Source organism: Dermacentor andersoni, chromosome 1 (genome assembly GCF_023375885.2).
Source record: "Dermacentor andersoni chromosome 1, qqDerAnde1_hic_scaffold, whole genome shotgun sequence".
Lineage (NCBI taxonomy): Eukaryota > Metazoa > Arthropoda > Arachnida > Ixodida > Ixodidae > Dermacentor > Dermacentor andersoni.
Genome location: NC_092814.1, coordinates 69,083,381 through 69,371,738, shown reverse-complemented (window position 1 = coordinate 69,371,738; position 288,358 = coordinate 69,083,381). Strand labels below are relative to the sequence as shown.

At 45.8% G+C, this 288,358-nt stretch overlaps 3 protein-coding genes and 1 long non-coding RNA gene across 9 annotated transcripts; 2 read left to right on the top strand and 2 right to left on the bottom strand.

Annotated features, from left to right (window-relative positions):
* The first annotated feature begins 49,992 nt into the window (after window positions 1–49,992).
* LOC126544103 (T-box transcription factor TBX10-like) lies at window positions 49,993–166,139 on the top strand. 2 transcript variants are annotated; one of them, XM_050191315.3, is made up of 7 exons: window positions 49,993–53,086; window positions 132,022–132,478; window positions 147,599–147,872; window positions 153,291–153,461; window positions 154,843–154,919; window positions 156,115–156,224; window positions 158,078–166,139. In XM_050191315.3, the coding sequence occupies exons 1-7, from the start codon at window positions 52,930–52,932 to the stop codon at window positions 158,533–158,535; spliced, it is 1,704 nt and encodes a 567-aa protein (XP_050047272.1). In that variant the 5' UTR covers window positions 49,993–52,929; the 3' UTR covers window positions 158,536–166,139. The 2 variants fall into 2 exon arrangements, with proteins under 2 accessions (XP_050047272.1, XP_050047273.1); XM_050191316.2 differs by having other exon boundaries at window positions 49,996–53,086; window positions 158,081–166,139.
* Window positions 139,548–144,078, bottom strand: LOC126544108 (uncharacterized). Its single transcript, XR_011892380.1, has 2 exons — window positions 142,829–144,078; window positions 139,548–139,787 (listed from the first exon to the last, which is right to left on the bottom strand). It is a non-coding gene; the product is annotated as an uncharacterized lncRNA (long non-coding RNA).
* A 2,012-nt stretch (window positions 166,140–168,151) lies between the features above and the next one.
* PGAP5 (Per1-like protein PGAP5) lies at window positions 168,152–213,264 on the bottom strand. 5 transcript variants are annotated; one of them, XM_055061594.2, is made up of 10 exons: window positions 213,202–213,264; window positions 210,183–210,288; window positions 205,403–205,569; window positions 196,222–196,292; window positions 190,859–191,000; window positions 190,595–190,787; window positions 181,945–182,013; window positions 175,109–175,231; window positions 174,099–174,239; window positions 168,152–168,315 (listed from the first exon to the last, which is right to left on the bottom strand). In XM_055061594.2, exons 2-10 carry the CDS (start codon window positions 210,264–210,266, stop codon window positions 168,181–168,183), a joined length of 1,125 nt encoding a protein of 374 aa, XP_054917569.1. In that variant the 5' UTR covers window positions 210,267–210,288; window positions 213,202–213,264; the 3' UTR covers window positions 168,152–168,180. The 5 variants fall into 5 exon arrangements, with proteins under 5 accessions (XP_054917569.1, XP_050047278.1, XP_054917570.1 ...); XM_050191321.3 differs by lacking the exon at window positions 213,202–213,264 and adding an exon at window positions 212,698–213,035; XM_055061595.2 differs by lacking the exon at window positions 213,202–213,264 and adding an exon at window positions 212,698–213,035 and having other exon boundaries at window positions 190,595–190,688.
* Window positions 213,265–243,603: 30,339 nt separating this feature from the next.
* LOC126544104 (zinc finger CCHC domain-containing protein 8 homolog) lies at window positions 243,604–288,135 on the top strand. Its single transcript, XM_050191318.3, has 12 exons — window positions 243,604–243,979; window positions 244,290–244,347; window positions 244,940–245,064; window positions 245,181–245,258; window positions 247,170–247,295; window positions 249,892–249,945; window positions 260,037–260,185; window positions 271,203–271,256; window positions 271,408–271,478; window positions 271,749–271,826; window positions 274,975–275,119; window positions 281,544–288,135. The coding sequence occupies exons 1-12, from the start codon at window positions 243,921–243,923 to the stop codon at window positions 281,972–281,974; spliced, it is 1,428 nt and encodes a 475-aa protein (XP_050047275.1). The 5' UTR covers window positions 243,604–243,920; the 3' UTR covers window positions 281,975–288,135.
* Window positions 288,136–288,358: the final 223 nt, after the last annotated feature.

Here is a 288,358-nt window from a genome sequence, read left to right as displayed (position 1 = left end):
TATCACGCAACTTTCAGCGAACGAATGTATCGTGGTACTTTCTGATATGTATACCAATAAATATAGTGTACATTTGGGCAGCGTTATATATATATATATATATATATATATATATATATATATATATATATATATATATATATATATATATATATACCATGAAAAAATCATTTGTGATAGTCCGAAGAATTTTCGATCTCGTATATCGAAATGTTATTCCAATTTATCCAATATCCTGATAGCAACCAAGTGATAGCAATTGATGTTAGAGTGCTGCTGATTGTCACTGCAAAAGAAATTTATGGTTAAAATTAGATTGTTGGGTTTAATGTCCCGAAACTGCACAGGTTCCTATCGGGGACGCCGTAAGTGGAGTACGTTGTAGGGGAGTTCTCCGGATTAATTTAGACCGCCTGGGGTTCTTTGAGGCGCAACAAAAACACCACACGAGCGTTTCTGCATTCCCCCTCCATCGGAATGCGCGACCGAACCCGCGACCCCATGTTCAGGCAGCACAACGTCATAGGCGCTGAAACCTCGAGGTGGGTCCGAATTAAAGGTAACAAACTTGTTTCAAAGCCGTAACATGAGTATCAACGAGACGTTCACAGTCATGAATATTACACTTAGGCTAATTCATGTACTTCCCATATTTTGCATTGCCCGCGGAAGCCCCAGACTGGTGAAGTGCGGTAGCATGCGCCAGGTTTTGTTATTGTAGACCGATTATCGAACTATATACCTACTGCAAGAAGACGCACCTAATGATGGATTACCACCAAAAAGACGGGACTAAAGGATGTGGTAGCGATGCCCGCAAACTGCGGAAATATATGTGCTCTTACACTCGTCCATTACACACTTAATTAAAAAATAAAGCCGCCTTGACGTTGATGTCATACGCTACGAAACGTAAGCTGAATGTCGCTGGAGGCCGGTAAAGTAAATAGTAAATAACTATATCTTTTATATAATGACAGTTATTCTGGAGGCACAGTGATAAGCGTTGTCGGTGTGCTGTAGCCAGAAGTTCGTAAACTTGAGCTAGCAGATAGAAGTGCTTCTTCAATACTATCCAGTCGTTTCCTTGCGATTTGTGTAAAGGTGAGTCGAACCTGCTGCTGCACACTGTCGAATTGTACCATAGGGGGCCAAGCTTAGTCAAGCTGCAGTAATGCAGCTTTTTCCCGCCACCCCCTTTTTCTCTTTGTTGAGAGATGAAATAAAACTTTGATTTGATTTGATTTGAACCAAATGCCCTTTGTTAAATGGAGTTCTCCAAGTTTTTCGAACTTAATACACTGCTGAGACAAGAAGCCGCAATGTTACCAATGAGTTATACGCTGTCAGGCTGCCACCGAGCCGAGCTGTGGGCCTCTGCCTTCAGCAGCTCGTCGCACACTATTAGGTAAAAAAAAAAAAAAATCTGCTGGGGTTGTAAGATCCCGCCTCTTTATTACTTTCCGTTAAGCAGCGTACTGTGAGAGAGTAACAAAAGCATCTTGCTTTTATGGGTGTAACCTTCATTACAGAAGGGACCGTCGCCAAGCTGTATGGTTCGGATTTCATTTTCTACAGCATTTGTACTCCTGTGATGACTTCGCACAAAGAGTGTGCGTCCTGCTCAAAAGGATATATCACTGCGGTTCGTTCCCCAGATTGTACGACGGAAGCCGCCGCCACCACTGTCATCCCAGGGGGCAGTCACTCCTCCAACCACGTGCACAGCTTTACTGCCAAGTGGACCTTCGTTCCTTCCCTCCCACCCCCCTTTTCTCTTCGTTCCTGAGTAGGCAATATACCGCAACAGCTGTACGTGGAGCAGCTTGTTCTGGCCGGACGTAGCGCTTGCAGAAAGTAGCCAGGTTGCTACAAGAGATCGACGACGCGCAACTCCGCGCTACAGCAAAAGAGAAAGAAAACAATGACAACGTTCGGGGGTGCTGGTCATCAAACTTTGAAACGTGTGGTGACAAATTGCACTCCTTCTCCAATACCCCTTGCGAGCTCTAGATAGTGCAGGACAATTCACCAGTTCGATAACGCATCGGTATAAAACTTGTGTGTGTGTGTGCTATATATATATATATATATATATATACACATACACACACGTGTGTGTGTGTGTGTGTGTGTTCCAGCTAATAGTTTTCCAAAAGTCCTGCTCTAGCAGTTCGAATCAATCTTATTGAAAGCCAACGTATCTTTTTTTTTTTTAGATTTAGGGCACCGATATCGCGAATGTAGTTTAGGATTCCAGCTACGTATAAATGTGGACTTCACGACTGCTCGTTTTTATTTTCGCAATTAAAACGTTTTACCCAACGTGCTTAAATAAATGTTAATGAAACACTGTCTCGAATTGGCTACCCGGATATTGCGATTGCTTGTGCGGGTAATCTTCGCATCTTCCGGATCCACTTGAAAACGCGCTCCGTAACCGACGATGTTCTAACAAAGGACCGGCGAGTTATTCGGGGATTGGGCGAATATCCCCGCCTAGGCGTCGGCCTCGCAAAAACAATTTAATTATTATGGATACAACTGGCACATTCGAGAGGAAGGACAAGATCGCGTGACTGATGAGGAGGAGGACGATAGGACAGCTGAAGAGGAAGAGGAGGAGGACGACGAATCAGTTGGTTGGAGAATATAACGACCCTGACTCAAGCCCCTCTTGTGGGCGCGTGCCATTTTCAACATGCAACGATGACGACCACAACAACAAGAACAAAACAACAACAACAGTAACAACAACGACGGTACAGCCTGTATAGTAAAGTAATGTGCAAGGTAGTGGTATCTCCGCAACATTTTGGCGGGAGTGACGGGATCAGAAACAGTGGAGACAGAAAATAACGGCATGGCGAGCGCATTGCACGAGGCTCTCGAGGCGTGCGACAGCAAGCCTGCCAAGATGCAGCCCCATCCCAATGACTGTTTGCAAATTTCAAAGCCATGCTCAAGCTGTCCAAAGAAGTGAACTACAATGTGGAAACACTGGGAGCAACTGGAAGCAACTGCGAGCAACCGACAATGTTCGCTTGACGTGTGCGGTGCTCCACCGATTCAGCCACGGAGACACCTGTCCACCAGTCCATTTTCTTGGATACTTACGAACCGTTGTTGTAATATAACCCCCCGAGTGTTAGTTCCACTCTTGACCATGAAGACAGATGTGCAACATCCATTAAAACGCACGTGCCACGTAGCACGTAATCCTAAGAGCAGGCAACTGACCAATAAGAACTCATATGCTATCGCAAGGCCCCATTATTCGAGATGAACCAGTAGAACAGAGAAAATAATTTTTTTTTCTGTGACAAAAATATGAAGCTAGCAAAGCAACAACGCCAGGGAAAGCCGAAGGGAATCCTTCTTTATTATGATTAGACATCATAGTTAATCACGATTGGAGCTGAAGTTTGTGAACTTCATGTTCTTAATGAAGGCAAGGAAAAATGAAAGTGAGAGAAAAGGGGTAATGCTGTTAGTGAGAGCCGAACCGATAACCTCCGCGTGAAGTTCGCGGTGCTCTACCAGGTGAGCTGCGGTGACGGCTTTCCGATCCAGCCTCTTTCTTGGGTGCTGGCTGACAGTTTCCGGACTAGGTGATAAATAGCTGTACGTAAATAGCGGAGAAAAGTGTAGCATAACTTTGCGCTGAGATCAAAAAAGAACAAAAAATTGTCACCAGTGTAAGCCAGCCACTTCATTTGAGCTATAAAGCTAAAAGTACCGATGTATCATTCACGACCCTCGTATTACGTTACTGCTGGTGAAATTTATTGATACTTATTAATTTACATAGAGTCTACTCGCGATCTGGAGTACGTTCATGTAGAAGGCGTGTCGACCAAAGTTGACGCGAAAGAAAACAAGGTCGATGTTATTATATGTAATGAAATGGAAGCATTAAACAGGATACACTTTTGCATAATTGCACAATATTTTTGCATTGTTTACAATATTTTCTTCGTTACATTCTCAAACCTCACTTTTTTTCCGGACCTATTTTCCTTTCCGGATATCTTTTATTAGTGTCGAGTCTGCTCATTCGCTCTTTATAATTTTTTGCGCGTGCACATGTAAGTCTGCATTAGTTGACGCGTCTTTCTTTCTTCTTTTCTTTCTTTCTTTCTCTCTTTCTTTCTTTCTTTCTCTCTTTCTTTCTTTCTTTCTTTCTTTCTTTCTTTCTTTTAGCTAGCCAGGTGGGCCGATCCCCGAGATTGTGCCGTTCATGGTGTAATGTGGTTAATTATCGACTATATTAGTGTCAATCACGCCCGTACCGTTAATTTTTTACCTACTCTGCGACTAATTATCTATGCTTGCCGCATTGAGAACGACATTTTGCTGCCATTTACGACTCGCTATGACGCTCTAGAGGCACGAAAGGGCCGTTATTTCACCAAGAGGCCAGATAGATACCCAAATACCACTTTTGCCAAACGCACGGGAAGTCCTCAAAGAAAAGATTATCTTCAAATACTACCTCGAATAATAATAAAAAAAAGATTAAAAGGAAGACGAGCTGTTCTTCGTAGTGAGCCAAATAAACAGACAGATATAGATAGGGAAAAGCAAGTGTGGAAATTCTGTTAATTACTCTGCATAAATGAAAGAAGTATGAAAAAGGTATGAAGAAGGAAAGAGAAAACTAATGGAGAGAGTGCGGGACAAATACCCTATCACAATGTGTAAGACCGTCCCGTTATCTTGAACCCCACACTCCACTGGGTTCACCGATTTTTTTGCTCTGATAACAGTCTGTTGAGCTTATCGAACACAGTCGGCTCATCACTACCCCGAGCTTCGCTATATAGTGAGGCTGTTATCCATGTCAATAAGGAAAGCACTGGTAAAAGCTGGTTAGAGACCACACAAAACAATTGATTCCCATCGAGGCAGGCCTGACGGTATAAGCGCAGCTACATACAGGCCATGAATTCTTAGCATAAAGGCCTAGAATGCAGTGTAGAATTCGTAAAATTATTTTAATTCCACTATATCTGCATGAGCTCATGAGCATGCTTGTGGAAGCTGCTTGGAGTGTCGTCTACATATCGGGATGTGAATACATTGTATCCTTAATGGGCAGAACGGGTCGCATCTGCGTGGTCACGCCTGAGAATACCAAATTGACTTACGCACGGCGTGTTCTAAGTTGCATGAAGGTGAACTTGCCCGATGTCTGAGCAATGCTGTTCGTGAAACGCAATGCATAGAGAAGCGTCTGTAGGCACTGCAGGACTGCCTTGTAGTCACGCAAAACGCTCCAAGTGTTTGGGGCCTCCTAGTCCCTGACGAGCGTAGCGGACTGCGAGTTCGGCAGCTAGCTATCGATGCGGTGATACGAGATATCCTGAATTTTATAACGACCGATTTTGTCGGAATGACCTTTGCCCCGCGGAGCTGCCCCAAATAACCAAGTCAATGCATCGTGCATACTGTCGGCCGCGGTGCTTACCGCGTACGAAAAGCAAATTGGCCTCCTTGAGAGTTGGCAGTGGTGTTTCGCTTGTCTTATAGATGACTGAAATGGATAGTTTACTTCAAAATGTCTGCAGGCTTCTCAAAGGTATGCACGTTCTCGTAGCATCTATGAAGTCCGAAACTGACGATCAAAATCTTCCTTTCAAGCATAGGTTTATCTTCCACTTATTTATTATATATAGTTGGGAGTAAACATGGAAGGTGAAGATATAACAAAAATATGTTTTTCTCTTCTGTTGAGACTTAATGGCAAGAAGATTAACTAATTACATGACCATTTCTATGTTTTCAAAGCTATTTACAAGCCAAACATATAGCTGCACACTTATGTAAGGAAGTTCCAGAGCGCTGAGCATTAGTTCGTGAAATCGGAGCCTTCATTAGACCGACAGAGAGGCACGAACAAAGGAAAAGGCGAAGAAGTTGCTGATCTAAGGATGGGGTCTCGGAGACGAACGTGAATTAAAAGACTTAAAGGTGGAAGAAAAGAGAGTCCAAGTTAGCCGGCGCGTACACGGTCAGAGCATGCGGGACAAGCCCGAGGTTTTCAAAAAAGCAAATCGTAGGTCTTAGAGCTTATTGTTTACACTTTTGTTAACGTCAAGGACATATAACATTCAGTTCACGAAACGTACAGTTTTAAATCTTATCAAAGGAGGTAGATGTCATGTCTCTTCTCAAAACCAACGGCACCTATACATGCTGCATGTAAGATGTGCTACAGCTAGATTGCGCTTTCACAATCACACGCTACACAAGCACATTTGTCAACCATGCCAATGCCAAAGGCCAGGCCGTTTGCAAACGCCACGTCGAGCTACAAATGTCACAGCAACCTTCCTTGCCATCGTAGCAGGCCTCGAGGAAGGAACTGCTGTAGACAAGGGTTGAAGGATTGCAGTCGGAAATTTGCGAAGTCACTCGAGCTGTCCTGTACCAAAGTGAGCTCACGAGTCAGCTTATTAGATTTATTGTCGATACACCGTGTACTATCACGTGTATAGAACAGACAATTTCGTCCGCATGGTTACCGATGACGCCTCTGTGACCTAGTACCACTGGTCAAGAACACAATAATCTTTTTTTTTTAAATGCGCGACGCTGAATGTCTCTCATCTCTGAAACAAGTTACCCCTGGCATCCCGTGCATAAAAAGGCTAGAAGGCGTTTCAGGGCTGTCATAGGCTCACAGATTGAGGAGCGATCTTGTCATGATAACGGAGTGGAGTCATGAGAATGAAGTCACGGGACTACAGTGTGTAGCTAAAAAATCTTGCCGTACTTGTGAAATCTCATGCAGCAATCCCGTTATCGTGCATCGCTATCATCTTCGACGCACCGATGTGAAACGAAGTCTTTGTGGCATTCTCTATTTTAGCAGGGCCGAACCGCCTACTGGTGACAGCATCGACGAGGACAGACAGAAAAGCGTCTGGGGTTTTTCCATTACATTCATCAGTGTCAAAAGGGCTTGCTTCTTTAACGGAGCTGTTAATTCTACTGTAGTCACTCGTAGGCGTGCCTAGAAAAGCGTTCGCAAAACGTTTGTGCAGAGCAACAGTCCGCGCCGAGTGCAAGATAAATGACAGTTAGGTCAGGTTGGAACGAACATTTGCAGTAATACGAAGGACGCTATATGTGTACGGTGTAGCTGAACTTACAAAGACGGGGATAAGTGAGAAACAAGAAAATATCATATTTTCACTAATTGCCACTAATACTCACAGGGAGGTTTGAAACAACTGCTGTGAGAGAAATGAAAGTCAAATCACAGTTAAATTTCGCAAGGTTAAACTAGGTAGACTTGGAAAAAAGTTGACAGTCACTTTAGAATACGCTATAGGGGATGAAATCGAAAGCCTGCGCACTCACGAGACAGTCATTTAATTACTTGACATTCTTATTAGAATACGTTGTTACTTCCTATCAATTTTCACCCACCAGAAGTCGCGGGTTGAGTGCATTAATTAACTCTACCTTAATATTCTGTGCCTTAATTGACTTCGCCTTAAAATCAGAGGTCGTGCATTCGACCATCACTAGTAGCACCATCAATTCTGGTGCCATTGAATTTTCGTCCCATCAAAGGTCGGGGGCTCGACTTCGATCAGTGGTCATGGGTTCGACCATCACTGGTGGCACCATCAATTTCGGTACCATTGAATTTTGGTCCAATCAAAGGTCAGGGGGTTCGACACCCACCAATAGTTGTGTGCTCGACCTTCAATGGTGGCACCATAAATTTTGGTGTCATTGAATTTTGGTCCCATCAAAGGTTGTGGGATGGACCTTCAATGGTTGCACAATCAATTTTGATGCCACTGAATTTTGGTCCCATAAAAGGTCGGGGGTTCGACTCCCATCAGTGGTCGTGGATTCCACCATCATTGGTGGCACCATCAATTTTGGTGCCATTGAATTTTGGTCCCATCAAAGGTCGGGCGTTCGACTCCCACCGATCGTCGTAGGTTCGACCATCAAGATGGCACCATCAATTTTGGTGCTATTGAATTTTGTTCCCATCAAAGGTCGAGGGTTCGACTCCCATCAGTGGTCGTGGGTTTGACCATCATTGGTGGCACCATCAATGGTGGCACGACCTTTAGACTTCTGTCAACCAAAGGACCAGGCAGGATTCCGTATTGGCTACTCAACAATAGACCATATTCACACCCAATCAGGCAATACAGAAATGGGCGGAATATAACCAACCATTATGTATAGCTTTCATTGATTACGAGAAAGCGTTTAATTTTGTCGAAACCTCAGCAGTCATGGAGGCATTACGGAATCAGGGTGTAGACGAGCCGTATGTAAAAATACTGAAAGATATCTATAGCGGCTCCACAGTCACCGTAGTCCTCCATAAAGAAAGCAACAAATCCCAATAAAGAAGGACGTCAGGCAGGGAGATACGATCTCTCGAATGCTATTCACCGCGTGTTTACAGGAGGTATTCAGAGACCTGGATTGGGAAGAATTGGAGATAAGAGTTTACGGAGAATACCTTGGGAACTTTCGATTCGCTGATGATATTGCCTTGCTTAGTAACTCAGGGAACTAATTGCAATGCATCCTCACTGACTTGGGCAGGCAAAGCAGAAGGGTGGGTCTAAAAATTAATCTGCGGAAAACTAAAGTAATGTTTAACAGTCTTGGAAGAGAACAGCAGTTTACGATAGGTAGCGAGGCACTGGAAGTGGTAAGGGAATACATCTACTTAGGGCAGGCAGTGACCGCGGATCCGGATCATGAGACTCCCACCAATGGTCGTGGGTTCGACCATCATTGGTGGCACCATCAATTTTGGTGCCATTGAATTTTCGTCTCATTAAAGGTCGGGCGTTCGACTCCCACCAATCGTGGTAGGTTCGACCATCAATAGCGGCACCATCAATTTTGGTGCCATTTAATTTTTGTCCCATCAAAGGTCGGGGGTTCGACCTTCAATGGTGTGCGTGCGTGAAAACGTTTATTGTAATGAGGTCCGAAGGCTCGACTTTTTAAGCCAGGACGGGGCCGCTCCCACGTTGGCACTGTCAGGCCAAGGCCTTCAGCGACATCATGGGCCCTCTGGACGGCCCTTAGTTGGTTTTGAAACAATGGGCTTTGAATCCTTTTTTTTTTCCCCACTGTGTCTATTCTTCAACGAGGTTGGGGAGAGTCGCGGGACACTCGGCCAGCATATGTCTGATTCCAATAATGCCTTTACAATCGTTGCATTCCATCTTAATTTCCCTCTCTGAATATATTTTATTAGTGTGGTACGGCGTGGGATATGTACCTGTTCGCAATAAGCGAAGTGAGATTGACTGAGCCCTGTTCAGTTTTGAATGTGCCAATGGGAATTGCCTGCGTCCTAAATAGTGATGTTTGGTTATGTCATTGTAAGTTAATAAATTATCTCTAGATTCCCTGGTTTGATGCTGAACGGCTCGGTTGTGGCTGTCACGGCTAGAAAGTCTTCGTGCCAAGTCATGAGCAACCTCATTGAGGTTTACCCGAGTCTCCTCCCCTTTCCCCACATGCGCAGGAAACCATTGGATTTCAGTTCTCATAATCCCAATGTTTTCAAAAAGTTTAGCTACAACTCCAGCTACGTAGCCGTTATCAAAACACTTTATAGCGTATTTGGAGTCACTGTAAATGCAGCCCCACTTATTACTCCTGTAGGCTAGAGCAATCGCCACTTGTTCCGCCACCATGGGGTCCTAGGTAAAAATAGCGATAGCGTCTTGCACCTTCCCTTGATAATTTGATACGATGGCCGTATATGCTTCTTTACCTTTCACCCAGGCAGCATCAACTATAGCTGCCAGTTGGTTCTGCTGCTCTATTTCCTGCAAGAGTGCTTTAGCTCTTGCCTTTCTCCTTTCGACATTGTATTCTGGATGCATGTTTCTGGGGAGAGGGTTGGTTTTGATCTTGTTCCTAACTTCAGTCCTTAATTCTACTTCAGCCTCTATTGGGCTCCTTGATCTATTCAGTTCTACACCAATTGCCTGTAATATGTTCCTGCCAGCTCGTGTTTTTGTCAATCTTTCGGGTTGCACTAGCTGTTGGGCCTCCGCGATTTCTTCCGTTGTGTTGTGCACCCCTAGACTCATGAGTTTGTCGGTTGCAGCGTTACTGGGTACCCCTAGGGCTACTTTACCGAGCTTCCTGAGCATCACATTCAGTTTGTTAAGTTCTGCCTGCTTCCATTTGAATAATCCAGCCACACAAGTGAAGTGACAGAGAGCAAAGGCATGTATTAGCCTCAAAGCGCTGTCGTCTCCTAAGCCTCTGTGTCTATTGGTAATGCTCCTTAGTAACCTAATGACTTCATCTGTTTTATTCGAGATATGTTGTATTGGTTGTATAGTTAGCATTGCTTCCTTCTATGTGATACCTAAGAACCTTGATTTTTTCAACTAGCCTAATTGCGGATCCTCCATGAGTGTATAAGCACACTCTTGGCTCATCTTCAGGAATGTAACCTTTTGGTTTACGACCTTTTCTGCGATGTTTAATGACCAAGAGTTCTGATTTTGCTGCCGAGCATTTCAACCCCATATCTTTCAGTGTGTTCTCTACAACATATTGCCGACATGAACTGTCGTCGCAGCAAAAGTCGGTCAAGGCTTTGTTGACTTTTCTACGTGACAGTGGCCTATTAGAAAGAATATAATGACCCCATTTCGTCCCTTTTCATATTTTTTCTCACGCTTTTATTTTTGTCACGCTCTTGTTTCTGTCTTTACTTCCCCTTTCCCTTCCCCTAGTGCAGGGTAGCAAACCGGAGGTTTTAAGTCTGGTTAACCTCCCTGCCTCTTATTTGCATCTCTCTCTCTCTCTCTCTCTCTCTACAACATAAAAACTTTCCTGTAATCTGGTCTCTGTCTGTCCTACATTACCCTTGGCACTCCATATGGTTATGTCGTCGGCATATACCATATAATGTATACCCTCAATTTTCTCCAGATTTCTTGCAACCTCGGACATTGCTAAATTGAATAGCATGGGTGAGAGCACAGCCCCTTGTGGGGTGCCCCTATTTCCCAAATTCTTAGATTCTGATTTAAGCTCTCCCAGCCTGAGTTGTGCAGTTGCTAACAAAGTCCTTAATCATGTTAAAAAATATCTTACCTAACCCCATCTCCGAGAGAACGCCAAGTATTGCCTTAGGCTTTATACGATCAAAAGCTTTTTCCACACCCAATCCCAAAAGAGCTTTCGTATGCGCTGGGCTGGCCTGTATAAGTTGGTGTTTGATCAGCAGCATAGCATCCTGAGTTGACAGCCCAGGACGAAAGCCGATCAAGTTGTATGGGAGAATGTCATTCTGCTCAACGTATTTCGTGAGCCAATTTTGGATGACATGTTCAATGTGACCTTCAATGGTGGCACCATAAATTTTAGTGCCATTTAATTTTTGTCCCATCAAAGGTAGGGGGTTCGACTCCCACCAATGGTCGTGAGCTTGACCATCATTGATAGCATCATCAATTTTGGTGCCACTGAATTTTGGTCCCATCAAAGGTGGGGGCTCGACTCCCACCAATGGTCGTGGGTTTGACCATCAATGGTGGCACCATCAATTTTCGTGCCATTGAATTTTGGTCCCATCAAAGGTCGCAGGTTCGACCATCAATGGTGGGACCGTCAATTTTAATGCCATTGAATTTATGTCCCATCGAAGGTCGGGCGTTCGACTCCAAGCAAAGGTCGTGGGTTCGAGTGCCTTAAATAACTATATCTTAATAACTGTGTCCTAATTACCTTCGCCGTAATTAACACTTAAGATCCTGGGTTCGACTCCCACCGATGATTGTGGGTCTGACTCCCATCGGTCTTGGTGCCATAGAATTTTGGTGCCATAATGACGCACTGCCAACTTTGCCCATGCGTCATCATCATCATCATCAGCCTGGTTACGCCCACTGCAGGGCTACAGAGGCTAGAAGGTTTTCCTAGTGTCGCGACCGAGCCGGCGCAGCTGAAATAACTTGCTATGCGCAAGGCAGATGGCGCTACCGCCCGCTGGCGCGCGGGCGGGCGCAAAATCCCCTATGGGGGTAGTGCTCTCCGGTTCAGTCGGTTGATCGCGTGTCACTGCTTTGACAAGGCGTTAAAGTGTTAAAGACAGTGCAAACTCTGGCATAGGTTATCTTGTCATTTAGATTCGGCACGGACTAGCTGTAACACCGACAGCGTGCCGCGGCAGGAGCAAATGCAAGCGTCACGTCGGGCCCGACCTACTGCGCCGTAAGGAAGCGTAAAAACATCTTGTACAGGATACCAAAACGAGAAAAGAAAGCGGGACAAATTACAGGGTGGAACGTCTTTATTACACAAGGTGCCATGGCAACAATGCACTAATGCCTTTCCTTGTGCGAAGTACCCTATGCGAGGCTACTGACAGCGCCTCATTTTCAGCAACTTTTTCTTTTCTCGCTGCGCGCCGCGCTCTTTGTTTACCGACTTTACAAGGAAATGCATCCTAGTCAAGGCGTAAAACTTGATCACTTCTGTCGTAATTCGACGTCCATGCTCCTCGCAGCCCACACCTTCAAGCTCACGTCCCTGAAGAAAATGCAGAAAGCTGATCATGCTATCTGCGTGTAGCTTATTGCGGCTGAAAAACACCGTAAATGCGTCCTCAAGCTTTGCTATGAGCTGTTCAATTGGCCTTGATGGATAAACTAAGCCTCCATGGTCAAAATTGCGAGTAAGCGAGGCATTGTTGTTTGACTCGGCTTGCAAAGGCAAAGTGCTGAAACAAGTTGCACATTCAGGGCAAGGAAATCTTTTAAGGATTTTTCTTACAACATACCCAGCTACATAAAAAATTAGTCTGCTGTCACTTTTTTTGTCTACACAGCCCTCATGATCGATGAGGCTGCTGTGCTCCTCGAGCAGCTCTGCAGCAGAAGCCAAGTTTCCGCCATCCAGTAAATTATCGACAAGTTCAGTTATTCGTGCATTTTTTTCTTTGGGGACATCAGATGGTTGCAAGAGGGCAGTCACTACTTCTGCAGGTACGTTTGCTCCTTTTGGAGGCTTTGCGAGGCTGTAGAAAGCCAGGTTGTTGACAATTATCAAAAACTGCCCCACAGTTGGATGATCATTGCAACCGAAGCACTGGCGCACAATCCCAAATACATTCTCCATCCTGTCTTGGCTTAGGTTTGCGGTCAACAAGTACCTGTATTGTAGGGACGTGGTCAGGTATTTTACAAGCGACAGTGTGCTTTGCAGCGTTACACGCAGCCCAAGGGCAGTTCCTGCACTTAAAAAGCCGCCACCATGCTGTGCAGCATATTCCTCCCATTCTTTGAGAAAAACAATAAACTCATTCAAGAACTGTGCACTTCTTGAATCAGCACGAAGGCCTTTTGATGGGATTCTAGACGACATTATAAAAATTAATCTTTCCATTAGTTTTACAAACCGTTCTGTCGGTTCGATGTTTCTGACGTTGTCCCTTTGCAAATGGTCCCGGTAAAAGAAAATACCCTTTAGTACTTCCTGACTGAAGAGCTGAAATGCAAGGTTTACTCGCATTTTTTCAAATGCGTTTGGATGAACATGTGCTTGCGTGATGTGTGGCATCACCTTCAATGTCACAGATTCTTTGTCCATTTTCCAGGCTTCCTCTATTACATAAGCATGAGCGTGTCCACCTGGAATTTGTATGCCTTTTCCAACAAAAGCATTCCGCACACACTTCACCAGGTGGGGGAAGTCCGATATGAAGTGGATACTTCTTTCTTTGTTTACAGGGTGGGGCACTTTACACTTGATTTCCTTGGATGAAGCTGCACAGATGAGAAAGCAGTGTCAGTAAGTGATGAGCTAAACAGAACAAAACCTTTTAAGCAGTTTTAATGCAACAATCAACCTACCTTTGATGCCGAAGAGCTTCCACAGGCACCTGTTCCAGGGAGCTCCATCACTTGTCCAAAAATCGACGAAAAGACCCGATTTCTCGGCAAGTATCGTGGCTTCAAGAAGTATTTTGGAAAGCATAGGAGCTTTCACATTGCCTTTGGCAGCAAACACCCCAAGAATTTGTGTCCATTTTCCTGCAAGTACAGAACATTGTATTGTGAGGAAAATAGTGTAAGCACCAGAGTGAAAAATATTTTCACAAAAACATCTGCTTTGTTCTGAAACATTTAACTCCTGAACATGCACATGTACTAACTTTTGTACAATAAAAACACAATGTCACAACCTTAATTGACTTACGCACCTTGGAATGGCTGGAACATTATCACGAGGCCATGATCACTCAGCACGGTCTTGCTGCTTTCGTCGCTAAATGGGCCGAGATCAACAAAACCACTAAGTTCACCAGAGCCCATCACATTAATGTTCTCGGAGAGCTTTATCTCGTCGAACACAAGGCCCCCATGGCGACTGACTTCATCCATTTCATTTGTCTTCTTTTCAAGCGCAGAGAATACGCTGCCATTAAACCCAAATGTGCTCTTAAATCCCTGCAAATACTTGTCCAGGCATGACTTGCTTGGCAAGGCCATAATCTCATGCCGCCTGACATGTTCATACAGCTGTGGGCTCCTCATCCGCATGAGGATACATTCCAACACCCACAGCTGATCGAACCGCATGCCCCGGGTTGACTTTCTGGAAGCTGCCTCAAAACATGCCTTCACAGCAAGGCGCTGCTTTGGAGGAAGGCCCCTGATTTTCTCCTCCAGCACAGTAGTTGGGATGGACTGCGTGAGTGCCCGGAGGTCTTCGACGGTCTTGTTGATCTTAGACAGTTTTTTTTTGGCCCGGAATAAGTCAAGGGATTTTCGCTTCCTTGCATTTACTTGTTTCAAGGTCGCTAGTCGCTTCTTATGCTGCCTGCTGAACTGGTTCAAGATGAGCTTTCTTGAGTATTTGCACCGTAGACAAGTATTGCCATCGGACGTCGTCACAGTGCAGGTTTTCGAAAAGTACGCTTTTCCATACTGTGTATGTTGGCCACGTGAGAGAGGCTCAATCTCACAGCCAGGACAAAGGAGCAATTTATCAGCCTTCGTCAACGCTGCGACAGCGTCCTCTTGACACTGCACATGAAATTCTTCAACTTTGATGCTTCTGCAGTGCAATGTGCAGATGTACCCAGCTGCTTCGGCGCAAGCCGAAAACGTTACATGCTTGATCACGCGCACGTCACTTGGTTCCAAACTGATGTGCCACCCGAAGCACAGAGCGGCAGGATCGTTCAACAAAACAATTCTGCAACAAGATGATGACGGCGGGACAATGTCACGAAACGGATGCGGTGCGGGCGATGGCAGTTCTAATGTGCACCCTTCATCACTGACATCTGCAGGGTCGTTGTTAATTCGGTTACCTGATGCCATGCGCTTTGATGGTGGCAGACAGTTGTCCGCTAGGTTCCTTTCCTTCCTTTTCTGGGGAACAGGCCTCGTCATGTAGGAGGGAGCATCAGGAAATATCGTCGGGACGGCATCATCGGTGAGCGCTGGCCGCTCGCGATCAATTTCCACAACCTTCCCGTTTATAACGTGCCTGAACGTCCTTTGAACGTAGCGTTCGTCGAAATGTCTTGAGCACACGACACAGGTTTCGTCGAGAGCCTTGTCATCTCGCTTTATGTTTCGAGCCCATTGTTGCAACCGATGAGGGTCGGACGGGGCGCGGAACAACGACACTTTTTCTTTCGAAGACTTGTAGCCACCTTTGCAGAGCGGCACGAAACACGTGCGACCTTTTTTTGTCGGCATTATCACACGTGCTGCACAGACGTCACTTTTTTTTCAACGTAACGAGGCATCGAGAGTCGCACAAGCAAATCACGCACAAATCCCAGCCCGCGCGCACTTGCCAACTGGCTGGGCGAACGGAGCGGCCAAAGCCACTCGCCTGGTAGCTGCAGCGCCACCTACGCAGTGCATCCAAACTGGTTTCACAGGGGCCCCTTGAAATGGCGGCCGTTCACGACACTAGGAAAACCTTCTAGCCTCTCTAGCAGGGCAAAGGCCTCTCCCATACTTCTCCAACAACCCCGGTCATGTACCAATTGTGGCCATGTCGTCCCTGCAAACTTCTTAATCTCATCCACCCACCTAACTTTCTGCCGCCCCCTGCTACGCTTCCCTTCCGTTGGAATCCAGTCCGTAACCCTTAATGACCATCGGTTATCCTCCCTCATCATTACATGTCCTGCCCATGCCTATTTCTTTTTCTTGATTTCAACTAAGATGTCATTAACTCGCGTTTGTTCCCTCACCCAATCTGCTCTTTTCTTATCCCTTAACGTCACACACATCATTCTTTTTTCCATAGCTCGTTGCGTCGTCCTCAATTTAAGTAGAACCCTCTTCGTAAGCCTCCAGGTTTCTGCCCCGTACGTGAGTACTGGTAAGACACAGCTGTTATATACTTTTCTCTTGAGGGATAATGGCAACCTGCTGTTGATGATCTGAGAATGCCTGCCAAACGCACCCCAGCCCATTCTTATTCTTCTGATTATTTCCGTCTCATGATCCGGATCCGCCGTCACTACCTGCCCTAAGTAGATGTATTCCATTACCACTTCCAGTGTCTCGCTACCTATTGTAAATTGCTGTTCTTTTCCGAGACTGTTAAACATTACTTTAGTTTTCTGCAGATTAATTTTCATACCCACTCTTCTGCTTTGCCTCTCCAGGTCAGTGAGCATGCATTGCAATTGGTCCCCTGAGTTACTAAGCAAGGCAATATCATCAGCGAATCGCAAGTTACTAAGGTATTCTCCATTAACTTTTGTCCCCAATTCTTCCCAATCCAGGTCTCTGTATACCTCCTGTAAACACGCTGTGAATAGCATTGGAGAAATCGTATCTCCCTGCCTAACACCCTTCTTTATTGGGATTTTGTTGCTTTCTTTATGGAGGACTACGGTGGCTGTGGAGCCGCTATAGATATCTTTCAGTATTTTTACATGCGACTCGTCTACACCCTGATTCCGTAATGCCTCCATGACTGCTGAGGTTTCGACAAAATCAAACGCTTTCTCGTAATCAATGAAAGCTATATATAAGGGTCGGTTATATTCTGCACATTTCTCGATCACCTGATAGTGTGAATATGGTCTATTGTTGAGTAGCCTTTACGGAATCCTGCCTGGTCCTTTGCTTGACAGAAGTCTAAGGTGTTCCTGATTCTATTTGCGATTACCTTAGTAAATAGTTTGCAGGCAACTGAAAGTAAGCTTATCGGTCTATAATTTTTCAATTTTGTGTCACTTCAGCTTTAATAATTTAGAAATTACGAAGGTGTGAAGCAATTTGTAGATACATAAGACGTTATCGAAATCGCACTAAGTGGACTGCATGGATTGACGGAAATTACAGCTGTATAAATATTAAACCGCTGATCCGAGTGAACATTTCCAGAACTACAGTCTTTCAATACTTTTGCGTGACTCTGGTTCGGTAAACCTGCTCGTGGATAGGAAAACCCGCTCGTTAGGACCATGAAGACCATGACTGCCTGAGACCGAGGTATTCGTTAAAGGACTTAAGTTCCCAGGTTCGATTACATTTTTCGCCATGTCTGTACAGTTGGTCGATTGGTCGCACCATAGAGTTTCCTATAATAATTACTAGAGCGAATTCTGGCGCTGCAATTGTTCAACCACCATGGGAATGATGGGAAGTACATGGATTTGTCTGATCTTCGTGCTCGTGGATTCAGCCGTTCTTGTGGCTTTGTTTATTACGCTTTATATGCCTTCATTGTCGTAAATTTAGAGTAATCAATATATTTAAAAGTGCAGAAGACGCTGCGAACACGCACAATCGCTACTCATTGCAACGATTGAGCTTGTCGAGGTGGCCAAATCGAAACGCGCCAAGCGTCTCAAGGCACTGGCTCGCCCGTGATAAATTCATAAGGGAGTATCACGTCGCTTGTCGATGCATGCGTTTGTGGCGTAATTGTTTCAATATCGGGCTTCTTTGCTAGAGGTCCTGTGCTCGAACCCTGCCATCAGACAATTTTAATAATAAGGGGAATGCTCATTCATCAGGGAGCCAAATGGAAAAGAGTAAATTCAAAATGTCAAGAGCATCTTTGGTTATCATGCTCAATCAGTGGAAAGAACACTTGGCTAGGCGTAACGTATTTGTGGACTGGAAATAATTGCACAGAGAAGAATCAAGAGCTAGTGGAATGCCTATGTGCTGATATTAAGGGTTTCGGGAATGATGCCGAAATTATCCTATTAGGTGACATGAATGCCCACATACAGGATCTAGATGGCTATGCCGATAACAACGGGAAGTCAATGCTAGATCTTTGTTAGCAACATAACCTCCTAATCGGGAATACAGGGCCAAAGTGTGATGTACAGACCACGTGGGAAGTGGGGAACCAGCAATCGACCATTGATTGCTGTTTGATGACAGAAAGAATTGATGAAAAGTTCATAGAAATGGTCATTGACGAGGAAGGGTATAGCAGCATGAGGAGTTAAATTAAAATTATGGGGTTTTACGTGCCAAAACCACTTTCTGATTATGAGGCATGCCGTAGTGGAGGACTCCGGGAATTTCGACCACCTGGGGTTATTTAACGTGCGCCTAAATCTAGGTACACGGGTGTTTTCGCATTTCGCCCCCATCGAAATGCGGCCGCCGTGGGCGGAATTCGATCCCGCGATCTTGTTCTCAGCAGCCTAACACCATAGCCACTGAGCAACCACGGCGGGTGGCATAAGCTAGGAGTGATCATAAACACATCATTTTGAAAATGGGACATGTAGTTGGGAAAGAAAGCAAGGAGCGAAGAATGGCCAGTCCAGATTTGAACGCTGAACAAATAACACATATAGTCACAAGAGTCGAGGAAGAACTTGGCAAATGGGCAAGCAAAGAATGGGAATATAGTGAGCTTCTAAGTGTAATTACGACAGAAATACGGAAAGAGAAGCAACATGCTCGTTGGAAAGGAAAAAAGAAACCGAAAAGCTGGTGGAATAGGGAAATACGAGAAGCGATTGCCGAACCACAGAAAACGTCACGAGAGTGCAGGCAGGCAAAAAAGTGCTGTTGCCGCAAGATGATGTAGCCAGAAAATTGGAAATATATCGGGATAAAAAATATATGATTCAAATACTGATGCAAGCAAAGATAACAGGTGAAAGTCAACGTTTGTTGTCAGAAATACGTGAGAAAAAGAAGGCCGCACCTAGAATATTTTGGAACCACATAAGATTATTAGGAGGAAGTAAACAACAATACAACATATCCTAGACGAAGATGGAAACAGACTGGAAGGAGAAGCGGCAATAAATTACATCCGAAAAATAACAGCCGAATCTTTTCAAGGAAATGACGAGGTTGTATTTATAGAGAAAAAGAGCATGAAAGAGACCCAGGTGGAAAAGGAGCTGGTGCTGACAAATTTCAACTGGAAGAAAGCCGAAGAGAAAATTCCTAAGCGCACAGCCACAGGGCTAGACGAGGTTCCCGTTAAGCTGACTAATAAAATGGAAGCTCTGTTGAAAGCAGTAGAAGAAAGCTTACAAGATAGACGCACACCGGGCAATTTACGACAAAGTAGAATGATTTTAATTTATAAAGGTAAGGGGCAAAAAGATTGAATTCACTCATATAGACCATTGACCATTACTTCGGTAATATACAGGTTAACAATACAGGCGATTAAGTTAAAGCTGCAAGCATCAGCAGGGAATAATGGCATAATGGGAGAACTTCAGAATGGTTTCAGAATCGTTAGGCGTCTGGATGATAACTTATTTGTCCTTACTCAAAGTATCGAAATATCCAGAGTAGAAAGGAGACCGTTATATGTGGCTGTTTTAGACATTAGAGCAGCGTACAACAACGTAGACCGCAACATTTTGGGGGATATTCTGGAAGGGGAAGGCTTAGGCGACAATTGTACAAAGCTTTTGGGAGAAACTTACCTAGAAAATACGGCTTGCCTTGAATGGGAAGGTATGAGGAGCGAGAAGAAAGTTTATATCAACAAGGGCTTGAGGCAGGGGTGCCCTTTATCCCCGCTGCTGTTTATGATATACAGGGTAGGGGTGGAAAGGGCGCTAGAGGTAAGTAATATCGGGTTTAATCTCTCATACAAACAGGCGGCTGCAGCAGTACAATAAAACTTCGGTTGGGGCTAGTTGGTACATAGTATGTTGAAGGTGAAAAATTTAGCTCAAAAACCCAGGACATCCCGCAAAAGAAGAGACGAGACAAGCACTGGCGCTAACTGATATTTATTCTTCTTGCGACAACGCATATATATATATATATATTCTATGTCTCAGTGATTCATCCGTGAATTCCGAAAACGCACTGCAGGAAAGCCAACTTACACATCTACGCAGAACACTACAGTTTGCATTCACAGTACCGCGCCAGCGTCGACTGGCCGGCTGGTCAGAGACGAGCTCAGTCAGAGTAGCGCATACGCACAAAGTTCACTGGAAGCGCACGTTACGTCTGCTTAGGCATGACGCCACCCCTGTCGCGATTAACTGAGCTTCCCTGCTTATCGGAGACAGCAAGTGCTCGGGAACACAAGCTCGTCTTAGGATCTGGGGAAAATAATAATAATAATAATAATAATAATAATAATAATAATAATAATAATACTTTATTGATGACTTGAGAATCATTACAGTGGAAGAAATCGGGCCTGCCAAAGCCACAGTGGGCTTGAACGGCAGTGCCTGGCAGACAGCGACAGAGCCATCAGAAACACATTAGACAACAGTGAGAAAAAAAAAAACACAAATGACAGGCTTCCCATCAAGCATTAAAGTGTCTAAGAGCCTTTCTAAGACCATATTTCCTTTTCACATCTTCTATGCTTTGAGGGAGTAAATTAAACATTGCTGGGACATAATAGTTACGGAGTCTTCGACCATATCTCGTCTTACAGCGGGGTGTAACGTAAGGATTCTTTGGTCTCAGGGAACGAACAGGCACATAAGGAATTTTATACTGACTTATCCAAAAATGCTTTAAGATAACAGTTTCTAGCAGCAAAGAATTGAAATCAGGTAAGGACAAAGTTTTGAACACATCAGATTTGGGGGAGACATCATAAGCAACATGCTTCAGAATGCCACGAAGGACGGAGTTGACCCGGTTTACCAAATGTTGAGCGCCATGACCATATGTAGATATCCCGTACCGGATCACACTGTAGCATAAGGCATGTGCTACAAGCTTTCGGACAGACAATGGCATGTAAAATTTTATATTATACAAAACACAAGACACTGCGCGAAGTTTTTGACAAATATATGCGAAATGAGAGTTCCAGGATAAATCACTGTCAAAAAACACGCCAAGGTATTTATTTGAACAAGCGTATTGCACTGGGGCACACGAACAGGGATTGCAATGTGATGTGGGCAAATATAATGGGGACGATAGGGTAACTTGCTTGACAGGGTTGTGGAAACAGATTAGTTGAGTTTTGGACGCATTGATATGGACTACATTATTCTGAAACCAGTCCATCACTTTTGTTGTTGCCATTTGTAAAGAAGACACCAAAAAATTGCAGCCTCTTTCTTAAAGAAAGATGGTTTAATGCCACACTACCCAGACGAACTGTATATATCTGCATTCCATTACGCGCTTCACGCAATGCATTCGAGGCCGTCACCATGGGTAGGCCGCGGGTGCAGCGCACTGCAGAAGAGGCTGCCGTACGCGAACGTAAGCGCGAGCGCGATCATGCCCGTAAGGCCGATCCCGTCTATCGGCAACGGCATGCAGGGTTCGTTGCATGGTAGTTGGCTTTGGACTTTGATTCAGTTTGCATTGGAGGAAAGCTTCGCGTTCAACTATCTTTCTTTAAGACAGGGGCTTTGATTTTTTTTCACCTTCAAAATACTAGGGTACAGTAGTAGAGCATCAGCTTCCGGGCTTGTTTAATGCGGAAAAGATTGTGTTGCTAGCTAACAAGCAAAGTGATATACAACATCTGCCTGATATATGTTGACCGGAAGGCGAGAATTTAGGTCTGAAATTCAGCGTTAAAAAATCAGGTGTTATAGTATTCAATGAAAACAGTGAACAGACAGTGGCAACACAGGGCCAGGAAATACCTCTGGTAAAAGAATAGAAACACCTTGGTATATGGATAAACGAAGGCAATAGACATATAGAAACACAGGAAAAAACAATAACAGCAAAGAGGAAGAAAAATGCGGCCATAATGAAACACGGAGCGCTATGGGGTTACATTAGGTACGAGGTGCTCTGGGATATGTGGAAAGATGTAATAGTTCCAGGACTTAAATTTGAAAACGTGGTTGTTTGGTTGATGTCAGAGGTACAATCAGGACTCAATGGCAACCAAAGGTCAGTGGGACGCCTCACCATGGGCACTCACGGGAAGACTATAAATGAAGCTGTGCAGTGTGATATGGGCTGGACAAGTTTTGAAGTGAGGGAAGCTCACAGTAAAATTGATTATGAGAAACGGCTGAGGAACATGGAAGAAAGTAAATGGGCTGGGGGAGTGTTCAGATATTTGTACAGGAAAAGTCACAGTGGAGGAAAATAACTAAGAAGCTTACGAGCAAGTATGCGGCCTGTAGGGTGAGCAACACCGCTACAAAGAACGTCAAGCCAGAGTCACAGAGGCCGAGATAACCTCATAGGTGGCGGCGATGGAAAGGAAACCTGCTACAAGTAACCACTAAAGAGAAGAAAAAAATGAAATTAGGAAAGAAACAATTTATGATAAATCAAAGGGAATCTCATTACATTTCGAATCGATATCAGGATGCCTTGGAACACGCACCTATAAAGCGAGATATAAGAACGAAGAAGAAGCACGTGCTTGCTGCGGTAAAGCTAAGGAAACGATGGAGCTTGTTTTATTAGAATGTGAAGATATCTGGCCAGTGGTCGATTTAGGCACCTCTGGCCTGCTTGAAGCCCTTATAGGTTCAGCGAGAGCAGGGAGAAAGTAAACATGTGCGCAGTAGAGATTAGTAAGAGGCGATTACAATACTAGTGGAAGAAAAGTAGGCAAACGACAAACAACGGAGGCACACACAAACAAGGTTCCCAATGGGCTTCAGAAAGTTTGGTGATTAGAATTCTTCGCGGGTTTTCTTTTTTTTTTTACTTAGGACATTAGGCAATATAATAACAAGGGCTTGGTGGCGCAACACTCCTTCCCGTTCCAAAGTGGACGCTCATAGCATCCGTCCCATCCATCCGCGGCAGCGACGGCCCCGGCCGTGTGGGGAAAAAGAAACAAAGAACCAGAAAGCTCGCCTTCACGCATCTGCGGCTGCACGGTAATGAGGAAGCAAACGCTTCTTGCGCATAGAATGGATTTGTGCACTACGTACCTACGCGCATGCTGCCTCTTAAACCATGATGCATTCAAGGCGTCCGTCGTATTCGCTAGCAGTCAGCAACTCCACTTAACTAAAAGCTCCGTGTAATTTGTGTGCGCCCGTGCTTGTTGGAGCGTGCGTACTCGGTTTTCGGCTCTTTATGCACTTACACCATCCAACTCGTTGGATCTGCTGCATTTTTCTTTTTTCGGTGTGGAGCATACTTAGTGCACTGCGACACACAGTGTTCAATACCTTCTACGATCCGAGCACAAGCGCACCGCATTTTGGACTCGCAAGCTCCTAAAAAGAATAGGGCATAACACAGACGGAATGGAGGATCGGGCAGCTAGCATCCCAGAAAGCGTTCGCCAGACACTGCAGATTAGCCCCCTACCGAGAAACATGGACGCGAATCTCCACGCCGCCAGATGGCAGGCACGAGCAGATTACGTGGAACGAAACCTAGCCACACTAGGAAACACAGTATATACAGACGCGGCCGTATACCCATGGGACCGCAACCCTAGAATGCTTAGAGTCGCGGCAGCAGTGGTAGACCACACGGGAGAACCAATTAGCTGCGCGACCCCGAGAAACTGCACGGTAACGGAGGGGGAAGAAGTCGCCGTAGCTCTAGCGGCGGCTGAAGGTTACCGCAGGAACAAATCTCTGATGATTCTAACAGACTCCAAAGCAACATGCAGGAACTACATGCAAGGCAGAGTTAGTAAGGAATCACTGAGAATCCTCCTCGAAACAGAGCATCCTAACAAAAACATAAAACATAGGATCTTCTGGATACCGGCACACACCGGGATAGAGGGCAACTCAAGGGTGGACAGCCTAGTTCGCGAACTCACGCACCGAGCAGGGCAATCGGATACCCTAGAGTCCCCCTTAACGGTGGAGCCGACGTATGCAGAAATACTTAACCACTACAGAGGAAGGAGACTTAAATACCCCCACCCCACACATCACTCACACAAAACGAGGCAGTCAGCTGGCGAAGACTGCCTTCGACTTGGTTCTTCAACCTGCACACACTACACAAAATGTTCCCTACCCAGTACAAGGATACATGTCCGTGGTGCGGGGCAACCCCCACGTTATACCACATCACGTGGGAATGCGAGCGTAATTTCGCATTCCATAATGTAAATAACCAAAGTGCGGAACAATGGGAGGGTCTGCTCACCAGCAGCGAGCTCACAGCCCAACGGGCAATTGTGCAGCACGCCTGCGAGGCAGCAAGACTCAGCGGTGCCCTGGAATAGGGGCGCCGACCTTGTGAAGCGGCCAGGACTCGAGACATGAAGACGCCGGCCCACCGCCAATCTCTCAGAGATATAGAGCAATAAGGTTTTTCCATTCCATTGGACTCGGTCTATTCTACTTTGTGTATACGCTGTGTATACGGCGTGATAATTTTTCAGTTTCACGAGATTTTTAAGAATCGCGTGTGGCCGATAGCCTAATTCTTGTCCTTCGGCTTGCTTATTCGAAGAGACGTACAATATACTAGCACGAAAAATTGAAACGCCACGTTCAACTGATTAACAAAACTTCACAAAGTAACTTCTTGCCTAATTACTTTACGGCACAAATTGCAATCTCCAGGTTGACACCCGTTTCGACATATTAGTTCCCACATTGTGGGACGAAATACATGGACGTTCCGGTTTGTTTTCTGCTTCAATGTATAAAAGAGCGTTTTGTTTAAAAAAAGTAGGTGGAACAACAGCGCATTTTCACGGCGAGTTTGATGGCGCATACCTTCAAACTGGTGTCATTCTGAAAATTCCTTCCAGTTTTTGCAAACTCACCGGCTACAATTCGTAAATTACAGCAGATGCAGCAAAAGAATTATTTATGAAGTTAATTAGTGAACTTTTATTAATTATTTGAATATGTGTTTCGATTTCCCGTGAAAGTAATGTCCACCTCTCTGAATAATTCAGCTGAAGGACTAAAATTACGTTATCTGCAACAGGCGATTTTTAAGAATTTCTGATAACTTAAAATTGATCACCCCGTAGATAGGCGCACTCTGTGCATTTGTAAACCGAAGCTTTCTTTGCGAACCCTCCCGGACTTTCCTGACCGCTGCTGTCTTGCCGAAAGCTCACAGGCAGGACAACACTACCGTCTTTACTATCCTTACAGGTGGCCTGACTGCTGGCCTTCTTTTCTACTGAATTACGCAGTGATAGAACAAACGATACCTAAACATTCTCATTGCAACAAAATGCGTCACCAAGAGCACAATTCCTTTAACAAAGCAAACCTTTCTATGCCTAGAGAGAGAGAGAGAGAAAGCGCTTTATTGAAGAAAGCAGAGTGTTTAGCCAGCGCATTTCCGCCTGCGTGCTACATTCCTATAGGGTTTGGGGTTTGGCGCATCTGCTTGGTCGGTCTTTCGCCGAGTGCAGTTTGTTGCTGCACTATCACCAGGATCGACCCCCTCTAGTCGGGGCGCCAACCCTGGATACAGTGTGGTAGCAAAGGGGGCCAACACCGGGGAACGGTATAATATCTGGTGACGGGGGTCATGTAGCGGGTGTTTACGCGTCCTGCCGTCTTCACTGGCAGGCAGGTAATCGCTATGGTGCAAAACGCTGTACGTAATATCACCAGTTGCATGACATTTTTTTTTTTTTTTTACCACTTCACGAAAGCTTCGCTTGTCAGACTCTAAAATATGGGTTGGATGTGCGTATTTATTTTTTTCTTTCGAAAGACCGGCTCATTCTTCATGGGATGTTGAGTTATATTTTAAGACCCATGCGAAATAGAATGCAGTTCTGACCGCCATTTTTAAGCCACCCATTGATATGCGAACAGACTTTTCACGTAAAAGGTTGCGTGCATTGCTCTGTGAAAAATGGATCAGACATTTTCAGTGAGAGCAGCGCGCGCGCACTATAGATTGTCAACGACAGTGCTGCCTGGAATGTCAGCGTGACGCGGAAACCATTGAAATAGAATTTCGTGGCGAGTTTGTGAATGAAGGTGAGAACTAAAGTCTCTATAATTAGCCACCTTAACGCAAAAACTTCAAGAGTGCCTTGACCGACTTGTGGTGTGACGACTGTATAGGCCGGCGTCCCACGACTGTCTGCTCCGAAAGCGGCCGGTCGTCAGCACGGGCCAGCGCGGTCGCTAGTGATTGTCTGTGCGCGCTGTATCGTAGACAAAGGCAGAGAAGGTGTTCAATAGTTTCCTCGCTGCCGCAGTGGTCACACGCAGCCCTGTGTTCCATTTTGATGCGGAAAGCAAATGATTTAGTAAAAGCGACGCCAAGCCACAGTCGGCAAAGTAATGTTCTCGGTTGAGCATAGTCCAAGCGGAGGACGAAGTCGAAGACAAGGGTAGATCCAGTTGATGTAGACGTGTGCTGGAAGCTAGGTGTGTTCCGCAATGATTGTGTGGCATCATTTGCAAGCACTCAAAGTTTCGCTCCTGCATCTGTTCTTGGCAGCAGAAGTGGTTCCAGCACGCCGTCTTCATGAGAAGATTGAGCAACTTCATCGGCATGTTCGTTGTCCATTACACCACGGTGGCTGGGGAGCCACTGAAATGGGACGTTGTGTCCTTGTTCGATGAGGCGATGAAGGAGCTTTCGGATTTCTAGAACTACTTGATCGTAGGGTCCATGGCGTAAGGTGGAAAGCAAGCAATGTATAGAGCTGCCTTGGAGTCACTGAAAACACTCAATTTTTGCGGCGGTTCCTAACGAGTGATGCTAAGTGCGCTACGAAAAGCAGCAAGCTCCGCGCCTGGTGGTGTCGTCTGGTGTGATGTCTTGACTTTCAAGGTGGTGACTTTCGCAGAAAAAGTCACTGATCCTGCAAAACCGTCCGCGGTAGTTGAACTATCAGTGTATAGCTGGGTATGATTGTTGTATTTTTGTACAGCAACAACAGCGAAAGTTGCTTGAGAGCTGATGATGAGAGTTGTGCTTTCGTTCGAATTCTTGGTGCTGTCAGTCGAATTTGTGGCTGAACCAAGCACAAAGGGGAAAATAAACTCCCTCTGCAGCTATGTAATGTTATGGAAGGTATAGACTATAAGGCAGTATCGTCTGAAAGGAAAAAAAAAGGCGCGTGGTCGGTCTTCTGGCCGCGAGGCGAGATGGTGGAGAAGGGCGCCAGCAAGTTGCCTGGCGTGTGCTCTGAGCGCTTCCATAACAATCTGAATCGTGGCTAGGTAGCCATGTGCAATAGCAATGGTTTCATCTGTTGATGTGCTACATCGTGGTAACACTAGACAAACCTTAAGCGCCTAGACTTCAGCACTTTCGATTGTACGGATGTTAGCCCTGCAGGTATTGGTCAGCACTGGCAAGCTGTATACCTCAGATACCCGAGAAACAGCGTCCTGTACAGTTGCATCATCACATGTACTGAAGTACCCCAGGTTTTTCCTCCAAGAAACTTGAACAGATGAGAGATGGCTGTAAGGCGCTTTTTTATAGGTAGGCCGCATGGGAACTCCAACAGAGGTCAAGGTCGATGATGACCCCAAGGGATCTGTGGGTCCTGACATAAGAGATATTTTGCCCTCAAGATAACCCATTCAAGTATGTGCGTGTTTGTGCGCTGATGCAAATCCAGGCAGACAATAACTGACGTATATAGTTCTGATATAGAAGACATGACCTGGAATAGCTTTAACATTCTCTGTTCCCGTGTAAAGTGTCTTTTGCAGGCTAACAACCTGCCATTCTTGCACGAGCCATCTGTGCAAACCTAAATGTAAACTCAGCTGAATGTAAATAAGCTGTTATCACACTGGACTATTTTGTTCATATAGCAGCAGTTAAACGTAATAAGTTATAAAACAGTTAGCAGGAAATGCAGATTTACTTGGTGTAAAATTAAGTTTTTAGTGCAGTGGAGAATATGCATGCAGCGCTGTATACGCACTACCGTTGCGCTGCCACATAGTGCATGCCACAGCAGGTGCACGCATTAGCCTCCCACTCTGCATATGTAGCTCATGGCTTGTATGTAGCTATCATAGCTTAAAAGGGAAAAAACTTACTTTTGTTCTCTCAGTTCTTCTCGTAAGTAGGCCGGATCGAAATGCTCCCCGATAACCACAACTACTGAACATCTTCCCCTGTGAACTTACATTTCTATCTGCAGGTGGCAATGACCTAAACGGAGACCTTCTGATGACACAAGTGAAAGAGCCTGGTGACTCGCGCAAGACCTAAAGCCTTCGCGGCGACGAGCCTTTCAGCCGAAAGCGGCCGTTTTGCGGGCGCAAGTATGCATGCAGGTGCCGGTATAGGCGTGCACGTTAGGGCTTTCGTTCGCCTTGTAATATCACACTCGCCGTCCTGCAGCCTCACTCGCACAACGCACAAGACTCTGTAGACAGTATAATGGCCAGAAACACTCAGGGTAGCATAATAGCGCGATAAGCGGCACAGACGAAACCATTTCGGACCCCACAAGGGGCGTATACGCGCAAAGGGAAACCGCTGCTCTCTGCACGCAGTCGGTTTGTTTCCCAGCTAGACAGAAAATGAAAGAGAGAGAGAGAGAGATAAACAAAAAACAAAAGGCAAGCAGGGAAAGCAGGCCCGTGGGAGCGGTTCAAAACTACAAGCTTCGGCACGCTTGCGGGCGCTCTGCCGCTACGTTATCCCGCCCATCAGTAAAGAGGGGAACCGCGGGTGTCGGGCAATGATTGTTCGCTGGCGACGACGCCGTGTCGCGCGCCAACTGATGTCCGTCTCGGCTTACTGGCTCTAACTGCGTGCGGCGACAGCCGGCTGATAGACAAGCAGCTCAGAGTGCTCTCCTCTTTCCGTCTCGCATACATTATACAGTTTCTGCGCGTGACAAACAGTGCAGCCTGTATATAATTCCCTCGTGTAGTATTCGTTTCTTTTTTTTCCTTCTTTTTTCTCGGCTGCTTCCATATTTAGGTAACGTGAAGTCCGTGCTTGAGGACTAAACGCCGCCCATACCGAATTTCGCAGTAATATTCCGAAGTTATTTTCTAGACAGTCTATTGAACATTAAAGACAGCGATGTCTTCACAGATGTCTGCGTTGAAAGTGGGGAAGTTCGCAAATCGTAGCGGTATACGGTGCATTTCGATGAAGAGCAAGGAAGTCTTCCAAGTAAGGTCAGGGGCATTCGCTTCGGCCCTCGTGATTGTGCAGCGACAAAACAGTTTAACCCGAATAATCGGAAACTTGTAATTGAATAATCGGATTTGAATATTTATGTAGCCAAATTAAAGAATAAACGAGACAGGTAATTAACGTACATAAACTTTAAGAGAGAGAGAGAGAGAGAGAGAAATGTTATTTTCATCGACCTATAATGTCACGTTTGCGTGAGTGGACATATCAGACACACCAAACTCGCTAATGCGCGATGACGCGAATGCAAAGAAGGTTTGCGCTCTCTGGGTGTAGATATTTGCTTAATAACAGTCAACGCCAGCTGCACTGCCAGAAGTTATCGCTCGGCGTGGGATTTTGCTTACGTTGGTTCAATGTGTAGCACACCCTGGTGGCTTCTGTCATGGGAGACCCACAGGCGACGTCTTAGTCACAACATTGAACCTTAATCTGTCCTTCCCCTGCTTATTGTTGTGGCAATGTGGGTTCCCAAACTCGGCCTTTCTGAGAAGCGCTCCATAGTTTTAAGCAAGTGAAGCGCGGGGGAAGGCGCCGACGCTTGCCTGATTTTACTCGCGGAACCTCAACCGATTAATTCCGATCAAAAAATTATTTACAATCAAAGCATTAATCGATTGGCCGGAATATTACTCGATCAATCTCTCAGCCTCGATATTTACGGATAAATTTAATTTTACGTTACGTTAATATGTGTGAGGTGTGAAACCAGGTACTGCAACTTCGGCAGGACGAAGTATCCTCAGTAGACCCCGCGCGCTCGCGTAGGTGCATGTCCCGCACTACAGGGAGTTCACTTCGCTGCCGCTGCAGCCGTACCACGATGAAGGTGGGATGTAAGAAATGGCCATGCATCGATATTTCGGCGCTAGTTAGAGAACCCCCAAGGGGCCGTAGATAATGCGGAAACCTCCACTATATAGCCTTCTTCTAGACTTTTTAGAGTATAGGGCGCACGCTATCATTTATCGATCAATAAAATATGTGTTCCGGAGTGTCGCAAAGCCTAAACGAACCAATCTATCAAGTGCATTGAGGGCACTGATTGGACGAGAACGCAACGACGAGTTTAATATTACCCGCAGCATATTGTCACACTGCACTAAAATAGAAACTGCAGCACTCACAATTCAGAACTAAACATTCGTGAGTAGAAATATTGTCCCACGCTAACAGGGCAAAAGAAGCAAGCTCGAAATGGTACATAGTTTACAGCAGAATGAAAGCCATTCCGTCTCTGCTCCTTGCAGTCTTCGTATATATACATCAGTGGTGTCAAAGGTAGCCTACGCGTGCCCAGTGTGCTTCGACGTCTGGCGGCACATTATTCTCCCAATAAGGCCATAGTGGTGTGCCAAATGAGGGGCACGGAAAATGTGGCAAGGCGGAGAGATGGTGGGGCGCGCCCTTTCACAAACCTAGCGGCACGCCCCATCTCCGCGGATCTGCGCAAACAAGCAGTGGCCACGCGATTGCGTCACAGCGTTCGAGCATCCAGTGCCACGGAACGCGAAAACGCCGCGACCAGAATCGAGAGGAGGCGACGGCGCTTGACGTTCGCGCGCTCGCCGTCGAAGAGGCGCGCGCGCCAATAAAGCGATCTAATTAGGGTTGACGATCCGGCGCGGGGCAGACCTTGGCGGGCCGTGCTCGCGTGAAGGACGCCTATTCGGCCTGCAGCAGCAGCAGCCATTACGCCTCCTCTTCCATCTGCTCCATCGGCGCCGCGGGGTGAAAGCCCACGCCGAACTAATCTGGCCGTCAAAGTGCCTCTCTCCTCGGGAAAGTTTCCCCGAAGTGCACTCGTTTGCCGCCGCTGGATCAATTATGTCAGCGCCCCGCGAACAGCGTCTCGGGAGGAGGGCACTTGACTTTTGGGCTTCATTGAACAGGTCTAATGAGGCGGACCCTCGCCGGCCGGCATTGGGCGGCGCTTGGCATCCGTCGCCGGCCGGAGGCCGATAAAGCCATCAGCGGGACCGGCGGAAGTTTGCCCACACTCGGCGCGCACCGCTCGGCTGCGGCGTGCACTACAGGACCGCGAACGAGAAATTATGCGTCCGCGCGTTCCTTAATGACTCGCTGATCTCGAGAGGCGGCTGGATAAGAGATCGAGTTATTTCGCTTTTGTGCTCGATGGCTACTGTCGCCAACCTTGCACTGAGTGTTTGCTGCGCAACTTTGCCTTATCTCTACAGCGCGCTGCTTATATAGACACGATGTCAAGGCCGGAAAGTTCCAGTCACGAACGCCGTGTATATGCAGATAAAATCAAGTAAACAAAGCTTTCACTGCGATCGATTCGTTCTCGTAAATGATGCTGGCCGCTTGGGCTTCAGTCGCTTATAATCAGAAAACAAGAATCCCATGTTCAAAATTAAATAAGAACAGGGGTTTTACGTGCCGAAACCACGACCTGATTATGAGGTGCGCCGTATATAGTGGGGGACTCAGGGTTAATTTTGACCACCTCGAGACCTTTAACCTGCACCCAACGCATGGCATACGGGCGTTTTTGCATTTTGTCCCCCATCGAAATGCGGCCAGCGGGGCCGGGACTCGATTCCGGGACCTCGCGCTTAATAGCGCAACTCCATAGCCGCTATAGGCCACCACAACGGCTAAATATTCGGCGTGACATAAATTGTTAATACGAAAAGGCTTTGTACAACTGTTATTGCGATGACTCGCCATATACTGATGCAAGCCGTATGGGTTATGTCGGAGCAGTTTCTTTTTTTAAATATAACTTTTGGACCACAGTGATAAGGTGATAAAAACACGTGTCAATATGTATACATATAGGAGGTGTTTATTATACCGGTGTCACACGAGCACTTTTTATCGCGATCAAGCCCAGTCAAAATGAAAATTCTCAATTGCAATCGGCTCATTTTCGCATGCTGCATGAAACAACCAATTTCAATCGAGAACTTAGATTCCGATGGGGCTCAATCGCTATCGAAAAGGCCCCGTGTAAGTGGGCGGTATAAGATGATGCGCTGACCACGATTGTTCATTTCCTTGAATTCTCGGCAGGGAGTCGTGAGGCGCACAAAAGCAACCAACATTACGACTATAAATTCACTCTTTCGGGGTTTTCTTTTCTTTTGCCGCATAGTTTGCGCGTGCACTACTTTCCTTCCGAATATTCGTCGATATTAAGACGGCCTTATCTCAAGTCCGTTCTGTGTACGTGTATTGGGCTTCCAAAGTGATAAAGGTTACCGCTGATAACTTTTATACATAGAACGCGCACGTAGGACCCCTCGCTCGGCCATAGAGCGTCCTACAAAAATTACTTATGGAGGAAACGCTGACGCTACGATCGTACGGGAATGGTGGCTAGTCCATGGATTTGTCTAATCTTCATGCTTATATGGCTCCGAACGTTATTGAGGCGTTCTCTATTATGCTTTACCTTTCTAAATTTTCAAGTACTCAGGTAGTTTATTAAACACACCAAGGCGATTATAGTCTCTCACACGAGCGTAATTATCGTGAATTGTTGCAATTGTAAGGCAATATTTTGTTGAAAATAGTTAATTTGCGAAATCACAAAGTCGTTCGAAACCAGAGGGACGAAGTTTCGGCAAACACATGCATGCATACTGCCCACCGTTCCCACGCTGGCTGCACCGCTATGCTTGCAGCTTCTGTAGACACTAGCGCCAGAATTCCCTCTAGTAGATTTTACAGAAAACTCTATGGACTCAGCCAACTTTGCACCATTTTGCTTGTCCGCAGGCGACGGCGTCCCGTATAGGGTTCGTTAAATCGCTCTCCCCGGACCACATGCCTATACTGTAATAATGATAATAATGACAACAATAATGTTTACTTCGCTACTCTATAACATGATAGATGACGATAGCCCCACAGGACCGTGGAGCCCTAGCTGCAGAATTTGAGAACAGTGGCCACGCGCACAGTGTAAAAATAGTAAGCAGCACATGTGGCAGCTGCCACTGGAAGAAACACAACGCCTGTCAACTCTTGCTAGCTATTACTCAAATGATATTGCGCAAAAAAAAAAAAAAACGACACGGACGTGAGAGGACGACACACCAAGCGCAAACTTTCAACTAAGTTTATTGTACCACTGAAACCGATTTTATACACGTGAAGCAGTGTAGACCGCGCATGCGCTTACATGAAAATGAACTGCGCATTCATGTAACATATAGTTACAGGTCATGTGATGCCGCGTCCAAGAAACTTAGTTCTTTTTCTGTGAGAGCCAGAGAAGGGAAGCTAACATACTTATCACCCAATTTTGCGATCATCTGCGCTTCAGATATTTCTCGGATGAGCTGCGTACTGCCAAGGGGAAACAATCGGGCATTGGTCCTCAAGAGGTTTGCAGCCATGATCGCGACAATGAATTGCCAAGAAACCACCGGAGCCATTCTTTACATTGCTGCTGTGTTTGCGGAGCAGATCATTGAGGCAACGCCCAGTTTGTCCGATATATTGCTTCCCACATGAAAGCGGGAGGTTGTAAACCACCCGATGGACACACTCGACGAACTTTTCACGGGGATGCTTTCTGCACTTATCGGAAGGAACGGCATTTGGATCCGCCAACCTGCAAAGCCTGCCGAGCTTGTTGGGGGCTTGTTGGGGAGCCTGTTGGGGGCCGAGCTTGTTGGGGGTGGTTTCTTAGCAATTCATTGTCGCGATCATGGCTGCAAGCCTCTTGAGGACCAATGCTCGATTGTTTCCCGTGGCAGTACGCAGCTCATCCGAGAAATATCTGAAGCGCAGATGATCGCAAAATTAGGTGATAAGTGTGTTAGCTTCCCTTCTCTGGCTCTCACAAAAAAGAACTAAGTTTCTTGGACGCGGCATCACATGACCTGTAATTATGTTACATGAATGCGCAGTTCATTTTCATGTAAGCGCATGCGCGGTCTACACTGCTTCACGTGTATAAAATCGGTTTCTGTGGTACAATAAACTTAGTTGAAAGTTTGCGCTTGGTGTGTCGTCCTCTAACGTCCGTGTCGTTTTTTGTTGCGCAATATCATTTGAGTAATGGATTACCAACTTGCCCGGAATTCTGCTCTCATTGCTAGCTATATTTCTTTTCTATTAATTTCATTTTTTTTCCTGTGTGTAGGCTCAGTATGCTTGTGTATTTGTGATATGCTAATACGTTCTAAAGTAGGGAAAACAGTATTGTTAATTTGGTAATTCTGTGCCTGGGTAGCCGACACTGGCATAGCCCATCTTCTCATTTGTCTATACAGTTTTTAAACAAACGATAAAACCAAATCGAATGTATGCTCCTAGACATTCAAGGAATGAGAAGAAGCATCACGTGATCGAGAGCGAAAAAATAGTGGAATAAGTGAATAGAACCACTATTTTAGAAACATCAATAGATATCCAAGAGAAGAAGACATTCTAATATATATTTTTTATTCATGAGTGGTAGTTTTAAGCAAGATATTATTACAAAGGTTGCACAGAAGACTAGGCAACTTATTTACTCGTGACCACCAACCGCTATTTTTCTACATGCTTTGGTATCTCATAGACTATTGTTGTGGTTGTACACGCTTGTCGTCGGAGAAAGTGTTATGTGTGAATGTTTTTGCGTTTATAAAGGCACATTTGTTGCCATTTCGTTTGGAAGTAATTTGTATTTTAAAGAAGTTCTTCTGCTTTTACAACATATCTAATCGCTTAAAATTTTCCTGTGATTTACTCCCCAAAATAAGTTGCATTAATTCAGGTCATAATGAAAAAGAAAGTGACGTACGGATTAATGTAATCCCACTAGAGAGAATTAATTGGCAATTTGGTAGATGACACCAACAATCCGTGATAGTTTAATAATAATGTGATTCACATGATTGTGCCAGAAATTGCCATTTTGAAATTTACGCCTGCAACAAGACCATCGTTAGGGTACTTTTGCCAACCTAAGGTACAGTAAACTACCACTGAAATCAAGAGAGAAGCCGAGGTGCCGTTACAGCCTCGTAACCACAACTGAATTAAAACAAATACCAAGTTACTGTGCACTATAAGGAATGACATTACAGAACAATTGTACTCCAACAGTAAAAAATATACATATATTAACTCCATATCCCTCGTTTATTTCAATGTACAGTTTATTTGCATATGTATAAAATCAATGCATTCTTTATTTTTGTAATAGGTGGTCGTTGCACAGCCGCAAGAAAGTTACCTCAATATGGCAACCTGGAAGTTTCGCCACTTATAAAGACAGACAAATTCCTCCCACTTGGGGCATGCGGAATTATGAAGAGTGACGTTCTTGCTTGTTCTTAATTTTTAGTCTTTTAGCATGTCATGAAATTTATTTACGAAGAACCTATTGAATGAGGATAGGAATAGCTATTCATCGTTAACGGTGATCGTTGAGTGATTGCTGGGAACCTTTTAAGACACCTTAACGTTTGCTATTTTGGCGGTAACAGCATTTCTGGAACACGTCCGCGCGGTTTAATTTTGTGTATATCATCCACAGTATGTCGACTCGGTGGCTTATCCCGAGTGGGTGTTCCTTGAGGTTTCTTCATTTCTGTCTGGAATCTTAAGCTCGCTGGTTGGGAGCCTGTATAGATTGAAGCCTGGAGTAGTCTCTCGAACGCAACTAAAGCTTAGTTGTGGCCGTTTCTTGCTGGCCAAACAACCGCAGCCGCGCGAGACGGCCGATCACCCTCTGTGTATATCCAGCGATTTGATTTTCTTCGAGAATGTATGTCTGCGTCTGCTTAGATTTATTTCTAATTTCTTGTTCTGGTTCGACCACGGGATCTATTTATTTTAAGCAGCACGCCGCTTTCTTGGCTAAAAAGGAGCGCACATTTCTGCAGACGTCATTCCCACATCTGAAGACAAAGAGCGGAATTCACTCTGACGCCCAGGAGTAAAGGAAGCTTGCTTCGTTATAGCGGCTACACACAGCGGAGGGCAAAAATAAAACATGGTGCGATATAGTCTTATAGTTAGAACTTAGCTCGTCAGAATGGTAGCCGGCTAACTAAATATTGAAGAACTTTTATTGTTTTCACAGTAGGCTATACACTCGAGGAAAGCAACTGTACAGCAGTTGCTCCATTAAAGTTATCCCGGCTGATGACGAGAAGACGACGAAGTTCTGATAGGTAGTGGCCCTGTTCCTTGCTGCTCGCTTTTTACTTCAATTTTAACTAGTTGTTTACGTTGTGCCTGGTCCTCACGGCTCAGGAATTCAGTGAGAAGTGTAGCGAACTACGAGCCAATTGAAACCACGCACGAAGCCTTTTCCCTCGGAGCGTCTAACCGCTACGGCGGTAGGCAGCCGAGAACAGCAGCACGAGCCCTATGACCGCCCGCGTGTTTTGAGGCACATGAGTGCAACGCAGAAGCGCGTCCACGATTCTGCCAACACACACCATGTGCATGACATCATCAAGCCGGCACGGCTAGTCCTTGAACATCAAGGCGTTGACGGCCCGCCTCCGGTGGCCATGGTGGAACCCAGCAAAGGTGAGAGAAAGATACCTCGTCTTGACGAAAGACATAATCAGGAGAACGACAGCACTTCAAACTATGACCTAAGCGATTATGAAGTCATTGGGTGTGATGAAGCCCTTTTCACATTCGTGACCTACAAAAAAAAGGGGGGGGGAACGCCACCAGGATGGTAGCGTTGCGGCCATCAGAAGAAGGACACAACTTTTGGCAAGTGAATCAAAATCAAGCTGCAGCCTCACAAATTGTCTCTGCGGCAAAGGAAAAAGTTCAGACGTTCCGAGTAAACAGAGATGGCAGTTTTTCAGTGAGTGTTACCTCAGTGGCATCTGCGAAAAAGCTGCTTTTATTGCACGAAGTCGCAGGACTAAGAGTTAAGCCCTACATACGTATGGCTTCGTACACTCTAAATGTCGGAAAGATCCGCCGCGTGCCACTTTAGTACACTGAGGGACAGCTGCTCGAGTTTTTGAAAGATTTTGGAGTAATACCAGTCCGCCGACAAGCAAGATACTACCGTCTGGAGGACGGTACAGTTGAATCCCGCTGTTTGCACAGTGTAATCTTTCACTTCAGAGATGATAAGCTAATGCCTCAGAGAATCTACTTGGGCTTCACCAGCCACCCGGTGCAAGAATATCTTGGACCTGCTTTGAGGTGTTATAAGTGTCAGAGGTTTGGACACTTGGCAAAAAACTGCCGTGGATCACGTCGATGTAAAATCTGCTCCGACAACCATGAGCATGCTGAATGCAAGTGTGTGCGACAGCCTAAATGTGCAAATCGTGCGGGTAATCATACGGCTTCCTTCTCAGGATGTCCACAGAACAAGGCCGCATTCATGCTACGCAAACATGAATTAATTCATGGGAAGCAACCATGACACAAGGAGTCCCTTCCGAATCTTGACGCAGTGAGTCCAGCGAAAAATCGCCAGTTTACAGCAACTGAACAAAAATCAAAATAACCATTGTATTCGTCGGCATTAAAGCAGCAAGCTGCGCTGGGGCCTCAGAGACAGCGGAGTCATCATTCGGCTAGGGCCACTGAAGGCCACACATCATAACAATATCAGCGACCTAATCTAGGACAACCTCAGCGATCTTCTCAGAACACCCCGCAGCGATCACTGCAGACGGCGACTCGAACATCGGCATTCCAAGATAACACCGCGCGCCACTCAGTGTTGTACAGACGATTCTACCCATGCTGTTTGCTGCAGTTAGAGCAATTGTCACAGCTCTACCTCAGGCGAACAACCCTGCAGAGGTAAATGCGCTGTTGCCTATGAATGAATTAATGAGTCAGCTGTTCACATCAGTGCTACCGGATGGCAATCGTGAATGGTAGTTATGAAAATGACATAATATTTCAGTGGAACGCCAATAGACTGCGATCCATATCTGCTAATTTTCGCAAGTTAATGGCACAATGCAGCTTCCCTGTGCTATACATACAAGAGGCTAGAGTACGTGATGACTTTCGTCTTGCCAGTTACATAATATATAAATTCTCTCGTCCAGCTGGAAACAGTATAACAGTGCTATGCATTCGAAAAGATTTGCCCTCTCACTTTATTCAATCAACCAGTTCAGATTTTCGTGAATATGTAGCCTGCAAAGTATATCTTGCTAAAATATGTCTAACAGTCGTAAGCATATGCCTGCAAGCACCGAGACGTATTACGGTTGATAATTGGGTAAATATTTTAGCATCACGAGATAAAACATTATCATATGTGGGGACTTTAAAGCACACAACGTAACATGGGGGAGTAATGACTGTGATGCCCGTGGGAATATCGTTCAATGCGCTGCGGGAAGATACAATCTATCAGTATTGAATGACAGATCTGTGACATTTATGCGAGGATATCGCTACGCCAGTTGCATAGACTTAACACCGTGCTCTAATGATCTTGTTACCAATGCTGGGTGAACAACAGACGCAGAAACATGTAGAATCAATCACTTCCCAATTCGTATATCACATCCACGATTAAAAAGTACTGTGAAACGAACATACGTGGATATAACAAAAACTGCCAGCTCTTTCGTCAGCACTTGTCCAGTCGAGTGGATTGTGAAGCTGACGTAGAGAAACTCACATCAGTGACACAAGAAACAATGAAACTGTGCACGAAACAAATGCCGATTGCTGATGAGTATACACATCAGTTGACGGAGAATATGAACATTTGAGAGCTGTAAGAAAAAGAGAAGAAAGAGCGTATTGCCGGAGTGGAAATATAGAATCGTACAGAAATTTGCAGCAAATCCACTCAGTCATGCGGAGACGACTACAAAAATTAGGGGAAAAACATGGCGCGAATTTGGCGATACGTTGTCTCCCCTGACACCAGTTCCATTAGTATGGATGACTATTCGTGCATTAAGCGGCCCTGTTGTGCAAACAGAACCATTTCGCGCTCTCGCAATAGCCAAGGATACGTCAGAATTAGTGATTGCTGAGGAATCCTGCAAAGTTATAACTAGGACAAGTGTGTCTATTACTTGTGCGGAGTTTCAATGTTCAGTTGAAGCGGCAAAACAAAAAGTTCTTGCGTGTTTTCAATCACAGCATGTACAATTAGACAACGAATTTTCTATGATCGAGCTAAAATGTGCGCTTGCGTCTTGTCAGAGAAAGATTGCTGCTGGTCCAAATTTCATTGCATACAGTATGTTGCAAAACATGTGACTTAATGGTCGATTAGCACGTTTGGAGTTACCCAATGACTTGTGGAAAAAGGAATGTGTCCCCGACTCTTGGAAAACAGCACGTGTGATACCCATATTGAAGCCTGGTAAAACTCCTCTTTCTCTTGAGTCTTTTCGTCCTGTGAGTCTGACGAGCTGTTTATGCAAGGTCATGGAGAAAATGATTGACACTAGGCTTCAATGCCGGTGTGAGCAAACAGAAGCACTTACCGATCACATGACAGAATTTCGAAGGTATCGATGCACCATGGATGCAATTTTAGATATCGTTACCTATGTTGAACATGAACGAGCTAGGGGAAATGATACAATAGCGTTTTTTAGACATTAAACGAGCCTTCGACACCGTCAGTCATGCTCATATATATTGTGTGACCTGCTAGAACTGGAAGTCTCTCGAATGGCGCTACGCTGAACATCCAAATTCTTGAATGGCAGATCAATATTTATTCAAACAAGCGAAGGAAAAAGTTCCTCTCAATATCTTATTCAAGGAGTCCCACAAGACAGTGTCTCAAGTCCGTTTCTCTTTAATTGTGGGATGGCGGATTTACCTCGGGAGATTTCCACCTGCATTTCACTACTCTGTACATGCGGATAATGTTTGTATTTGGGCCTCTGGTTCAAGTACCAGCCTTGTTGAATCAACTTTGCAGGAAGGCCTAAACATTGTGGACAAATTCCTAAAGAAACGAGGAATGGAGACAGAAAGACGGCTGTGCTGCCTTTTACCAGAGGATATCTAAAGGATTTTCAGCTGTGCCTTGAGGGACAACCTTTATACAGTGAAACAACACAAATTTATGTGGGTTATACTAGACAGGAAACTTTCTTGGAATTCTCACATTTAAGCCCTCGAAGAACAAATAAACTCATTAATAAATTTTCAGGCACGACATGGGGAGGGTCGGTTCCATCCTTACTAAAAGTACATAATGCACTTATAAAGCAAAAGCTATAGCATATTCTTCACCTGTTCTGCATGAAATCTCCCGTTCATCTGAAGAGAGACTTCAACCATTAATAGCTAGGAGTCTTAAGAGTATGTTTAGGCGTTACTCGAGCAATTTCAAGCTCCTTAGTAATTGCTGAGGCACGTCATCCTCCATTTCCTATTATGATCGAGGACGATTGAAACCTGTCGACACTTCTTTCGCGTTTCAGCGCAACACAAAAGGCACCCGCTAGCAAGTACACTAATTGAGTGAGACAGGGTGAACATCAATACGGTGATCCAGATGCACAAAAATCTACCACCACCTCACGAATTTCGGTTCTCAGATATCTACTACCCTCCATGGCGACTCGTCTATCCAAAAATCAAACTTTCGGTTGAAGGAATTATTCACAAACGAGATATGTTTATGCTAGCAGCACAGCAACTAGCGTTATACCAGATATACTTTGGATACCCCCATGGCTATATTGAAGCGTATACAGATGGTTCTTGCCAGACAAATTCTTCTGCAGCTGCCTTTGTCATTCCATAATGGAACCAAATACAGACATTTAAACTATCTCACACGGTATCATCAACAACAGCAGAACTTTTTGCAATATTGTCTTTGTTACGAGACAAATTCTGTGCAAAAAGAGTCATCCTTTGTGACTCGCAGGCAGCTTTGTCTTCACTTTATGGTGACAGTTCAAATTTCGCATAACAATTCGGAAAACATGACACATACAACGCTTAGCACGTGATTTATTGACTGTAGACCGCAGGCCCTTCAGGCTCAGAAAGATACTAGCTCCATGGTCAACATACTCATTGCAAAGACGAGCGTTACTGGTCCTTCAAAAATTTCTAGAATCGAGCAATATTCTCGGAAGCTATTGAGTAGAGTGTTCAGATGTGATAAGCTCATATCATTGAATTGAAGCTCATAGCTATTGAATTCTTTTAAACCTAACTCTGGCGAATTCAATGCCTGGATTAATGTACCTTCATTTGAGTATAATCCGTGCTTTGTTATGTGCCCTGATTTTAGTGTAGTTATGTGAGCGGACTTTGTGTTTAGTTTAGTGCACCTATGTGACTGGACTTTGTGTTGTTGTGTTTCTGAGTTGGCTTTCAATATTAGTGTGGCATTAGTGTACTTGTGTGACTGAACTTTTGTGTCGTTATGATTTGGTGTTGACTTTCAGTTTCAGTGTGGAATTAGTGTGCTTATGTGACTGGAGTTTGAGTTATTACGATTTGGAGTTTACTTTTAGTCTTAATGCGTTAACTATTTTTTTTTTCTTAAACCTATGTGAAAAGGTGTAGGCGGCGCCAACTAAAGGCAACAACATCTCCTAAGTAACATATAATAAAAAAAATTATCCATTGAAGGTATTACATTAAGTATGGATTATTCCAATAATATTTTCAACTACTGAAATTTCATTACACTAATATTATTACTGCCATGTTTGATAAAAAAACTGTTCTATTAACGGGATCGGTTTCGCCGGTGTAGTAGTCACCCTGGCAAGGTGTGTTGAGATCCAGTACAAGACACCTTGTCTATTGTTCGAAGCATGTGCAGCTCATCGCGTTCAGTGCTACTTAGGACTGTGGTAAATCGCTTCAACGATGCACCTTATTCTTGAAAGAGCCACGGATACAATAAAAAACTTGGGCATAACTCATGTTACGATGACTATCCAAGTATGCGAGTAGCCCAAACGCGTCATCTGTGAAGCGTCTACAGCAGCTGGCATCCTCTACCACGCTTCCCTCGTGTACACGTTGCGTCATCTAGCGGCAATGCCATGGAGTCCGCGCATACCTATAGTGACTCAAGCTGGGTTAAAGAGGTCCATTGAAGAGCGGTACATACCACGTGGCGCATGCCCAGTGAGCCCTGGGACACATACCCAGTGGCGTAGAACCAGTGCTCTGGAAGGGACAACTCTGCAGATTTGCTTTCCAGGAGAACTTCAGCGAGTTCACTCTTCGCCAGCGAGCTTTTGTGGAGATGGCCAGCTTGGCTACGCGGACCGAATGACCTCTGAGTACAACTTTAGAGACCGGCCCATATATGTGTAAACGGAACAATGTGCCCCCAATAACGTGGTTCTACATGCATCAGCAGAGCCCCGCCCCGCAATCAGTGGCGCATACCCAGTGGTACATACCCGCAGAAACGGTCCACACATTTAGACTGCATGCACTACGACGATCAGGATCGGCCCATATTTTCGGTTAGATAGTTCGATAGATAGCCGGAAAGAAAACTGGTCTGACAGTGTCAAGAATGTTATTTGCATTACTAGCTGGCCTCACACTCACCGCATCCCTTTCTTACTCTCTCTCTCGATCCCTTGTTTCTAGTCTCCCTTTTCCCTTCCCCGGGCGTAGAGCAGCCAGCCGGACTCTTGACTGGTTAACATCCCTTCCTTCTTTCTTATCACTCACTCATTCACTCACTCACTCGCTAGGTGGTTGAAAAATCCACATCCATGTGGATTTCGTGGATGTAGCCAAGAAAGGGCATGCGTTGTCAGTGAACGCGACCGCGCCGACGAAGGCGCCTGATCAACGCCCAAGCCCATCACCCACCAGGCTGGCGTGGCCGGCGGCGAATTTCGGTTCCGTTTTCGAGAACGGAAGTAGCACTATACTTTCTCGTTTTCAAGAACTCTGGTCTACGCTTCCGGGCTCCTGAACGGCAGCTCCCCCGCCAGGGTTATCCCGGCGTGAAGAAACCATGCTACTGCCTTTGAAGAGGCGTCACACTTACAAAGACCTTTTGCATTTCTTACAGGGTCGACAGACAGCCCTGCCTACATGTGACCCATGTAGCTGCGGCGATAGGCAGCCGCCCACGTCGTTTTGGGTGTTCCATGTAACATTTCCAAAAAGGGATTGCTGTCTACCACGCTTTAGTTTGAAGTCAGAAGCCAAAATATAACTCTTCTGTATAGGAAATATGAATTCACTGAATCATAACAACTTATTTTGTGTCATTCATCACGCGACCTGCAGCATTCACTTTTGTAACCTCATCGGCGCCGGCTGGCAAACTGTTACCCCTAAATTATTGCGATAGCGATTATACAGACCATCGTGGGGAGTTTGCGCCGTCGCTGTTGGCATTGTCGAGCTATCACGTTAATGATGCACACGCGCGGCCCGCGCATGGAGGGCTGCAGAAGGTCTCCGGAGGCGAGAAGTGCGTTTGGCTGCAAAAAGAATGCCAAGTGGACGCACCGTCACGCCGCTCAGTAGGCTCTGCCTGAGCCTAGGCTGTGTTCTGGCATCTGGTGTGGGCGTTGTGCGCACACATCCCGCTGAGAAGCAGTGTGCACGCCACACCACTTGTACACACACACTGGCATGAGTGGAACGGACACGAAACGTCAAGCTAAATAACGTTTTCTTTTTGTTTGTTTTTTTTTTTTTTGTGCGCTGACGAACGCCGATGTAATTGTCCTTCGGTCTCATCTCGTGCACCATCCTGCAGGTATATGCGCGACGCGTGCGACGCCGTTCGCGGCGCTCCTCGTCACGCCAGCTTTCTTCTGACACGCCTGCAGCGCGACGCCGGACGGCTTACGATGCTTCGATTTGGTGCGAGACTGTCAATTTTGCTCTCCGAACTATGCCTTGAGCGCACCGCTCTTAGTGAAGACAGACAAGTGAGGTTCATGACGAGGAGCTGCAGACGAATCTATAGTTTGTTTTGTGTCCTCGGCTTCATTTTGCATCGATACCTGCAATTTTTGATTGATTGATTGATTGATTGATTGATTGATTGATTGATTGATTGATTGATTGATTGATTGATTGATTGATTGATTGATTGATTGATTGATTGATTGATTTCATCCTCCTGCAGAAGATGGCCGTGCAAAAGAAAAGTTACCCTATTCGTTTTACGGAATTCGACGAGATACCAAGCAAAAGAAACTAATAAAAGAAGTTCATTTTGTTACGGCAGGGTATTTAAAAGCGGCTGTACAATTACTTGCAAAATTGTTGTAAGTTCATGTAAGAACTTTCTTGCACCTACAGGTGAATTTTTTTTATTAGTGAAGTGAAAATTAAAACTGGCTTATTAGACCTGCGCATACAAGACATCGTGAGAGCAAACTCCGGTCTGAATCGTCTTTGTTTTGTTTTTTTCTTGTCGAGTTGTGTATACGTAAAAGAAAAAAAAATCCAGAAATGATAAAGTAATGGGATACAATTCAAATGGAAATAAATGAATATGTCACCCATTCGTGTGACAGAGAAAATGAAGGAAGAAAGAGAAAGGAAGCTACTGAGACCGAACCAAACGCGCGGCCGGTTTGCTACACTACACCGGAGGAAAGGGCTAAGGGAAGAAAAAGAAAGAATCGAGAGAAAGGGGAGACTATATAGCGACGCGGAAACGCGTGGCTGCCCACAGAGGTTTACAGAGGTGCCAGAGGCCAGCGTATTTCAGAAAATGTGTGGTATTATAAGGTCCTTGTGGCTTTGTTGCAGGCTTTGTGAGCCCGTGACACCTGGAGCCTGCGAATGCTGAGCCGAACAATCTTTGTCCCGGAAGATGGTCTAGAATGCAGCCAGTTTAACACAAGCCTTGAATGATGCGCTCGACGTCATAACGATGGCAAAAAGTTGCATCGCAGAGAAGTCACACAAACATCGCTCGGAGTCGACAGCTCGAATCGGTTGAGTCGCGATCCAATTTGACACAGGTTCACATTCGTTGACGGCGCCGTTTGATCTTCCAAAAAATATACACTCCTCGTGATTTGTTTAAGAGGCTCGTCCACATGAATGACTCGTCATGAAAGTCTCCTTCAGAATGCTTTCGAATCTCGCGCTCCCCAACGAGCGCATCTTCGGTCTCAGAGGAAGCATTCTTCAAAGTCCTTCGTTATTGATCGCCCTAATTATAAGCTGTTTAATGACGTCTCATTCAATCTTGTACAGTCATATATCTTAAATTTTACCCATCGCAGAAATTATTTTGACCCCGCAGAATCCCACGTGACACACGAAACCAACGTGACCAAGATTTTGTTCTTTTTCGTCTTTTTTTTTTCTTTTTAATTACGAAGACGGTCTATATGCGTGAAGAAACTTGAAGCCATCACCGGCACACATATGGAGAAGTGATGAATGCCTAAACTGAAATGGTGGGCCAAGTCATGATTTTCAACCGCGTACGAATTCCTCTGCCGTTGAAGTGGTGCACGATACGCACTGCCAACTGTTGGAGCTATACGCACCTTTCCATTTTTTCATGCTTCGTGCATCCCGGAGTTGCTAATTTCTCTATACTCACTGTACTGTTTTCTTATTTGTTCGAATCTACAGGCGCGTCTCTCTCACAAATTTCCGGTCAAAACCGCCATCGGAGCTTATATATGTCTACGCCATCTCTGGCATGAATTGTTGTTCTGTAAATATTATAGTGCGCCACATGGCCGCGAATGGTGCGAAAGGGGACATCGCGGCCCCTATACTCGCACTATTGCGTGACTCTGGGCGAGCACCATAAGGACAAAAAAAAAAGGTGCAAAGTGAAATATAAAAGAACAAAAATGGTAAAAGTGGCAAACGGTCCAGAGTCGCCGAAAAAATAAAAATAAAACGTACGCTGACATCGGCGCACAGCTTTGGGTATACATGTGTGAGTGGGACCGCTATAGGGAGTTTGACGCAACGCAAGTCCTCAACTGCTATATAGCGGTGCAGTATACGTGGACCGAGAGGAGGCACTATATAAACAACCATGCGATTACCGAATGTATACTCTGCATAACAAAACCTGGAGCCCTTTAAGAGCCCGTGCAGGAGCGTTATACCGTACAAGGTTGACGTGCAGCCGTTGGAAAGTATCCTCGGTATACTGAGAGTTATAAGCGCGACCTAACGTGCATCGTCTGAAGGCGGCGCAACGGCCATTTCCGGTGGCCGCGCTCCTTGGTATAGTTTCCGCGATAATACATGCAAGTCTCTGTTATTTGAGGAATGTCTGCGTTATGAAGACGCCATGTTTTCGCATAGAGGGGTTCACTATGGTGAGGGCATTTTCAATCAGCGCTTGTCGACAGCTGGTGCCATTTTCTTACATCATCGTAATATATATATATATATATATATATATAGTGCCGAAATTCTGCTGGCCCCCTTGAACTGCTTCCTCGCCTGTCGGTTCTCATCCCGCGATGAAGTTATAGTCACAAGGTGTTGCCGGGCCACGTCGGAGTGAGTTGCGCATGTGGTCTTTGTCGCTAGCTCGTGGTCAATACGAATAAACGCAAAGGGTCATTGTGCACGTATACGGTGCACCGAGCGTTCCCATGCAAATTTCCCGCTTCGCGCTATACGCGGAATCTAACGCCACTCCACATAAATACGCACATAGAGAACCTCGACGTATAGAGATAATTCATTTCGTTTGGCCCTCAAGACAGCCCACGAATAAGATGCATAACGTTTTCGCCATAAAAAAGAAACCTTCAGCCTGAACGGAACTGAATTCGCTTCACTCGAATTCGCGCCTCATTCGCCTTTAGATTATACTTAACGGTCTGCCATTATGTGATATCTATTTCTTGGCACCTTTAGACAGACTAGCAACTATCTTAAGTTTAATCTTTAGCAACACACGCCGTGGGAGAATAAATCCCGATCATTATGAAAGCATCGAAGCAAACCTGAGTACGTGCATAATCAAACACTGATCGAGTTGTTCTGTATGGTATATATACGATCACGCGGCGGTGGTCTTCACTCAAGCGTGTCTTGCTTGATGTCGCCTGACAAGTGTCATGGCGCCGCAACTATATTTCGTGCGCACAACAGACACCCTGCTTGGCCGTGTACACATCGAGAAGCGTTTGTGTCTGCGGCGCGGTGGTGTGTAGCGGCCCGAAACGTTGGCCATGCGAAGTGCCAGCGATTTTCAGTTCAGGAGTGTTTACTCAAGACCACGCTCATTCGCTTGAGGTCGTTCAATAAGAAGCCGACGCTGCTACGCGGAAATAATTGCTAGTTGTTTCCATCTGCAGCCAGATCTAGCTGATAAGCCTAAGGCTTATGTTTTCATAAATGAAAGGGGGGGAAACGTGTTTTCGTGAGCGAAGGTTGCAGCCATGCCATACAAGTTCACAGTATTCGAAGCGCTGATTTTTTTCACAGTACTATGTGTGTCGGGTTGGGGGTGGGGGAGGTGTTTGTGTGTGCTTGTGTCGTACATGTAACATTTATTTGTTTTCTTTTTGAAGTCCTTATATCGTAGTTGTGTCCTTTTCCTTTTCTTTGCTGAACTAAAATATTTAGAAATGACTCATATATACTATAACAGATGAAAAAGCCGGGAGGGAGACCGAGCAACCATAGTTGTCAGACGGGAGCAGTGGGTTAATTTACGAAAAGATGTCTATACCGAATGTATACATACCCAGAGGTTCAAGTCTCGCGATGTCCAGTCTGACGAACAGCTCGAAATTTTTCTCTAGCGTTCGTAGTTGTATCAACCTAATTGAGCTACTAGCGCATGAAAAGAAAGAAAGAAAGAAAGAAAGAAAGAAAGAAAGGAAGAAAGAAAGAAAGAAAGAAAGAAAGAAATGGAATAATCCGCAAGGTTGACACAAAGTAGGCGCAACGCTGTTCTAAAGACAGTTCGTATTCACATCGTGTAAGGCAGACACAATAACCTGCCTCCCGAAAAACAAGAACTGTATGGTGTGAGCAAACGTCAGTGCACGTTCAAGCGGCCGCCATTGCATAAAATGGTGGTCGCAGCACGAATGAGTGCTAGATCAAAACAAGAACGTATATCGAGTCCTATTTTCGGTTCAACAATTTCATTATCACAGCACCACGCTCGACCTTGCGCAACAAGAGCCGCAACACGCCCTATGCTTCATTTGTCAAGCGAGCCATGCATGTGCAAAGTTGCAACATTTAGTCCATTTGACACACTGGCTGAACAAAAGTCCCCTATTCCTCAGCCCATCCTTCATTGAGGCTACACTGTAATTGCACTCGATTTGAGCAGTATTACACAGAAAGAGCACAAAACAACACACAACATGTACAAAGCGTAAACGCACGCGCAGCGCCCATGCTTGCGAGCACTGCCAAGTCGGGGAACTATATAGCCATGAACTTTCTGTATACGCAGGAAAATCTACGCACTGTTGCTGGAATGTATATACCCCTCCGTGCCTGGAAGCACTGCTGTGGCGAGTCGTCGGTTGTACCTGCATTCTTTTTATTGCACCCTGGCCGGCTTCGGGTGTGTAAAAAACTCGGAGCACGAAAGTTCTGTAGCACCGCACACGACGAAAGCCCCGGGCGCGGTTTTTGGAACGCGTCGCTTACATGCCGAAAATGCAGCTTAATAACTGTGGATCTAGATTATAACTTGTGGGAAGCTTAGACACGGGAAAACCTTGTGTGCGGACCCACGATCCCTTTCTATAGGGCCGCATTCACAAAACTTTTCGTCCCTAAGTGCCGTTTCCAGTGCCGGCCGCCTTTCGGTATTAATGTGCCCAACATCGCGTTTTGCTGGCATCATAATAGTTTCGGACTGTTCTGGCACAAGAACTCTTTTGTGAGTACGGGCTTTGATCTGCAACAGGAAGGAAACCGTTTGTTATTTCATTTGATACCTTGAACTCTGGTTTAGAGAGATGATGAAACTTCACTATGACAATGTAGAAAGTGAATCAGTGCTTCTGTAAAACTTGAAGCAAACAGCAGAATGGTATCGTTGAGAGTAAAATCTCTTCGTGTCAATGTAAAGTCACACTCTACGAAATTCGCCTTAAATTTCAACGTGCCTATAGTCAACGTGTTGGGTGTCGTCCGCTGAGATATTAACACCAAAATTGAATACGAAACATTGAGAAACCTAACACGTGCTCGAGCTGCGATGAAGAACACTATTTAACTGGGAAACTCTCGAAGAATCACACCGTACATCGAGGACTTACACAATGAGGAGACGAAAAACATTCTCAAGGTGCGAGGAACACTTCAAGAAGGTTTGCAGAGCACAATAAATAGATATTTCATTAATTACAGCGTAACTACGAAGACTCACTCGAAAAATTCAAAAAAATGCGTCATTCTATACCACCTTGGCTTCCTTTCCAGCGCCTTGAAATTATAAATTGTAACTCTGACACATTTATGTGCAGTACACGATAATCTGTAATTGAAAGGATTAAGAAAGCAAAGAACACATTTGGAGAATAGAGTATAAAGCTATCCCCATCTTAAAACATAATCGTTTGTCGGTTACAAATCTCCTACTAACTTCCTGTCAAAATCTGCGACGGAACTGTATATATCAACTGCAGATATCCAGCCTTTGAATAAGAGAGGAATATTTAAGAGGAATAATGTGCTATAAGTGTAATCTGGAAACCTGGATTGGGAAGAATTGAGAATAAGAGTTAATGGAGAATACCTTAGTAACTTGCGATTCGCTGATGATATTGCCTTGCTTAGTAACTCAGGGGACCAACTGCAACGCATGCTCACTGACCTGGAGAGGCAAAGCCGAAGGGTGGGTCTAAAAAATAATCTGCAGGAAACTAAAGTAATGTTTAACAGTCTCGGAAGAGAACAGCAGTTTACGATAGGTAGTGAGGCACTGGAAGTGGTAAGGGAATACATCTACTTAGGACAGGTAGTGACTGCGGATCCGGATCATGAGACGGAAATAATCAGAAGAATAAGAATGGGCTGGGGTGCGTTTGGCAGGCATTCTCAGATCATGAACCGCAGGTTGCCATTATCCCTCAAAAGAAAAGTGTATAATAGATGTGTCTTACCAGTACTCATCTACGGGGCAGAAACCTGGAGGCTTACGAAAAGGGTTCTACTTAAATTGAGGACGACGCAACCAGCTATGGAAAGAAGAATGATGGGTGTAACGATAAGGGATAAGAAAAGAGCAGATTGGGTGAGGGAACAAACGCGAGTTAATGACATCTTAGTTGAAATCAAGAAAAATAAATGGGCATGGGCAGGACATGTAATGAGGAGGGAAGATAACCGATGGTCATTAAGGGTTACGGACTGGATTCGAAGGGAAGGGAAGCGTAGCAGAGGGCGGCAGAAAGTTAGGTGGGCGAATGAGATTAAGAAGTTTGCAGGGACAACATGGCCACGATTAGTACATGACCGGGGTAGTTGGAGAAGTATGGGAGAGGCCTTTGCCCTGCAGTGGGCGTAACCAGGCTCATGATGATGATGAAGTGTAATCTCCGAGCTACATGCAGATTCTACCATTGAAGCGGTGGAACTGCGCGAAATTTTGCCAATCGTCCGACCCTCTATATATAGTCCCCGTCTCGATCTTTCTCTTCCATTCTTCACTTCATGCTTCGTGCACCCGTGCTCGCTTTTTTTTTTATATACGTCGAGTCTATATAGCCGAATTTCCCACTAACTGTATAAAAAAAAAAAAAAAGTGCAACGGCACTTGCGTTGCTGCTAGTATTCACTTGAACTGGGGTTCCATTTGTGCTTGACATGGCGGAATTACCTCGAGCTGTCTCTGACTCTTTAGCGCGGTCGATGTATAGAGACATTGACTCACTTACTTTGTGTACTTTGTTTGTATTTAGTCCTGCGCGTTCTTTTTAGTTCGCTCTATTTCGACTTGCACGATTGGTCCGACCTCGCTGCTTCGATCAGTGATACACTCAGCTTCTGGTGTGCTTGTCGCCCTATAAAAGAGCGGCAAGAAAGTGCCGACGTAAGATACCAGTGCGTTCTTCGTGGAATATACAGATGTAGACAGCTTGAAATCCTCATGCTGATTCGCACATGAGTAAGAACAGAAATATAGAACAGCTTACCTAGATTTCTTTGTGTTTCTTTTTTCGTTTTGCACATCCAGAACGTCAGCGTATGCACTGACAGAAAAGCACAGGAAGAAGAAAAAGAGGTATGAATACCGACAACAAAGGGATTAATTACGTGTAATTAGACAAAATAAAGATTAATATGGAAAGCAAGACCCTACGACTGAAAAAGAGCAGTGTCAATGCAAAAGGCAGATTGTCAGACTCATAGAGGCAAAACTACGAGGGGTCAATATAAGCGCACTGTTAAGGTGTAAAGTGAGTGGTAAACTATAGGTTGGAGGGGCTCAAGCCAGTAGACGCGTACTTTATTCCACCGTTACTTGGCATTCGAGCAACACATGAACGATACGTTCCCCGAATTCTATATTGAGCGACTAATTGTGCATCGATCGTGAAATATCGACGTGAAATAAAGACTCTCCCATGTTGCTACACAGTGAACTGTCGGGAGTCGTCAGTTACACTGTCAATTAATTGATAGACTCTGTAGGCAACCGACGTTGCCGATCATGTCGTCTGGCAAACGGTTCCTTCTATAAGAAATGATATGCTATATTGAAAGATGAATGTTCGTTCTTGCCAATACTGCAAGATATACTCGTTTAAAGAAATGTGCGCACGTTAACACCACAAGCCGAGGAACCGAGAAACCACGCATCCTCCCTTTTTTTTTTTTTTTTCCCCAGCTTCGAGCACCTGCTAATGGTCATTTATGCAATCAGTAAGACTGCACTTATGATGGTATCAGGCAATATTGCGGCGATATTTTACGCGGCGATTCCCTTTCCGCTAATTGATGCTGCATCCTTGATCTGGATGAGAAACTAAGAAATAAGCAACCTGAGGGATAAAAAGAAATCTTTTTTACTAGGTTTGGTGGGTGCAGGTGGCGAGAGTGTCAAGAATAGGCTTGCGACGCCATGCATAGGCGTGCGATTCAGAAGCCGTATCTGAACCGTGAGGGGCGCGTTGCCGGGAAGCGAGGATGTGCAACGGCGGAAAGCACATGCTGTTCCTAAGGCAACGACAGATGCATCCGCCGGAGCACGCGAGCACGTGGTCCACGCGCTGGCGCGCCTCGGAATTGCCGCCGGGCACCGCTGGCGTCGGCGTCGATCAATAGAGCGCGCGCGGCGCGGGTGGCGGCGGCCCCTATCGCCGGGCCCCGGCGCAAGACCCCCCTCGCCGACGGTGCGTCCAATGGGCGTACGCGCCCGTCCGCCCGCCCCCGGTGGCGGGGAGGGGCGAGCGGCGCGCGCTCCCGTCCGGCCTTCTCCCCTCGGTCTCCGGCCGGAGGCGTTGCCCAGAGCCGCTTGGGGCGCCACGAGCGGACCCCGGCCGAGCCCCGCGGCGTCCGCGCACGGATACGAGGAGTCAGCCGGCCGCCGGACTCTATGGTGGCGGCGCACATGGAACCCGCCAGAGCCAGCCCTATGTCGGCGCGGGCCAAGGACTTCTCCATCGATGCCCTCATCAGCCGCCGACCATGCGACAGCTCCAACGACGGCTCGGACGCCGACACCCCCGGACCGCCGCTGCTGCTCGACGCCGGTGAGTACGTGCGGGGCACAGCTGTCAGTGGACGCGCGCGCTGCCCTCCCGCTTGGTTCGCCGGGGTCAAGTGGGGGGGCCCGTTTGGGGCACGCGCCGGCGTGCACGGGTCCTCCCGGAGGGCCTCCTCCCTCACGTGACCTCGACCTGTCACCCGCAGACAGGTCGCGGGCACCTGTGACCGAGCTCCGTGAGGTTGGTGTGAGCTGCCGGGCGCACCCCCCCCCCCCCCCCCCCCCACCCTCCGTCGGACGCGTGCCACTGGATTGCGCTAATGATGCTTCGCTGTAGGCCATTACGGCACTCTCAACGCTGCTTCCTGAGTAGTCCCAAGCGCCGGCGAAACGTGTTATTATTGTAGGACGATCTCCGTGCCTCGTTAATCTGGCGCTGTCATTATACACGAGGTACGATATCGCTCAGTGTTTTCTGCGCCTGTTGTATTTTACCGAATGCATGAGCGCCCTCTGCTTTTGATTATGTGGCTTGAAAAAGTGAGTGTGAAAAGTTTGTGTGCTCCTGCCACAACCACAGTACGAATGAAATTGCCTCAGATGCTGGCTTGTGTTGTTTACGGACATTTATTGTTTGTCACGCAGCCAAATGATTTAGTCACAGCCTTTGTCAAATGTTGTTATGAATAAGCAGCATGCTTACATCGCATACGTCTAATTTCAAGGAGTGATATCGTGCGACTCATGACTGCATCGTGCAGGCAAAAGAGAGAATGAATGGACATTTACGGGTGCACGTATGCTCCGCACTAACGATGATTTCATGATATCGATGTGACGGCGACGAGACATACTTCAGTCATGATACATCAATTTTCAATGAAAATGACAGTGCAACACTGGTTAATCCCGCGGCTATGTGGGTCTGGTGCACTCCGTTCCGTTGGTAAGTTACGCATGCTGTCGCTTCATTCGAAGAGACCGTGTGAACAGGTAAACGCAACGAGAGGGTAATCATGGCGCCATAGTGGTACACATCTTCGCATATAAACTAGTTTTGTTGTACACAGCCCACTTCACGAACCAAATATTTGATCGAATCAGAATTTCGGCGCATTGGACACGGGTCAAAGGGAGGTTAATTGCACCACAGAATGCATAAGCCCCCACTAAAGGAAGAGGCTATTCACCTGTACTATAGCCCGATTTTCTCTCGAGCTGCATGGTATAATGGAACGATTTATCTTGTTATTTATATACAAAATGGTAGCCTGGGTAACAAAGATCTCGTCCTCTCATTTTAATATTATAGGCACTAAATATGATGTTATGTCAGTCGGAACACATAATTAAGATTTATTTTTTGATGGAGTTTTCTTTCTTCTAATCTCTTGATACTTCAGTGCATCCAGTGAATCCAGTAGCCCATTGCTCAAAGTTTCATTAGTATAATCTGCCTATAGCGGAATCTATAAATAGAGCTTAATAAAGGAGCTGCTAATGCTGCGTGTAGTTTGATCCCTGCCGGACCTTCCAATTTAGCAGAGAAGACCTCGTGGAAACTATACCCTCCTCACCTACTTCCAGCGATGCTGCTGCCCTCTGCTTACTTGTTATTGGCTATTAAAAATAAAAGTATTGCCACTGAAAGAGCCGCTTATATCCCAAGATCTTTGCGAAGAAAGAGAAAGGAGTTATCGAAATAACGACACAAATCCATTGATCAGGAGAAACGTTGGAAAAGCTGCCCTCTTCACTTTGCCTCTCCTGCTTCCGTGCACCAGTTGTTCGAACGTCATTATTAGTCTCCTCACGTGGTCATTGCAATAGGGCGATGCTTCCATGACATGTCTACGAACATCGGTGGCATTGCTCTCAGGTGTGTCCCGTGAAACATGCCGCATGAAGTTGCTTCGTCTGTAAACCGTTGTTTTTATTTTATTTTATTTTGTTTTCACTCTATTGCTATACCGTAAAACACTCCTCGTCCGATCGATGCACGGCACCTTTCCGTTCACCGTTAACTATACATACACTTCAAGTATCATTCTCTGCACTCTATTTCAATTCGCATTCGCGAGTGTCCTCCTTTTGATACGCTATACAAGAACATAGTGTGCGGTCGTACAAGTTTGACACATTCTTTTTAATGAGTGCTAGTACTTTACTTCTTCTAAGTGTACGTCACACCTTGAGAAAGCGCATGCCCTCCGCGTTGTAAAATGCGGTGCTCCCAAGCGCACGCATTACTGTAGACAAAAGCCTTAATGAAAGGTTAAAAATATGTTAGTATTTATTATTTTGATTTTCTTGCGCACAATCATCCTTACTATAGCTTCTATACAGTTATCGCCTAGTGTAGAACACTTGTTTTTGCCAAATACAGTGGAGCAGGCATTTTATATTTAAGTGCCTGCTGCGTAAACGTGCACGTCGAAGTCATGAACATAATGAGAACTGGGCGTTCACAGAGACATTCCGATTCATATTTAAACACGGCAGGTTTATGTGGCAGACTGTCAACACACGTTGTCGTGACTTTTCTCTTTCCTTCTTCCTTTATCTTTTATCTCCATAGAGCCTTCCCCACGCACAATGTAGCAAACCATGCAGACTACTTCCTCGATTGACCTTCCTACTTTTATTTTCTCTCTCTCTCTCTCTTGTTTCGTTATCAGCGCGACTGTATACACTATACCATGGAAATCCTCACTGCGCGGATTATTTTAACACCAGAAGTAAATAACCACAGAGCTCGATCACTTTGCAACCATTTTGTAAACACAGTTGTTCTGGGTTCGAAGGTTCATTCGTGCCAACTGTGGCAGAAAGAAAAGAACGCACAGATGCCTTTATTTCATTCAAGTTTGCATGACGGACATTTTTATTCGCTCCTTTATAAGTGTGCAGAAGCAGCAGGTTATGTGGTATGTGCCTGCATTAGGGCTTTGGGGAGAACCGGTTTATGCCCTGATTTTCTTCAGAAAAGAAGGAGTATAAAGTTAGAACTTCACAAGCGATGCAAAACGTGCGCGAGCTGGCGCATCAAGGAGCATGCGTTACGGCTTTTGAAGTATACTGTACAGGGTCACGAACGCGTGCTTGCAAAGTTTGAACTTCGGAATGCGTTGTGCTTCACTTTGTTCATACTACGCACTACGCGTACTCAGCCGTAAAGGCGTGCTGTAATATAACAGCATTTGTGAAATAATGTTTTCTTTTACGCTGTATTCCGTTACTTTCTTTCTTTTAGTAGTTATCTCAAAAGAGCCCCTGAGACTTCTGAGCTTCGTATCTAACGTATCATATACCGCGTCATGATATAAACCATTTAAATTAATAAAATATGCCTAACCGTTCCATTTACAAATTTATCGTCCACCACAGTGTTTGAAAGCTGTGAGACATTTCGTTCAGATATTTTATTGTTCCGATGAAATCGACGCATCAGAAGCAAGGAGACGAATTAAAACACAGATTTAAAATATTTCGTTGTGCGCATGCAAATACAGGACTGTACAAAATCTTTAGACCATACGGGGCCCGCATTTTTGCCGTAAATAACAAAGTTACAGAATCAAGGCTTGATACTAAAAAGCACAGTCATAACGACCACTGCTGACGGTGCAAAGATTTACACAGTTCATGCTATCGTTTCAACATGTGTGTGTGTGCGTGTGCTTGAGATTTTTTAAAAATAAGTTGTGTGATATAATGTAATCTTTTTCCGTGCGAAACGGTGTTGTGTTAAAGCGACTATATATCCATCAATCAGCACAGATATAGTGTAGAGACTGGCACTAGAAACGCTACAGTAGTCATTTGTTCAACATCCAACATTGTGGTACGTTTTATTGGTGCAGAAAGTCAGACGGTCATTATTGCAGTTAGCAAACTGCAATCTGGTGCAGACTGCAGACTGGTGTAATGGCCATTTTAGTGTGCTATGTAGCCCCACAAACGCGCCGAATGTTATCACATATCTCCTATATCTAATATCTATATATGCAGTTATCCACTTTCCCCATACAAGACAGCAAACCAGACAGGCGTCTGGTCGACCACTATTCATCTCTATTGTGCGCGTGATACGTCACTCACTCATGATTTCGTCGCACACTGTACTTGTCACTAATATTTAACTTTCGTGGCCGTGTCATCATTTCATTCCACAACATCCTGAGTTGTACGTCGGGGCCGTCTTATGTATGTCTACAGGTGACGGCCGTCCAGCTAAAGTAACGCATTGATTATGGACTCTCTCCTGGATATTTTAGTGTAGCAGTCGGGCGTGTAGTAATTCATTAAGCAAACCAGATCTTCCCTCACGTCTAGTGCTTTATTGGCTAAACTAATTCACATGCAGTGAAATGCTCCGTGAACTGTTGCTGGCATCGTCTGTATTTATTTATAGTTTCATACATACAGACCTTCGTACACAACTGTAACGGGTGGGTAAGAAGGGCGGGTAACACATGTAATGGGCGGGTAAGGACCTGTGCTAGCCTGACTTAACCGAGGCATTGTATGTCATGCATGTGTGCGTTGAGAACTGGCGACTCACAAACGCTAAACCCGAGGGCTTAGTTTTTGTAGGGTCACCGTTGTACCCCTTGATGCGTGGATATTTGACATTCTTGATGATTATTGGAACGTAATGGCGCTTCTTTCCCTTACTTATATGCAACACCACAGTGTGTTTCAGTCACGCCGTTGTGCTGCACTAAAGGGCGATTGCTATTTGCAGCGTGGTTGTACGCATGACTGTGTATATACGTACAGGGATCAGGGCGACACATTCACAAAACTTCTCTCGCGCAAGTGCCGTCAGCGATACGCCGTAGATGCGGTAATCATGTCGTTATCGTTCTAATCACTTACGTGAGGTCAATCAGGAAACGCATTTACGCAAGAGAAGCTTTGTGAATACAGGCCCAGAAAGTCTGGGTACCACGGGTGTCGCGAAGAAGCTGAATTTTCTTTGCTTCTCATGCAACCTCGAGTATAGGGCGATGCAGCGCGCGCACACTGTAAAATAATTTACACCCTAAAAAGTGAAAAGGGGTGTAAATGTGTCTATAACTCACACCCTTAGGGTGTCCATTACAAAGATAACACCCGAAGGGTGCGAGTTATAGACACATTTACACCCTTTTTCACTTTTAAGGCTGTAAATTATTTTACAGTGCACTTGCATGCGTGACCATTGTATACTGCAACACCCACTTCGAGGCTAGGCTCGCCAACGGCAAAGAAATTTAGCTCATTTTCACCATTCCCGCAGTATCTAGACGCTTTATCCTGAATATGTATTTAGATGGAAAAACAATGGCAGTACAAGCGCCCAAATTGTTTGTAAAGTTGTGTTGCCTTGCTGCAATGCACTCAAAAGCCCCTTGTGGCTGCGAATTCAGTATTGATCTACATCATCTGCACCTCAGATGACCACTCTTTTGCTGCCATAAATGACATGTTCAATGTTCTCTGTGTTTGATCTGCTTCGACATTATGTGGGAAATGATTTCGCCACGTTAATGAAACTTAATTTGTGAACTTAATCCTATAGAGTATATATGTTGACACGAGTTAATTTGTTTATTTACCAACATACAGGCAGTCACTCAGTGGCTGAAATCTTTGTGCACATCCGTTCACAGGCATTGCAATAATTTTTTATCAACAACTGGAGTAGATTGCGCTGACTATAGTCGCACTCGCAAAATAGCTACGCAGTCTATTTTCTTGCTTGCATCTGCAAAGTGACAAAGTATACAAGGTTTGACTTGCGTGCATTGTAACAAAGAACTGCTTGTAGAACTGCTGGTTTCTTACAGCATATATAAAAACGGCCTAATTATTCTACAGACATTGTAACGAGGCACAACCATCTCATCTCCCAAAACAACTCTCTCTCTCTCTCTCTCTCTCTCTCTCTCTCTATGGACTTTGTTTATTGAACGAACACTTCATTTTGCACATAAACTATCCATGAACCGTTCGCTGTGCACTTTTATAACAGCTTATTGGATATCGCCCTTAAAATGAAACACCGTGCCGTTTCTTCTGAGTTTTGCTTTTGGCATAAAACACTTAAACGAGGTATGCAAAATACTCCCGTGAGGGCTGTTTAATCGATTCAAATTCTAAAATGGCAGCCTGTAACCGCAAAAACAAGCACATTGCTCTTCTATATATATTTAGGTGCGTTCCGAAAGCGCACGCGTTGAATGAACCCCTAATGAATGTTTGGTCTAAACAAGCCGTTTTATGTTCTGTAAAACCTCTACAGACAGGATACCCACATATCAACTTTTTCATAGCTTTTAATTAACAACTCTTCATTAACTTTTAATGTTCTTCATAAACACATTGCAATTATTTTGGCTTAAAAGTCAATCAATGAGCCTTATATTTAGGAAAACCGCGGAAGTAAGATGAAGTGATCGTCATTAACATCCGTACGTAACCGAATTGTTGGCTGTGTCGCGCATGCATAGTGTGTTAACATCAACACCCAGTAGGCCTAACAATTTCCGAAATGGCTGTGGCACCGGGTGGTTTTGTGTTTCTAGTATATGAAAAGTACCTGCGGTAACGTTTGCGATATCAGGTGGTTCGCTGTAACTGGGGTGGGGGGAAGGGGGAGAGGGCAAATTGCTTAGCAGTCCCTTGCAATTGCACGCGACAATCCACGTCTCTGAGCACGACATTCTTTGTTAGCAGGCGTGCACATTGTATTCCGCATGCAAATGTTTACATGACCGCCTTTTTTTTTATTGTTTGAAAGCCATAATCCGAGGAAATTGCGCTGTCTTTCGTGCAATTAGTCATGCTTAAGACCACGGAATCAGTCGTAAAGCGCAGAACGGACGCAGTTTCTTGAGGCCGTCGACAGAGGCGCTTGTGCTAATGCTATAGCTAAAGTTCTTGACATAATGCACGCATAATTCTCCTCCCTTGTGGCCCTCATGCGTTCAGCACACAAAAGTTTATTCAAACTTGGGTTCAACTGCAGAAAGCAGGAACACAAACATTTTAAGAGGTCGCATGTTCTCATTGTGTACATTCACAAAATACACGTGGTAAATATATACAAGCGACTGCGAATATTGTTTTTTGATGTATCTTAGAATTACAGCCCAGGTCTCATATGCTGCTTCAAGAAGTTGTACCTCGTTATCGTCGAACGGCAAGCCTTGCATCAGACGAGATCGCTTTGGTCTGTATTTGATGCAAACGCCCTGAGGGCAGGTCATCATTCATCGAAGCGTTCGAGAAACGACGAAATCATTTCTCTGCTATAGCGTTCCTGCACTGGTTCATCGACCTCCGCAACTTAAAACACACCTGTATGTGTAAGCTGAATCTCGAGACGTCGCCACGTAGATCTCCGGCACGACCGTACTGAACGTCGCCGAGAGCTTACTTGCGGCGTCTACGCTTCGCTCATGTCGGTCCTTCGGTACCGGGTAAAAAAGTGAACGAAAAAGCAAAGGAGCCAGGAAAGTGAGGGAACGCCGAAACATACAATGGCCTGCATGCATGTGTGCCCCCGTGATGAGTCAAGGCGAAAGGAAGCCGTTCGGCGCCTCTCCGCTGCGGACAATGCGTTCAGGGGGATTGGCGAAGCCCATATATATGCCGGAACTGTCGTGTCTTAATAAGGCCTGTATTCACATCTTTCGGAGGGCTGCCGAAATGCGCTTCGCCGCAGCGCGGCTGGCCCCGCGCGCGGAAGCCCCGTTTCCCAACGCCGGCGCGTCGCCGCGACGAAATGCGCCTGCATGAATATGCACGCGCTGATCTGCGCAAACGCCACGCGCTGCAGCTGCGCCTAGTGAAGCGTGCCTAGCTCGCTCAGCAAGCTGATTACAGATCGGGGACAATCGCGCAGACAACAGGATGTCGCGCGCCTCCTGCGCACGGGCTGCCGTGCATGCAGAGAGGCGCCCCTTCTCTTCTGTGTGTATACTTACATGGCGAGAACGATACTTGGACACGGCTTCGGTGGCCTGTTGACACGGGTTTCGCGCGCCGTTCATTACAGCCGCTGGGGAAGCGTGGACAACGACGCCACCCCCGTAATGGGCGCCGCGGAGCGTGTACGCCCGCTATCGATGGCGTGTCCCGCTATCATCCCATCTTCCCCGTGCGGCCCCCTTCACGCCCAAGTGCGCGGGACCCGGGCGCTCGCGGGGGCCAAGGCGTCGCGTGTGCGGCACTTCGTTCCATTGGCCGACGGTGCGCGCGCTCCGGGCGTCCGACAATGGCTCCGCAACAACGGCGCCTAGCATGCAGTCGCTGCGGTGGCCCGCGGTGCGGCCACAAATTTATTACCGCAGTCACGCAGCAGAACCCGCTGGCCTTCACTATGGAGGTGCCAGCGATGTCTTGCAGTTCGGCGATCCAGGCACCACAAGCAAGTCTGGTACACGCCTCTCCGTGCGCGTGTGACGAAGAGGCGTCGATGTAGTCGCAAGGAAATTGCGCATGAAGCTGGTTCCGGTCGTTACCTGCGTAGCTTTGCATACTCTTCGGTGCTCTTGTGGAAGAACACGCGGGCAGCTTTGTTGGGAACAGAGTTTCACAGAGGAAGAGAAAAAGAAGTTGTTGAGCACAAATGCAGGGATTCTCCACAAAGCAACATCGCCCAACCCTTGTCCCGTTTTGAAGAGCTAGCTGAGCTGTTGTCTGTGGCGGGTATGATATATAAGGACTGTGCCTGGAGGAGAGGGCACCAGGGGAGAGGATGGGTGCGCTGTAGGCCGAGAACCAGTCGATCGTCCCTCCCTCCCCCTCCACGCACACACACACACACACACACACTGGCCATCGTACCACCTCAAATCCTTGCCGGTACATGCATACATTCGGTGACTTGCTGCAGTAAACTTAATCCACCAATGAAATCCGAAGAAAATGCAGCGATAACAATGCAATGATACAGTATAGCATAACACTGTGCAAGCGCATTTGCATTGAAATTCAAGAAAGGCAAGCATGGCGTTAATTTTTCTGCGCTAGTAATTCGCATAGGAAACCGAAACAGCTTTTCGAACGACACTGCCCCTCTTAAAAGTTATCTAGGGCTTTCCTTTATTCTCCATTAATTAATTAATATATTCAGCCTTCAGCATGAGGGTCGTACGTGGACGTTTAAAGAGGCGGGCTTTTGATGGAGCAGATGATTTTTTGACAATGCGCGTCCGGGGAAGTACGGAACGAGGCCCGTCTGCATTCATATCGCGATGTATGACGCAAAGGCATAATCTCTTTCTTCATAAGGTTGGACAGGGACCTGTATAAGGTGTCTTTGGAAGTTTTCTGATCGCGATGTAACTTCCGGTCGCCCGTATATTAGGATATCGCTACGCCAAAAAAAAAAAAAAAAAAAAAAGAAAACGAAGGTTTCACTGCTATCCGCTGTAGGTTTATCATGCGTAAGAAATCCTATTTTGAGCGAGCAAGTTACGTAACCTAAGCACAAATTTGCACGCACTTAACACTATACGTCCTTCGTACGAGAATGTATTTAGTATAAATCAAGAGTTCTGCCAGCACATATCTAGAATTGCGGCTCTACCATGTTTCCGGATTTCGTGTGCAATGGTTAGAGGGAGCGGAATTTTTATATCCCGCCGACCGGAAATTACCTCGGGCCACAGTTTTCCATTTATTTATTTATTTATTTATTTATTTATTTAAGCCAGTGCAGCATTGCGTTATTCAATGAAGCAGGGATAAGCCTCCGCGGTTCTGAATTTATTTGCTCTCGTGCGTCTACATTGTATTGTTCTTTATTTCGACGGGTGGTTGAATGTGTAGACTTTGCTTTATCTCTCGAAAGACCCTCTTCGTGTGATGCTCATCCTTTAATGGGACTCAAGTCTCGCACAAAGGCGTTTTATTTAAAGAAAAGTCGAGCGCATTTTTGTTTATTCACGAAGAGATGTCTATTCCGTGACTACGTTGGAACGCGAAATATACTAGACTATGGTTTGTTTCTCAAGATTCGCACTAAATTCCGTGACCCATCGACACCACAAAGTTCTTGTGGTATACTATCCACGCGTTTTATAGCGTCAACTGTTAAAGTTATCGCTCCTGTATATTCGGTGCGGTTGGCTCTGGTAAGTCACTCTCGAGTAGAGATGCTACACGGGAGAACCAAGCAGCTTGCAAGAAATGTGTGTGGCCACTGGTGAAAGTCATAAAATTGTTTGGTAAAAATGCTAAAGTTCCTAGCAATTACTAGAGGTCGATAAATTGCGCAGCGCACTGCTCGGAGAGAGAGAGAGATTTAACCAGAAAAAAGTCCGGTTTGCTACCCTGCACGGGAGTAAGGGAAAATATTCGTTTTAAACATGGGAAGGTAGAAAGATGACTATGGAAACGGAAATGGGCGCTCCAAATTCTGAAGCGGCACGCCACTACCACAGTCTATCTCGCAGGCCCTTACGCCGCAGCAAGAGAACTATAGCGTTTTATATAGCTGCCTTTAGCGCATAGGTCTGTTGTGCAGTGCCCAAATATATTTTCTTCTGACGGTGGCCGGCTCTCCAGCGTCTCTAACGCGGTACACAACACCAGCATTTCCGTACTATAACGTGGGCAGGTTCACAGAAGATGTTCGATTGTTTCAGCCGAGCCACAAGTGTCACGGGCTGTCGGATAATAACGAATATCACTCGGCAAACTCGACACTGAGCCACAGCCGATAAAACGGAGTTTATTCACACCTTGGTAGCCTAGGCGGTAGACAGATATTCTAGACATATATTCAGATATACATTGAAGTGACTCTTGAGGAATAAATTCGAGTGACCGCTCAGTCAGCTGTTCTGGAAGCGTTGTGCTCTGTAGTGTCTGTAAAACTTTTCGTGGTCGCTAAGAGTAAATATAGGGAGAGATAGAAGGCTGAAAAAGCGGCAATACTGTTGTGCACCTACATAACAGCACAGAGCTCAGGCAGTCGCACTAGAAGTTCAGGGTGGTTTTCATGCGTCACTCTGACAATTAGAGGAACTTAAAGGAATGCTTTGTGAGCGCGGTTTTAAGTGGAACAAGGCAGCGCGCAGGAGCCCGCAGCCGCCGAAGGAGGGCGGCGCGCTGCCGGAGATCCTTCTGAAGAGGCGGAGCTTTCCTGACGTCATATCGTAGCACGAGTGCGCTCGCGTAGCGGCCTTATGTATGATGTCGTGGTCGTGTATTTGCCTTTTTATTTCTGTTTACATATGTTGCTGCTCACAAAAGAAGCAATTCCGTTGTACACCAGTAAAAATCCTGCAGTACTTTAGTGAAGCAGGAAGAGGCGCTACTTCCTGAACCTTTCTGAATCTGTCATCATGAAGATGATGTAGAGAATCTGGATCTGTACCACAAAGCACTTCATGCGCTAAACCAACTCGTAAGAGGAAGTCCCGAAAAAATAGCGATACGCAAAAAATATGTATATATTAGCAAAAGGGGTATGCCAAATACGGTCTGACAAAGTACTCGTATACAAATGAAAAGCCCTCTCAATTAAGCTCCTGATGCGCATGAAGCAGGGACGTATTTCTGCAGAGGAACGATGAGTGATCGTTTTCGGCCTCCTCGTGACCTGTTTGCCTTTCTTAGGATTATGTTCTCAAATACACTATTTAAGGAGGCTGTTGCGACATCACAGCATTCCCCGATCTCCTGTAGCTCCCCTATAGCATCAATATTTACGCATCATTCGCGGCATGAGCGTCTGCTGGCGCGTATGATTACAATCAGTGCTTCGACATCTCCTCATGGTGTAGGCAGTGTTTTCATTTTAACAAGGCGAAAAAGGGCGCCTAGAAAAAGTACACAAAGAAGTGATATTACATTAAGTCTTGTTAGCAAATTATGTTTCTGTTATAGCAATACGGCCACTCTTGCTGTGAGAGGAGACTTGGTAGAAAAGACGCAAATATGAAAAGCGGGTGGCGATGCCTTTCTGATATTTCCGCACCCGGTTTCTCATCGGGGTCGCAGCGCGGATTTTGACTGCGTTTACTTTGGTCTAGTTAATGATTTATCGGTAAATGATTTATCGGACTGCATTGCATTCGAAATGAACAAGAAACTGAGCCATGAAGTTTTGAGAAGTTTTTTCGTGCGCTAGAATGGCCCACACGAGAAAAATACTTCGCAATCTCTATCGTCTCACTGACGTACAGGCGTATGGGCGCGTTGAGGTTTCGGGAGCAGGCAATGAAACAATGCCGTCGTTGCTTTCTGCGCAGCGATGCGCGGGGCCATGATACGAGGACGTTCGCTTCTCAAAACGGTCTTAAATATTTCCTCTTGCTTGCTTCTTTTCTCATGGGACTGGAAAGGGGGCATTGTCGTTCATAGGCTGAAACGAATTTTTAGCTTTGAACTTTCCCTTCTGTCGACACTTCTATATGATCATGAGTACCTTACTGGGCCTTAGGGAAGGCTTTGGGTAAGGAAGAACTGCGGTTATATGAACGCAAAGCAAGCGTTATTAAAGAAAAAAAAAGAAAGCAAGAAGCACCAGCGTACCAAAACACAAAGAAAAAGCGCTATTGAATAAGCACTGTGTCATGAGATCATATATATGATCTCATGACACGCTCATAAAATGGTCATTTCAACGTAACATGTTGCGCACGACGGTATGCGCTAGGTAATAAAACACGGCATGCGGAACCCGGGAGAAATTTCTGCAGCGGTCTGGTTGCAATGTTGACGCAACGCGTGTAAGAAGGCGCCTTTTCTTTATATCACCATCCGTATTCGGAGGTGCAACGTTAAGAGCCACTTGCAAGATACGCCGCAGCAGCTTCTTACAGTGTCAACGTTCACCGCGCGGCTTGAGTCTCCGGTGTCGCATGGCGCATGTGAGGGAACTCGGCGGCGGAAAGAAGCTGCAGTGCCCGAGTCGACGGAAGCGAGGCATCCGCGGCGGCACGCGAGCGATTCGTGATGATACACATTGCGCGCAGGGGCGCGATGTGGCCGTGCCTCCTCGCTGGCGCGCTTGCGACAGAGTGCAACGTGTGTCAAAAGAGACACTGCCGAGCGACCGGCCGCTCGACTTGACCCCTGCTCGAAATGACTGCCTTCGTGGCTGCCCACGGCCGCGCTGCGAAAAACCTGTCGTTGGAAAACCGCCTTTCCCGCGATGACCGCGTGGTATATTTCACAAAACTGTCTGCGATTGCCTCGAAAAGCTTCGCCGGGCTGTCTCGCAGAAAGGCCGACTCTGTCGGCTATTGACCTGCGAGCGTCTTTGGTCTCGCTCACCGCAAGAGACGAGAGAGGGGCTGGGGGGAGAGCCCGTTCGGCTTTTCTCGCTTTTTTTTCTATTTCATTTTTTTTTCGATTCTGACCGCGGACGCCGCCGCGTCTGCCATTTCGCCCTTTCGTGTTTTGGGCGGCCAACATCTCGTTTCTGCGACCGGCGCCTTCGGTAGCGCTACCGGGGCCTATCGACGGTTGTCCAGGGCGAGCAGCTGCCTCATCGGAGTAAATGTATGAGCTCGTATAGGCGAAAAAAAAAAAGTGTTCCTCGCAAGTGCGTTGGATGTGTGGGGCCGTAAGCAGCGTTTCAACGTGACGTATAATAGATACAACAGACCAAGGAATCTAAGGCCTTGATTTGTCAACGGTCTGCAGAATAAACACTGCCACGTGTGTATAACGTGATTGCCATAATATCTCGAGGGATTTAGACTATGTGCTGCCTGCCCTTTCGACTCAAAATTTCTGTTAACAGCTGTGAACAGGAAATGGTGGCTCGGATCCCCGGCTTCGGTTCCAAGTTATTATGACAAGTCAAACACGGTTTTCCATCACTATCGAGTTTCCACAGGGTATGGCTCACTTGCTTACTTAGAGGGTGATTTGGGGTTGATAACTAGTTATATGCATATTCCACCAACTTTCTTTGGTTTCATCCTTAGCATTATCCCTTTATATATATATATATATATATATTGTCTGTTTCGCACATCTACAGCCACCGTCGCCGCCGTAGTGAGCGGTCAGAATTTTCTGTCACTGTTCCATCGAATTTGATATTTCACGGCCGGTATTAAACCTTCGAACGTACGAACAGGCGTTGCGACAAAAAAAAAATCCATCATGTTCAGGGGCGCATAATCATACTTGCAAATTAACGTGCCAGTGAAATTAAGGCACTGCATACTGATACACCTCGCCTTACGCGTCAGAATGTCTAACCACACGAACACCTGCCGAAAAACGCACGTGCAGACACATGCACACACACACGAGCAAGAAACTGTGAAAGCGTTAACTGACGCCGCAGAGGCGCCTACGCGATTGCAGGGAGCACTGCGCTCAATGAAATAAGAAACTCTAAAGGCAAACGCCGATCTACAATGCCGTAAAATAGCAAGGAATCGCCGTTTTCTGTGGCGCGGAAGCGCGACGCATCAAAAGCGTGGTGATAACCTTATTATAACTGCTACGCAAGGTGCATTCTAGTCGTGCGTCTCAGAATAAGAGCCAGGGTTCATTCGGGGCACCTTGGTGAGAACGGGATTCCTTCGCAGCCCGCCCGTGGCAACGCCGCGCCCCTCCTTTGCGTGAAGCTCCGGCGGCGGTTCCCCAGCCGCGCATTTGCTCCCCAGCAATATCGAACCGCAGCACGCCCGCGACCACTGCTGCCCGCGTCCTTGCGTCGCTTGAGAACCTCGGGTAATGCTAAGCACCATGGCATGTGGCGCCACCTGTCGCCACTCCGTTCAACCAACCACCGCGATCCGCAACAGGGAAAGCCGTGTCTTGCCTTGGCGCTCGATAAGTCACGAGGAAAACGTGCCGTGTGAGCCGAGCTATTCGGAAAATGGCCGTGTCAAAAATAAAAACAATAATAAACAATGTCCATTTCTTTTGTTACCTTGCTTAGGTGCCGCACCTTCGTTGAGTTTATTTTCGAGCTCAGACACAGGCGCGTGACGACGTCTGTGTCCGCGAAAGCATCAAGTTCTTTCAGGTATTCTCTTTCTTTTTTTCTTCTTTTCCTTCTTTTCTCTTTCTTTTTCTGCGCTATCACTGCTTACAGCCTGCGAGAAAAATAAGCTCTCCAGTTTTTCTCCTGCGACGCACCTACGAAGCTGGACATCACGAACACAAAAGGTGGCATAGAAATCGTATGCCGCGTTTAGCTATAGAAAGTATTTCAGCTTTCTTTCGTGCAGTACGCACATTTGAGGTTTGAGAAGGAGAGAGGAACGTCCATGTATTGTGATCTGTGTCCAGAGCTGAGATGTAGACAATTGCTTGCTCAGGTTGACAGCGAATGAAGAAAAGAGAGCACATGCACCATATTTCGGCCGCTGTTATTTATAGCTCTGTTCTGGCGCGTTGAGAATATACCATAGTTTATATCATTGGAGTCGTCCATCAGCTGATTTGAAATATGCTAGGTGGGCTGTTGTTCTGAGCTACCGTCGAGTCGTGTTCGACTCCTTGGTGGTAGGACAATCCAACTCCAGTGAGACCTATCAAGCACGACTTCACTAAGCTCAATAAGACGTTTGTCCCATGGTCTGAAGAATTCCATCCATCTCTTGCATTGGCGGCCTCGTTTTCTTTTGCCATCAGCTTTACAGCACATGTTTAAGTAGACAATTGCTCCGTATGTTCCCCAACGTAGACATAGCCCTCGCTCTGGCAAGAAGTTATCATTTAGTAAACGCTGACACATAGCTACACATACAGGCAGGATTACTTGGACTCGTGCGAGTACGTTTTAACGATTGATGTGGTCAGCGGCGGTCGCATGCAGTACCAGGAGCTTAGACGTATAAGCCGACCGCGAGCGGACGTGTTTGCTCGCTCCGTCAAGGCGGCACCCTTCGTCGAGAGAGAGGACGGAAGGGGAGCCGCCGAGCTGGGCGGTTGTTTCAGCTCCGATGCAAACAAGCTGCCAGAGCGGGCACGTGCGCGCTCTGGCCCGCGCAACGGCCACCCCCCGCGGGCGCATCTCGGCAGCCCCGCATAACAACGGGCACCCGCGCACTTTTCTTGTCGTCCCCGGGACGGTGTCACGGACGCAGATCGGTCACTGCGGCCGCGCTGACAGGCCGTCCGCCTGACAGCGCCGAGCCGGGCCCGCCGCCCCTGGCCGCGCTTCTGTGCGCCGTCTGACCCGTCGCCTGATGGGCGCTGGCGGGCGCGCACGGCTTTGTCTCAGCTCTGTCAGGCGGATAAAGGTGCAGCAGCGCGAGGGCTCGCCGAGCTACGCGGGGCTCTGAATCAGCCACTAAAAACGCTCGCAGCCAACCGCATTTTTTTTTTTAGCCCACCGCGAGAGCTCGTTAGACTTTCAGGCGTGCGTGTGCGTGGCATTCCTCTTGGCAATAGTGCCTCGCATGCGTTTCGTAAATCGCGAAAGCTGTTGCAGTCGATCGCACGGTGCCTTTTTTCACTTAAGCGTTAAAGGCATTTACTCTGCAATGATAAACGCTGACAGCATTTTGTCCTGTTGTTGTATAGGCCAAATAATACTCATATGTCTTTTTGCTCAAAGAACGGTGACGACAGACAATGACAGGACAAAAGGCATTTCGTCACACGCGCTGGAAACATCTCCGATAGATTTCGTCCTCCAGTGGCAAACGGTGCATATTCTCCTGGGAGTACCCAACGTCAGCAAAAAATATCAATTAAGAGTACTGACTTCAGCCTTTGATTACAAGACTTGTGGTGGCAATACCTAATTTCGTGAGTGCACATACACCCAATAGCGTGAATAAGGATAAATGGTTTTCGCGCGAGATATAAATGGAGCGGTATGTAGACGACAAGGCTGGAATCTGGTCGCGTTATGACCACCTCTCTGCTTCTTCTTTTTCCAAATAATAAGTTTTCTGTTGCTGAAAGCAGGCTGAATTGGTTGCTGCCATTATGGAACATATGCTTGCATCGCTAAGGAACACTAACCACAAATATCAGCTTGTCTTGCGCATTTCATGCTTGTTTCGTTCTTCTTGGGGATGTAAACATGTTTTACAATAAACTTGCTTACTTGGCGAGGTTATATGGATCGCGCGAGTCCTGCGTATTACAACTCTAGCAGGCACAAGTGTCCGTTTTTACAGCGAAGCTGTCTATGACTAGGATCTGGGAAAAAAAAAAATGTGTCCGAGATGTTGACAAAACCAAATCATCATCCACAGATTAGCACAATACATATGTTCGTACCTTTTTTTTTCAGTATTCTGGGTCAACTCTGTGTCGTGCGCTAAACAGCTTCACTGGTCATCCACCTTGACATATAAATTTTCTCGAAGATTTGACGGCCGTTGGCGGTGATGTGTGTCTCTTCTAAACGACTCACGCACTCAGCTAATTCTGTAGAACTTGTAGGATGACCTCCAATGCGAGCACTACCACCCAACCCCTATATAATGAATGTTCTGTATCTCTCTTTTTCTCTCGAAAGATAGATCTACGAAACATCCGCAGTGCTTTCGGCACTGAATCCAGCCAGGCCTTCCGTTTCTCGAAATCTGGTGCCTTACAATAATCCTGCAACTTATAAGCTGACCTAAATAAAAAAAATAGAAAGAAAAAGAAAAAAACTGCAATAGTTTGTTCTCTCTCTCTCTCTCTCTAGTTTCGTTGCGCGCAAGTGCTCTGTTTATTTATGTTTATTTTTATTTCTATTATTACGTTTGTTGCTGACATTTTCCTGCACCATTGCAGCGATTTCTGTCGCTTAGGAGATTTAATTGATAACGTCAGATTGATCTTGAATTCTGTTCAAATTTCACGATTCCCGTTCACAGTTTCGTATGCTCGTGTTCCTTACAGTCATCAGCGTTATAACACTCCCATCACTGTACCAGCGCACAAACGGCTCCTGCTGCATCCGAGACACCGTAGCCGCACCTTATACTGTTTCCAAAAGGCTAGAAAAATGAACAGTGGGATATATCATATATCGCATCAGAGGCCCATGTGCATCCAGAGAAGCCATCCGCCGCCGTAACACATGTAGCGAATATATGGCGTTCCGCTGCTGAGGACCAGGTCGCGGGTTTGACTCCCAGCTGCGGAGCCCGTGTTTCGATGGGAGCGAAATGCAAAAAAAGAAGAAAGGAATAAAAGAGAAAAAGAAAAGGAAAGAAAACGCTCGTGTACTTAGATTTAGGAGGACGTTAAAGAATCCCAGCTACACAAGATAATTTCGAAGCAGTCCACAACGGCGCTGCTCATAACCCACTATGCACTTTTGGGACGGTACAGCCCACAATTTAATTTATCCTGAGAAGCTGCGAAGAAGCTGCGTACCGCGTCTAACAAGTTTCCAGTAGGTTCTAAGAACCCATGTTTCCAACGCTTCGTCCGACGGGTCGCACGTTTTTGACGCATTATGCTTCCCACTTTACGGGCAAACGACTCGATGTGCCTATACTGGGTGATCATTTTTAAGTTTTATGGAATTTCTAAAAATCGCCTGTGGCAGATAGCATGGTTCTACACCTTGAGCAGGATTATTTATAGAGGCGGACATTACTTGCACGAATCGGCACAACTTGCCGCAGGTGGGGAACGATCCCATGTCTTCGGTGCGAATGCGTAATGCGAAGACGTAGGATCGTTCCCCACCTGCGGCAAGTTGTTTTTTCATCCAGTTTCATTACCATTAATTTATAATTTCTTTCATTCATTTAGCAAGTACAAGTAATTTCAACTATGTTCTCCTTGGTGTCTTTGTTGGCTTCTCATGATATGATTAATAAAAATCGCGCCCCTCGGTTAACCCCCTTTATTCTCGTATATATATATATATATATATATATATATATATATATATATATATATATATATATATATATATATATATGTGCGTGGGCGCGCGCGCGCGTGTGTGTTTGTGTGTGTGTGTGTGTGTGTGTCTTTAAGGAATGTAGCAAGAAATTGTAAGGCTAGCCGTTGGTTTAAAGGTGAAGGCTTACATAGGACTTAGTAGTTCCCTAGATCTAGCGGTTCTTGGGAAGCAGAGTTGATTCTATTGTAATAACAAGATCTCTCGTCTCTGTAACCTGGACATTCTAACAAAGCGTGTTCCACGGTGTCTGACGCACCACGGTTATCACAATACGGGTTGGCGGTCACGTCCAAGGTGGTGCAGGTAGCTACTATACGTATATAGGTTAATGCGGCGATGAATGCTCTATAAGGCTGATTCGTAGTTCCATTACTTAAAGGTCCGCAATGAAATCTGAACTAAAACACTCCTCGTGATTTTTAGTCTACATTAGACAATTTTATCTTCAGCACATACCTGAAAACTCTTTTTTTTTTTTAATTATACGACTTGCTAAAAAAAAGAGGTGGGGGAATGAAAGAAAGTAAACAAGAAGTCTTTTTACTTTAATTAAATTACAGGGTCTGACATGCCAAAGCGACACACTGGCTGTGAGAGACGTAATGTTGACCACTTGTGGTTCTTTATAGCATGCAACTAAATGTAAGTATACACGTGTTTGCCTTGCAACCACATCCATATGCGGCCGCCGCCCGGACGGCTATCGAAACCGCGACTTCGGGCTCATGCAGCAGGACGCCATAGCCACTGGGACACTGCAGCGGGTCTTGATTGTACTTCACGCGCAACTTGTATGAAATTTATACGCTTGTGGCTTATATAGGATCCACATGAAGAGAAGCCGTATACGAGATCAACGTGGACAATACACTATAGTGTTTAAAATACGGCAAAAAATAAAGAAGGAAGTGGGAAAACTGGGATGGCGCACAATGCTATAGAGCAACTGCATCAACTGTTCTCAAACACACGTGCCCATTCATTCTAATAAATGGCGAGAAAATGAAGCAAGCGTAACGTTCAACTAAGACAGTAGGATGTCACCACCGATTTTTTCTTTTTTACTCGCGTATGACAAGCACGTCATGAAGTTAATATCATTCCTCGACAGCGATATTGAAGTGATGCTGACGACGTCACGCTGGTTCGTCAAACTATAGGATATGTATTTGCTAACTTATCGTTATTCGATTATGCGGTGTAGGTATGTGCCTCTTATAATATTAATAGTATACATTTACTTGACAGAAATGCAGACGATTGTGTTTAAACAAAGATACGAAGGCTTGGTATTCAAGGCATATATATCCCCATGGATAGGACGCCTAAATAAGTTCTTTCTTTTTTTTTTTTTTGCGACACAAACGCTGGACACAGGAGCGGGGTGTTAAACCAGACCCGCCTATATAATGTGCTTGAAAGTTGTACAGAGGCAAAGCGAAAACCCGGAAAACCCGCGCATGTTGAGATAGGAAGCTACCCAAACAAAGCCTGCAGATTACTCATGCGTGTTGGTTGCATAGCTGATCCCTCGCGGGGTAGCTCAAAAAGAAAAAAAAAAAAAAGAGAACTCACTGTTCCGTTGTCGGTCTGGTAACCACGTGCGAGCCGCGTCGTGCTGGGCCCTTCGTGCACACCGCAGTCGCATGCATGCAGTCCGCCACAGAAGCTTCGACGTTACGTTCTACGCTGCCACTGATTTCCCGTCTTCTTTTTGGCGACACAGCGGGGCTTGAACGAAGAACGGCGTCAATGGGCCGTGGGCACCACGCATTCCAAAGCAGGAGCAAGTTGTTGCGCTAGCGCGCGAGCCACTTATATAGTTTTACGCTTGGGAGCCAGCTCGCCGTTTCCCGGCGCAGTGTCTGAAAATTCGCTGACAGCTCTTATCAGAGAAGCGGAATCATTCAGAGACATCTAGCAGATTTCCTTGTCACAAACCCGCGAAGCCGGCGCCAACAATCGCAGCTGACTATATGTACCGCTCGTTTACACCGCACGCCACGGAGTGTTAAGGTGTTGCTGCTCGAGTGGATGCCTCAGCTTAGCTATAGTTGAGTAGCGCAGCTATAGGTGTCATTTAGGTACTTTATCGCTCGGAGAATAGCCGGTGAGCGAAGCTATAGATGCCACCGCCAACGATGTATTCAGGACGCATCTACAGTGAATCTTGTGATTGAAAATATTGTGATAAGAACAAAATTTGCACGCAGGGAGATTTCTTCCCAGTGCGTGATGATCGCAAAGGACTGGCGTTTCTTTCCTTTGTCTCTATATTTTCCCCCTGTTGAGGAACAGTTACGTGTGACCTAACTCCCAACCCTTCACCCCTTTTCTAAATTGAAGTCGCCGCTGCGATATTGAATTCTCCATAAATTAACAAAATAAACACATGCATAAACAAGTCGTCGACAAGAACAATACATTGGGTACTTGGCAACATTATCAAAGTAATTAGTTTGTTTGAAAACAGAAAAGTGAGTGGGTTACAGATTTGTGACACAAAATTTAACAAAATCGTAGAAAATAGTGCTATTGCTGATGGGCGCTGTGGCTTTGTTAATAGTCACTGTGGCTCTGATGACGTCGTTCATGCGATAGGGCTTGCCGTTCTAATGGAAAAGACAAGGGATCGAGTACTAGAGCTTTCCGCGACGAAATGTTGGCATTAACCGCGGTGGCCAGTGCCGGGCTACCCATATATGGTTGCGAAGGGCCGCGGCCAGATAGACGAGTTACGTGACGCAGTCATCAGGACCGAACAGGAAAGGGTCCTTGCAGTATACAAAACTTCTCCAAGTGCCGTTCACGATTGGCCGTCGCCACAGCCTTGTCCTGTGATCAGACTATTCGGTAACATCGGCGGCCTCCCGAACGCCGGCTGATGAGGAGAAGCAATTACATAAGCGGTAGAGAAGCGCATGCGCTCCTGCAACGCGCTGGCCATGTGCTTGCATGGTTGGACGTATCTGTCATCAAAATATCGTACCATTTCCCTGCCCTTCTTGCCCCCCCCCCCTCCTTTTGTTGTTGTTGTAAGGCGTCAGCATAGTTTAGCTGCACGCTCAAGCTGCCATATAGCGCTTCCTGGCCAATACTGCGTTCCCCATAAGGCAACAAGACCATGGTACCTGACGCTCTCAACGGGCGCTTAGGGACAACATAGTGCTATCGTCGGAAATATGTCTTCCGCAGTTTGCGCTATTGTAAATTTATCTCTAAGTAAATTATCTTCAGCAAACGGGCCTATAGTCTACGGCACCACTTATCGCAATGTGTCTCTGCCTGCAACGATAGTGTCATTCGATAGATATTTCAGCTGCATACAGAGTGAACGTACACATATAGGCACACTGCCTGCATTGTAGTCCTCCACACTTATGCCATAGTTGTAGTCAACGTTTTCAGAACCTTTCTTTCCTTTTCGCTTCGCGTATGTACCTTACCCCAGCGCATAGCAGCAGACCAGAGATCTGCAGCTGACCAGCCTTCCTTTCGTGCATCACTGTAGCAACTTGTGTCTCTCTCTTTCTCAGACTCCCATTCTAGGGCAGTCTCACGAGACACGCTTGAAGTTCGCCTCATACAGATCCGATATTCACTGTGCCTGCGTCGGCAAGCAAGAGAGAAAGGAAATAATTCCGCACATAACGTGGAATTAAGTGGTGTACGAGTGCTCAGGGGGAGTGGTGCGCACACACCATCCCTGTACCTGCACCACGCTCACGGCGTTGCGCGCGCATGCGATTCCTTCCGGCGGCGACGCGCGCCCCACGCGCCCGGCGGCAGCCCCCGTGCGGCGGACCGCACGCTCATCCATTCTGCTGGTTTGTTCCGGAGCAATTGGCGTAATGTCACGAAACACAAAGTTTCGAGCGTGGAAAGCGGGATGGGCCGATGGCGTGACGCAGGTGCTTGCCGAATCGTGTGCTGGCGGAAACAAGCGAACATCCTGCGCGCCGGGGGCCCGGCTGAGCTTAGGTACACGCTCCCCTGGCTGCGCGCGGCAGCCCCCGCCAACAAGGTGCGCGATGGCCGCGTCGACTCGCGAAGGAAAACGACGCGCAAGCGAGCTCTTGAGAACGGGCGCTGTAAGCGCGTTCACCGTGCTTTGAAAGCAATGACATAGTCGTGCTTCTGGGCCGTGCTATGTTTTCATCACTATATATATGCACGGCTATGAGCGCGCCTACGTGCAACTTGCCTGCAAGCATTGATCAAGGCCGAGATAACTGTAACGATTCTATTCCAATGTGATCCGACTCCGTTATCGCAGAGATCGGCCGGCCGTGAACGATGGAAGATGAGAAAGGAATAGAATCGAGGAAACGGAATCCTTGATCTACAGCCTTTTACATAGGCAAATATTCGGAAAACTTCGTACGTCCCTGTTATTTACACTGCGACAGCAGTGACGCTTGAAATTGGGTTTACTCTGTCCGTCCGTCCTTTCCGTTACGGCGTCGTCGTCATCGTGTCGTCTTCGTCAGTTAATCTACTCAGCCTCGCCATATATAGCGAAGAAAAACAGTTTTGCCCAACACCACCACTGGGGATCAAAGTGGAGCTCCTGTGGCAATACAGCTGGGAACGGTCAGCACTAACCACAGCGCTATCGCGCAACTGCAGACAATTTACATCAGCGTAGAATATGTGGATTGGTTCATCAGCAATTTTAGTTATGTCATTCTCGGTCGAGTGACTGTGATGGGAAGAAGTTTAACTTGCTTCCGTTTGCTTAAATACGGACGAAGAAGCCTCTCAGTAAGACTTTTGGACACCATATTTTTCCAGCTTATAAAATGAGTTAATATTTTTGGGGAGGTCGAACACTTGAGTTTCTACACGACGCGGTCTGTGCTTGACGATAATCATTGCATCGAAAAAGATCCTTGTCACATCCTTGTCATTAATCAACTATATTACCGTTTAAGTAAGCAAGACAGCACGGAGTGTTTCTTGGTGAAATTCGGCCTTTATTTTCCGTGATACAGTACTGATGTGAAAGCGAGAAAACGAAATTCTGGCTTAAACCATCTCAGGATGACTGACGGCGTTAATGCTATTCGCATTTAAGCAACCTAGCGACACGCCGTATTGACACCTCCGAAACGCGTCATGTTTGATGCGTGTATTACATCCAGGCTCCTCTATCGCGCGTACTGTAACCAGACTCTATTTCTGGTCTACCTATGTGGGCGTGGCTTCGAATTCTACTTCTGAGACCATGTCATAGCGGTGTCACACGTAAATTATGATCGCGATCGGGGTCGATCCGGATTGAGCTTGATCTGGATTTAGTGTTGCTACACGGTCATTTGCGATCGCGATCTTGCGGGATCCGGATCCGACGATCGCGACTCGAGAACGCTAAACAGAGAAAGTGTAGGCAGCTCAATAATGAAACGTCTAAAAACCTTTTTATCAGCAATAGTAAACTGTAATATCGAAATACTTTTTTAACCATATTTTGCACATCTGAATTTGTAGCCAAGGCATTATGCAGTTCTGAGAGCAGCCGACGATCAGCAGATGATAATAACTCGAACCGGATTGTTGGACCGTGTAGCAGCGGCCATTGTTGATCGCGATCAAGAAATCCGATCCGGAGCGGCCCCGATCGCTATCAGAAGTGTACGTGCGACACCGGTATATAAGGTTTCGTGCGTAGGAGCGTGTGCGAGGCACTCAAGGCCAACATGGTGAAAATCAAAACTATGCCGTGCTTTATTTCATCTTGCTTATACAGCCGCACCAAGAGGAAAGAAATGGAAAAGGGCACGACCCGTGCGGGGTGAAAAGAATGATGCAAGACGCGCCGGTATCACATGTTATCAGAACGCCAAACAATTCCCTGGATGGATGGTTGGATGGATGGTATGAGCGTTCCCTTTGGAACGGGGTGGTGGGTTCCGCCACCAAGATTTTGTTATATTGCCTAATGCCCTACCTATGTTAAAGAAGAAAAGGAAAAGGGGTAAAAAAAAGGCACGATGGATTCCCATAACCAAGCTTTCTGAACCCCAATTGTGAAGTTTGTTTTTGTACGCCTCCGTTGTTTGTCGTTTTCCTACTTTTCTTCCACTAATCTTCCAATCGCCTCTTACTAATCTCTATTGCGGACATGTTTACTTTCCCCCTGCTGTCGCTGAACCCAAGGGCTTCAAGGAGGCCAGAGAGGTGCCTAAAACGACCGCTGGGCAGATATCCTCACATTCTAATAAAACATGCTCCATCGTTTCGCTCCCTAGCTTTGCTGCAGCAAGCACGTGCTTCTTCTTCCTTGTTGTATCTCGCTTTATAAGTGCGTGTTCTAAGGCATCCTGATCTCGCTTCGAGAAGTAAAAAGCTCCCCTTTGAGTTACCATAAATTGCACACGCCCTCTGGACGCGCTGCAGCGCCACTTGGTGGCGCCGCCACGAAGTTCGCACTAGTTTGAATATATATATTCAGACCATGTTGTCTGAATATGTATATGACGCAGGTTCGATTCAGCCTAGCACCGGAGAAATGTAAGATATATATATATATATATATATATATATATATATATATATATATATATATATATATTGTTATTGAAGAGCGGCACATACCTAGGGACACAAGTTGGCGTGAGAGAGATTCATTGAAGAGCGGGCATGCACTTACTCAGTTAACGCTGTGTCCCACGCCCAGAGACCAATATTGGTCCGACGGTTGGTTTCGAAACCGGCTCGCTCAGTACAGCAGTTTTATCTGTTAGATCATGGAGTACCCAGTTGCAGTGAGAAGTTAGATACGGACAAACAAACAGACAGAAAGACATACCGCAAGCTGGGTGAAGTTCGCAAATAACACTAATCGCATTAAAATATCAGGGCCTGGATAACGCAAGGATTTCATTCCAATTCTTTTCATTTTCTCACTTAGTGAGTGGTCCAAGCAGCACTCCGGCCAAGTTATCACCAGAATCGGCCGGTCGTGAACGGTGGATGATAAGAATTGTGGAGTCTTACGGTCTCACATGAGTACCGACTGCCGCGGGTTAGAGCTTATAAGCCCTGTGTCCTGTGGCTCGCTATAGCGAGCCACAGGGCCGCGTCAGTCGTCGCCTCTAGCGCCGCTGCGCGCGAGCCCAGGCCGCAAGACGCTACCGAGCGACGCACACAAGAACACAGTATTGTCCTGAGTTAGTGGAAACAGTTTATTGTATCCCGTGGCACCCGACACTGCACCAACGCCCGGTCCTGGGGCGGCGGGGAACGAAAGGGGTCCCGCACCAAGGGCGAAAAATACAGTCAGGGGCGCCTGTACCGCGTCGCTGCGAAAGCACAGGCTCAAGCTGAAACACGCCGCAAGGAAAAGTCCCCGCGGCTGTGCTACTTGCTCTCGCGATAACCAATTGGCCAACTCGAGAGAGCTCGGGAAATATCCTTAGGCTTGGGCCTCCGATAAGTGCGGCTTGGCGTGGTACGACTTTGCGCGAGCACTATGCACCCGTTCTTCGGCTCAGTGTCCGGAAAAGATCAGCGCAAGGTACGCGCTCCCCGCACGGACAAAGGCACCATGCGTGAGCTCAAGTCCTAGTCACAAAGGTGTCGGCGGACGAGAAGCATGTACGTAGCCGGCGCAGTCCCAAGGGAGAAGAGGCACGCTACCCCCACGAGAGTAGCCGCCAGGGGCTCCTCGTGACGTCTTAGCCCCGCCCTCACAGCGAACGATCGCGAGTGGAGCGCGACCGCTGACAACTGGTTCAGAGCGAGGAGGGAGTGAGGCCCACGTAGGGATTGCAGAAACAGGTGAATGCGCCCGCGCAATAGCACGTCGAATTCCCCAAATCCCCACAGAATGGAATAGAATCGAACAAAAGGAATCGCTACATTATACCGGCCCAATATTGCTGCTCCTTTTAAAGAAGAACATAAGTTAATATTCTGTTTTCCTTTCATAAGAGCATTTAATAAGATAACGCTAAATAATTTAGTAAGATATACATCCCTTGTTTGGCCTAAGCGGTCTCCGTTTCTTAAACATTCCATATACGTTGATACCGAGGGTGACACCAAGGACTCGTTGCAGAAGCACCGCAAGACCTGAAAAGAGCTGATGTGAGGAGGGGCAAACGCGCATATATATATACAGGATGTCCCAGCTATCTTTAGCCAGAGTTTAAAAATATGCAAATGCCACGTAGCTGGACAGAAGAAAGGCAATGTTGTTGCCGTCACTTGGAAATACTAAAATTATATTTTTTCATTCCGCCTAATTAGGGAATTAGTCTTAATTAATTAATCAACTTCTCAAATATTATCATTAGATGAAAAGTGTCAATGAGAAAATTGTAGAGCGACATGAAGAACTCCCGATACAGCTTTCTGTTTCTCAATACGTGCTACACAAAAGCGTTTTTCCGAGCGTGAAAGAAGCCCGCAAATGCACGCAAAATTGGCGCGCGACTGGCCACTCGAGGCACTTTGAGTGTATTCGCGATCCTCCTCCACGCTCGGAAAAACACTTTTATGTAGCACATATCGAGAAACAGAAAGCTGTATCGGGAGTGTTTCATGTCGCTCTACAATTTTCTCATTGACACTTTTAATATAATTCTAATGTTTAAGTTGATTAATTAATTAAAGCTAATTATCTAATTCGGTGGAATTAAAAAAAAAACAGTCTAGGTATCTCCAAGCGACGGCAAACAACATTACATTTGTTCTGTTCAGCTAGGTGGCATATGCATATTTTTTAACTCTGGTTAAAGTTAGCTGGGACACCATGTATATACTTGGTCCCGGAAAGAGACGTCATCTTTAGCGAATCGTTACCGCCTGTAAAGCGACGTAACAATCAGCAGAAAGAAAACCTGCTGTTATAGTCTGGTACGAACTACAGAATTGCATGCACGCGCCATGGCCAGCAATGACAATCGTATTATTTGAGAAACATTAACAGCTGAAATGTGGGTGCCTATATTCCTTTTTAAAAAGTTCTGAATATGGTACTTTGTTATAGATTGATAAACGGCAAGGTGATCTACCATTGTTTGAAGCAAGCGACCGAATGGTCAACCAATAACGATGAACCGACAACAAGTACACTTAGGCTCGGAGATTTAGTGCATCCAGGAGACTGGTGGCTGAAGGAATGTGCGCAAATGCTCAAACGTACTTTAATTGCGGATTATGCGAAGCTCTTTGCGGAGGCCAGACAGCGTTTTCACGCGGAGCCTGCGGCTGGCTCTGCTGCTAGAGCGAAAAAGAGAGAGAGGGGAAGAGAGCGGTCTCGGCCGCGAAGTGCAGATGAGGGAGCTACTGTTGCAGCGGTGGCGCTGTGTGCGTTATGCAAACAGAGAGCATCAAAAGCGCCGGTGCCACGGCATGCGGATACGAGCGTCGGCCGAAATAAGCGCGCGCCGTAAGAATAAAAGGCAGCGCTGATTTATCTCGGCGCAGCGCCTGTACAGCGCCCGGGCGCCTAACGAGCAGTGCTCTACACCCGTCAAGCCCATGTATCAGTCGTCGCTGGAGGCGTCCTGCGCGCTCGTTACGAGACAAAACATGGGCCTTCGGCGAGCGGCATATCAGAGGACGCTGCAGGCACCCAGGTGGCGGCGTCGGGCCACGGCCGCTCATTGGCCGCATCTCCCCGGACCAACTGCTACAAACGGCAGCAAAAAGAAGTGAACTGGCTCCAGCCGCCGCGGCGCGCACGCGTCGGCAGCCGAAATGCGCTTATCGCGCCGTCAGGCGGGTCGCGTCGCTATCGACGTCGATAAGGGCTCGCGGCGTCACTCCGGCGGCCGCCAGGAGGTGCTCGCAATTAAGGCGGCGGACGCGGCAGGCCGCCCGCCCACGACGTAGACAAAGGCCCCTCCTCCGTGTCCCAGAAACGCGTCACGTGCCTTGCCCGAGCAACGCCTTCCCTGGCCAGGTCGCGCACAGCGCACCTTACGAGTCCCTAATAGCTGCGATCCTTCCGCGGATACGGACCGAGTGACGCGCACAGAGGCGCGCTCGCTCTCGCCGCCACCCGGCCGCAGCACCTCGGGCATCGAGTCGCAGACGCTCCCCTGCAGACCGGATCGCGGAATGGGATTGCAAGTGGCGAACTTTGGAACGGAGCGACGAAAGAAGGTGCCCATCTCTGACGGGGCCTTGAACCGTGCGACGCAAGTAACGCAACTACTCACGACATGGAACAGCTGTTGAACATGTGTCGGGGAACCAATAGCATTCAAAAGCCCGCCTTGACGACGAACCTTCTTTTGTTTTGCAGCGAAGCTGTTTGGCTAGGATCTCGCGGATCGCGTCCGCGCGTAGACCAACAATTTTTCGTACGCAGGCCCACCCCGAAGATAGTGCAATATCGGGCCGACCCGCGACAGAGGTGCAGTTCTCCATTAAGGGGCCCACATACACAGCTTCGCTGGTCATCCTTCTTCACAGAGTGGAAGGGCGCTTAGTTTTTTATCTGCAGGTTTGTGTATGAAAATCGTCTTCGAAGAATTCATCGGAGGGAGTACGCATGGCCCAGCGAAACATCTCCCGAAACGAAATACATTTCGACATAGGCATTGCGTTGAGTAAGAAAATCCCTGAAGAAGAGTTGGAATCGAATGGACACTCTCGCTGTTCAACGCCACAGCTACCCAAGGGTGTGTCAGCATGTCACAGGAGGCAGCCTGAGAGAACACTGAAAATAGTCCTCTGTTTCAATTACCACACAGAAAGGAGAAAAAAAAAGCCTTTTTACCTGTGCCAAGGCGTCTGCTTTTACACCTGTGCATTAGGTACGTGCCCAGTACCATTAAAGAGCCCTGCAGTTAAGGTGGTTTGGAACACAGCCTTCGTCTCGGCATCATCTGGGAAAGTTTCTAAATGCCATCAAATAGTTTCTAACAAACGGCACCTCAACGATGGTGTCTGTTGACCTTGGGTTTCGATACGACAAGCTCTACAGTTACTGTTAGCCAAATTAATTATAGCGCTTTAATATTTATCGAAAAGAAAGAAAGGTGTTGGTCGCGCAATGGGGATTCGCCTACTCCAACTTTTGATTTCATTGCAGCAGCAGGGTAGTCGGTTCGTCAATAAATCGCGCTTCGAGTTATCGACTGATTCACCCTCGCCTTACTATCTGCTCTTCGGTTAACTGAGTCGGCAGACTGACTGTCCCGGAAAGGCAATCAGACCATGCCCGAACTCTGGACTACACCCTGGACCAAGACAAATATTTCAATGGAAATTCATTCTTTCCGTGAACTCCGTATATGGGTTTCCTTTGTAATGTCAAGCAGCCTTTAGGTGCACATCAACTTTACCTTCTCGTTACCATTTGCTATACATGCCACTTGCCTCACTCGCGTCGGGGCTACATAATGCCATGCGCAAAAGGACGTTGAATGGTGGTTTGGAGAAAAGTTAGGGTCGGCCCTGTTAATCTAGTCATTCTTTTGAAACACCTCAAATATCTAGATAACTTGTAGCAAGCCCTTCTATAACACTGCACTTTATGGAGAAGTTCGAAGTAGGCAAGCTAAATGTAAATCATGCTCATTCATATGCCTTGCCAATAAAAGCATTGGTTCGGTATTGGTCTTACAATATATTTTTAACTTGGAGATCACTCGAACTTGTCCGAAATCAGACTCAACCGAGCACACTCGCACTCAGAGACACACTGAATCAGTCGGACTGAGATTTACCCAAGCTGACACAGAGTCACAGTCTCGTACACTCAGACTCACAAGATCATGAACTAGCCAGCACCCAGAATCGGTTACCGTACTCAAATTTAAATGTAGCCTTTTCTAAAATGCGGGAGGTGAAGCCGCGAAGGTTTGTTAGTGGTGGCGCTGGCTAACACTCACAGGGTTAGTTCTAGCAGTAACACATAAATACCCCAGAAAGTGGATGGGAAAACGGCACCGCGGTAGCTAAACTGGTAGAGCGTCGCATGCGTAATGCGAAGACGTAGGATGGTGTTCCCCACCTGCGGCATGTTGTTTCTTCAACCACTTTCAATTCCATTAATTTATCATTTCTTTATTTCAGTTAGTAGAGTGTTTTACGCTCCGCTAAGCAGCTAAGCGGAGCGGAAGCGCGAATGCGCACGTCAGGAAGGATTGGATTGGATGCAGAAAGCAAACGCGCTAGCTATCATGTGGCGTTCCCCAAGACGGAGCATTATTTTGCATATTTTGCATATATATATATATATATATATATATATATATATATATATATATATATATATATATATATATATATATATATATATATGTGCGTTTTACTGTGTAATAGTGATCAATAGGTGTTTTTCTTTTCTTTCATTACCCTGAATATGGCCAGGGGGCGCTGCAACTACGAAAGGGACTTTAGAAAGGTCCGCTCCGCTACGCTAAACGTGTAACTAAAACGTGAAAATCGCCCGCTGCTCCGCTGTGGCTTAGCGGGGCAGCTCGGAGCGGAGCGTACCGTAAGGACGCTCAACTAAAACACTCTAGTAAGTATGAGTAATTTCCCCTGTGTTGTCCTTCGTGTCTTTGTTGGCTTCTTATCATTAATAAAAATCCGGCCTCTAGGTTATTCCTCTTTCTTTTCGTTTCATACATACATACATACATACATACATACATACATACATACATACATACACACACACACACACACACACACACACACACACAACGCGCGAAAGACGGCGGACGTTGAAATCAAAACATACCTATAGGAAGCTTGCGGACCCAGATGCACATGTCACCACGGACGACTGGGACTCATTTTGTACTGATTCACACAGGCACCGAACCCTCAGACTCTGACTCCTACCCACACGCAATATATATATGCTCGAGTGTACATACGAGAGCCGCATAGCGCAATTAAACATTCACCCTATTTTCGCTAACTACAATTGATTTTTTTTGTCGGCAACCTTTGTCATCAATTTGACTTTAGCAGCCGAAGACACTTGTTTTCACCTTCCCGACTACTGGGTATAGGCTGTGTACGACCAGCTCCACAACCGCTGTTTTCCAGAAGATCCGGAGGCATTTCGCCTTGCAAATCGAAGCACCTTTGAAGGAGAAGCTGCAGCTCCTTCATTGGCAAGCAAACCGAACAAGTGGGAACAAAACGTTATGTGACTAAAATTGCCATACTTTTTCTGTTCCTTTCACACAATATCTTTACACTGTGTGGTTTAACAGACACCTAATAAAAAAAGTGAAATAACACATATCAAGTATGCTCAACAAAGTTTTAATTGAAAGTCGCTTATGAGTTTTAGTTTACACTAAGTGGCCAATTCGTTGCTAGAACGCGAAAGAATTATTGAAATCATTATAAATTACAGTTCAGTTCATTACATGGAGTGAATGCAATTAGAACTTAATTATAACCCAGCAAATATTTTTGTAAGGGTATAGACACAAAAATAAATGCAAATTGGGTGAGTTGGAAGGCTGATGAATTTGAATCCTTAACGAGTCTACTCGTCAAATGTATACCTGAGAATCGGAAAATTTTATCAAACATATATTTTCAAAACATGTAAATTTACCCTCACCGAAATTGATGTTAGACACAACTATACGTTTGTAGGAAGCCCTTCACGGTCACAGTTGACAAGTGTACTCTTAGTGCTGTGTAAGCAGCGTAAGTTAGAAATAAACTCCCGCAGCCTGATTGCCTTTTGCAACATTATGTTTTGTCTCGTGCACGTGAATTGTGTGACCTGTCGCCTTTTTGCTTTATGTCTTGTTCCCACATGCCCGCGCCAACTTGTAGGGTAGCCATCCGGACAGGTGCTGGTGAAACCCATGTTCTCCTTTATTCTTCTGCTGTCTTGTCCCACCAGGGGTTGGCTTGCTTTGATCACACCAAAGTAACTGACATTTCTCTGATTACTCTTGCGCCGTCGTGAATACCGCTAGGGTATAGTAAGGAGCAACGCGTCCTGACCGCTGTCTTGATGATACGAAGCCATGGTGCACTCGCGCTATAAGGCAGTTCTGAAGCGAAGCTTTCTCTCCCCCCACCAGCTTACCTCCCTTTTGACTTCCTGTCTGTCCGTCGTTGTTTTTCTTTTTTCGTTTGTTTTGTTGCCAGGTTAAGTGGGCCGATCCCGGAGAAAGAAGGTAAAGTAGGCTGATCACGGAGATGGTGTAATGAAAACTATTGGCCAGTCCCACAGAATAGGTGTATTAGTATAAGCTCGGTGGTATAAGAGGTGGTATATTCAAATCTGGGCCGATCCCGGAGACTATGTAATCGCGGGTGGTGGCTTGGTGGGCCGATCGTGACACCAATGCACGATATGTCTCACTGCAAGGGCTTTAATGGGGTTTGTAACCCGAGCCGATCCTGCCAGCATTGCAATCCTGATATTACTCATAATGATATCGCGTTACAGTAGCTCAGGTGTAGTATGTCCACCCATCTTCCGCCACATGTCATAGCGCTCTTTGGCTATATAGCTGGGCCTTGCGGCATTAAACACAAACACACACACACACACACACACACACACACACACACACACACACACACACACACACACACACACACACACACACACACACACACACACACACACACACACACACACACACACACGCACGCACACACACACACACACACACACACACACACGCACGCACGCACGCACGCACACGCACACACACACACACACACATCGTCGTCGTCGTCGTCATCATCATCATCATCTATTTTCTTTGCCTATTCGTCCAGATTTGGGGGGCGTCGGTGTCTCGCCGAGTAAGCGTAGGAGAAGCTCTCTAACACGGCTGAGGCGCAGAGAGGGAACGCACGAAGAACATTAATACGACAAAGGACATTTACAGGCGACAAAGGACATATCGCCAGATAGACTCAGCGGGATGTGTCCGTGGTCGCGTGATAGGGGTGTCTGATTGATCAGATGTTCGTCAGCGATGTTGAAGCGTCAAAAATGCATCGCTAAGTTTCATACTTCTCTGTACATGAACATCTGTACGTGAACGATGGTTCTTTCACCGCTCTAAAGATATCGAATTCTTGCAAGTCATCGTTGCATCCACATCGTGTTTGAATTTAAGCAGAAGGTATAAACAACCACATCAGTTGAAAATAAAATACAATTGCACGCATCATGCAGCTCTCTGCATATCACTTAATTGAAATGATTTAATAAAGCTTCGCGTAACGTATATCCCAAAAAGTGCATTGGATTTCGTACTTTCTAACCTCAGGATCATCATAGAGTAGCTTTGTTCATCTGTTATTGTGGTGACTTGCCTGGCACCTGCTGAGGAAAAAGTTTGTCGTCTCCTTCGTGCTTACAGATGATATGGAGTGTCCCGTTGCAGTCGTTGACTTTGGGACCCTCGTCTGCATACTGTCTGTTACTTATTCATTGTTATTGAATGGAGAATAAACTGAAACTGATAATCGTGAAGATAAGAAAACGTACGCGTCATCTAGAGTCTTGGTCGCTTACTGTCTTCATACTCATCCGCATCGAATGCACGCGACATGAAGAGCGGAGCAGTAAATCACGCGACTTCTGGCCGATATTATATCGCGCATAGGACAAAGCCGCAACAGCTATACTATAAGAGATAACGACTACCCCTTGAAGGTTCCTACACTTTTTCGTCGCTTCCAACAATAGCATTCCACAAGATGGTAATAAACGGCCAGTTAAAGATACGCAGGGTATCGAACTTCATTTATTCTATATGTATACCCGCGCGAAAATATATCTCACGCACTTCTTTTCTTTTAATGCACATCTAGCCAAAACAGAGGAATGGAGTCAACCTTTGTTGCACATTCTTTTTTCTAACCATCAACTTTGGTGACCATTAAAGTCGCAAACGAGCTGGAATCTGTTATCGTTTAAAAGTGAACGTGCCAGTAACGTCATAGTATTTGTGGGGAATAGACACTGCAGAAAATTACCCCTCCATTGCACTTCCTTTTTTTTTTTTTTTCATTTCGCTCCCATCGAAATGCGGACTCCGCGGCCGGGATTGGACCCGCGCTCTCGGGCTTGGCAGAGCAATGTCAAATCCACTACACCACCATGGCGGGTGGCACTCACACCTGCGTAATATTCATTTACGAGCAGAGGGTATGCGCTACGACTGCAGCCGCTTGGAGACGCTTGTCCACTGTATGGTGGCATGCACAGTACCAGGACGACAGCCAATCAAGTAGCACAAATAACACTGTCCCAGACGGAATATCGGACAGGCGACACCACAAAGTTTCAGCGGGCACAAAGCTGAAGGGAGGGTCTGGCCATGGGAAAGAGAAATATCTTTTACTCCCCGCTGGTTTACTCCGCTACTTATCAGTATAGGGCAGGTACCAGTTCGTAGCTGCTTTCTTGCGGGAAACGTCCATGAGCCCTTCGCGTCGTCTCTGCCTCCCCCGGAGCGGCAACTCTTTCTTCCTTTTAGCCCTTTCCCCAGCACAGGGTAGCTAGCACTGGCTAACCGCGCTGTCTCTCTCTCACACATTTTCCCTTCTGCTCCTCCTGTATACTTCTCAATGTCTGCTGAATGCGAACAGTTATTTAGTTCTACAAACAAGGCCCGAACGTACTTTCGCCCATAGATTTTCTACCATTTACCCTTGAAAGTTCGCTAATGGTGAAAGTGCACCAGCACCAGAGGAGTACAATTGCTTCGAGTAGTTTCTCAAAAGCAAAATCTGCAGCAGCAAAGTCACAGGAAAGGTCACTGCCACGGTATCGCAACAAAAACAGTCTTTAGCGGCCACGTCACTCAGATCAATGAGATCAACAACGTGATCCTTGTTCATCTGTACTTTTCCTAGTTTTGTGCTGCTTGTGCGCGGCTTCGAAAGGTCAATAATCGTTAATAACTCTGTATACGTATCCCACAAAAGGTGTGTGCTCAGGACAGCCTTAAACAAAAAAATAATAATGCTTGTTACTTTTTTAAATTATGGGGTTTTACGTGCCAAAACCACTTTCTGATTATGAGGCACGCCGTAGTGGAGGACTCCGGAAATTTCGATCACTTGGGGTTCTTTAACGTGCACCTAAATCTAAGCACACGGGTGTTTTCGCATTTCGCCCCCATCGGAATGCGGCCGCCGTGGCCGGGATTTGATCCCGCGACCTCGTGCTCAGCAGCCCAACACCATAGCCACTGAGCAACCACGGCGGGTTGCTTGTTACTTCCTGGGGCACCCCCCCCCCCCCCTACGGATTATAGTCCCGCGGGAATTTTACTAATTTTAAAGGTCACAGGTTGTCAGGTATGGTATGCTCTATATACGAAGACTTCCCAAATAGAGCTAAATATAAAGGAGTTCCCATTACCCCCTTTTGGTTTTCAGAGCGTGGGTGCCGAATTCTCGACGATACGCTGAGGGGGCTTTCGGTTTTCTTTCTTGTACGAACAACCAGGGGGACGCGACCCAGCGCCCTTTCCAAGCCAAGCGCCCCATCTGCGGCAGTCCACCGGAGTCGCGTCGGCTATAGCTGTTTCGCTGCCCGGGAGCCGTCGGCGCAGGGTTGACGCCTACAGGTCGCGTGTCTGCCGGCTGCCGACGATAAGCTGAGGCGCCAGCGAAGAGGGCTTGAGCACACAAGCGGCCTGTCTGTCGAGTGCTGCCCAAGTCGTTGTTGTTCTCGACTTTTCGGCGGCGGTGGCGGAGAGCGTCGGAAAAAGAAAAAAATGAAAACGTTTGCACAAGATACGGGCAGATAGCGCCGCGAACGAAATATCGCGCACGGTATTTGACCGAGGAGCAATTAGCGCCCGCAGTCGGCCTCGAGATACAGACACCCAAACGGCCCCAGCGCGATACGTCCATATATCTTGGCCGGGCTCCCGACAGTTCATTGCAATACTCTTCTTTTGGTTCTTTGACGCTTATGTTCGCACGTGAAGTAACGCTTTTCTCTGAATGATATGCGCTGTATCTCCACAAGCACAGCTGTTCAAGTATGTGAAAAAGCTTAGTCTGACGCGCTTTCCTTCTGAGGCAATTCGCAACTCGTAGTGACCTCTGCCTCTGGATAAGAAGTACGGAATAAGATTACGCGTTGAGTGGGCGTTTCTGTGACGCTTTTTCTTGCATGACACGTTAAGCGGCCTTAATTCACAATTTTTCGCCGAACGTTGCGTATACTGGCGGCAAGATGCCGGCTGTTCGATTCAGGCCACAGTGCCGAATCTGTACGGTTTGCAAATATGTGTTGTATATTAGTGTCGCAGACAGCATATTACCGTTGCAGTGCAACAGGAACAAACACAAGTCAAATACTAAGTTTTAAAGTCGGCACTGGCTTGCCCTTTCGTAATTCAACAGCACATATATATGGTACGCTTATATTTGTGGTAAAGTGTAAACTGTGGGAGCCGAATGCAAAGGCGCTCGTGTACACTGAGCATTGGGTGCACGTTAATTAAACACAGGTACTCGAAATCAATCCGGGACACTGCGCCCCTTCCCTCCCCACTGCAGCCCCCCCCCCCCCACCCCGAATGTAACGTTCGAATAAATGTCCGAATAAAACGAAATGGAATGCAGCAGCAACAGAAAGCTGCATCGGGAGCTTTTCATATTGCTCTACAATTTTCTCACGGACACTTTTAATCTAAATATAATATTTTAGAAGTTGATTAATTAATTAAGACTAGTTATGTAATTAGGCGGAATGCAAGAAATAATCTGAGTATCTCTAAGCGATGGAAGATAACGTTACCTTGGTTCTGTCCAGCTACGCGGCATTTGCTTATTTTAAACCTTGGTGCATGATAGTTGGGACACCCTGTATAATTACTTTTTGGGCCATTTCTACTGTTCTGCGGACCGCATTGGGCCTTGTTCCGTGTCTACCCAGATGCTGAGCGACTGGTTTTAGCGTAGCCTGCTATAGAGAAAGTCTCATTGCATATTTTATCTTCTTTTTTCTGTGTGTGTGTGTGTGTGTGGGGGGGGGGGGGGGGGGGGGGGCAAGCTAAGCTGGCGACTATTGCGCCTGTCTGTAGATCATCGAACACCTCCTTATAAGTGACACGACTTTCACCACTTTCACATCGCGGGTGCGTTAAACCGAGGTTTCGGGGACGTATACAGATGCAGAATGTCGCTCGTGTACTGGCGCCGTTTCTGTAGTCTTTAGCGACAGTTCATATACTTACGTTGTGAACCCTGGCGTGTGAACGCAGAGCTCATGCCCTCTGCCTTTTCATCTCTAGACCCTTTATCCACACGTCAACCGCAATCCTGTAGGATAACAAGCAAGACGCATGCCTGGAAAACTTCCCTGGCTTTCTTCGGGTTTTCTGATTAAAAGACATGAAGTACACTCTTTGCTACAACAGCTACGTGCGCCATATACTGCGGTCGGACGGCACTCCTATTTATGAGGACAATAGGGGGAAGGATGTCTTACAGCATTTTAATGCGAAAGCATTATATGCCCCACTGAGCGAAAATCCGTCGTAGTCGGCGTGACCGAAAGATGGTACCGAAAATGGCCGACGGCGCAGAGAGTAAAAGCACGTAAAAAAATGCTCAGATTGACGTCCAATTTCTCAGGGAGGTTCCTGTACACAAACTAAATTAACGACCTCGAAAAGAAAATTCGGTACATTTCGGTCTGGAGGGGAACCGAACGCGGACCTCTGGGGAACGAAACGAGCACTGTTCCCCTGCGTCACAGCGGCCACACGGTTCTGGCTGACTAAAAGTGTGCCTAGTGCGTGCGTCATTGGGCACGTGACGGCGCAGTTAATGGGGAGGAGGTGGCGCCACGTCATGGGTGTATAAAAGGAGCGCCTTCATGACGTTCTGAAATCTACAGACTGTATAATGCTTTCGCATTCCCACGCGCAAGCGGTCTTAAGTGTATCTGCCTAATTTTTTACTTGTACGTCAGTTCTCCATACAAAAAAGGAGGGAAAATGAGAGGAGTATAAAAACGTTTCGGCTGTCCAGGCAGCGGCAGCAATGGACTGGAGAGACCGCGAAGACCGTGGACCACGGGTTTGTCAACGCGTACGCGATATTTATATAACTATCAAGCCGTCGAAAAATGCGTTGAGAGCTATCGTGCTCTCCTCGAGGCAACCCAACGTACATAGGTCTCACGTTACTCGACATGGTTCTGCGGTCTTCACAATACTGCGCGGAGGCTGCCCATATAAAAGGCACCATAAGATTGGCGGTGATTCGACGCGTCATTGGGCACGTGTGTCTGGCGTAGTACGGCGCCCGTGAATCAGTCCCACGTATATCTCGGCTCCTCGTCGCATCCGACGCGTCGCTTTCTCGAGGGGGACTGGAGGGAGGCTTGGCCGCTTTGCAGACTGCGACAAAAGCGTCGCGTACGGGCACTTCGTCCGGCGCTTGTGTTTGCCTTGCTCGTGAGCCTGTCGTCGCCTCGGTATCATCGGAAACTGTTCGCGCGAAAGCGTTGCTGTCCACCAAAGGGTCCCGGTATTATCATAACACCGAGGCCCAAGTGTCTAAGATAAATACCGAGAAAAGTGGCGCTACCGTCCAGGCGTCGGGCTCATCTACAGGAGAGATAAGAAACGCACACAAAGACAACCGCAACCCTCTCCGCCACGCCGTCACATTTAGACTGATAGCGAGAAAGAAGAAGGGGGAAAAAAACCGTGGTTCGTAATCGATATCGCTCTAGACAATGTACACTGCAAAGCGCCACAAAATAAAAGTCAGAAAAAACCAAAGTGCCGCGTTCGAGAACTTCTTTTTTTGTCGATCAGTACATTAATTTAAAAAAATATGACTGAAAACCACTTGTACTTCTTTATGTACGAAATCCCACGCTTAACTTATAGGTGCTATTAACGGGGTGATCATTCTTAAGTATTACGGAACTTTTTAAAATCGGCTCTTGCAGATAATATAATTCTAGTCCTTGAGCTGGATTATTCAGAAAGGCGGACATTACTAGGACGAGAAATCAAAACACTTATTAAACTAATTTAAAAAATTCACTTATTAACTTTGTAATTAATTCCTTTATGACACATATAGTGCAACTTACGAATTGCAGCTGGTGAGTTTACAAGGCGTTTCCACTTCGAATGAATTTCCACATTCACACCAGTTTCGAGATATGCAGTATCAAACTCGCCTTAAAATTCACTGCTGTTCCGCTTCTATTTTCAACAAGATGCTCTTTTATGCATTCAAGCGCAAAAGTAACTTTAACTCCCATGTATTCTGTCCCATATATTGGGTAATAATATCTCGAAATGATGTCATCCTGGAAATTCATTTCACGTGGATACGTCTCGCAAGCTCACCGGCTACAGTTTGTAAATTGCAATATGTGCTGTAAAGTAATTAATTAGAAAGTTAATTAGAAAGTCCTTTTAATTAGTTGAATATGCGTTTAGATTTCTCGTGCTAGTAATGTCCGCCTCTTTGTCCGCCACTGTCGGTGAGATCTTGCTCAGCCTTCGGCATTTCGGCATGGTGCGCCGACGCTGAGCGATGCAACGCGAGAGAACGCTGTCACAAATGTTTGTCGGACTTCAACGACAGCGTCGGCAGCGGACGAAACCTACGCATATGCTACCACATGCAGATATTTCACTCAAGCGTAACATAAGTGAGACATTATCTCTTTCTCTCTCTCTGTCCCGTCCTGTCCGATTTTTATATGCTGTCGGTGGGTCTTGACGCTCTTTGCTCGCATTGCGATGACGAGGACCTTTTGGAAAGTCACTTTTAATAAGCGATCAAGCAGCGTGTTGCCGTCATGGAATCCTCAGACTCAGCATGGTGTCACTCAGCATGATGTCAAGCAGTAGCATCGTTCTTCGCGATGACATTTACTGTACGCTTCGTTCAATTGCGACTGTTCTGGCGCCGACACTAGAGTGCCGAAAAATTTGGTTGAAAGGTTCACTGGCGCTGCTACGAAGGCTCTCACGAACTCCACTCCATGGCTACGGCTCCCGAAGCTGGAAACGGCGCCGACTGTATAGAACTCGGAGGTATGGAGACCGTATGCTGTCGTTCAAACGTATTTATTTGCAGTTCTCCACCCTTCTTGATTAGGTATTGTCATCAGGTGTTGACGGGGCAGGCGTGGTCCTGGCACCTTAGAATTAGGCGATGAGGCCCGTCCCGCCAGCTAAGCCACGATTGCGTCAAGTAGCCGCTTCCACTGATGGTGGTCTCCCCAACCACGGGCTCAGCCTCGTTAACTTCCCCGCTTTTCCCTTACGAGTTCTCTCTCCCTCTTTCCAATGGGTCGCGTCCCCTTTCGGAATCTGTATTAGTGGAAGCGTCTACCAACTTCTCTCCCGACAAGAGCTGAACCGACCTGCGGAATTGTCCGCAGCAACCGGGCGATGCACACGATGCCACAGCTCAACGCCGGTCGAGTGCTGGGGCACGAAAGAAATTATGTCCATGAAAAAGACGGCGTTTGACCTGTTTTTGGTGCCACAAATGCATTCAATGCCTCGTGGTTAGAGGGTATACAGGGTCTCAGACAAATTCCCCGTTTCCAAATAACGTCCTGCACGTTGCCATTAGGTTCGAAGTATAAATAGCCGCTCGGCCCACCACACCCTTGGCCAGTTCTGGAAAATTTCTCAACAGAGCCGCGCGTCGCCGTGCCCTGCCGTAGTCGTGGGCAGGTTGTGTGCGTGGGAGACAACTTCGCCTTGTCCGCCCCGGCCGTCGATACTCAAGTGGCCGTGTCCGGTAACCCTATCTCAGGTAGCGCCGCAGCAGCGAGCCGACCAACCAGAGCGCCTGTATATGTACGCCGAGCCTCTATGCACGCCTGTGTACATGCCCTTCGTGAATGGCTAAATGAAGCGTTTTTTAAAAGACATAACAGGCTGTTTTTCTGGGTTCTGCCTGGCCACCGAAACTTCTTTATAACAAGTTAAATGCATATGCAAATTAAACGTCACGTGGTTTATGAAAAAAAAAGATAACAGAGAAAAATACAGGACCTGCTGCAACAAACAGCGAATGATGGAAAACTTGATTTATTGCGCAATACATCAACATCTCGAGATGTATAAATTTAACTTAGTTATTCACGCCTGTACAGGTAGGGGGCAGTGTTATAGTTCAGAGATAAACAAATAAAGGAGCTGCTGGAATGCATATCGTCGGCAATGAAGGATCCTCGATAAAAAGAATCGATGAACGGACATTTCCAACATCATCCTAGAGCGACGTCGCACCAGAAAACAAGGAATCCTGCTAAATATCCAGCCCATAGCAATAGCACGCAAGAAACAACACGCGCAGAATAAAATAAGGGACAAGCGTTGTCTGACAACTGAAATTGTATTGGAAAATTACATGGCATATATATGCAGTATACTTTCTACACAAACAACGCTGACGAAGAAAACGGGAACTCGATAAGGTTACATCAGTTCGGGGCTTAAGAATGTGAGGATGTACTGACAAAATATGATGAATATAAATAACATGGTAATATCAAATAGGGCTAGTTGGTTTGTAAATAGAATGCTAAACAGGGGACACGGACACGGAAAAAAAAAAAAAAAACACTACGTGACATGCCCGCTTGCGCGTCGTGATTGCACTGTTCCCAAGCGTTCCGCGCGCAAACGAACACAGCATTTAGCCCAGTGTGCTGCCGCTGCGTCTGCTTATCGCTATCATGAACCGCCGCGAGGGAAGCACACCGCTGGCGTAAATCGCACAGCCAGCGCCTTCGTCACTGCCCTGTCGCCTTTTAAGCGGCTGCACGCTCTGCTAGATGCTATGCTCGTTTGTACGGGGACAGTTTGGGCAGCTCTGCAATCACGGCACGCAAGCGGGTATGTCACGTGGTATCGTTTTGTATTTCGCGGGCATCCGCAGTAAGCTGAAGAACAATAATATTTGATAGATAGAAAGTTAGAAACTGTCTAATTGCACGTTTTACAAAGCGCTCTATAACTTTCTAATTGGAATTTCTTGCCAAACTTCGTTGCTTCTGAAGTTGATTAGTTAAGCTTGACTAATTATCTAATTAAGCAAAATACAATAAATAGCGTGACACACTACATACAAAAATGAGCAACATGCATGTGGTCGCGTCGTCTTAGAGTGCATCGGGATATTTTGAAACTCTGGCTAAAGTTAGCTGAAACACCCTGTATATATATATATATATATATATATATATATATATATATATATATATATATATATATATATATATATATATATAATGCACACACACACAGAGGCAATAGGTTGTGAAAGGCACAACTTTCCTTGACAGGCATTATCGTGTTGAGACGAATCAAGAATCATCTAAACATAAAATCTGCAGTTGTGGTGGTGGTAGGGAAGAAAGGCACGCATCCATAGTCTCGACAATGATTAGTTAGATGGGAGCTGGTTACCCCCCTCCCCTCCTCCTTTCAATATATTCTCGTAAACGAACATTAGCACAACGTGTACAGTGACAACTTGCACGTGGCACCCGTACGACAGTCAGTGTACCGATAGATATACGATTAGTAGAGCATCCGCTGGAACCCTTCCTAAAGTCGGTCCTATAGCATTATTATCAACCTCTGTACTCAACCTGCCCAAGCTTTTACGCACAGAAGAAAAAAGAACACAAATGCCATAGCGCCGTGTTACCTTCCTGCGCGCGCGCGCGTGTGCGTGTCTGTCTGTTTTATATGGATACGTTCCTGTTTGCCATCCTTCTACAAACACCCAAATGGCTGTTAGTGTAGATATAGCCCGATATAGCCCATTCACAGCCTGAGGCAGACACATTTGCGCGCAGTAGACAGTACAAAGCTAGAAGAGCATCGAGATTGCTTATCGAATGCGTGCACTGACGTCAAAGCAACCGGCTTGACGATGCAGGAAGCAAAAGATAGAGTGTGAGGGTTGGCAGTCATATACAGTTGTATGCATTACGTGCGGTACTCTCATATTTCCGCCCTGCATGTATATGTTAGGCAGCCGTAAGTGATTGTTTGCATTAATTTGACAGCTGCTTGCAGACAACCATCCACAGAAAATATTGCACTGCGCAGTATTAATGTAAAGACTAGCTTTAAAAACTCGCTGCACAGTTTTGATGAAGAAACAAAGCAATTTTTATAGCCGCCGCGAACAACATAGATAAGGGCTCTTAGGTATGAAGACAATACGCTACCATACTGTTAATCAAAATAAAAAAAAACAAGACATCTTCATTGTGCTTTGCGAATGTTCTGAGCACCTAAGTATTTAGACTATCTTTGCGAGTATGCTATCTTGTCGTGTAGATTCCATGACATGAATTCTTCGACGTGGGTGCTGAGGGAGCGCGCCTGTGTGGGTGTGAAGTGGGGAAAGGGAACTGAACAACAGACTTCCCTCTTATTCGTATAAACTGGAGCCACAGAACTCTGCGTGCATAAAGAAAAGCACGGACATTTATTTATATTTCCAATGAAGGAAGCTCGGGCCTCCTGTAGCAAGCAGAAAGAAGTTGAATACTGAAGCCGTGTTCGCACGCTCATTGAACGAGACATTGGCTGCGTGCAGAAACGGGGCCAGCGCATCGTAGTCCTTCATCTAGCTCACATGGACACTAGTTTAACACTGCACGGTATCAAGCTCAGTAGCCGATAGCTATAGGAGGCGACAGCGATCCGGAGCCCGGGCCCTTTAAGGCATCGTCGCAGTGACTCTCGCTCGGTCCGAACCTTGGGCGTCCATTCACTGTGCCACCGTGCACGGTGCCGCAGGGAGCGCGCGTAGACCGATAGAGCGACCGATAAGCGGCCCGCGGCTCCACAGGCGGCGACGGCAGCACGCGGAAGCTTGTTTTTCTCACAGTCATAAAGCACGTTCTCGCCGCGACGGCGCCTATAGGGAAAGAAAAGGAGGCGGGGGTGATACGTGCCCTCTTACACAAACACACGGCCTCTGTCCACGCACATGTGTGTGTGCCAGAGAGAGAGAGAGAGTTGTCCCTTTTTCGCGCTGCACTTGCGACGCCTCGAGATAGCAGGGCTGGCAAGCGCGCGGACCTCAACCGCGAAGAAGCGCCGCTGTCCGAGCAGTGCACGTATGTGTGCACATACCTGCAAGTCACGGGCTCCGTTGACGCATAGCTGGATATTTCCTTACGCTGCGATCACCGCACGTTTTGCCGAAGCTGTCACTGAACAGGGGCTAAAATTAGTTAAACTCTGGGGCTTTCCGTGCCGTGCACAGTGTGATGGGGGACTCCGAATGAATTTTGACCAGCTGGGGTCCTTTAGCCTGCACCCATGCAATGCACGGTACACGGGCGTTCTCGCATTTCGCCCCCATCGAAATGCGGCCGCCGTGGCCAGCCATAGCCACTGCGCCACAACGGCGGGTACGGAACAGTGGTAGTGTGGCAGTAAAACTTCATTTTCAAAGATTCGAGAGAAAAAATAAAAGCGGCAGTTTCGTGCGACCTTGCAGGATCAAAACCGAAATTACAGCGAAGCAGAGTTCGAGACCACTATAGGCTGCGGCGTCCGTCGCGTTTTTCCTGTCAAAGAGGCGTTTTCGGTTGCTGTCGTGAGCCGTATAGATGCTGTAAGGTGCCAGAAACGTTGTACGCGCGACCGTTCACGATTGACGCTTTCAACTTAATATTTCTCAACTTAGAAGCGCTCTGTAAACGGTTGATTCTAAGCTCTATACCCGTATACGTATGCAAAGTTTCAAGAAGAACTGTTCAGCCATCTTGGCATTCCAGCAACACTTCTAAAATTCCATTGACTTTGATGACTCTGAAGCCAAATTGAAATATTCCTACACCGTCCTCAATACAAACTTTATTCCTGGAAAGTATCATATCGGTTCGCCTGTAATACAGTGAACATGTTAGCCCAACGGAAAACATCGAGAATGTTAATTCTGCACTAATTTAAAATGTACTTCGGCGTACCCGAAATGACAAGATTCTACAGCATATTCTTTTTAAAACACATTTATTCCTGCGAAGCTTCATCCTGATATAGCCCACAGTTCTGAAATGACGCACCGTTTAACGCGCTATTTGGCTCCAAAGCACAATTAACAGAACTTCGTCAATTTTCCGCAATTCAACCAATAGCCCACAAACTTTTTGAAATTATGGGGTTTTACGTGCCAAAACCACTTTTTGATTATGAGGCACGCCGTAGTGGAGGACTCCGAAAATTTCGACCACCTGGGGTTCTTTAACGTGCACCTAAATCTAAGTACACGGGTGTTTTCGCATTTCGCCCCCATCGAAATGCGGCCGCCGTGGCCGGGATTCGATCCCGCGACCTCGTGCTCGGCAGCCCAACACCATAGCCACTGAGCAACCACGGCGGGTCATAAACTTCCGACTTTTCCCACAAATTGCCCTTGACATGCCTAGCATTGCCTCCAGATTTCATTATCCTAGCTTTAATGGTTCTCGTAATGTATTTTCTTCGACATTTCATCAGAACGTTCTTAAAATGGGCCTTCTGAAACGGACAGCTCTGGTGTAAGAAATATCGTTTAACTGAAGCTTCATTTAAACTAAGTATGGATACAGCAGAACTTCATGAAGGACCAATGTATGTGGGCAGGACGTTCAAATGAAACATGGAGCAATGACTGACCGTTCCTTTCGAGTATTTCTTTTCATTAACAAAATAAGCATTTGCTTCGCGGATGTTACCAAGGCAAGCCAAGAAAACTGCGGCTACGGCCTCGGCTATGTTATCATTTCGAAATCGAAAAAGTAAGTGGCATCACTACACAGTTTGCTGTTTCTATAGGATAAAAAACTGTACATTAAACCCTCTTGAAGCAAAGTATACTAGTGTTGCTGTGCATTATTACCGCTGGGAAACATTAAAAATTGGATCAGGTGACCCGTTGCAGGCGCTGTCATGTCGTGAAAAACTTCGTAGAACTGAAAGTTCTTTTTTTTGTATCGGGTTCGTTTAACTGAAACATTTCTTTTTTTTCGTTTTTGGCTGGTGTGAATGTGCGTGTGTGTGTCTGCAGAGTATTTTAGACGACTTCGTTCAGCTGAAAGCTTTCAAGTGAAATTCGTTAAATCGAAGTTTTACTGCACTAGAATACTTCACGTGACAGCTCCTTTGTATGAGGATCGATATATCTAGGGATAAACCTCCTTGGGATAAGCCTATAGGGTTAGTAGCAGGGCTGTCATGAAAGGCATGCAGTTGAGTATGAACCTGCGTTAAATGCCAGGCTCATTTACAGCTACAGCTCATCAGCAACTGACCTGGGATCGCGCATGTCCATGGTTCTAACTCCGATAGAGAGCCCACAGCCGCAAACGTTTTTGAGCTGCACCGCAAAATTCTTGTTTCTCCAGCCTTTCTTTCCCGCGTTCGGCTCTTCGCTGTTATGTGGAGCGTCATCCCTGCGATCTGAAATCAGTCAATCACACTGACTCTATGGCATCAATTCCGCGATCGCAACGTGTTCCGGTAAGCAATAAATGAAATATTAATTACACTATGTAGGTAAATACAGAGCTACTTAACGATTATATTTCCGATGCCCGGCGGTGTTAATAATGTATCGCCTAAAAAATTACGTTTTTTATGCCTAAGAATTGCCTAGTCTTCACTGAACGAGAAGAAAGGGGGTTAACCGAGGGGCCCGATTTTTATTAGTCATACCATGAGAGTCACATCATGAGAGTGTTTGTTGGCTTCTCATTATATGACTAGTCTTCACTGAAACACTTGGCACATAGTACGAGCGCTGACGCCGCCGCCATAGAGTTCCCACCCTACTGAATTCTTGTCACCATAGCTCGCAATCCTGGTGGGCCGAGCCCCTTCCCTCTTTCCATTTCTTTTCCCCCACGAGAGAGCATAGTTAAAGTGACAACAGAGACAATCGCGTGCGCATAAGGAGCGTCTGTTTTGTGAACAGCGTGGTCATGGGAGCTGCCATATATATAGCGACGCCACTGCGAACGCGTGCGCCTCTCTGACCACAATCGGGCGTCGGCAGCTTCTCCGCGACTCCGACGCACGCGCCTGTTGTGTGCATTCTATAACGTCGCGACGAATCGTCACGCTTCGCGGGCGCGCTGTCGTTTCCCCGACTTTGCGCTCCGTTTCGCGGCTTCCTTTCGGTCGCCGGGCATTCGGATCGAAGGCGCAACGCGTGCGCACCCGTCTCGGCACCGCGGCAGCCGCGCGCCCGATCTGCCGGCGAACAACGACCGACGCCGAACGAGAAACCCAATGTCCGCCCGGGCGCTCGTCAATTATTCGGAACCAGCGCGCGCGCCCGCGGGCACGCCACCGCGGCGGGCGCGTTGTCGACGCATAATCGCTTATCTGCTCGGCCACAACGAGCGAGCTGCCCATTGCTGCGATGTCACCAGGCGAAGTGCGCACGCGAGGCGCGCCATCGATCGCGGACGACAGCGCCGCCGAGCCCAACGGCCGGCGAAGTGGAGGAGGGTGGGCGGCGATCTTGCAGCTCTGGCGTTCCCGTGTTTGCATGGAGATTAGCGCGCATCGTGGAAGCGCGCGCCCATCACGCACGGCCCGCCGCAGCTGCCGCCGTTCGTCAGGTGGAACCGCGCCTTCGTCGCGCGTCGAGTGCGTGACGCGACCGACGGAAGTGGTGCATGGGAAACCGCCGGCGTGCGCGCTTCCCAAAGAGTTGCCGCCGCCTCCCCGGCCTTCGCCGAGGCGCCGCGATCAGACGGTTGAGCAGGCTACATTGCCTGCACCTCGACGGCTGTGGCCCTATTTTTTCATCTTTTTTTTTTAGAAGAAGGATTTAATGATAAACGTACTGCTTGACACCGCGTTTTTCTTCTTTTCCCTGACGTGAACCAAAACACAAAACGCTTAATGTACGCCTCATACTTCCATGAGCTCGAGTCGACTATTATTCTTCAGAGAAGCCAGCGAGAACGCCTTACCCCAACAGCCTTTGCAAATTTAGACGGGGTATACTTCTTTATAGTTGTCGATTGGTCCTTTGATCACCCCCAGATCTCATGTTTGTATACCTTCTCGAAGTCGGGTAAAGGAGCACGGGTTGGTTGGCGAGCTTTAGCGCCGCAAGCACAATTAGGCGATGGGGAAAAAAATAGATCGAAAGAGAACCAAAGAGTGCAAGCCTGCGGCGTTCATTCACTATAGGCGCCAGATGCCATCGCGGCTAGCCGCAGTGGTGGTCCGCGCGAGTGGTGACGGCCGGCTCCAGGGATGTGCTGGCGTTGGATAGCGGGCATGCGCGCGACGGATGCCTCAGTCACAATGGGCGCGGCGCGAGAGCGGAACGGCAATAACGGTCCACTGTGGGAAAAGTAAGGCGCTGGGCGCGCGCCGACAAAAGGGAGGACACGCGCTGACCGCGGTCCCAGCTGGCCGGCTCGCCGTGCTTGGCTGGCGCATCCCACGGATGTCACGGAAGCGCTAAACGCCGTTCGCTCGGCTGTCCTTGGCACTGGGCGCCACCGCCAGAGGAAATGGCGGCACTTCAAGCGGCGCCATCCGTTTGCGAGCGTGTTCGCCTGGGCGCATTCCGAATCGGATCAACCGCTGTGTAAGCGGATGCTTTCACATCGCGAAGACGCCTGCTGCGTGCCCGCTGGGCTCATTTCTGAGCGTTGTACGACGGCCGCCGATATTGCGAAAGCTGCGGCTTGTTAATCTACTCTCTCTCTTTTCTTTTCTGTTTTTTTCCCAGCGCACCAGTGCGGCGAAGTATGTTGTGCGGTATACAGGAGGCAGGAAGAAAGCACGTCAGCACTTCCAGAAAATCGCCTTTGCGGAAACATGTTTCAAAGAAACTACAGCGAACTCTTATACGGCTTAACGAAAGAACTCTGATACGAACTCCAATTCAACAACTAGTCGATATCCTCACCCCAGGTCTCCTCCCGCATTGCCAGAGGTACGATCTGTCCGTCCACAGGCCAAGCTGGAAGCTCATTATATGGGTACTTTCCTCGACGCTCGGCGAGCTACGTTCATATATACACCGCCTGGCGCGAGGGTGCCAGCCGTTGAGTTACAGGCCCTTCACAGCCATCCCGACTCGTGGAGTGTGCCCCTTTTGTGGCGGTCGTGAGGATTCGGTTGATATCTTTATACGCAGTGTTTGCTTCCCGCAGCTCTTATCCAACGGATTGCTAGTCTTTTTAGTCTCCCAGGTGTTCCATATCAGACTGTTCGATTTTTGTACCCTTTGCCTAAGCAGGCGATCAACCAGTTCGGGCTTCTTCTTGTCGAGTGCTAATACCAAGTTTGGTTGGCACGCTGTGATGCGGTTTTCGGGGGGCTGGCGCCGGGCCTTCACGAAGTGCTTCCGATAGCAGGGAAGGAGGTCTGATTCCATCTCACCCGGGAGCGGCATCACTTGGGCGACGAGAAGTTTCTCGAAGTATGGGCTCCTCCTGCCGTGATTTTTGATGAGTCAGGTGGAAAGCTCTCCATTAAGTTATGATGCATGCTTCTAAGGTCGCTCGACTGGGCCGTGTGTGCCAGTCGATCCACGGAGTTTTGTTTGGCTCAGTGGAACCCAGAGCCGGAACCGGTCGTGGCGCACCCCCGTGTGGTCGCGCTGTTCCGCGTATGGCTTTGGTGATCTCCATGGTTGTATGCCTTAACCTCTTTTGCGTTAAGGCAATCCGAGGGTCTGTCACGCTCATGTCCTGTAAGACCGACATAACTGTTTGTGTGTTGGGGGCAGTAGCTTAGTCGCGCTGCACCACAGCAGCCCCCTTGTCCGAGAAGGACCGTTGGCCCGAACCAGAGCCCCCCGCCCAGTCCACCCGGGTAGAGGGGGAGTGCCGGTGTCAATGTACCGAATGATGTTTGGTTGATGAGTACATGTAAGCTCTGGGACGCGGCACCTCCGAATGCCAAGTCCTCTTCCCATCTGACAACGGCATGAAGTATAAGCGTGAGTGGTATGAACAAATTGCGCCCCGAAACTACATCCAAACAGCTTACTTGACAGCGTCAGCCATCGTTTTCGCCAGCCAAGTTATAAACAGCGACAGCTTTCACCTCGCTGCTTCCAATGCAAGTGCACTATATACGACCGTGTACGACAAAAATAAAAAATAAAGGACCACATGTGTGCCGGTGTGGCCCATGCTTCGTGTCTTGCAACCGTTAATTCCATGATTTCCCGGACAAACTCACGAAAGACATTTTCTCATGCGAAATTCGCATCCTTTTCAGAAAACTCTCAGTGTGATAGTATTGATAATCATGTCGTTTTTGTGTGGAGACATTTGCCGTCCATTCGTCCGCAATATTGATGACCGTTTCTACAACGAATTTGTTAAGAGCTAGTTTCCCCAGGATCATGTCCGTGTGTTAGCAAAAAACTATCATCATCAGGATTGGCTCCAGCGTCGTCTTCTTCCACTGCTGGCTCGTTGGCGCCCCTCGGCGCTAATGCGCGAACGCGCTCGTGTCACTGCTCCCGCGTTCGTCGTCGGCATCAATTGATTAATTAACTAAGAAACACACAGATGTAGCGAATTCACAGCGAATTATAGCGAAACTGTTAAGGGCTAGTTCCCCCAGGATCGTGTCCGTGTGTAGACACATAACTCCCCGTGCGTAGGCCAATCCCGAAGACAGTGCAATGCCGGGCCGACCCGCGGCGGTGGTGCAGTTCGCCATTAAGAGGAAGCTTTAGCTCGGGTGCTCCTATCTAAATACATGTAAAAGGAGAATTCGTTTTTCTCGGCAACCACTGCACCAAATTTGACGGGGTTTGCCGCATTTAAAAGAAAAACTTAAAATCTAGTGACTGTTGGTTTCGAATTTTTGAGTTAGGTTGTCAATTTTTTATTAAAAATGGCAAAATCAAAAAACGAAACTATCAAGTTTAACACTCTGTAACTCAACTACTAAAAATTATAATACAATTCTGTGAATTGCATCTAATAGTACATCTAAAGCGGACAAAATTGATATGTTACACATGAATATAAAAAATTTAATCATAGGGAAATACAACTTTTGCAAAACCGTTGTAACCAACGTAACAAATTCACGTAAGATGTAAAATGACATATTGCATTTGTCCGCTTTGAATGATCTAATGGATGCCGTTTACAGAACCGCGACATCAGTTCCTGATGCAGAGCTATGAAGTTGTAAACTTCGTGCTTCTATTTTTTTCAAACGGTCAAATATTTGAAAATTGTTTTAGGAAAATTCAAGCCCCAAATCGAAATTCCGCTTCCAACAGTCACTAGAATTTAACTTTCTCTTTCAAATGCAACAAATTTCATCAAAATCGGTCCAGGGGTTATCCCATAAAAACGTTTTTGCGTTTTTACATGTATTTGAATAGGCCGCGTCGGAGTTGGGCCCGAGCTAAAGCTTCCTCTTAAGGGGCCCACATAGACAGCTTCGCTGGTTATCCTTCTTCACAGAGTGGAAGGGCACTGACTTTTTGACTCGCACTGCCCATGTCCTATAGTGACTACTATAGGCTTACTGATGAACACGAGGGCGCTGGTTTTATTCATACCCGCAGCAACAGGGTTCTGACTGAAGCGCAATGCAAAAAGCTCGCATATCTGTATTTGCGTGGACATTGAAGAACCCTAGCAACTCAAAATAAAACCGGAATATTTGATGTGGCTCATAACCGGTTGTAACTCATAGCAATCGAGGCTACCGGGACGGGAAATCAAATTGAGAATGTATTATATGTATGCCGATAAAAAAAAAATATTCCTACACGTGTCTTGGTAACTTACGCGCTGCAATACTGTCATGCGTCACACTTCATAATCCGACCCAAGCGTGAATAATCCGTCGCACAATGAGAAGGCAAATTTTGTTGTACTTATATACTTGTCTGTAATACCCTTAGCAATAAAATAACGTTATTGCGCCTGCTGACTTTTCATAACTGACCACAGGCTGACAGAAAAAGCACGGTAATTTGTCGGGTAAATCTATACACCCGTGGCTGGATTCGTTTGACCAACCTAGTATTTGGTAAAGCTCCATGCTTCTAGCAAACATTAGCAAACAGCAAACACCGATAACTTCGTTCGTCGTGAGGAGTCAGTAAGAGTTGTTCTGTGAGTGTTTGTGTGTTTATAGAAGACAGAGGTTATTAATTCCTCCGAGTGCGCGCGATGTCTCGTCCCAAGCATGAAAATGACGACAAAATGCATTCGCCGGCTGTACAGAATTGTGTACAACAACATAATTGCGCACGGATGCCAGTGGCCATAGTGTAAGCGCTGTACTGGCCCAGCATCAGCGTGGCCACGATCGCGTTATCGCTTATGCCAGCCGCCTCCTCTCATCAGCAGAGCGCAACTATTCTATTAAGCTTGCTGTTGTGTGGGCGGTTGGCAAGTTCTGTCCTTACCATTACGGCCGTCCCTTTTCTGTAGTAACCGACCATCATGCTCTCTGCTGGCTTTCCTCCCTAAATAATCCCACGGGCAGCCTTCGTCAAGGGGCTTTGAGGCTCCAAGAGTTTTCAAATTCTGCGATTCACAAGTCCGGACGCCTGCATCAAGACGCGGATAGTTTGTCGCGTTACCCTATCGACAGCTCTGACGCCTGTGACATCGAGTATGTTACTCGTGTCTTCTTTGTGTCACCGCTTGATCGTCCGTATCGCCGACGAGCAACGTCGTGATGCCTCACTCAAAGCGCTCATCCATCGTTTTGAATCCGCGCCCGACGACGCTTCCTTACTCCTCTTGGTTCTCCGGGATCGTACTTTGTACCGTCGTAATGTTCATCCTGAAGGTCCCGAGCTCCTTATCGTAATCCCAAAGCACCTCCGTTCGACCGTTCCAAAGCAACTTCACGACGCGTCCACCGCTCATCTCGGCGTGTCTCGAACCTACGACACATACGCCGCCGCTTCTTGTGGCCCGGTCTTGCACGTTTTGTGCGACGTTACGTCGCAGCTTGTGAGCCATGTCAACGCAGCAAGAAGCCATCCCCGCTTCCTGCTGGTTACCTGCAGCCATTTGAAATCCCGGTAGAGCCATTTGGTCGTCTCGGCTTGAACATTCTCGTCCCTTTTCCGGCATATATACGTCGGGAAACAAGTGAGTTGCTGTCGCTGTTGACTACGCGACCAGATACGCCATTACGTTCGCTCTCCCAACCAGCGGCGCAACTGATGTGGCATATTTCCTGCTACACGATGTCATCTTGGTGCATGGAGCTCCACATCAAGTGCTCACAGACCGAGGCCGTACCTTCTTGTCCAAGGTCGTTGATGACATCATGCGCGTCTGCTCTATCCGGCATCAGCTTACCACCTCCTACCAACCACAAACCAACGGCCTGACCGAACAGATATGCTGGCGAAATACGTTTCAGCTGATCACCGCAATTGGGACCTCGCTCTACCTTGGCAATCAGAGAGGCCGTTCAATATATTTCGCGACAGTCTCCTCAAATATGGACAGTCTTCAGTGATGCAAAATCGGCTCTTCAACTACTTAGAGTGGTGTTGAAAGAAAGCGCTTACAGAGTGTTGGCTATTGTTGGAATCGCACCGCTGGCCCGAGTTGTTGGGGTCTCGGTGCTGACGCCCGTTATTGCCAATGGGTCGCAAGCCCCAAGGGTAGCGTTGGCCTGGCGGCCTGGGGCACTGGAAGCATCCGAAGGTCCCGGCAAAGCATGAGAAGACTGGTAACAGAACAACTGGTTTATTCTAACATAGCAAAAGAGCGGCCGGTCAGGTCGACCGGAGTGGAGAGACGGGAGAGCACGTAACTCAACAGAACAAATCGGAGCCTCTCTCTTGGCGTCCGGGGGCAGCTGCTCTTATACTCCCGGCGTCGCGGTCCAAAAGGGAAGGAGGGAAGGTCACGGGATGAAGGTCACGGGACGGCGCAGCAGGAGCCCACGACGGCGCGAACTGTCGGGCCGAGAGACCTGCTGAACCGAGTGTAGTGACGCATCGCCAACCTTCACCCACACGACGGCGTGAACAGTTGAGCCGAGAGACGTCCAGGCTCCTCATTCGGGGAACTCCGCTCCCCGGCTGCCGCGCTTTGACAAGCGAGGGCACACACACACACACGCACACACGAAGACACGTGGCACTGAAACACGCCTGGACACGCTTGGCGGGTAGGCGTCGCGGCGGCGTCGGACGGGCCAAAATGTCCGCCGCTTTGAACAAAGCCCCGGCGTCCGTTGCATCCGCGCCGGCATTACCGCGCGTTGTAGGCGAAACGTAACAGACCGCCCCGCCGGGGGAAGGAGATCCCGATGGTCAGGGGACTGCATCCGCTGTCCGGAGGGATGTCGCTCGATGATGCTCATAACCGAAGTTGGGCGTCCCTGGGCGTTTCTTGAGCGCAGCGCACAGAGAAGGCCTCGTTCTCACGTTCAGGTGCACACAGGACACTGCAAAGTGACTTCGGGAGAGTTGACATTTTTGTTCTCGTTTCCGGCAAGCGTTAGAACCACGCCAAAAGTCAACCGCTCAGTCAGCAAGCACGGCACAACCCTCACTAAGCCCTGCCAGGCTCTTTCCCCTTTTATACTGCTGCCTAGTTCCTTACAGTAGTTTAGCAGCACTCAGAACGCGTCCACAAATCGGAAAAATTGCACTAAAAAGCACATCATCACTTTGAAACACTACACAAAAGCAATAGGTTAAAAATCCTGCCTCAGGAAGAAAAACATCAGTAACAAGCAATTTTGAGGCTGATTCCCACGTTAGGGGCTTCGACTTAAGCCATCGGCGTTACCGTTGAGACTCCCCTTTTTGTAACGCACCTCAAAGGAATATTGTTGCAAAGCGAGGCTCCAGCGCAGGAGGCGGCCATTTTTGGGAGAGATGGTCTGCAGCCATTGGAGAGGGCAGTGATCCGTTTCAATGATAAACCTCGAGCCGGCTAGGTAACATGACAATTTCTGAACGGCCCACACGATACACGCACACTCTTTCTCGGTGGCGCTATACGCCTGCTCACGACTGGTCAGCTTACGACTAGCATACAGGACGGGGTGTTCTACTTCTCCATTTTCCCGTTGGCACAGTACAACGCCCATGCCTCGCTCACTAGCATCACACTGAACAACGAACCCTTTTGTGTAGTCGGGCGATCGTAGCACAGGCTGGCTTGTTAGGGCGCTCTTTAGGGCGCTAAAAGCTCTTTCCTTCGTCTCGTCCCAGACGACTGTTTGCGGCTCTGTCTTTCTTAGAGCATCCGTCAAGGGAGCCGCGATATCAGAGTACCTGGGGATGTACCTCTGATAGTAGCCGGCGACACCTAAGAACGACCGAATATCGGTCTTCGTGCGCGGTTGCGGGAAGTCTCGCACAGCGGTCACCTTTATTTCAGAGGGGCGGCGACGACCCCGACCAATCACGTGTCCGAGGTAGACAACCTCGGCCTGTGCTAACTGGCACTTGGGAGCCTTGACTGTCAAGCCCGCATCGCGCAGGCGGGTTAGCACTGCCCGCAAGTGCGCCATATGTTCCGGCCAGGATGCGGAGAATATCGCTACGTCGTCTAGATACGGTAAAGCGAATTCTTGCTGTCCCCGCAACACTTTATCCATGAGGCTTGAAAAGCAGTATGGCGCGTTCTTCAAACCAAAACTCAAAACTTTAGGACGGAATGTCCCCATTGGTGAAATGAACGCCGCATACCTACTAGCCTCTTCTGTAAGTGGAACCTGCCAATAACCCCTGACAAGATCTAGGGTGGAAATAAACTGAGCGCTACTCACTCTCTCAAGGCGCTCCTCGATGTTAGGGATCGGATAAATTTGATCCTTAGTGATGGAATTAAGCCTGCGGTAGTCGACGCAAGGACGAGGTTCCTTGCCCGGTACCTCAACTAAAATCAAAGGGGAGGTATAATCACTCTCACCCGCTTCAATAACACCGAGCTGTAGCATTTTCTTTACCTCAGCCTCCATAATATCGCTCTGGCGGGGTGACACCCGGTACGCCTTGGATCGTACTGGCTCTGGGGAGGTAAGTTCTATGTCATGAGTAAGGACAGAAGTCCTACCAGGCCTCTCAGAGAACAGACCTTGAAACTCTTGTAAGAGCTGGTGTAGTTCGGTTTTCTGCTCAGGCGACAGCGATGCTTTACTTATTAAGTCACTAATGACTTGATCGGTGTCTTTCCTGTTCGTCACTGAGCCTAGTCCCGGAAGCTCGACCGGAAGCTCTTCGGGCACGTTTACCATCATGCACACCACTGCTTCCCGTTGCTTATAGGGTTTGAGCAGATTACAGTGGTAAACTTGCTGTGCTTTCCGCTTTCCTGGCAGACTCACCACGTAGTTAACGTCCGACAGTTTTTGAACAATCCGTGCTGGGCCCTCCCACTGCACGTCGAGTTTGTTCTTTAGCGATGTGCGCAATATCATGACCTCATCGCCCACCTCAAAACGACGGGCCCTGGCTGTCCGATCATAATAAACCTTGGCCCTTTGCTGGGCCTCTGCCATTGCTTCACCTGACAACTCCTGTGCCCTTCTTAAGCGTTCGAGGAGCTTAAGCACGTACTCTACCACGACTGGGTCGTCGCCCTTGCCTTCCCATGATTCTCGAAGCATGCGAAGCGGAGATCGCAGCGAGCGACCGTACACCAGTTCAGCTGGCGAAAACCCCGTAGCCGCATGCGGCGCGGTTCTTAAAGCAAACATCACTCCAGGCAGACACAGCTCCCAGTCAGTTTGATGTTCAAAACACAATGCTCTCAACACGCGCTTCATGACGGAGTGGAGCTTCTCAACGGAATTCGACTGGGGGTGGTGCACTGAGCTGTGTAACAGCCTTACCCCGCACCTTTCGAGAAAGGCTGTCGTCAAAGCGCTAGTAAACACTGTACCCTGATCTGACTGGATTTCTGCAGGAAAACCAACTCGCGCAAATATGGACAGTAGTGCATTGACTATCTCAACTGAGCTGAGTTCTTTAAGCGGCACTGCTTCAGGGAACTTTGTCGCTGGGCAGATCACAGTCAAAATGTGTCGGTACCCCGTGGCTGTTACCGGCAGAGGTCCCACTGTATCAATAACGAGCCGTCTAAAAGGCTCCGTAATGATAGGTACCAACTTCAACGGCGCCCTCGATTTGTCCCCTGGCTTGCCCACCCGCTGACAGGTGTCGCATGTCTTCACAAAGTGGTCTGCGTCCCGAAAACACCCTGGCCAATAGTACTCCTGCAAGAGACGGTCCTTAGTTTTCTTAACTCCTAGGTGTCCGGACCACGAACCCCCATGCGACAAGCGCAACAGATCCTGACGATAGCATTGAGGCACGATCAGCTGATCGAACTCCACTCCTCTGCGGTCTAGATACTTCCGGTACAGGACCCCACCGCTTTCCACAAAGCGAGCATTTTTCTTGGCGATACCTTCCTTGATAATGCAGCGTATGTTTTCTAGGCTGCCATCCTTCTTCTGCTCGGCTATCAAAGCCGAGCGGCTGACTTTTAGCAACCTGTTAAGTCCGTCTGACGTAGGCGCGATGAGCAAATCTGGAGACAGCTCTTCTAACTTTCCCGTGTCGGGAATTTCCTCTCCAGTATCTGCTGCCTTTAACGCTACAGGCTCAATTTTATTCTGTTCGGGCGTGCTCTGAATACCAGCTTGCTGCGCCTCTGACCCTTTCTCATCGTTCAACAACGTCGGCCCCGCAACTACCGCCTTTGCAGCGAGCTCCCGAACCTTCGATCTGGTTAAGGCCTGAACGCTAGCCTCACCAAACAAAAGCCCCTTCTCGCGCAGGAGGTGATCGGACCTGTTCGAAAATAGGTACGGGTACTGGGGGGGCAGCATAGATGACACTGCGGCCTCCGTCTCAAGTGCTCCGAAAGGTCCTTCAATAAGCACTTTTGCTACCGGCAGACACACGCTATGAGCTTCCACTGCTTGCTTGATCCATGCGCACTCGCCCGTGAACATATCGGGTTCTACGTAAGAGGGGTGAACTACATCCATTGTAGCTGCGGAATCGCGAAGCACTCGGCACTCTTTCCCGTTCACGAGGAGGTCTCGCATGTAAGGCTCGAGAAGCTTGATGTTCTCGTCAGTGCTGCATATAGACAAAAACACGACTTGTGTTTTTGTTTCTGGACACTGCGCCGAAAAGTGACCCGGCTTCTGGCACGTATAACAAACGCGCGCTTGCCTCATCTCGAACCGCTTTCTGCGTTCGGCTTCGGTTGCCGCCGTCTCCTTACGTTCGGTCGGACTGCTTTCACTCGCATCCGCACTACGTGTGTCCCCCTTTGCTCTCATGGGCGTGAACTTTGGCCTCTCAAACTTGGAGCCAAATTCACCCTTTTGACCGTCCTTAGCTCCACGAGCCCGACGCGTCACAAACTCCTCGGCTAACTCAGCGGCTCTAGCCACCGTACTAACGTCTGGCCTATCCAAGACCCAGTACCGCACGTTCTCAGGTAACCGACTATAAAACTGTTCTAGCCCGAAACACTGCAGAACTTTCTCGTGGTCACCAAACGCTTTCTCTTCTTTGAGCCACTCCTGCATGTTTGACATAAGCCTGTACGCAAACTCTGTATATGACTCACTTTTGCCTTTCTCATTTTCCCGAAACTTCCGACGGAACGCCTCCGCTGACAGCCGGTACTTTTTTAGCAGACTCGATTTCACTTTGTCGAAATCCTCTGCCTCCTCTCTCTCCAAGCGAGCGACTACGTCGGCCGCCTCGCCGGGTAGCAAAGTGAGCAAGCGCTGTGGCCACGTTTCCCGAGAGAACCCCTGCTTCTCGCACGTTCGCTCAAAGTTAACCAGGAACAAACCAATGTCCTCTCCAAGCTTAAACGGCCGCATCAGGTCAGTCATTTTGAACAATACTCGTTCTCCTGCACCGTGTGCCTGACTTCCATTACGAGCGCGTTCCATCTCTAACTCGAGACGCTTCATTTCCAAAGCGTGTTGACGGTCGCGCTCTCTTTCTTTCTCTTGTTGCTCTCGTTCTATCTGTTCTTTACGTTCGCGCTCATCTTTCTCTTTCTGTTCTTTAAGTTCACGCTCCTGTCTTTTTGCCGTCTCCCTCTCCTCAATGGTCTCAAGGCATTCCGACAGCTCGTCATCCTCAGCTTCTAACTCAAGAATAGCCCTTAGCAGTTCTGGTTTTCTGAGTTTGTCTGAGACATCCAGACCCAACTCTCTCGCAAGCTCCAGCAATTTCGGTTTGCGCAACGACTTCAAATCCATGGCTGCTCTGAATGCTGCTTTCTCTACTGCCTACTATTGTCTTGCCGCAAACTAACCCGGTAGCAACGACAACCACAATTACCAGCTCTGTTTCTAACACTAACAAAAGCCTGGCAAAACTCAGAAGAAGAAAGTCCCGCACTCACCAAACCTCGCAGCCAAGACTTCAGCGCAGTCGTTCCGCTGCAGGCAACCAGTCATCACACAGGGCTCGTTGCGCTGCTCCCGGATGGTCGTTGTGCTGCTCAGCATACAGTCAACCGCATCTCTTCGCTGCTGGCCTCCGTTGTCGCGATCTCACCGCTGGCAACCAGATGTTGGAATCGCACCGCTGGCCCGAGTTGTTGGGGTCTCGGTGCTGACGCCCGTTATTGCCAATGGGTCGCAAGCCCCAAGGGTAGCGTTGGCCTGGCGGCCTGGGGCACTGGAAGCATCCGAAGGTCCCGGCAAAGCATGAGAAGACTGGTAACAGAACAACTGGTTTATTCTAACATAGCAAAAGAGCGGCCGGTCAGGTCGACCGGAGTGGAGAGACGGGAGAGCACGTAACTCAACAGAACAAATCGGAGCCTCTCTCTTGGCGTCCGGGGGCAGCTGCTCTTATACTCCCGGCGTCGCGGTCCAAAAGGGAAGGAGGGAAGGTCACGGGATGAAGGTCACGGGACGGCGCAGCAGGAGCCCACGACGGCGCGAACTGTCGGGCCGAGAGACCTGCTGAACCGAGTGTAGTGACGCATCGCCAACCTTCACCCACACGACGGCGTGAACAGTTGAGCCGAGAGACGTCCAGGCTCCTCATTCGGGGAACTCCGCTCCCCGGCTGCCGCGCTTTGACAAGCGAGGGCACACACACACACACGCACACACGAAGACACGTGGCACTGAAACACGCCTGGACACGCTTGGCGGGTAGGCGTCGCGGCGGCGTCGGACGGGCCAAAATGTCCGCCGCTTTGAACAAAGCCCCGGCGTCCGTTGCATCCGCGCCGGCATTACCGCGCGTTGTAGGCGAAACGTAACACTATTCAAACTGCCGAGCTCTACACTTTAGCGCAAGAAAACGGCCACCACATCACATGTCAGTGGATTCCCAGTCGCTGTGGTATACAGGGCAACGAACTGGCCGACGCCGAAGCGAAGAAAGCACTCGAAGAACGAGAGTCACTGCTTTCAATTCCTTTTTCAAGAGCGGACGCCAACTGTCTCCTCTCCAGTGTCATCCGAAAATTGACAGCAAAGCACTGGGACAACCCGGATAATCGCCACAGACGACTCCAGAGATTGGACCCTACCATGAATTTTAGGCTACCACCGAAAATTCAACGCAGCCGTGCCAGTCTTCTGCACAGACTAAGGCGGGGGGTAGCGTTTACACGCGGATACGCGCTCCTCATGCGACGCACCGAGTCTCCACACTGAGGTGTGCAATGTGACTGAGACTATAGGTCATGTGCTTTGTGACTGCCCTAAGTACGTGGAAGAGCGTGAAAGGTTGGACAACGACCTTACGCGTCTCGACAGCGCACCGTTGTCGGAGGACGCTATTTTAGGCCCTTGGCCAGATGCTCAATCGAGTTTCAAGGCCATCCAGGCATTACTGAACTATTTAAAAATTACGGGCCTGGATTGCAGACTTTGAGCATGCCAAATTGCTTGCCATATGTTCTACATATTCCTTCTATCGTCATTGTCACCCATCATGCGCCTCTTTCTTCCCTCTTTCTTTCCCTCTTCCCCTCCCCCCTATGCCGAGTAGCTGGCTAGACCTCAGGATATACCTCAGGCCGACCTCTCGGCATTTCGTATCATTAAACTTCTCTCTCTCTCTCTCGCTCTACCTTACATTACCTTCGCCTATCATTCTTCTCGCCTTGACAATGCCAGCTTTCACCCGTTTTACCTCTTGTACGGCCGTGAGCCCACGCTACAGGTATAGTCCTTGTTACCATCGATTACGACTCCGACAAGTGAATATGCCCGTGATGCCATCGCTCGCGCCGACCACGCTAGATAACTTCCACGCTCTCGCCTATCAGTGTCACAAGAGAACCAGAAACCCGCCGTGGTTGCTCAGTGGCTATGGTGTTGGGCTGCTGAGCACGAGGTCGCGGGATCGTATCCCGGCCACGGCGGCCGCATTCCGATGGGGGCGAAATGCGAAAATACCCGTGTACTTAGATTTAGGTGCACGTTAAAGAACCCCAGGTGGTCGAAATCTCCGGAGTCCTCCACTACGGCGTGCCTCATAATCTTAAAGTGGTTTTGGCACGTAAAACCCCATAATCTTAGGAGAACCAGAAGCGTCGCTACGACCTCTGTCACCATGAAGTGCACTTTTCGCATGGCGCTTTAGTGCTGGTTTGGTCACCTTGCCGTCGAGCAGGCCTTTGCGAGAAACTCCTCTTGTTACAAAGTCCCATATCACGTGGTTCGTCAAGTCACTGATGTGACCTACGAGATCGTTCCAGCCATGGCCTCGCAACGTCGTCCAATCAGTGATATCGTCCACGTCGCCAGGCTCAAGCCCTATATAACCCTCTGCATGCTATGGACGGATATCTGACGGCACCGGGACGGCGCTTTTGCCGCCGGGGGCTTGTGCGACGATGCGACAGGCGCTTGGGAGACATGGCGCAAAGGAATATGAAGACGGGCATCTGGGTTTGGCACGAGCTGCTTTCCGTCTTGGTCTCTGGCTGCGCTGCTCTTGTAAATACATTGTAATTACTTCCGTCGCTTGTGTCTCTCCGCATGTAGCAAGTAGCACCGTCGCAAGTTCTCAGATCGTAACATAAATGTTTGAAGTTTTTCTGTATACTGCAGGGTAGCCAACCGGGTTCAGCCTGGTTAACCTCCCTACCTTTCCCTTGTGACATTTCTCTCTCTCACTCTGTATAATCAGTCATGCATACACCTGAACATGGGTGCCATTAAACTGCGCACCGTTCGTGCGGCCGGTGTCGGCATTTGGGCGTCCAAGGAAGAAATGCATAGCAGTGTGAGGGCCGAACGTCCGTTTCGCAGTCTTCCTGAAACGCGCAGAGCCACTGCAAGTTCGAAAAGCTGCACTCAACGGCCTTTTGCGCGCGCACGTATATAGAGACGAAGAATTTCCACGTTCTCGTGGCAACGCATGGCGCGCGACACAGAGCACGCTAGTCGCTCCAAACTCGCACGGCGTGTCCTGCCCCGGGGTGCACCGATTCCACGGCTTGTCAGACCCTGAGTGACAACGTCGCGCAGATCGTGGGAATCCTGCTTTTGTGTTCTGGAGCTTCTTTTTTTTTTTTTCCTGGTTTTTCTCCGACTCTTATGCAGCAATCACTGGAGCGTCGCAAAGCTGCTCGGTTTGCGGAACGCGTGCGGCTGAGATATGAGAAGCGACCAAATTACAGGGCGGCCTAACAGAAGCTGCCGCCTCGCGACCTGTAATTTCGACGTCCCGATTCACCAGCTCGCCAGCGGCGAAAAGGGTTTTCGGAAACATCTCCCCGAGCGACGAACGTCTCTGCCGACTAGCGAATGCCGGGAAGCTTCGAGATGGAATTCCGCGGCCGCCTGCGGATTGCGGACCTCACATTGCATGCAGTTCGTTATGTGCGCGCAGTAAATCGATCGCCCCTCAAAATTCCGGTTTCCCTTCTTTCTCTCTTGCTCCACAGCTATGGGTCGGTTTAACAAAAGAAGGCCTCGAGCGCCTCCCGCCTTATAAACATGCGCTCACAGAGTGCGGCGCCGACCCGCAAGCGCGTGCGTCGATGCTAAATTGCGCGTCATCATACAGTGTACGTGTTTGTGCGTGCGTGTGTGTGTGTGTGTTTGTTTTTACATTGATGCATTTTATACATTTTACATTACAAAAAGGCGTATGAGACGTTCCACGATACTTAAGCAGAATTCGTAGCACATAAAAGCATAGAGGTACCACGTGCTCTATAGTGACATGAGCTTATTTGAACTAAGCGCGGAGTGTTCGTGAACGCATGCAGTCTCATGTATCCTCTACTGGTGTGCGATGTCCGTATTATAATTGCATGTTTTCAAACCGTACATTACGTGTGCACGTTTTATATTGTTCGCCGCGCACGTTGGATATGCGGTAATTGTTGGTAAATGCAATTTTACTGTTTCTTCTTTTCTTTTTTTACTTTTTCCTTCATCTCTGCGAGCATATGAATCGCTCTTCGTAATGTTGTAAGGAAAAATTATGGGGTTTTACGTGCCAAAACCACTTTCTGATTATGAGGCACACCGTAGTGGAGGACTCCGGAAATTTCGACCACCTGGGGTTCTTTAACGTGCACCTAAATCTAAGTACACGGGTGTTTTCGCATTTCGCCCCCATCGGAATGCGGCCGACGTGGCCGGGATTCGATCCCGCGACCTCGTGCTCAGCAGCCCAACACCATAGCCACTGAGCAACCACGGTGGGTAATGTTGTAAGGAAAAAGGAGCATACATGTACACATACATATCTCATACGTGCATTTAATTTTTTAAAATTCTGATCAATAATATAGCCAAAACATGGATTCAACAAAATTGCACCCAAGCTATCGCAGAGTCTGGCCGACGTAGCAATGTCCAAATTCAACATTATCGCGCAGAATTAAGGAAAAGCGACCAAAAGCAGGTCGAAGTTAACACGTATACTACACTCGCCAATTCAAGAATCGAAAACCGATTCAAGAATCGAAGACCCGCGCTCTTAACTGACAAAGCTGTGAGCCTTCTTCTTCTTCTTCTTCTTTTTTTTTTTTTGCTTTTAATTCACCGTATCTATATATACTACAGTGATAGCAATGTTACGTGTACAATTAAGAGCTGTTCCCAAAAACTCTGTTTAGCTCTGGTGATGACCTAAATAGCGTGAGCACGCCCTATGTCTAATTACTATTGCCAGGGGAACGGGCTGCACATGTCATAAGGCGAATATGTTGGTGGTATCTCTGCGAAGAATAATCGTGAGACGACGAATAATTTTTCGCTAATCAACAGCAATAGCGTGCGAGACGGTGATGATAATAATCAAAGTATGTGGAACTGCGTGCTCCCGTTATGGACATAAGAAACAATGCTCGCGAAGGCGGTGCCTTCGCAGTGAGAGGGACGGCAATGACGGCGGTAAGCACTGTCAGCTTGCTTCGATTATACAGGGTGTCCTTTTTTTATTTTTTTAGGAGGTCCAAAATTTTTCAAAGTCGCCTGTGTCAGATAGCACAATTTTATACCTTGATCTAAATTACTTGATGAGGCGGCCACTAGTTCTGCGAGAAATCAAAATGCCTATTTAAATGATTACCATAATTGTCCTCACTAACTTTTTAGTTAATTATTACGGCAAATATTTTAATCTACAGATCTTAGCTAGTGAGTTTGCAAGGCGTATCAACTTGGAACGAATTCTCTGGACTGCACCATTTTCCAGGCATTAATCTTCAACGTGTCCGACGGAATGCATTGGTGTTCCAGTTACTATCGTGCTTCAATGCATAAAACAGCGTTTTCCTAAATGTAACTGGAACGCCAGTGCATTTCGTCGGACACAGAAAATTAATATCTCGAAACTGCTGCAGTCCTGAGAATTTGTTCCAAGTGAATACGGCTTGCGAGCTCACCGGCTATAATTCGTAGATTTAAATGTTTGCCGTAAAGCAATTCATTAAAAAGTTAATTTGCGTCATTGTGTTAATTACTCAATTAAGCTTTTTGATTTGTTATAGAAATGATGACCGCCTCATTGAGTAGTTTACATCAAGGGTTACAATTGCACTATCTGCCACAGACAACTTTTAAAAATTTTGGACCTTAAAGAAAAAGACACCCAGTATAATAACAAACACTTCATAATCCTGCTCTCAAATATGGGATCTACGCTTTCTGTTTGCGTTAAGTGTTCCGCAGGAAAAGAAAAAAACATTTTCGTAGTTGCTAGAAACAAGGTATACCACACACATGTTCGTTCTACCGAAGTAAGTTGTTGGACTATAGTTGATTAAGTATGGGTTGTCAAATGTACATAGCTTCGTGTATACCAAGGCCGCGTGCATGCATGCACGCACAGGAGAAGGCGACCGCCAGCTCCGACTTGGAATTCTGCATGGCCCGCGAAGACCGCGGAAATATACTCCATTCAACGATAAGCGCACGACGCAAATCCGTGTGATGACGAGAAACATAGACAACAACCAAGCGGTCAATAAAACAAACTCAATCGAGTGAAGGGACCGCAATGTTTCGCGGATGCATTCTTTTAAGCGGAAAATACACGCAGGCGGCGTAAGGCTGTTTTCAGCGAGGCTGTGATAAGAATCTTGTCGATCCTGCGTAGTCTCACCGACGGCGCCTGTCACGTAGAGTCTCGTCAAACACCGCTCGTCGCCGGTCGTGACGTAACCCGGCAAAGCGAAGAGAAAAATGCATACGCTATAGAGTGGTCGAGAGCGAAATCGATCGAGCCCTGGACGCGTCTCCCGAGCACGGTGTGAGCCACGAAGAAGCGCTAAGTTCAGCGGGAATGAGAAAATGAAGATGATGATGTCCCGAGCATAACCCAAGCAAGAAAGATAGAGAACCGGTTATAATTATAATACAAATAATAATGGCAATCACTGATTTATTTACCGTGCCCAGGAACTATACGGCCAGAGTGCAGGCGCACGCGTACAACGAAAAGTTTTTTTTTTTTAATGTGGTGGAATATAAGCCAAAAGAAAAATCCGTAAAAAGAACAATTTTGAAAAGAAGAGTGTATACATATAACAAGGCGCAAGGTGGAGAAGAAGGAGGAGAAGGGCAGTTGAACAATGTGCGAAGCTATGAAACAACAACGCAAAGCCCGGAAAAGAACAATGGCAGCGAGATATGACAAATATCAAGATTAAGAAAGTAAGCGTTGTAAAGACTCAGTGTTCTGTGGACAGTTGAGTGTTGGTGATGACAGGCAGGAACATGGGAAGGTCTGTGTTCTCGGATGATCTTGCACGCAATACGACACACACACACACACACACACACACACACACACACACACACACACACACACACACACACACACACACACACACACACACACACACACACACACACACACACACACACACACACACACACACACACACACACACACACACGCACGCACGCACGCACGCACGCACGCACACGCACACACACGCACACACAACACGCACGCGCGCGCGCGCGCGCGCACACACACACACACACACACACACACACACACACACACACACACACACACACACACACGCACACACAACACGCACGCACGCACACACACACACACACACACACACACACACACACACACATACACACACACACACACACACACACACCTGGTGACAGACCCCCGATCCCAACCTCATAGGAGGCTCGATCAGGCGAAACAACTGCCGGCTATGTATGCCACGAACGCCGTCTGCTGTAAAACCGCCGCCACCACCACCACCACCACCAACACCGCATACCCCGCATTGCAACGCGTTTAGTGTGAAAAGAAAAGTGTAAGGTCGCACCAAAAAGTACACCGAGATAATTGATCTCACAGCCCTTGCACAATTGTCTACAGAACCGAAAACAACAACAACAACAACTATAATAATAATGATTTAAGTTTATTTAAGTTTATTTCTAGAGAGGGAGGCAAAAGGTGGTACACCGCTAGGCTAAGGCATCATATACAACAAAAAACTATGCAGAAACTGCACTGGAGTTGTCTAAGTATGCGTAAGCATTTTGCCACTTTCTCATCTCTACCCACCCTGGTGTCCTTATCAATCTTATCAAACTTGATCCGACTAGTATAAACCCTTATGTGCCCTTATCGTACGTTATCAACCTTATCGGACTCGATCCTACCCTTATCAATCCTTATCTGCCTATATTAACCTTATCAGACATGATCTTATAGACCTTATCGGACATGATCCAACCGCTATCAACCGTGGACTTTATCCGATCCTTATCAACCCTTATTGGCCCGTATCAACCTTATAAGAATTACTCCGTCTATTGCAAGCCCTTATCGCCCTTTCGCGCTTTATCCATCCGCGTCGAACCATTTACAATTTACAATAGGTAGCGAGGCACTGGAAGTGGTAAGGGAATACATCTACTTAGGGCAGGTAGTGACCGCGGATCCGGATCATGAGACGGAAATAATCAGAAGAATAAGAATGGGCTGGGGTGCGTTTGGCAGGCATTCTCAGATCATGAACAGCAGGTTGCCATTATCCCTCAAGAGAAAAGTGTATAATAGCTGTGTCTTACCAGTACTCACCTACGGGGCAGAAACCTGGAGGCTTACGAAAAGGGTTCTACTTAAATTGAGGACGACGCAACGAGCTATGGAACGAAGAATGATTGGTGTAACGTTAAGGGATAAGAAAAGAGCAGATTGGGTGAGGGAACAAACGCGAGTTAATGACATCTTAGTTGAAATCAAGAAAAAGAAATGGGCATGGGCAGGACATGTAATGAGGAGGGAAGACAACCGATGGTCATTAAGGGTTACGGACTGGATTCGAAGGGAAGGGAAGCGCAGCAGGGGGCGGCAGAAAGTTAGGTGGGCGGATGAGATTAAGAAGTTTGCAGGGACGACATGGCCACAATTAGTACTTGACCAGGGTAGTTAGAGAAGTATGGGAGAGGCCTTTGCCCTGCAGTGGGCCTAACCAGGCTGGTGATGATGATGTCGAACCATTACCAACCGTGATGAGACCCATATAACCCCTCATCACTCCTTATCAACTCATTGACTACTTATCTGTCTGTGTTGCGCAACGCGAAGTGCTTGAGCCCTCAGAGATCAGTGGCATTTCGGTCGGTGAAGGAACGCCCCAACGAAAGGCGCATCGCGCGACCACCGGAACGCATCGGGGATGTGGTGTATTTAAGCATCAATTTTGCCAAACCAGAATTTTCGTGATGTCTACAAGGTTCGAAGTCGGCTACATGTGGCCCTAGAGATGCCTTTTATTGCACCATCACCATATCTTTCAACAAATACTTAATAAGAACTGTTGTTTGACATTTGTTTTGTACTGCCGGTACGGCACAGTCATATGGTCCAGGTCTATTCACCTGCTGCAAGCGTGGTTGTTTAGCGTAGTGTGTAAGACACTGGGCTTGTGTCGTGGGGTCGTAGGTTCTAAACTCACCACCACCAACGTTTTTCCATTCGAATTTATTCTGTTTTTATTTGTGGAGTGCGTCGTGCTATGCGTTACGGACGGACTGAGAGACCGACGGACAGATTTCTTGGGTGAGTCGCCTAAGAATGATTACGCATTAAATAAATACAAAAAGAAACTCATAGTAGGTTGGTTTAAACAAGCGCCTACATGCTTTCGCTTTGAGAGCAACCCTGCAGAGTTTCAGCCATGCTGCATTACTGAACGGTAATTCTCTGCTACAAGGCAGAGAATTACCGTATTACCTTATCGTTGGGGTAATACGGAAACTTGGCACAGCGGAAGCCCTCCGCTTTGGTTCCCGCCAGGAAAGCGAAAGCTCGCAGAACATGACGAACTATACGGCTGTACTCTCTCTCTCTCTCTCTCTCTCTCTCTTAAAACACTAATCCTAGCATCTACCCGCATCCCGGTATTCTAGACACAAGAAATGGGGAAATAAGTTGTGCCTGTGGGTTACGTATATTTAGCAGCATTTCGTCCTCGCAGGTGCGTCGCTAATGCCGTTCTTGCGCGGAATCTCTTAAAATCTCTTAATCTCTTAAAATCTCGAAAAAATAAATAAATAAACTATAGCTCGTGATTGTCTTCACCCTTGTGCAAGTTTGCATTTTGCTTTGCGCTCAGCACCTTTCATAGATCTATTTTTTTTTCTTCCACCGTTTCCGACACAATAGTTCAGAGGGGGTGGCTCACGCATGTTGAGATACAGCATCGAGATGCTCGAATTGATCGTACAGTTGCTGATAGGTGGCAGGCAATAAAAAAAAAAAAAGTATTCTCCGTCGATGTATTCTGGTTACTGCAGTCCTTTTCGAAGTTTAGATGTACTGCATACCGAGCATATACTGCGGCCAGGCATTAACAGCGCTAATTCCAGCGCCACCAATAACGCCGTCTCATGACACAACTGCGGCTCCTCCGCGCGCAGGCAGCGCGGGAAGCGGAATTTTCGGCAGCTGCCGTCGCATCTAAAGCCTCGCATACAGTGCGGAGGAAAAGGCCGTGGAGAGAGAGGAGTGAATCGAGCAGAAAAAAAAAAAAAAAAAAGCGACCGAGGCTATAGCGGAAGCGAGAAGGTTCGCGATTAGCACAACAAAACCACGCCGGCTCGAACGCATGGGTTTAAAGGGGGGGTGTCGGGCCGAGCGTGTCCAACACGCCTCGTCGGCGCTCTCACGCGCGCGCGCCCTTTCTCGTTGCTGCTTGACGAAGCGTCCCCAGCCTTTTCTTTTCGCCCAGTTTGCACATCTGAGCGCGAAATGACGGCACGACGCGCACACATGTCGTGTTTATTTATTTTTTTCGCTTTGTTTGTTCGTTTCTCTCAATCGTGGTTGTAAACCGCCAAAGTCAAACTTCAGATGCGTCGTTTAGCAGCAGTAACTTCTAGTGTACTATTCTTTTTTCTATCTGAGAACGTTTGTTGCACAGGTATGCGAACAACAAAGCATCAACTTTTGATTTCCTCGCTTCTGGAAGCCTGGGCGTCGACCCTATGTGGGATACGAGTGCGCCATATCAGAAGACCCGCCGCGGTTGCTCAGTGGCTATGGTGTTGGGCTGCTGAGCACGAGGTCGCGGGATCGAATCCCGGCCACGGCGGCCGCATTTCGATGGGGGCGAAATGCGAAAACACCCGTGTACTTAGATTTAGGTGCACGTTAAAGAACCCCAGGTGGTCGAAATTTCCGGAGTCCTCCACTACGGCGTGCCTCATAATCAGAAAGTGGTTTTGGCACGTAAAACCCCATATATTATTACTATTATATCACTAGCAAGTCCGGGCCTATAATTGTAGTTCTGGCGATGTTATGGCAAGATTAGCGTATCTGGTTTTTTGTTCATAAGTATCGAGCGTCACTGATAATTTTGCGTGTCTGTCAGTGCTTAAGCAATTACTATGAGCAACTAACTTGACCAAATGACCACCCTGATTGTCGAAAAGGAGTATCGCGGCTCTTTCTTCTCTCTCTCTCTCTCTTTTGTTGAGTGCTTGCCGTGCAACATTCCTTTTGAACGGTCAAGTGTTTTACTCACAACAAAGTCCCTTTATCAGGTAATTTAAATCGCACAGTTACATCAATTGTTTGGTTAGTCCACTCGCATTCTCACTTTTTCTTTTTCTTTCTTTCTTCTTTTTCTTATTTATCTATTTATATATTTATTTATTTTTGTACAGCAGCCGTGCCTGGCCCTATATAGCGCCGATTCACAAATGAATGTCGACTTTTTCGAATATGCGTGTCGCTAAATTTAGATTATATTTGAGAAAACGCACCATGTTTAATTCTTTTTTATACTCTAAACAAATGTTATTTGTGAACCTCTGAAAATCATCTAACAATAAATATTAGAAGGTAGATGAGTATATATATATTGCCATATAGCAAATTCGAGGCGGAAAATTGGCTTCAGGAAGGTTACTCTTGACTTCGCAAGGCCGTCCGAAGCCCGAAGTACTAAGTTGGACTAAATCCATGCACACTGCCCATCGTTCTTACGCTGGCTGAACATCCATATCGGCGGCAGACATCGACACTGGCGCCACATTTCCCTCTAGTATGCTTCGTATGAAACTCTGTGTCCTCCGCATAAGAGTCTGAGCCGCCCAATGTCGGAAGCCATGTCGTTTGTGTCCTACTACGCTAAGAGGCACCCCGCAATCAGAATAAGCATGTAGCCAATACGCAAAGCAAACGCGTGCTGACGCTGCCTTTTCTCTGTTTCTCTCTCTTCGCATTTGCTTTACGAACCCATCCAGCAAACAGCACATGCACAGCAATGCAAGCGCCCATGTAGCGAAGAAACAGCGCACCGCCGTGAAAGTACACCAGCATATTACAGGGCGACTTTTTTTTTAATACATTATATTTAGGGGATGTTGGCGGCCTTTAGGCGGCGCCAGCTACTCTTTCACATAGAACAAATATATACTAATTATGAAATGACAAGCTGGCTCATGTGAATTTCAGTGACCTGACTTGATGCGTTCTGTATTTAGCGTATGAGAGCTGACCTTACGTTCTAGTGAGCCTTAATTATGTGAACTGTGTCGTGATTTGTCTTTGCTTCATTGCTTGAGCTGGCTTTCCGTCCTGATGTGTTTTATGTGACCTGCTTTGTCAGTTGTCTCTTCTACATTTATCTGAGAAGACTGTTTCGATTTGTTGTATATGTGATTCTCGTTGTGAGCCATTTCAGTGCACTTATGCGTAATCTGACTGTCTGACTTTTTTGTTCTTGTCACATTCCTTTTGGTAAGCGCCGTGTCTTGATCAGCGGCTGTGGCAGACGGTGCACAAAAACGCGCCGACAGGAATCCGTCGGCGTTTGTCAGCGTCCAGTTCATGTGTTCGCTTGCGCAAATGGGCCTCGTCATATAGTAGTTAGAGTGCCGTCCTTGAAACCGCAAGATTGTGTTTTCGGTCTTCTATTTTTACTTTCTTTCTTTCTTTTTCAAATCTTCCCCTCATCGTAATGCGGCCGCCACGGTCGAAAACCTGATCCTGACGATCTTGTATAGAGCAGCACGAAACTCCATTGTGCCCCCGGCTTACGGGAACTTAATTTTCATCTTGGAACTCCTGCTGTGTGACTTCGTTTTCGTCTTGGAAACCTTGTCGTTCTTGTCGAACGCTTAGGTTCTTTGCACGCGTCTGAGACCCGCCGACACGTACGGAAGCGGCTCTAACGCTAAATAAAGCATCTCTGCGGTGAATTCAGTGCTCATTAGCGTAGCCGGTTGAAGATCAATGAGCAAAACAAGTTGCCAAATTAATTAGACGAGTCGTGCAGTTTGTATGGGCAGTTATTGCTAGGCATCGAAAGTGTTAAAGCTGTGCCTGACTGCTAGGGTCATTCCGTAATAGTTGCGATTATTATTATGTTATCTTGAATGCAAACAGAGCAACTGTCGCGATCGCCGGACGATGAATAGTGTTCTTTTCGTCCACTTTAATATTTTTTTTAAATCAATAGTAAATGTTTTGCAAATCCATTTATATCTCATGCACCCTTTGTAATCTTTGCTAGTATATAGGAGATGTAAAAGTAAAGTTAATAAAAAATTTTACATAGCGATTTTCTTTGCCACTGCACGTATTAGCACGTGCTTGTGAATTTTGTTACTCATGAAATAAGAAGACAGCGTCCATATATAAAACACCTGCACTGGAAACAAATCTTACGTGGCTGAATTTACATGTAAGACAAGCTGTGAAAGGTTATATCATGCATATGCAGTTGGTTAGCTCTGTTTAGTAACAACATCTTTACTTAAAAGTCAATCGCGCACAGGCCTCATCGACATTCCGTTCGTACTAAAAGAACAAAAACAAAAAACAAAAACAACTGCGTGCTTGAACTATTTATCTATTAGTATTCACTGCCGTTTGTGAATATTGTTCTCTTTGATTCAACCTGCATACGCTGGCGCGAAATTTTTTCCCAAGCTTTTGGAAAGAGTGCGCGAATAACTATATATATATTTTCCATGGCGGGACGCCGATGGGTTCTCCCGAATATGGGGCCTGCGCAATCCCTCAGGATATCGACAGCACCACGACTGCACCTTTGCGAACATCGTCAGTGTTTCTTAGTAAAAGAAAAATATGCCGATGTAATGGCAGCAGCCCCGAGGGACCTCACACAACAAGAGTGCGCAAGTTAAAAGGCGCGCTTTCGCTGCACGCTCGGTGACCACGGCGTTGTGCAACACGCGATACATTGCGCGAAAATGATCATGGCTTTCGATCGTCTGTCGTCATCGCCGCAGGTTAAAAAGAAGGGCGGCGGAGCTGTGCAGGCGTATAGCGCCGGAGCTCTGCATTGCCAACACCAGCCACTATCGCTATGCCCGCGAACAAGAAATGCCTCAGATGCATGCCGGTGGCTTCTGCTCGTCTCATCGAGTTCGTGAACTCGCGATCGCTGTCAGTGGGTCTGGTCTCCAGACCACTGCACCTATAGTTATCATCCCTGCTGTGGCCGCTGATCTTCCTCGTCAATTCATTGCAAAACAGGTCACAAAGCGCGCGCCGCAACGCGCGCAAATTGGCCAGCACTTCAATTAAAGCGAGCGGAGAAGCAGGTACAGCCGCCCTGTTGCTCCGCGCGGGCGATGGCAAGGTATCTACAGCGGAAGGGGGGGAGGGTTTGCTTTTCTGATGCCCCCAGGGGAAGGGCCCCGCGCGCGATACGGCGGCGGCCGCAGGCGCCCGGCGCTCATTTTTCGGAGTGCCGCGGGAGCGCAGCGTAATCGCGCCAAACAAGAGCACCACCGCCTGCAGCGCCCGCGGCACCACCGACGCGGTTCAACCCCTTCGCGCCTTCCGAGATTTCACTATCACGTCTACGCCTGTATATTACACAAGGGCCCGGACATATCGCGCGGGCTAACCTAATTTCGGGGCCCATAGCGCGGCCTCCGCGAAGTGCCATGGCGAAAGAAAAAAAGGAGCAAGAAAAAAAATCCAGAGCAGCGCGCGGCGCGGATGATCCCCATCAGCGTATCACTTTACCCTGATGGTCTGTAAACGGACCTGTTTTATACGCCTGCTGCTGGCAGCCGCCGCTGCGGCCAGCGCGGTGGCTGCGGCGGCGGCTTCTCGCTCGGCGCCCCGAGAAGCGTCGAAAGCGCGTCTCGGGCTGCAGTCGCACTCCGCCATTGGTAATCCAATTTTTGGCCGATTGATTCCGCCGTTCGCTGAAAACGCGCGCGGTCTGGCATTATTAAATTTCAAAGCCGGCGCCCCCCGGCCTAGCTCGGGGGGACGGGCGTGCAAACGCTATCAGGGAACGTTTAATTCCCCCGAGACATAGCCCAGCGCCCTCCCCATGGCTGCCAACGGCCAGCCCGCTTCGACGCCGCGCTGTTGGCAGTGTCATTTTCTGGTTGCGGAAGTGCTTGCTTTTTCGGATCTCTCTTGGAACTTTTTGTCGCTCTGCTTATCCTTCGTTCGTTTATTAAAGATCTCTCTGCTTTCAGTATTCTTCTTGATAGCTTTCTTACGGTTTTTTTGTCTTACCTGCCCTGCAAATGTTCCGACTGGTGTAACATCCGCGCACTACGCAAGATGCGCTGGAATGAGTGACGTCCCACCGGCCTGCACCGTGTTCTTCAGCCGCGATTCGTCTGCAGACAGCAGCGGCTGCACGCGCTGCGAAAGTATATATCCCGTGCCACGGCGTTCTGCCGCTGCGGTGTGTTTCCAGGCGTCGCCATGTAACCGACTTGTCAGATTGGAGCTCCAAACGAAACATAAATTATCGATCTCGACTATAGTAGACGAAGCGACGGGCCGCAGTTCAGAGTGCGCGCCCGCGAAGCTCAGACGAACAACTGTCAAATCATGTCTGAATCGTGACAGACGGCCCCGTCTCCCTGTCGATAGAGAACCGAGCTCGCGTTGGAGAGCGAATGACAAACTCTTTGAGGTCCATTAATAACGACCATCAGTGGAACTGATCAGACGATTGTTGGCGAGCGAGCGCGTACGACTGGGCCGCTGCCTCGGCTGGCCTGCGCGAGCGGTGCCGACCTGTCGTTAATCGCTCGAGTGAATTATACCCAGGCAGCGGCGACACGGTGGCTCGCCGATCGGGGGCTGCTTCGTTGCAGGCCTATCTCGGGAAGTTGGGAGGGGCTCTTCCTGAATAATCGAAGCGCCGCCGCTCGAAATGAACTGCCGCAGAGGAGCCGTGATGTTGAATTTCGCGTGCCGCTCATTGAGCTTCCCGATCTCGCGCGCAGAAACCTAAATCGACACTCTTCGGCACTGGGGGGGCGGACAAGTGCGCTGGGCTCTCCGTTGTTCTGACCCGATAGCGCGTACTAGTGCGGCGCGATAACGGGGCTGCAGTTCTGCATGGCCTCTTGGCAGACGCTCTCTGAGCGCGTGCGCTCTTGGCCGCGGTGCTTGCGGACGACACGCGCCAGCCAACTAATCGGTCGACTGTCCAACTCGTCGAAGAGAGTTTGCAAAATTGATCACCCGAACAAGAAGTAGCTCCGTCGACACGCACTTTCCCTGCTAAAGAATCTATTTTGATTCAAATCGAAACTTTGCAGACTGTGATGATCCGGAAGCAGTTTTCCTGCATTCTGCAGCCCATGGCAGCAGTCTTCATGGGACTCTGAAGCTGAGGAACGCTGCGGTTAACAGAAGAGAGAGAGAGAGAGAGAGAGAGCAAAATGATAAATGAAAGGCAGGGAGGTTAACCAGGCCCACGGTGTAAGAAATGACCAGGACTGAGTCCGGTTGGCTACCCTGCGGCAGAAACGTTTGCAAGACGTAGCCAGTTGAAATGAATCTCGAAGGATGATACCAGTTTCGAGATATAATTTCCCAAAGTGTGGGACGAAATATATGAACATTCCAGTTACTTTTGCGCTTCAATCTGTAAAAGAGCGTTTTGTTAAAAAATGGGTGGAACAACAGTGCGCATTTACGGCGAGTTAGATGGTGCATATCATCATCATCATCATCATCATCATCATCATCATCCTAGTTACGCCCACTGCAGGGCAAAGGCCTCTCCCATACTTCTCCAACTACCCCAGTCATGTACTAATTGTGGTCATGTTGTCCCTGCAAACGTCTTAATGTCATCCGCCCACCTAACTTTCTGCCGCCCCCTGCTACGCTTCCCTTCCCTTGGAATCCAGTCCGTAACTCTTAGTGACCATCGGTTATTTTCCCTCCTCATTACATGTCCGGCCCATGCCGGACATATGGTGCATATGGTGCATATACACATATCCAAACTGGTATCATTCTGGAAATTCATTCCAAGTGGATATACCGGCCGGATATGTAGCCGCATATACCCACCGGCTACAGTCCGCAAATTGCAATACGTGCTGCAACGTAATTAATTGAAAAATAATAATTAGTGCTTTTCTTTAATTAGAGGAAAATCTGTTTCGGTTTCTCATACAGGTAATGTCGGCCTCTCTGAATAATACATGAGAAACTTGCATGACGCGGCAGTTTATGGGTGCAGGATGTTAATTACGACTGAATGCCTCAGCTAATCAGCGCTGCTTTGTGTCCTTCCTTCTCACGTGCCGATTGTTTCTTTGCGCTGATTTCCAAAACACTCATTTTGTTTCGTTGCTGGTGTTGTGGCGTTTTCTTGACAGACAATTGAGGTCATTACTTTCACAGCCACACCCATGCCAAAGGGATAGTTTTTATCATGATTAAAGCCGATCATCATTGAAGTAAAGCGCGGTCAAAGCCGGAAGCGTGAATGAATCTAAATACGGTAGGATCGCAGTCAAGAGTCTTCGAAAATGACTGTGCAGTAAGTCCGATCGAAAGATCGTGTGACAGCAGGAGATCCTAAAGGTGTTTGGCCTTTTAAATAACTGTATAATGAAGTCTGTCTATAGTTCACCTAGCTACTGTGCTTATGACTGTGCATGGGACATGCTAATACAATTAAGTTGCGGGCTCTCACTACTATATATATATATATATATATATACTTTCTCCCTTATCTGCTCAGTGGCTATGGTGTTAGGCTGCTGAGCACGAAGTCGCGGTATCGAATCCCGGCCACGGCGGCCGTATTTCGATGGGGGCGAAATGCGAAAACACCCGTGTACTTAGATTTAGGTGCACGTTAAAGAACCCCAGGTGGTCGAAATTTCCGGAGTCCCCCACTACGGCGTGCCTCATAATCAGAAAGTGGTTTTGGCACGTAAAACCCCACAATCTAATCTTTTCTCCCTTATCTCAACACAACGTATGGAACTTCATTGATGCGTGGGTCATTATTTTATTATTATTACTAATTAACGCTAATTATTGATAGTGATCTCGTCGGAAAATGCTGTTAACTTCATGAGTGATCTTTCGTCCCACTTTATTTATGCTGGGCATTTACTCCGGACAACTTGCATAAACCGATGCAACTGCCCGGCATGCATAAATGGAGGTATGTATACAGTTTACTGTGACGGCAGTCCCCGCAAACCCCACGTACGATAATGAGCAGGCCAGCCTTTTCAGATCCCACAGGTATATGCGTCAGATCCCACATATGCGTCAGTTGGTGCAGCTGGCAAAGTCGGGGCCGATGTTATAGATATCGGCGCCCCGTACCAGCGAGGAATGCATTCGAGGCGGCCGTCACTGCGTGCCTTATGTGAAGGCCTTCAACGTATACACGTGACCGCAGGGGTGAGGGCTGCTGGACCCTGGTTTCCCTCAAAGACTTCGTCTACTACTGTGTGGATGCGGAAGAATGACCTGTCACACGGGGCAACGTGAGCGTGGTGTCGGATCAGAGGCAATTTTCGTGCCTCATACATAAGAGATGGAAAACGAAGTTGATTGATAAGGAGAAGTGTAGGCAGTGCGCTTTTTGCGCGTCGTCGTGTGCATTTGTAGACAACAGGACGTTCAAGGTTCCAGGTGTTCTGTAAATCTGCTGTAAATGGTAACTTCTAACACACGATCTGTGTCTGGTGCGCTTGGCATGGAACTTGCGAATTATGAGCGGTGCTATAATGATCGTTATTCGCGTGATTATGGGGACTACGTATAGCGATACCTCTACATAGTGTTGCGACAGCTGCGCTTGAGCTGCACGGCGCTGCCATTTAAGCAGGTGCTGGTGTTAACGCGGTCGCTGTTTACATGCGCGCGCTTCCGTTCTTCCGATTGCGCCACGGAAGTGCGCGACAGGTGCTGACCCCGAGCCCGCCCGTCTATTTCTCCTTTCGCAGACAAGCTTTGCGAGCCAAGCAGCCCCGTGCTGCTTCGCACCCAGCGGCGCTCGGCGTCGTCTCCGGAGTCTGGAGCGCCCGGTCTGCAGTTCCTGGGCCGCTTCGGCGGCCCTGGCTCGGCAGCGGCGCGGCTGGAAGCGTCGCCGCCCTCGAGCGTCTCGTCGCTGGCCGACGACGAGCTCGCGGACGCGCCCGGCGGCGACTTCGCCTCCCCCGCGAGACGGCCCGACAGCGAGCCCGGCGTCGCCGAGTCCGGCGGGGCGGCGACCGGTGGCGCGCGGCCCGGCAAACAGCGCGACGGGACTTCCAAGGGCTCCGCGCGCGTCGAGAACCCCCAGATCTTGCCCCGCTGCAATTGCGACGAGTTGAGGAACGCTGACGCGCATCTGGAGACCAAAGACCTGTGGGAGAAGTTCCATGAGCTTGGCACCGAGATGATCATCACCAAGACAGGAAGGTGAGCAAGAGCAGCTTGCGATACGGACGTTATGGCCGCGTGAGGGCAAGCGGCGCGGGCACGTGCTTGGAAGTGCTGTGAGCCGCTGCGACGCGTGGTTATCCGATTTCAGGCTTTTTCGTGCATCTGCTGATGAGACAACAACGAAGCAATATATATATATATATATATATGCGACCCTAAGCTTTAGTTGACTTAAGTGTCTCATGATGGCACTCCCACCTAAGCGTCGGCGTTCCATAGATTAATTTTAGCCGAACGCACACCGAACTCGGAAGCAACTGTTTTCCTATAATTAGCGGGTAAATATCATGCCACCTTCTTGCGTGTGACGTCATTAGGGACGTCATTACTTCCGCTTTCTACTTCCGGGTTTCCAGGAATTTCGCCAAAGTTGTGCTGACGTAACGGGTCTCTAAAAGTCTACGATTCTGTGCTTTGGTGTGAGGTAAACAGTGATTTGTAATTAATTCTTATTATTCCAAACACTTCAGTAACTCAACATCTAACTAAACTTATCTTCTGGTATCATATCTGTAAGGAAACCCGTGAATTTTGTTCTGTACTATATTTTTGCTATTTTGTCTGATTTATCTTGTGCTTCGTCCCCGGTCGTCTTAGGAGGTGAAACGGAAGTGCTGGGCAAGAAACAAGAGTGTCGATCCACGCTCGTGCCGCAAAAAAAAAGGGGGGGGGGGGAGGAAAAAGAAAAAAAAAAACGACAGACCGCCTTCAGACACATCGCGGCAATACGATTAGCAAATTCGCCCTGCGTGTAAGATTATGCCGCGAGGAAAACCGCGGCGCGAATACAATCGGTCGGGCATCTAATCACACGAGACATCTTGGCGCGTCGGCGCGTGGCGACGGCCGCGGCGGCGGCGGCAAGTGTAGGCTGTCTCCTGGCAGTGAGCAAGTTTCGTCCGCTCTTGCCGCTTCGCTCACTGTCGCTCTCGCCAAGTGTGAACGTGCGCTAAAAAGAAAAAAACAAGATAGAGGTGTACGCCGAACCGTGTTCTCGAAAGCTTACGCTTTAAAGTCTTGCAAGTCTAGGCGGTGTAGTCTGTTCGGCGAAAGCAACTGCGAGTACTTGACCCGGAACGCGTAACGTTAACTTCGCGCACGAGCTCATAACCGCAGGCACTGCAGGTCGATCTGCATCAAATAAATGGCGTTAAGTGGCGGTGCAAGCATCTATTTGCATTTCGATGCAGTATTAATCGATTTGCATATCTCCTTTTGCCATCGAATCAAATTAGACGGCAAAATGGAGGAGCAGAGCCATGTGTAAGAAATTCATTTCGGAAAACAAAAAAACGATGCAGCAACAGGACCAATGAATGATGAAACAAAGCAGGCGCTGTGTTCTTTACTGTCTTTCGTTGGTCCTGTGGCTGCGCTGCTTTTCTCGAACAGTTGCTCAATCCACTAGCTCAACTGCGCACTTTGTGTGTATATATAACATTGCAGTCACGCTGTGAGGGCTGCAAGGCTTTAGAACATGGTCACAATTTTATTTGCTCGTTAGCCTTTTGGCCTGGACGTGGATCAACTCATCACTTAAGCTCGTATGCATATATAGCTTGCAAGAAAGAGCTCCAAGTGCTGCTGGTCAGTGCGTAGTATGTAGAATAGGAACTGACAGACATAATAGGTTAGTCGTGTACAATGTCAATGATCCCAACCGTTAAATCCGTAGATAAAAATCTCAGGAAGTGCGCGCCTATCTGGAATGGATGATGGATGTTTGCAAAACGAAGGTCTGGAAGGTAAATACAAAAAGATTCTGGTTCACATTTATGCGTATAGGCCGTTCATTGGAAAGTATCTTTCCTTCGCTTCAGTATAATTAACATTCGTGAAAGGCAGCTTTTCACTAAGCATTCCTCCCCCCCTTTTTTTTTAATTTTGGTCATGCTGCTATGCACGATGAACACTAGAAGAAAGAAGAAAAGAAACAAAAAATGTTTCCGAGGTTACTAAAATGAAAAAAAAAGAACAATAGTAATATTAAGAACAGCAGTTTCCAACGCGCGCGCTTTCCTCCTCCCATCTTCTGCTTTTCTGTCTTTCATTTTTTTTTTTTTTTTGTTTCCGCCAGTTCCTGCGACGACAGGTTACGGCGCGACTCAATTGGAGCTGACGTGTGAACGAGGCAAGCGATAAGCGTTATGAATATTTAAGGCGAGACGCGTGAATTCGGTCCTTTTCTTTCTTCGCGTTCAGTCATTTGTTTCTGGTTTTGTTCGTCCCCGCTGCTTATTATGCAGTGCGCCGCAGCACTGTGCTCCTCTGTGCGCACGCCATCGTCGGAGATGACGGCACGCATTTTAACGCGCCATGGCTTTTCTCCAAGAAACACTGCATTTTTCATGGGCGCAATGAAAGAGTTACGCACGCTGAGCCTCACAAGCTGCCGCCAAGCCATGGCAGCATGGAGCCTCTCCGTCCTATTGAGCAAGTGTGCGCGCGAACAAGGATTTCAATGCTTGTTAAGGAAACCTCGAGCCGTGAAAAATGTGTCGGCGCACCGTCCCATAGCGGGGGAGCCGAATTATTTGAGGGAAGAAGCGGGCAACCAAAATACGATGGTGGTATACTCACTGTCGGAGAATGCTGCTGGCGCAGTAAATGAGACCACAGCCGATGGGATCGCTAAAATGCGCCGTTCTTTTTTCTTTAAGCACACGACGTCGCCGTTTTTTGTTGCTGGCAGAGAACGGCACTTTATCGGGAGTGCACTGCGCAGGTGCGGCCTCGGTGGCGTGTCAACGTCCAAGCAGGTTCATCCGCTCCTGCAAGGCCTCTATCTATGCCTTGAATTAATATTTTTGTAAAGTCGGCTTTGATTGTATAGCGAGTGGTGCTTGCCACGCCCACGACATATGTACATATATAGCATATATGCTAACAAATGCACCTCAACACAATGCTGCGCGAAGGGTTCTGCATGCTGAGCTGTGTATTGTCCCAAAGAACGACGGACTGGTCGTATCTAGTAAAATATCACCACGCTGCACGCACGCCGCGCACGCGTGCGTGTGTGTTTGTAGTCACGTTTTTCCAGATCCAAAAGCTGATATGGCTCGTGCGGAGAGAGTTTTTGTTAATTAGCGACTAATTACTGCGTATCACCCGTCACCCCGTGGTCGCCACCACTGACGGTATGTCTCCGAAGGAACCTTCCTTTTATTTCAAAACGGCTATATGTTTAAATATTGCTTAAGGTATTCGTAGAAACACAGTTTGTAGTGGCTCTTTCCGCCAACGTAAAAATGCATGAAACACAAAAACGCTTGTGACGCTTTGTGACTGAACAAACCACCACAATATGTCGCTGCCAAGCTTGCTGCTGCGCAAAGGGCTGCGCAAAGTCTTGCTATTTGAGGCACGAGCTGGTTGCCTAAGGACAAAAGCCTACCGGAGCAAATATTCCCGACATATATGAGAGATGTGTATGCTGCAGAAGAAATCCAGAGACAAGTCAGCGCATATACGAATGTAATGCGAATGTATTAACCCAGCGAGACCAGTAGAAAACGCCCACCTTCCAGAAGCGTTGAAACCGGTCAGCAGTCGAGATAAGCAAGAGACGTTTAGAGTATTTGTGGAAGAAAAGCGGGGAAGAGGTTGATAGGAACAGATCCGTTACAAGCATAGGTAATTGCACAAGCTATGTGTTTTAAGGAATACAGAAAAGATTAAGCAGCTGTCGGCAAAATGCTAGACTGGTAGGCGTGTTTACCTGATTACCTTAAGCAGGCTAGGTGACTATTTGTCGCTGCCCAGTTTGAAAGGTGTTGCCAATAAATAATAATAATAATCATCATCATATGCCATCCATGTAATCAGGCGTTTTGGTATTCCATAAACTGCAACGCGCTTATGGACAGACTAAAGAGCTAAAACTCAATGTTGCACACATCGAGTAGTCAGACGCTAACGCAAGCGGCAGAGCGCCACACAGACCGGTCCTTGCAGCGCCTGTGAAGCAGAAAGAGCTTCTGCGAGCCAGTCCGCAGGAACAGCGCTAGCAGACGCGTCAGGCGCTTCTGATGTGCGATCGCACCACCGGACCAAATAGTGCATGTCATTTAGCTGCAGCGCGCCATGTACGTTTTTACACACGCGTCAAGCAACGAATACACAAGAATAGCCGTGCCACACGGGAGACACCATCATAAGTGTCACGACCTAAAGTTTCATAATGCCGTATAGTATGTAAAGCTCTGCTACACGCACACCTTTAATGAAGACTTCGCTATGATGATAGCTGCAGTCAATGCAATTAGCTTGTTTACCAACCATAATATCACGAAAAAAATTATTGTTTAGAGTATTACTTAAAGTAGCAGCATCGTACGCATGCTCAGCAGCGCAACAGCCACTAGGCTGCCATGGTGGGTGCATTAAGCAAATAATTGACATTTTTCGTGCTCGTGTGGCACAGGTATAATACTCTGAATGCATGGGTCACAGTTAAAGCAAATACCTAATTAGTATCCAAGCGCACTTTTATTAAAGTTTTTCCAATCCAATCCACTAAAATCTTGCCATTTCAACACGCGTTTCTGCTTTTCTAAAGAAAAAAAAAAACCACCGCCCAAGAACTCCTTACAGATGGTTAACCAGCGAAGCTGAAACGTGTTAATCCCGACGGTTCATTAAACGACGGCTTGGTAAGCTGTTGGATCCTCGGTACGCCGTTCCTGCTTGCGCTCGGCTGCACGCGAGCCTCTTCTTATAGTGCGGTCTTCGGTTAACATGTTTGACGATGACTCTCTATGATTGTTTTAAACTGGGTACGATCTGTTAACATGGCGACGTGGGCGGGAAGCAGCTTTTTTTTTTTTTTTTTTATGGAAAACTTTCGTTCGGAGAACGCATGTGCTCACCCTCCATGCACACACTGTCATTGCCAAACCTCACTGACTTCGCGTTTCGCGCGAGCACACCGTTTCAAAAGCGGCTCCAGCCTACGCACACTATAAAATTGTTATCCTGGCTTGCAAAACGACAAGGTCATATAGGGAAGTTTAACCTGACTGCTGCTTCGAGCAAAGCGTGGAGGAAGGAATGTACCAGAGTTGCTTCGGTGCGCTGTTCGGTGACGGAGGGCGGACGCTATAGCAGGTACACATTCGCTTAAAACAGTCCTCATTCGCTCGCGCTTTCGAGCAACTCCGAGAACGAAACTGGGGCGCCACTTGGCTTCTACGGCCGAAACCTCTCCGAGAGCGTGGTGCGTACAACTTCCACGCAGTGTCATCGTCAAAAGCTACCCGTTCTAAATAATTCATGCGGGCGGTCGTACAAGGATAGAAAGAGACACAAAATAGAGAAAGATCCAGGCGCATCCACGCGTCGTCCGCAAGAAAAGACCAAATGCCCAACGCTGAGAGCGGAAAAAAAAAAAAAAAGAAGAAGAAGCCCACGCAGCAACCGCGGAGCGCGGGACCGGCCGCATGCATGCATCCCCCGGCACCACGCGCCAGTGTGTGCGCGCGGCCGCAACACGTGTGCGTTAAACTCCGCAGGTCTCCAGCGAGCACTCATCGTCAAAGGCGCTGCTTTTTCTTCGTAGCCGAAAGACGCTAACAAGAGAATATATATACATATATATAATAAAAGCTCGCGCAGTAGGACGGGACGGCGGACGGGACGCTGTAGCGGAGCTCCCCCCTTTTTTTTGCAAACGCAATGTGACGGATATGCATATAACATCCTCCGCCCCAAACGACGACTCTGGGGAACATGGGTGGTGGAGAAGGGAGAGGAGGATGACTCTTCTCCCGCAATGAAAACACAAGAGGCGAAGCGAAAGCAACCGTTAAGCAAAAAAAAAATTGGCGCTGATGGACGACGTGAAGAGATCATGGTTGACGTGCCCTGCTCGCGCGCCTGGCTTCACTGAGTGCCTGCGCTTTTGTTCTTGCCAAAGAAACCGCTTCTGCGTGAAGCTCTTCCGTTGTTGATGTTTTTGCTGCTCTTATCCCCGTTTAATGGCCCTCCTTCGTACGGCACACCTTTCGAGGCACGCTCGCCACTTGCTCTTCATGATGATAGCACGGGTATGCTGTCGAAAGGCCTTGTCTCTCAGCGGAGTGTCAGAATTCGTTTGCGCACTGCGTCGCTGGCCTGGCATAGCAGCGAAAGGAACGCGGACAAGCGGAGGAATAGGCCAAGTACAGGGGAAAGAAAATATAAAGAAAGGCGATTCTTCGAAGCCGAAATTCCTGGCTCGTATTGATTTTGTTGCTCCACCGAGCCGACAGCGGCGGCATCATCACAAGCGATGTTCCAGTTACCCCTATAGTTAAGAAGTATTGAAATGAGGCAGGAGTTTTGGAAATTCGACTTCGTATCCCGTATATGGAACTAGTAAAGCTATATTGTTACAGGACCGGAATGATGAAGACGAGCAGAGGCAGAGGCTATGTTGTATGGGGCAGAGACGCTGACAAGCAAACGTGGCGCATGTTCAGATCCGCTGCAGTTATGGTCGAACATGAGTGCTCTTTCGGTGAACCAAATCTGCTATCAGATTCCGTATTTCCTTTATCTCACTGCAATCATCTTCGATGTCACTGCACAAACACCATATTGCCTTCTCCGTCCAAAATTAACAAATAACATCTGCATACATTCTTCTTCTGCTTCCAGCTCTCTCATCAGGCGCTATTTTTTCGTGTTGCACCACACCCTTGTGGGTGTGGTGCAAACATTTAATGCAACGCTCAAGCTCCCAATGCCTACACTGGAGCGGTAGCCCGGATGTTTTCAGAGAGTACGCTAATTTGGTTGACTCATCTTGATGAGCAGGTTCATGCTTGTAATGTGGTTCTGGCCAAGGACACCTGCTTTCCACTTAGGGTTTTTTTTTTTTTTTGCGCCAGAATCACATTTCAAGCATGAACCAACTCGCCCAACATCTCGATCTGCTGCACAGTTTCATGAATGCACTCGACGTTCGCACAATGTTTTACCCTCCATGTTTGAAAGAGGAACTGGCTGTTCAATGCTACGTGGTTTGAAATTTTTAACTGAGAGAAATCAATGAGACGGAATATAATGCGGACAGGTTAATTTTATTAATACCAGCAATATTGAATCAAGACTTCTTGCTGTCCACAGAGGCCGATCCATAAACTTTGGTGTGCAGTGGCGGAGTGGATGGGGAAGGGGGTGGCGATGCATGAGGCGTGAGAGCAATTTGGCATCCGGGAAGAGGAGCTTCCGGGTCATACTGCCGCAATGCAGCTACGTGATGACGCAAGCCATCCAGCGCTTGAGCTGCGAGCCAGTTTACCTACGTACGTAAAATTTAGGTAAAGTTTCATTGTGAAACTATTCAACACCAGATTCTGAAACATGAAACATACAGAGTCAGCGTTCGTTGCGACAGAATAGCGTGAAACTGAACATAGTTCGTATGAAGACTAAAATGCTGTTTGTGCAGTTTTATGGTGCAACTACATCGCTGTCCACGTGCAAGTACTTGGCTTTAAAAACACAACCAATTTTGTTGCAACACATCGCTGTGAAATGAGCTTTGAAAAAGAAACAAAAGGTAACAATAATATCAGCGACTCTTCCCCTTCAATAATATCAGCGACATTTCCCCTTCAGGTCATCATAAGATGTAAATGGCCGCAATAAAACTGAGCAATGGACACATAGGAATTCACCGGTTCTATTCTTGCAAAAAACAAAGAAAAGAAAAATACACTTTTGTATGCCTACTTTTCAACCAAAACGATATAGTTCGACACGTTTGCTCGCTGGCTACCGCCCATATACAGTATTTCTTTTTTACTTCAAATAATTAAAGAAACTACAAAAATTTGGAGGACGCTTAAGCTTCGCCTTTAAGAGTGGAACGCGATAGCATTCAAAGACCCCTGACTGCCTTTCATGCTTCCCGGCAACTGTAGCTTTTGTAACCGTAACGTTTACCGGGAAACGCTGGCGGCTAACGCTATGCACGAAGGCAAGCTTTCTGCTAGAAACGCGGCATCTTGTGTGGGTCGATCTCCTGTTATTGTTTCGCATTTTTAATATTTCAGTCTGAGAAGAGCTAACAAAAGGATATGCGCTGTCGGTGTTGTATTTTTCTATTACATTTGATTGTGGGGTGCCGTTCTCAAAATTCCATGAATAACTTCGTAAAGAATGAAATGAGCAACTTTGGTGGTAGAAGAGTGGTTGGGTATGCGTGGTTCAGAATTTGGTTCCCACGCCAGACGCAGGACGCCGAACGCCGACGCCGGATATTCTGCGACACGGAACCCTTATTAACGCTACCGCGTTAGAATTTATTCGAATTAGGTAATTGCAGATGAATTACGTGCCCACGTGGACATCATTTGCTGGAGAAACCAAAGCAATAATATCAATAATTAAACTAATAGCATAAACTAACCTCTTAATTAGTAACCTTACGGCACAAGTTTAGATCGCAAAGTTAAATGAAGTCGTCATGAAAGCTTAATTTCGTGTTCCTAAGTTTCCAAACGGCCATGTAGATCGAATTAACCGATTTAAATTGTTACCTTAATTCACCTTATTGCGCACGCGGTACCGAGAAGCGCGGCTCGTGGTCGAAACCCTCTGACGTAATAGAGTGGCGTAAAATGAAGCACGTCCAGGCAGGAGCACACGAATAATTCCCTTTTTCCACGAGTCGATGTTGGTGGGCGCTCCCTGCTGAACGCATAGTCACTTGAGCAGCATAGGGGAGGCGAGCTGCTTTATCGCGCGGTATGGCGAAGCTTCGTTATACACCATAGAAATTCCAACAATAATTACCAGAGGGAACTCTGGCGCTGCAATTGTTCAACCACCATGGGAATGATGGGAAGTACATGGCTTTGTCTGATCTTCGTGCTCGTGGATTCAGCCGTTCTTGTGGCTTTGTTTATTACGCTTTATCTGCCTTCGTTGTCCGAAATTTCAGAGCAATCAATACTTTTTCGAAGTGCAGAAGGCTGCGAACACGCACAATCGCTACTAACTGCAGCGGTTCAGGCTGTCGAGGTGGCCATATCGAAACGCGCCAAGCGTCTCAACGCGCTGACTTGCCCGCGAAAAATTCATATAAGCGCGTTCTATGCCGCTTGTCGATGCATGCGTGCGCGGTTTCAATGTCGGGCTTCTGTGCTAGAAGCCTTGTGTTCGCATCCTGCCGTCGGGCAATTTTAATAATGTTTAATGATTATTATTAATTTCACGTAGTATGCCCATCATTTGTATGCTGGCTGAGTCGCCCCGCTTGCAGCTTCCGAAGACACTAGCGCCAGAGTTCCCTGTAGTAATTATTGTATGAACTGTATTACGCCACCCTCTAGGTCACAGCGGGTCGGGACCGCGCTTCGCCACACCGCGTGTGAAATAAGGCTAATTGAGCGAGTAATTTCACGGCAGCTTTTTCTTTTTTCTTTCTTTCTTTTTTGTCTGTATGGCCATTTCGATATATAGAAACATGTAACTATACTTATGACAATTCCCTTCGACTTTCTGATTTAAACATTAAAGAATTCTGAGGTTTTAAGCGCCAAGACCAGGATACGATTATGAAGCACGCCGTCGTGGGGGATTATTTAGAGAACAATTTTGACCATCTGGGGTTCTTTAACGTTATAGTTACTGTATAGGCAACGCCTATAACCACTAAGCTACCACGGCGTGGGTATAATATAATCATAAGCTTAAAATTTTGTTAATTGAGATGCTAACTTAATAATTATTGGATGAATTTGTTTAGTCTTTCTGGCGCGAAATATTACCTGTATTATGGTAAAAGATTATTGGCAAAAGGTCATTGTTCCGCATTGACGTAATTCGGATAAATTTGATAGGCTTTAAAAAGCGTTAGAAGTGAAAAAAAGAAAACTATGTACTGTGGGCAGATCATAGAGCAGACGCACCGTTCACAGTATGAATAGTAAGCAACTACTCTACAAGTAAACACTAGATACCAGCTGCATCATTCTTTTGCCGAACACGAGGTCGCACTGCGGAAGGCGCCAGATGCAAGGACGGCCGTGAATCCTAACTTCCTGTTAACGCTGTGAAATCCCAAGCGGTAGGAATTAATCAGGGGACGAATTCACGAAGCTTTTCGTTCTTTGCCGGCCGTCCTTTATCCAACACCACGATTGGCTGGAATTCTCTGACGAACAATTCTATCGTAATAGCTTTTTTTGTGAATACAGGGTCCATGGAAGCCCTCCCGCGGCTTCCTTTATTTGCCGTGTCAGCTTTACGTCCCCTAACGTCCCATGGCCGTCAGCGGACATCCGGGAGACGCGTCTATACGGAAGACCTCGGCGCGCAACGAGGGGAACCTACTTGTCGTCGTCGTCGTCGGCGCGTTTGGCGTCGCACGTCTCACACGCCTCGCCGCACCCGTAGGACTCCGGCTTTTGCAGCGCCTCGGCCTTGGCCCAGGTCTGGTCGGCCTGCTCTTGCTGCGAGGCGGCGGGGGCCTGCACCTCGGCCCGCTCGTCCTCGCGCATGCTGCTGCCCCCGCTCGCCGCCTGCCCCTCGGCGCCGACGTTGACCGGCGGCTGCTCGTCGTCGGGCGCCTCGCCGCTCTCCGCCAACAGCGAAGGCACGGCCAGCAGCAGCAAGGCAGCCACCACGGTCCACCGAGGGCACCCCATCGCAGCCGCCGGCGTAGTCGAACGACGATGCGCGCGCTGCGAGACCGCGAGCCTCGCGGACGCCGCTCCTCGCGCGTTTCGTCTCGACAGCGGCCACGTCAAAAAGGAAGATGAAAAGGAAAACAACAACAACAACAAAAGGCCAAGAAGAGCGCAACAAGAAAGCGAGGATGTTAAACCACGATTTAAGGTCGCAACAACTGCGGCAAAACACCGGCGAAGTTTAACAAGTATACATGAAAAGAAGAGAATGAAAGAAAAAGAAAGAAAAGCATACAGTAGCATAACCCACGCACGGATCGATAAAATGTATTCATGTATGCAGCACGGAGTTGCCTGCCCGCCACGAGAATTCCAGCGAGCACGACCGAACGAAAGCAGTGCAGGCACGGACAACGACAAGTTGAGAAACAATGGCTATGAATGCGAGGAGCGGAGTCTAGTAGAGTAGGATGGCTGTAGGTGATATAACATCGCAAACTAAAGGCAAAACGTAATTTGAAAAAAGAAAAAGCAGTCAACCGAAATATAAGGCAGCACTCTCTGTAGTAAATCACGCGACCAGCCGAGAAAACGTATTTATGTATGCGCCATGAATACCCCCTGCCACGGGAATCCCCAGCGTGCGCAGCCCGAACGAGAGTGGAACAGGCGTGGACAATGACAGACCACGCGCAGGACAAGGCACAGTGGGTCTTCCCCCGACTTAACACAGACGAAAAACGCAAGATCCGCCGCGTCGGCTCAGTGACTATATAGCTTCGTTTATACATGAACTCGACTCGAGCGGGTATGGCGTCAGATGTCGAGCTGACCCAGCCCGACACGACCGCGTTTACATTCATCCCGCCAAGCGGGTTGGGCGAGTCAACCCACTCTTTGCAGGCGGCTCGACCCAACTCGCCTCGACGCTCACGATCGGCTCGACCCGCAGGCATTTCCACGAACCCGACGACCAGTGTTTCGCTCCCAACAAGCCAACTCAACCGAAAGCTTTCTTAGCATATATTTGCCTCTTCCTCGGACTGGCTATGCGCTGGCTGCTGCCTTGTTGAGTAGACAACTTGCGCCTGTGGGTATGTGCCCCTCCAAGGCAAATCAGTTCTGCGGAATCTCGCAAGGTGGAAGAACGTTCATGAAAGGAAACTTGAAATCCACCTTTGCAACCCGTGTGGGTTTCTGAGAAATCCACACGGGTTTCTCAGAAACGAAAGCGTCGTAGTTGAAAAAAAAAAATCCTGCCGGACCAGGACGAATTTTTCTTCAATTACGAAACTTCCTTTCTGAGAAACCCGTATGGGTTTCCTTTGTAGCTTCGTGCTACATACGGGTGGATGTCAATTGTCCTTTCATAATTTACATCAGCGTAGCAACACATAAATGGTTCATATAACAACGAACGGCTTCATCGTATGCACTATAATGATAACACGGTAACGAACTTACACAGAAACTATACATATACATACTGTATGTCAACAGGGAATACAACAAATCTTGCTGGAAAAGTAGGAATACACTGCCACAGTATAGTGCTACAAATAGATAAGCACGCAAGAAAAACATAGATGAGCGCGATTACATACATGTAGGCATGCTTCTTACTTTTAAGATTATGCCCTGAAAAAGCCCATGTATACAGTATAAAAAGCCAATATTATACATAAGCACCCGGCACTGCTCTCTTCGTCTTTCATTCTTTCTGTAATGGCCTTGTTTGCCGAATGAACATTTTTTCCATTGCTCTGACTGGCACTGCCCGCCGCGGTCGCAACATTAACATCTGTGGCTTCATATACAGTCTTCAAAATTCACATTTCGGAATATACACCGTGCTTATAAATCAGCTACAGGACGATTTGAAGTCACACCCACATGTAATTACGTGTAAAAGAAATGTAATGACCTTTTTATCTGTTCGCGTTCGAATTTATGCTTCTGGCACACCTTCGTTGAGCCGCTTTGAAAGAGAAAAATAAATAATATTGTAACGAAAATCGCTGGTTCGTAAAACTGTAACGAATACGAAATATATGCCTTGTAATAATGACGCTTATCAGTACGCGGACAATCCTTTCATTCGCGTTTAGACATGTCGTTATGTTCCAAAGCTACCAGTATGAACAAGTCATCAACATTTTTTCCTCTCGCAGTTCATAAGAAAGAATTTCTGGAAAACAGATGAAGTCCAACGTCAATTAATCCTTTTTGCTGCAGGGTGGCGGACGGATGTCTCAAAACCGGTGATATATGGAGTATTCTCGGGCCACCAAGTGGGTGGACATGTCCTGAGCACTGACCGGCTTCAATTCTAGAATTGCAATATGTTTCCTAAGGTTGCGAACTCAAAAAATTTGATTTTAGTTATTTACATAGTAACCAATCATTATTGTACATCAAGTGATATCTGTCAGAGATAATGAAAGTGAATTCTTTATTCACTATTAGACTGTTCTATGGCTTTCTTTTTTTTGCGTCGGCAATTCATTTAAAACTGATGACCTGTTACATGATGTCTAACGAGCTCTACGTTCAGATAATGCTAAATTAACCATTTGTATGGTATAACTAGATTTCGCAAATGTGCGAAAATTACATTGCGTTCATGAAAAACGTACAGGCATCGGCCATTCCGATTGGCATGCCGCCTCACTCATCCAATCCCAACGTGCCGTTGTCAGATGGGAAGAGGACTTGGCACATGGAGGTGCCGCGCCCCAGAGCTTACATGTACTCATCGACCCTGCATCATTCGGTGCATTGACCCCGGTGCTCCCCCTCTACCCATGTATAGATAAACACAATTTGTTGCAACGTCTCGCGAAGTAGGCCGCAACGTGTGCTATATGTGTGCCTGTCCTCTTGATGCTGTTATCTGTCGAGTAATGTAGGCAGTGCACCATCATCATCAGCCTGGTTACGACCACTGCAGGGCAAAGGCCTCTCCCATACTTCTCCAACTACCACAGTCATGTACTAATTGTGGCCATGTTGTCCCTGCAAACTTCTTAATGTCAACCGCACTCTTGTGTTGGACAAAACCTTGAAGAAATTAAACATTCGCCGTCAGCATCACCGCTAATTATCGTCAGTCAAAGCAAACAGCACAGAAAGCTTCGCTTACATCGATTCCCACAGTGCATGGGATCTGCATAATTTTTCAACATATGCCTTTTCTCATCGCAGGTGTAGTTTGAGCTCGCTGTTGCGTACGGTATAATGTTTACAGCTTGAAGGGTAAAGGTGTTAGCCATGGGACAACCCAGCACCCTTGAGGATGCAAAACCTTTTTTTACTGTACATATGCCTGGAAATTTACTAATCTCATCATACCACCTAATCCTCTGTGTCGTCCTCGACTGCGCTTCCTTTTCCTTGGTACCCATTGTGACATGACTTGTCCAGCTTCCTTTCTTGTTATTTACAGTGTTATTTACAATACCTTAAGTGTACCTTTGGAGAGGTTTCACACGAGATGCGGGCGCGAGTGCATAAGGAAGTTCGTATTAAAAAGTACACAGACTGAACATGCTCATGATGGCATCGGTGCATATGTGGCCACAAAATAGTAGTGCTGTTGATTTTGTTTTATTACTAATATATAAGAAAGGTATTTATAAGGCGTACTATTTCGTAAGTGTGCTGACCGTTTTTCCCAAAGTGTTTTCTTTTTATTTCTACGTTAAAGATGTAATGTTTAATTACACCTGTGAGAATCCCACACCGGCAAGCCTGGGCTTAACGTGAATTATAACATCAATAAATGTAGTTTTTCATAAAGGACACCTTTCCGATGGTCATAAGGGTGTGAGTTATAGACATATAAAACATTCTTATGGGCGCAATTTGCAGTGAGCGCTATGAGGTGCCTAAGTATGACGGCCGCGTCACCAGGATCAACCGCTAATATTGTTCAGCCACCAAGACCTAGCCTGTCGCCAACAAAATTTTCATCTGTTTTCTGTTGCGTTCGAAAACGTACACTTCTTGATTCTTGACATACACACCGTGAGCCGTAATTTTCCCATGTTGCGCGAGGAGGGCAGTTCGAGAAAAATTATATGTGAAATACCATATGCACGTCGCGTCAACTTTTGGGAACACGTAATTCCGCTCTGGTGTTACAGCCTTCGTCACTGGGCATCCCTCGAGCGCTGACTGACTTCAATCCCGCAAATGAGACACGTACACTGAAATTCATGATTGAAAAGTTCATCAGTGAATTAATTAATTTAGTTAATGAACATATCAGTGAATATCCCACAGTTTATATGAGGACCACTGTCGCGAATGATGCATTTCAGAATTTAATATATATATTTCTTTTACTTTAGATAAAATATTTCCCAGAACACCGCGCCTGTATGTCCGACAAACGCACCAGTTCGTGCTTTGTTCGCGGCATGCAGTGCTGTCGATATTCGTGAATTCCGGCGCTGTCATGACTCTACTGCAGGCGGATGTTTCCTACGCTACGCGTCTCATTCAACGGCCTGCATCCTGACGGGCGCTACGTGGTCCTGCTGGACATCGTTCCTGTGGACAACAAGCGGTACCGGTACGCGTACCACCGGTCTTCGTGGCTGGTGGCCGGCAAGGCGGACCCTCCGTCGCCGGCGCGCCTCTACGCGCACCCGGACTGTCCCTTCACGGGGGACCAGCTGCGCAAGCAGGTCGTCTCCTTCGAGAAGGTCAAGCTCACCAACAACGAGATGGACAAGCAGGGACACGTGAGTGGTTTCAGGATCAGCGCACTGATATTTGCTATTCCTTTAGTAAACGCGCTTTGCAGCGTTGAGGCACGATCGCGGCCGTTTTTGCAGCCATCATATGGGCGCGGTTCCTTAAGTGGCCTTGTGCTAGAAAAGCCCGGAATCGGAGAGGTCGTACGGCTACGATAAGAGCAGTGAGTTTCGGGAACGCCAGTAAATGGACAACGCTTGCGTCGACGATATGCGAATCGGATGATGTACAGAACACGTAGTTGCCAATTTGTCTGTAGTCTACATGGTCTGGAACTCCTTTCACTGACGGATTCGCGAGCACGCTTACGGAGTTTCCGCCAGATCCGAGTTCAAGCAATCGAGTAACATGCTGCGCACAAGTTTCTTCATCTTCGTGAGGCATGTATAGTAATCTAAAACTCCACGTGCCGTGTGCTCCGTGTTCGTCTCGGGACATACACGCAATAAAATTCACTGCGTATTTTCCTCTTCAAAGATACTATGTCCAACACCATCCTGAGAACAGGGATAAACGAGCGCGTCAAGTATGTGGCAAGTAGCCTAACGTACTCCATGCTCACTGTAAATGCCCCGGGGCACTCTGTTCTCCACACTCTTTAACTCGCTCAAGCATCCTGCCATCCCTTCCCTGCACCTGGGGGAGCTGGACTGCTCCACGTGCCGCAAGAGCTACGCCCTACACATAGCTACTGGTGGCCCACATAAAACGCGTCAATGGGTCTAGATGAATGGGCTCAGCAGCACGACCGTCGACCCTCCGCAGTCCGACAGCCACGAGCTAAGAGTTGTTCAGAAATAAAGTTTCTCCTCGTAGGCGTTTTCCGACGTGCTGACGCCCATTCGCCCTGATCTGCCTGGTACAGAGCGCGCTTCCGTGTCTCATCCGCTCCTCCCAGGACCTGCAACCTCATGTCCATTACTGTCGAACGCCATCTGTTGGAGACAGATCAATGGAAATGTGCGCTTGAAATATCAGATACAACAGAATATAGTTGAATGACCGCTATGACGGAATTGATCGAGGTTTAAACGGTAAAGCGGCAGAATATACCAACGTTAGCTCAGTTCATAAGCTTTTTTGCCATTATGATGAGCAAAGCATATTTCATCATCAATGACTATTTGTAGGCACCTGCACCGATCCTGAAGCATATAGTATACCACTACTGCGATATTAGGTATATTTGGTGTCAATATAGTGGAAGACGAGTTAGAACAGCTGTGTCACTCGATACTGTGGACGAGCCACTGCAATGCGATCTCTCAATCGTTTCTCCAGCCACCACGAATGCCTCACTGTAAAAAAAGAAAGAAAAATCATATAACTGAATATTTCTATTTTGACTACAGAAAAAAAAAATTAATGGAAGAAACAGAGATTATTTAATTTAAAAAAAAAAATCTCTTTCTTTCTGTTTATGGTCAAGAAGACAATATTTCTTGATTTCAACTGAATTGGTCCCCCCGCGGCAAAGTGAAAATTTGTCATCAGTACTGTGAACGAATTATCCTCAGTTAATATTTGTGCGCAGCTTCACCAGTCACGCAAGTATATAGGCAGGTGGATCTCGTATGCGCGAGCCAACTGTTCTTACTTTCTTAATAATATACACCTGCAATCACGACGAGTCATGCTGGCCAGAGCATGGCTATAGAAATTCATAAGAGTGGACACTTAGATCTGTCGCAGTGCTGCCAACCATAGGGAAATTTACGTAAACCTAGGGACTCTTAAGTCTTACTTCGGAACAATTTTCCAAATCTAGGGAAACTTTGCGCTATGAGATGGCGGACAGAAAAAACTTGGAGACTTGAGAAACCACCGCTGCGACGCCACAATGACCGATACGTGGAACTGCTGATGTGGCGACTTGTTTTGATTTCAGTGAGCCTAAATTACTTTCACATTGCCATGCGAAGCATGACTTGCGGTCGTACTGCAGTGTAGTGAACGCCTCTCGCCAAGCGAACGACGATGTGTGGATTGCCCCCTTTAAATCAATATTTATCTTTAGCCGGCAAAACAAATGTATGCTGCAATGCCAAAGAAAGCAACACCTGCAAACCTCGGCATACGCGGACACATATCTACCTAGCGCTGAGCACGACTAGACGGTCGGGGCCCTGCGTAGCCCACTGTGCGATCAAATTTACCGTCCATAGGCAGGGCAACAAATTCGCATTGCAGAGTCCCAGTGGTCACGTGTTTGGTTGAGTTTTGGCACAGAGAAAAGGAAACAAAAATTTGGACGCGCGTCTACGTGCTTCGCTGCAAAGGTCTTGTAAGCGCATAAACGTCGTGTTGCTATGTCAGTACATCCCAGCGTATAAGAAAAATTAATTGCACATACTTTATATTGGTGTCGTGGAGAAGGGAAGAAGGCAGGGAGGTTAACCAGACTGAGTCGAGTTTGCTACCCTACAAGTGGGGAGGGGAATGGGGAGGGAAAGAAAGAGAGAGACCTTTATCGAGAGTAGACGCTGCAAGAGAGCTTCGCACTCTCGCTCGTACCATCACGTTAAGTTATTGGCATACACCACAGAACTCTAAGTGTCGTTTATACAGCCTCGACCCATCACTGAAACTTAGATTACCAGAAAACCTTTCACGTCGCGACGCAACACTGCTGTGTCGGCTGTGGGTAGCAGTAGCATTCACTAACTCCTACAGTTATCGTATTGGAATGGCGGACTCACCAATGTGCGCTAAGTGCAAGTGTCAAGAGACCATCAGTCATCTTCTGTACCACTGTTCTCGCTTTGATAACCAACGTCAGACTCTCCAGTGTGCCTTGAATAGACTGGACGACAGGCCATTTACAGAAGCAAAGATCTTGGGACCCTGGCCTCACAGTTCATTAGCCCAGAAACCAGTTCGAGCGCTTCTCCACTACCCGAAGGCAACAGACTTGAGTGCCTGACTATAGACATCCTGCACCTAACTTATTGCATGTGAAAGTGCGGTATAGGCTCATGAACAATAGTATATTACATAAAGGTTAGGGAAATCTAGGGAATGTTTTATAATATTGAAGGGATAACTGGCTTCAGAGGTTGGCAGCACTGATCTCTCATGTAGTTCCCGGTGCTTTGGCAGTGGTTGCATCTCATATGTTCTACGTAGCGTACTTATACGTATGTACAGACGAGTGCAAAAGTTGCCAGAGTTGCCACTAAATTTTTTTCTTATCAGCCTAGGCATAAAGGCTGAAATCATGTGTACTCCCCTCGTGCGCCTGCTTGACCAGCGTCATGCTTTTATACAATTTCACGTTGCACGGCTGTGCTAGATTTTTTTTTTCTTTTTTGCACATGTCGTGGTCTCTAGACTTTCGCACTCGGCTGTACATGATCTGTTACAACCGCATTCCGGCATTTGACCCTTTCGTACTGCATGAAAGCTGACTTAATACGCCAGTAAACGCTACTTTCCTAATGGAATAAACCATCTAACAGTTTTTTTCTTCAAAATTACGGGGAAAACTATTAACAGGTTATTTTGCTGAAATCACAGAAAAAGAATCTAACAGAAAACCGAAGAGAACAAAAAGATATGGTGCAAGAATTGCCATACTTCTTTTTTAACAAAAAAAAAAAAAGAAAATGACTGTGTTAAAGAAACAGTAAGTTTCCTTCCTGATGTAATTATATCTTGAGATGCATTGCACAAGTTGAGTAAAGCGATTCGAGAGTACGGCCCATCTGCTCCACTTGCACAATTATGCTGCAAAACACGATATCTTTAACTGTGTAGCCGTAATTATGTCAGAAAATATCTTTTTCTTTTGTATTTTTGAAATCCAACAAAGCTGAACGCAAACATACCAAACAGGCATTACTAACTCGCCTTTGCACTACGTGCGAGCCGTCTTTATGCACTAAATAATCGCGGACTGTTGCCCAGAGACAAGCTTTGCACGCTTTGTGGTTGACACACGCATAATTACTGACTTTCTTGGCTGGCGTGGAGCGGTTCCCATATAGAGTATATCGAGGCGCTTAAGACGACAAACACCGCGGCTTCGTGTCCTCACACATTTCAGATGACCAGAGCTTAGACGAAGCAAAAGGAAGGCCACACCACCATAGCGTTGTATGCATCTCCTTCTTTTATTTGTGCTTCGTCTAAGCGCTGCTCTTCCAAAATGCGAATAAATTACGCTTATGCGATAGTAAAATGGCCAGTCTTACCGTGAGATAAAGAAGCAAGAACGAAAGACGAGTTGCGACGCCGCTCCGAAATTTACGCACTATAGGACGCCGCGACGTCACAAATTTTACCGGCATCTACTCAGGTCTGGTTCATTAGTCAATAAGCACTACATTGCATTTGAAAAGAACCAAGGACAGCACAGCAAGTATCGGCAACTTACGCTGCTGTCAAGGCGGACCAAATACTAGAAAATACTTTGAAATCCATGATGTCGCACTCACGTACCGGCGCTTAGGCTTCGCTGCAAAATTCCGAAAGTGTGGCCTTTATTAGGGTCGGTATTTAATGAACAACATTTTTCTACAAATTAATGAAAACAGGGTTTTTAGACAATAAAAATATCACCACCCAAGCACTCCGTACAGATGGTTAACCAGCGAAGCTGAAACGTGCGGCTTCGGTGTTTATCACCATGGGTTAATCCCGACGGTTCATTAAACGACGGCTTGGTAGGCTGCCGGATCCTCGGCACGCAGTTGCTGCTTGTGCTCAGCTGCACGAGCCTGTTCTTGTGCCCGGGATGCAGCATTGACACGGCGTAGACGAGCTCGTTCCCGGTTCTGCTCGCGGCGTTGCTGATCGAAAGCTGCCTGCTCCTCAGGAGTACTTATGACGCGTGGCCTACTCATTTCGGAGCCCCAGAGAAACTGCTCCGCGCGCGCTCGGTTGCGGTGGAGAGCAACGACGTCGCTACTGGCACAGCCAATCGCGTGCCTCTCTTTTTCTTTTTTCGCGCATGCGCATGGGGTTGCGCCGGAGTTTTCGGCGTGCAGGCGACAGACGGACGGACGAATCAGCTAGCCACGTACAGCTTCGCTGTAATACGCCAGTCTAAATTGACAGACTGATGGGCTAGTTGGTAATATGTGCGCTACACATCACATAACAGCCTAAGTGATATAGTATAGCGACAGTGACAGATGCCGATTCCGCCCTTCTTATAAAAGCTGCTTCCAAGTCCCTGCACCCGTCCCAGTTCAACAAGCCCCAATGATCACCACTGTTGCAGTTTGCATAAACGAGTTGTAGCCTGCTATGAGAAAGTTACTCATGATATTTTTTCAGCAGATCTTGTGGCTTATACTAGATAAATCATTACTATTTGTGACTCCCACAGTAATTGAGATGTGAAGCACCAGACTGCCTGCTAGTGATCTGTTTCATGAACAAAATCTCTTTCTCTGTTGCAGATCGTATTGAATTCGATGCACAAGTATCAGCCACGTATTCACTTGGTCAAGCTGCGGCCGGACTGCTGTTCAAATCCACCTGTCATAACAGACCTAGAAGCGGAGCAATTTCGCACTTATATCTTCCCAGAAACAGTATTCACCGCTGTCACAGCATATCAAAATCAACTAGTGAGTTGTACTTTCAGTGATCCTTGCTCAGATATACATGCATGCTATAACCACGTTATAATGAATTGCTTTCAGTGTACCATGAAAAGTACAATATATGAAGTAAATAATTAAACCAGCGAACTAGACGCATACACAGAGACGAGAAACGCGCATGACGATCCCAGCATCATCCTGTGAACTTCTCTCTGTATGTGCGTTTAGTTTGCTGGTTTAAATACTTACCATGTACCAACCCACCCAAGACTTAGCCTTACTGCATATATGAAGTAATGCAATATACCTGAACCCAATTATAGCGAACATTTACAAGCGTTCGTTACACCGTGTACACGGGCTCGTTACCTATAATTGGTCGCGACGCAATTGTAGGTGCAATGCGCAACCGTGCTAAAACACCTTAGCGACCCGACTCTCTCAGCAACACGCTTAAGAAACGCAGCAATCTGACTATCAAGATACAACAAACAAAAAAGCACGTAAAACCACACAAAACCATGCTAGAAAAAAAATCCGCTCGCACGCTGCAAGCGGCTTTATAACGATCGCTGTAGCCGCTTGTAGTTAGATATATCCAGTGCTAATTTCGTTATAGCTTTGCATAAATATCGGTAAAGAACTGCTGCGTGTTCGATATCATAATTTACTAAACAGGCGTACCTTATTCAGGTTTTATCCAACATGTTTCTATAAAATATATATTTCTATCTCTAAAGAACACATTTATAAGGAAAAAAGAAATCAGTGACACTAGTGCCAAGATTGCAATAAACCGATATATTTTCCGGTAGATGATAACGCAAATGTGTACGTTTGAGCATTCGAAAATCAATGCCCCAATACGGTGTTTGAATATGATTCCCCAGTTAATTATCAATGCGTGTACAGCGAACAAAATGCGCTTTTCGAGCCAGAGTACAAAAAATTATGAGCTATGGTATCCGATTACCGTATCCTGACATGAAAAAAGAGAATCATCAAACATGTCGCATCAGACTACTGTTTCCGATAACGTTGATGTATTAGTTTTTACTTGCATTTACGTAGCGAAAGGTTGCTTCAAAGATGGGTAGTACCTGGCCATGCAAGCACGAAGGACGCTCTACTTCTGACTAGAAGCGATACTTAGATTTCGTAATGAAATTTTCCGCATCTTGTAAGAACCGCCATAAAGCTTAGAACCATTGGCAAGCGACTTGACGTTGTACTGTTTCTCATAGCTGAAGTAGGGGCCTTCGCACCACAGGAAAAGTAGTCCATGGATGCGTTGATCCAGCGTTAAGCATTGGCTGTTTAACGATGTACCGGGACTCTCGCTCTGTTGTGTTAGCCGTTTGTACAAATAACTTCAGTTCTCTATCTCTTGTGTGCTCTTTTTCAGATAACCAAACTCAAGATAGACAGCAATCCATTCGCCAAGGGCTTTAGAGATTCATCAAGGCTAACAGATCTAGAAGGGTAAGCCGCATGAAAATCACTGCAGAGGGTCGCGACCCCCGCACCCCTCGCCGTTCCCCCTCGTCACTGCGTTTTCTTTTTTTTTCTAGGGCGGGGCTTTTCCTCGTCTCCTCAAAGACGGCAGCCTATTTCTTTCCCAGTACTCACTGTTCATCCAATCACTTTGAGACAATGTTTCACCTATAAGCTAAATAAAGTTTACTATTACACTACTGCCTACAACACTTTGCCACAATGAGACCTATCAAAGATGCAAAATGCCAAAATGCGACACCTCCCTCATTCCTGCAATTAATTTCACCTCGCGACAAGCTTATAACAAGATCAGAAAAAAAATATTAAGAAAAATCATTAAAAATTAAATTATGGGGTTCTACGTGCCAAAACCACTTTCTGATTATGAGGCACGCCGTAGTGGGGGACTCCGGAAATTTGGACCATCTGGGGTTCTTTAACGTGAAGTTTATTCTTCTTTTCAAAGAAAAGAGGGGACCGGGACAAAAGGCGGTAAGGCCTGACGAGGCCCCAAATCGTCGTGTACCTAAATCTAAGTACACGGATGTTTTCGCATTTCGCGCTCATCGAAATGCGGCCGCCGTGGCCGGGATTCGATCCCGCGACCTCGTGCTTAGCAGCCCAACACCATAGCCACTAAGCAACCACGGTGGGTAAGAAAAATCATTGAAATTGTGTCATAATTAGTATGATGAATATAGCGAAAAAAACAGATGAGAAAATAATAAGAAAGCACGCACGGGCAAGTAGGAACGAGTGCTCTTTGTGACAAAATCAATAAGCTTGTTTATGAGAACAGGGTTTCTCTACACCGGACAAAATTCAAATATGCGACTGCCTTAAACGGCTCGATTTAGGCCACAACCGGTACTTCGTTCTCATGGACACCGCGCCTCATTCGCTGGTCATAAATTTAGTCCCCGATCGGCTTCGCGACTTCTGCTAAAACCAACATTTTGGGAAACGCTCTACAATGTGCTCTGACAAGCTTCCGCACTGTTGTGCCATGCTGGCCTTGTCCGCGTGTATCCGATTACCAGCAATGCATAGCACCATTGATCCCTTCGCCTAAGCAGGCACGACCAGTGTTTTTCTTCGTTTGTTTTGTGGTTCCTACGTTGAGCGCTGTGCTTGGCCCTCATAAGGAATGTGCTTCTCACTTATTCTTTTTTTGTTTCAGGGAATCTGTGGAGACTTTACTTCGAGAACATGCTTTTCGACACTCGCCCTTCAGGGCTTTTATGACTGGAGATTTACCACCTGAGCACCAATTTCTCGCCACTGCAGGTGGTACGTAATCCCCCTTTGCCTATCGCGTGCATTCACAAATGACAACTATGCGGTCGACAAAGTTGTGGCTCTTATCCCAACAGTTCTGAGAAGTTTTGAAGCTAGTGCACCGAATCCAGCCAAAAAGAAAAAAAAATGAAGAGGGAAATGGAATGTCGCTGACCGCTATAGGCTAAACCATAACTAAAAAAAGAAAGAAAGAAAAAGCAGATCAAACGCGCATGTTGAATCTATGTGAAGGTTTCCTAAAGCGGTTAATTAAGTATACTATGCATACAACTGTCTTCATTGAGATTCTACGCAACATGTAACATCATATATGTTAAAGGGCCCCTGAAACGGTTCGGACAAATTTTGTAGACGCGTAGGGTACAGTGCTCGCGAAAAGACTGAGACCGACTCTGACCGCGGAGCTCTCGTCAAAATGGAGCACGTTGTAACACAAGCAGACGACGCTTGCTGTGTGCCGAAAGTGCTTAAGTGTAGTGAGAAATTGTTTTTGTGCATTCTGTTTCTGTAACTTTCTTTTTATGGAAACAAATTAGCTAGCATTCCAACTATTACGAGCATCATTTGCTCACCATAAAGTCGGAAAAATTATCGATGATGCGCCCTGGGCAGCCAAACGAATAGCTAGCCCTACTGACGTCAATTGGGTGATTTACGTCATATGGGTAGGGGCGGCTGAAAATTCCGCCGAGCAGTGTGCTGCCATCGGTAACGTTGCACATTTTTCAAACCTTAGAATAAATTACACGCTTTACGCGGATCACTTAGATGCGTCAATTAATGATCAGAAGGACCTACTCTAACGACTCAGTACGTTTGTAAAAAATCGTCAAAATCGTTTCGGGGTCTCTGGGTTCTTACGTACCAAAACCACGATCCGATTATGAGGCACGCCATTTTGGCCACTAGGGTTTCTTTGACGTGCACCTAACGCACGCTGTACAGGCGTTTTTGCATTCCGCCCCATCGGAATGTGGCCACCGCGATCGAACGCACGACCTCGAGCTCAGCAGCGCAACACCATAGCCTGTTTTATGCACCGCACAGATCACAACTTTAATGCAATGTTTATGTACCGCACTGTTCACGATCTTTGACGAAATGAAAACAGTACGACAGCAGTTCATGGGAATGCACAGGAGACATCGACGCAGCGATTTCACCAGGATGAAGGCGATGTTTGATTATTGAGGGAACTGAGTGCTGGGGATAGGTGTAGTACGACTTATGCAAACTGAGTGCTGGGGAGAGGTGTAGTACGACTTATGCAGAGGGAGGCACGTCGCCGATGACAGTGGTAAGGTTGACTATCAATCGCCCATTCCATTCCCGCGTCTGTGGCTATGGGACGTATTCTTGGACGATCACTTTCGGCGATATTATCATACTATCCCTCTCGCATGACGTAGTGCTCAACCGGTCAGTCAGCTTACCTGGTTTCGCCCAGCCAGCCAATAAGCGTGCACTGAAAGCGATAACGCCGAAAGTGACCGTCCCCTGTACGCACGCACGTGTTTTTGCATATGCTAGCGATGCGACACACACGAGCTACCTTGCGTTGGCACGAGTACGTACGCGTGCAATTGAGGCTTAATGCTTGGAGCATGGGCTATCTTGCTACGCTGACCGTGGCTGTACAGGCGGGATTTAGAGTGGGTTACCCGGGACTTGCAATCCACTAAAAGTTGTTGCAAAGATTTTCGCGAAATTCTGTCAAAGTGAAAGCTCGTCCGTATACGCGTGGCCCAGCTTGAACTCTGTCGCCGTGGTTATAAAGTTTACCCACGTAAACGAGCGGGACACCGGGTGGAGTGACCGGTGCATTAATACGCGCTTGTGCGCAGCAGCCCTGGGCCGACTGCCGACGGGGAGCGAACTCCTATTGCTGGCCAACGGCGCTTCCCCCTGGAAAGTACCCACTGTGCCCATGGCCATGGCCGACCTGACGGCACTTATGAGCGCCCAGCAACAGCAGATGCACACGCTACCCGGCTTCTACCTGGGCTTCCCGCGCACGCTGTTCCCGCCCTTCACGATGGCCGGCACAGCAGCGGCAGCACCCGTGCCGCCTGCGCGCTCACCGTGCCCACCGCCACCAACGTCACCGACGGCGGCAGGCCGCGCAGCCCCCAGTGCCAGCTCGCCCGGGCCGCCGCTGTACCCACCGCGCGCAGGCGCCTCTGCCACCGCCTACCCTGGCCTCAAGTTCCACCCCTACTTCCACCCGCGGCTCCTCAGCGCCGCCGCGGGGCCACGGGAAGGCAGCCCCGTCGAATACGACACTGCCGCGCCGCAAGTGTGAACGCTGCCGCGCCAGCAGTCCAGTGTGCCCGGTGTGCGCCAGTGTGTGGCCAGTGCAATGAACAGACAGTTCCGCATCTGTACAGTCGCAACCATGCTAAGGGACTACGAACTGCTCAACTGTATGTTGCCCTTGGCAATGGTACGATGTCCTACGCGCCCATTAGCTTGCAGGTCAATGTGTCGCTCTGTAGCGACGCTGAATCTGCACCACTTCCGGGAATGTCGATATTGGGAATCTGGCATCCTCATATATGGAATCGGCTGGTTTTTCCCACAGTAATTTGTGCACAAAGCCCATTATCTTCTGTGCACCAAATAATTAATGACGTGTTTGTATGCCACAGCTTCTAGTAGCTTGGCACTGTTATTACGGGTGGACTATAACTATCGGCCCATGAGCCAATTCAGATTGCACTTTGTGATGACAAAGGATAGTTTCTCCCTTCTTTCCATAAACTCGTGCTCGACTGCCGGCACCAATGTGCATTCTTCTTGCACATCCTATCTGAAAGCATGCAGCTCAGATGCAACTCTTTAAAGCTCAAGTCAAATTCCAAGTTACGATTCTTTGCGTGTGCAGCAAATGAATTGTACAAGTTTTCTGTCACGATTATCGTGTGGCCCTTGCCTCTTGTGAAGTTGCCGACGACATGGGAACAGCTGTACCAACCTCTCCAAATCAATCCCAGTTAACCTTTCCCTACCTCACCTACCTGTGTGGAGGAGACAGTGTGGACTAGCATTAATAGTTATGAAAAATTATTTTCAGTATTTGGCTTCCATCATTTTCAGCCCTGGTTGCCAGACTGGAGCTGAATGTTGGCAACAGCAATGAAAGACCAACCTTTCCGTGAGCGTGCACTTCTCAAACCTTGCCTTTTCATTGCTTCCCTTGCTTTGTTTAATTGGCAACATTGAAACTCCCGCTATGTATGCCTTCTGGCCCAGCAGCAACCTCCGAGCCCTAATGTATGTTAGTGGCTCATGGAGGCTTACCATCAGCTGGCTTTCATTTCTAGATTAAGATATGTTTAATGAAAGCTGTAGTCTGTGACTTCATTTTAAATATAGAGCGAATGCTGAATACTTGCATAACATGTATCTGGTATTCCCAGTTACATTCCTTGTAGAAGTAAATGCTTCTGCAGGGAATGCAGTGCAGTGAAGATTTCTACATAGCTCGTCACTTCTAAGTTCGTATCTGTAGGGGCAGTTACCCCGTAAACTTGGAAGGTGATTGCTGCCCCTGTTCCCCATCCTCAATCCTGGCCCACACTGATCCTCAACTACTTCCCACTTCAATAACAGCTCCTTTGACTTTCAATTCTATAAATCAAAGTGAAAACAGCATAAGAAGAATGGCTGGACCTAGAAAGTTAAATGACACATTTTTCTTTCAGCTTATCTCTTTGGTCATTTGTCATTTTGTGCCACAAACAATCAAGTATACTTACAGTAATGCTTCACAATGTAAACATTTGACAGAACTTCACAGCAGAAAAACTCGCATGATGCAGAGATGATTGCAGCAATCCTAGATGAGCAACTCACTATGCAAGAGCCTCTATAGCAGCTACAAAAGTGAGCACCCACTGGGTGCAGTAGATCAAAACTAAAGACATCTCATCAATAAAGCTTTGAGATGTTAATCTCAAAATAAAGCCATGTGCTGGAGAGTAGTTAGCAAGAAACACATTTCATTATATAGAATGGGAAACAAATGACAGAATCTTGCACTGATGAGTATTGGCTGTTTCTGCCTACAGTCGCCATTGGTACACACACATAGTGCCATGAAACTTTCTACTTATGGGAAAAGGCTTCAGGAGTATTGTGATGCTTTCACTGCAACAGGTGTATATTCCACCTCACTAAATCCCTGCAACGAAGCCCCTTGGCCAACCAGGAATGAGAACCTCAAGAGGGGTCTCTCCATCATCTGCCACTAATCCACTTGAGAGTGAAACAGGCTGAACAGAAGGGTCATGGGATGATTAGTGGCTCAAAATGGGCAGGTCCTTCACTTACTGCCCTGGCATATAGGTGGTTGTCATTCCCGACATCTGCATCTTCTGCTGCACTGCACGAATTTAACAAAACAGGTTATAGTTGCCTTGCTTTCTTCATTGATTTTCTTTTTCTCAATATGAAATATTGAATGGCAATCATTTCCACAACGCAAGATAGCTCCTTTGAATCAACAGTACAAGGTCACCTTCTAAGTCTGAAATAAGATCATGGAAAGGCAATCTGGAACGATAACCATAGTTTCAAAGAGTGAACTCCGAGTGTAAGCTACAAGCACATGCAGGATTACTTGCTAAATTGATTAGTACTGTTAAGTTAGAGAACACTGTCATAGCCCCGTTTCTTGGCTCGATGTCAGTCCTTTCTTCCCTTCCTTTTCTTTATAATTTCCAAGTCTGATACAGTGTGCTTTATTAGATCAACAATTAGGCGGTCATGTTATGCCATATCTTCAGTGCACACCAGTCTTGGCATAAACTTTAGAAGCCACTGTGTAAGTGACAAGAACAGGGCTGAAACTTGATGCAAAGCTTCTGTCACACTCCTATGCTCTGAAGCTCAAGAGAGTGAAGAGCACAGTCCCCCTCAATAGCAAGGGTGCTGGAGCACAGTGTTTCTGGAGGTCTCAGTGCAGTGACAGCTCCTGTCACGCATACGCAGTCTTCTCATGTTTCTGTAAAAGCTGTACATCCAAGAGAGACAACCATAAACCAGTACAATTCATAAATGCCAGGCAGTCACGTGTGCTTAAAACACTGCACTTGAAGTGGTCGAGATTTATGCTGCAAGATGTTGCCATAACATGATGGAAAGCAGCACAAAAAAAAATTAGGAAAAAAGGAGGACAATAGGACAGAGTGCTGCTGTCACCTTCCTTTTTCCCTTATTTTTTGCATTACTTTCCATCATGTCTACACACCAACTATCCCAGCAAAGCATCTTGCTCAATGGTGCCATAAATTGAGCACTTTAAGATGTTAGTGCTTTTACTGAATAAGTAGTCCCACAGCACACCTGACTCAGAGATGGGAGCACATAGGGTAACTTTAACATGTGTGGGGTTAAATATAAAAAAGGTTGTTGCAACACACTTACAAAACTGATAAAGCCTTAAAATTGATTTGAATAAACTCTCTTCACCAACATGTTGGTATTCACTACCCACTTCTCATACTTTTTCTTGTCAATTCAAGATTTTCACAAGCTAATCAAGCAAAATGTAAAATTAAGCAATTCTAGACATGTTATTTTGGTTGCATTTGTATGACATAAAAAGGATTGTCTGTTTATGGTCTGCCTGAAAAGAAAGCCGTCATCCTTTAACAAAGAAATCAGTTTTGTTGGCTCAGTGAAGTACAGCCAAGGCTTTCAAACTGTTTTGACAAGTTGCAAAGGGCTGGTGGTACACAATGTGGTCCTAAAACTCGAATCAAGAATTTTGATGGGAAAGCATTCCTGGCACATAGTACATATATTTTTTTATTCTTGTTTTTGGTCTAAAGTTAACAAATGACATCACTTTTATGTGGCACAGTTGACGATGGATGGTTATTCTGCAAGGGTAATCATTTGACATCCCAAAAGACTTTGGCACAAAGAGGAAGCAATGAAATTGCCTGCGTAGATCCATCTTATGGGCTTAGTTCAGCTGTCTCCCCCTTTATGTGAAACAATTTCACAGAAAAATTTTTCACTTATCAGTAAACCATGTACTAATGGGCCATCAGTCTTTCTTGTGTCCTTAAAGTTTGTTTAAAATTTGCTACGAGGTCCCTTGAAGAGCCTTTAAACTGAAGACATACCAAGTGTTACTTTCTGATGGAGTTGGTGTACCAGGTACATTTGCGAACAGTCAATTAGGTGTTCAGATATCATGTTATTTCTCTAAATAGCAAAGACTTGTTTCTTAAATACAAGTGGTCTGAAAGAAGTGATACAAGATGAAAAGCACCTTAATTGTTCCTCCATTGAGCGCACTGCAGAATATTTTTGACTGTAAGGATGCTACAAATCACATCACATTCCAGCTCAACTCACACTGCACCAACAGCAAAGAAACCACCTTAAGCTGCAAACATTCCATCAAGTGGCATAGCCAGAAATTTATTTAAGGGGGGGGGGGGATTCTTTGTCGACAACTACCACTCCTCCCCCTCCTTTACCTCTCTCTCTAAAGATATACATGTATGGAGGTTGTACATTACGCAAAAGATGAACTCCTAGCGCTCCCCAGACGAGAATGCACATTATTGCATTGTGGAAACAACACTTAGCTTAATCGCTGACAAAAGATTTTCATTGCTAAGGCTAGGCCACTTTTCATAAAATTATGCTGTCATCCTTATGCTACTTTTAAAAATGATATTAAATAACTAATGTTTCTTTTACGAATTGATGCATTTATATAATATATATTGATGGTCTACCTGGTACACGACTTGGAAAAACAAACAGCACTAAAAACAAGACAGCGAACTATCGTGTGTCTTGTTTGCAGGCCAGGCTTTTTGCAGCCCAGGTAACAGTGGAGATAATCGTTGTTTTCCACCCAGATCTTCTAGTGAGTGGCACAGCCACGGCTACATGCGGAAGAGGGCGGGCACTATTTTGCAAGTCGCCTAGCACTCAATCACGCTTTTGGCGTTATGGGCATGCTATATTATTCTAGATTTAAAAATACAGGGACAAAGCTTTCCGCTAGAACTTCGATAGTATCGTGTGATGCAAGTTTCACTTACTTTCGGTGACCCACTGTCCGACTTGTTTGAAGAGATGTTTGGAAGTAATTTGCAATCATGGTATTGTAGTCATCATGTGATGCACATTGTTATTTGATCACACTCAGGAATTTATGAGGCAGGCAGTCTGAAGCAGGGCTGCTTCCTGTTTAGAAGCCTTTCTGAAAATTATGGCATTCGTAGTGCACAGTAAACTAAGGGCCAGTAGCTCTGCGAAATTTGAAAGTATCGTGTCTTCTGACACCCATCTATTCTGAAAATTGCCAAGACATTTAGTTAGGATGGGCTCTTCGCAGTAGCAGCACGTTACGACGGGGTAGGTGCACTTCAGCTAGGTGACTGGCCATGGCCGTCTGGTGTTGAGCAATCGGGCAGTGACGAGGCACTCTACCCATGTCCACAATTATCCGCATTCTGCCAACTTCTTTCTTGATGCCTTTTGTGCTCCCCCATGCTCGTATCCATCACCCCACTCCCCTTCTTAAAATTATTTTCCTTTAGTCACTGTCACACTCTTCCTTCACCAGGTTGTTGAACGGCGCGGTGGCTACTAACATTCTATATTTCTGTTTCTGTGTGGACTTCCGAGGCCATTCACCTACCTGCCCTCCCACCTGTTTGTTGTGGTGGTTTCTTAGCTTATATGGCCCAGCACCCCCATCCTTGATAGATCTTGAAGTGCGCAAATCAGTGTTCTATAGGTCTTTCTTTTCTGTTCCATTTTTTTGCCCGTTTTCATTCATAAAAGCATGTACAAACTAGCCTAGCAGCAAGCTCTTCCGAAATTTATTAACATAATGAAAGTCAGAGACAAGGGAAAGGAAAAGAAGAAAAAAAAGGCGTTCTCATTATGCGTTTCCTATACAAGCAAGTTGCAATATTTTCTGAACGCTTTTCTTCCGCACAGCGTGGTCGATGCTTCGGTCAAGTACCAGAAATGAGAAGCTCTTCAATGGCATGAAGGCCTGGTTGGGAGCAATGGTGACCCAAAGCTTTATGCACGTGCTGGTCCCATCTTTATCTGTGTGTGGAATGTTTAGCACGGATCCCCCCTCAGTAATTATAGTTAACACGATCCGGAATGAGGTAGAGGCGCGCCATGAGTGGGGCCGCAATGTTCTGTGCATGGGAGAGGCGATCACCCCTATGGCCCCACCCCCCCTTCAGACCGCCACTAGCCCTCGCCTTGCTTTCACATTCAAGCTTCCCCTTTCATCTATGTTGCTCTTTCAGAGCCCACCTCCCGAAACTTTCTGTTCTGTAAGAAAGGGGAGAGGGGGGGGGGGTCCGTCAGGAATCTTTTTTTGGTGGAAGGGGTTCCACTCCTCCCTGGCTATGCCAATGATTCCAGCTATCAACTGAGACTGAATAATCAATCACTGTTTACGTGTGCCAGCTGTCAAGTTTAATATATTATTCAGCATGCGGAGGGGGACTCTTTTCTTTTCACTAGTCAACGTTGCTTGCCACATAAAAGATAACCTCTTGAAAATGCTGTTTTGGCGTGCATACACACGTCCATACAAGTGTAACCCAATCACATTGGTTTCATTCGTCACACTGAAAGCCTAACAGCTCGGTGGCTTGTAAGGGTACAAAGAAAAAAACTTAGAAAAATGCAAATGTTGAGTGCACAATGCGCAGACACCAAGATCAAGCTGTGCCCAACAGATGTACATTTCCTTTTCAGTGAGCTATACTTAAAAAGGAGGGCAACTCTAAGCAATGCCTATCAGACAAAAAAAAAGGAAAGAAACTTTGCTATATTTGTAAGTGCACTAGGGCTTCTCAATTTTCGGTGTATGGACTGAAAAAAATCTAGGTCTGCTGATAGCAGAGAGTCAAATCACTGCCTTCGAATGCTGGCTATGAGCATCTCCTATATTCTCTGTAGAATGCCATTGCTAAGGGAAACCAAGAATCAGTGTATTGTTAAAGCACTCTCTGTATGTGTGTGTGCAAATGTGTGCTTGAGCAGCAGCCTTCTCGACACCTGCAGTTTTAATGTGGTGTACACATACATGCGGGTGCAAGTAGTATTTAAGTGGTAAAATATTAGAGATAGCACAACATAAAGTACATAAGATACTGGGTCTGTCGTGAAGGTCCCTTAAGAGAATTGTTTGCTCAAGCCACTCCGACCGTCACGCTCCAGTCATGCTAAGGTACGCTTTCTTGTGGTTTGTTTTGTACAATGCTGCATTCTACAATGCTTCCTATCCGCACACAAGAGAGAGATATAAGGAATAAAATAGGGACGACAAGGTAAGGAGACATGAGAAGTACTTATCCAACATTTAGTCAAATGTATGCATGATACTCTGCTAGCCAAATATACCACTCTTTTTTTTTTAATGTCGCAAAACGTACCAAGTTTTGTTGTGAAACAGGCTATATATGATGATGTTCCCTTTTGGTACTGGAGCGTGGTTGACGCAGAGACTTCAGCAAACTAAATTCCTAGATCTTCTCAAATGATTACACATGACCTAGTATGTTAAGAGGAAATAAAAAGTGCACAAGTGGAAACAATTGTGTTCTGTACATACTTTCTTTTTTTTAATTCATTATTGACGGGGAGATCTTGCGGAGGTATTGGAACAAGAAATGTCCTTTTGCCGCAACCCAGTCAGCGACAATGGATGCATTTGTAAAATATATATTTTGTGAATAGTGTTTGTAGATGTGCCGTCTTTTCCGGTTATAAATACATGCGGAAATTTCAGGTGCGCAGTCTGTTTTTCATGTCAAGATCTAAGCATTTTCTAGGCACTTGTTGACAACATGGAGCAGAAACACTGTGACATCAAACCAATAAACATGTACTATTTCTCAACATGGGTTTCTATCTTTTATATTTTGTCTGGTATGCATGTGCACGCACTGACATCACTTGCATGTTACTGCTGCTGCAGTGAAACTTGTGCACAGCTCTACTATCCTAATAGCCATCCAAAATATTCAAATATTGCTTTGTGGTGGCTCTGAACTCGTACAGAAAACAGCCTATCAACAAAATAATACTAATAGCTACACAGCAAACAGCTGCTGTGCTACGGCTGCTGTAACAACATATAGGCAGTTAAACTTTTGCACATAAGTAACGATTTCTTCGTGGATCTGTGTTGACAAAGTGTTCCATGGCACAAGAAAAAACTGGACATAATCACAGCAAGATTCACTGCAGGACAGCAAATCGACGTTCTGCTCCTCTCCCACTGCAACATCCACACAAGGGAGCTTGGGTTGCCACCTTTTCAGGGAAAAAAAGATGCACTGGAAAGGGAGGCACAGGCATGCTTCTTGCGACAAGTACAGTATGCAAAATATAAACAAAATGAAAACAAATAAGTGGTAATACGTGGAGTACATACTTGAGAACCCTTACGTAAATCTGGCGCACACTTTAAATTTTTAAGAGGACTAGCGGGTAAAGCCACCAGCCCACAGTCATTTCCGCAACCCAGGGTTGAGTTGGGGAAAGAGAATTAACAATGTGTGTCCGTTTTGCTCATGTGGCCCAAACTGGTCGTGCCAGCTGATGCAATAAGTGCCAACAGTGGGTAGCTGCTGAGAGGATGCATCGGCCAGAAGCAGAAAAATTGCAATGGAACTAATAGGGAAAAGCTCGGAAGACAAAATAAAAAGTGAAAGGATGGAGGACCTAGTCTTACAAAATCGAATAACACGACAGTTTTATGGCAGTGAACAGTTTATTAAAGAATCAGGAAAGAATCCTCATGTGACAATTGAGTTGTTTGCTACATATGAATGCCCAACAGAGTGTTTGCGATCAATGTGACGATTGAGGAAGAACACAAAAACCACAAATGGCATGCCAGTGTAGGGCTAGGACGGGCAGCTGGCACCGTGAGGAAAAGAACTATTTTGCCAGTGAAAAACCAGCCAGGTGGCAACTCTACAGGGAGCAGCAGTAGGGCTAGCCACCCTAGCAGGCCATCAGAAGAGTTGGTGGCACAGTGTAAATAAGGCAGCAAGAGTGGGAAGAGTCAGCTCTCCCTTGCCACGGTGTGTTGTAGTCATTCAACTAGATGCATCAACAATTGTCTAGTAAACATGTAAAGAACTTGGAAATCTAACTCAGGTAGCAATTTGGCTTTGCATAGTGCCACGCCTGAGTGTATGCCATTCTTTTATTAGTGAGATTTGTGGGCATTTTCGGCGCCACTGGACCGGCCTGTGTCAGTATTTGATTTGCTTCTTTTTCTAGAAAAGAGCTTGGCTACAGACTGACTAGTTCAGCGCTACGAACATTTACCTCTATTGAAAGGGCCAAATTCACAGGTGCTCTTGTCCTGTACTTTCATTCTGCTCACCATTTTGCTTGCGTTGAGACTTAGTATAGCTTTATTTTTACAAATTTTAATCCTCAAGGCACATTTTGCCATTTTTCACTGTTCTTTAGTTTGTTACCTTCCGACACTCTCGCTTTTCACGTTATTTTTTATTTGTTTGTTGCTCTTGATCTTGCTTCTGATCTACTGTTTTGGCTTTTTTCCTTCGTCTTGAAGGGCTATCACATTTCAACTTGCCTTGACATAAAACAACTTCCAAAGTTAGACCAAATTATTAACATGCGTTTCCCTGATAACACATCAACTGGTAAAGGAATAAAGAAGATAGAATGAATAAGCAGTAAATATGACAGATTGTGTTCACAGTGGCTTGAAAGAATAAATGTACCTGAAATAAACCCGTGCTCTGGGCATATGTATGCTCCTTACTCACCCTGTCCTTTATCACTTTTCCTTGAAAATAAAACAGCATGCATATAATGCATACTTTGAATGAAGAAAATAATTATTGCAATGATGATGATAACAAACATTATATTAATGAAAAAGAAAAAATTTATTTCACCAGATCCTTCTATGACTCCGTAGTGATGAAACAACCAGTGCAACCGCTGCTGCAATGTACAGAAAGATCACAGTTGTCTCCTTGGGTATATAGCATTTTGATACTGCCATGTCATCTGGTGTAAAAAGTGCCTAAGGAACAGTGTAAAAAAAAAAAGAACCCACCAGACATTGTTAACATATTCCATAAAAATCACCTTTCACATCAGTAAACACCGCAGTCTCAACACTACGATGCAGCATGTGACTAACTGCTTGTACAGCTCAACTCTTCCACATGTGTAAAAGCCATTCGTATAATGCACTCTGCAGCTTCCAGTCCAGATACTCACAGAGAAAGTTATACATGCAACATGTAAATTGCAATGCCAGTTTATAAGCTAATCAGTGTAATTAGCATGCACAGAAAATCATGCTGAACTTATTACATATATAAGCTATGGGAACTTCATCAGTTACAGATATGCACAGGCAATGTCACAAGTGAATATCCCTGAAGTGAAACTACTATTAAAAATATCCAAGCACAGGCCTTATTACATTGCGTAATTCTTGTATATAGCCCTTGATGCAATAAGGCATTTAGAGGTAGAAATTCAGAAAATAAGTCTGCCAGAAAGATAACCTCTGCCCAACAAAAAAAGGACTCAGTATGAGTCACAATATAACAGTGCAACTTCTCGAGCAAGGAAAAAACCGAAGAAGATACAAGGAACAGACGATTCTGTCATCGTTCAAGAAGTTGTGCTATTGCACTTTAAATCATGCAGGACCAGCTACCTCAATCTTTGACATTAAAAAATGAATATGAATCTACCATCTGCTTTAAATGCATTACTGCGCATAACCTTGAAGCTCACATGACCAAACAACAAACACCTTGTGCAGCCAACATGACTAATCACTAGTGGCTGGATTTTAAGGCACTAAATGATCAGAAATGTGAGTAATTCCAAGCAGAAACATTTGTAACCCACATCCAGTGAAAATATAATGCCAGAAGGTTGAGTTGTGAGAAGTGTGGCAGTTGTATACAACAGCCATTTGTAAGTTGTGACACACTGCTGGAAACACACTGTGGTTGACAGACTGCTGCCAGCCATGTATTTGTCACAAAGCATAGAGCTCTTGACCTAGGAAGTTCTAAACATTAGATGTATGCACCACATGTTGCCCCTGCACACAGCACCTGCTTCGGTCTCTGTCAGATGCACTCAGCAGGTGAACCTTCAGCAATAAAGGAGAGCTCCAAAATTTTTTCAATTACTCCTCAGCATTTGGAGTGTCATTACCTGTCTCACTGAGTAAAGATTCTCAACAAAAAAGAAATCATGTGTCCGATGGTTGGTTTCGAACCTAGGTCCCCCAGCACAGAAGCCTGATGCGCTACCCATTACAGACATAGCGAGACAGAATAACATCCTTACCGCTTGCCTCACACAAGCTAGTGTTTTGGGACACTTGGCACGTGAGCTGCATCACGCATCAAGAATTTACTTATATAGTGAGAGTTCACACTCTCTTAGCTGACAATCAAGACAGAACTTTTACGCCTGTAAAAGGAGCCTATGAAAGAATGCAGTCATTCATTCACAATTATATTTGCTGAACCCAAATTTAGAGTCTCAGTGGAACAAAACTGGCTGTAGCTGGGAGGCCATGTTTAGTAAAGCTTTCTTTGTGGTGTTTAAAGGTTTAGATGCTGTACTCAGTGGTGGTGCTGTGGTGCATTTCTGCAAGGACTGCCACTGTGCTCATAGCTGAAATCCGCTATGTGTCTCTTATCGTGATGTGCCATGTCATATTCCTGGCTCTCCAAAGCTTCACTTACACTGATTTTCACAGTGCGTGGAATCTGTATAATTTGTCTTTGGGAAAAAAATGCAAATTTCTTGCAGAAGGGGAATCGAAGACAACTTCCTCAGACATGAGGAAAGCATCAAGAACAGTAAGGGGGTATATCCAGTTCAATGACTTTGTGATTACTTCCAACACAATAAGTTCTTCTGTAACACAGCAAAAAACAACATGAACTGGTGCAACAATCTAACAGTACCGAGTATATATGCATTACGGACAAGAACACCAGAAAGAAAAAAATCATGCACTCACGGTGCTAACTCAATCCAAACAAACACCAAACCGATCTAACACCAATTCAACAGAACACTTGCACTAGCAAAATAATGGCTTCCTTGCCAGGATGGCCACACCTGGTGCTTAAAGACTGCGATAAATACAATTATCTGCATTTATTTTTAATCTGCAATTTGCAACATTTGTTCGATCATTCCACAATTTAGTTAAATGCACTTCCATATATCCGTGACTTTATTTCGCATGTAACTGCATGAAGTATTCTGCACACAGTTGCAGCACTTGTTAGAAATGATTATTCGTGCATCAAGACTTGTTTCTATAGTAAGGTTCTCCTCCTCTTAATAGCAGACTTATTTCTCTTGGTTTCCCTTGAAAGATTCATATGTGCAACGAGATTCCACGACCTTCCATGCTCTCCAAACACAAACGTCTTATTTTTCCCCCCTAACTTTTCACGAGTAAAACAGGCATAAGAATTACCACCATGTCTAACTTCACAGAACTTCAGGGAACTACAGGATAATTTACCTAGTATGGAATAAAACTATATCTGTTTGGCAAGAGCTGGATGATTCAACATTATAAATCAATTTCACACATACAAGCAAAGTTACAGCATATCAAAAGCAGCTGGGAATGGTAAACTGTCTATTGAAGCTACCTCTGCCACTCTAATCTGGGAACCATTAACATGCAAATGCATAGCTTCGAGGCAAAACACCAGAAATAGGCACTCTATGCACTAAAGACATTTTTAGGCACTGAAATCCAAAAAAGGCAGTTATAGGCACTGTTCGGGGGGGGAAGCAATGCTGAACTGCTTCTTAACCTTTAGTATATGTTCATATGTTAGGAGGGCCAATGGCTGCCAATGGAAACTGACCCTTGCAACGTTTAACACCCGAACCCTCTCGAGTGAGGCTAGCTTAGCAGGACTCTTTGAGGAACTATCAGACATTGTTTGGGATATCATCGGCCTTAGTGAGATTAGAACAACTGGTGTGGCTAATACATTGCTGAATAACGGACATGTCCTCTGCTATAGAGGTCTCTTAGATAAGAAGCAATACGGGTAGGATTCCTAATCCATAAGGGCATAGCGGGCAACATTGACGAATTCTACAGCATTAATGAGAGGGTAGCTGTAGTCGTAATCAAACTTAATAAGAGGTATAGATTGAAGGTAGTACAAGCCTGCACTCCAACATCCAGTCGCAATGATGAGGAAGTAGATCAGTTTTATGAAGATATTGAATTAGCGATGAGAAAAGTGCAAACTCAGTCTACTGTAGTAATGGGCGACTTCAATGCAAAAGTGGGGAAAAAGCAGGCTGGTGAACAAGCAATTGGCAACTACGGCGTCGATTCTAGGAACACTAGAGGAGAGATGCCGGTATAATTCACAGAAAGGAATAAGCTTCGAATAATGAACACTTTTTTCAGGAAGCAAAGCAACAAAAAGTAGACCTGGAAAAGCCCTAATGGTTAAACAAGAAATGAAATTGATTTCATACTTTCTGCTGATTCAAGCATAGTGCAGGATGTAGAAGTGATAGGTAGGGTAAAGTGCAGTGATTATAGGTTAGTGAGGGCTAGGATTCACCTCAATTGAAGAGAGAAAGAGCAAGATTGGTCAAAAAGAAACGGGCCAACCTAGAGGCAGTTAGGGTAAAAGCAGACAAATTCAGGCTGGTACTTGCAAATAAATATGCAGCCTTAGAACAGAGAGATGATGATGACATAGAGCTAATGAATGAAACCGTAACTAGGCTGGCTTCAGAGGCAGCAATTGAAGTGGGAGGCAAGGCACCAAGGCAACTAGTAGGCAAGCTCTCCCAAGTATCAAAGGACCTAATAAAGAAACGACAAAGAATGAAAGTGTCCAACTCAAAAGATAAGATAGAATTTGCGGAACTGTCAAAACTGATCAACAAGGCAAAAATAGGTGACATTTGAAACTATAACGTGAGAAAGACTGAAGAAGCCATAAAAAATGGATGCAGCCTGAAATCGGCGAGAAAGTAACTTGGCATAGGACAAACCAAGATGTATGCACTGAAAGATAAGCAGGGTAATATCATCAGCAATCTCGAAGGTATAACAAAAGAAGCGGAAGAATTCTATACTGACCTGTACAATACCCAGAGCAGGATAATGAACAGGATACAGAAACTCCTCCTATAACTAGTGATGAGGTCAGAAGGGCCTTGCATGACATGAAACGAGGAAGAGTGGCAGGAGAAGATGGAATAACAGTCGATTTAATCAAAGATGGAGGAGACATAATGCTTGGAAAACTGGCGGCTCTTTATACGAAGTGTCTGTCGACTGCAAGGGTCCCAGAAAACTGGAATAATGCAAACATTATACTAATCCACAAAAAGGGAGACGTTAAAGAATCGAAAAATCATAGGCCCATTAGCTTACTCTCAGCATTAAATAAAATATTCACCTAGATAATTTCTAATAGACTAAGGGCAACCCTGCACTTCAGTCAACCAAGGGAACAGGCTGGCTTCAGGAAGGTATACTCTACAATGGATCATATCCATGTCATTAATCAGGTTATCGAGAAATCTGCAGAGTACAATAAGCCTCCCTATATGGCTTTCATAGATTACGAAAAGGCATTTGATTCAGTAGAGATACCAGCAGTCATAGAGGCATTACGTAATCAAGGAGTACAGACCGCTTACGTAAATACCTTGAAAAATATCTACAGAAATTCTAGAGCTACCTTAATTCTAAACAAGAAAAGTAGGAAGATACCTATAAAGAAAGGGGTAAGACAGGGAAACACAATCTCTCCAATGCTATTCACTGCGTGCTTGGAAGAAGTATTCAAGTTATTAAACTGGGAAGGCTTAGGAGTAAGGATCGACGGCGAATATCTCAGCAACTTTCGGTTTGCCGATGACATTGTTCTATTCAGCAACAATGCAGACGAATTACAACAAATGATTGAGGACCTTAACAGAGAGAGTGTAGGAGTGGGGTTCAAGATTAATATGCAGAAGACAAAGATAATGATGAATAGCCGGGCAAAGGAACAAAACTTCAGGATCGACAGTCAGCCTCTAGAGTCTGTGAAGGAGTACATTTACCTAGGTCAATTAACTACACGGAACCCTGATCATGAGAAGGAAATTCATAGAAGAATAAAAATGGTTTGGTGCACATACGGCAGACATTGTCAGCTCCTATTGAAAAGGAAGGTGTACAATCAGTGCGTTTTACCAGTGCTGACATATGGGGCAGAGACTTGGAGACTGACAAAGAAGCTTGAGAACAAGTGAAGGACCGCATAAAGAGCGATGGAACGAAGATTGCTGGCATAAAGTTAAGAGAAAGAAAGAGAGCGGTTTGGATCAGAGAGCAAACAGGTATAGATGATATTCTGACACCAAGAGAAAAAAATGGAGCTGGGCAAGCCATGTAATGCGCCGGTTAGATAACCGTTGGACCATTAGGGTTACAGAATGGGTACAAAGAGAAGGGAAACGCAGTCAAGGACGACAGAAGACTAGGTGGAGTGATGAAATGAGGAAATTCACAGGTGCTGGTTGGAATCGGTTCGCGCAGGACAGGGGTAATTGGAGATAGCAGGGAGAGGCCTTTGTCCTGCAGTGGACATAAAACATGCTGATGATGTTATGTTAGAAGGGTATGGTGCATAGGCGCAGAAAAAGAAAAGGCATTTGCCTAAAATTATGCCTCTACATGTCAACCAGTGCCTTGTATAACCTGCATATTTTGGTTGTTCCTGAATGGAAAGCAAAACATGGATGCACAATAAAGAGCTTGAGATCCCTTACAAGAGCAAAGCTGGGGTTTCGCTTGTTCCTCCAGCTTATTGATGGCAGTGTCCATTCAGGTATGGTCTTTCGGTGAATTGTCAAACAGCCATGATGGGTGTGACCAGTAAAAACAGCACGGGGATTTAGGCTATCCAGGAGCTACATAAAATTCATAAAAGCAAAATCAAAATGAAATATTTAAGTACTCAAGAAATACCAAAAAATACCCAAAACACAATGACTATAAACAAATGTTTCCCTCACAACACTTTTAAGAATTATTAACAGTCACACACATGCACAAAAACAAACAGTAATTATTACTGTACCGATCTCACTCTAAGAAATGGCTTGCACTAGCATAATAATAGTAATAATAATAATAATAATAATAATAATAATAATAATAATAATAATAATAATAATAATGATGATGATGATGATGATGATCATCATCATCAAGAAAACAAGGTTGCCGGATGCTGTTAATAAGTAGAGAGGCACAAAATTCCTTGCCATTTTGTCTTAGTTCGAAAATCCTGCAGGGTCAATAACTACAAATATACTGAAGCATGCAAGCTTTGCATCATGGGCCACTGTGAACTGCCTCCCTCTAGACACATTTCCCTACCCGTGACACAAAAATTTGGTATAACATTATTGTGGCTATCCAGGAATATCTTTGCTTAGTTCTGTAGCAGTGCATGTAACAATCACACTCTGTACAGCATTTAATTGCTGCATGTATGTATACTGCTGACAATCCATGAGACAGCATGATAATGCATACCAAAATGTGGAGCTTGCTTAGGTGATTACCTATAATGACTTCAGTTCATCAATTGCTTGGCAGAATTTAATAATTCAATTTCACTTTAGCGTAACTTCTCTCAAGGACATCTTTACTGAAGCTAGATATTGATTTTGGCATTTGACAAGCAATGATAATCACAAGATTATTTTTTCATTTGTTGAAATTGTAACATCAACATTACATAGTAAGAGAATTGATGGAGATAGTTCCTTACCAGTGATGTTGCCTCTTGTGATAGGCACTCCCAGTTTTCACGAAACAATTCTTCTTTTTCTGCTGCAGATGCAGCGTCTGGTTCTGAGCAAGCACTGTCCGACTTCCTATACAAAGGAAAGTGCTGCAACAAATGAACTTTACTAAGATCCTAGCTTAGGCTTGAAATGCAAATTGATTCAAAGCTAAGGCTTGGTTTCTGTTTTGTTTGTTCAATATTCATTGAACTAATCATTATATAATGCTGTTAGTGTGAAGTGATCAGTTGTTTGATTCAGAGGGTTTAGCACCCCAAAGCAGCACTAGGTCTATGAGGGAAACCATAGTACAAGGCACTGAATATTTTGACTACTTGGGGTTCTTTTACATGTGCCTAAATCAAAGTACTTTCCTGCATCATTTCTGCATTCATCAAAATGCAGCCGTCACGGACATGATGTTATGTTTCAACACCACAATGGTGTTAACTAAATGTTTGCCTCGTGTCAAACACCCACACCTGCTATCCAGAAGACGACGCAGCGGGGACACTGACGGTTGAAGGGGGCTCACCCCACCATTACCTGGAAACCTGAGCAAAGGATGAGCAGGAGGGGGACGACGAAGAAGAAGTGAGAGGCGCGGTTAATTAAACGTTTGCCACATGTCAGACCACCGCACATCCTATGCAGACGACAACGCAGCGACACTGACTGTTGAAGGGCGCTCACCCCACCATTATCTGGAAACCTGAGCAAAGGATTAAAGGGATGGAACCACGACAACGAATTGATAGGCGCAGTTAATTAGACGAGTCAAATCACCACCTATCCCTCGGAACTTATCCAGCCATCAAGACAGCGTGTAAACCGGCTGTTGCGGGGTTCCACGAAAGGCCCTCACCAGCCTGAGTGAGGAAAAGGGGGGCAACGACGAACAAACTAGGTGTCGCCAATTGATTTCTTTCCACAGATTCCAAACCAATTTCTTCGGAGGCGGAGTTACTGAGGGCTATTGCGAGCATGGGCATGATATCGCAACGAAGTCGACAATGCTGATTTGCTGCTGGACAGTCTTCAGATTCCCTAGTCAACTCGCCTAGAGAAGACGACGGTATTAAAAGCAGATACTTTTCGAGAGTGAGGACAGAGGGTCCTGATGTGAACTGAGACGTTTAACTTGCTCCTGCATCGAGTGGGCTTCGGTACTGGAGCCGTGTAACTAAGCTAAATAAACCCTTTTTCCTTAATTTTCTACAACTTTATGTAGTAGCCGATCGGCTTGGTGGATTCCATGCCTCAAATGCCACCCTAGCCGCTACAAACTGGTTGGCAGCGGTGAGATCAAGAAGGCAGTCCTCACGATCTGGGATCGGTGGACCATTGTACGTGGCTCCGGGAGACCTGAACTTCACAAGATCGAGGGAAACTATGGATAGAAGAGTGACTTCTGTGGATCCAGGATCAGCAGACCTCCTCTTCGTGGCTCAGGGAGGCATAACCGTGGCAGTAACGGCGTGGAGTCTTGGACGACTCGAGGAAACTGGAAGGAGAGTAGCAGAAGGCAGTTCCACCATCTGGGATCGGCGGACCTGCAAACATGGCTCAGGGAGACATGACCTTCGCAAGCTCGAGTTGGGTGAGTGCTTGAGCGACTACGTTTTGCCAGACGATAAGGACAGGGTTCTATTGGGCAATGAGCTGAAATTGATTGCCACCGGATGAGCTGGCAATACAGGGGCAGTTGCAGTCAGCTCTCAAAAAGCATGGATATTACAGTGTTAAAGAAAGACGAGCTGTTGCCCCTTAGCAACAGAGCTCGGTATGGAGATTAACCATAGGTTGAGGAAGCCCGGAATTCGTGCGGCGATTGATGAAGCGGGTTTCAATAAGGACGAGCTCACAGAGGACTGGGAAAGGATATGTCGCGAGAGGAAAGAAAGGGAGGAAGAGAAGGAACGCGAGATAACGGAGTGCGAGAGAAAAGGAAGAGCAGAAGAGACGAAGCGCGAGGATGAAGAGAAGCAGAGGCAGCACGAAATTGAGCTTGCGGAAATAAGACTAGACATCGCAAGATTAAGGTGCAGGGCGTCGCCACAAACAGAAAGCGTGAAAATGACAAGTTTGCTTCAGCCATACAAAACAGGTGATGACATCGGTCTCTAACTGGTTAATTTTGAATGGATTTGTGAGAAGCGAGCATTTCACCAAGACACATGGCCGGAGCGGTTGTTTGAGCTGATGCTGGGAGTAGTAGTGCAAATCATGGTCTGACTAAGCATGGACGAGGCAGGCATGTACAGTTTGGTGAAGGTGGGTTTGCTCGCAAAATACAAGCTCTCTGCAGAAGAATTTTGGGAGGAACCGATTTCCTCGACCAAAATTCAGAAAGAAGGTCTGGCGCTGGGCTACGACACGGAACACAGTGCAGAGAAAGAGGATGAAGTAGCTAGCTCGAGAGGCATAATTAAGCCGGAGGAGGAAATTCTTCCGATTTCCTCGATAGAAATTCAGAAGCAGATGCAGGCGCTGTGTTGCCACGTGGAACACAATGCAGAGAAGGAAGTTGAAGTAGCTAGCTCGGGAGACATAGTTCAGCCGGAGGAGGAAATCTTTCCAATTTTCCCTCCCGAAATTCAGGAAGACAGTCAGGCACTGAATTACGATGAACTCAGCGCGAAGAATGAAAAGGAAACAGCTAGCTCGGGTGGCAAAGTTAAGTCGGAGGACGAAATCTTTCTGATTCTCCCAACTGAAATTCAAGAAGTTGGTCAGGCCAAGGAGTCGCCAACGGAAAGAAAAGAAAGGCACTTGGAACAGCGCACTCGAAACAGTGCCAAGAGAAAGAGGCGTCACAAATTCAGAATTGCAGTAGAGAAGACAATGCGGCCAAGTAAATCTAAAGCCACTAAACCCTTGTGGGGAGCGCATAGAAAGATTTAGAAAGGCTCATTTGTCAGTTGCAATGTCCTGAGTCAGAGCGCATCCAAGTTGTCAGACGAGGTTGAAAAGAAAGCGACATTCGGCGCGGAGGAGGACAAAAGCCAGGGGGCAATTATGTTCGCCCTCGTTTAGCTCTTTTCGATGTGTAGCCTGTCTGACAGGGGAGAATGCGGCGGTCAGGTGACACAACATGGTCATACGAAGCAGTGCATTCCAAGGGCAATACCAAAAAGATAGGTGGACAGAACGAAAGGTATCGAGGCTCTTCAGTGAGGGGAACGACATACGTGCCTTTTGTATTACGGGGTTTACAAGTTTGACAGGAGTTTTCAGACTGCGCCCACCTCGAGTACGGTTTAAGGAGGCAGTTTTCGCGCGCGTAATGTTTGAAAACTTTGTTCTTTCGATCTGTCATTTTTTTTTTTTTAGCAGATAGGATTCATTTTTTTAGATCCGCTTGCACCGCCAAGTATAGGTTACTTGTTAGAAACCTGTAGGGCACGCTTGAATCGCAGTTAACTTTTCATAAGTGTTCGCAAGATTTTTTTTCTTTGGAAGAACGACGCATTATTTAGCGGAGCTGCTGTTAACTGCAGGATTTAGAAAATATTAGTACTGTCCCTTTGAGGTCTGTTTTTCTCGGACACAACGAAGCTAAGCATTGGTGCGTGTCTTGCACGTGTATTCATCAGACAGCAGCATTCTAGTATTGCTTAGACCATGCGTGGTAGAATTTAGAATTAAGCTCAAATCTTCGTGAAATTTCAAATGCGTAAGTTATGCAACGTGTTTTGGTTCTTTCATTAGTACGTGTCCTTTGTGGACAAGGGAAAGACAGTGTTAGTGCGTGAGTCGCACGAAAGTTGAAGATTAGAGGAGCTAAGTCGGAAAATGTGGATTGCTTGAGAAGGAAGCTTTGTCTTCACGGCCTGTACTTGCCTTGCCAGACTTCCGCAGAGAATGCATTCTCTGGCATGACGCCAGCAACTGTGGTCAAGGTTTCGTCCGTGCCTAAATGAACGAAAGTGGTGAAACGCACCTTGTGCGGTACTCAGTAAAAAAACTGACACCACAAGATGAGGCGTTTAGCACCTCGGAGAAAGAATGTTTTTGCATGGAATGGGCAATCCAAAAGCTAGGATTCGATGTTCAAGGCGCTAAATTCCCGGTGGAGAGCGACCATCGCCCTTTCGCATGGCTGAAGCAAATGTCGGAAACAGGAAACAAACGAGATGGTTGCCTTTGACCGGAATCAGAATGCAGACGAGCTGGGCCGGTGCCACAAGGTCAGAATTTTTTCTTAAAAAACGTCTTTTGTACGTATTGCTGGTGATATTAAGTTAGGTAACCTGTTTCTGTCTTGTAGAGAGCTGACCACGACTAGAAAGGAGGAAGACAGAGAGAGAGGTAAAACATTGTAAAGCGATACGGGGATCATAGCATCCCGTAGGCGTGTCGCTTGGGCATGCCGGTGAGTGTGTGTGGGTGCCTGTGTATTCCCAGGGACATGGACACAATGATGCGAGGCTGGGCCCTCGAGCTGCCATGTGACATCAACCATCACAACTAGAACAATCCTCGAGGCCGCGACCGAACATCGACGCTTCGGGCAACCCGACATCCGGTCACCCTCAGGTCGAATCTCTCGGCGGTGGAGGCGTTTGTTACGTCTCAACACCACAACGGTGTTAATGAAATGTTTGCCTCATGTCAAACCACCGCACTTCCTATCCAGACGACAGCGCAGCGAGGAATCTGACGGTTGAAGGGCGGTCACCCCACCATTACCCAGAAACCTGAGCAAAGGATGAACAGGAGGGGGACAGTGACGAAGAACTGAGAGGCGCAGTTAATTAAACGTTTGGCACATGTCAAACCACCGCACCTCCTATCCATACGAAAACGCAGCGTAGACATTGACGGTTGAAGGGCGCTCACCCCACCATTACCTGGAAATCTGTGCAAAGGATGAAAGGGAAGGAACCACGGCAACAAATTGATAGGCACAGTTAATTAGACGAGTCAAATCACCACCCATCCCTCGGCACTTATCCAGCTGTCAAGACAGCGTGTAAACCGGCTGTTGCGGGGTTCCACAAAAGGCCCTCACCAGCCTGAGTGAATCAGGAGGGGGGGCAAAGATGAACAAACTACGTGTCGCTGGTTGATTTCTTTCCACAGATTCCAAACCAGTTTCTTCAGAAGCAGAGTTACTGCGGGTTATTGAGAGCATGGGCATGATATTGCAATGGTGTCGACGATGGTGATTTACTGCTGGACAGTCTTCAAATTCCCTAGTCAATTTGCCGAGAGAAGACGATGGTATTAAAAGCAGATACTTTTCGAGAGTGAGGACAGAGGGTCCTGATGTGAACTGAGACATTTAACTTGCTCCTGCATGGAGTGAGCTTCGGTACTGGAGCCGTGTAACTAAGCTAAATAAACCCTTTTTCCTTTATTTTCTACAATTTGACGTAGTAGTCAATGGGCTTGGTGGATTCCATGCCCTGAACGCCACCCTAGCCGCAACAATGAGTTGAATGCAAGACCTCGTGCTCAGCAGCACAATGCCATAGCCATGAAGTCATGGTGCCAGGTAGTGGGAATGTATGCTTCATATGTTATGGAACAATTATGAGAAAATACCTCTGCTCCACAATTTATCCACTAGGGCAGTTGTCTAAAGAAACATACTTAACTCACAGATCACATTCAAGTACACAATAAGGGTTATATGTAAACCACTGCATATTTCTGTGAGGAAGTGACATGTGAGAAACCTGCTAAGCCAGTACTCGTAAATGTGGTAAAGCCACTAAGTCATCATGGTGAAACTGTATAGAGAAGCTGCCTTGAACAGAGAAGGCAATTGTGCTATTATAACCCATTCAATTGCAAATAACCTACCACAGGCATGGACAGCTATGTCTGGTGATAATAATCTGCTTTGACTTTTATTCAGTCAGTCAGCCTTTCCACTTGGAACTGCTAGAGCTAGTGTTGTTGCCAGGCCAGTTTCTAACTGTTTTGTACATTACTGGTAGCTAGTTCAACATTAAGACTAGCACACATTGCCAGTTTTCTGGTGCTTCATGAATAACAACAACAACAACAACAATCAACATCGCAAGAAGGTCTGCATGCTTCTAGAAGGCCCATATATTACAACAAATTGAACTACCACATCAAGATTCAGGCCCTTTATCAGAATTTTTTGGGAGAGGACGGAAAGAGTAAGCCACCCTTCATTTTTATTTTATTAGATCTGCCCTTTTTCTCCCGAGTATTTAAGAACTCTCTGCACTTTTGTTACTTTGATTAGAAGTTTAGTAGAGACTTTATGGTATGCACAATACATATTTTCAACACACAGTCTGGGCATAATGCTAGGTCAATCTAATCTTTGAAGAGGGCATTTTTGGTGAACTAACTCTGGTCTCTCCAATTTTTAAGAAACTGCCAGCAGAAATAAAATTAGGCAGCAATCGAAGCTTTAAAAATGTTTTTATGTCACTGCATTTTGCACATTTATACAGAATACTTTTTTTGTAAAAGCAATACAATAACTTTTTGTGCCTTCTCACATCTTTCACAGATAGCTGTAAAAACTAAAGAAACTTTTGCACTTGAAGACAGGTCACCGCACACACACATTTTGCTATCATCGATTATGTGACTGCTACTTAATTTGAGATTTTATTGCATTTTTTTTAATGCTCTGCTATGTAAGTAATTTGAGGATACTGAAATGTACTATGCACTTCACAGTTTACAAGATCTGTGGATACATATTTGCATAAGCACAATAACCATAAGAACTCCAATTTAAGAAGACTCCGTGCAAAGAAATGATATACGGTATTTCAATACAATAGAAACAGCCTGTCAAGAAATATTACACCCCATTCTCACCTACCATAAGTACAACAGGCCGGCCATTTGTCTCTAGCATGTCTTCCTTTCGGCAGCTCTTCTCCTGCATAACCTACACAGCAGCAAACAAAAAATCCTGCCTTAGTCACACACATGCTGACATTCCAGTAAGGGAGACATATGGTTGATGATGTATAGGGTTTTGTGGCGCAAGGGCCAGTCATGGCCAAAGAGCGCCAAGCAATGGTGTTATGTGCTCGGTGAAGAAAATAACAACAAAGGGTAATGTGGCTGTCTATGACGATATAGCGTGGCTGTATAGAGGCATAAGACCAGAATTAAGATATGAACATGTTAACATAATGACAATGGCTTGTGAGGTGCGCTGTGAACGTAAAAGGTATACCATGAAGGAGTGAAATTCTAAAAATGTATATATGCCAGTAGCACTACTGCCTCAACGAGGTCCTTACGTGAAAGGGCCCGGAGGCAAGTGCTATACAAAGCGCTGCTTTTGCAGCAGGGGCCTCTGACGAGAGGCCGTGCTACGAAACGTGTGGGCCTAGTATTTGGAATGCGTCAACATCCCGTTGAGGCGAACGGAGTGCAACCGGACCCAGGCAAGATCCATGCTGTTACGCACTTCCCTGTTTTGAAGTGTGTCAATGATGTGCGCAGCTTCATCGGCCTTTGTTCGTACTTCCGCCGTTTCGTGAAAAATTTCGCGGCCATAGCACGACCACTAACAGAGTTTTTGAAAAAAGACACCCCTTTCCGGTGGGGCGATAACAAGGCCTCTGCATTCTCGCATCTAATCGACCTTCTCACAACACCTCCCGTTCTGGCCCATTTCAATCCTTCTGTGCCTACCGAAGTCTGTACTGATGCCAGCGGTCACGGAATTGGCGCAGTACTGGCACAACGCCAGCGTGGCAACAACCGTGTTATCGCTTACGCCAGTACGCTCCTCTCACCCTCGGAGTGCAACTATTCCATCACTGAGCGTGAGTGTCTGGCCCTAGTTTGGGTGGTTGCGAAGTTCCGCCCATACTTATATGGCCGACCCTTTTCCGTGGTCACAAACCATCACGCGCTTTGCTGGTTATGCTCATTGAAAGATCCTACAGGAAGACTTGGTCGCTGGGCCTTACACCTCCAAGAATATTCGTATTCTGTCACCTACAAATTTGGCCGACTACACAAGGACGCTGACTGCCCGTCTCGCTACCCGGTAGATGAGCCTGACGACACCGACAGTAGTACCGCCAACGGCATTTTCTCTGTGTCTGCCTTCGCTAACATCGCCGATGAGCAGTACCGAGACCTATCGCTGCGAGCACTCATCGAGCGTCTGCGCCTACACCTACCGACGCATCCGTTCACCGATATGTCCTCCAGGGCGGCATTCTGTACCGAAGGAACTTTCTTCCTGACGGATCTGATCTTTTTCTTGTCGTGCCAAAACATCTACGACAAACTGTGCTCTTTGAGATGCACGATCACCCACTGCAGGACATCTTGGGGTAACCCGCACGCACGACCACGTCCACCGCCGCTTCTATTGGCCTGGGCCGGTATTTTGTAGCGATGCCTTTTCCGATTCTATGCTCTTTCAGGCTTTTCGCGCTTGGTCAGGGGTCAGAGCGACGGTCTGCCCACATTATCAACGGGATCAGGCGGCCGTGTGTGGTTGATGATAAGAATAGCATAGAACAAGGCATAAGGCATCGCTACAAAATAACGGCCCTGGTCTCGCTCGCTCCGTCCAATGCTATGTTGCTGCCTGTGATCCCTGCCAGCGTCGGAAAACACCTCAGGTGCTACCTGCCGGTCATCTCCAGCCGATCACCGTCCATGTGGAACCGTTCTTTCGTGTTGGATTAGACCTCCTCGGTCCCTTTCCCACGTCATACTCTCGGAACAAGTGGGTAGCCGTTGCAACTGATTACGCCACCCGATACGCTATCACGCAGGCTCTCCCTACCAGTTGCGCCACTGACGTCACAGACCTTCTCTTGCATGACATTATCTTGCTTCAAGGCGCCCCGCGACAGCTGCTTACTGACCGTAGTCGTAACTTCCTCTCGAAAGTTATCGCCAACATTGTGCATTCCTGCTTCACTCAACACAAGTTGGCTACCTCATACCATCCTTAAACCAATGGCCTGACAGAGCGGTTAAATCGTACTCTTACCAATATGCTGTCCAAGTACAACACGAGGACCACCACGACTGGGACATTGCCCTTCCTTACATCACGTTTGCGTATAATTCTTCCCGGCATGACATCGCCGGATTTTCTCCATTTTATCTACTGTATGGTCGCAAACCGACCTTGCCCCTTGACATGGCACTTCCTCCTGCTGCGATCTCAACAAGCGAGTATGCGCGCGACACCATTGCCCTCGCCGACCATGCATGCCAGCTTGCCCGTGCTCGACTGACGGCCTCGCAAACCACTCAGCAGCGTCAGTACAACGTCCGCCACTGTGACGTACAGTTTTCGCCTATTGCACTCGTGCTCCTGTGGTCACCCTCTCGTCACGTCGGACTTTCAGAAAAGCTCCTTTCGCAATACGCAGGGCCCCACGGCAAAACGCTTTCACGTCACGTCAGTAGGCTCAAGGCCTACTACACTGCTTCCGAATCCGGCCTTTAGTCGCTCCGGGACGGCGCTTTTGCCACCGGGGGTAGTGCTATGGAACAGTATTTGCGATGACGAAGAGGCGAGCAGTGTGAAGACGACGACGATTGGAGGCTACTGCGGGCTGTTGCCTCTTGGCCAAGTGCGGCGTATTTCCTTGTAAATATACTTGTATATAGCTTTTCGTCTGCGTCTTCCTACGTAACAATATGATTCATAAAAAATAGGGCCCCTCGGTTAACCCCCTTTCTTCTCGTTCATTACATAACGAGGGTCTCGAATCTGGCAACATTGATGCCTTCAGGTAGCATGTGTGGGTTTATTGACCAGTTGCCTTCACCCAAAAAGATCACATACTCGTGACGCCTGCGGTAGAAAAGATGTTCCACACCCGCCGCCAAGGTTTGTGACTGGTGGCGGTGGCTAGCACTCCCAGGGTTAGTACAAGTAGTAAAACATAAATGCCCAAGAAAGTGGATGGGGAAACGGCGCCACAGTACCTCAATTGGTAGAGCATTGCACGCATAATGCGAAAACGTGGGATCATTCCCCACCAAGTTGTTTTTTCATCCACTTTCAATTCCATTAATTTATAATTTCTTTAATTCAATTAGTAAGTACAAGTAATTTCCTCTGTTGTCCTTGGTTTCATTGTTTGTTGGCTTGTAATGATATGATTAACAAAAAATCAGGCCCTTCGGTTAACCCCCTTTCTTCTCGTTCATTATATACATATACAGGTTGTCCCACATAACTTGAGCCAAAGTTTTAAAAATTAAAGGCACTCCGGATGTGAGTTCAACCGAATGCATAATGTTGGCACTGGCCTAGAGTTACTCAGGCTATCTTTTATTTTCCCCTTAACTAACGGATTATTTATGTTTAATTAATCAACTCTTTAAGTATTGGCTGCAGACCCCAAGTATGATACGCAAAGTTGTAGAGCACTTTGAGAAACCTCTCAATAAATTGTTTCCAACACGATATATCTCACGTAATTCTTTTTTCCGCGTTCCAAAAAAAGCCCGCGAAATATGGAAGATACCACGTGACGAAGCGATTGCACACTGTTATTGTGCTGCTCTCAAGTATGTGATGAATAAACAAGGTCAGCTGCAGCGAGACTGGCCTGCAACAGGGCGTTATGTCTGGTGTAGGTATCTGGGCATGCGGCTTTTATTGCATGACGGCGCAAACGCGGTGCCGAGCGGTGCCGAAGCGATCATACCCTCATACGACTCGGAGCATACCCTGATTGCCCTATTTACGTCAACAAAGAAATGCTTTCATTATTTGTTTGACTAGTTTGTGTGAAATTCAGTACATTTAAAAGAAAAAGTTAAATCTAGTGACTTTTAAGAGCAGACTTTTGATTTAGGGCTTTAAATTCTGAAAACTGGTAAATTTCATCTTTTTGAAACATAATAATAATAATAATAATAATTGACTGATTGAATGATTGATTGATTGACTGATTGAATGATCTAAATAAAAAACTGAAGCACTAATTTAACAACTCTCAACTAAAGACATGTATTGCAGTTCTATAAATTGCAACCAGTATAGCAAAGAATGCACACAAATCTAATGTTTTAGTTTTAGTTCACAGTTTAAATGAAATAGTCACTTTGCTTACGAAAATTTAGTTTGAACATATCACTTGCATAATTACTGTCTAAATTTCTTGATATCTCAAGGGGCCCTGAAATGCTTTCTGAACATGATAAGAAAATGTTGCCAATCCGTAGATGAGGCTCCTGTGAACATGTGAATCAAATATAATTTCATTGCATGTAGAAGGAAAACTACAATTTATTGCCAAAAACAGTGAAAAATTGTTTGCTGTCTCCTCCACAATGCCGTCAGCAGCTACGTTGCGAGCCGCCAAGCAAGCCCAACAGGTATTGGCAGATATTTTGATCATGAGAACATACTATAAATTCCGAATGTTGAGGTAAATAAATGAAAAATCCACAGGTCTGCGATCTCAAAGACACCAGTATAGGTATTTCATCCTTGCACTTGTGGTCTACACACGCCAGTTGCGCATAGCTGCGTCTGCTGCATGTGGCCTCTGAGATCACACCGGTGTGCTGCGTAACCTAGATACAATGGCCATCATGGGGTGCCACGACAAGCCCTCCTGGCGACAAGATGCTCAGACAACCACAAGCTCTGACTGGTGTCTGTAAGTGACATAGCTCCAGGCTATTTGGCGTTAAGAGAGCGCTGCGCATGCCTGAACTGGAAGTAGCGTCGTAAAGAAGAAAAAAAAAAAGCAACGAAAAAGAAGCGAGAAAGCCATGCATTGGTGCAATAACTACCGATAGCTCTGTTTTTACTTGGAGATCCCAAAAATTTTTGTGGCAGGAAATTCCTGAGGCAACGTCCTTTCATAGTGAGGTCATTTTATGATTAGTTTGAAAAGTGTTTCAGGGCCCCTTTAAAGACACTCATTCACAACTGACTCATCTGTTATGGGAACATAGGTATGTTGTTAGAACTGTTGAAAAAAGAAAATTTTCAATTAACAACACTTTCAAAAAAACAAAGCTTTACAACTGAAAACATAATATTGTTAAATTGGGACCCATTTGCCTAACCAGTACTACAAAACAGGCTGTGAAAAGTAGGCTGTTCATCACTAAAGAACACTGAAAATGCTCCAAAGAATCAACACACACATGCATGCATGCATGCATGCATGCATACATACACATACACTAGATGACTTGTAATCAGGGTGTTGGAGCAAAATGTTTTTTGCTGTGGTTTTAGTTTCGTTCCACTGAAAAAAGTTCCCTTCTGGTTCTGCTGCGGAACAAAATAAAAAATTATCCGCAACGCTTCATAATAATTTTTGTTTGCACGCAAAAATTTTAGAAGCAGGGCAAACACCTATCGCTCGCACTATACCTGCCTGAGATACGCGCTAATGCGGAGCCCTGAGATACGCGCTTATGCGCTGCCTGATGTCGGTTGTTTCAGATTGCCAACTTTCCCATTGAGGCAAAAACTGATAAAAAATATTTCGGTTTCACTCTGAAACAAAATAATAAATAACATTTTGGCTGCATTTTCATTCCGGTCAAAAACTTTTTTTTGGTTTTTGTTTTCATTCCATGCTAACACACTGCTCGTAATACTTATATTGACCTTGCATAAGGCATAATTCTAAACACAAATTGATAGAGCTAGGGCAGCTCAAGCAGAGCATCACAAACAGATGCTGCATATACTAACATTGGTAATCCATATACTAACATTCCATAATCCATGCATCGTACACCTGTCAGCTTATACAACCTACAAAGATAACCAAAGTGATCAGACTGTATGACAAAGGGAATTACTCGGCAATTAACTCGGAACTCGCAAATTTTGCTGCTTCATTCCACACCAGCTTTTTTAAGCGTTCTGTCGACACCAACTGGCTGCTTTTTAAAAACAAAATGCTCGATGTGCTCGCCAGATATGTGCCCGTTATCACCCTAACCGAAAAACAGTCATCCCCGTGGTTTAATATGATACTAAAGCGTCTTAACAATAAAAAGAAAAGGCTTTTCACTCGGCTAAACGATTTAACAACGCATGCACACGGAATAAATATTACCTTGCAGAAAAAGAATTTGAAGCTCTAGCTAATAAAGAAAAACGCACTTTTTTTTTGCAAACGCTGCTGTCTATGTTAAGAAATAACCCCCAAAAATTCTGGAAGGTTATTAACCCAAATAACTCCCAGCCATTAGCTCTGTTTGATGAACAAAACCATCGTATTCCTGATTGCGAAATTGCTGAACAACTTAACCGTACTTTTTCTTCCGTCTTCACAATTGAACCTGTTAACATATTACCTCGCTTCCCTCTTTTCGATCATGCAGTCATGCCTGATATTATCTTTTGTCCTTACGGCATTGAGAAACTAATTGATTCATTAAAACTTACATCATCGTCTGGTGTCGATGAAATAAATGCTAAAATGCTGAAAAACACCAAAACAAATGTGAGCGTGATGTTATGTGCTATTTTTCAGCAATCACTGTCATCAGGAGTGGTGCCGGAAGACTGGAGAGTAGGCAAGATTGTTTCAGTCCCCAAAAAAGGTCCTCTGTCGTTGTGCTCTAGTTATCATCCCATTTCACTCACCAGTGTTTGTTGCAAACTAATGGAGCATGTTATTTACTCTCAGATCGTAAACTTCTTTAGTATCCAATAGTCAATTTCATCCTGCTCAACATGGCTTCCGTAAAGGTCTTTCATGTGACATCCAACTAGCTTTATTTCTTCACGATCTAAGTTCTAACCTCGACTTGAACGTACCTGTAGATGCGGTTTTCTTAGACTTTGAAAAGGCATTTGACAAAGTTCCACACCAACGGCTACTCCTAAAACTTTCCCGTCTCAAGATTAATCTATTTGTACTAGACTGGATACGTAGCTTTCTCACTAACCGGCAGCAGTTTGTACTTGCTAACACGCAGTCATCTAAATGACCTTCTGTACTTTCGGGCGTACCACAAGGCACAGTTCTCGGACCACTACTCTTTCTAATTTACATTAATGACCTTCCTACTGAGATGTCTTCTAATATTCGATTGTTCGCAGATGATTGTGTAGTTTATCGACGCATAACTAGCACTTCAGACATGGATTTGCTTCAAAATGACCTAAAATGCATTGAATTATGTACACCAAATGGTTGATGTCTTTAAATACTAAAAACACCTCACTAGTTTCTTTCCATCGCAGACAGCATCACCAATCAGGGAAATACACCATATACGGCTCCGAAATCTCATCTGTTGGCAGATATAAATACCTCGGCGTAACCGTTTCAACTACCCTAACTTGGTCACATCATGTCATTAACTTAGTCAATGCTGCGAATCGATCCCTCGGTTTTCTCTACCGGAACCTAAGACTTGCTCCCCCATGAGTAAAATTATTAGCTTATGTTATATATGTCCGCCCTAAATTAGAATATGCATGCTCTGTCTGAGATTCTCACCAACATAACTTATCTAATACACTGGAATCAGTTCAAAACCGTGCAGCCCGGTTTATCTACTCTGAATATTCTTATCATGCAAGCGTGTCTGAACTAAAAACCCGTGCCGGTCTTACTAACCTAGAATCACGACGTCTTATTTCTAGACTGTGTCTTTTTCACAAATTCTATCATTCACCACTCCAGATTTCAGCTATATTACCAGCTCATCGTCAGTCCAGCCGCATTAACCATAGAAAAGCCGTGTATCCTCCCCCGGCGCAGGCTACCTCCCATCTACAATCATTTTTTGTGAAAACCGCGAGGGACTGGAATGGTCTGTCTGCCGACGTCACACACCACTCTGATGCACATCACTTCAAGGCTGCTCTCGAATCACTCTTTTGTTAAACTAAGCCCATCCCTCATGTAATACCCCATCTCTGGGGTCTTTGAGGTATAATAAATAAACAAATAAATTGATGTTACTACCACGTTCTCAATACCTAACACATTCTTTATTAAGTACAATTTGTGCATGTGCGGCAGCAGTGCACATTCAATTTTATTTTTAATCGCGTGAACAAAATTTAGAAACCAAGTTCAGATTCACTTATCTAGGTTCAAACCTTGTAATATGTATGTATGTTGTTTTTTTCCATCAAAATAAAAAGTGTTATCTGTAGGCAGCCTGTCAACACAAATTGGAAACACCCTTTCACAACGCAGCCAGGAGAGGCCACCAACATTCTTGTTGACTATAACCATTACACACTGTGTGGAGGAGCATTATTATGCCTATAGCAGGTGCTTTACTGGCTGGTAATTACTTTACAAAACTTGCACCAGAGTTTAGGAGCTTTTTAAAGTCTATCCCACTCAAGAGATTATTAAAATATGAAGCAGTAATTTACAGAGCTCTCTCACAACTATAAAGGGTTCAGTAAATTATTAAAATATGAAGCAGTAATTTACGGAGCTCTCTCCCAATCATAAAGTGTTCATGGTGCAAAATTTTATCACTGCCACAGGACAACAAGAGAGCTATGAACAATCACCAACCTTTCTTTCAGAACACCGCAGCTTATGCCTTATTCTCCTCAGCTCCATTCTAGCACGGGCACAGAAGTTGCAGCTGTCACCATACAATGCCATGCTGTTGACAGTGACAAATAAGTTGCCCCTTATTGCAGTCAACTGCACCGCTGAAGTGTTAAAGTTTTCTTCAAAACGATCTACGAAATATTCATGCATCCTGAAAGAGAAAACTGTACAATTATACAAAGGCAAGCAATGAACACACTGCTACTTTATGTAGCTACTCACCTGTAATGGAAACCAACATCATGGTTCCCAACAGTAACAAGAACTTTCACATGAGAAGGCACATAAAAAAGATCCCAGAAGCGCTTCATGTACACCTTAAACTCTTCATCATTGCTCCACTGACCTTCGTCAAAGACATCCCCTGTAACAGTAGCATTAGCACAAGTCTGCAGTTAGATATGGCCAGCCATTACTTCAGTTATAATTTAAGTTGAGCAAACTGCTCTCTGTAGGTAAGGTTATGTGAGCACAGTAAAAACTCCAGTGCAACCAGAATGAATAATCTTACAGCTCGAGTTTTCACTGTGCAAAGTAAGTAAAACCTTTATATGGATTCTTACACAACAGCACCAGTTCGGAGCATAAGAAAACAAAACAGGTGAGTTTTTACTATCATTTTCACAGGATGTGCATCACCGTTTGTCAACACAAAGGAAGCATCTTTCAGATTCAGACAGTTCAAAACAGTGTCAATACTTTCTTTAGAAGCCACTTCCTGGAGTCAACAGCCTTTTCCATTCTGATAAAACATGTAGGTAAACTTAAGCACAGCTGACACATCATAACAATTATTCAGTGTCATTCTTCACTATGGCATTTTTCCTCAGCTAATGAGTATTAGTCATTATGGAAATGCCAACACAGTGAACAGCTCACAAGTTAAATATGTAAGTTTGCTTTCACTTTGTTAATCTTGACAAAAAGATGGCACCAAGCATTTTATTTTGTGACATTTTGCAACTTGGCTTTGTGCTGTACTTAGTTGGCCATGTTAATAGCAACACAAGAAGAGCGCCAGTTACTGCTATTATAATAAACTTTTGTTATTCATTATATTAAAAGGTTTAGTGAATTGAGTTCAATTAGAAAGCTTTCTTTCCATTTATCTGGGGTAGTTTGCTGTTTGAGCATAGAGAAATAAAGAAGGACCGTGTGGGCAGCCCTCAATTACTTTGTATTATCGGCCAAAATTTTCTCAATTCTTTTTCAAGTTTTAATCAAAACCGTGTCAATAATTCTACTTTCAAACAGTTTTTAACCACTATAACAGACACAATATACTTCTCATGGTGACTTATACGAACATAGCTCCTACATTCTCAGCTCATCCCTAGTCCCAATTAAAGGAGCCTTGTAACAATTCTTGAACAGGATAAACAAACTTGTACAGTTAAGCCTAAATATTATTCTAAGCCAAATATTATTCAGAATAATGCAGCTGAGAACATACAATTTAGCTCGGAATACTACTGGTGCTTTGTTTCAGCTTTTCAAAACCCCCACTACCTTTTTTTCTTACTCTTAATGCATGACTAAAGAAGTCACAGTAACGCCCGAAAGGTAAAGCATTGACTGCGATAGCAAATTATGAGACAGCTATATGAAGTAAGGATAGCAATCTTATCGGCCGTATAAACTTGCAAATGTTTACTTACTAATTAAATTAACAAGCATGGTGCCATGCGTGCACAAGCAAACATTAACACATCTCACTTGATGACCATGGACACTCGCTGTCAAAATGTTGGCATGAGGAAGTGTGGCAGCAGCAGTGAGCGAATTGACTTTCGTGCTGCATCTCACTTCAACACGAACTAAGCAGCAAGAACACAGTGCACACGAAGCTATCAGCACTCAACGAACTCTGTTATCATCGCAGATAGCTTTCAAGACAGGGCCTGCAAGGCTGCGCCATACGCAGGCATTGCAATGTAGAACAACGCCCCTCTCCCAATGCCTTGCACGCAATGGAAGACGGCGCGCCTTCTCCCCGCCTTCCTCCCTTGCGCATGCAAGGTCAAACCACTATCGTCAGCTCACCCTCACATGCTTTCACTCACACATACAGCATACGGCACGTGGCCACAATGTTATTGCACTTGGACGTTATACGGAACATCACGGCGACACCGAAGCCGACAAGAGAAATGAGCCTGGAGTGCTCATATAATTGCTATCACAATAAAATGATGGCTAATGGGCAGATTTTTCTAAACACGACAACTAGGCAGGGCCCCTTGCAAAAATAAAAGCGCAGAAATATCATCACTGGACGGATGGATGGATGCTATGGCATCCCTTTGAAATGGGGCAATGGGTTGTGCCACCAAGCTCTTTTTTTTTATTTTGCCCAATTTTTTAACCCCCCCCCTTTTTTTTTTACAGACAAAAATTCCCAGCCTCAAACTGAAACAGTACTGAAGGCCAGCTATGAACACGTGAGCTTCTCAGTGCCATTGACTGGCCTCGCCAGCGACACAAATTTTCACATTTAAAATTTTTGCAGCCAAGAGATATGTGTAGTAAAAACTCTTAGTTTATTCCTTCCTCAACATAGATATGTCACAGAAATGTTATGTGCATAATCATAGTGAAAATGCATGCACAAGTTGTGAAAAGTGATGCCACAGCATTCCTCAGATCACTAGACCATTTCTGAATTAACAGAAATATTAACAGCTCACGACACGGCTCAATATATATGACGTGGTCAAAACCATATTTCTGCTTGTTCTCCATACCATACTGCTAGACCGGGTTCATCCCTTTTATTTGGTGGATATAGAGATGGCTGTCTTGATGCAGTAGAGGTCCAATAGACACCATGCCTTGATAACTCCATCGTTGTTTCTACAACCAGTGACAAAGCAATTTTGTTTTTCCAACCTGCCATAATTTATTAATCCACTGTACTGTGCAGTCAGCCAGTGGTACACACTGTGCATTGCCACTGCTTGCTGTGGATTTCAATCCTACACAAGGCCACTCATGGACGGAAGTGCAAAGCAGACTCATGGCACTATCTAGTTTCAGTTGCACAAATTGCCCCTGAACGATGTCTGTCTATCATACCTAGGTGCACACTATTCAAATTGCCCCATCAGCCACAATGGAACTAGCCACCTTTGCTGATTGCGCACGCTCCCACAGTGTTATGACCATCTGATGCCCCGACACCATCATCAAACTCCCCCACTCTGAGGCATGGCTGTGTATAGTGTTCCTGGTTACATGAGAAGCACACAGATCAATCTAACACAGCAGAACACCAAAAGTGTTGCAAAAAGGAAGTCGAGGAAAACCATAAAAATATCAATTTGAGTTGCTCTCCAAACACAGCTTTTTATCATTAAAGAAACAAACAATAGAAACACCCTCTCACTAAATTCTGCAACCAAGCAGCTTGCCCACATTTCAAGAAAATGGTACCATGGCCATTCAACCTTTGAAATAACCCTCGAAATTCATTATATATAAATGAAGTCACACCCTGCACAAAATCGGAAAAAAAAAATTTTTTTTCTTAAGTGTTTGATCTGTAACAAGCCGAAGTTCTGCTATGAATAACTCATTCTTTCCCAATTGTATGACACTATGCAACAACCTAATCGATAATATAGTCACGTGCAGTAACCGACAAACTTTCCGCAATATACTAAACAATCACATGTGGCAATCTAACTGAATAAACTCCTCCTATGCCGTTTTAGAATGCTCGTTTATGTCCCACTTTGTAATATTGTCATTGCTCTTGGATTGCTTACCTTCTGTACTGCGTTCTTTTTTTCTTCTCTTTTGAGTTTTTGTTGAATTGTATATTATACCTTATGTAATATACAATATTATTATTGTATATTACACCTTATGTAATGCCTCTGGGCCTTTAAGGAGAAATAAATGAAAGATGGACAAAATGGTGTGCAAGTAAGATAAAACTCACAAGTTGTTCCCTCTAGTAAAATTCTAATTTAGCTGCACGAGACCCTGAAGTGAGTCTTGCAAGCAGTCTATGTTTTAGTTTTTCAACAGTTTGGATAAAAAAAATGCAGACTAGCCCTATATTTTAGCTGAAAAGGTTTCATGACAGTTAATGGACTGCCTTACACAGCAACGTAATTGTAGTGCACATGAGCATAATTCCACTGCATCACAGCTACAGTAACTAACAGTGGCACCAGAATACAGTTGCGTAGAGTGCTGCTGTAAACAAGGACTGTACTGTTTGGAGACTTCACAAAATGCTTACACCCCAGTATGCATAGATCTGGAAGGTGCATTGGCAGGTGCATAGAGTTGGCACATGCATAGGTGCACAGGTGACTGGTGCACAGATGCACAGAGCTGGCAGGTGCACTCCACCTTCCAACTCAATCTGTCTGTCAAATTGGGCAAGTTCAAGGATTAGTGAATTAACATGAAATTCTGCGTGGAATTGGAAAATTTATTACGGAGACGCAAAGAAATGTTAAGCAAATATTTTAAATATAAGGCGGCACTTCTGTTTAAGATGTTCTCCATTATTAAGGAAGGCCATAAATGTCCCTTTTATCAGTTCTGAAGGAGTCATCAATTTTCAGAATGAAAGAGTCGATAAGCAATACTGTATGCAGGCTCTATGGAAGAAAAGATTACATGCTTGGAGCAGACAATACTGGGTGCTCCACCATAGCAAGTTTGCCTTCAGTGTGCAACTTCTTACAAGAGAGCTTTTAGCCAAAACATTGATACCACTTGTTTCTGAGTCTCCATACTAACAATTAGCTTCACCTGGCTTCTTGTTCCTAAATTTACAGGCAGCTCTCAAAGTCACCAGTTCGTGATTCAAGAAAATTAACCAGAAAAGGCATGCTGAATTCTAAATCAAGAATTGCAGAAAATATTGCTTCTGTGTTCAGCTCATAAGCTCAGAAAAAATGTAATTTAAAAGTGAAAAAAGTTTCCACGCAAGTGCAAAGAACATATATTTGGCAAAGATCTGATCTATGTGAGTGGTCCTGCCATTAGCCGGTATTAAAAGCCAGTAATATTATGCAAGTCCAGGATAGTGTAAATAATGTGCACTTGTCACAACACCACTGCAGCCCTGTGATAATGTGGCCGTAAAGGACTTCCACAAATCTCCATAAACAAACACATTAGTTAATTGTTCCTTCTATTACAATAATGCCCTCTGTTTCCACTGGCCATTGAGGGAGCTCTTAAACAGCTATGTTTGCTCATCCCCAAATTTCAGTTTATCTCTTGTCTTATCTGTGGCAATGAGACAGTTGCATATTCTGTCACTGATTATGAAAGCCACCAGAGGCAGGGTTATTCGAATGGTTGCACATAGCACACCTTCAGTGGACGACTGGCAAACAAAGAAAGAAAGAGCAGATGTGGCATGGTTGTATATGACTGGCTGAGCACTCTTCGCGTTGCATATGTTGTACCAAGCTCAACAGCTGCATTTGCCAAAGTGAAAGTAGAGGGACGGCAGAACGAAAGTAAGGAAACAGCAACATTGGCAAGAGATGTTGCAGAGCCCCTTTAATGTCAACATTCACTAAAAAGTAACGTTTAGGTAATGTTAAAAGCCTCACCTAAAAAAGCCACCACATCAGGACGGTGCAGTGTCAAAGCAGTCTGAAATGTGCGATGCATCTGCCATTCCCTTTGAAGAAAGCAAGAAGAAATTTCTGCGGCTTAGAATATCAACAATTTCTTTCAGGCAAGTGTGCACTCTTCAAATACAGGAAAACCTAAGTCTAGCTGTAGTATGTACCTCCAATGTCACTGTCATTTTTATAAAGAATGTGTGCCACTTGGCCAACAGATGTGACCAACAGAGCTTTTTCTCTCCTTTTAGTCATGGTCACCAGCTAGCCACCAAGAAAAGTCACTCTGCGGTGTAGCTGCTTTGCACATCACACAGACGTATTTTGTAGCGTAAAGCTACACTACGTGGGTCGGAGCCGAGCTTCGCGTGCTTCTGCGCCTGCCATACTGCGCATGCGCGAGAGCCGCGTGACGTCACGACAGGAGCAGCTGCGTCACCCTCGCCGCCGCCGTGGCCGCAGCCAGTGCGCGGTCCTCGCCGCCGCCGACTGTGGCGCATTCCAGAGGTGTGACGTTGCAGTCTCTGCAGACGCGCCGGCGCCGTGTGCGCCCGCTGCTGCATTTACGATTGTGGCGCCACGCGGCACAGCGCGTGCACAAGGAGGGCGCACCATCCGTATAAATGCACGGGAGAGACGGTTGATGCAGCGCGCTCGACATGGAGGTTAAGGAGAGTCGAGCTGCTGCCAGTCGGCACAAAAGACTGGAAAATCTAAATTCTTCAGACCCCGAGGTTGTCGCTTGGTAGTTGGCTGTCGAGCGTCAAAAGAACGAGCGAGCCGCATGTTACTACTCTGACCATCGGACTGTCTTTATGCCCATATAGAAACAACCAGACATTGAATGATTGAGCGAGATGTGATTTAATAAAGATACCATGTGTTCATCGTTGCAATGCTGTCCGTCTGATTACAAGGCCAAACAAGGTCATAGCCGGATAAGCTAAGGTTAGCAAGCAAGGCAACAGATTAACCAAGCATAACCGTACCTTTACTCTATGTATATCCTGGCATAGCTGAGCTAAGCCACTGCCAATTTTTTACAGACATAACTAGCCAAAACATCTGCCACATCCACTCGTTCAAAACGTTCACAATATGGACTGCCAAGTCTCACTGACTGCAACTAGGTGAGTGAACAAGCAACCCTAGATACTCATGTGACAACTATTATGTCCCGACAGTGCAACACACCAAGGTCACAAAAACTGAAACTAGCATGTGCTGTGGTACTTGCTTTAGACAAGTGAATATGCACCATTAAATTTGTTGTGCATATGCAATACTCAGTGAATACAATGCTTTACATGAAATGCCTGCAATAGCTCACACTGCCAGTTATAGGAGGACCGAAAGTTGGGTGAGTTGATATGAATTCATGTTATTAATGCATAAAGAAAGATGGGGACAAGGCAGGAAGCACATCTCCCTTGCCCCATTTTTCTTAGCACAGTAATAACATAAATGCCAGTTATAGGCAGCCATGTAATTACATATACCGATTCTAATTGTGACCTCGTTGATCAGCTTGCCAAAAAACTGCTGCACATGCTGCTACATGTGCAGCAGTAACACCCACATGACAGCTGGTAGAACCACTGCTATGTATAAAATAAAGATGTGCACAATATTTGATTGTTTTCAAGACAATCTAAACATAAAATGTACTGCTTTCTAAATGTACTGCTTGGGTTATGATAGCGTACAGCAGCCGGCAGATGCAGCTTAAGAGTAAAAAACTTAATTTCACTATGGGCAACCAGCGTGGATGAACACATGTCCCTAGTAGTGCCTAAATAACTGTGGCCGCCTTCAACTAGGTGCAGTGCTCCCTGTTACAATGTATATAAGTTCTATCGATGCACCAGTATTGGCGGCCACAGCCACATATAAAAAAATGTTAAAGTCATTCTGTAAGTTATCAGCAGTGCATTACATCAGAAACAAACCCTGGCCCTAATGACAGCCTGCTATGTAGTTACATAATTCAGGAAATTACTTTTAAGGTGAATGGCTTTCTTTGGCTACCGTGAATGTCGGGAGCTGGCCAAGTATCTTGCTGAGAAAAAGTGCAGCATGCAAGCTATCCGACCGAGTTTGAGTCCCGTTCATCACCTAACGTCAACCAACTTTTTGAGACACGTGCTGTCATGCGAGAAGAACTTGAGTTTGGCCTAGTTGGTGTTTACTGCATATCATATTGACCGCTAATAAAGACGAAGACAGGAGAAGAGAACACAAAGCGACGACACTGGCGGTAACTTTCAACTGAATGATCGAGCCACAGAACATGAACAAAAGTTAAATAAAGACGAATTGGCACACTTGCCTGTGCATGGCAATGCCTGCCCCTGTAAACCAAGTTTCAAGGCGATAAAGATTCTGGGGAGAAGCCAGGACAAGACTGCATGCAAACTGATGGAGGCATATCATATAAGAAAGAAGGGCCAAGACTGTGTGATACCTCCATTAGGCTGCTTCAATTGGAGATAGATACTTTTTTATAAGTGGTTGCCTTGCTAGGCTGATGAGTGGTCTGGTTGCTGCGTTCTGCGCGTGCGTTGTGCCCCTTCCGGTGGCAGTTGCCAGCCTGCTCCTCGCTTTCCCTTTCCTGATACCTGTGTATATGTGTTCAAAACAAATAATAATAATAATAATAATAATAATAATAATAATAATAATAATAATAATGCCATATTTGTCTATATATTGCTATGTGTTGCCGTGAATAAATCAGTTGAAAGTTACTGTCCGTGTTATTGTTTTGTGTTCTCTTCCCCTTTCTTCTTCTTTATTAGCAGTCAGTATGATGTGTCATGCGAGAGCTTTATGGTGTCTGAAGGTTTAGGTGCTGTGGTTGGAGGTCTGGCTGTGCTGCATTTTTCTTCTCGAGATGCACCATTTCATCTTGCCAGCTCATCACAGTTTCGCTCAGACCACAGTGTGTGGGATCTGCATGAGTTTGAAGTGAATGGTTGGAGGAGTATCTGGTCCCTATGGAGCAAATGAGCAGAGAAGGAAGCACAGGTGCGCAGCGATTGTCATGCCATTGTCATCACCATGTAGTCATGCCATTGTCATTTCGCTGTCGTCATGCTGCCACTGTTATGCTGTTTTTGTCATGCTGTTGAGATTCCACTGTCATCATGCCGTCTTGGTAATGCTGCCGTTGTCATCATGCCATCATCATCTTCATCACCGTCATTTCATTGTCTTCACAAAGTCATCTTTTTCGTGCTATCATCATCAGACTGTCGTGCTATATACCAAAACATCTCGATAACTTCCTTTGCCATAATCAAACACCATTATTGACATCAGCAGTATACTTCAAAAGTATCACTAGTGTGTCCATTTGATGTCTACAGTGCATATAAGGCTTACTTTGATAATCATTTTCCGTGGTTTCTGCATTTTTTTTTATTGCAATGAAAAGAAAAAGAAGGACATTTAGTCCCTTTACAATGGTCCTGTAGTAGTAACAAAAAGAAATAATAATGCAAGTGTAGAAGAAATGACCCAATTATTAGAATATTAAAATGTTCTAATCAACTCAGATCTATATAGGCAGAAAAAAAAAACGAGCGAAAGTAGAAACTGCAGTAAACCTTGTTACAACAAAAATGAAGGGGTAGCTGAAATTACTTTGGTATAACCATTGCCCACCGTCACAACAAACATTACTCTCCCGATGATCCCTAAGGGCAGGGGTGTTGCAGTGAGTTACCACCGAGAAAGCCAAGGCCAATGCAAGAAGCCTGCAGTGTGACACCAAATAGCTGCAAAGATTTTTTTTTTTTTTTTTTGCTGTATTTTCTTCAGCAAGATGATTGCTTTCTCTAATGCAGCTGTCGATTTTTACTGCCAGTGGTATTGGAGATCTTATCATAGCACAGAGCTTGTAGCACTCTACCAGCAAGCTCACAAAGCACTCATAAACCGAGTGATCACTAAGAACACGAGAGCAGAGATAATATTTTGTAAGAACCCATTTCATTTTCTATTCTTATCGCTCACCTCGTCAAGCAGCTGACCGTGGAAATGATGATGGCATGGCTTCATATGAGTGAAAAGAATAAAGAATGTAATAGGTCGTGATAAAACATGGTCCCCTGCACACTAAAAAACCCTTGACTGCCAAGTACACCTGTTATTCTGGCAGCAATTAGACAGTGCCGAATGTACTAAAGCATCTTTCTCTTCCACATGCTGCAAATCGCACACTTAGTTGTTTGTATTTCATTCTGGTGCAATAGTACACAACCCTCAACTAAGGTGCAGTGTGTGGAGTGCACAGAGCACAGAGAATCGGTGGCATTGATAGTGTGTGGTGGCAAAGCAGTACAGTCGAACCTGACTATATCGAACCCGTTTACATCGAATTATTCTATATATCGAACAATTTCTGGACAAGGTATAGTTACAATGAGTATATATAGCAAAAATTTCGCTTACATCGAACAAAAAAAGCAGTGACTCCCGATATATCGAACGTCAAGCTGCGGAAAAATGCCCCCAAAAGTTGGCTTTCCCTCGTGGTGGCGGGGAAACCCGACGGCGTGGCTCCATACAACCGCTCTCCCTACCGTGACTGCGTAGCGTTGAGCGAGCCTTCGACACCCCCCTGCGAAAAATGATCCTGGCCCACCCGCAGCGCTTGCTCAGACAGCCAATCAGAGGCTCTTGTGCCCTCGTCATGCAAGATGGCGAAAGTGCGAGTTGTCTTGCTGCTTTTCTGGTTCATTGTGTGTGTGTCTTGTGGGCCTTCTCCCGCACTGTTGCCGTGACGAAGCGGCAGAATTCACTTTTCATCGTGAAGCTCGAAATCATAAATCGGGTCGAGCACTGGGATGACCCCGCACCAACTCACGCCTTTGTTCTGCTGATGTGGAAGCTAGTAAAAGCAATGACAGCACGGATTCCATCTGAAGGGTTGAAACCTGACTCTGCACATGAAAGGCACATCAAGGATCTATTAGACTACCTAACCGATCGGACGCTCACGCGGGAACTTCCCTAGCTGGATTTCTTTCATCAAACACTGCCTAGGGGCTAAGGGTCACTCTTCAGGCCACGGTTGATCTAATGAAGTACCTTAGTGAGAAAGCTTGGCTATAAGTAGCTGCTGACATGCCAGCTCAGCCAAGACTGCCCGGAGAAATTGTTTGGTGTCATTAGACAATTTTCTGGTTGCACCGACCATATCCCACGTCTGCCCAATTCTTGCTCATCGTGAACTGCCTCAGTTTTACTTGGTCAAAGCTCCCAGCAGTGGCAACTGTGAAGGGGGCGATCTGACCTTTCTCCTCAGTAGTGAGGATGCAAGCCATAGTGGGAAGATAGAAGATGCTTCTCACATGATAAGAAAGTCCACAATGCTCTGCGACCATGAGTAAGTACCCTGGAAAGATGAGCGATTCGCGGCTTTGTCTTCTGCATGACAGGGTATGTTGCACGCAAAACAGTCCTGAAGACTGCGTGTGAGGAATGCTTCGATGAGCTTCTTGTTTCCACCGACGAAGCCAACGAACCGCTGGCAATGTTCACCAAGTTCTGTGGGGCCTCATATACCCTTCTGAGAATCTCTTCTCATATGTAGACGCCCTTGAAATTATATATACATTTTTGATGCAGTTCAGTTATGAGCTGTACAGTGGCAGCTTGGATAAGCTTGTCTCCTGCCTGCAAAAAAATGACGCCATGCTAGGTTGTGCACAGCATGTCCACAACATCACCAACTAGGTAAAAAAATTTTTTTAGGTTACCCCTACACACTTCTACGTGAAGGCACTCAACAAAGAGAAAGCGTCTTCCTGTAAATAAGCACCTGAAGCTCAGGCGCATCACTTAGCAGAGGCTGACAACATTCTGTTTGAACTGCTTGTAAACTATTTAAACAAAATGTTTTTGTTCTCGTGAAAAAAAAAAAAAAAAGAGCACCAGCTCAGGTGTCGCGTAGCAAAACATCATCGATTACTGAGAATGGTTTCGGATTCTAAGCCACTCTTGAAAAATTGAGTTGCTTGCACAAGCAGTGTGTTGAAAATAAAATGTTTGCTTCCGAGTTACCACTGGGAATTTTCTTGCCTTACGTTCGATAATCAGATAAAGCAAGCTGCATTCTACCATCGACGCGCACTTAATCGGATTGTTACCTCGGCGCCTTTTAATCCGTGAGGAGCTATGCTACTCTATAGCAATTTGCAGCCATGAACGAGCGAGCATATATATATTGCGAAGGTCTCTTATTTGTTATTGCATTCCTGAATGCGCGCGCGGATGATCGCATTCCACGCAGGGCCCCTGCGCTGCGGCCGCTAGCCGCCGTCGCAGCCAACGTGTATGCGTGTGGCAACGCCCCCTGGCAGTTTCCTTCCAAAGCATCACAGGCGAGTTGCCGCGTTCATCACACTTCCCCAATTTTAGCCACTGTACAACGGTGGTGGCTACGGCTGCCAGCGGATCTGCGTGAGAGCGCCGGTTCGCGGCAGCACGATACTTAAAATCGAAGGTGGTGGCTTTGATTAATGTCATTTCGGACCTGCAGTCACGGCAAGAAGTCCGGACAATCGAACAGCGAAGGGTTCTTGCATCCGAAATGTCAAACATTCTTATACATTGACCCTATGGGATACGTGGTGGTGCCGCGAAGCTATCCAAATTATCAAGCGTCCGGAAAGTCGGTCGTCGACGGTACAATGGCAACTCCTCCAGCCGTCGACACGGCATCAAAGACGATTCGTTACGATTCCTCTCCGTTACTCAAGCCAGCATTATCGGGACTTTTGTTCCGTTTCTATAAAATTGCAGCAAATTTTTCCCGATAGGAGCAAATATTCCCCGAGTTGTACCTGAGTATTTCCAGACTATTCAAAATCCCCGAGAATTCCCGGTTTTCCCAGTTGGTAGACACCCTGCCACAGTGGGCACAGAAGTGTTGATTTCACGTGCGATCGCTTCTTTAGTGTAACCTAGACCTTACAGTGCGCTTTAATGCGGCTATGCTTCTGCACACCCTGTGTATTTGCCTGCTTGACAAATTCGCATGGTGTTTATTTTTCAGAAATAGCAGAAATGTACCGCATCATGCCTTGAACTTAAATTTATCTCATTTGCCCGCAACCGCAGTCATGTCTATAGCAGTAGCGTTTCCTTGCCTTCTCAAATCACCTTCTCCCTACACCCCTACCCCCCCCCACCTCTTGTATGGGAGCTGCGAGCAGAGTTGCAAGGCTGTTCTCACTCTCTGCCCCATCTCCTCCCTCCTCTCTGCCATTTTATCTAGTGGGGGGTCACAGATAATTACAGCTGTCAAGATGCTAACGTGGTGACGCTGATGGCAGTTCAGAGGGTATTGCAAACATGTGAAGTGATGGAAAGCTCCACACGAGTTTCTTTCTCGCGTCGCCTTTCCTTTATGCCATGCTTCTTTCATGTATACACACGCTCTCAACCACCCCTCGAGGCGGTGTGCCAGACAGCAGCAGCAACCGCAGCAGCAGCAGTGGGAAAGTCGAAGGAAGAGGCAAGGAAAGCTTCACTTTAATAAAAGGTGATCAGCAAGATAGGAGCAGAAAATACATTGTAATCCCACATGTTGCGGGATCTATCCAGGTTTTGGTAATGTGCATCCTCGGTTCGGCACCACCCCCTTAGAAAGTACAGAAAGTTTTTTTTTTTTATTCCATTCAAATGGTATGAAAGGCATACGATACACGTAAGTTTGAAAGTTAAATTAAATGTGAGATATTTAAAACATAAGTAACAAGAGAAACTCTTCAAATGTTATTCCAGAACCATAAGTTCTCAGCATAACCACCTTTTTTTCATTACACATGCATTCAAACACTATTTCGTCACTGTATACCCACACATGTCAAAGCAGATACTGCATGATGTTGGCTACTGCAGCTGCAATCTACACCTTGCATCGGGATCAGACAACAAAGGTACTAAGTCAACCAACATGAGCCAACAAAACAAGGTTTACAGTCCACTTGCAATGACACGGACTGCAACAGCCTTATGTGTTTCTGAACTCACCGGTCACATTAATTTATTCACAAACACTAAGTGACTGCTAACTTGTGTTTGTAGAAAGTTTGACATAAACAGTTTGACAGAAGCTGCTCCCCATGACTTGGCAGCCTATGGAAGCTAAGAGTAGAGCAACGCAATGTTGTCATGGCAATCCAGCTGCATCTCAACCACATTGGTGGCAGGTTACCACAGCACGGAATAGAGAAAGCGTGCATGAACATCTTATATAATATCCATTGCAATGCTACAGCTACCATAATCCTTCCCTACAAGGGGAGAAAAACAGTGATTTGTTGTTGCACTGTTGCTCACTGTGTGTTCGCAAGTTGTATGATGCTAGATTTGGAAGGATTAGGAACAAAGATTACTGGGAAATATCCCCCCAGCTTGTAGTTTGCAGATGAAGCTTGCCTGTTCAGCAATGCTGGAAATCGACTTACAGCAAATTATTGAGGCTCAGTGACCTCCAATTGCCTAAGTCTTGCATCAGCTGACACCATCCTGCGCATTCAAATTTCCTAATTTTATCACACTACCTATTTCTCGGTGTCTTCCACTATGTCTTCCTTCACCTGCTATTCTAATATACCACTGGTTATCTGCTCTACACATGACATGGCCTGCCCAGCTCCATTTATTCCTCTTAATCTGAACTAGAGTAAGGGCTACATCCATTTGCTAATTCATTCATACCACAGTCCTCCCGTCTCCCAATGTCACCCCTATCATTTTCAATTCTATAATTCATTGCTCAGCCCTTAGCATCTCTAGTTTCTTTGTTGTCCTCCCACGTTTCAGCCTTACTGATTAGTACTAGCAGAAAGCACTGGTTGCACTTGGTTACACTATATGAAAATCTGCCCTGTGAAACAGAAAAGCAAGAAAAATACATGCTTTTAGCACACTCTGCGACTCTTTCCTGTCTGTAACAAGAGCACACCATGGCCAGCAAGCACAATCTTTTTTTTTTTTTTTGCAAAGTGTTCCATATGGGCACCTGCAGCGTGCTTTTGATGGCAGATTATGCGAAATTTTGCCCATTGTTGTCTGCAATACTAACACAAGGTCTAGGAAAAAAAAAAAAAAGAAAGCTGGAAGACAACCTGAAGTTCACTTAATGACTCACCTGCGCAACTTGTCTAACCAATGGCCACGCTTAGGGCCCAAAAGGTGAGTGTCAGAAAGTAGCATCATTTTCAAGGGTTCCATTCCATCCTGAGCAAAGCTGTCCACATTTGTCTGTTTCAAGTGAGGCCAAGAGCATTGCCCAATGACGACATAGTATATAATGACCTGAGAAAGAGCAACACATACCAGCATTGTACATTTCGGTTTTCAACTATATGAATTGCAAGTGAAATTTCACACATAAAGAAATGTTATGTACACAATTGAACTCGTAACTCCCAAAAAATCACACTGCAGTTAAGTAAAATGTTTCAGCATATCGTTATTGTTATCGTTAACGCCATGGCCAAGTGCCACTAGCAAATTCATTGAAGAGGTTTAGTTAGCTTATGTAAAGCCAGCCCCTGGTTGGGAAAGTGACAGTAACAATAATTCCAGGTGAAAATGCTCTACCAAGACAAGTTCTGCTAAGACAATAAGACTTCGTAATTCGTGTTAGTACTTTACCGAAAACAGTGCGAATTGAAAACAATATGTTACAACAGTAGGCAATACAAAGATTGCCTACAAATTCAACTGAGATTTTAGCTCAGTGATCACCGTAAGAGGGCATGTTTTGATTATAAAAAGGGTCACTCAGGACACCAATGCTCACTATCACAAAATTTTTAGGTTTTGTGGTTTACTGTATTACAGTCTTGTTACCATAGGTGCCATAAAAAAATTGGGACCAGCACATTTAAGTTTCCTTAATTTGGCCACACTTCCTGCACTGGTTCAGGGAGTGCAGAACTCACATCCTCGATTTGACAGTGCAGCAGGCACCACCTGCACGACACTCCTCGATTTGACGCCATGATGAAACAAGTCATGCACAGTAATTTCTCGACACTCCTGCACTTACTGCTTTGGAAGTGCAGGCAACATGTGAGCTCTTTTTTCAGCAATGCTTGTCTTGATAGTGCCATGGGGACAGAAGTTTTTTGGGATTTTTATTAAAGCAGTCAGTGCAGCTGCAGAATGATCTGAATATATGCCAAAGCCTGGAAGTTTGCATCGGGACCTGTTTGTAAAGGATTATGATATGCTAACTTTCTTTCATTTGGACAGCTTCTCTTATTGATGAACAAGTCATTTAGGGCAACACTTTTTTTGTCATTGTAACTACCACCATATAGCACTGAATTGATAAACGAAAGCAAGTGTACTTCACATTCCTGTGCACGTCTATGATATATGTTCAATATTCAGCAGCAGACGACGCAGCTTAATCGTCACATTCCTCCTCGATTCGCGCATCACCTGCTGCACTTGCATGAAATGAACTCGTGTGGCATCACGCATAACACTCTCGAGAACCGGTACAGAAAGTGCCGCCAAATCAACGGGCCCTTTTATTTACTGTAACCAGAAATTTACTATATCCAGAGTTTTAATAACAAGAATCTATCAGTATATATCCTGGTAAGGTAGGAAATTCTGTCTCCCAAGAAAAGCTATGAACAATTTTGTAAAATGCACAAGAAACAACTGATGCTAAACAAACATATTTCAAATTGCCATCTCTACAGCAATGTCATTTTGCTTTTGAAGATAATATGCAAATGCATATGCACCTCATGTTCTTAATCGAACTCCATCCACCTGGACATTCTACAGATGGTATGACACAACGTGCTGCAAATATTTAACACTTCGTTTCATTACTTCAGTTGCATAAGTGATAGAGGTACTGCCAGCGTCACTGGATTGACTGCGATCACTTCTCAAACACAGACTCTCAGGAACGCTTAGGCCAGCCCCATGACAGAGGTTGTGGCCAGTATAACTGTGCATGTAAGCCTAACGTAGAGTTGTTTCAGATGAATTCAGAGGCCACTTTCGTGGCACAAGCCTGGTGTAATGAAGCATAATGGTTAGCTAGATAGCTCCTAGCAGTCATGAAACCAAACACTCCTGCCAAACGTCGCACACCGCAAAGTGTGTGTTAAAACTCCAATGTGTACATTAGACAGTGAAGCAATTTTCACAAAGCTCGAACCTTATATCTGGGATGAATACTTTACATAATCGCTTTGGAGTTAATTTTGAAAATGACTGAAGGCAATGTGAACTATAATCTACACAGGGTTGCACGAGGATATAATGAGTCCTGGGAGGGAACAATTTTGAAACCCCAAGTCTACATGGAATCACGCAGAGCCGGATCCAGTTTATTCCCCCCCCCCCATCATTTTTTTTTTTACACAGACATCAATTCCTTCAAGTTATATATATATATATATATATATATATATATATATATATATATATATATACATCAAGTCTCACGCTTTGTAGCATAGCAATGCAACAAAATGAATTAGTTTAGACAGGTGCAGCCACCGCAGCACTTCCCTTGTGACCTGAACATGTCCACACTACACTTCAAATGAATTTGTAGTAGGGCTACTTGATTTTGTTAACACATGTTGGTTGGTGTGAAAGGACAACCACAATGAAAAGCTAGACACAACAAAGGTGCTACACTCACAATTGTTTAACATGAGGTTAAATACGTACAAAAGTTTCTTGATGTGTACACACAGTTCACATAGTAGGCAATGACATGCATGCAGACTATCGGCATTTCAGATTAGAATGAATGCTTTAACATGTGCTGTACTTTATTTCCAACTCACACTTCAGCATGTGCACAATGGTGTACCATTACTTGGTTGCTAAAATTGACTTTATCCTGACAGGTAGGATCCCAGCATAGGTGAACCATTTCATTTCCATCCCTTCGTAAAAACATTTTTATCATCATGTCCAACATGAACAAGACCACTGATCTACATCCATCTGAAACACAGCAAGATTTGCCTTTCTCGAGATTCTTTCTCAGTAACCATTCTCATATGTATATGTGCCTCCCCCCCCCATTCACCCCCATTCTCATAAAAAGAATCTGAGAAAGATTTAATTACAAGCTTCTTCCTAGAATTTTTGCTTCAAGAAAGCATGGGCCAGATATTGACATTAAAATACATGAATAGGAGCATGGTGACAGCAATTCATACTGGTAGTGTGTGCCCTCACTTGCTCATTAATATAGCAGCCAGTGTGTGTATGCATGTTTTCTTACAGGTCGGGGATCTTTCTACTACCACTGTTGTGCTTGATTTGATTTGATTCACTGATTGTGCTTAACATCCTAAACACCGGCTATATGATAGATACTATGGTGAGGGCTCTAGATCAATCTATTCAGTTTGATCCCCTTGGGTTCTTTAGCAAGCACCCAAAAGCCAGTACACATTTTTGAATTCCTCTCCCACTGGAATGTGGCCTCAATGGCGGCGAACTGAGCGTGAAACATCATGATAGCAGCAGAATGAAGCAGCCACTGAGGCACCACAGTAGGTGCCCTTTTGCGGCACATTGCCTATATAAGGCTACTAGCCCTAAGGCTTTTTTTTTCCCCCATGATGCAAGGGTTTGGTGAGGCTAGTTTATTCTGCATGAACAGCCACTCGACATGATCCACCTGCCTTTATCCTTGTGCATGCAAAATCGTCCCTAGTTCTACAGTTTTTGTGACACTTTCACATGCACCGACCTTTTTTTCAGATAGAGCAGCGGTTGCAGCCCTATTGGGGCTAATGAATGAGAGAAGCTGGCAATCCATGGCCTAGTAATCCATTTCTCAAAACAGACTTACACCCTGTGACTGCGAGATCCTCCGAGTGCCAATTCAAGGAACGGCATACAAATTCTTTTATCTATATCAGATAGCATGATAGTTGCGATAGCAAGGGAATGGGGGGTGCAGATTCTTTCAGGAAATAGAGTTTACAAAAACAAAAAAGAATATATATATGTAAGCAGGCTACTCTCCTTCTGCTTATTATCCTTCCCCACTGCGGGTGAAGATAGAGTGAGCGGTGTAAACCTAGCGCAGCCAAGGAAAGCACTTACTACCCTGACAAAGACCAGTCATCGGGAGGAAACGTTTGCTACAGTAACATCCCTTGTTTGACCATAGCTGGTCATTAAAGGTCTCCATCTCCCTGCGATCCTCTGTTCTGTTTTACACAGAGGATTTTTTTTTTTTTTTTTTGTGCAGGGCACTTCATGAGGCTGCTTTTATATGGAAATACAAGCTCTGAATTTGTCAATAATAACTATCACAGTGCACACAATTTTCTGAATTTATGATTGATTTCTGGCACACAACCGGGGCAGCAACAAAGTGAGTGGCTCACAATTGTTCATACAATAAACATTTCACCATTGTAAACTTCTTTTTTTCTTTGTACATTCTGAATACCACTTAGTCAAGAGCCTCATCAAAGTCAATACAAGACTAGCAAACCTTTTTACATGGCACATCCTAATTTTTGAAAATAATCAAAATGTTTGATTACAAAAAAGGAAATTAAAAAAAAAATTTCTGCTCTACACATTTTGTAAATGACCGTATTCACAAGCGAAACAAAAAACCCTGGGGTTTTAGGTGCCAAAACCACAACATGATTATGAGGCATGATGTAGTGAGGGACTGTGGATTAATTTCGACCACCTGGGGTTCTTTAGCGTGTACCCAATACACAGTACATGGGTGTTCTTGCATTTCACCCCCATCGAGACGCAGCCACCACGGCCGGGATTCGATCCTGCGCCCTTGGGCTTAGTAGCGCGATGCCATAGCCACTACGCCACCACAGCGGTTACAAGTGATACAGGCCACATATATGGCTAGCGCAAAAATGCCCATTAACAAATTTAAAGCTTACCTCACAGTAAATCAAAATAAAGATGATAAATGTCAGTTTTTTAAAACAGGCTGAATGGCGTCTTCTCAGATGCTTCAGCACCATTTATAGGCTTTCATCAGGGTACCTGTACAATAACAAGGAAAAAAAAATTATGCAGATCCCAAACACTGTGGTAATTAAAGTTATGTGAAGCATTTTGCAGGTAGCTGGCTATCCAGCATCGTTTTGGTTTCTACGGAGGGTTATCAGAGAGAACAATATGTTTGCGTAAGGCGAGCAATTTTGTGTGATGCGAGCTTGTGTGGGACAGCAGCAAGGCAACAATAGCACGATGCCGATGGCATGACTACTAATTCATTGTACTCTGGTGAAGAAACATTACAACCTGTTCTGTTATCACCTGGACCAATTCCAAAAGTGGTACAATATGGGGGAAACTAGCACGCTCTTACTTTTATTAGCAACATGTTGCTATGCTATGTGAAGCACATGCCAATTGTCCCAAAGCACTAGATGGCATTGGCATGAGAGACGAATCAACTGTCCTGTGGACCAATGCAGCTGGCTTTTGTGCTTGGGTACCCTGGTTTGATCCCACCAATGCACATATTTTTTTACTGAAATAGGCTTGAAAATGAGGCAAGACAGGAACCTACCTACCTACCTACTGCAATGTGCCTAATATGATACAAAGAATGTTTCGCATTAAAAGAAGGCACTACTACATGAGTTAGAAAAGCAGGGGCAGAGGGGTGGAACATTGCAACTAATGTATGGTCAATCAAAAAGAATCTTCTGCATACAGCAGGTCAACAAGAGGGCAAACAGCTACATTTCAATCACTAAGCATGCAGTAAATAAATGCAGTTGAAGAGCTGACGAGTGCAAAAATTACAAGCCCTACCATAAAGTGGTCAAAACAGTCAATTATATAAAAAAGAAATTCCCAGTTTATGCTGCACCCAGGCACTTTGGAGGTAAATTAAATGTATACATAGAGCATGATATTACTTTAAAGGGACATTAATGGAGAGTGTTAAGCCAAGCTTGACTGGTAAATTACACTTCTGAAATAGCAAAGGAAAAACATTTTGAGCAAAGGTTTCTCACACAAGATAGCAATTTAGAGCGCATGTGGCAACATCACATTTCAAGTCTTGCTCCCTGCATGGTCACAGATGGCTGAGTAATAGACCAATTTCACAGCAAGTTTCACTACCCTGCCACTACCACAAAGCATGCTCCTTAGTGAGCTAAAGGGCACCTATGGTAAGGTGTATGTGTTTGTACCAGGACAAACCCACTTGAGATCAAAATGTAGGGAGGCAAGAATAAAAACATTTTACAATAGAAACGTGGATGTAGAGACGTACTCCCCAACATTCCCTTAAATTTCACTAAACAATACACAGGGGCATTGTTCTGAGTGTTGCGTTGGGCGCAAGTACAGCGGGAAAGTGGAGAACTACTGTCATCATGGCACCAGCAGGCCTTGTGAATGCACTCTGAATGTAGTGAAATCAGTATATTCTTTATTAGTAAAAAGAATCAATTCATTTGAAACTATCATTTGTTCAATTCATTTGTTCAATCTGACAAATATTTCTCGTACTTTCCTTCAAAAAAGGTATTTGAAGACTACAAAAGCTTGGATGTTGTGTAATTCTGCTGCCGCAGTTTTAGACATGAGAAATTTGGGCACGTTTCCAACAAAAAGTCAGAGGTGTAAAAACTGACGTAATGGTCTAGCCCGATTTGCCATCTGCTTTAATTATTGGCAAACGGTTACCATAAACACTTTTTAAAAACAACTCTGAAGATCAATATAGTTTGAAGATACATGCAGTTCTATTTGCCAGGCATACACCATGCTTGAGGGACCGAATGAATTAACTTATTGAATCTGCATCTTAACTCAATAGTTATGCTTTTGTTGCTTTGGCATAACGAAATAGACTTTTATGTTATCACTGCCCCGTGAACTTCTTACGACGACAATCTGGCTCATCACATAACCAACGCTGATCAAACGTGTTGAGTGCCCTATCTTAAAGCTGCAAACAAAGCAATAAAATAAGTCGATATAAAGTACTTGTCTGCGAACTGAATTATTTCTTTATGAACGGCGTCATCCAGGTTTTCTTTTTTTTTTTTTTTCGACCGCACGGCTTGCCGCACGGCTAGTTGAACCCGTGCACTTTTTCGTAAAGAAGCTCCATAAGCGGCCTGTACAAATTAAACCGCTTTCTCTGTAAGGTGCTTTCCCAACTTAGATAACCACTCGGATTGACTTGTGCGAGATGTCAACCCACTACATAAGACGAAAGTTATAAAGAACAGAGCAGCACCAGCCGTCGTGGTTTACAGTTGCGCACAACCAACAACTGGATTTTTTTAAGAACGTTTCAAATCACGGCTCATACCAACGACTGCCCCGCCCAATACCTCAACCCTGCTTCTTTGCATCAACGCTATCAAAGAAAGAAAATGCAAGTAAGTATCGCGCATAATCATGCTAAAATTTAAAAGGTACCAATGCATCCTCAAGAACTGAGTAGCTACCACAGAATTAGAATCGAAACGTAGAAATCACGAACCAAATTGACCGTAAGTTACTCTAAATAAGCTGGATATGATTGACTTTAACGCTTTGGCTGCGACTTGTGCGGTAGTGCCATGAAGGAAAGGCCGCCAGGAAGCGTGCGGCATAGAGTTTCTCACTATAACAGTGAGAAACTCTATGGCGTGCGGTACTTCGACTTGTGCGGTAGTGCCATTCCTGTAGAGTGTACTTTACAGGAATTATGTGGTTTTTGCGAGCGTCAGGGTATAGTGAACCAGAACTTCTAGTTGACTGTAGTCAGGCCATAGAATGGTCAGGCTGTGACGGTGTCTTACCATGGTGGCTTAAGTACTTAGGCATGCATCATGGTTACGTACACTCCGACACCGACTTAGCTCATCGTCTTTTTTAATGTATTTTTCGATTGTCTTGTTATATTTTCGTACTTAATTTTTTTTACTAAATCTATTTTACCTTTCTGTTTCTTGCATTACCCATCTGTTCATGATCATCACCGGTGGCTTGTACGAGACGTTCATTTGAGGGATCGCCCCATGTTTGTGCGCAGCATGTGCGCAGGGAGGCGCGAGTAAGAGTGAGCGCGAGAGAGAAAATCTGGGGGCTTTTGCTCCTTGGGTTTCTTAGCGCGCGTTGTCGCGTGTTGTATGCGTTTGTCCCTAGGCGTGCCGGTATTGCGGAGTGGGGTTACGCTCGTACACTGGCTGCCGGCGCGGTGAAATAGACGAAGCAGCGGTCACTGACGCCCAATTTGGCGACCGCTGTGTCGGACAGACAGCCTCGCCATGCCTCGCCTTTATTCTATGGCCTCGCATCTGCGGCGGTTGTGCTAAGCCAGTCGTGCCGGACCATTGCTTTCTCGCGCCTTACCGCGATGTATCTTGAAAATAACATCACAGATGTTTCTGGGGAAGCAGTAGGGACCGTAGTTGAGGCCGGGCCGCATATAATGGAAATCTAGAAGTCAGAGCGCCTTGGCAACCGCGGTTGAACGCAAGTGGCTGAGGCCGCCGGTAGCGCTCGACGCCCCTGAAACCGCTATGAGAATGCGTTGCGCTATCCTAACGCCTCTTGCGCTAATCTAATTAACCTAACCAAAGCTAGCCTAACGTTAACCTAACCAAACGTGGCTAAGACGAAAAGACAATCCTCACGGCGTAACCGCTGTAAGAACGCGCCGCGCCACTTAACGCCTTTTGCGCTAATTAACCGTTATAACCTAACCTAACGGAGGCAAAGACAAAAATCGGCACAGCATAATCGCTATGAGAATACGCCGCGCCACCGGCCCTAACGTCTTTTACGCTAACCTAAGGTAACCTAAACCTAATCTAACGTAGGCGAGACGTCGTGACATCACGCAGTGGCGTTCAACCGCGGTTGCTAAGGCGCTGTGGCGCGAGTACAAGCGGGTGCGAGAGAGAAAATTTGGGTGCTTTTGCTCTTTGAATGACTGTTGCTGGGCCACCTCCTATACGGTCTACCTCCAGCCTACTCCTCCGGTCGAACCCACTGGGCCCACCCGGCCGCGGGCTGCTCTGATGCTGCTAGGACTACCCTCTACTTTCCGCCTTTCCTCCTTCCTTCCCCACAAGAACCACTTCTCTCTCTCTTCGCCTAGGTACTACGGTACTACGTCGGAGAACTTTCTTTGTTCGCTAGTGGTGTGTTCAATGGGGCTGCTTGGTTCATCTTTAGAATATTTTGTACGCATTTGTCCCCTAGGCGTGCCGGCATCGCGGAGTGAGGTCGAGTTTTTTGGTGATCGCTGTGTCTGTAGGTACTTCGGGTAGACTTTCTCGCGCCTGCGGTGCTGGTGCTGAGTAATTAAGTCATGCCGGAATAAACCTTTCTTTTTTTATTTATTTATTTCCTCAAAGGTCTCTTGTTGAGACATTACATGAGGGAGTGGGGGGTGTTAGATGAGGGAGTGGGGGGTGTGTTTCCTGAGCCTCCTTCGAGTTCACCAGGCCACATCGAATCGTGTCACAACTGATTAAGGAGCACAGAAGCACGTCTACCACGTTCCCGAGGAGCGGCACGTCCAAACAAGTTGGCGTCCCCCACCTCGTGCGCCACATGTGGAGCTATTTTCCCACTGTTTGACTCTTCCCGAAAGTGTAGCGGGAGCCTGGCACGGTTCCAGGTAACGTGGGTCGTGAGCCAAGCTGCTTTGCAGCTCTGAAAGGTCGCTCGAAGACAACCCGTCTCCCCCCATCCGCCTATTGTGACGACGCTTGCCAGCCGCGAGGCAACGACGGCCGTAATGCACCGTGAAGCCCTGGGAGCAATCCCCCTCCGTCCGCCTTTGTGTCGGCAGTTGCAGACCGGGAAAGCAATACCGCAGACAAGTAATCCCTCGGACAATTGGAGCTCAAGGAGTGACCCTCTGAGCCGAACGTGACGTACATTCGCACGGGCGCCTAGCATTGGCCGAAAATGACGCCACCTGAGCGGGCTCACCGATTGGCCGAACGGGACGTGACTTCGAGACACCGAAGGGGTTAAAAGCCAGAGACCGGGAGCAGCAGAAGAGAATTCCTTCATTCATCTCTTTCGAACTTCTTGCCACGGGCCGCAGCGTCCGAGTTGCTGCCGGCCCGTAATGACTTTATGACTGTTAATTTCTTTGTACTCTCACTGTAAATAATGTAAATAAACCTCCAGTTTTCATCAAAAAGTCATCCTCAACCTCGGCCAACTCCCGCACCCAACGGCAAGGTCCAAAATCTGGGGGACAGCAATTGGGATTGTCCTCCAGATCCAACAACTGGTGGCAGCGCTAGGGATGAACCTTCGTCCAAAGAGATCCAACAACTGGTGGCAGCGCTACGGATGAACCTTCGTCCAAAGAAATCCTGAGGAACCGGGAACAGTGAAGAAGAGAGAGCCTTCGATACAGAGAGTCCTGAGGAACCCGGAACAGCGAAGAAGGAAGAGCCTTCGTCCAAAGGAGTCCCGAGGAACTTGGAACAGCGAAGAAGAGAGAGCATTCGTCCAAAGTAGTCCTGAGGAACTGGGAACAGCGAAGCAGCGCGAGCCTTCGACCCAGAGAGTCCTGAGGAACCGGGAAGAGCGGACCGATGAACCAGATGGCAGGGTGCTGCAATCGAAAGTGAGCGTGTGGTTTTTTTTTTTTTCCTTTTGATTCGCCAGACTTCAAATGTTGTCTTTATTTTGATAATTATAGGAATCGGGCATTTGTTGCATATTGTGTGTTTGCACAAATTAATTAAGGAAAGCAGTTCCAACCACCAGTCGGAGCAGCTGCCATGGATCTTAGAAGGTTGACGAGGTTAGACTAGTTATTGGTGTGCGACGATTTGGGAGTTGAGGCGGACGAACAGATGAAAAAGCCAGCTATCATAAAGGCGATTCAAGATAGTGGCAATGATGATGAAAGCATTGAGATTGCTTGGGAGGTGGTACAAGAAACACGGGAGCGTGAGTCACGAACGTAAGCAAAAGCACGAGAAAGAGAAGGCAGCATTGGAAAAACAGATACAATATTTTGAGCAGTTAAAGGTACAAAGACAACGGCTCTCTGAAAATTCTGTAGGTGGTACAGAGCAAAAGAATGAGGAAGTATCTAGCGGATTTTCTCCAAAAGCCGACGAAAGAGGTATTGCCTGTGAGATTAGCGGCACCTTCATAGGTGAAGGGAAAAGGCTAGCTGCTAACGATGCCTTAGTGGCAACAGAGGCCGTTAAAGGCTGTAGTGAGAGTGACGAGGTGCTGTGCCAACAGAGCACTGTAGAGACAGCTAGGCTAGCTGTGAATGAATTGGCACAGTCACCACGCGTGTGTGTCGCACGTAACGTTAACGAGGTAGTTAACGAAGCACAGAGTAGTGCTGACCCGACAGACACGAGCACCCGTGTCGAGTCAGATCTGCGTGCCGAAGGGAAGTGCCAGCTGGACGATGCAGTTGAGGGCAGCAGTGGCGTAGCTAGGTTGTCTGGCACCCGGGGCCCATAGGTGTTCTGTCACCCCCCCCCCCCGGCTGTAGTCGAGGAAAGCGAGGATATCGACAATTTCCGGGTTTCAGCACCATTACAGCCGCCTTCGATACCGCGCAAGTCCCCTGGATCCCCCTGTCCTTCGCTTTCTTTCCCAGAGATCGCGAATGCAGCAGGTATTGGCGGCGAGGAGTTAGGCAGCCGCCATCTATCGGAAGCGCCTCGCTGGCGTAGTATAAAGGATCACGCGGCGCGCTTCTTATAGGTTTTGCTTTCAGCGCTCACTGAAAACACCACGCGCGAGCTCTCCCGGACATTTCTGTAAGTACTTTCAAAGCGAGAGAAGGTTTTTACTGTCTAAATTATAATCTTGAGCTAACTGAAAGCACCGAATGGTTTACAGACGCTATCTCTTTACCGAATACGTACAGTGAACGCCCCTGTGCGCGGTCGCCGCGATGGAGTCTCCCGAACCGGCTTCTTGCGTGAAAGGTAGGCAAACGCTGAGAGCAAACTATGTGAAATATGTTCCTATAGTGTTTGTATAACTAAATTGAGCATAATAGAATGAAGCCTCAATGCAGCGATCGCACAGCTTCGCAGTGACCGACTGCGCGTCTGCATGCTTGTCCGCGCACTGTTTCGCTTTCTCCGCTTGAGCGTTTTCGCACCGTGCCATGAGCTTTAGGCCGCAGAATATGAGCATTTGACAGTATACAAGCAAGCATTGTTGCGTCGGCGCTATCAGAGCTGTTCAAAAATTATTTCATTGTAGAGACTTCGACGCCTACGGGGACTGTGATGTGCCGTCGCGACGATTAAATCTTCATTTTTTCTAAATTCTTGGACGTTTCAATATTATTTCTCGAGTTGCATCGCACTATATGTTTATCGGTGTTCTCAGCGTGCGATTTCCCGATGCTGCTTTTTTTGTAATCTAGTGCATTATTTCATAACACAAACATGACCATATGCCATGCTTTTTTTTATGTCGCTCCCTTTCCACTCCAGCGAACTTGCCAGTATCTATAGCATCGACAAGTTCATAGACCAAACCTTCATGACATTAGTCGGGCAGCGGACTCGGGAAAGCGTCTCAGTGCGCGTTTTTCGAACATCTCAGACCCGGTGTCGTAGCAGAAATCTTCCTCGCGTCTGTACTTGCTGCATACCCGAGTTGTAGCCGATGACTGTTTGCCGGTTTTATGTTTCGCGAGCCAAGCTTCACGCAGCTTCTTGTCCTGCGGCTATGTATGAATAAGGCTGACACTGGGCTCCGTTGCGTACGTCCGGCACCGAGCAGTAGCCCACCATGTTGCACTCCTTCAAAGGCAGCCACTACTTATTGTAGTGCTTTCAATCGTTGTAAAGGAGACACTCGAAGCGGGAAAATCTCGCCACTAAATGAGGACTGCAGCGTACGAGGGAACTTAAACTCTCGTTTCCGGCTCGCTTCGGCGCTCCCGAAGCAGCCGACGTGACCGCTATGTCCACGTGATCCCTAATAGCACGTCACGCCGACGGTGGCGCCAGCTTTTCCAGTGGTGCAGCTCGAGGCCAGTGCACGCTGTTTTTTCTGCGCCAAATAACACAGGGTGCTGCACTGATAACTTGTGATAAGCACATGTGCACATATTCTGTCAGACTGTAAGGCTTGGCAACCAATACAAATGCGGCATCGTGGCAAATACGGCTCACGTCACAAGTAAAAAAAATATTTTTATGAAGTTTTAATTACCAGGTTTAGCGGCAACATTGCATTTGCAAAATTGAAGGCCGACATTCATATCCTGCCCAACAAAAACTTCACAAAAGTCGTCGTAGGTACTATGGCCCGCAGTATTCTGGCTGTGGGCAGCCCTGAACGAAAACGAAAATTAAATTGTGTCTCAGTGACGCTGATCTCCCCACCATATTACAAAAACGGAAAACGCCACCTGCCTCCCTGCTGCGCGGGCGCCAATGCTATGACAATTACGAGTTCTCTTCATTCTGATCAGTAAAGCCTAGATCAATCAATGCTGCTATGCGGACAAACGTGATTATCCGAGCTGTGGTACAACCAAAAGATTGGGAAAAAAATAGAGCACGCTTCGCGTCGATTCTTGGCGTCACCATGAAGCCCGTGCTAGCGAAACCTGTTCGTCTCCACTCGCAATGGAGAGGGTTGAGGGATCAACGCCACTGGTCCACTATTTCATATTTCTTTCGCTACTGCCATACTGGGCGCCACCCGCCGTGCCAAAGTACTGTACGTCGTAGCACCCAAAATGATTTTGTTTAAGAAATTTTTGTTGAGTTAATAATATGACTTTGAGTCCTCGATTCTTGGATTGAAGTGCCTCACCTAAAAGTACTAATTAAGGAATTATTAAGGATATGGTTATTACTTATCTGCCATATTTTTCGCGCTACCGAGTTCCTAGTAATCACAAAGACACATAACTTCATAGAGTATCGGGAAATATCCTTACAATATTCACGTTTTTTTTTTTTTTTGTAGAATTCTGTGCAGCTGACACAGACACTGTACTTGTGACATGAAGTCAAACAACAACAGTCTTCTGAAACTTTCGAGGGTAGGAAGGAAAGCGTGAAAGATAACGGCAGGTTTCGCAGCGGCTTCTCGGAGCGAGCGCGAGAGGGGAAGTAAAAGGCGAGTTGAACATCGCGGCGCCCGCGACTATATACGGCCTGTCGAGTCATACGCCGCCAAACTCTTCGGCCGCACCGAGTTTGAAGACGATGCAGAGAATCCAATTCGCGACTTTTGACGGCCGCACTTATGTAACGTCGCTCTCAACGAACGCTTCGCCGTAAACGCGAGCGCCGGGCGCGCTGGTTGAACGCCCTCTTTCTACTGCCCTTCTTCGTCTTCGCTGCGCGTTCTGAACGGAAGAGGGACCCAAGAGCCTCAACGCCTTATAATGCCTCACTGTATGCTTAGCGACGCCTGCTCCCAGCATGAACGCACGGCACGAGCGCACCCCACATGAAACGTTCCGCTAAGGCGAGTAGTTTAGCGACCATATTGCGAATTAAATTTTTTAGCCCGCACATTCGTGCAATTATTTCGTGGGGTGTTGATAGAGCTGCAGCCGACAATTCTGCGGCTCAACGCGTCGGGTACATGAGCTCGGGCTACTAGATACTGGAGCATTCTTTGCCATTTGTGCCCAGTCAAGCCGGCAGAAAGAGGGGCGTCTTCAGGCGTATGACACCCCCCCACCCCCCACTGGCCCCTTGCACCCGGGGCCCACGGCCCCCCGGCCCCCCCTGTTGCTACGCCACTGGAGGGCAGTACGCAGGATTGCGAGCCGCGTAGCTCTAGGGAAGACAACTGCATGGTTCAGGGATCGGTGCAGCTCTCCGCCAGTCTAGGTAGCCACGAGATGGATGATTTAGTTAAGGATCATTCGGACTGTGCGGGTGAGACAGCGATCGACACCGACGGGCTGTGTGCCGATGCACAGCGTGAGCTGGGCAATGCAGTAGAGGGCAATTCGCCAGAGTGCGAGCTGCATAGCTCGAATAAAGACTGCTGCATTGTGCCAGAGTCGGTTGAGTTGTCCGACAGTCGAGGCAGAGAGAGTGTTGATTTAAATGAAAATCAATCAGACTGTGCGGGTAGGAGACCGATCCGGGCCGACGAAATGTGTACCGGCCAGCACGAGGCGCGAGAAGGCGGCATGAAAGGGAATTCCAAGAGAAAGCGCCGCAGAAAGAAGCGCCGTAAAGATCAGAATGCGGTGACTAATGTAGCGCAGCCAAAGACAGCGAAAGACGCAAAAAGCCAGGGCGCGAAGAAAAGAAAGGTGCGATCGTCGTTGACGACATGTGCGCACCAAGCACGTTTGGGCCACCGATCAAAAAGAGACCGAGAAGCATGTTCTGCACGAACGTGGACAAAGGGCAAGGGGAAGTTATGTTCCTCGTCGTTCTTTCCGGAGTGCAGCATGTAGTGCGAAGGAGCCCAAGGTGGCAAGACGAGGTGGTATAGGAGTCGCGACGCGGTCAGTCGAGTTAGTAATGAAAGCGTGGCGCCAGGACGCAAATTGGCCAGAAACTGTAACGTGTTGGAGGAACTGATAGTGGGTCAGCCCTTTTGTTGTTCCTCGGTAGCCAGAGTAGCTTTCGAACCGCGACCACCTCGAGTACGGCTCAAAAGTATGAGTCAGTTGTAAACGTTTGGAACGGGAGGCCAAGAGAGATTCCGTAGAAGTAAAGGGTGTTAATTTGTTTTGTTATTGAGCATTTTTAAAATTTTCGCGATTTAAGACTAAGGTTTCTTTCAATATGAAAGGTATGAGCTTTGTGTTTTTGTTCGAGAAGCTCCGAGATTGGAAAGATGCGTTTTATGTAAACATGTAGTTTCGCGAGGTGTTCATTAATGACTAGATAGGCTTTCTTTGTGTGTGTGTGTGTGTGTGTGTGTGTGTGTGTGTGTGTGAGTAACCTGAAGTGTCAAGGTTATCGTTGAAAGGCATATGGTAACGCGCAGGTGTATTAGTTAACCTTCTTTTTTTATATAAGTCTTTTAAATTTTTTTAAGGTTAAGCGCGTAGGTTTTCATTAAGTGCATAATTTGTACTGAGAAGCGTTCTTATTTCCATTAGCGCGTGTCCTGTGCGGACAGAAGGAAGCAGAAGGTTTATGACTGGGTTGCTCGTGTGTGTTTAGGGCGGCCGTATTCTGACTTCTCTAGTAAGCGTGCGTAGAACTAGTTGTTAGCAGACGCATTTTTTAAGCGTTCTGCGGTGTGCGTAAGTTACGCAAGTTTAGTTGCTCGGTTAAGTTACGCGTCCTGTATGGACTAGAGGAAGACACGTGTGTAAGCGTGATGGAACGTTTGCGTGTGACGCAAACACGTGTTCGGAATAGGGACCACAAAGCTAGCGCGATGGTGATTACGTACCTGTGGAGTTGACCAGACTGTTCAGTGGCAACAGTACGTGCGATAAGTGCGCCACTGCATAGGGTAAGAACAGGCTGTTCGAGAAGTTAGTCCACTTAAGTTATGTTCGGCTGTTTTCATTATTTGTTTGCAACGACAACGGCCCTTTGTTTTGCAACAACAATATCACTCTGGCCTTGTCGGCATTCGAGGAGATATGGATAGCACTGGTTGGAACAGCTTTGTCAAAATGGGGAAAGAAAAGATCAGGTTTCTTTTTGACTTAGTAATAGCCTGGCGAGTCAAGGGTGAAGAGCCTGCGCTTACACGTGGTGCAACGCAATGTTGTTTTGTTTGTTTGACGTACGTTCTCCAGGGCCCAGGATCTCGAAGTTCGTCACACGAGGCTCGACACCAGTACCCTACATGTTCTTTCAGCGTTCCTCATGGCCAGCGAATTGATTTCACCGGCCATTCCGAACTTCCGGGGCGAGGAGGAGCTGTTAGATACGGGACCTTTTCCTGAGCCTCCTTCGAGTTCACCAGGCCACATCGAATCGCGTCACAACTAATTAAGGAGCGCAGAAGCACATCTACCACGTTCCCGAGGAGCGGTACGTCCAAACAAGTTGGCGTCCCCCACCTCGTGCCCCACATGTGGAGCTATTGTCCCACTGCTCGACTCTGCCCGAAAGTGTAGCGGGAGCCTGGCACGGTTCCAGGTAACGTGGGTCCTGAGCCAAGCTGCTTTGCAGCTCTGAAAGGTCGCTCGGAGACAACCTGTCTCCCCCCATCCGCCTATTGTGACAACGCTTGCAGCCGCGAGGCAACGACGGCCGTAATGCACCGTGAAGCCCTGGGAGCAATTCCCCTCCGTCCGCCTTTGTGTCGGCAGTTGCAGACCGGGAAAGCAATACCGCAGACAAGTAATCCCTCGGACAATTGGAGCCCAAGGAGTGACCCTCTGAGCCGAACGTGACGTACATTCGCACGGGCGCCTAGCATTGGCCGAAAATGACGCCACCTGAGCGGGCTCACCGATTGGCCGAACGGGACATGACTTCGAGACACCGAAGGGGTTAAAAGCCTGAGACCGGGAGCAGAAGAGCATTCCTTCATTCATCTACTTCGAGCTTCTTGCCACGGGCCGCAGCGTCGGAGTTGCTGCCGGCCCGTAATGACTTTATGGCTGTTAATTTCTTTGTACTCTCACTATAAATAATGTAAATAAACCTCCAGTTTTCATCAAAACGTCCTCCTCAACCTCGGCTAACTCCGGCACCCAACGGCAAGGTCCAAAATCTGGGGGACAGCAATTGGTATTGTCCTCCAGATCCAACAGGGGTTAGTAGCAAAGATAGATACTACAAATTACAAAGGGATATTTTCGATGAGTCGCTTGAATGCAAGTGGGTCGATGATAGTGGCAACTTCGGTGGGCAGGCCATTCCAGTCTCGCGTTGTGCGCAGAAAAAATGATTGCTGAAAACTCACGGTATGGGTTTGTGGGGGATATACTGTGTTAGAGTGGCTGGTGCGGGCAATATGTGATGTGCTCTTTTTATGTACGGGTTGTCAAAAGGCAAAGAAAGGAAAAAATAATGAAAAAGATTAAGATGTGCTATTCTACAGCGTGAGGCTAGAGAGGGTAAGTTTATTTGGGCTTTTAGTGCTGAGATGCTTGAATTGGGGGGGGGGGGGGGGGGTGTACGAATAAGTTGACAGAATAAATCGTGTCGCGTGGTTCTGAACCGACTCGAGGGCGTTAATAAGGTTATTGTGGTGGGTGTCAAAAATAGCATCGGCATACTCCAGTTTGGGCCGCACAAAGGTTAGAAAAGCAAGTTGTTTAATAGAGGGAGGAGCGAGGAAAAGGTTACGGCGTAGATAACCTAGAGTACGATTAGTAGATCTTATTATGTGGTTAACATGACAGGTCCAAGTTAAGTCACGCGAGATATACACACCAAGATATTTGAATGAATCAGTTGTTGCAATCTGCGACTGTTATTGATTCTATAATTAGGCATATCATAATTATGACGACGATGAATAGACATTAACACGGTTTTAGCTACCTTTTATGACATGAGCCAAGTGTTACACCAGTTTTGTATGCGCGATAGGTCATTTTGTAACGCTAAATGGTCGGTGGGGTTAGTAACTGCTCGGTAAACCACACAATCATCTGTGAAGAATCGGATATGAGAAGAAATATTACAAGGCAGGTCATTGATGTATATTAAGAAAAGGAGGGGACTAAGTACGGTACCTTGAGGTACGCCTGAAAGCACGGGCGTTAAGGATGAAGAGTGGAACTGCTGACGGTTAGTTAAAAACCCTAGAATTCATCTTAGAACACAAGGATGAATGTTAAGACGGGATAACTTTATTAAGAGACAACCGTGAAGGACCTTATCCAACGCTTTTTCAAAATCTAAAAATATTGTGTTCGTCGGGATGTTACAATCTAGGTTTAAATGTAAGTCGTGCAAGAAAAGAGCAAGTTGAGTGTCACAGGAATAATTTTTGTGGAAACCGTGTTGACTTGGGTGAAAAAAAATTGACGGATGTTAGGAAGTTAGCAATATGCGAGTATAAAATATGTTCCATTATTTTACAAGACACGCTTAATTTGTTATGGGAATAGGGCTGTATAGTTACTCCGTGATGATCGGCTTCCTTTTTTGAAGACTGGTATGACCTTGCCCACCTGCCAGTCATGTGGAATTGAAGCGCTGTTAAGTGATTCCTGCAATATGAGTGATAAAAACAGGCTACACACATGTTTAGTATTTTCTAGTACTTTGGCGTTGATACCGTCTGCTGCTGTAGATGTCGAGTTCTTCAGTGATTCAATTACTTTGACAATGCCGCGATCGGATCGAATGTGATATTTTGCATGAGCGGAAATGAGAAGTATGTTGGATTGACCGCCGTGGTTGCTCAGTGGCTATGGTGTTAGGCTGCTGAGCACGAGGTCGCGGGATCGAATCCCGGTCACGGCGGCCGCATTTAGATGGTGGCGAAATGCGAAAACACCCGTGTACTTAGATTTAGGTGCACGTTAAAGAACCCCAGGTGGTCGAAATTTCCGGAGTCCTCCACTACGGCGTGCCTCATAATCAGAAAGTGGTTTTGGCACGTAAAACCCCATAATTTAATTTTTTTAGGTAATTTATTAGTAAAAACCGAACTAAATGTTGTGTTAAGAAGATCTGCAACCTTAGTCTTAGGGATCGAAAGTCCGGAGCTATTGATAAGTAATATCTCATTCCTTTGGTTAGGATTAATAGTTTTCGAAAATCGCTTCGGGTTAGTTTGTAGCATAGCTGGTAAAGTGGTAGAAAGAAACTTGTGTTTAGTTTGAGAGGTTAACTTGTCGTATTCTTTCTCGACTGCTTAATACTTCTGCCATGTGGAAGAAAAATTAGATCGTTTGACTGATCGAAACAGCCATTTTTTCTTATTATTTAGCCATTTGAAGGATACATTAAACCATGGCGATGTTCTTTCTGTAATTGTAATGGTGGGGATGTAAAGACGTATACGGCGATGCATCTCTGCTTTGAAAAGCAGCCAGTTCGATTCGAGAGAATTTACTTGAAAGTTAGCGACGAATGTATCGAAGTACTCGGATAATTCTCAGTTCATGCTGACATAGTCCCCTTTATCATAGAGTGTAAGTGTTTTTCGATTTTTTTGTTTCTTTAGTACGTTGCAATGAAACGAAATATGTACTGTCAGGTTGCCGCTCAAACCGCGCAATAAGGTGACAGGGGTAAAGTTATCAGGGTGAGTTGTTAATACAAGATCTAAAACGTTGGACAAGTGAGCAGTAACGCGTGTTGATCAATGACGAGCTGCGTTAAGCCGAATGTTATACACGTGTTTAAGAAATCGCTATAGCGGGGCTGCTTTTAGATAATGTAGAGGCAAGATCGGATCAATCAATAGTTGGAAAATTAAAATCACCAAACAGAAGGACAGTACTGTTAGGATATGTTTTTGTTAACGTATTTAAGGCTTCATGAAGTAAAGGCGTGAAAGAACTGTCGGTACTAGGAGACCGATAGCAAATACCAATCAGAATGTGCGGGTGCGTAGCAATGCATCGAATCCAAATCATTTCCAGTTGTGAAGAGAGGTTTACAAGTGAACAATGTAGGTTCCGCTTAGTGGCGATTAATACATCCCCACCGCGTGAGTTATCGGGTCTATCCGAAAAACGTCAAAATGCGAGAGGTAAGGGAGAATTTCGGTATCATCGATTGATGTGTTAAGACATGTTGCCCCTTACGGCGCTCTAACTTAAAAAAAAAACAAAAACATCACTGATTTTTTCGAGGTTGCAGTAGGGGCCGTAGTAAAGACCCGGCGTGCCTGGCGCAGTATCTTCACTCATGGCAGGCTTTTCGTATGCTGCTGTCCGGGACGCGTGTTTAGAATTGCCAGTAGGTACAGCGGGGCGTGGTACTTTTGACGGAGCTCGACGTTTCTGCACAGGCCCGAGTAAGAGCGAGCGCGAGAGAGAAAATCTGGGGGCTTTTGCTCCTTGAAAATATGACTCAGCCTAGGCACTACGGAGGAGGTTTCTCGCGTTGTATTCGTTTGTCCCCTAAACACGCCGGCATTGCGAAGTGCGGTCGAGCTCCGCCGCTGCCCGCGCACACAGGCAGTGGGCGCGGACGCCGCTTGGTGATCGCTGTGTCTGAAGGGACAATGTTCTGACTGGTGTTGTATAAGTCGCGGGTCGCTTTTTTCGTCGCGGCGATAGATCGGATTTTTTACAAGCACTGCTCAAGGAGGGCACATGTAACCGGCAAACGGAGGCCTCAGGAGAGCACCTGAGGTTATATGAAAGCAGGCGGCGCAGGATCTCCGGGGCACCCAAGCGGTAGCGAGGGGATCAAAGCTGGAACCAGGGCGGCCCATGGGTTGGGGCCTCTGCGAGCCCCAACCCACGGACCAGTCCGGCTTCTAGCTTTGATGTCCCCGTTGCCGCTTTGGTGTCCTGGAGGCGCCGCCAATAATGCGAAATAATGACACGTTATTTTCATTAGTACATGATCGAATAAATATAATTGCCTCGAGCCGCCAACTTGCGATGCTAAGTTCAACACTACCGCGCCCCGCGACTTCTGCCGGCACGCCTAGGGACAAGCGCATACAACGCGCGCCAAGAAACTCCTCCGTAGTACCTAGGCAGAGTCGTATTTTGAAGAAGCAAAACTCCCCACATTTCCTCTCTCGCCCCCGCTCTTACTCGCGCATGCGCGCAAACGTCCGTCGTCTCCGTAAGTACCACGCCTCGCTGTACCTACAAGCAATTGGAAATACGCGTCCGGTACTTTTCAGGGGCATTTTTGAGTGGTCCCCTTTGAGTGAAATAAACGCACAGCGCCTTAGCAACTGCGGTTGAACGCCATTACCTGATATCACGCCATGTGGATTATTGGCGTTGCGTCTCGCCCACATTAGGTTAGGTTAGCGTAAAAGGTGTTACGGTGGCGCAGCGTATTCTCACATTGGTTACACCGCGCGGATTTCTGTCTTTGCGCCTCGACCACGTTAGCTTAGGTTAACGTTAGGTTAGGTTAGCGTAAAAGGCGTTAGGGTGGCGCGGCGCATTCTCACAGCGGTTACGCCGTAAGGATTATTGTCTTTTCATCTCAGCCAGGTTTGGTTAGGTTAATGTTAGGTTAGCTTTGGTAAGGTTTGATTAGCGTAAGAGGCGTTAGGGTAGCGCGACGTATTCTCATAGCGGTTGCAAGGGCGTCGAGCGTCACCGGCAGCCTCTCAGCCACCTGCATTCAACGGCGGTTGCCAAGGCGCTCTGCCTTCTAGATTTTCAATATATGCGGCCCGGCCTCTACTACGGTCCCTACTGCTTCCACGGAAGCATCTGTGATGTTATTTTCAAGGTATATCGTGGTAAGGCGCGACAAAGCTGTGATCCGCCACGACTAACTTAGTACGAGCGCCACAGGTGCGAGACAGTCTGCACGACACATCGGTCGCCAAATGGGACGTCAGTGCCCGCTGCTCTTTGCCTCTCCCTTCGACTTTCCCACTGCTGCTGCTGCTGTGGCTGCTGCTGTCGCGCACACCCTGGCACACCGCGTCGGGGGTGGTTCAGAGCGCGAGTCAGAGAGGAAAAGCGATAGGAGAAACTCGTTTTCACCCCACCGCGGCGTCGAATGGGCACAATACCCTCTGGAGCTCTCTGGCCGTCGTCACGTTAGCCGCTTGACAGCTGTAATTATCCGTGACTCAGAAGCATTGCAGAAACTGCAGTGTTTCCCTTTCTACTAACGTGCAAGGGCAGAGGCAACGCCCTCTAGAGAACTTAAAGGGACACTAAAGTGAAAAATGATTTCTTCTGCATCAGTAAATTACCGTTTTACAACACCAAAAACACCACTCTTGCAAAGATAAGACGTTTGGTAAGCCAGAAAAAGCGCAAGAACGAAATACGGGTGGCGACGCCTACTTAAGTTCCCGCACCTGGGCGTTGTGACGTCTTGGCTTTTGATGGCATCTTCTAGGGCCTACTAATTATATATAGCGGTACAAATTGACTACATTGTGTTCTAAAGGAACCAAATATTAAACATGGCAAGTTTCGAGAACCTTTATTCAGCCAACGCGGCCCAAATGCGAAAACGTACTTTGGAATCCTTGACGTCACGCTGACCTACCGGCGCTGGGGTTTCGGCTCGAAATTCTAATACTGATACTTGGCCCTTCATTTTCTCATCTCCTAATCAAACTATTTTTTTAAATGACTGCCTGCAGGGTTCTCAAACAATGCTTCATTAGTCTAAACTGATTTATTGTTTCGCTTTAGTGTCCCTTTAAGGCCTTCTGGCTGTACTCTCTCCCCTTGAGCTACGTCACGCGAAAGAGGCCCACATAGAAGTTCCGGGCAGCGTGCTACGTAGCTACGAGCGGCGCACCTGTGTTGAAAATGAGACGCGGAAGACCGAGTGGGCGACGACGGCGATAATAATTCGATGAGTTCCGGGAACCCTGCCGCTCCTTGGATAGCTTCGGGGTTAGAAAAGTCCTGGCATGCTGCGACATGCTTCCGAGCGCACTATTTTTCTGGACGTGAACCGTGCATGTAGTCTCTGCGCTTGTGGTGCGATTGCGGTTGTGTGTCCGGCAAGCCTTCATTGCCGCGGATTGTGGATTACGTTCATGTCAGGATATGCCTAATAAGTGCTGCGTGCCCAATTGCTGAAGCAATTACAAATCGGGGCCGAAAAATCATGCGTTCATGTTTCCGCAAGATCGATGACAGAATATTGGGTGCCAATGCTGAGGCAAAGAAGAGAAAAGCTGGAATTCTGCGGAATAAGGCAGCTGTTTCTTTGTAAATAGTTACACAAATCTTTTGTATCTCCATTGCTAAACTCATTTGAGGTGTTGTAAATATGTGGACTGCGGTACTGTATGTAATAATGCCTCGAAAGCGAAATTATTCGTTTAGATCCTAATAATCTAGACTGGAATAAATACATGTGTCCCGAATGTGAAGGGCACACTAGTGAAGTTGTCATGAGATATGTGTTATGGTGCAGTGCTAACATTTTGTTGAAGAACTTTTGTGGTCGCATGAACGGCAAACTCTTTGACGCCGACGACAAATCAAGGCAAAGAAGCTACTCTGAAGAAGAGGGCAGCACTGTGACTTTTCAATATAAGCCATGCTCCCTGTCATCATTTACCCGAAATTCGTTGTCAATCCTAAGGTTGAACCGTATCATTTTTTATGGACGGGCTTTTTAATAATGCAGCACGTAAATAGTTTTGCATAAATAAAATAATACTGGAACACCCTCTGTTCTCTGCAGGCCAGCTGCTCAACTATGCCTAAAGAAAATAATAACTGCGCTCTGGTTAACGCTGCCCATAAGGGTGCGATCCCTTCATTCAACCCGTATCCCTGAGCACGCCGCCGGCCTCTTCTCCGTGACGTTACTCGCCGAGCGCTCAGGCCTTCTCTTGTCTATAGGTGGTATATATATTGATTCGGAGGAAGGAGAAAATGATGCTATTTTCTGCTACCCATAAAGGAAGCACGGCTCAGCATCAGGGGGAGGGGGAGAGAGGGAGAAAAAAAGAGGAGGAGGGGAAGAAAGGTTGTGGGAAGGGTCAGCTGACGCGTGTCATATCATGACACCGCAAGGAGTAGGTGGCCGGGGGATCGGCTACAAGGCGGCAAGTCCGGCCGCAGCAGCAAACTCGAGGAAGGCCTGCAGTGCTGCAACCGGGGATAGGCGGGGGAATAGAAGGTCTTCTACGGTGCTGGCTAGAAGGCCGAGGCGGCGGTATGCGGCTGTCTTCCCCTGTAGTTCAGAGGCTAGTCCTGGACAGTGGCACAGGATGTGCTCCAGGGTTTCAGGGGAGCCGCATCTCCTACAGGCAGGTAATGCGATTCTGTCTACGCTGAATTTCCGGCCGGCAGGCCAAACGCTGCCTGTCCTGAGGCGCGGGAGGAGTGCCTGTTCTTGTCTCGTGAGTCCCTTATTCTCGGGGAGGGGCTGGGGTGGCTTGCCGCTAGCCACCCGAATGAATGAATGAATGAAACCACGTTTATCCCACATTAAAATGCGCCGAAGACGCTGCAGTGGAAAGGGGAGCTGTGTTATTGCAAAAGGGGAAGGGTAAGGCTGCCTCCGTTTTATTAACGAACGTCCTGGAGGCAGCTAAGTGGGGGCCGCATGCAGTGGCGTAGCAACAGGGGGGGCCGGGGGGCCGTGGGCCCCGGGTGCAAGGGGCCACTGGGGGGGGGGGGTGTTATATACGCCTGAAGACACCCTTTCCGCCCGCTACACCTGGGGGGAGGGGGGGTGACAGGAGACCTATGGGCCCCGGGTGCCAGACGACCTAGCTACGCCACTGGCCGCATGACGCTTGTGGCTGTCGCGGAGCCGATCGCCGACGGGTGGTGCCGCCGGGTCCTGGAGGAACAACAGCAGTGCTCGCCAGAGCTCGATGGCATGGTCCGGAGACGTGGTATCCGGACAAGCCCAAGTCTGGAGAGAAGAAGGCCAGGCTCCCCGCTGTGTGGTGGCCAGGGCACGAAGCCTTGGTGGGATGTAGAGGGGGCACTCCCTACAAAGGTGGTTGAGATCAGCACGACATGTGCACATGGAACAGAACCCACTTACGGGTGGTGGTGTGCCACCCCTGTGGAAACGGTTCAACAAGTGAGGAGTAAGGAGGGTGCCTGCCTGAATTCTCCGAAGCAAGACTGACTCTCGCCGTGTGAATACCTTCGGTGGAAGCGACGGTATAGAGAGTGGATTGCCCACTGCTGTGAGGTAGGCGGCACGTCGTTGTTTGGTCGCATGCTTGTCTACCATCGGGTCTGCTACCTCAGGTGTGGCAGCTAGGAGAGGATAAGGAGTATCGGAGGCTCTGGCTAGCGCGGTAGAGAGATGAGCGCGCGCCAGTCTATGAGCCTTCTCGTTTCCGGGGATACCGCAGTGCGCAGGGACACAGTGGATGGTAACATCGTGACCGCATTCCCGGAGCAGGCGTGCCTGGTGCCGTATCTTCTGCAGTACGGGATCTGTGTAAATAACATTAGCACATGCCCGATAGGCAGCCTGGGAGTCTTGTGTACACATGATGGTGAACAGGGTCAGTTTGAGACGAAGTTGCGACGGCCCACTCCAAATAATCTAGGATGGCCATTAGCTCAGCGCAGGTGCTGGACATTGCTTCTGCTGATATATGATGGCGGCGGTTCTGATTTTCATTTGTCTGGTCGTACCACGTAGTGGCATAACAGGTGTTACTAGCGTCGTCTGCAGGCAGTGCAGCGTCCGTGTATACGATGCGTTCAGTCAAGGGGAGTGAACTCGTAGCTTTAGCATGCCTCTTGGCATATGCAAGGCGCCGCATTCGCTGAGTAGGGTCCATATTGAGAGGAAGTGGCCTGCCATCGGTGAGAGCCATGATTTCTCACGGCGGCGTGTTGTTTGGCAAAATGGGCATTTTGTGGACGTCATACCCGAGGAGCATAAGTGTGTGTCGCCAGGCATTTGTGGCGCGAAGTCTCGTTTCTTGTGTATAGATGTGCATGTCTACGAGCTCGGACAGGTTGTTGAGTTTGCTACAACTTTTAAGCGCTTCGAGGCTTGTGTACCTTGGGAGTCCAGTTACAATGCGTTTGGCTTCGTTAAGTAACCAGTCGAGCGCGTGCATCTGTGTGCGGTTGACTGGATATGATACGGCAGCCCTTACATGATACGGGAGTCAAGAAAAGCTTGAGCGAACTGCCGCATTTCACATTCGTTTACTCCACGGGTGCGGGTAGAGATTCTGCGTAAAGCGTGCAGGATTTGTTTGCTGGTCTTCGTAACGCGTTGGAACCAAGTGTTCACTGTGCAGTTCTCGTCTATGTGCATACCGAGTATTCGGATAGTAGATTTCCGTGTGATGGGTTGGTCACCGATGTACAGTTTAAAAGACTGCTTTTCTTCCTGCTTTCCAAAGGTAGACCTGCCACCATGAATGATGACAAACTCTGTTTTGTCTGGGGCAGTGTTTAAACCCGTTTCCGTGGCATAGGTGTGAATAATGTCGAGAGCTCGTTGTAAGACGTCCTCCTGCTCCCCGATGCACCCTTGATGCGTCCACACGGTGACGTCATCGCCGTATACCGCGTGTTTTAGGCCCGGTACGTCGGCTAGGCGTTTAGGTAGCTGGTGCATAGCTATATTAAACAGGGTCGGTGAAATAACCGAGCCCTGGGGGACGCCTACGTGGTTGGTTCGTATGGCACTGGCGTCGTGACCAACTTCGACTTGGTAGCTTCGCTCTTCAAGGAAACCCGCTATGAAGTTGTAAATCTTCCCTCTGATGCCAAGGGCACGTGCTTTGATCATGATAATATTATGTGGGACGGCATCAAATGCCTTGCGTATATCCACTGCGACAACGGCTCGTGGGTGCACCGAATTAGAGTCGAGGACATCCTGATTGAGGCGGGCTAGCACATCCTGTGTTGATAGCCCACGGCGAAATCCAGGAGCCAAAAGGTCGCGATCGTCAAGGTACCCCATCAAGCGTGTGTTGACCATGCTCTCCATTACTTTACAGACACACGAGGTCAAAGAGATCGGACGGAGGTTGGATAAGGTATATGTAGTGGTACCAGGCTTAGGAATGGGCTTGACCACCGAAAACTTCCAAGTGGAGGGCAGTATCCCGGTATCCCAGACTCGATTAAATTCTTCGAGAAGAGCGTGCTTGTGCTCAAGGGGCAGATTGCGTAGATGAGCCACGCCCACCTCATCGACCTCTGGAGCACTACGCACGTTAGCACGCTGCAAGGCGTGCTCCAGCTCGATCATGGTGAGGGGCTGTTAAGTGGTTCACTATCTTCAGAATGTGTATCCTTCTGGTATGTGGCGTCTGTGGGGCGAGACGTCTGCGGGAAAAACACTTCAGCGGCCTGTTCGGCAAGTTCCTGAGCGCTGATGCCTTCGCGGAGGGCCACACGAGCCGCGCCGTTGTTGGTCTTGCGCTGGCCGAGAAGAGAGCGCAGGATGGCCCAAACCTTGGACGTATGAGTCTGTCCATTGATGGATTCGCAAATTCCCATCCAGGGGTCTGACGCGTGCATAGTCGTATATTCTTCGATCAAACGCTGTATTTTGCGCAACCGTGCTTTTTTGGTGAGCAGTGTGACCAGACCGCCTGTACTGGGCGAGAATCCGGTGCCTTCTATTCCATAAGGTGAGCAGATGTCTATCAGGCTCTGGGTGGTCAGAGGGAACCCGTAAGTGTTTGGTGGCTCTTCGCTTCGCTACGCATAGCTGTGATACCAGATGGTCAATGTTCTTGGCTGGAGACTGCTGCTGCAGTAACTCGCGGTATTTGTCCCAGTGTGTTATGTGGCTTAGCCGTGTAGTGGCGTGTGGCTTTATCTTCGGATTGGCATGGCCTGTGCAAAAGCGTATGAGGATCGGAAAGTGGTCGCTCCCCATGCAATCGTCCAGCACCTCCCATCGAAAAAGCTGCGGACGAGTACTCCAGGTAAGATCTGGTGATGTGTCTGCTTGGTGAACTGTCTGTCCCAGCCTCGTGTGTGCTTGAGGCATGTTGAGGAGTGTCAGCCCGTACCCCGAGGTATTTTGCATGATGCGCCGACCGCGCGGGCTGCATTTGTTGTATCCCCAGGCGATGTGCTGAGCGTTAAAGTCCCCGCACAACAATATGGTGTCTTGCGGATAAATTTTCTTAAAGTGGGAGATGAAGCTGAGATCAACGAGTGCCCTAGTTGCCTTATTCCTTGTGTTCTCGGGAACCACGTAGACGCAAAAGATGAGCATTGTACGCTGTGATGAGACTTCTAACCGGCAACCGACAACGCTAAGAGTAGCGCTGCACCACGGTTGCGTGTCTAATTGCACGTGTGTAGTTCCCCGTTGCACGTACAATGCTGTCTTCGTGGGTTCAGCGACTTATACAGGCGGGGCGTAGCCGTCATAGCCGATTATGCTCAACACAGGGCTGTTGACTTCTTGAAGGGCAATGACCAAGGGACCGGTGTTTTCTCGCTTGCTGGAGAACCGGGTGATCATGTCAGCCCTCTTGTTACGAAGAGAACGACAATTCCACTGCAGGATAGTTGCCCATGGTGATGATATTGAAGAGCTAGACATGGTGATGCTGTGTTGTTTCAGCAGCAATGAAGCTTGGTGGTACCCAAGGCGTGCGCGTTGCTGGTGCTGCTGCGGGTGTCGGAGGGGTTGTGCCAAAAGGGAAAGTGCCGGAAGCATGATACGCTCCATGATGGTGTGGACGCATGTTTCTATGGTCCTGTTAATAAGCTGTTGGACGTTTTGATGGATGGACTTCTCTATTTGCGCCATACGATTTTCAAGACGCCGCTCGAGATCGTGAAGTGTCGTTGGGGCTGGGAAGATATGAATTATCGCTGGGAGGTGTAAGCACCGTTAACTGAGCTGGGTCCCTGCGCGTATGCTGCCCCATTCCATCTGAGGCAGGCTGCAGCGCAGAGGACGAGAGTGTTGAGGTTGAGGGAAGCGCTGTACTATTGCTGGAACTGATTGTTAGGTGCGCGTTCGCTTGTCTAACTACATCCGCGAAGGTGGCTTTTCCGCTGGCTTCTGACTGTGCAGCTGGGGATATCCGGTGGCCCGGTGTAGAAATTCTGGCGCGTTGCCTTTAGCATGGGTCTAGATGAATTTTGTTTAGTTCCGCTCTCGGGACAGCGGTGCTGACGCCCCTCTGTCTGCCATTTCCTACGTGGCCTTTGGGCAGCCGGCTTAAGTTTTTGTTGAATTCTTAGAGTGCACTCTAAGAAAAGTTTACACCCTTTGCGTCGTATCTTGCCATACAACGATAATCGTCATCTGTGTTGTCCGCATTTCCTTTCTTTAACGCTGCGAGCCCGGTACTTTCCAGTAAAGGCCGATCCACACGACGGACCAAATTGCTCTTTTGGACCGCGGTCCGCGCATCACGTGATAGGACGTCACCAGTTCGTGCGTACCGCCGTTGGCCCGAGCAAGACCGCGGCCCTCGCGGTCCAACAAATCGCCGAGGCTTTTCCCGCTTCAGTTTTGGCGGCGGACCGCATGCAAACTGCAGCGATATTGGCGTAGCCAACGAATGTTGTCCGGCAACAGAGTGTCTTCAGGCAAATCCAATCTAGTTTTCGGCTCGGCAAAAGCCAGTCAAGCCAATCGTTTTATGTCCGCCGTTCCGCCTATACGTGCGTGCAGCAGATATATTTTTTAAACACCGCGTCCTCTTGGAGTGACGAACAGGTTTTTTATTTTGTATCCCCCGTTGAGCAGTTCCCGGCTTTGTGGGACTCGAGCCGGAATGATAACAATGATAACACTCTGGCCGAGAGTGTAGCTGGTTGGTCTGCTCTGCCGTCTGCTATGGCGGTCCGCCGTGTGGATGTGCTCTGCGCCGGAACGGACCGCGGCGGGCTGTGACGTCGCATCACGTGACCGAGCGGCCCGCGGACTTGGTCCGTCGTGTGGATCGGCCTTAACGAACGGCATGCGCGTTATCAGCATGACAGAGCATTCCCGACAGGAAAGTAGCGGGCGCGGCGTCTTAAAGGGACACTAAAGGTTACTATTAAGTCAACGTGGACTGTTGAAATACCATCACAGAAACCTCGAAAGGCTTGTTTCGTGCCAAGGAGAGACTTATTTTAAGAGAAAATGCGTTCTGAAGCGTCCGCGTACCGCTAGCGCAGTTCAAATCGCCCGCCCTCCGATCGAGGAGTACTGACATCATGGTCTCATAGTGACGTTGCGCCAACGGTGAGTAGAACGGCGTCCGCAGACGGCGCTACGGCTTTTCTGCGCAAAACGCAAACGCGCGGCCAGAAACAGAGCCAAGACAGAGCCGACAGCAGAGCGAAAGCGGGAGTATGGTGGCTAGCGGAAGGAGAAACGAATTACGTCCCACATTACGTCCCACGGCACACGGAGAGTCCGTTTTCGTTAAACTATAGGCTGCGGCGAGCTCGCAGCGTGGTCGGCGTGGTCTGTGAGAAGTGACGAGCCTTTTCGCACTCGCAACAGGGCATAAAAAAGTGCGAATCGACGCAAAACTCGGCCTAGAAACGTGCTTCGCCACAGCCAGGGCTCAATACGACCCAAGCTGGCGCGACCCAGATGTCGTTTCCCGCACCGCCACCAGGCGCCGCTACTATACCTCAAACTTAAGCGCAAGACGCCCATAAGCTGGTAGGCCCCGCACACTCTCAAGTTCAACAAATGGCCACAGAGGGCGAAAAATCAATCGAGGCGCGTTTCAGCGTAAGCGCGCAAGTGGAGCTACTGTAATTTGGTCGACTACTTTAATTTGTGTTTTCTCTGCTAGGGGCGCTGAACATGCTGAATTCTTTAATTTACACAAACCATTGACATGAACAATCGAGGTGTCTAAGGATGCTTTTTTACCTCAGGCAAATAGGCAGTTGATTTTTTAAAAATTTGGTTGTTGAAGCTGCTTTTTAGCCATAGTGTCAAGGTTTTTGTGCTCGATTAACCACCGACAGCCGACAGCCTATTGGTATCGATGTGTTTCCTGGCCGTTGGCGTTCGAATACTACGGCGGTAAAACATTTTCGAAAGCATGCTGGTTTCGTCTGCGAGTCATTACATAGACTTGCTGTAAAAAGGTCTACTCTTGGCAAAGAATAGTGCCTCATTTTGTTTAGGCGTTGCTTATCATAATGAATGCGGCGGAGGTTGAGGGAGTACGCTTGAAGGTACGTTTTTATGCCGTTGATCTCCATAACACCGCAAGTACGCAAACCGATGTCACAGAACACCCGATGCATCATTGTGTGTTCTCCGTCATCGCTTGTTTGCTGTATGCCTACTAATTCTTCATTTCTTCAAGTGTTGTATCCTCCTTTTGTCCTTGCTCTCTTGTGCTTCACTTACAGTATGTCGTTCCGTCAGCTGTAATGCGCATTTGCAAAACCAATACGTTTGATAAGACGCAGTGGTTATCATAATTTCACTACACGTGTATTAAGCTGGCACATATGGTTCAGATACATATACCTGCATGCGAACTTGCACGACGTTGATGCGGAGATTAGGATAATTATGACACCCGTAAGGAAGAGGCAGCTGACGGCCGTATAAGCGGTTGCGTTCTTTCCGCCAAACTACCCGGCCTGGTAGTGCTGTAAAGATGCTGTATAAAAGTGACACGCGGTGACAGGGAAATTATTATACTTAGCAGCCGACCGTACGTTTTGTAGCGTAGGTCTTCTTTCCTGTGCGTTTGTGCTACCCTTATTAATGAGCCATTTCTTGACTATGTTCTTGACTATGTAACCGCGTTTGTGTGGATGCGTAGACGTGTGCTTTTTGTTGTACTTGTAAAATGCAAATAAAATATTTTCAGGCTTACTCAATCTTTGGTGTCGTGTGCGTTTATTCCAGTCGAGGCCATCGTGCCACCTGGAAACCGCATTCTGCCAGTAGCCCTACACGAAATGCAACAGCTGGAGCGCGGCGGCACAATTTAACTCAGGGTAACGGCGGCGTAATAAACGAAAAACCGCTCGGGATGCCCTTAAAAGTCAGTTTAGAGTGTGCCTTAACTCGATATGACTCAGCGCTACATGTATTCTGCTGCGCCTCGATCGTGCTCCCGCCAGTTTGGTTGCTGTGTGGCAAACGTAGCGCCTACATAAATATGTAGGCGCTACGTTTGCTACACAGCAACTAAACTGGCGGGAGCACGATCGAGGCGCAGCAGCCAGAAACCCAGTAAAGCCACAGAACACCTGGTAAAGCGTGTGCAAAACCCCGTTTCCGTTTCCTGTTGTACAGCGCCACCTGTGGTCGCATACTTTAGTTCACGACGCCACCGCTATGCTTATTTCCGTAGCACTGTGGAAGGTACAGTTTCCCTTCTCTAAGTTTGTATAGGTGTTCTGTGCTGGTACTTCATTCTATGGCGCAAACTTCGACGCTCGTCGCAATGGACCCTGACACCGACAGATTGGCTCGCGATGGTGGGCTCAACTTCAGCGATTTGAGCACCGACGAGCGCGACCTGCTGCTGAGGGCTCGCACTGCCGGCGTCGTTGCGTACTACGACGGCGGCCTCGACACCGGCTCTCCGGAGTGGGAAAGCAACGAGGGCTTCCCACGACATCACATGGACGTGGCATTCTCGCTGCTTGTTCCAAATGAAAGTGTCGCGAGCCAGCAGAACCCTCACAGCACGACGCGATAACGAAAGTACTGAAACTCCAAAGCGTGCGCGGCGCAGAGTCGAGCGCGCAGAGTCGAGCGAAAACGAAACCTTTCGAACACCCATATTACTGAAGGGTAACGTCAAAATGTTATTTTTTCTTAGAGTCGAATAGACGTAGACAAGTAGCATTTTTTTCCGTCTTATAATCGAATGAAATGATATTTTTAATACGAGTAGTTGAGTATTAGTAACACAAATTATGAGGAGTCCTTTCGTCATCGGGCTAGTACCGGAATGTCGCTGGGGGGTCTCAAATCGTGTCATGCATTTACCTCAATTTCTCGGTTACTAATAGCGTCCTCGATCACCTTGCCCCGGAGTTGCCCCGAAACCAGAATGGTGCGATTTGCACCGCCGTGGTGGCGCACTGCGGAGGGTCAACATCGAGGACAAAACTGCACCCCGTGCAGGGTGCTTGCCTGCAGCGCTACATTGCCCCTGGCGCGAAAAACGTGCGCGAACACGCGCGCGCGCACATTTTATTGTTTGCAGGTGCTGAGCATCTGCGGCAAGCGCTCGAACCTTGTCAAACTGCGTGCTCCGACATACCTGGTTGCAAGCAAACACCAATGGATTTTATAATTAATCCATACGACCCGTTCCTGACGACCCGTTCAACGAACCTGTCCACTTTGGGCCGCTCTTCACCACATTGTTTTTGGACGCGAGGTCGATCAGCATGTCGTCTTCGCTGTCAGACGAACTTGAAAAAAGCTCATCTATTGCAGCAACTAGGAGCGCTTCCTTTCTCATTGCCGACATCTCCACTAGCTAACTCCGTCAACTTCGTTGCAACCGCAGCTTGCGCAGCTATCGGGCCAGAGCGTCCGCGGTTCTGCAGTCGGCAGTGCGCGCGCGCGTCGCACGTCCCGCAGTGCTTGCTGGGATTGCACCCCGGCGCACCTCCGATTTTCTCGGTGCGAGACGGGGCAACGGAAAACCGCCCCAACAGGGTGCGCTTCCGGTGATCGAGGATGGTCGGTGCGCACCAGTGCGGTTGATCGAGGATGAAAGTGCGCACCAAGGCGCCCCGGTGCGCACCGGTGCGGGTGATCGAGGACGCTATAAAGCTCTGTTCGCGATTAAATTGACGCCTTAGACGTTCTAGAACATTGCTCTACCACTTTAACTTGAGTTTCTGGTAACCTTTAGTGTCCCTTTAAGTGAACTATTTCCTTGAGTCCCTTGAAGTTCACTCAAGTGAGAGTTCACTGTATTTACATAGTGTTCTGTAGGCATAAGACATGCCATAAAGAATACTTGCGCTTATTTAATACATATGCATAACAGAAGCAATTAAAGCAAAAAACAAATCTACATCACTTGAGTGTATTGCATACTCTAAGATCTTGACATTTTTAATGAGTAACTTTAATAAAACCAGTCTAATTTGCTCTCATGAAAGTATTCCTAAGATTAAATCGGTTGAGCTAGTTATATCGGATTCATATCGGATTATCGCTGTGTGGCGGAGATACCAGATGACGATTATCGCTGTGTGGCGGAGATACACCTCAAAGGGTGCAAACTTTTTTTAGAGTGTAATTGCGTGGCAAGATATGACTCAAAGGGTGTAAACTAGTTCAGCACTTTGCGCTGTCGAGCAGTAGCGGACAGCCGCAGGCCATCAAACCGCCGCAGTGTGAAGGAACCAGAACCCGATGTTTTTTTTTTTTCTTCTTCTTTTCTTTTGTCGGCGATTTGCAGTCGCGGACATAATAAACTAAAGCATGACTTCGGTTAAAAAACGCGGGCCAGTGCCAATTAGTGCAATTAAGGCGCCTGGTGTTGAGACGTCTGCTCTCACATGTGCGTCCTTTTTTAGCTAGCATCCTCTCCAAACCTTTAGCATCGGCTTTGCGCTCTTTAATCGTAGGAGCAGCGCGAGATGACGCCGCTGTAACCGCAACGTCTGATGCGCTGCCGGAATGGGTTGTCGCGGGCGCGATTGTTCTCCTCGCCCAGCTCGCGGTCGATCATCAAATCAACACTTTTGTGCCCGCCGCATTAGCTTCATTTGCGGCTATGGCATTGCTAGAAGTCGTGGATGAATTTGATCCCAATCGCGGCAGCCGCATTTCGACGGGGGCGAAATAGAAAACGCACGTGCACCTAAATTAATCCGGAGTCCGCCACTACGGCGTGCCTCGATCATAATCAGAGTGTGGTTATGGCACGTATACAGCCCCATAATCCAATTCAAGTGTAATACTTCTGCCACAATGCGATGTGCCATGTGGGGCAATGACAACGTTCAACCCTCTCAGAGGTTAAAAATATGGCACACAACAACGCCTCAAGCAAACACCTCTCCTTGTGTGTTCTGTGTACTACGCAGACAAACAGCAGTGGTACACGCAAGGTAACGTTTAACATCAACTCACCACTCTCGTGTTAGCCTAAACGTTGAAGAAATTAAGCTTTGGCCGTCAACATCACCGTTAATTATCGTCAATCAAACGATCCAGCACGGAAAGCTTCGCTTACATCGATTCCCACAGTGCGTGGGATCTGCATAATTTTTTTACCGAGCTGGCAACCAGCGTCCGAGTGTAAACAAGGCATGTCTGTCCCATGGAGCTAGAGAAGGGACAGATTAGGAAACTAGGAAGTAAGCAGGGAAAACATAAACCGAAAAGCTGGTGGGACCGAGAAGTTAAGGAGGCCATAGAGCAACGCAAAGATGCGTGCACAAAACACAGAGCAGCAAAGAAAAGGGGAGCCTCACCAGAAGAGGCGGAGACAAAATGGGAGAATTACCTTGCAATGAAAAGAGAAGCATCGGCATTAATTCAAGAGAAGAAAGCAAAAGTTTGGGTGCAGTGGTTGTTAGAGGTAAGCAGAAAAGACAGAAATGCCTCTAAGAAGTTTTGGGAGCACATAAGGCAACAGAGTAAGAAGACAGAGGTGGTTCAGCACTCACTGACCACACCAGAAAGAACAAAGGTAGAGGGAGAGGAAGCTCAGGAATATATTAGATTAACAATAGAGGCAGCATTTGCAGAGCCAGAGGGTAGCGAAATGGGGAACAATGACAACAGCAGGACAGAATTAGAGGAGAACAGAGGGATGACAAGTAAGGAATGGGACAGAATTGAACACAAGGTCCCCGTGGGAACAGCGACAGGACCTGATGACATACCTATGAAATTGATAAGCATATTAGGCCAGAAAAGTAAATTAAAATTACGGCAACTTATCGAACAAATAGTTGTAGGGGGAGATGTTCCACAGGACTGGAAATCAAGCAGAATGATATTGGTTTACAAAGGTAAGGGAAGCAAGGACAACATTAAATCCTACAGGCCAATAACTGTCACACCAGTCATATACAGAGTAGCAATGCAGATGGTGGAAATGAGAATGGAGGAATGTGAAGAGATCTTGGGAGAGCTGCAGAATGACTAGATGATAAGGCTAGATGATAATTTATTTGTTATAACACAGTGCATAGAGATAGCGGCAGCCAGGCAGAAACCACTATGGATAGCTTTTTTAGACATTAGGGGAGCATATGATAATGTAAACCGAGAAAAGTTATGGAGCCAGTTGAAGGAATATGGTCTAGATAGAAAGTTGGTTGGATTCCTAAAACAAGTTTATACGGATAATGAGGTAGAGATAACATGGGAGGGGGAAACTACAAAGCCAGCTAAAATAAGAAGTGGTCTCAGGCAGGGCTGTCCATTGTCGCCTCTGCTTTTTATGATATACATGAGCCAAATGGAAAAGAGGCTAGAACAGAGCACAATAGGAACCGACATAAGCTATATGCTGGAAGGGCAGAAGGTAGCTCAAGTACTAGCCGGACTGATGTATGCAGATGATATTGTACTGCTTGCTGACACCCGAGTAGGACTACAGGAATTAATGAGAATATGTGGAGAGGAGGGAGAAAAGTTGGGACTGCAATTCAGTAAAGAGAAGTCTGGGATAATAGTATATAATGAAGAAAGGGGGGAACCATTGGAAATACAAGGCACTAAGATTGATCATGTTGAAAAATACATTTGGGCATATGGCTAAACGAGGACAAAAAATACTTGGAAGAACATGAAAAAATTATGGTTGAAAAAGTGAAAAGGAACTCAGCTGTAATGAAACACAAGGGGCACTGTGGAACTATAATAGGTACGAAGTGGTTAGAGGGGTATGGAAAGGGGTTATGGTACCTGGCCTCACATTCGGACATTCAGTACTGTGCATGAAATCGAAAGTTCAGGCATGCATGGAAACAAGACAGAGAAGTGTAGGCAGGTTGGCCTTAGGAGCGCACGGGAACACCCCTAATGAGGGAGTGCAGGGGAACATGGGATGGACGTCATTCGAAAGTAGAGAGTCAATAAGTAAGCTAAAATATGAACAGAGACTCGCAGCACTGGGGGAAGAAAGGTGGGCGGGAAAAGTGTACAAATATCTATACATGAAAAGTTTGAACACAAAGTGGACACTCAGAACTAGGAAGCTGAGGATTAGATACCTACAGCCGAGGGAGGGGGTCCAACGGGGTTCTAGTGTGGGAAAGGAGGTGAAGGAGACGGAAAGAAAAAGGTGGGAAGAAAGAATGCTCGGAAAGCCAACGCTAGCTATGTATAGGACACAAAAACAGGCGATAAAGAGAGAACTCTTATTTGATAACTCGCGGGGCAGCTCACTATTATTCGAAGCTAGGACGGGAGTTTTGAGAACGAAAACATACAGGGCTAAATTTGAAGACGTGGACCTTTTATGCACAGCTTGCGGAGCCGAAACTGAGACCACAGAGCATATAGTGCTGAGATGCACAGACCTTCGCCCGATTCTGGCTGAGGGAACAGTGACAGATATGGAAGGGGCATTAGGTTTTCCCGGGGAACGAGGGCAAATAGACGAGAAAAGAGTGGCAGTGACGAAGGGGAGGCTAGAGGATTGGTGGAGGAAGTCAAGGGAGAGATAATACCATAAATCGGGGAGCTAATGTTTTCTATACTATTTTAGATATTTATTTTGGGGGAGGAGGGGAGTGAAAACTAGTTTAAGGAGAAGGGGATATAAAGGGGAACAAATAGGAGGGGAACAAAAGGCTAGGTGGCGCCAGCCACCGCCTGTTACAAAGGGTGTAGCCGCCATCCATCCATCCACCCAAACTCGACTTCACTCCGCAATGCCAACACGCCTAGGGACAAACGCATACAACACGCGCTAAGGAACCTCCTCCGTAGTGCCTAGACAGTGCCATAAGTTCGAGGAGCAAAAGCCCCCACATTTTCTTTCGGGCCCGCTCATATAGGCGCCTGCGCACAAATATCGGGCGATCCCTCAAACTACCTTCTCGTGCTTGTGCCGTGGGCTTGTGTCAGTGTCCGTGATCCGCAGCATCGCAGCTATCGATAGTTTTCGTGTTTCGCTCCTAAATTACTTAGTTTTCGCGAAATAACGACCCTATCTGTTCTCTTTAGGGAGTCCGTGTGTGTCAGGTTTTGGCTTTCTGCATTAATAATGTGTTCATGGTCATGATACGTCCCACTATAAAGTGAGTATCGAATATGAATGAAAACAGAGAAAAATCAGACTGTGACGATCGCTGCGATACTAACCTAGAAAGGTAAGTACGTGCATTTTGTCTGTTTCTTTCACCTAGTACATAGTCATGAGATATCGGGTTGCTTTGTTGCTGTTACCCTAATCACAAATTTTTCAGCGATCCGCAATGCGCTAGGATCTGTTGGCCTCGTAGGCTATGTGACTGCCGTTTTCATGTTCGTGTCGGACGTGTTCGCTTGTTTGTTGCTTAACGAAATAAAAAAAAACGCATGAGAAACAAAGCGAATAAATTTTTTCCCCATTCAAACACTGACCTCAATAAAGTTCTTTGTCTGTCTGTTCAAACTGACGCATTTATTTCCTATCTACAGGGAGGTTAATTCTGTTGAAAACCAGGATGATGAGCCACCTCTCAAACTCCTAAAGCAGGTAAACTGCAACGTCCGGACCAGACGTACACATACGTTCTTAACACGCAACCATTAAAAAAAAAAAGGCTGCTCAAACGTTTTCGGTTATGAAAAAAAAAAAAAAATGTTTGCAGATGTTGGGTCCAAAGCCGATTTTGCTTTTCTCTTTTATAGTCTTAAATGTTCCGCATATCCATATCGACTCTTGTTTAAAGCGAAAATCAATAGCCTAATTAGCTTGTTTACAACGAATAGCTCTTCGTTTTTTTGTGTGTGATTCTGCAGGCGCTAAATGATAATTATGGTAATTGGCTAATTACCCCTTTACAAGAGTAGTTATCACCTCATAATTTTCAAATGAAAAGTGTACATTAGAAGCTAGAACTGTGTGAACGTATGATGCGCGCAGAAACCAGACTGAATGTTGCTGTTCCTTTTGAGATCTTGTCTTTAATGCGCATAACCATGAAATATGCCTATTGTACAAGTGTTGCTGTTTAAATATTTGTTACTTTTTTGCACATGCTTTCATTAATATCTTAATAGATGCTTTTGATATGTAATCATGATAATATGCATCCTACTGCTAATTCATTGTGTTGTGCCATTAGGAAGAAGATCATGAACAAACTACATCTAGTGAAGTGTTCTTTATTGATAACAAAGGCGATAAAGATGCCTTCACAAGGTTCATGTCCACGGATGGCACCAGAAATACAGACAAGCACCCATCATAGTATCCTTTTTATTGCACACCAATGTTTGAGAAAGTGTACATGCATGACTTAAATGGGGTTTGTCCAAGGTGTGAATCAAAATGACCATGTTACATTTTCTTAGTAATATTTTCAGCCGTACTGATGATTTTATTCAGCTTGATGATTCCGAGCCAGAAGAATCAGCTTCCGGTGATGCACCACCCCAACCCAGGTAAATGCAAGAAAACGCTTTATTCAGCAATTTGGCCAGAGACTGGCCTTTGTTCAGAAAAAAAGAATAAAAATATGTATAAAACATTAGCAAGACTATACCTGTATAAACACACTCTCGTGTCCATAGCGCTTCCTTTAAAATAAGTACTTTAAGGGTAATGGGTATTTAGGTGGGTTTCTGAACCTGATAATAATAATAAAAAAAAAACGCAATCTGTATACACTGCTGCTGTGAACATGTGAGCCAAATATTCTTCTGCATGCAGCTGGGAACCTACAATCTCTCATATGTTGCTCACTCCCTCCTGCAGCTTTCAAGGCCTTCACTCTTTTTCCAGCCTATGTGGTGTCAGCAATGATGGTACAGTTGAGGTGACAGTGCGTAGACACTGACCACTGAGTGACTGTTTGTTGACATGAATAACTTTAGTGAGCACAAGCTTGTGAATGCGTGCACACCCTTGCAGACCTAGGAAGTGGAATCGCACTCCGTATGGTATACTCCGTCCAGTTCTGTCCCTGTGCATAACAACACATTTTTCCAAGACAATGTATGATGAACTGGCACCAATTGCAGCTCTACTAGGAAATATAGAAGGTGCAGTTAACTTGTCCTGCCCATCCTGTCAGCGCTCCTTTGTCACTCTTGGGCACCTTTGCGAGACACCAACCTTGTAGGGTTACCACAAGAGCGCCGCAGAAAGTAGAAAAAGAAATAAAGGAGTAATATGCAGCCATTGCTACACTGCCCCAACTGAGAGCATGGGGAAAGTCAACATTGCACTCTTTATATTTCCACCACCATCCCTGATCCCCACAATATATGTATCGGAACACACAGCGATGCGACATGTCTAGAATTTGCAACCACTCACCTCTCTACACCACTCTACCACAATTTAGTAGCACACCTCGCTGCACACCCCACCCGAAAGAACTGCATACAGTGGATACCTCGCCATTCGGTCATAATAGGGAATGAGACAGCTCGTGCCATTTTCCGTGTTAACCTTCCTGGCCCTTCTCTGAATTGGCTAGATCCTTTTGCAAACACAGAACTTCTCATTCTTGCCAAGCTCAGTTGCAGAGGTTGTTTAGGCGAGCTCGCTAAACATCTCGCTGTATACCCGGACCCACCCCCATTTAATGTCCTGCCGTGAGGCAGTCCTCGTTAGGAGGGCACATAAACACTCTCTACGCAAGGTTTTTAGGTCGTGGACCTGGACACCTCGGAAAAAATACTGGCAAACCTCAGAGCACCCTAAATAATTTACTATAATACGGTATCAGTTTCATTTCCCAGGAGTTTTATGTATCATGATGTCATGATCCAGAAGGCGGTCATGTGGGAGCAGGCACTTGCTCCAACTCGCTTGGTTATCTGTTACACTGCTGCATCGAGACGCATAATTGAGTAGCAGACTACTGAGCAAGCTGGACCAAGTGACAAAATGTCACAATGTCCTGCTCCCACGTGACCGCCTTCTGTTTTGTGATGTCACGGCACACACACCTCCTGGCAAATGAAACCAGCTCCTAGAGAAGGTATTATTGTTAATTATTTAGGGCGCAATGAGGCTTGCCGGTATTTTTTCTGGATTTTCTAGGTCCAGGGCCTTCATTTAGTGCAAGAAATGAAAAGTAAAAAATATGATGTCAGTACTTCAGGGATTCATCAGTTATGCATACTTATTCAAGTAATTGTGAGGCAATCACATGTTTTTTAAACTGAGCTATTGCAATTTTACAGCAGCAGCAATAGTCCTTTGTAAAGGACACTTGTGTCCATGCTACTTGTAATTTTCCAATAAAATGTCTATGGTCACCTCTGCTGTTGTGCAGCAATAGAATGCATTTGTTATGCTGTACTTTGCTGACACAAATTAAAGCTCTGAAATGCATCTTTCAGTGTTGTATGCTTCAACTGTGGTGGAAAGCACTTCTTAAATGAATGCACGAAGGATATTGACATGGCACGTGTATCCCAAAAGCGCAGGGAAATGGCCAGAGAGAGGGATGTAGCACCAAAAAAACTGTAAGTATCTCCCACTTGTCTTGATGTGCATGGCCAGCAGTTTTTGTTTTCTCCTATCAGCCTAAAAAAATGGCCCTGCACTATCATGGCCTAATGCCTAGCAATATTTTTGTAGTACAATGAGATCTTGAAGGAACTATAAACTGCGTTTGCATACATAGTTGCTTGCATAGTATGTATATTTTTGACATACTAAAGGATTTGCAGGTATAATTGTTGTATTTGGCACAAACATTTATGGAATATAAATTCACTTAAATTAGCATTATGAGTACTCACTATAACTGCATTACTGCAAAGCAGAGAAGTGGATGCTCAATAGTGTGAAATGTAAAAAACGATCTGTTTCCTAAAAAGTACATAGTTTATTTTCAAAGGAGTGTAAATGGAAATGTACTTCACAAGGTTGGGGAACATGAAAGTGAGCAGTAGCTAAAAGGTATCGCAATGTGTACAATCATGACAATCACAGCAGGCTGCTTTTTGTACAAGCTCTTCAGCAGAATTCATTGATAGACTAAACACTTTTAGTACTTTTGCTCTGTTTGCTACAGACACAGTATTAAGAAAAGTCATGTTAACACACAATTTCACTTGTGCAGCATGGTTAACGTGAACGCTCGCAGTGCTGCATAAACTATTAGCACTATTCAGCCAATTGCTTTGCATTACTGCATTGCCCTAAATAAGGTATGGTATGAAAAGCAGTAACATGAGAAGAAAAAAAATCCCAAGAGGATATCCACTATAATTTGCATTTGCGGGCATTCCTCAAGCTTGACGGGAGAGATGCTGGGTTACAGGGAGAGATACCAGAATGCTGCTGCTTAGAGACTGGTCATTACCAATTCTTTTCCAGACAATGTTTGTCAATGTATTGTCGGTATAGTGTATAGTGCTCACCCCCCCCCCCCCCTCCTCAGGCTCAAATAATTTCTATGTGCCTGCTTTATAGCAACAGGAGTGACAAATGTCAAATTTGCACAATGTTTATGGACCCATGAGATAAATAGCTAGCCTTGTCAGGGCACTTTGTCATTTCCATGCATGCTTCACCACTCTGAAAGTCGCTGCCAAGTTGTTGCTAATAACAGTAACAAGCTCTCTTCTTCTTCTTTTCAAGATCTTATTTTCATAAGTGGATTGACTGCCATTGAAATTTGCGTAAATTGTAGTGTTTATGTTACAGTGTGTGTGCAAGCACAATTGAAGGTTTGACAGTACATACCACCAGCAATACTAATCATCACATTTCATTCGTGTGCATTTATTTTAAAGGGAAGCTTTCTTTGCCTCTTCCTTCGACTTTCCCACTGCTGCTGCTGTCTGGGACACCATATCAAGGGGTGGTTCAGAGCGTGTATGTACATGACAGGAGTGCGTACATGACAGGCTATGCGAGAAACTCGTTTGGACCCCACTGCGGTGAATGGGCACAATGCCCTCTGGAGCTCCCTGGGCGTCACCACACCATGATTGCTGTAGTTATCCGTAACCCCTCTCAAAAGCATTCCAGAAACTGCAGTGCTTCTCTTTCTACTACTAGCGTGCGAGTCCAGAGGGGACGTAGTTGAACTGTAGAGAGGAGGGAGTAGAAGAGGCAGTTCCCATACAAGGAGGGGGGAGGTGACACAAGAAGGCAAAAAAACCCTACTACTATACGAAAGCCAGCGTTCCGGGGAAAATGGATAAGCTAAGTTCAAGATACTTTTTTCTTGAAAAGCTAGAAATAAATCTGCGAGCTCGAAATGGCATACAATAAAGCACAGATGGCACAGATAACCCAGACGCAAACACAACTCTATGCAAATGCACGCAATGTAAACAACAGAGTGCCACAGTGCCGTACAGCCCTTTAGCGGAAATTTTTGAATAAATCTAAAACATTATGTCCCACAAAATGCTTCCAAAAGCTTTAGAACATACTTAAACAAATTAGTATTACGTAAAATGTATACAAAGATACATTTATGACAAGATGGCAGATGCTGTGAAATCTGAAACCTTCAGTTTCGGTTTCAGATGCGTCTAGGAGGGTTTGGAAAAATGGCAGTAACTTTTGAACAGCTTAAGATAACAATTTTTTTGCTAAATATTCTTGAATAGACATGGAGCTTTAAAATGCTAAATAATTTATTTTTATCAGAAAACACGTTTTTGAAGGTGGTGATCTACCTTAAACAGCTTCGCTGGTTAATCCGCCACCATATGAATGGTGCGGCCAGAAATTTTTTTTGCCAGCTTGGCTGATACAGCAAATTTTTTAGAGCACTTCTATGTGGTTTTCAGTGATGATATTTCGGAATCAGATAGAAAATTAGTTATAGAAACTGAAAATGTAATTTTCTGGAAATCAATTTTGCCATTTTATGCTATGCGAAAGCCACACTCCCCTTAACATAAGCGAGCCATAACTATGTTCCTGATGCGAGTAATCTTCTGAAAGTCTTTACAATGTAAGTTGCATTGACTATGGTTGTTTCACATGCATTTCTAATGAAAGGTTGGCTAGTGTTATTGCTTGACATGCTGATTGTATGCAAACAGGCAAGCTGGTTGCATTTATAATTTCATGCTTTCTTTTTTTTTTCTCCAGACGTTACTTCGAGCATGAAATGCTGTCGCAACGTTTCCAACCTGGCAAATATAGGTAAGCATGAAAAATACTGTAAGATCAAATTAATAATAATTAGAAGCATCATTCAATGGGGCAAAACATATTCCTGTATTGAATTAGGCCTTTGTTATTAAGTACTAGCTGGAAAACACTTTCGGCAGAAGCATTGGCTCATAACTTTGTCTCCCTTTGAGTAGTGAAGGCACAGGAAAAATTTGATAGTGATAAAAATTGCATAAAGTGCCTTGAGCAACTGCCATTACAAAATTAAATGTTCCATGCTTCTGTCCTTCTTTTCTTTGTGTGTGACAGTTTTAAAGGAAAGGTGCCTTTAGTTGGAGTCAGCTACTCCTCTTCAAAAAGCTGCTTATGCAACAGGGATTCAATATGGTCTAGTTCGAATACAGCTGATGTCTTTTCAAGCGCTGCCAAGATGAAACTTTAACACACACCATCCATAGCAGTAATGACCTTATGAGACAATCTTCCCATTATGCTTGTACTATCGTGAGCAATATGAGCGGGAACTTGTGAACGCGTGGCAAATAGCCTCGAAACCGAGTTAGAGCGATACGCTTTATGGGGTTCTCACCCATGCTCTTGGGACAAAGGAATGACAAGACAGTAGCGCAAATGATCACAACGGCATTTATTGCACCTTTCATAGACTAATGCCTGCTAGCCAAGTTGCTATCCACGAAACATGCCGATGGGCAAGCGACAAATTGCGGAAGTCCGACTCACCACGGCCGGATAACGAGCGAATATGTTCGCCCCATGCTGGACACCAACGCCTGGTCGTTGGCACGTACGGTCATGTGAACGGTGGCGCGTTCGAACGATCGTGTTTGTCCATTCCGGAGTAGGCCTCGCGAGACGGTCTCGCAGAAGCATGGATCAGCGCATGCGCAGACCATCCGTGCCGCTTGCCAACCTCGAGCCAAAGAGGAAGAGCCTTCTCCCTTTTGCGCCCAAGTAACCCCGCTGTTAAGTGGCATTAGCAGAGCAACACTCGCACCATCTCTCGTACTACCCTGAAAGCGTACCGACCGCCGTGCGGCGGAGCAGGAGATGGGAGCTATGTGAGAAAACAACATATCGGGGGACGCGTGAGAGTCGCGCATCCCCACAGCAGATGGGAAAGGAGGACGCTCTTCCGCTAACTGTTGGCACTCCCACCACGCCTGCATTCGTTGAAGACGGCGGCTTACGGCATTTCACTGGCCGCCAATAGCCGATAAGACGGTTACGTGCACAGTAACTTACAGCGAGGCATTTTTTTCTTGAGTCGTTTTTTTTTTTTTTTTTTTTTTCATTTTTTGAAAGCTTCTATGCGCCCGTTCCTGCGTTTAGCGTAAGGTATTTTCAGCTATACCCCCATAGGACCTGATGTAAATCTTATAGAGCACATCGTGTCACGCGTTTCAGATAGACGAACAGATTTTCCAGAGAATTAGCTCTCGCATGTTTACGCTTCAAAAGAGTGCTGCCATTGGCCAGGCTTCAGTGCACAAGTTATTAGCAACCGCAATATCCAACAGCTTTATTAGTGTGCGCTGGCGATGCGAAGTTCGGCACTTTGTATAAAGAGACGCATGGTGGGAGTGTCAACAGTTATTAGAACAGCGTCCTCCTTTCCACTTCGTTTCCCTCGGCGACCGCCACGTATCGCCCATAGCAGGGTTTGAGGCTATCTGACATGCGCTACTGTGTTCCCGCTCATATTGCTCATGATAGTACTTTGCCAGTGTCCTCATGGCAATGTTGGTTTGAGCACCGCATTTCCCAGTGATAGGCATCCCAGCTCAAAACTGGCTGGGATGCCTTCTTCTCTATAATCATATTTACAGTTGCCAACCAATTTTTCATGCATGAAATAAGCCACAAAAATTTAAAAATAATCAGCCAATTAAAAAAAGAAGTTCGAATTGTAAAATAAATTTTGTTGTTTTTTACGACACGAGAACAGCTAAAAACTCATTTACAAAATTTTCCTGTATGTTGTGCTTGTTCTCTATTGAAATAATATCTAGTTGAGTTTCATGGTGGTCGAGACCACGAGTACATTTAAAGCTTGGCCATCGCGCAGCCTCATGTTTGCTGCACATCTTCGTGAAGTGCAGATATTGACCATGTGACCTTGACTTCATGACACTGTGAGTTTAGACTGCTGCACAAATTCAGTTTGGAGCTTTATGCCTGCATGTAAGATTGCATTGTCCTGTCTAGTAAATGCACACACAAAGTTGGTAGGCATTGTGGTAGTAGCTGGCTGATCGACCTCAGACCCAAACGCTACTTTCACATGCGGGGCCGTCAGTCCAGCCCATACACGTGATCCCACACCCTATATCCGGTGTAAACTACAAGTACAAACATATTGAGGGTGAGCTTTCTGCTATGGTTTGCTGCCCAGCTTCCCTACAGACTAGGCCAAACCTGTACCCCTTCAATGACTTGGCAACCAAAGTTGCAAAGTTGCAGTTTGGTAACAAGTCGACAAAACTCTCTTCAGTGGCTGTATGGCATTCTGGAAGCCACGGGATTGCCTCGACAGCACAAGCAAGGGCACGGGCGGCAGCTTGAATCACTTGAATGGCATCAGCTTTGTTCGTGGCCGCTATGTTTATATATGAAGTATTGCGCATGGATCCATCCGAAAAATCTGCTAATGCACCATGCGGTGTTTGAAACTTCGGTCACTTGTATACATTGGCCCTGTGGAGTAGGTGGCAGTGCCATGGTGAAGCCTGAATAATCGAGCTGGTCTGAAAAATCATCCGGCAACTTTATTTGCACATTATGACACCTATAATTGCCATAGCAACCTAGCGATCATCATTACATGTTATCCTGCCTTCAGTAACACAACCAAACAGTAAGCATACATATAACCTACTTCCACTCATAAAATTAAAAAAAGAAAATTTTGCACATCCAACGCACATGTTGCTTCTATGTGAAGCAAAGCTTTAGTGAAGCAGTTAAATGCTTTACAACTAACACTGATGCGTGCAGTTTTGTTTTGTTTCATCCTATGTAAAGTGAAACTTCACAGAATGTTATTTTTATCTACTATAAAGGCCACAACTTTATCCTTATGTAATCTTTATGTTTATTCACTGTACCACTCAGAAGCTATGCTGAAATACAATTACCAAATTGGGTGGATGCACAGTGTTAGATGTCTATGCAATGACATCACAAGGACGAAGGTGATGCATGATGCCTGTCAAGGGAAGAATGGTGATGACAGGTGTATGCACATAGAAGTGTGTTACATATCTAGCTACATTTAACGATTCTATACCTCTTGTATCACAGTGGCACATACCCATTCTGGATGATTGGCCAAGAATGGGCACACACCCAGTGGCACGTGCCAAATGGATAAGGAAAATAAAGTAAATCAAAGAATTTGTCGAATATTGTTACGTTGCAGAAGTCACATATAAAGATTTATTTACAATATTTACAAGAGAGACAATGATGCATAAACAAGATGGCTGTCAAGACCGATTCCACCTCTACATGTCTAATGGTCTTCTGACTGGCACCAGTCTTGGTTGCACCTTAACACAGCCCTGCCTGTAAAGGCGCCGTCTCGGTGCTAACTATAAGGGAGGTGAACTCGCGGCAAAGTAAGGCTTCTGTGGGGACACATGCACAATGTCCGTGGGGACACTCAAGTCCAGTGGAGTGATCTCGTAGTTCACATCGCCAAGCTGACGCAATATCGTGTAGGGCCCTGTGTAGTGTAGCAGCAGCTTTTCAGACAAGCCGACATGGTGACATGATGTCCATAGGAGGACAGTGGAGCCAGTTGGAAATTGAACGTTCTGATGTCGGCTGTCATACCGGATCTCCTGCATGGCCTGAGACTCGGGTAGCCGGCAATCTGGCGTACCGTGCGAGCCTGGGCAAAGAACATATTCAATGGGAGTGTTCGTCGAGGAAGGAAGCAGTGTGTCAAAGGGCAAAGGGTGGCGGCTGAACAGAAGGTAAAAGAGTGAAAAGCCAGCAGTCTTGTGACAGGGTGAATTATAGGCGAAGGTCACGAAGGGTAACATGCTGTCCTCGTCACTATGGCCCGCAGAAACATACATAGACAGCCTTTCTGTCAACGTGCGATTGAGCCGCTCCATCAGTCTGTTTGTCTGCAGGTGGTGGAAAGCTTGTGCTTGACAGAACAGGAGTGAAGTAGGTCTTGAACTACTCAAGACAAGAAGGTGCGACTGCAATCAGTGAGGAGCTGCTGAGGTACGCCGTAGTGGAGGATGGCCTTATGTAAAAGGAAATCTGCCACCTCAGTTGCACAGCTTGTGTGCAAAGCTCACATGTCGCGTACTGGGTCGCATAATCAGTCACGACAATGACCCACTTGTTGCCAGATTTGAATGTTGGAAAAGGGCCGAGAAGATCGAGGCTGACGCAGAAGAATGGTTCTGAGGACACGTCGATGGGTTGAAGGCGTCCGGCGGGCAGCACAGCAGGTTTTTTATGGTGCTGATAGAGCCCACAGGCTGCAACGTAACGGTGCACGGGACAGTACAGGCCTGGCCATTAGAAGCGATGCCGTACGCGGTCGTAAGTGCATGAAATGCCAAGGTGACCTGTAGTAGGGGTGTCATGCAGTTGCTCAAGAACTGATGTCTGGATATGGTGTGGTATGAGTAAAAATTCTAGTCCTTCAGGGCGTAAGCTGCGATACTAGAGAACGTCGTTGTGGGGTACGAACATGTGCAGCGTGGGCTCCGAATTTCCAGAATTGCTACAATCGATGAGAACACGTAAGCAGTCATCACGCCGTTGTTCAGTGCGGTTGTCATGCAAATCAGAAATGGCCAGGATGCAAGAGTCGGTGTCATGCGCATCATATTCAGGGCGGTCGACAGGATGACGGGAGAGGTAGTTGGCGTCCTTGTGCTAACGGCCTGGCCTGACTTGTGTAAAACAGCAGTAATATTCTTGGAGCCGTAGCGCCTATCTACCCGATCGTCCAGTGGGGTCTTTAAGTGAGGAGAGCCACCACAAGGCATGGTGATCGATAACCATGAAAAATGTGCGGCCGTACAAGTAGGGGCGGAATTTGGCAACTGGCCAAACCAACCCGCCGGTCGGTAATTTAAAAATTACTCTCTGCTGGCGACAGGAAGCGGCTGGCGTATGCAATTACGCACTCTGCGTTACGCTGCCATTGAACAAGTTTGAACAACTATAGCTCCAGTCCCATGGCCGCTGGCATCCGTGTGGACTTCAGTAGCGGCAGATGGATCATAATGAGCCAGCAATGGGGAAGCAGTGAGCAAGCTTACGAGGCGAGAGAAGGCTTTGGTTTGAGCAAGGCCCCATGTTAAAGCAACGTCCTTAAGTAAGTCGGTGAGTGGGCGAGCAGTTTTGGCGAAATTCTTGATAAAACGACGGAAATATGAGCATAGCCCAACAAAGCTTCTTACGTCTGTGGTGGAAGACAGAACAGGAAAGTTCTGGACCGCACGAATCTTCTCAGAGTCGTGTTGAATGCCAGCAACACTGACGCAATGGCCAAGAATGGCAATTTGACGACGTCCAAAGTGGCACTTGGATGAGTTCAATTGAAGGCCGGTGCATCGGAAAACAGCAAGAATAGCCGATAGGCGCGTAAGATGACTCATGAAAGTTAGTGAAAAGACTATGACGTCGTCTAGATAACACAGACATGTGGACCATTTATAGCTGTGAAGTAAGGAGTCCATCATTCTTTCGAAGGTTGCTGGGGCATTACAAAAGCCGAACGGCATAACCTTGAATTGGTAGAGGCCGTCAGGTGTTACAAAAGCAGTTTTCTCATGGTCCATGTCATCTACCGAGATTTGCCAATAGACTGACCGGAGGTCTATCGATGAAAAGTACTTGGCTCGATGTAAGCAGTCCAAGGCGTCATCAGTACGTGGCAAGGGGTATACATCCTTGCATGCGATTTTGTTGAGGTGTCTGTAATCCACACAAAAGCACCAACTACCATCCTTCTTCTTGACAAGGACAACAGGGGACACCCACAGACTGCAAGATGGCTCGACAACGCCTTTAGCCAACATCTTATCAACTTCTCGTTGTATCACTTTTCATTCAATATGTCAAACACGATACGGTCGGCGGCGTATCGGATAGGCGTCTCTGGTGTAAATACAATGGGTGACCACCGATGGGCTAAAGGGTGGCCGACCAGGTCAAAAATGTCGGGTAAGTTTCCAAAAGACGGCGGAGGTCAGCAGCTTGTGCCGGAAGATCAGGTGCAATCATCTTGCTAAGTTCGTCTGTGAGAGTCGGTGAATCTGAGGTTCCTGTAGAGGGCGACGGAATTTCGACGTCAAGAGCCGATATCTCGCATTCGCTCACAGGCGAGGTGTCCTCCAAAGACATGCCTCTGGGAAGAATTTGAGTCGAGCAGTTAAAATTGAGGAAAGGGAGCAAAGTCTGATTGCCTGTAACAGTGATCATGGTATGGGGAGCAGCCAAATTTCTTTCAAGCAGTATGTCAGCAGTGGGATATAGTACATAGACGCCGTCAGGAACAGATGGGAACAACAGTAGAGTGACATACGTAGTGGCTTGAGGCGACAGGCGGATGTCTTCGGGAGAGCATAACCATGGTTGTGTGACTAGTGGACTATAGCACCTGTGGGGCAGTTCAGGCTGAATGACACTAGACGCACAATCAAAAAGGCCTGAATGGGACGTTAAAAAGTCTAAGCCGAGTATAATGTATAAGGGCATTGTTCCAAAACAGCAAAAAGAAAAAGTCATTAGGCGCCCCACGATGCTAATGCGAGCAGTGCACATACCAAGCATGGTAGGCGTTCCTCCATCGGCGACACAGAGGGTGCGTGACGCAGCGGGTGTGAGAACTTTGTTCAGGCATTGACGCAATTGGCACTCATCACAGATATGTGCGCACCAGTGTCAATGAGTGCTGGGACACTGATGCTATCGACTAAAATGTCCATCAAGTTCTGTTTCATTGGCAAAGTGATGAGAGGGTTTTGCGGTCAAGTCATCAGTGCAGCGTCATCTCCGGAAGCTGCATCGCTTAGTTTTCCGGAAACGAGCATCGGGGCTGCATTGGGGACGGTGGGCGACGAGCCTGCGGCAAGCCTGCAGCGATAGGTACAATGGTTGACGAGCTGGTGGCGAACGGGACTGCTGATGTCGGAATGACGATGAGGGACTGTTCCAAGGAGCACGAGCGTCATTGTTTTGCGGTTGTGGTGCCAATAGAGGCTGGTAATGACACTCACTGTATTCGGGGCAAAAATAACTGGTGAATGTCGGTCGCAGAGGGAGAAGACAGTACGGTTGTTACAATGGTGAGCAACGTGACAGATACGCCGGCAGGCAACACAGATTGGCCTATCGCCTACAGCTCGCCACTCGGCTAGATTTCAGTAGCGTGCAGGATACCGCGGACCAGTTGATGCACCTGGCACATGAGACAACTGCGAAGCGGCAACGGCACATACAGGATGAACTCCATGATTAGAGAGTTCTTCGCGGACTATTGCCTGCCCAAATGGTGCTGCAGGCAAGTTGTTCGCTTCCCTGGTGTAGGAAAAAAAGGGGCTGCAGGAGCCGCGGCTTCAAGTTCTCGTCACACTATCTGCGTCAGGTCATCTGATGATGATAGTCGCTGCACTCCTAGCCTGTCGTCACAAGAGGATGTCGCAGCTGTGTTCGGCAAACGTGCGAATGGCGTTGCAATGCGGCGGCTCTTGGCTTGCTGAAAGTGTTGACACTCTTTGATGATGTCCTGTATTGTTTCACAATTTTTGCACATGAGCAGGTTGAAAGCATCGTCAGCGATCCCCTTCAGTACATGCTCAACCTTGTCCGACTCAGCCACATCACCGTCGGCCTTACGGCACAGAGCCAGCACATCCTGGGTGTAAGAGATATGATTCTGTGGACATCCAGGTGCGGGTCGCTAGTTCTTTCTTAGCGGTGCTCTTCCGCCCAGTGGGACGGCCATACAAATCCCTCAGCTTCTGTATGCATGTGTCCCAGTTGCTAAGCTCTTCCTCGTGGTTGTCATACCATACCTTCACCGTGCCTTGTAGGTAGAAGACCAAGTTAGCCGACATAATCGTCTGATCCCATTTGTTGTGGGCACTTATACGCTCATACGTGGCGATCCAGTCTTCCACGTCAAAGCGGTCGGTGTCGCTGAACGTTCCTGGTTCCCGTAGCTGAGGCAGGGCAACCGTCGGGGCTGTAGGCGTTGATGTGGGCCGCGCCATCTTGGGTCCTGTTTCATCCGTCATTTTGGCCAGTCCAAAGTGATGACCACTGTGGAGCTCCGTTGTTGTTTCTCATGGGTACCTCGCACCTCTCACCTATTTTTTACGTTGCAGAAGTCACATATAAAGTTGTATTTACAATATTTGCAAGAGAGACAACGATGCATAAACAAGGTGGCTGTCGATATCGATTCCAACTCTACACGTCAAATCGTCGTATTCTGAATAGTGCTACGCTAGGTTGCGCCGTACCAATATAATGGGTTATTTCATAAAGATGTCTGTGTGCTGTAGAGATATTTGTGAGTTTACATTAAATGTTCATGTTTTATGTAGGAATTTATCTTTTATTACGTTTGTTGACCAGCAAAACTTTGTCAGTCGGCATACAAGGGTTATAAGCCCGTTGTCTGTTAATTGCATTCGCCGCATATATAACCTTATAAATATTTATATATTCACAAACATATTCGCCGACATACTGGCCGACCCAGCAGCAGACTGAAACCATGGCAAACCTGGGAAGGTAGGCAAAGAAAGCTTCGCTTTAAATCTTTAATGAATCCTCTGTCACTAAGGTCATGGTCCTCACCATTAATAGCAGGCAAATGATACCCAACCTTGCAGGGCCATGTGGATCACCCTACTCTATGTAAAAGGTGCCAATGCAACCCTTTGATGCTGCTAGGAAGATGAGAAATCCAGATGGCCCACAAACTGATCTCCTTGCTCGGGCAGTGTATGCCACTGCCATAAAACTGCCTGCTTGAGAAAGTGCAGCACAGCCATGCAGCATACTGAATGCTGCACCATATAGCACATCAATGAGCTAACAAACTCTTCTGAAAGACTGCAACAGTGTTGGAGAATGATGTACTATAGAATTTTAATTGCCAATAATCTGCTGTTGCAAAACATCGTGAGGAGGAGGAGGAGGAAGTAAACTTTTTTGCTCTAGAAAGAGTAATTCAGCGGTCAGGCTGGATGTCTTCATCTTCTATTGTGAAGTTTTCTGCCAGTAGCACCTTTGAAGTTGCCTACATCATTCACCGTGATATTCATCCAGTGAAGATGCTCTTTATGGACTCTTTGCTGTCATATTCAGAGAACCCACGAAAATGTCAACTGATCAGTTGGAGTGCTGCTGAGTGTTTTCTATAATGACCTCGTTCATGTGAAAATAACCATTAGATCTTGTGGTTGCAGACAGTGAGTCACTCAATATACAAGTGGTGCCCCTGCACACAACACCCAACAGGGAGCCAAGTCAATTCTGATACACTGGGAAAATCCATCAAAAGTGTACTTGCTTGTAGTTTGTATCCTTTGAATTCTCTTGCAAAACTCACCCTCATATTCTAGAACGTTCCTCCACTCATTCCTCCACCTCGACTTGAGGAAGTGGATGGCAGCGCTGCCCCTCAACAGAAGTGGTCACTGCTCTTTATTGATGATCCGCGGCAAATCTTTAGAAGAGTAGTCTTTTTCAGTCAAACCTTGGCAGAGCAGAGGAAGAGCTTCGAGTGGAGGGTCGTTTGAGAATACGGGGGTAAGTGCATTTGTGAGGTACATATGTTCAACTTAGTACACTTGTTTTTGTTGTACTTTCAAGAGCAACACACAAAATGCACGTGTGGCCTTTGGTGGCTGTCAGATTAGGGAGAAATGGGCGCAGTGCATTGTTGGGCTCTTGAGTCAGTGCTGATGACCAGGCAGGTTAAGACCATTTTTAATTATTTATTTACCATGACAGCTCCAAGTTGCTTGAGTGTTACAGTGATGCCTTTTTCTTTTAATTAATGGGTCATTTAAATTCTTGTTTTCATTACTTTTAAACATTTCTGGTTTCAGCAAGGAGTTGAGAAATGCTTTAGACTTGCATCCAGAAGATCTGCCTCCATTCATCTATAGAATGCGTGTGCTTGGGTATCCACCAGGCTGGCTTACATATGCAGAAGTTGAAAACTCAGGGCTTAAAATCTATGGCTTGGATGATCCTGGTAGGTTTACATTTAATATTGTCAAATAGAATGGGAATAAAGACATTTGAAGGTATCGTCAGATCAGAATGAAACATAGACATGCTCTGTGTGTTACGCCTTGAGTGTGTGTGATGTTGCCATGAGCTTGACATCTAGACTCATGACATTGCTGACTCATGATGGCATCTCAGCTGTAACAAGTAATATGTCATCAAAGGTACATGTAGCCATTACTCCATGTCAAAACATAAATCATTCCATCATTCCAGTTGCTCAAATCAACTAATCTGGTAGCACAAAAGTATGTGCTTTGATTTGCATGAATTGTTTTATGCTTCATTCTGGCCCGATGATGCAGAGTGCCTGTTTTTGTTTTTTGATAACAAATACAGGGGAGAAAAGCACAAACATGGTTTAATTTTACAATTCAGTGCTCCTCTCTTCCCCACCGTCATTTCAGAATGCTTCTAAATTGAACTTCCTCAAGGCAGCATATAAAGTACTGAAAGATTACTCCATTACCTTGTTAGACATAACGACATAAAGTAGACTCGGGATAAAAATTACATGCAAAAGAAATTATGCCTGATATGTTCGTTGTTTCTTACTCTTCCTATGATAATGTCCTCTGGATAATGGGAACAATTTTCTCCTCATTTCGGCTAAGTAAAACTCTGTGAAAGCTTTTTCAACTGTAATGAGCACAGTCTGCTTCTTTGCATAGCAGTTTTACACTCATGAGATGCACAATGTGCGAGTTCTTACAGAACAAGCCATCCTAGAAGAAAAAATAAACATTTTAGGAATAATGAAAATTGACTGTTGCTCAGATTCTTTGCTGTTCAGATTGTGAGTGCTCAGCTGCATGCACATTCATTGTGCAAAAAATTGTCTAGATATGTGAGATAGAGCAGGTCAAGCTTTTTCTACACATAAAGCCATGGCAACAGTACTTTGCACTCTTTGAGCCATCATGCACAAAAAGTGCTAAAAGTGCTATCTACTTAGCATAAATAAAACAAGTTACCGTATTTACTTTAAGATAGATCAAACATGTATATAAGTTGAGTCTTGTAAATTGCACTCACTGAAAAATAAAAGAATAGTAATTTGAATATAGGCCGACCCATATCGTTTTAGTAAAACGAAGAACATTAAACATGAGACACCTTCATTCACCGTAAGCTCGACTACTAAATCTCACTATTTGATGCCACAAGCTCTATCTTCATGGGAAGTGCCAGAGAAGTCGTCTTTGTTGGATGCTTCATGGGCGTCCTCGGCACCCCAAATGATGTGGTCTTCGGTGCCTTCAAATGTGTTGGATATGCAGCATTTCTCAATGCCAGTCTGCATAATCTCTAGACTGACTATTCAGTGGGCGTGACAGAAATACACCATTTAGTTTGGTACTTTGCTAGCTTTGTTCACGAATATAGGTCAATAGCTCATTTTAACACGACAGCGTTAAGGGCCCCGTGTTGCAGAAAATCTGGTGTCAATGTCGGCGGAGTTGACTGTGAGCCAAAATTTCCCTATATATTTAGGAATATGTATATGCCACGCCTTGCTATATGACATGCGCAATGTGCAGGTTATATTGCCACACCATTCTATTGCTAAAGTTGCTCGTACCTTGTCTTACATTCTTGACTAAGTTATTCCTCAGAATTTTGAGATTGACAGCCGACAAACAAATTTCATGAAACAAAACTTCGACAATACGTGCCTTTTATATTAAATCTTCAAATATTAGAAGTGCAAAAAAAGTAATAGAAACCTGAAAATGATGTAATCTTTTTTTTTTTTTTTTTTTTTTTTTCACGGCTGTGCATTTCGTCCGTGATCGGCCCACGCAAGAGGCTGCGTTTATAGCAGAAAGCTCGCCTTCGTGCATAGCATTTGCCGCCAGTGTTTCGCGTTAAACATTACAGTTACAGGAGCTGCAATTGCTGGGAAATGTGAGAAGCAGTGGGGGATCTTTTAATGTTATCGCATTCCACTCTTAAAGGCAAAGTTCAAGTGTCCTCCAAGTCTTTGGGAAGCATTTCTGAATTAAAAAAAAAAAAAGCCGACCTATGTTCAAATAAGTACGGTAAATGTAACAAAGTGTGGGTTTTTGGAGTTTTGTTTAATAGGAAGTATTCACTAGCCCTCTGGTGCAACGCTCGCCTGCCATTTTGTGATGGTCCATAGCAAACGACAAGGTGCAGCAAGGCTGTCCGTGTCTGTTTGGAGATATTGTTCACAGTTGCTCAAAGCAACCGAAAAGCTATCTCAGCTGTGGCAAGGTTTTCAAAATTCATTCTTTTTGTGCTATTAACCTTTTTAATTGCCAGACACCACTTAAGCACAGTGTCTCACCTAGGAGCCAATTTGCTACAGAAGGTATTAAAGTCAAACTGTATGTTGTTCTCAGGACAACTTGTCACGTATCATTCAAACCATAGGAAATAGCATTGGAAGAATTTTGCAAACGTGATAGATAGGGCAATAACAAATTTGTGTGTTGTTTTAGCTGGGTTCCACATGCACATTTAGCAAACATAATCTCCAAAGCTGCGTCAGTTACATGCAAGAACATAAACATTTTGAGAATGGCACTGGTTTTGAGATAAGTGCCATCAAACTTGCAGTAAAATTGCACTGTTCTTCCACTTAACTTTTTAAGAAAATGCAATTTTATGCATTGAAGCACAAAAGTTACTGGAATGCCATTGTATTTTGTTACACACTTTGAGAATGAATATCTCGAAACTGGTGCCATCCAGAGAATTGGTTTGGAGTGAATACACTTTGCAAATTTCTGACTACAATTAATAAATTGTAGTATGTGCTCTACAATAATGATCTTATTAACGGTTGACGATCTTGGCATGGGTGCAAGGCACCCTAGTACTGACACCAGAACTTTGGTTAAGTATTACACAAGGGCAAATGATGAAAGCATCATTGATTTTTTTAGGAATTATGGAAAATGATTTTGACAATAATACATTGGACACCTTGCGACCTATGGTCAAAATTAAAAGGTGGGATTGTACGCTGTGAAAGTAATTTTATTCCTTCCAAGCTTAAAAAAATAAAGCGGAGAACGCCGTGGATTACAAGAACTATTATACACCTGAAAAGAAGGGTGCAAAAGATGCGCAAGAAAAAACATAATTCCACTATCGTTAGTCAGCTTTCACGAGAACTGAAAGAAAGGTTAAGAAGCGCGAGAGGTAACTTTTTTTCTAATACTTGAGTTCATGACGAATCAGCCTCGGAAATTCTGGCGGTATCTGTCAAAACTGGAAAGTCCTGCAATCAAATTGGACATTGCCGGTATAGTGGTTGAGGATGCGCATACTATCGCTAACTCATTCAATACATATTTTCAGTCAGTCTTCTCCCGTCCACACGTCCCTAATATGCCCTTATCAGAGTATGAATCAGCAATGACTGAAATCCTGATAACAGAGTCCGGCATTTTGAATTTGCTGCTACAAATAGATGTTAAAAAATCGCCTGACCCTGATAATTTATCAAGCATTTTTCTCAAGTGATACGCGGATCAGTTGTCCCTTTCCTGCATAAAATTTTCAGTGCATCACTTGAAACGGCAGTGCTTCCCGCGGACTGGTTGTGCGCAAAGGTCATGCCAATTCACAAAGGTGGGAACAAGCAGCTTCTAGACACATGCATGCCAATATCCCTAACCAGCACATGTTGCAAACTAATGGAACATATAATAAATAAGGCTATCATAACTTATCTGGAGGAAAATAACCTATTATACTTCAGACAACACGGCTTCAGGCAAGGGCTTTCAACTGTAACTCAACGTTTAGAAATTATACATGACTTTGCTGTAATAATCGATTCAAGACTACAAGCTGACGCAATTTTTATCGATTTTTCGAAGGCATTTGACCGCGTTCCACACAGTTTACTAATCTTCAAGCTCAAATCAATTGGTATTAATTCCAAGATTGTTTCATGCATTGAAGCCTACCTCTCGAATCGGTCCCAGTTTGTTTGCGTAAAAAATACTGTATCAGACTATCTTGATGTTATTTCTGGTGTGCCACAGGGATCGGTTCTGGGGCCAACTCTGTTTCTTGTATATATTAACGACTTGTATACATGTATGGAACCAGGGATTAAAATAAGGCTTCTTGTGGACGACTGTGTCATACACACACCTGTTAAAACAGTCGATGAACAGACAAAGCTTAATAAGTCTCTGCATAACATCGTTACCTGGTGGAAAAAATGAGGCAGGCAAATTAACACGCAGAAAACTATGTGTATGACTGTAACACCTAAAGAAGAGCCCTTAAATTTCACAAACTAATCAATACTTCGTTGGAACGAGTAGACTCAGTCAAATATCTAGGTGTCACAATAACAAGATCATTGAAATGGGACGTACATATAAACAATGTTTGCGCGCGCGTGTTCAAACAACTCTGATTTTTACAAAGAAAGCTAGCGACAGCCACCACCTCAGTAAAATTAACTGCTTATAAAACCCTGGTTAGGCCGATATTAGAATACGGCAGCATAGTATGGAACCCGCATCAAAAATATTTAAACTTGGCATTAGAAAAGATCCAAAGCAGGGCCCTCCGATTCATATACATAAAGTATTCAAGGTACGACAGCGTAACTGCACTTCGCACACAAGCAGGCATACCAGCACTTGCTGGTCGGAGGAGGTTGGCCTGTTTGAAGTTCCTTTACTTTCTTAACCATGACCTGATAAACTTAACAAAATCCGACTACTTGGTGCCCCCCGGTTGTCACCCCCAGTCGAACTAACCATGATAAATGTATTAGACCATTCTTTTCGCATTGCAGCACACTCAAATACTCATTCTTTCCTTCAACAAATACTCATTCTTTCCTTCACTTGGAATTCCCTCCCAAGTGACATTATTTGCTCACAATCTGTGCACTCATTCGTGTCGGCACTCGAATTGCACCTCGAGTCATTATCAGAATGATGACCGCATTGTAGTCGTCTTGGCTGAGCGTTCCTCAAAAATTTATCAATGACATATTGCCCTGCCCCAACTTCTTCCACATGCGCCGGTGTCCGTACGTTCTTTCGTACTTTTCCGCGCTTTATTATTGCGCAGGTTTGTCCATTAGATGGTATGGTAATATACATTACACTTGATACTGTTTGTACATTACACGGCACACCCAATGTGAATTTCTTTTTCCTGTATTAACTGCTTCTTACACTTTACATGGTGTACACACTGTATAGTTTGTTTTTGTTTCCTTGTATTTACTTACATGGCACGTCGATTGTAACCATTGCCTTTTTGTTTGAGTTTGCTGCAAACCCCTGTATAACAAAGCGCTACGCCTGTACTGTTTGTATGTCCACTCCTGTATGAGCCTTTCAAGGCTTACAGTATTGATAAATAAAAAAAAATAATTGGTTAAAATCTTCATTAGTTAAATTTGTCAGATTCTTTCTAAATTGGCAAATGTAACGCAAACACTCTGTCTGGCATTCACACATAACAAACAGCTTAATCTTCATGAAAAGATTAATTCCTAATTTCTTAAACTGTTGACGATCATGAAACTGTCGTGTTGGGCAAAGTTGCATGACTGAGCAGTCCATCTTTTAACTTTTTTTTTCTTCCGATGTTTCTCCTATGAGTCTTAGCGCAACTTCTGCTTCTCTCTGATACGTCTTCTCTGGCCACCCACTGTTGGCTCTTCTTGCGTCAACTGTCATGACTAGTTCGGGCCACGAGCCAGTTGGACACACATTATTCTGTGGTGACGCACCAGTGCTGGCAACGACAAAGATCGCCTGAGCACTCGCAAGAATGAAGTTTGGAAGTTATGTGCACAGAATAATAAAAACAGACGGTCTCCAATTTCTCTGCCTTGCGCAGCACGTCAGTTTCTGTACAGTTCGTTTTCCTGCTCTTGCACATCCCTGGGCTATGAAAAACACACTCAGTGAGCTGTTGGCTTTAACCCACTAGTCTTAAAAATTTCTAATCTGTGCCGAATTTGATAATGTCTTTCAGTAAATTTCAGTCGAACAAAGCTTGTAATCAGCACATTGCCACTTCATTTTGTCTTCATTTTGTTTGTATTTTTACCTGCCATACTTCACAAAAAGCATGCTTGCCTGTACGTCATCCGTGTTTCACTAGTTTATAGGAATTTAAAGGCAGAAGTTCTCAAGAAAAGTGTTCTGAATTCATTTTGAAAAGCCAGTCTTTACTGCGGCAAGCCAGCATGTTTGTGGGAGAGTGTGTTAAAGGGCCCCTCACCAGGCCACACAGCATGCTTCGGTCATATGCTGGAAGTTGTTACATGTCCTCTAGGAAGCGTTATGCTACAAACATTTTTCAGATTGGCTCATTAATAGCCGAGGTAGAAATATTTCAGTGCCGCGAACCCATGATTTCAGGAGGTGAGCTCCACTGCCAAGCGAGACACTCTCTCCACTTGCCCCGTCTAGCCTCCGCAAGCGAAATTCCTTCCCTGCGTTCTCCCATACCAGACCTCGAGGACCGCGTGACACATCACGGGCCCCGGCTTAATTTTAATTTTTTTTCTCCTCGTTTTTTTGCAGCTCGGCGCACTTCCGCTGACAGCGTTGCATGCTGGCAGTTGCGATTGTCTTATTTCGCACAGCACACAATTTTGCGCACTGTGCACGAGGTAGTGGTTAAGTCTGTGCTACACGAATACTGAGGCAGACAAGCGGATCACAGAGCATAATCCAACTCTGGAACACGGCAGAAAATTGCATAGTTTCGGTGCCTGCACTCGCAACTGCACAACATGGGAACAAGCAGATGAAATGGAAGAACGTCTGTCCTGCTGCAGTGCGAAGTAAAACAAAAACATGCAGACATTCGGTTTGCGTGTTTTATTATTTCTCTATGCTTTAATTCATCTATTCTAGCAACATATTACACAAATAACAGATGTTCGCTTCAATAATTCTCGAAGTCATGTGTCGCCACGAGCGACGTCACAGCGCGAACACGTGTATGCAGGCGCTCTAGCACATGTATGTCATCCTCCGGCTTGGATGGCAGCGGCCATGAGGAGAAGGGAAAACGGTGTTTGGTTTGAAATTTCTAACTTTTCACGGCTCGTAGCGATGTAAAACTTTGCAGACACGGTCGTTATTGCGCATTGTGTGCTCTGCGTTTGTGAGCTCAAAATGGCCTGACCTGGTGAAGGGCCCTTTAAGGAGTTTGCTCCTGTGAATGTTTATATGCAGGTAACAAGAATTAGTATAGAATGTATATGCAATAAGAAAAAAAGCTTTGAAAGCATATTTGCACATACAATTATGCTTATATTTGCTCGCAGCTGGTGAGATTATTAAGTACTTTTGCCACGAGTCATTTGATATCCATCTTAATTTTTCTTGCGCATATTGTGCCTCTGTCATATTACAATTAGTCACGCTTAATACCATAGTGAACGAGTTGCTACCACTGGTATGCTAATAGATAAATTTGGAAAGTTACATGACCAGTATGTATATTTATCCATGTGTCATGATCGCACAACATGAAGGCCCTTCTGTTTATGTCAGAACCACAGCAATTTCCTCCTCATAAAAATAACATAAGGACATCATATTTAGCATTTATACAAATTCCCATAGAATTGGTTAACTGTATGTGATTTGTTGAAATCAAAAACAGTCGTGAGCTTTTAACTTGAATGAAAATTGTTAATAGGGAATAAAAATATGTCTTCAGGTAAACACTCAAAAAAAGGAATGGTAAATTTGCTGAACATAAACAACGAGCACTAAGCCCCGTGCATACTTTGCCTACATATAAGTAAGTGCCCCTTACCTGCCGTGGTGGCTCAGTGGCAAAGGTGTTCTGCTGCTGAGCATGAGATTCAGGATTCAATTCCTGGCCACAGTTGCTGCATTTCCATGGGGACAAAATGCAAAAATGCTCACGTGCTGCACTTGGGTGCATTTTGAAGAGCCCCAAGCTGTCGAAACTGCCTCAGAGCCATTCACTACATGTCTCTCGTAGACCCCGTGTTGCTTTGGGATGTTAAACCCTGTCACTCAACAAATCATTCATTCAGAACTGTTCCATTCTCATTGAAGTAGGTCAGTAGGTCAAGGAATGGGGCCCTTTCCTAAACACAGAATTGACCTGTGTGATCAGTGTAAAATAATCTGTGGGACACCTTTATCTAAAGGAGGACCTCTAGGTTAATGCATTTTTAGCACTTAAATACCAAAGAGTGAGCAATTAGACTATGCCCATACTCTGTGTGTAGAGTATTGCTATTCGTAATTCATGTTGACATGTGCCAAAACTAGTTGCTATACGAACACAATATAGCAACCAGCTAGTTTGGGAACATGTCAACAAAGCTTCTCTCTGCTTCAGAACTTGAAAACACACCTATTTAGAAAGTTTCATCCGCAGTAGTTGCCTCTATTTACCTTTTTTCTTCTGTTTATTCATCTCTTGGAGGATTAAGGCTCTGTAGCTTCCTAGTTTTATTTATTTATTTATTTATTTATTTATTTACAGTACCCTTAGAGTAAGTATACATTATAGTGGAGAGAGGCTACATAAAGGAGGTAAAAGTGATATACAGAAAAGGCACAGTATAAGTAACAATGAAAAATTATGCTAGCTCACAAATTTATACATAGTAAACAAAAATAATAGTGGTAGTTCACAATAGAAATCTCTTGATACACTTTTCAATACACAAGTTGGGAATGATACGTCAATACACACATAGTTAAGCTGCGAATATAGTATTTATACAATGAAAAGTCGCATGACATATTGAACGCAAGTTTCATGATTTAAATGTAGTTAACTAAAGCATTTTTAAATTGAACAAGATTACTTATACTAACAATAGATGCTGGCAGACCGTTCCATTCGTTGTATGTTTTGGGTAAAAATGATTGCGAATATGTTAGTGTGTTAGAGCGAGGCACGTGTACACCCGTGAGCAAAAGTATACGGACCACAGGGTAGCCGAAGAAACTGAATTTCTTCTAATTGTAATTAACAAACATAAACTGGAATTAACGAGCCCACTGAAAAGTTCGCAATGCCAAGTTTGGACTGCAGTCCTCAATTTCAAGTTGCGTTCACAGGCAGAGGAAAAAAAACGGCTTTATAGCGCAACCCCTGGTCCATATACTTTTGCTCACGGGTGTACCTTATGCGTATGATCTCTACGTGAGGAGATGAATGGTGCTGGATTAATCCATGCCGACTGAAGCGCTGCGTTCTGGTAGTAAATCTTATGCAATAAGCATAGGCGTGATTGTTTCCTGCGGGTTAACAGCGAAGGTAGTTTCAGTGTAGTCTTCATTTGTGTTACGCTTGCCGTGCAATGGTAATTAGCTAGTATAAACTGAGCGGAGCGATTCTGGACACTTTCAAGGCAGTTAATTGGGATGCCGTGACGTGGGTCCCGTACTGATGATGCATATTTCAACTGTGAACGGACATATTTTGTGTATAACAAATGTTTGAGTGACAATGGTGCAAGCGAGAAGTTTCTGCGAAGATATCCAAGTGTGCGATTAGCTTGCGCGTTATAAAGTCGATATGGTACTTCCAGGATAAGTTATAGGTTATATGGACGCCCAGATATTTGTAGTTTCTCACGCTCTCTAAAGGAATGTTATCAAGTAAATAGGCAAGGCAAGCTTCATTAGTACGCTGGCAGTTGAGGCAGTCAGTTGAGCAGTCTTCTGTACCTTTATTGATTAATTAGTAATGAACCTCATTTGTTTCATTTTTTTATGTGACTGCTACTGGCTGCATATGTTTTGTAGCTTGTAACATGGTGGGCCTTGCTTCACCAAATTTTGTGCCTTGCAACACACCATGACAAATTACATAGTATATGTGATCAGAATTTGATGTTTAAGTAACTGTGTCATGTTCATACTGTGATTACAGGAGTGCGAAAGCCACTGGCTGTGTCTGCTTGGTTTGTCAGTACTCATCAGCAGGTGGCCTCAAGATCACAGATGTGGTTACAGCCCATCTTGAAAAGCAGAAAAAGCACCCATTGGATACCTTGCATTTAAAAGGAAGATTTAGCTCGGGGTCAACTCCATTTTTCCTATTCAAATGCACATGAAAGGCATCAATGCTGTCATTAAACAACTGTTGAACCAATTTGAATGAAATTTAATCCATTTAGAAGGGAAAGCTAAACATCCGAGGACACTTCTCATGAGTTGTGAATGCGAAATCATTAATGTCCGATTGAGTGCCACTGAGTGGTTCTTCGAGTTTTGCGCTGCGAGTAATGTATCATAACGGTATGTGCTGTCTGAGCCAGCAAGCAGCAGCAGCCTGCGGTGCCAATGCTCCTTGCCACCGACGTCCTGCATGACGAGAGACCAAGGCAGTTGCCACAAAGGCTGGCAGGCACATGCAGCAGCTAAGCCTAGTGTCGGTTAGAGAGAGATACGGACCTCGCGCCAGCTTCTGAGCATGAGGGTGATGTGGCATCGAGGCGATGCCCTCTCCCCTCACACAATACCTGGCATGCTAATGCAGCAGCATGTGCTTCCCATTTGCTCAATCTGCTCTGTCAAGGTGTGCTCGTGATATGGTGTCGCAGCCAGTGGGACTTTATGTGCCATTGCACTGTTACAAACTACAGATGCCGGCTTTTTCACCCAATGGGCCAGTCGATACTTTCGCATCAATAAAGTGAAAAGGAGAGAAAATGAATGACTATAAAAGATATACTACTTTAGAGCTGCTATGCAACATTCCCACTGCTATGCATTGTGTCATGCTTCTTTTTCAAGGAATAGAGGTCAAAGAGACCAATTACTTTTCTATATCTTGCCTTGCTTATTAGAAACCTTGTATGTTTAGCACCAGAAATTAGTATCAATAGATTTCAACATCTTACAAGGCAATAAATCATGCAGGATATGATGTTGAAATTTTAAATAATAAGCGCTAACACTGCAGTAGTACATTTGCTGTTGCATTTATGTCTTCAAATTTTTTCTTTGTAGACAAACCAGATGAAAACACAGAAGATAGAGAAGTGCACTGTGATGACAAGCAAGGTAGGTTTTGTGATTGTCTATATGCTCATATCTTTTGTACATGCATTTCACTAAGTTTATCATTAAATAACTTGCAAGTTATACCATTTATGTGCCTCTGTGCTTAGGTGCCACAAAGCTAATATACAAATAATTGCTTTTTCCAACTTAGTGCAATATGATCCAGCCCGGCTGGTTGACTTTCCCGGCTTCAACGTTCCTGTGCCCCTTGGTGTTCGTGATGCAAGTATCCAGATTTAGAAAAATCCAAAGTTTATTTAAAAGTTTATTTAAAATTATGTTATTTTAAAAAGTTTATGGAAAGATGGGATTTCTTGTGCCTTAAAGAGAAGTGCTTCACTTTGTGTGTCTTGGTGGGGACTTTCACATCGAAGGAAAAGTGTAGCTTTGTGATGTTCCTGTGGGTGCTGACAAAGCTTAAGTTGATGGAATGCTGTGTATTTAGAAGTTGCTTTGACGTAACATGATTTTACAACTGCATTTGATTTACAGTTGTGTGAAAAGTATGGAATGCCACCGATGCTTCAACACCAGCAGAGGTCTGAAGCTGAAAAATATATGAAAGCACCGGTAAGCATGTGGCTCTGCAGCTTCTAAAGTATACTATGCCGTAGAATGTGTCAACTTCAGAAGGTCAAGACAGACTGGGTGGATCATAATCATCTCTTATCAGAGAATAGCAATGCCCTATCCTAGCCTTTAAGATTCTCTACAGTTTGGCCACTGTGGTGTGCAGGAATTCACATGATATGCAGTACATAGTAACATGCAGTAGTTGTTAGTCAATTTTCAGCACAGTGTGAGCCACGTCAGTCAGCCCACCAAAAAATTGGTACGAAAACTGTAGAGGCAGTGGGACTGGTTTCAAGAAGTTTTGTTATTGTTATATTTGGATGGCTGCATAGAGATTGTCAAGATTAAAGGACTGAAGGATTGTGCGAGGTAACATGCCTTGTGTGCTGTATAAAATTTTATTTGCCTAGTTATGTTCGTGCATTCATTCATTCATGATGCACCTAATGTCCTCCAGATGAGCATATTATATTTGGGAGACCAGAAGCAAGGTTATCTTAAATTTAATATAAGCATGGAGAAATGACATGGAAAAAATTACACACAATAATAACAGCGTACACCCATTAACAGAAAACAAACAAAAGACATATCATAGGCTTAATCAAATACACAATTGCAAAGGGTTAATTTAGTAATGAAAAGCAAGTAGGCAAATATTTGCAGCTAAACCAGCCTACCTCTCTGTAATGATCAACAAAACATGTCAAAAACTTAAATATGCAGGGGTCGGGGATGAGAGAACAAGGAATCTTAGCAAAGCATAGCCATAAATAAAAAGATATGTCAGAGAAAGGTCGTAAACAGTGTTCTGTCTTGTCTTGTCTCTTCTATTGTCTATTTGTCTCTGTTGTCTCATCTTAGTGCTTTTAGATTTGCAAGCTCCCTCTGTCGTAAGTGTACAAAGACAATACTTGCAACTGAGAGTCATAGCGATCATGCACCACCAAAATTTTACTCGCAGTGGGTGTAGCTTTGGCAGCAAGAAAGATTAGTTTCTTTTCTAAGTATGTGATTAAAAACATTCAAATGATTGCAAGTTCCGGCAATCTTCCATAAAACTTCATGCATATTGGACTGCATTTCTGCTACCCATGCCATTTTAGTGGAGATGTCGGGAGCACTCATTGGAAAGTGCCACTGACAGCACTACCAAGACAGGTACACTGAGAAAACTGATAAGAGAATGGAAACATATGGTGGTCCTTAAAGAAAGGGGGAAGTCAAACATGCACAAGGTTGCGTGTAGCAGCAGGAGCAAGAGCCATTGATAAATGGGAAATCTGATACATGATGTAACTGTAGCACTACTTTTCTGCAAGAACTCCCTGTAGTAATGAACACTATAATAAAGGCACAAGATCCTCAGTAGTAGTGCTTAACGAAAAAAATGAAGCACAGTAAATAGCTGCTAGTATATGACATCACATGGGGTGACAGCTTACTTTATTATAATAAAGGCACAAGATCCTTAGTAGCAGTGCTTAATGAAAAAAAGGGAGCACAGTAAATAGCCGCTAGTATATGACATCACATGGGGTGACAGCTTACTTTAATACAAGGTTTCATGGCTGTTTGTCAACTTATTTAATCTTTTTGCAATTCCTTGCACCGAAGTAAAATATTTTTTTTTAAACCACACTTGTTTCTGTTATTTTGAGACATTATCCTTCCATCAGTGTCACACTTCGAGGTGGTAGACGGTCCATTTAATGGGTGCTCTAACAAATAACCTGAAGGCGTCAAGGCTCTACATCATTTCCATCTTGGCAGGCCAAGAACTTCTCAACACCTCTATTTCTGAGTAGTCAGTCACATGATGCTGTCACTTTTGTATGATGCTATAATGAATAAAGTAGACTCCCATTAATTCAACCTCAGTTATTTCGATTTTTGCAAATTGGAATGCACTTGAAAGTCCTAGCAAGTAATCATATATTGCTATGGATGGAAAACTTGCTTAGTTCGAACATGAAAGCATGCCGCTCAGCTTATTTGACCCCCACCAGTACTGTCTCATGCGTGAAGCAGTTACTAAAAGCTTGGAAACACAAGAAATTTAGCAGACGGCACTATTGCTTCCCTAGGCCATGATAGTGACGGCAGCAACCTGTCCTGCACTGATGATGACAGCTTGCACTGTGCCCTGGATGATGTCTCTCTTGATCATTTTGTCAGCACCAACAACAGTGTTTGACAGACTGTATTGAAGTAGTCTGTCAACGATCACTACTTCAAGCAAAAAGAAAAAAAAAAAGAAAAGAAAAACAATTTTAATTAGTTTATTTTGCCGTCATTTGTTTGTCTGACCTTTTGGATAATTCTACCAAATTTTGTGGTCCTGCAAGAGTCGAATAAATTAGAGTGGACCATATGTGGCAGAGCAGCTAACTACAACAAAGCGTGCTTCGTCACATCATAGAATTTTTGTCAACACATTTTATGAACCGCAATAATGGCATGTGCTGTCTGCATTCACATTCCATTGATAAGAAAGACATGTCAGACTAACATGATAGGACAACTTAAACATGCTGCACTTCTGTTTCACTTTTGAAAATTGTATGGTAATGTTTCCTGTTACCAAGTGGACTGAAGTGTTATGAAAGTGCTGTTTTCACATGAAGATTCACGTCGTAGTATTTATGGCTGTCAGAAACATTCATAATTCGTTGTTTAAGGGGAAAAAATGTGTAGGAGACTTACTCTCTGCAATTTCTATCATTGCACTCACCTACCACACATCCTGGCACATTAGTACTGCGAGGGCTGCTGCATGAATAAAATACTAATTTACCTAGCAACTTGCAGACATACATTATATGTTGGCAGAAGTGTGCTCAAATTTCCATTTTTGTTACATCCAGTTCTGCTAGGCCTATCCAGCACCATATGCTGAATATGATGAGACTGATCTATAAAAAAAAAATGTGTTATGAAGTGTAGTCTCCCTGATTAATGCTACATGCAGCATGCACTGGTGATGCGACATGCAGAAGCAAGTGTTTGGGCACATACACAGTTGGTTGCACATACAATTTTCTTGTGAACTTTCTCTGTATTCTTTTTGACTCTAGGTATTTTGGAACTTGCACAAGCAGACATGAGCTTTTCTCATTGACTGCTTTTAATGCTTTAAATTCAGGTTGCAAAAAGCTTTAATCAACGGCAGAAGCTGCCACCACCAGCCGTACAACCAAGCACAGACACCAGTCAAGTAGTGGACATGCACATTGATGATGGAGTTGAAGACGCAGTGGTTTGCTTTGAAGCTGAAAACATTTCTGCAGGTGAAGTACACATTCATTTGTTTACTGGTGCTACATTTGGCCATTTTACCACAGTGTGTTAGCCAATGCCAACTTTTCTAAGGGCTCCCATGTTTGTTGCTGTACATAACAATGCAGAAAAAAGATTGTACCAGCAGTCTAGCTTGAGGACATTTCTAAGACACAAGGAGAATTTTTTTAAAAGTATGGTACGTATATCATTTACATGCTGTGCTGTGTGCAGAGTTCAACACAGCAACTGTATTTGAGCAGTGCTGCTTCATAACTGTCACACTCATGATAGGCTGCGATATACAGAAGTTGCCAAGTACTGCATGGAAAATGTGCAGGGAAAACATTATTTGTGTGCATGAACTAATATTAGGCTGTGTATAGAATCTCAACCTCTGATATGCAAGTTTTAGGAATGCAGTAATTATTCGCAGTTCATGGTACAGTAGAACCTCATTAAATAGAGCCTGAATGAATCAGAAATGTTGTTCTGTTTATCAGGAGTTCCTTTCATTGAGGGAATGTGTTGATGGGCATAGAATTGTCATTTTCTATGGCTCCCCATATATTATTAAAATTCAATCGTAACCTGTCACGGTGGCGTAGTGGCCAAGGCATGGCGCTGCTGAGCCAAAGGGTGCGGGATCAAGTCTCAGCTGCGGCGACCACATTTTGATGGGGCACAATGCAAAAATGACCATGTACCGTGCTTAGGGTGCTAGTTAAAGAACCACAGGTGGTCGAAATTATTCCGTAGTCCCCCACTGCGGCGTGCCTCATAATCATATTGTGGTTTTGGCACATAAAACACCAGAATTAAAAATTCAGTCATCAAAGACCAAATATAACTAGAATCCAGGTTGCACATGCACAAATAAATAATCAGTGTCTTTTTGGCACTTCTCAGCTATAAAGCACTAAATTTGTTATGGGATAGTCTTAAAATGAATAAGTCTATTATCTCCTGCAGCTGGTATTCACACCTTTTGAAACATTACAAGCAGAATCCTTGCAAGGCTGGTTTTTGCATCTTGTACTCTGTGTCAAGGACTGTTTTGGTAAAATGGCCACTTTCAAGATTTCCACTGACCTTAAATGGCCCTTCGCCACGTTAGGGCATTGGAAGCAGACAAGCACAGTGCACAGATCACATGCTGATGATCATGTCTGCAACGTATCAAACCACTCCACGGTGCAAAAATAACCAAGATTTCGAATGAAAGCCCTTGCACCCTTCCTCTCGAAGGAGCCCCGCTTTCTGCTGGAGAATCAAGGTCACATGCATGAACACGTGTATGCCAGACGCACTGCCTTTAATGTTACCGATTATGGCATGTGACTTTGGTAAACCACCCAGATAAAGAGTGTGTGAAGCCGCCACTAGATGCTCGCTGTGCTGCGGAAAAACAAGGTGGGCCTCTGGATGTCAATGCAACGTGCTATCTTGGCTCTGGTATGGGAGGAGAACACAGGGAAGGAATGTCACTTGCAGTTGCTAGTCGAGGCAAATGGTGAGAGTGTCTAGGCTGACAGTGAAGCTCACCTCCTGGCAGCATGATAATGTGACATTTCAGGTCCTCTTGTCTCCTCTAAAAATGACCCAATAAAAAAAGAACTCTTGCAGTAAGACACTTCTTCGACAGCGGTTAACATTTTCCACTGTTATAACCAATGTTTTTGTTGGGACCTAGTGGGGGGCCCTTTCCTATTTTTGTGGCAGTGCACAGTGCAAACAATAATGTTCGTTACAAATGGCACTGTTTACTTTTTGTTTTTGTTTTTCGTATTGCATTTGGTGTAATTAACAGTCCCTTTATTTGTAAGTTGAAAAAAGGCCGCTCCTGATTAATCAAAGCGATTACGTAGCACTGAAAGAAAATAAAAACAAGTTAGAACTTGTTATATTTATTCTATCGCTTTGTGGTCTTGAGGCAAATGCATGTTCTCTTTTACCTATAAGGAGGAGAGTCTAGTGATTTGTCACAGTTACCTGCCGTGGCTGCTCAGGGGTTATAGTGTTCTGCTGCTGAGCTCGAGTTCTTGTGTTTCATTCCCAGCCTCAGTAACTACATTTTGGTGGAGACAAAATGCAAAAATGCTCACATTCTTCAATTTAGGTGCAGGTTTAAGAAAGTCGGGTAATCAAAATTAATATTCAGCCCTTCATTACGGCATCCTTCATAGCGTACTGTGCAATTTTGGGTCATTAAACCCCACAATTTTCTTTGTTACAGTTCTCACTTGACTAGCAACATAGACATGCACATTTTAGTGCGCACTCTACATTTTTTAGGATGAAGTTAGCAGCAATATGTGACTTCATTGTGTAAATGTTTTTGTTTTAAGTAAATGTTTCGTAACACTATATGTAATAGTTAATGTAAATTCAAGGTTATTTCATTCTAACTGCTTTCCCATTGAGTTGTACATTCCAGCCTGAATTGAATTCATGTCAGTTGACTCAAAGGAATTCAGATGTCAAATCAGATATTAAGTGTCAAGAAGTTCTTTTTTTTTTCTTTGACAGGGGGAAAAGTGCATATTTTATTGAAAAAGAAAAAAAAAAATTGCTTCAGATGTGCCGAATGATACCTTTCTCCTGTATGTTAAATTGTAGCACTCAGTGTGTATGGGTATCATTGATGTAATTGAATGACAATATTACTCAAAAACAAAATTTGAAAACTGGCAGCTTATGTGTCCCTAAAGACCAGAATTTTATTTAACCCTCGTACCTAATTTAAGAGCAAGCATGCTCAATCTTGATAGCAGTCAAAATCTGTTGGCATGACCCTGCACAGAGTCTGCAGGTTTCATGATAAGGCAGCTCATGACAAATCCATAACAAGCGAGCACTTGCAGCAAACATGCAAGAACAGGCTGAGCACTATCTCAGCCGTTTGTTCTGCCAGTTCCAACTGTCCCAGGCAAAAAAATGGCAGCCACCTATAAGCATTGAAAATTCGCTTCTATATTGTTTATTCTGTGATTCATCAAACTACATCACTGTAATTGGCGAGATGGGTTTAGGTAACAAACCATGCTGCTATCCAGCATTGTTTGCTACCAGCATGGTATAAAGTGAACAGTGTCGTTATAGAGGGCATTCCTTACAGATTATATTTATGCATCTGTAATAACTGCACTTTTTGTTGTTTTTGAGTAAAATTTGAGGGCAAATTAATTAATTAATAAACATTATTAAAAGGAGGTGGTACTTCTGTAAATGTTTAATTCATCCCTGGGGTAGCCCCTTCTCGAATTTTTGTGTAAAAGCTTTACAAAAGGGTTTGGCTGTTGCACAAGTCTATAGGGCACAAAGTGCAAGGAATGCTTTGCACAACTTGACCTGCTTTACCCAAAACCACTACACAGATAAAAATGCAAGGGTTTGTTTTTTTCTGAAAAAAAAAATATAAAAAAATTAGTTAACCTATTTGTCTTCAAATATTAAATCACCATAATCAGAGGTTTCATGAAACTAGAACCAAACTTGAAAAATAGTATAGTACACCTTAGGCTTATGGGACCAGCAGTATATCATTGCAGTCATATTGAGTCACTCAGACTATTTATTGGAGTGTGATTAGTTAGCTAATTAATTTTTTATTTATGTACCCTCTGGGCCATGTGGCATTATACAGAGGAGTGGTAGTACAAATCTTCACAAAAAAATGGAAACATAATACAGTGAGTCTTATTATTACACAATAAAATTGCTCCTGGTTATACAGCGTTAGCCAAGGCCTCACGAACATGTTTACTTTAGAGATAGCCACAATTTCTGCAGGAAAGTGGTTCCAATCAAGGGATGTGCACATAATAAAAGACTGGATAGAAAAGACAGTGTTGCATCATTGAATTCTGACTTTGCACTGATGATTGATGCGGTATGACACATATTGTGGATGAGTAATTAAGGCTTCATGAAGGGAGGCATGATGGTAGCATAGCTTATGAAATAAGCAGTCATGCAACTTTACGGCGATATACTAGAGAAGGGAGATGTTAGTTTTCATGAAAGTTATACTAGCCATTCAGTTATAGTTGCAAAAAAGAAAACTAACTGAATTGTGTTGCACTAATTCTAATGACATAACTAGGTTTTCATAACAGGGATCTAATTTCTAATTAGGTACACTTAATTATAGAAATTATATGTATATTCGTTTTAGGCCGTATCGTATTTGAATAGTTGTAGAACATGCTCATAAATACTCAATGAAGTTGTTCCCTTGGCATTAACTTTTATGTAGTTCTTTTTTCCGGGCTCTGAAGAAAGCCTGTTAAGTATAAAAAAAGTGACACAACCACGCTCTTGCGCGTCTGAATGGCAGTGTTGTCAATCATGTTTCAAGAGAACAAAGCCCGCATGCACATCACAAAAGAAAAAATGCAAGCAGCCACAACCTACGACAGTCGTAAATGTTAAAATATAGGCTGGCGCTGAACACGAATGCACACACACTTGTCGGCTTTTTTTAACGGCTGGCATGCAGGCTTTGTTCTTTTGAAACACGATTGAGAGGGCTACCATCCAGACACACGAGAGAACAGTGTTATTTTTTCATACTTCATTGGCATTCTTTAAGCCTGATAAAAGGAAGCATGTAAACTAGTGAGGAAGCAACTTCATTGGGTGTTTCTGAGCACATACTACAACTTGTCTAATTAGCTTAATGATAGCAATTAAAAAGATAGCCTGAGTAACTCAATATGACTGCATACAATATACTGTTGGTCACATTAACCTAAGGTGTACCATTCTATTTTTTAAGTTTGGTTCTAATTATGTGAAACACCCAGTATATCCATTGGGCTGAAAGGGACACAGGGGAGTGCTAAGCACAATATGCAACAACCTAAGACCATTGCTACAGATTGAAATCGTCTAAGCTGGCTTTGTTGCTTTGTGGAAAGGATTATGGTTCTTTTTACTCTCAATTTAGTGTGTGGCTTATACAAAAATAAAATCTGAAGATCTATTTTGTAAATTTTTCCTTTAAAATTGTACATTATCTTGGCATGTTGCAAGCTGCAGGGTGTGAACCTATAAAGTATTATGCCAGAACTTTAACCCTCTATGGTGCCCTCTATGTTGAGAAAATAACTGAAAATATTTATTGCTGGCTCAGTGTGCAAGAATGTATTAGTTTATTCCAGAAATAAACGAGAACTTGGTGTGTTACCATTTAATAACATTGCGCCATGATATAGTACAAGTCTGCTCATCACTGTTGCTAGGTGTGCTCTAAATGTGTAGCGATGGCCATGTGTAGCAAACACCAGCATTAAACTATAAAAATTTATGAATAATCAATCCCAATTGCTATCAAAGACTGCGTTTAGCATGCTTTCTGAGGTGCTCATTTGTGGCACCATGTTGCGCTATGTGTTATAAGTGTTATAGGTGAACTATGATAGGTGGATTATTTAATCATTTTGTCTGTAGACGCTGCATGGGGTTCCAAACTGGTCTTTGAGGAAGTGGTGCTGATAGTAGTACCAGTTCTCTGCCACATACGGGCCTGTGTTAGACATTGTTTTATACTGCACTAGCTTTGAAGTTGGCCCATGAAAACGGTTAGGCAGTCAGGTGAAACCAGGGTAAGTTCCCAGAGAATGCTAAACGCATTTAAAAAAAAAATGGACTTCATCGATTCAGAGAAGAGTGAGCCAAATTTGAACATCTGAGGAAAAGGTCCAAATGCTAGACTAATTAACACTGCGTTAACCACGCGGTCACAAACATAAATGTGAGTGCCTTGTTTTTGTGTGAGAAGCTTTGCTTTTAAAAATGTTTGTGCCTGTATTTCTGATTCCTACCATTGCGTATAACTTTACAAAGAGCCTGTAGCTTATAGATAGCGAGAAATGCAAAAATGTAGGAAACTTATGGCCTATGACAGAATAAAGGTAAATGTTACCTTATGGTCAGGAACATGAATGCTTTACATGTATAAGGAGTGCCAAGACTTTCTAATGATGATCATGCATTCATCTTTTATTGCTGCTTTTGTACATAAATTTAGTGGTCATGCAGCTAGCACAGGCATAAAAGAGCCAGCAAAAGAAAGCTTGAAAAGAAGATGGTGTTTGCTACCACCTTGATGGAAAATTTGCAGGCACTACTCCCTGGAGGAGAAAGCCTGAACCAGCACCATTGAAAAATAGGTACACTATCAGACGTCCACTCAGCGCGTTAATAAAAAGATACCAGCCTGTGGATCGCACAAACTTGTTAGAAAGTAGTATATTACCGGACGGTAACTCTGCCCCATAGAGGGTGAAGAAATGGCTTTGTGTGTTGAGATTTGATAGTGTGTTGCCAAGTTTTGACACTGGCCTTTCTAGTATCGCATTTAGTCTCTGGAGCACAAAAAAAGCATAACTCACAAACTTTATTCCATTACGCATGTTATCCTGGATAAAGTGGCGACAGCGGATTCACCGACAGACTCGAAGTGTGCCAGCACAAATATCGGCCAAGAATGTCTTGTTCCTGAGCTTCCAAGTGTAGCCTCTGAATGCAGCACTCCAGCTTCTCCAAGCAGCACAGAAGCCAATGAACGAGAACAACCTAGCCTAGTAACCATTCAGAATGGCAGCACCTCCAATTCTGATGACTCCCCATTGAAGACACTAAAAGGCAAGACCCACAAAGTTACCTTGGGAGCACCCATGCTTATTGGCTTCAGCAAGTACACGTCACTTCCACCACGTGAGAACTTTGCCAAGGACATGACCGACCACATCCCTTTTGAGAACTTGCCTGGTACCACTGGGAGATATGATAAGCTGCGTACAGTTATTGAGAAAGTCCGTGCTCTACGCGAAGAAAATGAGAAAAATGAGGACTCGTAAAATGACATGAACTTCAAGTTCACAGATTTGTGTATAGTGCATGAAAGTATCTTCCAAGTAAAGTCACCTTATGAAAGTGGTGACATAAATTAGGACTTGTAAAATGACATGAACTTCAAGTTCACAGATTTGTGTGCAGTGCATGAAAGTATCTAGCAAGTAATCCTGATGACAAAAATATGTCACCACTTGACAGTGTGCAAAACGAGAACAAGGTGAAAGCAAGAGCCGTTTCGACAAGTGGATTTGTCTTCTTCAAGGCGACATATGCTTTCCTCGCCACAGTATATATAGGTGGGGTTGTACTAAAGGGGAGAGGGTGTAAGGCAGGTGGGTGCGGCAACGAGCAAAGGTGTGTTAGTGGGGAGGGTGTCGAATTGAGAATAAAGGAGTGCTGTGCACAAGGCCAGGGACACTGCCGTCTGTCAACCACGTGTCAACGCCTGTGTGTCAGCTGGCGTGTCAATGGCATGCATAGCAGCCCTCTGTTACCTGTTTCGCTGGTAATAGAGGGCTGCTGTGCAAGCACGCTGTTGACGCATATATTGCATATCTCGCCTTGAAGAAGACAAGTCTACTTGTCAAAACGTTGGCTCCTGCTTTCACCTTGTTCTTGTTTTGCTCATCGTCGAATTTCCATCTCTCGCCTTCCCTGTGTTTTCAATTGACAATGTGTCATTTTGCTGCACATCACCCCAGAATCTCTGTCATCTCATTGGGAAGTCCTAAACAGACACAAAGAGAAATATTAAAGGGCCCCTGAAACGATTCGGACAAATTTTGTAGACGCGTAGGGTACAGCTTAAGTAGAACATTCGCACCACAATTTAAGTGAAGCGTTACGTATTAATGGAGCTACAAGCAATTACAAGTGACCCTCATCCCTAGCCATGCTTTTCCTCCTCAACTCGTTCGCCGAGTGATCGGGGCTAAGCTCCGCCTTCACTGGTTCTGCGTCACAATGCGACGTCACATCGTCCACTTCCTGTTGTTTTGGAGCACGCCCCCGCCCGCGCGAAACGTCTCCGCTAGCAGCTTGGCCGTCAACCCCAAGCGAGAGCTATCGAAGCAGCGTGCATAGCAAGCATTCTGTTGTAGCGCCGAACGTGTCTGGTATTCCGGTAATCACACACTAGCAGAACGTTTCGACGGAACGGTGAAGGCATAAACTCAAGCTGATGAAGGAACTTTAGTGTAGACGTACGTAAGCTGCCTGATTGGTCTCCACGGTCCAGCCACCCGTGGCGCAGAGCTTAACCAGCCAAAGAAAGAGCTAATATTGCTCTAACCAAGTGTAAAACATTTTAAACATTTACAAAAACAACGTTAACGATTACACTCCTGCGAAAAATTTACACCAGCAGCAAAGCAGAATACATTTTGTTACTGCTACTGTGTGTGGTTGAGCTCTATGCCACCAGGTGGCTGCACCGTGCAGACTATTCACATTTGCGCTTCTGTTCATCCCCTGAGACGACACCTAAGGGGACACGGCCAGGCCCTGTCCCCTTGCGCTTACGTTTACCCTAATACCAGACTCGCGAAACGCTATTGTGTTAGTAATCTTCGGGTGTAAAGTGACGGCCGCAATCGCGCAAATCCTGGCGCCCATCGGATAGCGGCTGTCCAATGCGCTGCAGCCAGTCCGCTCATCTACTGGCTTGCAGAAGGACACACTGTCGCAGCTTGACATATTGCCAGTCGCTACGTTTGCAGTCCACAGCTCAACAAAGTCGAATCGTAGCGCTCGCGAAAAGACAGACTGACACTGACTGCGGAGCTCTCGTCAAAGATGGAGCACGTTGTAACACAAGCAGACAACACAAGCTGTGTGCCGGAAGTGCTTAAGTGTAGTGAAAAATTGTTCTTGTGCGTTCTCTTTATGTTACTTTCTTTTTATAAAATCAAATTAACTAACATTCTAACTATTACAAACATCATTTGTTTACCATAAAGTTGGAAAAATTATCGATCACACACCCTAGTCAGCCAATCAGATAGCTCGCCCCACTGACGTCATATGGGCGATTTCCGTCATATGGGTAGGGGCGGCTTAAAATTCTGCCGAGCAGTGTGCTGCGATCGGCAACGATGTGCATTTTTAAAACCTTATAATAAATTACACGCTTTACGCGGAGCACTTAGATGTGTCAATTAATGATCAGAAGGACCTACTCTAACGACTCAGTACGTTTGTAGAATATGGTCAAAATCGTTTCAGGGTCCCGTTAAGTCAGTTTGGACTGGTATTCTTTCAGGGCACAACAATTTATTTCCAGAAAAAAGCAATTTATCAAGAAAGCAAATGGAAGGCCAAAGATCTTTTTGAAATACAGTAGAACCTCGCTCATACGTTTTGGGGAAAGAAAAAGCGAAAGAAAACGTACTAACCGGGAAAACATACTGCCGCGACGCCATCTGTGCCCAACCACGCTGACGACGAGGTCGTCGTCCTCGTCGTCAGCGTCATTCCTGACATCCTGACATTCCTGACAAGTCACTCCTGACAGCCAATCCTGCTCGAGGCGCCGTCAGGACCTGCCTGAGACTGTGCACGTGGTGCGCATGAAACCTTATTTTGCTGAATGGCATGGGCACTTGCTGGTCGGCTGGACACTGGGTGCTACCTGCCGAGCATCGGGACGATGCTCCTTTGAAGGGGGGGCAAATGCCGCGACGCCATCTGTGCCCAACCACGCTGACGACGACCTCGTGCGTGCAAGTGAAGGTGCTAGAGAAGAAGAAGCCAAAACTGAACGCTTGTTCTAATTGTCTAGATAAAAATACTGCTCTCCACTCTTGTCTCAAGTGAGCCGTGACAATACGATCCGAAGTAACTAAAGAAATTTGACAGACTCAACTATTGTTGACACCTACGTGATGCGAAGCGTCGCACGGATTGTTGCGGCAGGAGACGCTGACGCCCGTCGAGCAGGTGGTGCTTCGGTGGCCCGAGACACGTTTTATTGTTTTCCTATTGTGTGGTGTTTCAAGAGGGCGGCGGGAAACCGAAACGAAATCGAGCTGGTGGGCGACACGGGATGCCGCCGAAGCGAAATGTGATGCCCACATCACGCCACCTGCAGCAGGGAACGGTGGTGCGTTTGGATTATCGCTTACTAAAAGCGTGAAGTATACTACCAACGGCAGGCACTATGCACCACGCGCTGTAAAACAGATAGGTATAGGTGAAGATTCTTATCGCAATAGGTTTGGCGGCGATAGCTGTGAATGGGGCGTGCAACTACCGGCGGTGATTTGCTGATACCGGAATAAGAAACCACGCCGTCGTTTTCACGTGAGACAAGCGGCTGTGTGTGTGTGTGTGTGTGTGTGTGTGTGCGCGTGCGCATGCACTGTTATCAATCATGCGTGCCTCGCACCTTTTCTTGTTCACATCTAGCGGCTAAAAAATGTATTAAAAGTGGGCGCTACGCTTCCGACGGCACCATGTGCTATGAAACAAATAGGCGAAAATGCTTATTGCTATAGGATTGGCGGTGATAGCTGTGAATGCCACATGCGACAACCCCATAGAAGATTTGTTGGTACCGAAATGAGAAACTGAGTGCGCGCCGGCGTTTTCACGCGACACGGGTGGGCGAATGTTGCGTGTAGCTGCCGCGGCTGGCAGCTATATACTGTCCTCAATCGCGCGCGGCTTGCGCATTTTCTTACGTATCATACGATCGCCGTTTGGCGATGTACTGAACGTTGGTGCCGAAAAATCGTGTTTTCCGAGAATGTACGAACCGGTAAAAAATGAGCCCAACTCTATTGGGTAATGTTTTGTGTTCTCTGTTGCGGACGTTGGCGCCGGGAAAACTTACATAACAGGAACATATGAACGAGGTTCTACTGTATATACCACAAATGAGGCACTGATGACACAATGGGGTTGCAAGGGATTCTCTTCACGCCGAGTTCTTGTGCTTTTAGAATGCAGCACACGTTGCGGGTTCAACTCGACCGGGGCCCATCCCAGAACCTCTGTTGCCTCATTGTGAAGTCTTAGACAGAAAGAGTAACATTAAGTCAGTTGGGACTGGTATTCTTTCAGGGCACTGCACTTTATTTCCACAACAAGGCAATTTATCAAGAAAACAAATGGAAGGCCAAAGATCTTCTTGAAATACATGCCACAAATGCACTGATGACATAATTGGTTGCAAAGTATTTTCCTCACACTGATTTCTTGAGTACTTCAGGATTCAGCACGCACTGCGGGTTCAATCCCTACCGAGGCGGCTGCATTTTGATGGAGGCAAAATGCAAAAATGCTCATGTACTTAGATTTAGGTGCATGTTAAAGAGCCCCAGCCACTCAAAATTAATCTGGAGTCCCCTACTACCGCGTGCCTCATATTTATATTTTGGTTTTGGCAAGTAAAGCCCCAGAATGCCGCACAATCATTCTTTATTGGTGAACAATCAATTAGCCCTGAGCAGATGCTGTTAAAATTCATGTAATTGGGAGCCGATACTGGAATTTCAATGTGGCACCATCACCAGTCTTTAGTTTTTGCATTTTTGCACTCGTTCTGGTTTACCAAGCCCACACAAATACCTTTTATTTCTTTTTGGCTCCCTTAGGGGCACTGTAGAGAAAAATAATTTGAGCTGTATTAGTAAATTACCCTTCTACAATACAAAAAAAAGCCATTCTTGCGGTGAGAGGAGGCTTGGCAAGCCAGAAAAGACTCAAAGGTGAAATACGCCACCTTGAAGTTCCTGCACCAGCTCGTCGTGACATCATGGATTTGGCACTGTCAGCTTGAGCCTAGTAAACTTTTCTTTGGTAAAGATTAGTTATATTGTACTCTAAAAGAACTAAAGACTGAACTTGACAAGTTTCAGAAACCTTTATTGAGCCACAATGGCCCAAACACGAAAAATTGTACTATGACCTTCATTTTCTCTTCTAATACTCAACATATTGCGAAATTAAAAAAAATATATTGCTTTCAAAGAATGCTTGATTAATCTAAACAGATGTGTCCTTTTAAAGGCGTATGTTTACATCAGATCTTAATCCTGGCCTTCGCGCAGTGGCCCTGAGAACAAAATTTCACACTCAAGGGAACACACTGGCCAATTTGCTAGTCCGGAAGATTATTAACTGGGCAGGCTCGACTGGGACGATCCTCAGAATCCACCGCGACAAATGCCCGAGATTCTCGCTCGTCAGCACACAACCAAAAAAAAAATACCCTGTCCTTCACTCACAACTCAGTGGAGAGGAAGCCGCCAGTTGGTGCAAAGTTCAGACTGGGGTACTCGCTTTCCGGTAGTTCCGGTCCGAAACCCAAAAAAGATCAAGTTCTTGCGACGCCAGTGGCACAAAGGATGTTCCACATCCGCCGCCAAGGTTTGTGAGTGGTGGCGCTGGCTAACATTCCCAGGGTTCTACTAGTTAACATGGACACCAAAGAAAGTGGATGGGGAAACGGTGCCGCGGTAGCTGAATTGGTAGAGCATTGCACGCGTAATGCGAAGGTTGTGGGATCATTCCCCACCTGCGGCAAGTTGTTTTTTCATCCACTTTCATTTCCATTAATTTATTGTTTCTTTATTTCATTTATTAAGCACAAGTAAGTTCCCCTATGTTGTCCTTGGTGTCAGTGTTTGTTGGCTTCTTATGATACGACTAATAAAAATCAGGCCCCTCGGTTAACCCCCTTTCTTCTCATTGGTCAGTCAGAAGTACCTTCTGTGGAGTTTGCCGAATCTGTATTTTGGTTAGCTGCGGGTCAGGAGCATTGATTACCACAGAGCATTACTGTTACGATATGGAGGAGTAAATAGCGCAAACGGAACATTGCACAATGTTGGCCAAATTAAAATTTTTTTTCTCCACGTTTATAAGAACAGTTCAAGTTTTCTCAGCCTGTTGCCATGAATGTTGTTGAAACTTGAGGCAAATATCTTTGCCCTGCTAGGTAACTTAAAAATTCATGAGAAATGCCCAAGTTTGGGTATGTCTTAAAAAAAAAAAAGCAATATTTTTTTAAAAAGGCCATGTTTAACTTTCTTGAAGATTTCCCAAATTAAGTCTATTGTCTTGAACTAATGTAATCTGGAAAAACGTTGTTGCATTATTTGTTTTGTTCTGGAATTGTAAAGCAAGAAATATGACTGAATAAACGGTACTGCCACTGCAACATATGGGGTCCATGCATGCTGGGTGTTGCTGGTTCCTTTGTTTTACGACACGAAAATGCTTCAGGATGGTTCTGAAAGTCCAGATTGACACAACCTAAAATTTTGGGGGTGAAAACACTGCGCATTTCTGGACAGGAAGCGCAATACCTGTGCATTGGCACAGCGACAGAACCGTGGGGAACTGTTACATGGTTTGGAGCACTTCCTCTTGATATCGGGCTT

Excerpts from the sequence above, each read along its gene's own strand:
- LOC126544103 (XM_050191315.3), top strand. The coding sequence starts at position 52,930 with ATGGTGGCGGCGCACATGGAACCCGCCAGAGCCAGCCCTATGTCGGCG. Across the intron at positions 53,087-132,021 it reads GCCGCTGCTGCTCGACGCCG|ACAAGCTTTGCGAGCCAAGC; the intron begins GTGAGTACGTGC and ends CTCCTTTCGCAG. Across the intron at positions 153,462-154,842 it reads CAGCATATCAAAATCAACTA|ATAACCAAACTCAAGATAGA; the intron begins GTGAGTTGTACT and ends GCTCTTTTTCAG.
- PGAP5 (XM_055061594.2), bottom strand. The coding sequence starts at position 210,266 with ATGGTGCTGAAGCATCTGAGAAGACGCCATTCAGCCTGTTTTAAAAAA. Across the intron at positions 191,001-196,221 it reads TGATGTGGTGGCTTTTTTAG|GGGATGTCTTTGACGAAGGT; the intron begins GTGAGGCTTTTA and ends CTACTGTTACAG. Across the intron at positions 175,232-181,944 it reads GCCGGCCTGTTGTACTTATG|CACTTTCCTTTGTATAGGAA; the intron begins GTAGGTGAGAAT and ends CATTTGTTGCAG.
- LOC126544104 (XM_050191318.3), top strand. The coding sequence starts at position 243,921 with ATGAATGAAAACAGAGAAAAATCAGACTGTGACGATCGCTGCGATACT. Across the intron at positions 244,348-244,939 it reads CTCTCAAACTCCTAAAGCAG|GAAGAAGATCATGAACAAAC; the intron begins GTAAACTGCAAC and ends TTGTGCCATTAG. Across the intron at positions 245,259-247,169 it reads GATGCACCACCCCAACCCAG|TGTTGTATGCTTCAACTGTG; the intron begins GTAAATGCAAGA and ends TGCATCTTTCAG.